Genomic DNA, 279,806 nt, shown 5'->3' with positions numbered 1-279,806 from the left:
GGCAAAACTGATGTGTGGTGTCGGAAGCCGGGATGCTGGTTGCTGGGGGCTGGGGGTGAGAGGCGGCAGGCAGCGGCCGGGTCGGGGTATAGGAAGGGGCTTCTGGAGGTGGGAAATCTTCTGATCTGGGTGCTGATGACCTCAGTACGTCCACGTTGTGAAACTTGATTGGGCTGCCGACTGGCGCACTTTTCCGAATGTGCATTACCCATCCATACAAAGTTAAACAAAAACCATATCACCCTGTGAGGCGGATACTTCTTTGAGTGTTGAGTGAACGGTCCTGGAATGAGTAAACGCAGTGGGGTGGGTGCGTGTTTCACGAGGATGTCTGCCGGGGATGCCGCATCCCCTTTCTGTGGGATCTGGATCGACAAGGCCTGTGATATGATGGGGGCCCAGACGGGGAGGCGTCCGGAGGTCCCGCCCCACGACCCTCGGCCTGGAGGTCTGTGGGTGAGTGGGCCACCTCGGCTAACTCACCTGTGTACCTTATCTCTCTTCTCTGCGTTTGAGGAGACCAGGGAGGGACGGGTGTGAGGGTGAGTGATCTTACCAAGAGGCTGGCTCAGCTGTTGGCGTAGGTGAGCCGTCTAAGGATGGTCACATTCTTGGGGGGGGGGGATTGGAATTCTTCCGTGGCTGTAAATAGACCCCCATGAGGGGAGGAGGGACAGCGCCGGAGCCAGCAGGCCCTGTGGCTATCACCTACGGAAATCCAGTGTGTGGGTAAATACAGCCTCAGCAAAGCCTGGAGAAGAGATTGCAGGGGGAGCCGAGGGGGGCTGAGCAGGCTGATGTGGGAGGTTATTAACCAGATAGTGGCGGGAAACCAGAGGCCAGGGGGGTTGGGGCTGGAGGAGCACCAGCGGAAACGAGGGAGGAAAAATAAACAACTGAGAGAAGCAAGCTCATTTGCTTCCTCCACCCTTTTATTTTGTGCCGGGACTGAGGTCTCCTCTTCTGGGGACCACAGGCTGGAGGCTGATTTTGAAAACCAGGCCTGGCTCCTGCCTTCTTGCTGTGTACCCACCGGCCCCTACTCCCCGCCCCGGCAGTGACCTTCCACCCTGAGCCAGCCCGGGGCTGTGTTCCCACACGCTGCCCCCTGCCCCCTCCTCTGCAAGTGCAACGTGCCCAGGGCCACACGCCCAGCTGCACGCCCCCGTACCCCACACACCAGGGGCACCAAATGCTGGGGCCCCGTCGGCGAGCTTCCTAACAATGTTGTTGGCCCACGGAGAGGTTCTTCCTTTCCTTGATCACAACCGGAGACGATCAGCTTTGATCCCACGCTCAAGGGCTAACGTCCAGGTCCCCCGGCCTGCTGGAAGGCAACACTTCAGTTTCCAACATCAACTGGTTCCCTTGGAAAAACCTCAGCCTTATAAGACAGGCAAGAGGGAACTGCAGGTGGCTGGGACAACAGCCCTTCCAGGCCCCAGCTCTGGCTTGAGCTGGCTGGGTGACCGGGGGCAGGCTTCCTAAACTTTGTGGGCATTCGTTGAAACAGCCATAAAATAGGTATGAGGACATTAATACCACATACGTCATACGATGTTGATAATGCCTCATGTGTGTGCGAGGATCTGATAGCAGGTGTGTAAAAAGCACTTTGCAAACTGCAGAGTTGCCTCCCTGGGGGGTTGTTAGCCAGCGTGCTCTGGGGCTGAGTGGACAGAAAGTTGTTACCGAGAACTCGCAGCACTTCAGTTTGCAAATGGTTTACTTTTACATTAGAGAATCTTTATGGAGAATCGATACCCTGGTGAAATCAGCTAACCCCCAACACTTGCCCAGAGCTTGGGCTGTCAAGTTACTTAAGAGAGAAGCAGCTCAACAGAGAACCAAGTCCTTGGGATGGCATTTCGGGGTCACATCTGAAATCACTCGGTTCTCAGTTCACTCGTGGGTGGGGCCTTCCTCTCCTGCTCAGACACATGTCTGCACCGGGGAGGGGGTTCCCTCACTGGGCTCACTCCTTGCATGGCAGTCAGTGCCTTTAGAAGTCATTTCTGCATTGCTTGTTTAGACCCAGTCCAACAAACTCCCTGTCTGCTAGGCCTGCCTCTTTAAGCAGTTTGAAGATGTGATGTGCCAGGGTAGTATCGGGAGGGAGGGGAGGCCAGGAACAGCTGTACTGAAAGCCTCTCTCCTGCTTAGCTGCCCTCTGGACGGTCTCCATAAAGATTATGAGGGATTAGAGACAGGGAAGATGTCCTAAAGCCTTTCACTAAATACTGATTGAGTGTCTACTATGGGCTCTACACTGTTAGTCATGAGCAAAGCAGACACAGACACTGTAGTCATTAGTGGAGCTTACCCTGCAGCAGGAAAGCCTGGCAGAAAGCAACTAATGACACAAATAATTAATTGCAAGTGTGATGAATATTACAATGGGGAAGTTCAGGGTCCCAAGAGAACATTTCAGCTGAGCCCTGAAGGATAACTGCCTCAGCCCATTGAAGGGTGTTGGGATGGTTAGGGTCGGATGTGGGGAAAAGCTTTCCCAGCAAAGGGGACCTACGTATGCACATATTCCTACCTGGGAAGGGACACGATGCCATATGTGCCACATATAGTCTACCTCCTCCTCCTCCTCCCGCCAACCACAAACCCAATCCTACTCATTCTCCTAACACCTTTTTCCTCTGGAGTTCTGCAAATATAGTTTCTTTTTTGTATGTCTTGACAGCTTATTTATTTACTTTTAATTTATTTATTTTTAGTGAGGTATAGTTGTTTGACAATGTTGTGTTAGTTTCTACTGTATAGCGAAGTGAATCTTCACCAGACCCAGAGAGGCTACGCTTAATTATGAAATTATCCCAATTTGTACCTTTTCTTATTATGCTAGTAAAACTTGCCTATTCCTTTTTGCCGCCCCTTCCCTATCTCTCACATGACTGCCCAAAAGAGAAATCCTAAGAAAACACACACTCGCAGTTTGTTACAGTTATTATGACTCAGACAGCTCTGAAGACTAGAATTTGATGGCGGTTTTCTTAACAGTCCCTGGGGACTCGAAGGACTTTTTTCCCACCAGCCATTGAAGTCGGATTATAAAAACACATTTCTTTCTTGAAAGAAAAGAAGAAACTCTTTGAATTCAAAGTTCTGATTACCCTAAAAGCAGAGCACTGGTTCATATTTTTGTATCTCCTCACACCTGCCTTTTCTCCCTCCTTCCCTTTTTCTTTATTTCTCCGGTGAAGGAATAAGTAAAATAGAGCAGGAGTTGGCCTTGCTCCCGACCTTGCTGTATGACTTTGGCCAAGGCACTTCCCCTCTCTCGGCCTCAGTTTCTTCCAGTGCAAAATGCAGTGGTGAATCACAGGACTCAGGTTTCCTTGGAACTCTAGCAATCCCTACTTCTCCTGAAAGAACCTCAGCAAATGGGCACTACATTCAGCAGCTCCAAGCCCCGTATGGAAACCCAGGGATGATTGAAAATCTCCTTTCTCTATATTTAAAATAGATAACCAACAAGGACCTTCTGTAGAGCACAGGGAACTCTGTTCAACATTCTGTAATAACCTAAGTGGGAAAAGAATTTGAAAAAGAATAGGTACATGTATATGTAAAACTGAATCACTTTGCTGTACACCTGAAACTAATACAACATTGCTAAGCAACTATACTCCAATATAAAATAAAAATTAAAAAAAATACCAAAAACCCTATCACTTGTTAAGTTTGGAGTATAGTATTAAAGAAGGACAGCCATAATTATCTGAAAAGGCTATTAAAATACTCCTCCCTTTTCTGATTCCATCTCTGTGTGAGTCTATTTTCTTCATATACTTCAGTCAGAACAATGTATCACTATAGACTGAATACAGAAACAAACACCAGCTGTCTTCTATTAAGCTAAACATAAAGATATTCGCAGAAATGTAAAATAATGCCACTCTTATCACTAAAGTTTTTGTTTTAGGAAATATAATCATTTTGTAAAAATACGTTTTTCATGTTAACATATAATGGGCTTATTAACATATAATGGGCTTATTATTGCTGTTTAAATGACTTAATAAATGTCATTTTAAATTTTTTTATTTTTATTTTTTTATAGGAGAAATATGCAGTTTATTCAGTTCACAAAGGAATTCTATTTTACATTGTCTTTTCTTTTTTAAAAAGTTTTTATTGGAGTATAATTGCTTTACAATGTTGTGTTAGTTTCTACTGTATAGCAAAGTGAATCATCTGTAAGTATACATATATCCCCTCTTTTTTGGATTTCCTTCCTGTTTAGGTCACCACAGAGCATTGAGTAGAGTTCCCTGTGCTATACAGTAGGTTTTCACTAGTTATCTATTTATACATAGTATCAATAGTGTATATATGTCTGGGATTGACATATATACACTATTGATGCTATGTATAAGATAAGTAAATAAATGTATTTTTTAATTTCTCAAAAAAAAAAAAAAAAAAGAAAATCTCCTTTCTCAGGAGGGAAACTAGAGGCATGGCCACCTCGTCCTCAGCCATCACCTAGCCAGAGCTCCCACCTTTAGTATTTAGGATCTCCTCCCCCCAGGTCGGCCTCCCTCTCTCCAGCTTCACATGCTGCACTTCCGAGGGCCCCTAGAACTCCAGAAATCCTTCCCTGGTTCCCTCAGTTATACCTGCTATTCCCCACACCGTTCTCCACTCCTGTGAATGTCAAGACCCAGAATCAAATGCTTCCAGGAGCCAAGTCGGCAACACACGTGAGAGCAGATGTCTGGGTGAGGTGCACAGGCTCACGCAGTATGACAGGTGGGGACACGGCCACCTCAGGGCTTGTGCTCAATAGGAAAATATAGGTCCCACCCAGCGCCAACCAGTCAGTATTCTGGAATAAGTGTGCAGTGTTGACAGATATTCTGCTGATCTTTGAAGAGAAGTCCAACATCAGTATTTTAAAGTCCAATGTAGTAAAAAGTTTTTAAAAATCACGATATGGACCAAAGACAAAAGTCTGGGTCAGATTGAACCTGTGGCTGCTGATTTGCTACCTGTGTGTGTAGGCAAAGTATTGGATCCTTTATACATTCTACATGGTATTTACAAAACCTGAAATACTTATCTACGCATTCATTCATTTGATAATTATGTCACCTCTCGTGAGCTGGTACTACACAGGGAGCTAGGGAAAACAGGTAACTGAGATGCAGCATATTCGTAAATAAGGAATGCCAGCATGACGTGATCCGTGCCCGGCTGGGTCTACCTCTCCTCTCCTCCCACAGCCTATCTGTGGATCCTGTGCTTACCTCCATCACGGCACTGAACAACACACTGGCTGGAAATTCACGGTTTGCTGGGCTGTGTCTTTCTAGCTTCCTGACGTCCTACCTACCTGCTACCTGAACCATATACTTCAGTTCTGTACCCCCAGCATCTAACAGAACCTGACACATCGTAGCAACTCCAGAAAAGCATAATGACTGACAAGTGTGTAAGCAGCCCACTAATTGTGTGTCATTCAGGGTGGTGAAAGCAAAGGAGGGTCTCCCTGTACCCAGCTTCTATCTTCCCCCTCAACCCCAGCTTTGGAAACCCTTTTGCCAAAAAAAGCGCAAATGCTAATTGTTCCAAATTAGGCTAATTTACTTCTACCCTTTACCCACCCTCCCCATGCCAAGAAAAAAATAATGTAAAGAAGCAAAAACCATAGAAATCAATAAGAACAAAAGTATTATCTCTGAGAGTCAAGGTCATCATTCATTCAAAAAATGTCAAGATGAGTAACATAACTCCATTGAACAGAGGAGACCCTTAGATGTTAGATTTTAAAAATCATTATTAATGTGAACTCTCAGTGTCATGGGAAAGCCATTGATATAGGAGTCAGATCACATGGTTTCTTGTCTACCTCTGCAAATGTGAGATCTGGAGCAAACTACTGACCGCATCTGGGACTCAGTTTCCCTCCCCTGTAAAATGAGAGGTGATCAGAGGATTTCTAGTGTGACTTCTGGCTTTCACGGTCTCTTCTGAGACCACCTAGCTTGGCAGGAAGAAAAACATAAAGAAATCTGTGAGCCAGACTACGCCTTCCTCCCTCTCCAAGAGTGGCCAGCGCCCTGCTCTCCACAGGACAGAGGAATGAATAATGGTGCAGTGGAATTCTCACCTCCTTCCCTCTTCCTTGAGAACTAAGGGACTGGCTCAAACATATTGAGATGCAACATAAAACACAAACGGACCACACCAGAGCCCTTCTCAAGGTTTTAGCACACTTGGATGCTTGGCATATTTATCTGGATTTTGGTATTTGTGGGCTGAATCTCTGTACCTTTCCACTGACCCTGCAGCATTCTCTAACTGGGGCTTTGGAGATGTCTATCAGGAAAAAGAGCACGGGTGAGCAAGGGGTGTTTGGATGAAGAGCTGGGAAATGCTTCCTCAAGGAAGGGGAAATCTGGCACCGTCAAGAACGTTTAGTCTATAAAATCATTTTCCTCTGGGATTAAAAGCTTGCTTGATGGACTATATTTATCACACAGTGAATCTCATTGTCTTATTCAGAATTTCCACTTCCTATAGTTGATTTATTTTGGCCCATGACTGTCATATTTCTTATAAGGCTAGTATATTGAATTTTAACCATTAGCACTCATTTATTAAAAACAAAATACAAATAAAATTGCAACCAATCAAACAAAACTTGGTAAATAGCAAGCCCATGTTTTCCTCTTAAATTTCTTTAAGATCAGAGAAGTGTTTTAAAAGTTGCTAATGAGGCTTCCACACTTTTTAAAGAAATGTCTTGGAGCAATCCCACAATTTGGAGTTTCCTAAATAAGGTAACAATTAAATACTTTGGAAGCTTCCTATTCCACAAAAGATGGTAAACTAGCAAAGGGTGCCAGCTTCCATTCAGAGCCCAAATTGGAGAAGTGAGAGGAAGTTGATGGATGCCAGAACCTAAGAGAGAAACTGTAGGGACAGACAGGGTGTGATGATTAATTTTGTGTCAACTTGATGGGCCATGCAGTACCCAGAAATTTCGCCAAATATTATCCTGAATGTATCTGTGAGGATGTCTCTGGATTAGATTAATGTTTGAATTGGTAGACTGAGTAGCAGATTACCCTCCCCAATGTGGATGAACCTCATCCAGTCAAAGACCTGAATAGAACAAAAAGGGTGAGTAAGAGGGAATTCCTTCTGCCTGACTGCTGAGCTGGGACATCAGCCTTTTCCAGACTGGAACTGAAACACTAGCTCTTTTTGGGTCTTAAGCCTGCCAGCTTTTGGACTGGAACTTAGACCATTGGCTCTCCAGGTCCTCAGGCCTTTGGACTTGGACTAGAGCTACACATCAGCTCTCCTAGGTCTTTATCTTGCCAACTGCAGATTTTGGGGCTTGTTAACCTCCTAATTTCAAGAGTCATTTCCTTATAATATCTATTTATCTATCTATCTTCTATTAGTTTTGTTTCTCTGAGAACCTTAAGGCACTGGGGTTGTGCCTGGAACATGCTTTCCAGTTGGGTTCTTTCCCCTCCTTCATATTTACTTGGATAAATCACTGCCTGCTGCACAGACCTTAGGACAGGAAAATAATCATGAATCTCAAAGGCAGCATAGTGAGATCCTAGATCCTGCCTGGGGTTGGCTAGATAGCCCCCTTTCAGTATTTCTTCACAAAGCATCCCTGTTGATACTTTGGGCTTGGTGATTAACACAGAAAAAGAGCTTCTGAAAAGGAGCAGGGAGGTGGAGGTTCTGGGCATTTCCTTGAGGGTCAGGTTTGCACAGATAGTGATTTTAGTGGAATTATAACATCACCCTGAATTGCCTTAAAGTATTCTCCCTCTCCTAACTCACTTGGAAGTCATAAAATCTAGATACAGGCTTTTGGAGTCTCCAGTGGATATGAGTTCAAAAGAAAAATTGACACCTCCAAGGAACACAAACATCAGGAAAGAAAGGCCAGAACTGGCCAACATATGCCAGAGGAAGCAGAATTAATGAACTGGAAGAACAGGAATGGAAAAAAGCTTGATAAGTATCTTCAAAACCCTAATAGAGGATATTGGAAACATGAAACAGGAATAATAACTTATGAATATGAGTCAAATGTACATACTGAATGTGAAAAATGTAATAGTTGAAATAAAGAACTCAGTGGTTGGATTGAAAGTACTTTTTTCTCTTAATTTCTTTAAAACATATATGGGGGTTTATAATATATTGACATGTATGTATGTAATATGTATTGACAATAGCACAAAGGTTGAGGGGGTGGATGAATGGAACTATGCTGTTGCAATGTTCATATATTTAATGCAATATTACTTCTAAGTGACTAGTGAAAAAGCCCTAAAACAACTACTAAACAAAAACAAAAGCAAAAAAATAAAAATGCAAAGAGGTAAAGCTAAAAAGCCAGAAGAAGAATGGAATGCTAAAATATATTCAATTAACTGAAAAGAAGGCATAAAAGAAAGCATAGAGAAATAAAAAATAAACGAAAGAAATAGAAAGCAAGCAGCAAATGGTAGACCTGAATCCAACACATCAATAATTAAACTACATGTAAATGGGTAAATTTAATAGGAAGATTTTGTTAGAGTGGGTAAAAAAGCAAGACCAAAACTATCTACTGTCTACAAGAGAGGTACCTTAAATATAAGAACACAGATGGATTGAAAGTAAAAGAGTGGACAATGATATACAAGGCAAACAAAAAGTATAAGAACGTTTGAATGGCTATATTAATAACAGGCAAAAATAGACTTCAAGGCAAGACATAGTGTCAGAAATAAGAAAGACATTTCATAACAATAAAATGATGAATCCATCAGGAAAACATGATGACCCTAGATATGTGTTATGTGATAACAGAGCTACAAGATACATTGAATGAAAATTGGTAGAACTAAAGGGAGAAGTAAAAAATCTTACAATCAAAATTGGAGATACTTTTACCTCTCTCTCAGAAATTGATAGAACAACTAGACAAAAAACCATTAAGGATACAAAAGATCTGAAAAATATTATCCACACACTTTGATCTAAATGACATACATAGAACATTACAACAAATATCTGTGGACTACACATTCTCTTCAAATGCATGTGAAACATTTATTAAGATAGATTATATGCAGGACCATACAATATGTTTGAATAAACTTGTGGAGAAATTTTCTATCACACCATAATTAGTTTATAAATTATTATCAATTATATAATATGTTATAATTAAATTTATAATATATATTACAATATATACATAGTTTTAATACATACACTGGGAAAAGACTTAATATAAAACCTAAGTTTCCACTTTATGAAACTAGAAAAAGAAAAGCAAATTAAACCCATAGTAAATGGAAGGAAAGAATAGAGAATAAGAGAAAAAAATCAATGACATAGAAAAAAATAGAAAAAAAAGATTAACAAAACCAAAAATTGGTTCTTTTAAAAGACTGATGAAATGACTTATATGTCCATAAAAAGACTTTCATAAGACTGTTCATAACACGTTTAATTATAATAGACAGTTACTGGAAAAATCAAATGTCTATGAGTAGAAGAATAGATAGATCATTGTATTATCTTCATACAATGTGATACTGCTGAACAATAAAAAGGAAAGAAGTAGTAACACAAGCAGTAGCATGGAGGAATCTCTCATATATGCTGAGCAAGAAAAGCCAAACATAAAGGAGTAGATGCTATATCATTCCATTTATATGAGATCAGGAAGGGACGAATAAACAAAAATCTATGGTGAAAAAAAAACCTAAAAAAAATGGTTGCCAGTGGTGGGAAGGTTGTTGCTGATAAGGGAACTTCCTGGGGTGATAGAAATAAATTATATCTTGATAATTGCATGGGTTATATGGGTGTATTCACTACTCGTTGAATTGTACACTTAAGATTTGTACATTTCACTCATGAAAATTTTATATTAAAAAGAATTCTAAATAAATATTAAACTAGTTAGAAAATTGCTCATTGAAGTGGTTTGGGTTAGCAAATTAGTAAATATATTGAAGATAATGGAAACTAGGTTTCCTGTTTTTTTAAATTGAAGTATAGTTGATTTACAATACTATATTAGTTTCAGGTGTACAACCTAGTAATTCAATACTTATATAGAATATACTCCATTTAAAGTTATTACAAAATAATGGATATATCTCCCTGTTCTGTACAATACATCCTAGTTGCTTATTTATTTTATACAAAGTAGTTTGTATCTCTTAATCCCATATCCCTATCTTGTCCCTCCCCACTTCCCTCTCTCCACTGGTAACTACTAGTTTGTTCTTAATATCTGTGAGTCTGTTTCCATTTTGTTATTTATATTTGTTCTATTTTTTAGATTCTACATATAAGTGATAACATAGAGTATTTGTCTTTCTCTGTCTGACTTATTTCACTAAGCATAATACTCTCTAGGTCCATTTGCATTGTTGCAAATGGCAGGATTTCATTCATTTTTATGGCTTAGTAGTATTCTATTATATATATATGTGTATATATATATATATACATATATATATATATACACACATACATATATATATATATATACACACATACATATATATATATGTCACATCTTCTTTATTAATTTATCTGTTGGTGGACGCTTAGGTTGCTTCCATACCTTGGCTATTGTAAATAGTGTTGCTATGAACATTGGGGTGCATGTATCTTTTTGAATTAGTGTTTCTGTGTTTTTCTTATTTATTTCAGACCTCTCTCTTTTTTTCTCGGTGAGCCCGGTGAAAGATTTATCAAATTTGTTTAGCTTTTCCAAAAATCAGCTCTTGATTTCATTGATCTTTTATACTGTTTTTTATCTCTATTGTATTTATTTCCTCTCGGATCTTTATTTCCTTTCTTCTGCTAACTCTGAACTTTGTTTGTTCTTCTTTTTCTAACTCCTTTAGATCGTAGGTTAGATTTTTTTTTTGAGATTTTTCTTGTTTCTTGAGGTAGGCCTGTATCCTGTAAACTTCCCTCTTAGAACTGTTTTTGGTGTCTTCCATAGATTTTGGAGTGTTGTGTTTCCTTTTTCATTTGTCTTGGGGTATTTTCTGATATCCTCTTTGATTGCTTTATTGACCCATTGGTTTTTTAGTAGCATGTTGTTTGGTCTCCATGTGTTGTGCTTTTCTCATTTTTCTTCCTGTAATTAATTTCTAGTTTCATACTACTGTGGTCAGAAAAAAATGCTTGCTATCATTTCTATCCTCTTAAATTTGTTGAGAATTGTTTTGTGGTCTAGCATGTGATCTATCCTTGAGAATGTTCCATGTGCACTTGAAAAGAATGTGTATTCTGCTGTTTTTGGATGGAATGGCCTGTAAATATTTATTAAATCCAACTGGTCCGTTGTGTCATTTAAGACCACTGTTTCCTTATTGATTTTCTGTCTGGCTTTTTAGGAAATAAAAATCAAAATGCTTAGGGATAAAGGAACCTGATCATATCTCCAACTTACTCTTAAATGATTAAAAAATTTACACTTATAAATAAAGATAAATAGATAATGAGAAAGCAAATGGGATAAAATGTAATCAGTTGGTGAATTTGGGTAGACCAATGGCGGTTCTGTGCACTATTCTTTCAACTTTTCTTTAAGTTTCAAATTATATTAAAATTATAAGTTATCAACAAAATAAATGGGGAAAGGATTGATTGTTAGTAAGAGTAATTAAAATCGTGGGTAGGTAGAGGCAATCATATGTCCATTCCTAAGGGAATGGATAAGTGTAAGATCATATACAAAAATAATGGACTATAATGCAGTAGTCAGAATTAAAAACATATATATACATGTAACAGCATGACTAGATCTTCAAAATATACTATTCCATGGCAAAAGTAAGAAATCTAATGACATACACATAAATACTAAGTGTAAATTAAACACACATATAAAATAATGCCATGATATTTACAAGTATGCACATAACTAAGAACATAATTTAGATACTCTGGTGTGGGTGCTTATGGTGGAGAGAGAAATGGGATTCAGGCTGGAGGAACAGAGGGAGGAAATAATAAAGTAGAATTAAAATAAGAAGGGAGACTTGCAAGGACTGATGATGATGGTATGACATGGACAGAGAAATAGGATTAAATATCTGCTACTGGTGTCCAAAACAAAACAGGGAGTTGATGCAAGAAATGCTGGGTCCTTTCAAGATGCCTCTTAGACTTATGTTCTTATTCATTGCTTCATTCATACAACACATACTGACTGTGTATGAAGCACCTTGTTAGATGCTTGGTAAACAGTTTGAATAAGATAGGAACATTTCTTGTCCTCACTTTACAGTTCAGGAAGTGACCTGGAAAAGTGAGTCTTAATCATATACCACTAGAGAAGGCTATGAGTGGTGTCTGAGATGAAGAAAATTTCAGAATAACCATTTTTTTCTGAGTTTGCACTATTCATTCTGTTTCTATGAATGGATCACAAGAAGCTACTTTATCATTTCCCCTCAATGTATACTTCCTTGCCATTTGGAGTATTCCCTCCTAATTCCTGGTGTCCATAACGTATTATCAGTTTTGTTTTGATTAATTTGATCTGTTAAACTAGCCCTGTGCACCATTAAGCGTGATCTGTAGAAATGTGAGGCCTGAGGGTCTAAAATCCACTTGACCTTTACACTCATTTTCCATCCCGTTTATCAGGCCTTTGTTACTATCCTTTACTATAGTCTCTGGTAGACACGTCTGGCCCTTCCTATAAGAATGTGTAGGCTCCTTTCACTCTCCTTACAGTTACAATAATACTCAGTTGTACTGAATTAATATTAATCAAAAATGTGCTAACACTGAGTCTGGAATAATCTAGTTGCAACATCCTGACCCTTGGTTTCTACTGATGCCCTCAGTGAGGTCCAATCAGGGCTACTGTACACAATTTAGAAGAAAAAAGAATTTAAAGTATTTTTACAAACCTTAGCATGAATTACTATGTCGTCATTTTCTCAGTCGTCAGCAGCTCAGGATCCAACTAATGAGAAATATATTTTCCCACAGACGATCTAGGATGCAAAACACATTGTTCAAGCTTTTGAAAAAAAAAAAAAACAAATAATAAAAATAAGATATTGTGAGAGCTTTGAAGTGCCTGGGGCACAATGGTAGGTTCCTTTGTTGAACAGCGGATTTTCCTAATGCCACTCAGCTAGATTCTTATCACACATTTCTGAGCAGGAGACAATGAAAATGGCCCAGCATGAATAAAAGAACAGATGAGAAATGTGCTGAGATAAAGGCTGAAAAGGAGGCCTGGCAAGTGCCTGGGTCCTCACTGAAGACAAATAGTGAGGTGGGGAGAGAGGTACACTTTATCTTCAGTGTTCTTTTTATAGCTCTGATCCAGAGTTGTTTTCCCTTGAAAATGAATGGAGTGCTGGGGGAAGCTGCTTGGCCTTGTTCTCTGGCCTTTTCATTGCACCCTGCAGCCATTTTAATGAGTTATTTCTCACAGTCGCCCTACCAGGCAGGTCGTCATCAATATCCCTGCTTTAGAGGCAGAGCTTAAGTGAGGCAAGAGCTGAGGGGTGACCCAGTAATGGGTTTTAACTATGTGAGGGTCATGTGGCTGAGGATGGGGAGCAGCTGTCCTTGGGAATCTCCTGAGTTCAGAGCAGAGGGTGTGAACAGAACTTCAGCAAGGAGGGGCAGATATTAGTTAGAGTGAGAAAGAGTTCCTGGTCTAGGGGAGTAGTGTTCCCTGTCAGATCATGAAGTTTTCTGAGGGAAGGAATCTATCTTCTCCTTCTTGGTTTGCACCACCATAGCATCTACTAGATACATGAGTTCCCAGAAAATTAATGTTCAGATGATTGGTTAATGAGTGGTATGGACAAGTCTTGATGTAGGGATCTTTCAACCAAGGCTAGAGACACATTGATCTTGGCTGACTTGCTCTACCTAGAGGGAAGGACCCAATGATCCTACAAGGTCACTAGTATTGCTTGGGTTCCGTAATTAGCTCTTATCTGATATTGGCTCTGTCCAAGTCAATGGAAAATTCTGTCAAGCCAATATTCTTGATCATCTACTATGTGGAAGGCAATAGGCAAGGCTTTGGGTGGCTTGCAGAAATGAATGTCATGGCTCCTGCCCTCAAAAGGCAAAAGGTAGATTGGGAGGGAAAGAAATGCACACAACTTCTTAAAATATGCTTATTTGAGAATATGAGAACTGCTATCTTAGAAGTCCAGTCAAAGCTCATGAGACCACGGAGAAGGAAGTGATGCATTCCAGTTTGGTAACTGGGAGAGGAATGATAATGAAAACACAAACTAACATTACTGTGTACCATGCAGGTGATAAGCGCTTTACTTGGATTATTTTATTTAATCCTTACAATAGCAGTATACAATATGGACTAATGTTATTTTCATTTTACTCATGATAATATGGAAGCAGAGCAAAGCTAAGTAACTTACTAGCAGGCAGCAGAGGCAGAATCAAAGCTGGCTTTCTGACAGAGCTTAAGCTAAGTATTGTAGAAAATGGACATATTAGCACATGCTAGAGTCCAATCTCTGGGCCAGGTGTTTCATATAGATAATTAACTTACTTCTCATGAAAACTCTGGAAATTATATTACTGTCCCCATTTTACAAATTTGAGACTCAAAGAGATTAAATGACTTGAACAGTTACCTGGCTAATAAATGTCAAAAGAGGCATTCAAACCCAGGCTAGTGTGGTCTCAAAATATATCATTTTTTCCCACTATCCACAATGCTACCTCAATAAAAAGAAATGGCCAGTGAATGGTCCCTTAAGGCCTCAGGAACTCCAAGAAGGCAGTCATGTCCAACTGAAGGCATTGAGAGATCTCAGGAATGGATCCTGAAAAGCTTTCAGCCCCCTGTAGGTATGTCCACATAGATGACCTGCCACTGGTAGGCCTGCAGCAATAGCAGACTTCAGGTAGAGCGTCCAGCATTTCAAAACTGGTCAAGTTGTCTGTAGGGCTTTTGTATTAGTCATATATTGCTGCATAGCAAATTACTACAAATTTAGTGGCTTAAACAATACCATTCCTATCTCACAGTTTCTGTGTGTCAGGAGCTTGGAAACAGCTTAGCTGGGTCCTTTGCCCAGGGTCTCACAAGGCTACAATCAAACTGTTAGCCTGCTGCATTCTCATCCGGAGCTCAGGATCCACTTCCAAGGTCATTCAGATTGTTGGGAGAATTCAGTTCCCTGCAGCTGTAGGAATCCTCAACTCCTAGACTCTGCCCTCTCCTCAGGAGTTCACAGCAGAGCTATTTGCTGCTTTGAGGTCAGTAAGAGAGTATGTCCTGAGGAAGAACCCAACCTCCTTATAAGGGCTTTCACTTGAATAAGTCAGATCCACTCAAGGTAATCTCCCTTTTGTTTAACCAAAACTAACCAATTTGAGATGTCAATTACAACTGCAAAATCTCTTCATCTTTCCTATATAATGTACCCTAATCACAAGAGCAATATCCCACCCTACTTACAGGTCCTGTCCACACTCAAGGGGAGGGGATTATATAGGACATGTACACCTGAGGAGTGGAATTTGGAGGTCATCTTAGAATTCTGCCTGTCACTTGGGACTCATTCCTGGTGTCCATGGGTGCGCTGGCCTCCCTCTGGTTAAATCAGGACCCTATTATCTAGGTGGGGTCAGAGCAGAGTCTGTCTATGGGTTGCATGTACTTTGAAATTCTTTGTCTCCATTTCCCCTTGTGCAGGGCCCATCTACCACCCTTCAGTCAGTTTTGGCAATGGGTCAGCATTTCTGATGAAAGATTTCATGGGAAAGGGGGGACATTTATGTCAAAATTTGATTTGGTGATTAGCTTTGGTGAATATTTTTTAATTAGCTCTGCTTCCCCTCTGTCCCATTGTTGACAGTCAAGAGGTAGTTGTACATATTATTTATTAAATGAGCTAAAGAGCAAAAGGTCAAGGCTAAGGCCAAATAATTGAAAGGAAGCAACATGTCTGAGGACGTCTAAATGTCATTTGATGGAATCAGCTTCTAGACTTGACGATTTTATCTTTAAGCAGTCTTGGGAAACTGCATTTTAATTCAACCAAAAAACTCTTATAAACGGAATTGGATTGCTTTTTTGACGATTGTCTATTGAGACCCCCACCTTAGGTTTTTTTCCTTGGTTTTATTTTGTTCTGTTTACCATTTTCACGCATACACACTTAGCTCCAAAATGATTGGACAATCATGAAAGCCAAGCCTGTGACACTGAGCAAATTTGTAAGAAAGTAATTTAGGGATTTCAATCTCATTTAAAAATGTCCAACGTTTTAATATCCTTAGTTCATGCCATAGTTCTGCCAAAATAGGGACAACTTTTTCTCCAAAGTCAACTCTGATGGTGAGCCAGCTTTTACGGAACAGAAACAAAAATAAAACCAAACAAACCTCCCCCACCATTGTGATCAAAGATTGATCTTTACAATGTCCTCGAGACTGAAGAGGCGTTTATTCCTACCATCCTCCACTGCTTCAATGATTGTCTGCTCAGAACACAATCAGCTTACAAAGGCTCAGCTCCTACAGCTCTTGGGTGTGAAAGGCTTTGACTAGACAGCAGGGCAGAGGGATTTTTGTGGGCCCACATCTGGGCCCAGACTGGGACCAGTGTGAGTCTGGAATATTCTTTCAGTCCCCATTCCCTCCTCGGCACCCACCCATTTCATATAGCCTCAGCCTTGAAGGCCTTGATGACTTGAAATATCTTCCTGGGTCTGTAGTGAAGATGCTTATAAATATTACAAGAGATTTATCACTTCGGTGTGAAATTCTCTGATACCAGCAGGGAGTGTTTAAACACAACTGGCAACAAGAGGCATATGGTCAGAGATTCAAGTTACTGCTTTTTTTTTTTTTTTTTATTGTTGTCTGCCAAGGACAATATATTTTTTTCCCTTCTTCAAAATAAACATTGTACAGGAATGTGCCTCAACAAATGGCTGGGGTTCTATTATATTTCATGCAGCTTTCTAAACAATTTCCAACCCTGGGCTGGCCTGGTGTCAAACAGAAGGCAACCAACAATAGCAAAATCCCATTAAAGCTGAGAAGGTTCCTTCCTGAGGTGAGCCTGGCCAGAAATAGTCATCTTGGCTCATTCTGCAGTTTGGCACCAGGGACTAATAATGCACGGTCTTCTAATGGAAATTATCTAATTTCATCCAAGAGCTCCTCCAGAGAGAGCCGGGCTGACGCACTAACAGTCAATATAACAACATTCTTCTTGAAGTGCTGAACAATGGGTCTTTGGAGAGACTGTGATAAACCACGTCAGACTCCGGACAAACACGAGTGTAAAAATAGGCATCAGAGGCACTGACACAGCCACCTAACTTCTCAGGAGGGAGGCCCACAGAGGAGGGTCTGTTCAGAGTGCTTGTTAGGAAGACTTCATCAGACCTGGTGGGAGAAGCATAGTGGGGAAAGAAAGGAAAGGGCATGGGAGGAAGAAAAGACAGAACAAGATTAAGAAGGGGGGAGATTAAGAAAGTGATAAATGAAAGAGAGAAGAGTTAATTCTCCATCTGTGGTGCAAAGTATTAAGTGACTGTACATGGTCGGTTAACATAAATCATGCTTTGGGTATGATTCCCAGTAACATCAGGGGGCTGTTTTTCAAATGCTACGTGTAAGGAACGGCCAGCAAGAAACAATGCTCCATTTAAAGATAGTAGTTCTACATAAAATATAAAGTGCTAATCCCATTACTTAAATGTTCTTCATTAAGATATTTTTATGCTTCCCAGCTATTAATAAATATTGAAATATATACAGGTAAAAGAAAATTTGAGTTTCATATAAGGAAAAAAGAGATATATTGGAGTTCTGTGAAATACACACACACACACACACACACATATATATATATAGGTTATATAACACTATATATTATATGTTATATATAGAATATATCTATAACTATATATTTATATATATGTCTGTCTAGTTAGCTAGCTATCTAGCTATTCTATAAACTATCCCAATAGCACTAAGACCAACAGGTTCATCCTAAGGCACACACTTGGTTTTGTTTTTCATGTTGTTACTTGTTTCATGAATATTTTTAGCCCCATCTAAATTTTAAGCTCCCCAGCGGTAAGAACTGGCTATGTCTCTAATGGTTATCCACATTAAGACAAATAAGCATCAGTCAAAACTGGTGGCTGATTGATCAATTAATTGATTGAATCATATTGCCTTGAAATGTCAGAAGGTCTGTCATGTATAGGCATTTCAAGAAATAAAAATTGGAAAACTTCTTCAAGATGAGTAAATTCAAGGCTCAAACCTGTATTACACTTACATGCCTACTACCCTTTTCTTCCCTCCCCGCAAGGAAGAAAACAGTCTAGGGTCAGGAATATGGAAGGGCTGCCCTAGACCACAAAGCCCAAAGTGGATAGATCACAAAAAATTCTCTTTGGGTCTAACGTGAGAATTTGCAACTCTAGACTGATGCAAGAGAACATATGCTAGCTGCATTCCCCCCACTGGAATAATATTCAGAGACCGAATCAAGATGGCAGCTTATGCATGTGAGCCTGTCTCTCCAGCCCCTCCCCAACCCAGATATATATTTAATATACTGATAACACTTGTGTCTGGGGAGGAAAATTCTGTGGCTTGGAAAAGCCAGAGTGAAAAGGCAACTTCTCTGAATATGCTTTTGTTTCTTTTCAAGGTTGGAATATGTAAATACAGCACTATTCAAAAATTTAAAATTAAATTTAAATAAGCTAGTATTAGAGTCTTACTATGAGACAAAATGTAATTTAGGGCCAAAAGTATTAAAAAGAAAAAGAGATTCATAATGATTAAAAGTACATTCCACCAAGAAGTTGCTAACCTCAACATCTAGCAACATCAAAATATAAAAAATAAAACCAATAAAAATGCAAGAAGAAACTGATAAAGCTATACAAAAGAATGAGATTAAAAATATAAAACACGCATTATTTTTAAAAATATTAAAGACAATTAGAACATATGTTGAGCCACAGAGAAAATATCAACACATTCTAAAATGAATGAAATCATACAGGTTGCATTCTCTGTGTGCAATGCAATAAAAATAAATATTATCAGAAATGATTGTCACATACACACATATAAATCTCTCCATTTGAAAAATGTCTCACATGTCTTTCTAAGTTCTTGGGTTTGAAAGTAAATCGAAATTATTTATAAATAAATTATAAGAAGGTCAGTTATCAAAACAAATGATATATGGCCAATACTCAGAGGAAATTTTGTAGTTTTAAAATGCATTTATTTTTTAGAAAATGAAAGCTTGAAGAAAAGCTAAAGCATTTTAGGACTCTGCACTTTCACTGCCAAGGGCCTAGGTTCAATTCCTGGTTGGGGGACTGAGGTCCTGCAAGTTGGTGGTGAGGCCAAAAAAAAACCCCAAAGCGTTCAACTCAGGAATAATAGCAATAACAAACAAAGCCAATAAATATAAAAGAAGAAAAAATAATAAAATAGAAAAATATTAATGTGCATACATATTAAACCACTTTAAAAAGAAACTATTGTCTTTTGGGGGGATTTCTTCTACAGAATACATTAAAATGGACCTTGTTGAATATCTGTTTAAAGAAAGAAGCAGTAAGAACAATTTCTGGTGTGTTTTGCATAAAACATTGCTAGAATTAAATGATATAACACATGTAAAGGATTTGATGCAGTGCCTGGCACCGAATAAGTACGATTTAGCTATTGTTATTACCATTAATTTTATGTGTGTGTGACAGGGAAGTCACAAAGAAGATCAGTTTGATTTTTTAAAAAAATGTTTTTGACTTACTGGACTGAAATTGGCTTTGAGAGTACATTTCTTTCATTGGCACTGTTAATGATTGCCTCCACTTCCTGTCCCAACTCCCACAGTCTCGAAACCTAGAATCAATCTACTCTCTTTTATACAGATGCTCTTTCAAATATATAGCCAAATAAGATGGCCATCATGCCTGTGCATGGTTTTTGCTTCTCTTATTGGGCTCAACATGCCCAATTATTTATCTTTTCCTTATGTGTGATGGAATCCCAGTGTTTTATCATCTATGTTATTCCCTGAGCCCTCTGTTACTTGCCACTGCCTTTCTCTTTTTGTAGGAATCTACTGGTCAACGTACAGTTCAGAGAATTATTTCTTCACTTAATGTTTTAAATGCAATCAGTTTTCTTTGTATTCTTAACTCCTTTATTTATCATTTCAGTAGCACTGTTGGCTCAATAAGTCATTGAAAACCATTTACTGAGCATCTGCTGTCAGTCCATGTGCTAGGAATGGAGGATACAGAATGAATAAGACAATCGCTGCCTGGAAGGGACTCTGAGCTAGGTGTGTGTGTACAGGGGCAATTGTAACATGGGGTGACAGGGGCTGTGACCAAGGTAAACACAAATGGCTTTGGGACTCCGGAGGAAAGTTCCCAGCATGGATCAAATAACGAATGGAAATGAGGTCAGGGAAGGCTTTTGGGAAGAGCTGTGTTGTGGGCTGAGCTCTGGAGGGTAAGCAGGAGCTAGCCAAGAACATGGAGTGCAGGGTGAGGCTGAAGAATGCTCCGGAGAGAAAATACAGTATGTGAAAATGCAACAAAATGAGGGGAAGCAGCTTGCTTTCAGGGTGTCAAGCAGTTGGCTCACAGAATCTCCTCGTATAAACTCCTGCTAAAGCAAATTGCCCTAATCTGTACTTGTGCAGGTGGTTTTTAAACTGAAATGTAAGCCTTGGCATTTTATTTTAAATAATATTTTTATTGGTATTTAATTTACATACTGTAAAATTCAGTTCCTTAAAGTGTACAATTCAGTGGTTTTTAGTATATTCACAAAATTGTGCAGTCATTACCACAATCAGGTTTCTTCCCTCAGCCCCTGGAAAACCACTCATTTACATTCTGTCTCTACAGATATGCTTATTCTAGACCTTTCCTATATACTGAATCATAACATGTGGCCTTTTCATCTGGCTTCTTTCACTTAACACAGTATTTTAAAGGTTCAGCCATGGTGTAGCATGTATCAGTAATTTAGTTCTTTTTTATGGCTGAATAATACTCCATTGTATGGACATACCACATTTTGTTTATCTATTCAGCAACTGAAGAACATTTGGGCTGCTTCTGTTTTTTAGCTATTATGAATGATGCTGCTATGAACACTTATGTAAACTTTTTTGTATGGACATATGTTTTCAATTTTCTTGAGTAAATACCTAAGGAGTGGAATTGCTAGGTCATATGATAACTGTTTAACATTTTGATGACTGCCAAATTATTTTTCAAAGTGGCCTCCCCACTTTATAACCCGTCAGCAGTGTATGAGGGTTGTGATTTCTCCACATCAACAACCCTTGTTATTTTCTGTCTTTTAAAAAACTTTAGCCATTCTAGTAGATGTGAAGTGACATCTGTGGTTGTGATTTGCATTTCTGTAATGACTAATGATGTTGAACATCTTTTCATCTGCTTATTGGCTATATGCTTATCTTCTTAGGAGAAACATCTCTTCAAATCCTTTGTCCATTTTTAATTGGTCTGTCTTTTTACTGTTGATTGTAAGAGTTCTTTACATATTCTTTATAAAAGTCCCTCATCTGACACATGATTTGCAAATATTTTCTCCTGTTACATGGGTTGTTTTTTACTTTATTGATGGTGTCCTTTGAAGCACAAAATTTTTAATTTTGATGAAGTCCACTTTGTCTATTTTTTCTTTTGTTGAATGTGTTTTGGTGTCATATAAGAAACCATTGCCTAATACAAGATCACCAAGATTTAGTCCTATGTTTTCTTCCAAGAATTTTATAGTTTTATCTCTTACATTCAGATCAATGATCTATTTTGAGTTAATTTTTATATATAGTGTGATGTAGGACAACAGCTTCATTCTTTCCAAATAAATATCCAGTTGTTCCACACTCTTTGTTGAAGACTATTCTTTCTCTATTGAATGGACTTGGTACTGTTGTCAAAATCTTTTGACCAGTGTAAGGGTTTATTTCTGTACTCTCATTTCTATTCCATTGGTCTACATGTCTGTCTTTGTGCCAGTACCACAATGTCTTGATTACTGTAGCTTTGTATCAATAGTAAGATTTAGAGTCAATCTTGAAGTGTGAGCCCTCCAACTTTATCTTTCTTTTTCAAGGCTGTTTTGTCTATTGAGATGATCATATGCTTTTTCCCTTTTGTTCTACTAGTAGAGTATATTATGTTGTCTGATTTTCATATGTTGTACCAACTTTGCATTCCTGGATTCCACTTGGCCATAGTGTATGATTCTATTTATATGTTGCTGGATTATGTCTGCTGGTATCGTGTTGAGAATTTTTGCATCTATATTCATGAGGGATATTGTTGTGTACTTTTCTTGTGATTTCTTTGTCTAATTTTGATACCAAGGTAATATTGACCTCATAGAACAAATTGAGAAGTGTTACCTCCTTTTTTATTTTTTGGAAGAGTTTGTGAAGGGCTGGTGTTAATTCTTCTTTAAAGGTTTGATAGAATTAACCAATTAACCCATTTGAGTCTTTGTGACAAGTTTTTTTGGTGACAAGTTTTCTTTTTTTGTAGGAAGTTTTCTTATTACCAGTTCAATCTCTTGACTCACTATACATCTATTCAAATTTCTATTTCTTCTTGAATCAGTTTTGGTAGTTGTGTCTTTCTATGACTCTAGCCATTTCACCTATTGTACCTAATTTGTTGGCATATAATTGTTCATAATATCCCCTTGTAATTTTTAATTCTATAACGTAAGTAATAATGTCACCTCTTTTATTCCTGATTTTAGTAATTTGAGACTCTTCTTTTTTTTTCTTGGTCAGTCTAGCTAAAGATTTGGCAATTTTTATTGATCTTTTCAAAGAGCCAGCTTTTGGTTCATTGATTTTCTTTATTATTTTCCTAGTCTTTATTTCATTTATTTCTGCTCTCATCTTTATTATTTCCTTCCTTCTGCCAGCTTTGGATTTAGTTGCTCTTCTTTTTCCTCATGATGAAAGTTTGTTGATTTGACATCTTTCTTTTTTTCAAAAATAGGTAATTATAGCTATACACTTCCCTCTAAGCACCACTTTTGCTATATCTCATAAATTTTGGTATGTTGTTTTTTCATTTTCATTCATCTCAAAATATGCTCTATTTTCCCTTGTGATTTCTTTTTTTTAATCTATTGGTTATCTAGGAGTGTGTTGTTTAATTATCACATGTTAGTGAATTTCCCAAATTTCTTTCTGTTATTGATTTCTAGCTTCATGTGGTTAGAGAACATACTTTTTATGACCTATGTACTTTTAAATGTATTGAGACTTGTTTTATGGCCTAACATGTCTATCCTGGAGAATGCTCCATGTATACTTAAGAAGAATGTATATTCTTCTTTTGTTGGCTTGAGTGTTTTATAGATGTCTATTAGGCCTGGTTGATTTATAGTGTTACTCAAGTCTTCAGTTTTCTCAATGATCTTCTGTCTCGTTTTATCCATTGCTGAAAGTGGGGTATTGAAGCCTCCATCTATTACTGTTGAATTATTTATTTCTTCCCTCAATTCTGCCAGTTTTTGCTACATGTATTTTAGAGCTCTATTGTTAAGTGCATATGTGATTATAATTATATCTTCTTGATAGATTGACACTTTATCATTACAAAATGTCTTTCTTTAGCTCTAGTAATAATTTTTGCCTTAACACCTGTTTTGTCTGATATTAGTATAGGCATTCCCTATCTTTTTGGTGCTGTTCACATGATATATATCTTTTTCAAATTTTTAACTTTCAACGTGCTTGCGCCTTTGGATCTCAAGTGTGTCTTCTGTAGACAGCATAGTTAAATCATGTTTTAAAAAATCTATTATTCCAATTTCTGCCTTTTTATTAGAGAGTTTAATCTATTTCCATTTAATATAATTAATGACAAGACAAGATTTACATCTCCCATTTTTTTTGTTTTTTACATGAGTCGAGTTGTTTCTCTTCATCTATTCCTCCATTACTGCCTTATTTTTTCTTAGACATTTTCTAGTACACCATTTTAGCTCTCTTGTCCACATATATGTTATTTTCATATATTTATAGGTGTTATTTTCTTAGTGGTTGCCTTGGGGATTACAATTAGCCTCTTAATTTATAACAACCTAGCAACCTAGTTTGGATTAATACCAACTTAATTTTCAATAGTATACCAAAACTTTGATCTTAAATAGCGCTCCTTTGTGGAATCATTGTCATATAAATTACATCTTAGACATTGTAAGCCCTGCAACATAGCTTTCTAATTATTGCTTTATGCAGTTATCTTTTAAATAAGATAGGAGGAAAAAGTTACAAACCAAAATTACACCTATACTCTCTTTTATATTTATTTATGTAGTTGCCTTTACCAGTGCTCTGTATTTTTTTGATGTATATTTTCAATATACATGAAAAAAAAAAGTCTTTTATTTTAGCCTGAAGGACCTCCATTAGTATTTTTTGTAGGGCATGCCTGCTAGCAATTATTCTCTCACGTTTTATTTATATAGAAATATCTTAATTTCTACTTAATTTTAAAGGATATGTTTGCTTGACATAGAGTTGTTAGTTGGTAATCTTTTTCCTTCTACATGATGAATATGCCATCCTACTGGCTTCTGGCCTTCTGAATAAGATGAAACCAAAGAGACACACACCAAGGCACATTATAATTGGAATGGTAAAAGTTAAGCATAAAGAGAGAAACCTAAAAGCAGTAAGAGAAAAACAAGCGATGACATACAAGGGAGACCCCATACAGCGACAGCAGATTTTTCAGCAGAAAACTTACAGGCCAGAAGGGAGAAGCATGACATATTCAAAGTTCTGGAAGGAAAAAAAACTTCTAACCAATAGTTCTCTACCCAGCAAGGTTATTATTCAGAATTCAAGGAGAGACTGAGAGTTTCCCAGCTAAGCAAAAGCTAAAGGAGTTTACCAACACCAAACTGACACTACAAGAAATATTAAAGGGACTTCCTTAAGCTGAAAAGAAGTAGCACTAATTAATAATAAGAAAACATAAAAAATTGACATTTCACTTAATAAGGTAAATGTATAATAAAGATGGTGGATCAATCACATTAACCAAATGGACTTAACAGATATATGTAGAATATTCCATCCAAAAAAATGGCAGAATACACATTCTTTCCAAGTGCACATGGAACATCCTCCAGGATAGATCACATGTTAGGTCACAAAACAAGTCTCAATAAATTCAAGATTGAAATCACATCAAACATCTTCTCCAACCACAATGGTATGACTAGAAATCAATCACAAGGAAAAACTGGGAAAACCCACAAGAACATGGAGATTAAACAACATGCTACTGAATAAGCAATGGATCATCAAAGAAACCAAAGGAGAAATCAGAGGCAAATGAGAACAGAATTATGATATACCAAAATGTATGGGATGAGACAAAAGTTGTTCTGAGAGGAAAGTTCATAGCAAACAGGCATACCTCAAGAAAGAAGAAAAATCCCCAATAAACAATGTAACTTTACACCTAGAGGAACTAGAAAAAACACTCAAAGCCCCAAATTAGTAGAAGGACGGAAATAATAAAGATCAGAGAGGGCTTCCCTGGTGGTGTAGTGGTTGAGAGTCTGCCTGCCAATGCAGGGGACACAGGTTCGAGCCCTGGTCTGGGAAGATCCCACATGCCATGGAGCGACTGGGCCTGTGAACCACAATTGCTGAGCCTGCGCATCTGGAGCCTGTGCTCCGCAACGAGAGAGGCCGCGATGGTGAGAGGCCCGCGCACCGCAATGAAGAGTGGCCCCCGCTGGCTGCAACTGGAGAGGGCCCTGGCACAGAAACGAAGACCCAACACAGCCATAAATAAAATAAATTTTTTAAAAAAATTCACCTATGCTGACTCCTGTCCCTTCCCTTCTTTCTTTAAAAAAAAAAAAAAAAAAAAAAAAATCAGAGAAAAAAAATCAGTGACAAAGAGGTTAAAAAAATAGAAAAGATCAATGAAACTAAGAGTTGGTTCTTTGAAAAAATAAACAAAATTGACAAGCCATTAGCTAGACTAACAAGAAAAAACAGAGAGGGCTCAAATAAATAACATCAGAAATGAAAGAGGGGAAATTACAACTGAATCCACAGAAATACAAAGGATCATAAGAGACTAGTACAAACAGTTATATGCCAACAAATTGGACGACCTAGAAGAAATGAATAAATTTCTGGAGACATACAATCTTCCAAGACTGAATCATGAAGAAATAGAAAATCTGGATAGACTAATTACTAATAATGAGATTGGAACAGATCAAAAAGCTGCCAACAAACAAAAGCCCAGACCTAGATAGCTGCAGTGTCAAATTCTACAAGGCATTCAAAAAAGATTTAATATCTATCTTCTCAAACTCTTCCAAAAAATTGAAGAGGATGGAAACCTTCCAAATTCATTTTAAGTCAGCATTACTCTGATAAAAACCAGACAAGGACATGACAAAAAGAAAACTACAGGCCAATATCCTTGATGAACATGTAAAAATCCTCAAAAAAAATTAGCAAACTGAATCCAACAATCCATTAACAGGGTCATACACCACAATCAAGTGGGACTTATTCCAGGGATGCAAGAATGGTTCAACATCCACAACTCTACAAACATGATACACCACATTAACAAAATGATAGATAAAAGTTGTATATCTTTTCAATAGATATAGAAAAAATTGACACAATCCAACACCTATTTGTTATAAAAATCTCTCAGTGAAGTGGGTATAGAGGGATTGTACCTCAACATAATAAAAGCCACATATGACGACCCCACAGCTAACATCATATTCAATGGCGAAAGCTTACAGATTTTCAGGAACAAGACAAGGATGCCCACTCTCACCATTTTAATTCAACACATAGTATTAGAAGTCCAAGCCACAGCAATTATGCAAGAAAAATAAAGTCATCCAAATAGGAAAGGAAAAAGTAAAGCTGTCATTATTTGCAGATAACATGATATTTCATGTAGAAGGCCTCTCCGTGAAAAACTTTTAGAACTAATAAATGAATTCAGTAAAGTTGCAGGATACAAAATTAATATACAGAAATCAGTGGCATTTCTTACACTAATAAAGAACTATCAGAAAGAGAAAGTAAAAATACCATTTACTATTGGATAAAAAAAATACCTAGGAATAAACTTAACCAAGGAGGTGAAAGACCTGTATACTGAAAACTGTAAAAGAAATTGAGGAAGATATAAACAAATGGAAAGATATACCATGCTCATGGATTGGAAGAATTAATATTGTTAAAATTTCATACTGTCCAAAGCAATCTACAGACTTAATGCAATCCCTAACAAAATGCCAATGGCATATTTCACACTACTTAAACAAATAATTCTAAAATTTGTATGGAACAAAAGAAGACCTCAAATAGCCACAACAATCTTGAGAAAGAAGAACAAAGCTGGAGGTATCACACTCCCAAACTTCAAACTATAAGCTATAGTATCAAGACTCTATGGTAGCTGACACATAGGACAATTAATCTATGACAAAGGAGCAAAGAACATACAATGGAGAAAGGACAGTCTCTTTGATAAACGGTGTTGGGAAAACTGGATTGCCACATGCAAAAGAATGACACTAGACAATTATCTTACACATACATAAAAAGTTAATTCCAATTGAATTAAAGACTTGAATGTAATACCCAAAACTATAAAATTCCTAGAAGAAAACATAGGTGGTAACATCATTGACATTAGTCTTAGTGATGTTTTTTGTGGATCTGACTCCAAAGACAAGGAAAACCAAACCAAAAATAAACAAATGGGACTACATCAAACTAAAATGTTTCTGCACAGCAAAGGAAACCATCTTCAAATTGAAAAGGTTTGAATGTGAGAAGATATTTGCAAATCATATATCTGGTAAGGCATTAATATCTAAAATATTTAAAGAACTCATACAACTCAGGAACAAAACAAACAACCCAATTAAAAAAATGGGCAGAGGATCTCAGTAGACATTTTTCAAAAAAAAACCCATACAAATGGCCAACAGGCTAATGAAAATATTTTCAACATCACTAATTATTAGAGAAATGCAAATAAAAACCCAATGAGGTATTACCTCACACCTGTCAGAATGGCTATCATCAAAAAGTCCACAAATAACAAATGTTGGCAAGGATGTGGAGAAAAGGGAACCCTTGTACACTATTGATGGGACTGTAAATTAGTGCAACCACATTGGAAAACAGTATGAAGATTCCCCCAAAAATTAAGAATTGTATTACCATATGACCCAGGTATTCCACTTTAGGGTATTTATCTGAAGAATACAAAAACACTAATTCAAAAAGATATCTGCACCCCTATGTTCATTGCAACATTATTTACAATAACTAAGATATGGAAACAACCTAAATACCCATCAACAGATGAATGGATAAAGAAGATGTGGTCTATCTATATCTATCTATCTATCTATCTATCTATCTATCTATCTATCTATCTACAAAATATACACATATTATATATATACACAATAGAATTCTATTCAGCCATAAAAAAGAATGAAATCCTGCCATTTATGACTACATAGATAGACCCTGAGGTTATTATGTTATGTGAAGTAAGTTAGATGGAGAAAGACGAATACCATATGATTTCACTTACATGTGGAATCTAAAAATAAACCCTACAAAACCAATGAACAAATAAAATAAAACAAAAACAAACTCATAGATACAGAGAACAGATTAGTGGTTACCAGAGGGGAAGGGGGTTGGCGGGGTGGGCAAAATGGGTGAAGGGGGTCAACCGTATGGTGACAGATGTTAACTAGACTTAGAGTGGTGGTCACTCTGTAGTATACACGGATGAGGATCTATGATGCTTTATACCTAAAACTTATATAATTTTTTTTAAAAGAGCAAATATTAGAAAAAAAGGTCAGCCCTGTGAGTGGAGGTTTCCAGTGAACTGCCAGAGAGGTCAAATAGTGACATTTCTCTGGGGATGGGATTTTGGGGGAAATCCAAAATTATTCAACTTAGTCTAATGATGGCTAGGCTGCTGGCTTTCATTGTACTATGCTTGTGAAATTATTGGTTTTCATGGCTACTGCATAATTGGGGAGAGGGGTGTCAAAATGGGGCAAGCTAAAGTGCCACAAAGCACACTGCTATTAAAAAGATTCAGCCATTTTTCTCAAATACTGTAAATATTTCTCAAAATGTTGCAAGGTTTTGGTTAATTTCTAGAGTTCTGAAATTTTTTATTTTGACAATTTTTGCCAGTATTCTTATTGTTTTTATAAAGGAGTGAATTTTCAAAGGTCTTATACCATTACTTTGCCCTTTTTTGGTTTTCTATTGGTTTTGTCCAATTGTTCTTCCTAGCTTTGTTGCACTGCATCCTAAGGTGCTTTCTACATCTCCATCCAAATCATAGATGCCAGTGTTGATCAGGACTGGACCAGAAACAGTCTGAGGCATATTCTTCAACCACCCTGTCTTTCTGTCAACAACTGTGTGTCAGGTTTGGTTGAAAAATTCAGTCGGCTAGCATCACTTATTAATCCACATTTCACCTTTTTGTCCTAAAATATATTACGCAGCCACTGTTGAATGTTTTGCTTATATCAAAATGCAGTTTTCCAGTATTATTCCTCTTACGTTTAACCCCTTATCCAGCTTCATTTTTCTCCACAGCATTTATCACCATGAACATATGACCCATCTATTCACTTTTTGCCTTCCTCACCACTAAAATGCAAGCTTCTTTAAAGCAAGGACTCATCCGTTTTCTTCTGCTAGGTTGCATAGAAGAGTTCCTGGTATGTAATATCTGGCTTAATAAATATTTGTGAATGAAATGAATGAGTTATTCTATCAACTTAGTAACTTTTAAGAAAAAGAAAGCTATTAGTTTGACATGATTTGTTCTTTTAAAAAATCCATATTGCTTCAGTGGAATCCTATATGTTTTTCAAAATCAGACAAATGATCAACTGGATATTCCAACCCAGAACTAGAGAACATCATCATCTTTACCAGTTTAAAGTTTAAAAATCCTTTAAAATTTGGCCTAGTTTTTGCCTCTAGGTTTTGGTACCTCTCCCACTCCTCACAAATTCCCAAAGATATAGTTAACAATTAATCTAATATCATATTTGAATGCTTTTTAGCACTTTGGGATATTGTGACTCTGAGCTCAAGAACTGAACTAATTTAAGGTAACTGCTTTTTTTTAGTCCCTCCAAGGAAGAAGAGATAATAGAAGAGTATACTATATTGGAACACCAAATTTACATTGCTATTAAAAATTACTTGCAATTTGAAAGCCATTCTCCCTGTAGAAGACAAATAAAATGAGTTGAATAATTCTTATTTCTCTTTGTTATCAGCTGATATCACATGATTTTCACTGAAGCTGGGTGCTTTTTCATCCTTTTTAGACATAGATTTAGAAGTCCTATTTTTTTTTTTAACCGATCATGTATGGTAGAAGTCTAACTTCACCACGGCTCTAGCCATTTGGCAACTACACTTAGAGGTTCCTACCACTCTTTTGGTCTTGATGTTGGTAACTTCAAGCTTTGGTATATGATGTTTTAAAAACTGAAGCTTATTGAAGAGCATCTCTCCTCCTCATACACCCATGTTGGCTTCTTCCCATCTTCCATTGGGTTTATGTACAATTCTTAAGTGTGGAGTTTGCTATGTCAAACTCCATATGTCGATATGTCTGAGACATATTTCCCCTTTTACAGTCTCTGTTCATAGGAGTGAAGTTACATTGTTTCCTATGATAGTTCTATAAACACCTACATTCTTCTGTGTTTATTAGATAATGTCTTCATTAACAAAGTGTTGAGACATTCCTGCTTCAAAGAAGCAAACAGCCCTCATAGTGAAGCACATATTGAGAGCATTAAAAAGAACTACTTAAAATAATTCAATAAACACAAGAATAACATTACAATCAAATTTGCTAAACAATTGAACTAAACATATATTTCAAAGCAACCTGTAATGAGTTGTGACCACCAAACCCTGCTCATCAAAGGATTGGCCATAGATTTTTGGCTGGGGATAGATTAAGGGTCACTATCCCCTCCCCTCTTTTTACATTTTTGACATGTTCAGCTCAGCCTTGAGGGGGTTAACTGAGAAGAGCTGAAACTGAAACGAAGCAGAGTAAAGTCTCAGCTGCCAGGAAAGCTAGGTCTGCAAGTAGACACAACAGGCTATTGCTATATGCAGAAGCCATAACCTCAGATTATAGGTGGCAGCACAGGAAATCTGGCGTCACTGGACAAGTCTGACAAGGAGTGAGGGGGTTGTCCTCCAAGTGTAGGGAGCATAGCAATGGCTATAAGGAGGACGCGGGCGCTTTGACATCTAGGCCTGTATAGCAAGGCCCCAAGTTCTCATGGAGGTAAAGGGACAGGGATAAAGCAAATCAAGGCAAGCCACAAAACTGGGATAAAGGAACTATGGCAAAAAGTCATAACGCATCTTCAATATATAAAAGTTCACAACTACCAATAAGAAAAACATTAAAGTTTCATCAGAAAGAAATGAATGAAGATTAAGAAAAGACAGTTTAGATAAAGAAAACTGAGAACGATGTGAAAATGTCAATTCCATGAAAGATCAAATACAGAATTAAAATAGTGGTTTTGAGAACCAGGTTAGCCTAAGAAGAGATGTTTCGTTTTAAGCCAATAAATTGGTGGGAATTTGTCATGTAGTATAGAAAACCAACACATGACAGGTTTGAGAATTCAAAGCTATGGATAAACTCTTTTGATAACTACAAACCTTTATTTTCCTTTTAAACTACCTAGTATGTCTCATCTTCTTGGAATATTTGGAGAAAGAGCACCCCTAAGAAACAGGATGTATAAGACAAACAATGGCACGTACGGAATGGCATCTGAAAAGTGACACATGAGAAAGCAGTGAGCATGGAATCAGAGCTCCTGTAGATTTTTAGAAAAGGGACATTGAACAGGTATCACTGGGAGGGACTAATCAAGATGACCTTCATAGCATAAGTGAGCTTTGTTTGAATTGTGAAAGAAATAGTGGGTGTAGATTTGGGAGGATGAAACTATTTCAGTGGGGATGATAGAATGAGCAAGACACTAAGATGCATTCTGCTTATCAGTCAACCAACAAACAGTTATTGAACATTTACTACATGCCTGGTGCACTTATAGAAGAAGCAGTGGTGACCCTGCAGATAAAGACTTGTTCTCATGGAGTTTACAAGTGAGTGGGGATAGATAGACAATAAACATGTGTGAAAAACAAATAACAGTTCCAGTTGTTTATGAGTGCTCTGAAGAAAAGAAGATAAGACAGTGTGATAGAGAGTAACAAGTGGGCTTCAGGGATGACCTCTTTTACAAGATAACAGTTGAGTTGAGCTCTGAATAACACAAAATAGACAAGTCATGCAAAGCTCAAGGAAGAGCGTCTTAAGGAGATGGAATAGCAAATGCAAAGTCACTGAGCTTAGCATGTTGTAGGGACAGAAAGGGCTGTGAGGCTGAAGCACATTTAATGAGGGAGAATGAAAGGAGATGAAATCAGAGGGCCAGATCAGGTTGGAGAGAGTGGAGCAGAGGAGAACAGAGTTGATTCGGTGAAGGGAATCTGGCTGAGTCAATGGAGGTGAAGGATTTCAGAGACGAAAGGCTGGAAAGGATTCTGGAGCAGGGAGCTACCGTTCAAGAGGCAATGGTGCCTGCGAGAGAAATTTATGGTTCATTATCTATAGAAGGAACAAGAAAAAAGAAAGGCCAAAGAAGAGATGAGAATGGGCCCTAGTGGCCAAAAAAAACCAAGTTCAAATCCAGTGTGCACCACTTACTAACTGTGACCTTAGGCAAGTTACTAAACTATTTAAAACTTTGCTTTCCCGAGTAGAATGGAAATACTAATGACAGCTCCTTACTGGGCTTATTTTCAGAATCAAGTGAGATAATGTCTATAAGGGCTTAGCACAGTGCTGGGCCCTAGCACTCACTATTTGTGTATATCTAGGCATGAAGCAAGCAGACCCTGACCCAGGGAGGTTGGCAATAGGTTTGGAACATTTTAAGAGGAATTTCAGAATATTCTCCATGACTCTGATGATTAAACTATACAGGTTACGGAGGAGGAGAGAGAAGGGCAAAGGAAGGGAGAGGGTAGCTGAAACCTTTTTTACCTCCCCGCAGATTGGGGTAACGGTCCATGCTGTGCCTGCATCGAGGTCTGAGGCTCGCTGCCATCCGGGATGCTTGCTTCTGGGCTCCTGCAAGGAAGCCTCTTAAAATCCACTCCCAGGCTTCTTGGGCTTCTGCTCCTTGAGCACCTCAGATTGCACCTTTCCTGCGGAATTCTCCATCACACGTGGCTGCTGGGGAGAGAAGGGAGGGGTTGAGAGAGGAGGGGGAGATGCTAGAGAGAGGAGGAAACATTTGAAGCTGAGAGGCGTTCTCAGAGCCAGAGGGTCATTGAGCTGGAGTTGGGGCTTTGCTGGCAACCAAAATAGACTCCACTTTCAAGTTGCAGTGGAAAAAGGTGACCTGGATGTTAAGATTGAGGGCACGAGTGGAGGGTCAGATGGTTTGGATGAATGCCTTCCTAGGCCTGTTTCCAAACCATACCTAGTTGGTCAAATATTTTAAGTATTCAGGGTGATTCCTTTTTAGTAATGCACAGACACCTCAATATAAACTGAGGGATTTCATTTCACTTGTGAATTGGACACTGTCTTTTGCCCTCATTGAATTCTGATCATGGGCAGCCTGATACCAAAGGTGGGAGGCAAGGAAGTGTGTACACTGAGTGCTGGAGAGAGAAAGTGGGTTCAGGTTAGTGTGGAGGGCTCGTGGAGTTGGGATTTCTCTTGACAAGGGGATGTCAAAAACAGGGGGTGCTTGAAGAGTTATTGCGTTTTTACCAATTAGAGCTGCAGAAATTGAAGTCTGTGAACATCTACTGTAGGAAAATTGGGCACCCTCATGAGAAGTCAGGGAAATGTGAATTGAAATAATAAGGAGATATCAATTTATATCCATCAGATTGGCACAAATTAAAAGGACCGATAACATCTATTGCTGTCAGGTCTATGGGGAAGAAGGGTAATGTTATAGCTAACGGTGGAAAAGTGAATTGGTACAGCTATTTTAGAAAGCAATCTGACAACATCTACTTAATATATATATACAGATATATATGCAGATTTAAATATATAATAGTTTTAATTAATTATTAATTATATTAATAACTAATTAAAATATAATTATATATTTATGTCACGTTTAACCCAGCAGCCTTGCTTTTGGGAATCATTTTTTTGAAAGAAGTAGCGTAACCAGTATATAAGGACCAACACACAATAGTGCTTTTTTGCAGAACTTGTATTGATCATAGTGGAAAAAAACTGGAAACCTAGTAAATGCCCATCAATACAGGGATGATATATTATCATATGTGCACATTACGGAATGTTATGCAAATCAAAAGCAATGAGCAATGAAGGAAAAATTAAATGAAAGCCCACAATTTTCAACAGGAGCAACAAAGCCCTGGAAATAAATAGCACAATAGTGAAGTTTGCAAAGGGAGGCTATCAGTCCCACCCAGCAGCATACAGAACGTCAGATGTTGACATCAAGCCTCCCTCTCTCTCTCAGTTCTTGGCTTGTTTCTTGGATAGGTTTTCTCGTCTTGATGGCACGATCCAGACATATATTTTCCTCAGAACTGGTAAATCCAGGGAAAGGGAGAGATCCTCTCTTTTTCACTGTCTCTATCCATCTTGAAGAAGGACTCTGATTGGTCCCACTCCAGTCCCACTCTCATAAGCTTGTCACATGTCTGCTGTGACATACTTGTCCTGTGCAGGGTCCCATGATTTACAACCCAAGCTCTGAGGAGAAAGGTGGGTAGTTTCCAAAAGGAAGCGTGCTAGGTTGATAGAAAATAAAAGAGATGCCCACTATGATATCTTCCTAATCTTTTCTCTATGCATATACATGTATAAATATAGTTCAGTTTATACTGCTAATGAAAATATTTTAACATGTATAGCACTTTCCTGTACTACTGAAAACTTTTCATAACCTTCAATTTTCCATGATATTGACTGCAAAGAGAGAAGGAGACTCAACCTGTTGTCTTCCACATTTCTGCTATCTATTGATACTGCTATATAAAGCCAGACATCTTGGGTAAGAGGAAGACCCATGTGTGAGGAAACAGGTTCTCCCACTACATCAACAGCCCCATTCAGTAGTAAGAACAAAGGAAATTGTCAGGTTACAAGTAAAAGGAGTGAAGAGAGCATTGTTCCCCACTTCTCTGTCTATTGATTTAGGAAGGGAAGATAGGCAGGAGAATATGTGGGTGGCAGTAGATGAGAGAGTCTAAGATGAATCAGCCTAGATATGAAATCAAGGAGCCAACTCATTATTTCAACCATGAATTTGTCCACAAATGTTTCTTGAACACCTAATATGTATCGGGCATTTTGCCAGATATAGAAACATAGGCCCTGCCCTCATAGGAGAGACAGAGGACAGATAGAAAACAAATGATTACAAATGTGATGAGGATCACTTCCAAGAGGTACCTAGAACTACAGGCTGGAGCAAAGAGGGGCAGACCTGACTTGGCTGGGAAATCAGGGGAGGCTTCCTTGAGGAAATGTCCTTTAAACAGACAGCTGAAAGAGAAATGAGTTGGCTACACAGAGGGCTAGCCAGGAAAAGGTCCTGCAAAGGCCCCATAGCAGACAAGGCACGGTGTGCTCACAGAATCTAGAGAAAGCTGACTCAGCTCCATCCAGAGAGTGAAGACGGTGTAGCCAGATGCGGCTGGACCAGTGCCCAGGGCCGTAATCATGCATAGCATTGTAGGTGATGTGCTAGATTAGAGACTGTATGCTAAGGGTGGTGGGAAGCCAGTGTTGGACTTTGGATAGAGGAGAGATTTGATTAAAAATGAGTTGTTAGTAGGTCTCTTGGTTTCCAGAATAGAGAACAGATTGGAGGGGGACAAGCATGGTTGCAGGGGGGCCCATTAGGAGGCGCCATAATATTTCAGGGGAGGATGGATGGCGGTCTGGACTGAGGTGGGGGCCAGGGTACAGAGAAAAGTGGAAGGCTTTTTGATACCCTTGAGAGTTGGAGGACTGACTAGATGTGGATAGTGAAAGAAAGAGTCCAGGATGATGATCAGATTTGGGCTTAAAAAACAAAACAAAACAAAACAAAACAGCAAGGCAGTGGTGCCTTTACCAAGAACCCCGGGGGAGAAACAGTTTGTGGAAGTAAATGATGAGCTCAGTTTGGGACGTGTTCAGTGTGAGGTATAAATGAGTGAAACAAGTAGAGAGTTTGAGTAGGTGCTCCATATACATGGAGAAGTCAGGGAATCATTCACATGAACTCAATGCCAAATCAACTTTTTCTGAGAGGCTGGGCCTGAATTAGGTGGAGAATTGTCAACCATTCACCTTCTTCCATGTGGGGAAGGAAGAGTCACCTGTGTGGGCCAGCTTCATCTTTGTGTTCATTTTCTGCTCACATGGTTTCCCAGTGAGCATCTGAAATGTTGGTATTCTTGAAATAAAACTTCTTTCCTTTGTGGCTTCTGAAAAACACAATGAACAAACAACCCAGTGAGGACCATTAAGGGATTGAAGGGAAGAACTAATGCTCTAAAATGGCAGTTGGTTCTGTGATGGTTTTCTTCTCCATCACCAAGAGGCCTCATACATTCTGAGTGGTGGGATTTCTCATTCTCCTGGTAAAGCACTGTTAAGGCTAACCACTAAATGAAAAATAAGATAAACCCCCTGAAGATTAAATGTACCCTAATTGTGTTTTATTTTCTACAAAGGGAGGGTATTGAAGTACTATTATGTTTCAAACCTTGCCTTCCTCAACAGGCTCATGGCCATCCCAAATCACCAAATTGAGTTTTTGTAAATATTTCTATTTTGAACCTACCAGCTTATTTATGTGAACCTAATTACAAACAAACACAAAAATGAGCCCTGAGTTCAAAAGTATAAACTCAAACACAACCGATCACTTGGAAGAATCATGAACATTTTGTTAGCATCTCCCAAAGAAGGAAGCAACCACACAAGAGAAAACAAACCATGAAGCTGAATGTTAAATTATCATCAAGCATTCCATCTACACATTTGTGATTGAATGTGGTTATATCCATGTTCTAATACAGTATGTGCTCTTAACAGGGACTGTTTAAATGAAGTCACTGAATATCCCGTCCGTTCTACCTCCTCAACATCTTGAATTCTTCCCCTCTACCCGCCATCTACACCCATCACCCCTGCTTTACTTTAGGCTGCCCCCATCTCTCTCTCAGGAATAAAGTTTCTGTAACCAGACTGAGCTGGATGGACACTGGTTAACGGAAAGATCCCTGTCCCACTGATGTCTTGGTGACCTCGGGCTTGCCTTTCTACTTCTTTACGATTCTGATTCTCTTTTAAGACCCATGAAGACGAGTATTATGGTCTTTTTTTTTTTTTAATAAATTTATTTATTTTTGGCTGCTTTGGTTCTTCGTTGCTGTGCGCGGCTTCCTCTAGTTGCAGCTAAGCGGGGGCTACTCTTTGGTGTGGCGAGTGGGCTTCTCATTGCAGTGGCTTCACTTGTTGCAGAGCATGGGCTCTAAAACATGCGGGCTCAGTAGTTGTGGCACACGGGCCTAGTTGCTCCGCGGCATGTGGGATCTTCCCAGACCAGGGCTCGAACCCCTGTCCCCTGCATTGGCAGGCGGATTCTTAACCACTGCGCCACCAGGGAAGCCCCTACGGTCATTTTTTAATACCTAAGACTCAGACAAAAGAACCACTGTGCCTACACGAAATAACTATAATACAGTTATACTACTGTATAACTATGAGCTTCAAAAGTGAAAGGTTATTTTTGTGTGTGTATTTCAGTTGGGTATTGAAATCTTATAAAACTATTTGGGGCTGATGGGGGAAAATAAATGCCACAGTGCCAGGGTTTGGAGTACCCATCTTTGCTCCCCTCTCATTATTTAGAGAACTTGTGGACAGAGGACAGACCCTAGAAAAACTCTAAAATGCCATCCTGCAATCTCCCTCTTAAGTTCCCTGCAAGGAGACCATGCCCAGTGCTCTCACACTGCTCTCTCTGCCCCACAAAGGCCTGTGCCCTTGGCTGCTTCATGCTCAGAATCTCCTTCTGTCTTCTCCCGGTCAAAACAACTCCTTGCCCTCAGGTATGTGCACAATGAAAAGGATCAGATACATGAATTCATAGTATGATGTCTCATCTCCAAAGAAGGAATCCTGCAGGAGTAGAATTTCAGCTACCTCGAGCAGAAGGGAAGGGAAACATTGCGAACCCAGGGTCTCCCTAATACCTCTAATCGCAAATTAATGATGTGATCACCAATCTGTCCTTGTTTAACAGTGTTCCTATGACAATCTCTGGGTTAGACACAATTCTACTCCCCAGCCCCTTGCCTTCAACAAATGCACATTCTGACTGGGGTGGGGCAGAGAGTTTTCCCTCTGAATAAACTGTTTCTCCTAAAGAAATTGACTGAGTGGCATAGCTGATGAGTCAGAAAATGTAGCCTCTGCTCCCTGCAACACCATTTCCTAACTATGTAACCTCAGACAAGCCACTTAACCTCTCTGAGGATGAACTTCCTAAACTCACATCGGGTAATAATACCTCCCCTTCATCTTTACAATAGATTATTTTACAGAATAAGTAAGATAATAAATGTGAAGTTGGCCTCGAGATCTGTAAAATGTAAGGTTTTAGTACTGAAGGATGACAGCTTCCCTCACCCTGTCTGGTGATTTCAAACACATAATACAAGATCTTTTCATATTGTCGGCAATATGGAAGGAAACAGCTGCTGGTCCAAGCCAATTTTAGAAACCTGCGTTTTCGCAAAAGGAAGAGTCAACTTTCATCACAGCAACGTCGCTGGCACAGGATGGGTGCTGCCAGAAAGCGATGTAAAGATGGCCCAGCAGGTGTCAGCAGAGAACCAACTTTTGGTACTAAGCAGGCTTCTTCGGGATGAGGAGATGCAGGGGCTTGGGGAGCTGAAAGGGGGCTGGCAGGATTCTGCCGTTAAATCCAGAGCTGTCCCAATTCTGGAGGGGTGCAGGTGGGCAGGTTGGAATCACTGAGATGGGGGCAACCCTCCGGCTCGATCTACCTTGGATTGAGAATCTTCTCCCTTCAGAGGATTCCTTCCGGTTCCCGCCTCTTAGTCTGGGTCTGAATCCCTCCTCTGTTCTTAGAACCTGTGCTCTAACTTGGGGAACTTGTCTCAAAGGAAAGGAAGGCTTTGTTTGTTTAGATAAATATTGTTTTGGGAGTGCCTTTCCTCTCTCTCTGTCAACACCAGAGTTGTTTGGAATATATGATTTTCACCTACACCTGCTTCTCCTACCTTAACGTTCAACTCACTCACTAGAAATAAAACCCCAGCTATTCAGAGTAAATAACTCAGGCAGCACATCCAGCTTCTACAAGCTAATATGTGTGACTAATATGTGGAGAAGGAGTGAGAACTGGTTCCAGCGACCGAATAGAAACCTGTTGGATGAAGTACTGAATCTCTTCCATGTTAAAGACGGTCTCTCATATTTTATTCTTATGAGGACATGATTTCACTGCAAATATGTGTGAGTCTGTGTTACAATGTGCCATGTGGAAATGGGTTCTATGAGGTCTGAGGTCTTTCTTGGCTAGGTGTGGAGAGGTGACTTGGAGAGACAGAGATATAGCTTTTTGTAACGGGAGCAAACCCCAAACCGCCGTCCTGCCCTCCTCCCTAGTCTCTAAGATCCCCAGTGATGGGTGTGTGCACACATGTTTGTGTGTGTGTGTGTGTGTGTGTGTGTGTAAGAGAGGAAGAGGGAGAGAGAAGGTACATGTATGTGAAGTGGTATATCCTATTAACGGGGAAAAAGAAATATGTGAGAAACTCTGTGAGGAGAAAGGGCAAATGGGATCAGACCCGAAAAGCTGTCTGCAGCTCTGAAGCCAGATCTGTTGGCAAGAGGTCAAGGGCAGGGCTATGGCCACGTAAAGAGATGGCCACCTGTAAGTCTGCCTCACCTGGGAAATGAGAAAAGGAAAAGCAATAAATCAAGGGGCTATGGACCTTGCGGTCCTACCACATTGTTATTCACCTTTCCTTCCCCCTATCAAAGTCTAACTATCTTCAAAAAACTCAGGAACTTTATTTACTTCTGGAATAACTAAGGTCTCCAGGAAAAGGGAGTTGTGGCCTACTTAGAATAATCCAAGGTGTGTGTGTGTGTGTGTTTGCGTGTGTTCTCTAGAGCCCTAAACTCTAGTATCTCGCATCACAAGGAAGAGAAGGCCCGCACTGACCGCTAAAAGCAAGCACTGGGCCCAGCAGTCTGTAAATCTTCAGCTGGCAGAATGACAGGCAGAATATACTCAGATTCCTACATTGCTGCAAACCTCTCATATCCTGATAGCTAGGTAAGCTGCTTCCTCCTCGTTCTGACTGAATATTTAATTATTTCCATCTCTTTCTTTGTTTGAATGAATATTTGAAATTAAGGGTGTGTGTTGGGGGGTGTAGCTTGTACATTATTTTTTTTCCAGAGTCCAAAAGCAGAAAGCACATCTGGACAGGTTAAGTCCTTGAAGAGTTATGTTATAAGCAAAGCTCAACATTCACTCTTCTTGAGCTTTTATGCTCATTTGGTGTGTATTTGTGTTCCCAAGCATTGGTGATTTAAGGATGGAGACTCAGAAGACAGGACAACCAAAGGGTAATGAGACCCATCTCTCCCTTCAATGCATAAACCTCTGATTTAGAAGGGGAGGGTGTAAACATTAAAGACAGCCATCAGAATTGATCTGAAACCCCTGCTATTATGGTATCTCCCCATCTGGCGCGCCCCCCACCCAAAGCTGTTTAACCTTTCAGTATAAACGACTACCTCTGTTGCTCTACTGTCAACTGTAATTTGCCGGTGCAGCTATGCAACCTCAGACAAAGTCGTCTTTTCGTCTGAGATTCCGCAAAGGACTGTGCAGCCACATTTAAGCTCAAGTTAATTCGGGTTAGTCAGGCCCTCTTCACTCCTGCTGGAGCCCAGAATCCGCGGCTACCAGGCCCCCGGAGCCCTCGCCTCTGCCCCCAGGGCCTCCCCCCATCTCCCACCCCCCCCGCCCCCCGCCCCCCCCCCCCCCCGTCTCAATTGCTCTGGACCAGTTAATTTCGCCACAGCCCGGAGCCGCTCGGAAAGCAAAGATTAAAGGGGAAAGTCGCAGCTGTATATTTATATTTTCATTGCTAGAAGGGAATTGATTTCCGCGCATTTATTTTGGTAGTTGTAATACACAAGGGCGGATTTGCGTCACCCGAGCAACTTGTCGGTGGAGATAAAGTTGCACAAATATTGAAAGGGGAAGTGCTAGGAGTCATTATAGAGTTTTTCTCCGGAAGAAATAAGGATTTCTGCAGTATCCTAAAATACTAAGGGCGCTTCTATTTTGAGACCAATCTTGCAGGCACATCCGCTCATTTAGTCCGAGTTTGAGCCCATCAAAAAACAGGAGATGACCTGAACTCCAGCGAGTCCAGCGTTTCCTGCTGCTTTCTTGGTTCTGAGGGGTGGGGGTGGAGTAAGGAGGAGGAGGGGATTCTGCGGACTCAAAAGAGGGAGAGGGGCCCGCAGAGCCGAAGCCTGGGCCTGGGAAGGAGTGTGGAGGGGAGGCAGGAGGTCGTTCCAAAGGTTTCCTTTTTCGCGTTTCCCTCCGGGAGCTCCGGGTGGGTCTGGGTGGTGCTGATGCGGTTGCAATGAAGCCGAGAGTCTGGGAGAGCAGAAGGGCTCGCGGGCCAAGTTGCAATTTACAACCAAGCCGTGGGTTTTGCCGGGAGAGAGGAGCGGGAGGCGGGGCTAAGAGTCTGCGGGGGAGAAGTCGCCCTCGGGCCTTGTCCTCACCCTTCCTGCCTCCTGCCCGGGGCCTTGAAATGCTGCAGAGGCGGGTAGTGGACGCCGCTGGAAAGCCGGAGAGCCCGCGTTCCGCCCAGCCTGTACCCCGCACCCACTCCCGAGGGTCGCGTCTTATTTGCCGGCCGGCTGCCGGGGGTGAGGCCTAAATATTAGCGCCTCTTTTCGAACTGTGAGTTTGTGCTTAGGCCGCGGTTTCAATGTTTGCAGCGAAATTGGAAGTGACACCAGAAAAGAGAGGAAGAGAGGGCTTAAGGCCACCCTTACCAAGCTCGCGCTAGTGTTTTTCCCCGAGGGCAGTGAAGTTATACTGAGGCCGCGCCCTCCCACAGGAGTCTTGCCAGAATCCTCAGCCTTTTCCTGCAAAGCCTGCACTGGAGCCTTTCAAGGAGGGTCCAACACCTCGAGTGGCTTTATGCCTGTCTACCCCTTGGCCTCTGGCTAGAAACAGAAGGACTGGTCTGCCTGAGTTTCTCTCGCCCCAGGTGCCCTTCACCTCAGCAGATCACCCCCCTCTTTTCCATCTCTGGACATAACACCTCTGTCGGGGCTGAGGTTGCACGAAGCAGGGCAAGAAACCCCATTAGTAAAAGAGGGAGGGAGAGACAGAGACAGACAGAAGCTGGTGTGTGTGGGGGGCAGGGGGGGCGGCGGTTGTTCTCAGTGCTGGCTGGTCACAAATGATTGATCAGTGATTGATACTTTCCAGGACATAGTCAAAAGCTTAAAATGACAGCATCTGCAACCAGAGGCTAGAAACCAAATTCATTAGCCCGAATCCTGAACTCGAGATAGGCATGGCAAATTCAGTTGCCTTCCTGGATTTCTTCCGTAAGACCTGTAAATACTGAAGTGGAAAAAAAAAAAAAAAAGCCACAGAAGCTTTATTGCAACTATATTGAAAGTCTGGGGAGGAAAACGCCACAGAAGATGCTGTTCTGTTAGGAGACGCTTATTAGGACAATCGAAAACAAAAGATTTCTCTGTTTCAGTATTCTTATTATTATTTTATTTTCTTCCTGAAAATGTGCGAGAAGAGCTCATCTAGGTGGCCTGTGGTTTGTTTGGGAGAGGGGTGGGGAAATCCACTCTGACTATAATTTAAAAGAGAACGAATTCTTAAAATAGAGATGTTGGTGTTGCAGAAAACCCCGCACTACACCCACTATGCGCTCTGAAGACCCGAAGTCCGAAGTGAAGACGTCGGTCACCACTGCAGCTTCTCCTGCGACCAGGCCCAGGGGGTTCCCTGGAGAAATAGTCACAGCCTTGAAAGTAGTATTTAACCCCAAGGAAATCTACTCTTGAGGGCCCTTGCAAAACAATGGACCCCACGTGATCGGGGATGTGGCGGAGGAGGGAGAGTGACATTTCCTACAAGGTGCAGCAAAGGAGGGGACGCGCGTGCCGCTCTCCCGGGTTTCGGATGGCTGCTTGTTTTGTTGTCTCCGAGGCTCAGGTTGGCTGCGTCCAAGAGAGACATTCGGAGACATCCATCTTATTTTGTTTGAAAAGTTACTGGTTCAAGTTGTCAGTGTGTGTGACAGCTCGGAATACAGCTAATTTGCGACCGCCCCTCCTCTCTTCCCTGAGGATCTCCGAGGCAGGGAAGCGGACCCAGTGCCGCCGCAGTCCCGCGCGAGAGCAAAGCAGGGCAGCGTGGGGGCGGGGACCCACGAAGGACGGAGCTTTGTAGAAGACACCGACTCTCGGGATAAAGGCCGACTGGAGAAAAATCTGGCCCGAGTGATGTAAACAGGAGGGAAACCTAGGGCGCCGCCAGCGTTCCAGAAGGCGGGCCTTGCACCCGCGATAATCTGCGGGAGCACCAGCTTCCCTAGGCGCGAGCTCCAGGAGCGCTGTGACCAACTCTCCACGCCTGGTGCCGCTTCGGAGCTGCAGAAGTTAGTGGGAGTTAGAACTCCCTGGAGCCGCGGTTCGAGGTCCCCTACCCTTTGGAGAAGGACGCGCCCGACCAAGCACAGCCCACGCGGCAGCAGCAAACAGTTTGGCGTGGCCGGGGCGTGGCCGAAGGGGCGGGCCACGCCCTCTTTCCCAGTTCCCCTCCACTTCCCGCTCCCATTGGTCGCCAGGATGGCCAATGATCGCTCGGATCGAGGTCCTACCCTGGGTCTGACTCGAAAGCTCCTGCCAAAACTTTGGGAGTTTTTAGAGAGGAGTTTTTTTTTTCTTCTTATTACTTTTTTTTTTCTTTTTAAACTAACGGACTATTATTGTTTTAAATTCATCTGTTAAGGCTTAGCTGTTTGAGTGTTTCTTTCGGTGCCCGGCTCCTGTCTCCCCGGCTTCCCTGGCGTTTGTGGAGCCGCGGCCCCCGCCCGCCTAGCCGCTCCAGCACCCCTCGCTGGCCTACAGCCCGCGGGGAGCGCGGGCGCCGCGCCGCCTTTAAAGTGAGGCCAGGGGCCGAGGCCGTGAGCGGCCGGGATCCGGCCCTCGCCTCCTCCCTCGGTGGCGTTAGGGCTCCCTGGCCTCCCTTCAGTTCGGACGGAGAAGAGTAAGCGGATCATCCCCGGCTGGGCTGCCGCCTCCTCCTGGACTTAGCGCGCCCCTCCCCGCGCACCTACCCACCCACCCGGCCCGGCCAGGCCGCGGCGGCAGCTCCGTGCACCCCGCCAGAATGTTCGCCGCCGGGCTGGCTCCCTTCTACGCGTCCAACTTCAGCCTCTGGTCGGCCGCCTACTGTTCCTCCGCCGGCCCGGGCGGCTGCTCCTTCCCCCTGGACCCCGCCGCCGTCAAGAAACCCTCCTTCTGCATCGCGGACATCCTGCACGCCGGCGTTGGGGAGACGGGGGCGGCTCCGGAGGGTCTGGCGGGGGCCTCGGCCGCTGCCCTCACCGCGCACTTGGGATCGGCTCACCCGCACGCCTCTTTTCAAGCTGCCGCCAGATCCCCGCTTCGACCCACCCCAGTGGTGGCGCCCTCCGAAGTCCCGGCTGGCTTCCCTCCGCGGCTGTCCCCGCTCTCAGCCGCCTACCACCACCATCACCCACAGCAGCCACCGCAGCAGCAGCAACCGCAGCAGCAACAGCCTCCGCCTCCACCCCGGGCTGGAGGCTTGCAGCCCCCGGCCTCCGGGTCGCGGCTGGTCCCGAATCCCCACCATAGCGCTTCCGCCCCGGCCCCCTCCAGCAAGGACCTCAAATTTGGAATTGACCGCATTTTGTCTGCAGAATTTGACCCAAAAGTCAAGGAAGGCAACACACTGAGAGGTAGGTCTTGGGCGAGAGGCTGCAGGCCTCTGACCAGGGCACTGACGCACTCCCCGATCCCTGGGCCATTTGGGATTCCGTTGAGTGTTTTTACAATTAAGGACAAATCGGTAAAATGAGGGAGAAGAAAATGAGTTGTAAGGAGACTATGAAACATTAGGTTTAAAACTCACCTGCTCTACATTAAAAAAAAAAATGGAGGAAGAAGAACCCAGAGATGCTTTAAAAACACATGTCACAGAATCAGCATTCATAAAAACGGTTGGTGTAAATATTAGCTAAAATGACTATCATCTCTCTGTCTCTTTAATCACGTATCTACAAAGAGAACTACATTATTTGGCAGGAAAAGCCCTTTTGGGGAACACTTTCCCGTCCATTGGTCTGATTTCTAGTGAAATTCCACCCAAGGAATATAGATGAACAATATTGACTCTAAACTCCCAAGAGGAGAGAGCAGGGTGAAGGATCCTTTGGAGGGACAGTTTAGGTCTGTGGAATTCTTGGAAGGCACCTGAAAGTGACTTCGTTCAGGCCTCTTTACCTGAAGTCCTTCCTAGCTGTGTGCGTGGACGTGGACCTGTGGGACACACAGGAACATTTCGTGCAGTGCCCCTGGGCCACTGTCAGGAGAGAGGCGCCTCGGCGGCACGGAGACAGAGGTCTCTCACCACTTCCCTTCAGGAAAACGGAACGGAGGGGTGGGGGAGGAGACGAACAAGTCCCAGAGAGTGTGAGTGTGGGTTTGCCGGAGGGGTAACAGCGCTTCTTTTCCCTCGTCCCCAGATCTCACGTCGCTGCTAACCGGCGGGCGGCCCGCGGGGATGCACCTCCCCGCTCTGCAGCCCTCCACCGGCCAGTTCTTCGCGTCTCTAGATCCCATTAACGAGGCTTCTGCCATCCTGAGTCCCCTAAGCTCGAACCCGAGAAATTCAGTTCAGCATCAGTTTCAAGACACCTTTCCAGGTACGGAAACCCTCCTGAGCGACGGCCTAACGGGTAGGTCGACTGCCAAAACACTTAGGACTGGAGTATCACGTGGCCACCGAGGTGTAGCAATCCCGGAGTTGATGCGGGAGGCTACCACGTCCGGAGAGAAACCGAAAGATTTCTCAGTGAGCTAGCTCACTCTTTGGTCGGCTCCCGGGGTTAAGGGGTGGGGAGCCTGGGGAGGGAAGAAACTGTGGGCGAGCGGGTGGGCTGAGGGGGTTTCCCTAGTCTTTTCGCCCGAGAGGGTGGTTTGAAAATGCAGCAAGTGGTGGTGTTATTAACATACACTCATTTTGGAACGACCTCAAACATTTGCCGGAAGGTTCCATCTGCGCCGATGGGCATGGATGCGAGTACACACACACACACACACACACACACACACACACACACAGTGGCTGTCATCTTTAGATCCTTTAGGCCGAGGCGCATTTTCGCCTGCTCTTAGCATGCATTCGGTTTACGTCTTTACTTTGGAATTAATCGATGCAACGCCGGGCTTCTCCACTCCACACTCGCGTTAGGCCTTCCGCCTATGGTCTTAAGAGCCGTACATTTCCTCCTGAGAGAGGCCATTCTGTGTCTGCGTGAAGGGCTTTCAGAGCCGACTGTTAACGTAAAACAAGTTCAGGCATCACGGTGAGCCCCAGGCGCGCAGGCCGCGGACAGGGCACTAACTGGGTCCTCCTGTCTCTCTCTTGCTCCTGCATGGTGGCAGGTCCCTACGCTGTTCTCACGAAGGACACCATGCCGCAGACGTACAAGAGAAAGCGCTCGTGGTCGCGGGCGGTCTTCTCCAACCTGCAGAGGAAGGGTCTGGAGAAAAGGTTTGAGATTCAGAAGTACGTGACCAAGCCAGACCGAAAGCAGCTGGCCGCGATGCTGGGTCTCACCGACGCCCAGGTAAGCCAGCTCTGGCCCCGATGCACAGCCCCTTGGACGGGCAGCAGCTCTCAGCCTAGCCCCAAGGCCCCCTCCGCCGGCTGACTCTCCTTTTGCGGTGGAAACACTAGGTCTCGAATTTCAGGAGACTTCGTGGACTTCTCAATTTGAGACAGGAGAGAGGAAGGGGTGGGGGAGAAGGACGGAAAGAATAGCCCATCCCCAAAGAGGTTTGTCAACAAGCGCTGCGTGTTTATTTTGGCCAACAAGCGAAAGCATGTTGCCGAGAAAGCAAATAGGCAGCAGGAGATAATAATTATATACTCGACTGTAGCACGATTTGCTGTAGGAGGCAGTTTATTTCAGAAGAGATAAAAATCCAAAGTCAAGAGATTGTTGTTGTTTATTTTTTCCCCCTCCTGTCCTCCCTCCCTCCCCCTCCTCCTGCTGCTGCTGGATTGTGAAATCCCCAGTTGTGAGGAAGTGAAAACATTATTTCAAACGGAATTACTTAGCCCCAGTAGGGCAAGAAGTCCATTTGGAGCAGCCACAGTCAGTCCGATTTTCTAACGGCATAATGGGAGGGGGAAGTGAGGAAGAGAAAGAAAAAGAGATTTTCTTAGAATGCCCAAGAGCATTTCACCAGGTTCTGCCTAGTTGAGTTTTTTTTTTTTCCCAAGACAAATCTTCAAATAGCAAATCTATTGTGCCTGAATTCAATATTTTTTTCTTTTCTCAAGTTCAAGACCTTTTTTTTTTTTTTTTTTTTTTTAAGTTTTGAAAATAGAAGAGTCACCGTTCTCGAACACCTCACCACAATGGCCCTTGCTCCCTGGGTGCTTCTGTCCTCCATCACACAACTCCCCTCCCCAGCACACACACTGGAAGAGCCCAGCCGTTTTCCACCAGCTGTGGATGTTATTTTTAAAAGGGAAGCTGGAACTTGTGTGAACGCATTGGGTCCCCCAGGGGATTATATATTTATATAGATTCTCCGCCCCATCCCTACCCCCTTCCTCCACTTTGCACAGGTTTAATTCCAGTGTTCTCTGAGCCCACAGAAGGATTAGTTTATCCTGGGCAGGGGCAGGGCCCTTATCAGCGTCTGAGTACACACATGCCAAGGGAATGCTCTTTTATAGAAGGTCCATTGGTGTTCCACCCCACTGGGATTAACTCTTTGAACCCCCTTCCCCCTTTGTTTTCCACGGTTGCTCCTTAAAAAGAATTGTTTTTGTAGGGACTTGCCTTGGGTAGTGGCAGTAAAGGAGGGGGCCAACTTAGCAGGGATTCTTAACATTGGGTCACCAAACCCTTGAAACTGTGTGCAAAATCTTGGGTATATATGTGCATTTTTCTGGGTCAGGGGTCCATAATTGTAATCAGATTCGTGGGAGGGGGGGTCCTGGCTCAAGTGGGGTTAAGAAGCATCGATTTAGAGCATTGATCCTCCCTAGTTTGAGGGCAAGGTGCAGGGATCTGCCTTTGCAACAGGCATCCAGGTCACTGCAGGCTAGAAGTCGGAGGGCCACATTTTGAGAAACAGTCCTAGTTGCTTCCCTAGGCGAGGATCTCTGGTGATCCTCATGGTTTCCCTGGGCTGCTTCTCGGTCCCTGCTTCTAGCACAGTACTTGGCCTGTGGTAGAGGTGCTGGGGACGACTAGCGACGCTTTCCCGCCTTTGGGAGTGCTCCGGGATGCGCGCAAGTCGGATAGGAGCGAGCCTGCGTCTCACCTCCGTGTCCCTTCTTGTCTCCCGGTGCGGTGCGGCGCGGCGCAGGTGAAGGTGTGGTTCCAGAACCGGCGGATGAAGTGGCGACACTCCAAGGAGGCCCAGGCCCAGAAGGACAAAGACAAGGAGGCTGGCGAGAAACCGTCGGGCGGAGCCCCGGCTGGCGACGGCGAGCAGGAGGAGCGGAGCCCCAGCCGCTCGGAGGGCGAGGCTGAGAGCGAGAGTAGCGACTCCGAGTCTCTGGACATGGCCCCCAGCGACACGGAGCGGACTGAAGGGGCCGAACGGTCTCTGCACCAAACGACGGTCATCAAGGCCTCGGCCGCCGGCGCCCTCCTCGCCGCCAGCAGCGGAGGCAGCGCGGGGAGCGGCGGCGGCGGCGGCGGCGGTTTTAACTTCGGCGTCCTCAGTAGCGGCAGCACCGGCGGCGCCGGGAGCTCCGGCGGCCACGGCAGCGGCAGCGGCGGCGGCGCCTCGGAGCTGCTCCCTGCGCCCCAGCCAGCCCTTGGCAGCGCCCCCAAAAGCCCCGAGCCCGCCCCGGCGCCGCTCGGCGGCCTCTAGACTGGACGAGGTTGGAGGAGACGCGGGGCCCTTCGTGCAGGCTCCCAGCCTTCCAGTGTGGGCTGGATTCTGTGCCTACTTTCCAGTGGCGGCGGGACCAGGGCCGGAGACTCAGCGGCGGAGTCCCAGCTCGCGCATCGCTGCCCCGGCCGGTGCAGCCCACCCCGCCCAGAGCCGAGGGGAATCGGAGTGCCTCTCGCCAGGCTCCCAGCGCCGGCGGAACACTTCTGCCTGGATACAAGCAGCTCGCCCTGTGAAGCGTTGGACTAAACAGTCCTCCCCGCATTAGGGGTCGTGGCGGAAAGACGCGATGCACTTAGGATGCCACAGACTTGTAAATAAAATGTTTACTATGGTTTGTAAAGGCCGCTTGGCTTGCTGGGGCGATGCGGTCGTTAGGGTCTGGAATCTCCGACCCGGACCTTAGCCCCGGGACCCTGCAGGTCCCAGCAGCTGGAGGTGGGGGACTAGAGTTTCGGGGGGACATGCTGCAACCTCAGAGCCACCTTGCTGCAGAGATCGGCGCCGGGGCTTAGGGGTTCCACCAGTTCAGAGGTCTCGTAGGCCGCGCTAAGCACCTCTGATCGGGCAAACCGCAACGCTGAGTGTGGCCTGAGAGCTGAGTCGGCCATAGAATCTGTCAGGCCTGTCGGGCAGATGGCTTCCCCAGCTGGAGTCAGGACGCGAGGAGGGTGCACACCAGCCTTCCGCAGCTCCAGCTTAAGCAGAGTTGGGTGGAGAAGACAGTGGTGTGGGACAGGGTCAGTCTAGCCACAGCTGGTACTAGAGAGGCAATTCCAGCGCAAACTGCCCCTTGCCTGGGGATGGAGTAGGGGGACGCAGCAGGTTTGTGGTGTCTGGAGAAAAGGATAGACAGAATAGACAGATCACAGCGGTTAGGGCTGGAAGCCTGAGCCTGAGATAGCTTTAAAGCTGCTAAAACATTTGCAGGGCAGGATGGTGATCTGTTCAAGGTCCCTTCCCTTGTCCAAGTTTGAGGAGGAGCCCAAACCAGAACTCGGAGCTCCTAGCTCACATTTGGCCAGTGAAGGATCTGCTAAACCGCACACCATCTGCCCCCCATCGGCGTGTACACACACACACACACACACACACACAATCTTCCTTTGCAGTTGGGCCGCTACAGGTGTCCAGTTGAAATCTTACCCCACCCCAAGCTGGGGTGAGATGAAAGGCAGTTTCCCCATCACACTGCAACTGGAATATAGCACATCTATTTTGCCTCCATGTTGCTACTGGGATGGACCATTCCATTTTTTTTCTCTTTTTTTGAAATCTTGAAGCATCAAATCTCTCTCCGAGACACCCATGCCCCCTTCCCTGGAAACCACGAAATGTTCGGAGTTGGTAAAAAGTGATTTCAGGAGATTTTAGATCAAATAGACATTGTGGACAAACCTGATCACCCGGGTCTATATGACACTGAGCTGGGGCAAAGCCACAGGCCTTTTACAGGCCCATCATCCATTATGGGAAGCTGGTTGTCACATGGAACCCGTTGGGGAGAGAGAGTGTTGCTCCTGTGTAGATGCTGAGGCCAGCAAGCCTAGGACCCACTCCAGACCCCTGGCCTTATCGAGAAGGCTCCTAGCAGCTCCCTGGTCTGGCTTAGCTGTTTCCCCATTTTGACCCATTCGTTTGAGCACAAAGACGTCTGTTCTAGACTTCCGGGCCCAAGGGCAGAGTAGAGGCCTCAGATTTAGCCTTCTTTGGCCTGGCTCAGCCGGTCACCTGGGCAAGTCCCAGAGTGCAGCCCAGGGATGCAAGGCTGACTACTCCCTGCTGAAGTGAACCACTCAACCCACCAGTGGAGCTGAACCCCTAGAGAAATGTATGTGCACAGTGGGGAGAGGAACCACTGGGGTGGTCTGGCCTAGGAAAGATGAGAAAGGTAAAGTGCCCCAGAAGGGACCTCAAGTTAAATGGGGACACCAGCCAGCTGTTATCCCTAAATGGAGCATATGTTTTGGGGTGATTGCAGTCTCCACACTTGCTGTGAGTCCCAGCCCTGGGTTAGGATGACTCCTCCTCACCACAGGCTTTGCTACCTGAACTGTAGGAGTCTCTCTGTACCTTTATTTTGCTTTCACTTCCAAAATTCATTTCCTCCCACTACAGAAATACTGAAACCAGGACATCCCAGGAACATCGAATTTCGAGGCACTAGAATTCAGTTCTGGCTGGGAAGGCAAGCTGGGGAGGGGGTGGTGCTTTCTGCACGTCGCAGCTACCCCTCCTCACGAGGCCCACGAGATACTCATGCTCCCAAACCCGCGCTGCATTTTCCTGCCTGGGTCCTGGGCTTTTGAAACTGAAGGAAAACTTTGCCCAGGGACTTCAGGCATGTGATTTCAGGTAGAATTCACCCTTACCCCAGTCAGGGTCCACCAGACCAGAGGGCACGGTGGAGCTGAGGGGCTGGGAATGAAATGGGCCATCGGGAGTCAGGATGCTCCTGGGGTGGGGGTAGTCACAGGAGGCGCCCCTTCCTCAGCCACCCCGGTCTCTCCTTCCTGCATATTTTCCCCGTGAAACATTAGCGGGTCTGTTCCCTGGGCTGTGGAGTTCTTCCACATTTTCATCAGGAACGGAGTATCAAAAGCCCGGGAGAAGTTTAAAGTTCATTTTGAAGGAAAGCTGCCGGGTCGGAGGGTCTGTCTAGGCGGGATGGAAAAGCAGCATTTCGGGCCAGGCCGCGTCATCCCCGGGACTGCTCGCTCGGCCTGTGTAAGGGGATTTTCCCGAGGGCGCTCGATGCTAGCAAGAGTGGCCAGGGAAGCTAGAAATTCTTGAACTAAGACCGAGATTTCGCAGACACGGAAGAAAAGGCCGAGCGCGCCAGGTCCGCGGACCCCAGGCCGGCCCTGGCCCGCAGAGCTGGGGCTTGGACGAGGCGGGTGCGCCCGGGCCCCGGGCTCCAGAGAAGGGCAGAGCCGCGACCCCCGCCCTTACCCCCGCGCCCCCGCCCCAGGCTTCGCCTTTTGCTGAAAGCAGTAATAACTCTTTGCCCAGAGCAGGGCCCCGCCTCGCCAGTTCCGGAGTCCGGGCGGCGCCAAGCCCTCCGAGCAAGGTTACCTCTGCGCAGCTCTGAGCGCGCAGAGGGCGGGCGAGCAGCGCGCGCCTCTCTGGGACTCGAGGGGGATCGGCTACGCCCCTCGGGTGCACGCACGCCATACACACCACTCTTACACACGTAGGTCAAATACAAATATACAGGCCCTCAGAGCACACAGAAACGCAGACGCGGACGGGCTAGTTCAGCACTTTGTGGATAAGCCACGCAAATAAAGTTCCACGTTCTCCTCCAAATGGCAAAGCAAAGTGAGGAGACTCACACCGCCTTCCTCTGCCAGTGTGGGTGCCTGGGGCGCTTGTCTCTAGAAAAGTTTTCTTGAGCCAAGATTCGCTGACTAAGCCACTGAAAGCAGGCGCCGCATTCCCCTGCGCTTGTCAGCCTCAGCCGAGGGTGGGCAGGGGCCGCGATGCCGGGAGTTGTTGGGAGCGTGTAGCCGTCGCCGTCCTGTCCCCACTGAGGCTAAAACTGTCCCATCCTGCGGCACTTCAAGGAGAGGTCTTGCTTCTAACGGAGGCTGTGGCCCGCATACCCTCCAATGAAGATCATCCCTTGTCTCCACCCGCCCCCCTCTCCAGCAAGGATTCGCTCGTATGGTGGAGGTGGGGGGCAGTTGCTCAAACTCCGGTTGTCACAGATCCTTCCAAACTTCAGAGGGAACGAGCGGCTCTGGGATCTTTTTGTGGCCACTCCCTCTAACTAGGGTCTGAAGTGGGGTGTGGGCAAGGGTTCTAGTTTGCGGCCAGCTTGGCGCAGGTGAGCTCTGAGTGCCGGGCTTACTGGTCCCTCCTGCTCTAGGTACCAGAAGCCGACGTACCGGGAAGGTGACCTCGGGTTCTCCCGTAGCCACAGCCTCCGGGAGCTTTGGGGTGCCCTGCAACAGGGGATGTTCTGCGGGCGTTTTAGACTTGCGCTTTAACCTGTTGAGCTTTAACCTATTCCCGGATCTGACCCCACCAAAGTCCTCAAGCAGTGGCGGACTTTAAACAGACTCGGAGTGCAGGATGCGCCTGGCGCAGCTCTGGAGCCAGAAATGAGAAGTCAGAGGCTGAGGTCGACGCACCCTCCTCCGGTTTGCCCGCCCTAGTCTCCCCTCCACCTTCGTCCTTCTTTAAGAAGGAAGAGCTGGTAGAGGGACTGAGAGCTCAGACCTCCCCGTGCGACGCGGTGATACTACTTTAAAGATGCTCGAGAGGGCCCTAAAGGCTCAGGGCCCTCGAATCCCCCCCCCCCCCGTTTAGCCTGGGGTAGGGGTAAGGGGATTGCACACACTGTGGTCTTTGTGAAGATGCAACTGCTGGGTTTTAAGGAGGACTTTAATGGCAGGTGTTCAGCCTGGGGGTGATACACCCCGATTTACTGTGCTTATGTCTGGCTCACAGCCTCACCTTTGAGGTTGTGATGGGATTGGCCGGAGTCCCAAAGACGAACGATCCGCCTTCTCCGCGGCTTCTCACACGCACAGATATTAGAACCTGCAGCGCGCACCCCTGCAGCGGTGCCCTTTGGGAATTCCAACTACTTACACGGGATGTACTTTCTAAGATATCAGTCCACCCGGGTTCTAACGGAGCACAGGCTCTGCCCAGACGGGCTCGAGGGGCCTCTGAGCTTGGAGAATCCCCAGGTCCCTGGGTTCCTTAGCTGCCTTGCCCTCACTCACTTTAGGAACGAAGATTAAATGTCCCCGCAGGTATGATTACTTCATTTTAAAGGGTGAGGCAACGGAGGGCGGGAGTCTTGACGTTTGCCCAAGTTCCTCTAGAGAGTGAGTGCCAGGACTCGGTTGGGCCATGGGGTTAGTGCCTCTGAGGTGCCAAAGAAGGAGAAGGATCCTCTAGGAATCGCAGGCCTGGGCTTCCCCCGGGGTTGACACACCTGCCCTTCAGCCTGCGCCCTCTCCGTACAGGTTTAGCTTTGCTAATAGTGTCTAGGGCCCGGGCCACACCCTGCTCACAGGAGTCTGTGTCATCCTTGGCGCTTTTCCGTTTTCGTCGGTCGTTGCTGATAGTTGGGGTTCTGGGCGGGACGCGGGGTGCGAGGCCTGACGGCGCCTGCCCCACAGCCGCCACGCTGGCTCCTCCCTTCCCTGCCCTTGGACTGGCCCCAGCCGCGGTAGATACTGAGCACCCTTCTTTTGCGCAGTCCACAGATCAAGAACAGCGGCTACATCACCTGGCGCACGCTCAGAGCTCGCGGCTTCGGTGACCCCAACGACTCTTTCTGGGGAGCGGGTATGGGAAGAGGCCGGCGGGTGGAGCGCGGAAGCCTGATCCCAAGCCGGAATAGGGGAACCCAAGCTAGCCCAAGAAGCATTCATTCATTCATTCACCAATTACCGCGAGACCTTGGAAAATTTATCTAATCAATTGGCTTCAGTGTCCTCATCTGTATAGTAGGATATAATCAAAGTTACCTAACTTATAAATTGCTGAGGGTTAATTGCGTTATTAAACGTGAAATGAGAAGAGTGGGTGGCATACAATCAGTGCTGTAGGCTTAGATGTTATTAAATTCATTCACTCGTTTATTCACTGCAGTATTTGAGGTGCTTATTAGTATTTGCACAGTTGGAAAAAAAATGCATGACAATCCTTACTCTCCAGGAAATTAAATCCATACATGGAGGCTCTTTTAATGTGTGCAGTCACAGTGTCCCCCTGGGGTTGGGGAGGGGGAGGGAAAGCCTTTAAGGAGTATCCCAGAGTGCTTGGACCTGCTGCTGGATGACAGCAGGGGTTGCCTCGAAGACCCAGACTTCAGGAGATACCCATTTGCACTTCTTCCTCTTGGTACTCCTGGCACTGTCCTCTGTGCCCACAGCTGTGGTTGGGAGTTTTCCTTGGGAGTTGGAAGGGGACGAAGCTAGAATTTTCTGACACTTTGGCTCTGAGGGAAGCTTAACCAAGTGTCAGGGGTCCAAGGAGGCAAAAATATGTGCCCGCTGCTGAGATCATGTCAGGACACATGGCACTTCAGGAATTTTATTAAGTTCTTAACTAATCGCGTAGAGGGAGGGTGTTCGAAACGGAAATACGATATCAACTGCCCCTTTAAGTGGCGGAAGGCACCCTATGCGCGCGGTTGCAGAAATTCTAGCACCTAGCGCAGCGCTCGGCACAGGGAAGGCTACTCAGAAAATGTTTATTGAATAAACGAATAACACAATTACTGTGGCCCCTGTGGTAATTTATAGTCTCAGTAGAGTCTCAGGAACAATATGATCGCCTGGTTAGCACTGTAAACACAGGAGGACGCTAAGAACAAAGTACAGAGCTACCGACTGGTGACCCCGGGAGATGTGGACTTGGAAGCCACCAAGCATCTGGCTGAGGATACCCAAGTGTCCCCGATACTAAGGCCATCACAGAGCAACGAGAAAACGAATTCACAAGCTGTGCTCAATACAACTGACGAAACGCTGTTCGCGCAAGTTCATCCTAGTGTTGAGCGTAGATGGGCACCGTTGGCCTTATCTTGTAAGTTGAATAACTCGTCCACAGTCACGTTGCTAGCGGTCTACAGAAGGACCAGGACTGAAGCCAAAAGCCTTCTGGGCTTTCTCCGGACCCCACTCTGGCCTGGCCGCGCGGGGCGCTGGGGCTGCGGGAGGATCTCTGGGCGCCGGGAAGGGCAGTGCAGAGCTGGAAAGAAGGGGCGATGAACTGGCTTCAGTGGGTCTGCATCTCGCCTTCTCCGCCTGCTGCGCAGCAGCGCCCGTTTGTTTCGCCGGGTTCCGCAGTTACCCTCACCGCGCCCCCACCCGCAACTCGCCTCAGGAGATTTTCGGGTCAGTGAATTTCAGCCTCACTTTGATTAGTCAGGGCTGTTTATTTGTGTTTGTCGGTATCGGGGTGAAGAGTGCACACCGCATGGTTCCCAGCACGTGATGGGAGCTCAGGAAAGAGCGGATGACGAAATGAACGAGCAAATGAACTAATGCGTGAATAAGACTGCGTTATCTCGCGATCCCCGCAGGCAGTGGTCGCTGCATCCGGCCATTTTCTGGATCCCTCTATGGAGAGAATCACAGGCCGTGCACGCCCTCCAAGGGAGTGCCAGGAGGCTCAGCGCTGATCTCCCCGCCAACCCCTCCCCCAGCGCGCAGACCCGGCTCGAAGCCTCAGGCTTTCGGGGGTCGCCTGACTCCGCCCCGTTCGCCACTCTTTTGGGTCTAGTGGAGGGTCCCGGGTCCTCTGTCTTCGCAGATCCTCAACCCGCCGGCCGAGCACCCAGTCCAAGGTCAGTGTGGGCCCTCGGGCCTCGACGTCGCCGGGGTTGGTCCAGACATCAGCACCGCGCGGGTGGGCAGCGCCCGGGAGATCATCCCTGTAAGGCTGCTTCGGGTCCTCCGCAGCGATCTAAGCCAGACCCCCTTGTCCCCGCCTCCCGCAGAGTCCCCGCTGCTTGTGCTGACCTCTCTTGCGCGCCAAGAGAGGTCAGCACAAGCAGAGGTCAGCACAGGCAGCAAGAGGTTGTGGGTGAACAAATGGGGTGAAAAGCTAGAAAGGAAAGGGGTCAGATACACAGTTTAGACATTGAATGACGAGTGTGATTTAAACTTTCCTATTTACTTCGGTCTTCACTCTCCCTTCTCCTCCTCGCTTGCTTTGGGCATCCCTTTTTTTTTTTTTTTTTTTTCCTTCTCCTCTTCCTGCGCTCGGGTCTTCCGTTGCTTCTGAGATTGTTCAAGGTTCCACTCAGGTCTTGAAGAGGAGCTGGGCCACGCTGGCTCGGTTCTGGGGCGATCAAGGCGGACAACGTAAGGGGCAGGGTGTGTGACTTTAGAGGAGCGACCTGGCCCTTCCAGAGGTGGTGGACTCCAGCCTTGTCTATGAACCAAAATGTACCGAAAGGCAGTGGTTTACTTTATGATTTTAAAAAAGGAATGGGCCCCTAAAAACAACATAAAAGACCCTCAAGGGCCCATCCACCCCAGAGGCATTGTTCAGGAGCCGAGGGCGATGTGTCTGTGACCCACGGGCCACCCGTAGCCTCCCTGTCATCCATCAACGCACGCGCCCATGGTTTGAGCCCCGACTCCGTGCTGGGCGTGTTCTGGTTTAGGGATTGGCGGCGGCTCCGGCTGCAGCGATCTGAAGGCTCCCGGAAGTGTGTCCTCCGAACCAAAAGTTTTAGCAGCCGGAACCTTTCTTTCTCGTCTCTTTCCCACCTTTTTCGGTTTTCCTATCGAAGAAGAATGGTCGTAGGGAGACCCATCCTGCTTACTGAATCCTCTTCCACGATGCCTGTCAGTCAATTTGCTTAGCAACTTGGAGGCAGTTCAGTATCCCCTCTACTTACGTTAGGGGAACATACCTGACACAGAGCAGGGCCACAGTGATCCTGGTAAACAGATTCCCGCTCAAGAAGCGGAAATTGTTATTAAACTATCACCACTACTACCATCATCACACCGCTAATCTCTCCTGGTTGGGGACGCGCCTTTATTTGCGGTTTGAAATCACCCACGGTGGGAGCGTGCAAGTGAAAGTAGAGGAAACAGACACGATCCTCTTCCACTCTTTAAGCGGGAATTGAAAATCTTGTATCTCATTTAACCTTCACAGCAACGCTGGGCGGGAAGACACTATTCTTCCACTCCTAATGAGTAAGAGGTAGAGGTTGGGTAATTTGATCCTGGTACCTACTCAGCTGGCAGGGGGCGTGGCCAAGCCTCTGACTCAGAAACCCACAAGTTTCTTGCTACAATTCCTGAACTGGTGGGCTTCTGTGAGTCACTCTACAAAGAAAAAGTTCAAAGTTCAAAGAAAAGCTTTGCTCTCTTTTTTGATGACCTTTTCGGATCATTCTATCAAATACCCACCTTAAATCGTGAGTGTAGATGCAACCACATAGAAATCTATTAAGAATCCAGTCGCTTCACCCCCAGGGAGAGCGCATTCCGGGTAGGCAGAGGATGACCACCGCGGGAGGTGAGGGCCTACTACAAAAACATCTTTAAGCGACTGGCAGTTGCCACGTGCACTGACTGTTCCCTCTACCTCCAGCTGGACAGACTTGAGCGGTCTTGAACTCAAAGGCGCTTTCCCCTCCGCGCTCAGTCACCTCTTTCTCTTTCCATCCTCTCCTGGCCTCCCCCAGGCCTCGCCTCCTTCCCGCTCCGCTCCCTCTCTCCACCGCAACCTCCTTGGCTGCGGAGAGGAGCCTCCTGCAGGCTGTGGCCGGACTCCTAGCGCTGCTGTGCTGCCCTTGCGGCGACGGGACAGCGAGGCGACCTGGGCAGCCGCCGCCGCCGCTACCAGCAGCGCTCTGCCGCCCGTCTCAGCCACTCGGGCCCGAATGAGGGGCCCGGCGCCAGGAGGCGGCGGGAGGCGGGCGGACCCCGGCTTCGGAGCGCAGCGCTGGGCGGGGCGGGAAATTTATGGTCTGTGTACACTTTCTGGCTCCAGAGGCCCGCGCACCAGCAGGATGGGGCCACACGAGCCGAGGCCGCGAACTGGGGCCGCAGGCGCCTGGCCATGTATGGTGCCCACGAGTCTCTCCTTCCTGCCCCGCTAAGCCCATAAACCTCCCTGGAGGGAGCGGCTGAAAACGAAAGTCCGGGCGGGAGGTGGGCTCAAACCTAGGAAACCTGCTCAGAGGCCTGCGCCGGGGGCGCGTCTATACTGGAGGTTGGGAATCGCGCCCTGGGTGCGGGTGGGATTGTAAGCCCGGTGTAGGGCTGCGTGGTCCGCAGTGCGAACAGGTCACCGGTTCCAGGTGTCGCTTACGCCCGGTGTCACGTCGAGGCCTAGACTCCGTCTTCGGCCCTTCCACCGATGACAGATAAAAGGGCCCATCAAAAAGCCAGATTGTAGAGACACAGACGTAGAGAACAAACATATGGACACCAAGGGGGGAAGGGATGGTGGTGGGATGAATTGGGAGATTGGGATTGATATATATACACTATGTATAAAATAGATAACTAATGGGAACCTACTGTATACGGCAGGGAACTCTACTCAATGCTCTGTGGTGACCTAAACGGGAAGGAAATCCCAAAAACAGGGGGATAAATGTATACGTAGAGCTGATTCACTTTGCTGAACAGCAGAAACTAACACAACATTGTAAAGCAACTATACTCCAATAAAAATTAATTATAAAAATAAAAGCCAGATTGAATGAGAACTGGGTCCTTGGGTGTCAGTGGAGGCACGAAGATGGTCCGCAACCGGCCGGGCAGGCAGGCCAACGCGGGGCGACTAGGTAGAGGTCTGAGCGCTCACACTTCATTGCTGCCTGCTTAGCACCAAATGTGTCCACAGTTTCCCAGGCTGGACCATGCCGACGCACAGGAACTGTGAACACTGAGGCCAGAGCAAGGCAGGTCCTTTTATTCATGTTGTCACCTGGACTGGTGTCTTGCAGTGTAACCACATAACCAAGCCCCTGTAAGGAGAGTTTGGCTTAACACAGTTTAACCAGTAATACCGGGAACAACTTTACAATTGACACGTAGTAAATTGTTGCGTTGCTTCTGTGTCAGGCACTGTTCTAAAAACTTCATATGTATTAACTCACTTGCTTTCTACCAAATTCCAGTTAGGTGATGTCTTACATTATCCTCATTTTACAGATGAGTAAATGGTGGCAAAGAATATTTAATGGACTCATTGAAGGACACGTGGTTAGCAAGTGGGGTCGGGAGTAATTTACATCACCCTCTTTCCATAGCCTACTTTATCTAAATCATCTATAGTACCAATGAAACAAGTATTTATCTCGAGTATTGAGTCATGCAGGTGCGAGGGCGCTGAATTCACACAGAAAGTTAAGAGTCGGTTTTCCCACTCCTAGTGCTCCTGCAGAGGGGTGAGACACTCACCCTGGCGGTGGGAGTTTGGGGCCCTCCAGGTCAGGCGAGCAGGGTGGCAGAGTCCATAAATACCGGCCATCTAGCAGTTACCCGCGGGGCGTGTTAACTGCAGTAGTAATTGTGAGTCTCTCTGACACCGGCTTCTCTCCACCCTCTGCTTTCTTTTGATTTACTGTTGGGCCCGGGTCTCTGTACCTGGAAACTCTCTGAGACCCCAGGCTTGGTTAAAATGCACGCTCCGGGATGCAGAAGGCCACTTAGGCAGGAGTGCCTTGCTATTACAGCGTCTCTCCAAGGACACCTAATTATTCTTGTCAGTGGTTCTTTACTTTGCGTGGGGAAAGTGAAGAGTCGCACCTCCGAAACTTTAGCACCTTGAATTGGGTGCATCCTGGGATAGGGACGTGGTGTTGACAAAGATGGCAATTTATTGGAAAATCGGTGAAGAGGTAGGAGTAAGAGGAGTGGGGTGGAGTATGAAAGAACAGAGTGAAAAAAGAGAGACGAGAAATAGGAGGGAGAAGATGGCAATCAAGAAAATAAGTGGGATTTTGAAGCATTTCTCACATTTTTTTTTTAAAGGGGTGGGCGGGGTTGACACAACTGGTTTGGGGCTGGGCCATAAATTAATAGATTTATTCCTCAATCAGGAAAAAGCCATTAAGATTTTCTTGGCTTCGTCTGTGGGAAAATAATTTCTATGATTGAGTTGCCCCAGAAGACCCTCTGAAGTCCTCTCCTCCCCGCCTGGAACAGCCTTCTCTTTCCTGCCTGCCGGAAGGAGGGGAGAAGGGGAGACCCCAGGGAGAAGAGGCCTTTCCATCTTTTCCAGCATCTTGAATTTCACTTTCTGCGTTTCTTTCTACTTCTTGATTTGATCCTCACTGCCTTGGAGTCTTGGAACCTCAGAGGGAAAATTCTCCTGCAGCAAGCCCGCCACCGTCTCTGCTCTCCTTCCCTTAGGTCCTCTGTGTTGATCCAGACTGGGCCCTTGGTCTCTTGCCTGCCTGCTCTAGCACATTGAGGACTTTGGGTCTATGAGCAAGAGAAACCAACTACGGGGGCAGGGATGAGGCAAAAGTCTCCCTCAAAGGGAGGGTGGAGCCCCAGAGTAGGGTGGATGAAGCATTGTTCCTCCCGAACATGGACGAGCTGAGCTCTTCTTGTCAGTCCTTTAAGACGCCAAGTGTGGTCCCAGGATCCTTAAGGGTCTCTAAGACCTTCTCAGAGAACTCCTGAGGTCAAAACTATTTTCACAATAAAAGGTTATTGACTTTTTTGCCAGTGTACAATGGAGTTTCCCGAAAGTCCCATTAGGCATGGTGATGTCATGGCTCTGATGGCCTGTGGCATGTGTTCATGTTCTAGTACATTTCAAGATGTACTTCTAGCGCACTTAGTTTAATATCTATACCTGTGCTGTGTGGTTATTTACATTCAAATTAATTTAAATGAAATGAAATATTCATTTAAATATTTCAGCCTCACTGATTCATTTCCTCAGCCACAGCCACATTTCCATTGTTCAATAGCCACATGTGGCCAGGGACTCTCACATTGGACAGTGCAGATAAAGAATATTTCCATCATCATAGGAAGTTATTGGACAGAACTAATCTACAGGTAAATATAAATACACACAATCACACAAACAAATGCCCTTTAGCATCCTCAGTTTTTAAGATGGTAAAGAAGATCTGAGGCCAATACTGTTTGAGATTCTTCCCTTACAGTATTTTCAAGGTCACACCTTTGACATAGGCATTGGAACTAGAGAGGCTAAATTTGCGTCTGGACTCTGCACTTACTATCTTCATGATCTTGGTCCATTTTCTTAACTCTGAGCATCAATTCCTGCTTCTGTAAAAAGGGGGTAATAGTTCCTGATAATAAACGGTGGAGAGGCAGTTCATATAGCTGGTCATGAAGAGCATAAACAGAATGGGCTCATAGCTCAGCCCAGCTCAGATGACTCTGGGTTAGTTTGAAAACTTCTCCATGGCTCAGTTTCCTTATCAGGAAATTGGAATAATAATAATAGTAATAATAATAATACCTTACCTATAGGGTTGTTGTAAGAATTGAATTAGGTAAGTGAAAAGCACTCAAGAATGAGTAACTGGCACATTGAAATTACTACTACTGGGGCTTCCCTGGTGGCACAGTGGTTAAGAATCCATCTACCAATGCAGGCAACACGGGTTCGAGCCCTAGTCCGGGAAGATCCCACATGCTGTGGAGCAACTAAAGCTGTGCACCACAACTACTGAGCCCACATGCTGCAACTACTGAAGCCCGCGCGCCTAGAGCCCGTGCTCTGCAACAAGAGAAGCCACCGCAATGAGAAGCCTGTGCACCACAGCGAAGAGTAGCCCCCAGTCACCACAGCTAGAGAAAGCCCGTGCAGCAACAAAGACCCAACACAGCCAAAAATAAATAAATAAAATAAATTTTAAAAAACCCCGAAATTACTACTACATGTGTGTTGGATGATATTATTATTATTATTATTACATATACAAAGTCCAAACCTTACTTGGTGACAATAAAAGTTAATTCTCCTCCCCTTTCAGTTACGTACGCAGACACACACACACACAAAATTGTGGTAAAATACACACAACATAATATTTACCACATTAACCATTTTTAAGTGTACAGTGCGATAGTGTTAAGATACCCAGTTTCCATAATTTTTTCATCTTGCAAAACTGAAATTCTATATCAGTCAAAAAGAACTCCTTATCAGTAATATTTTATGTTGATTGTGAATTAGACTCCAGGCTTTAGAATTTTAGTCGATGCTTTTGACTAAGTAGTAACGATTCCAGTTAAGAAATCAATTAGTCATTCAAAATAGCTGAATTGGTTGGGAAAGGACAGCCAGAGTCCCCCAGATGTAATCAGTCTCCCTTGAATGTGCATTTTCCATTGATTCCTCTGTCTTTAACCCCTTGGATCCCAACAGCCCCCTCCTGACTAAGCACTGAATACAGCCTAGAGGTGAAGATGATGTGATGTTCCCCAAATGACTGCTCATCCTGGTTCTAGGGAGTTAATGATGGCTGGTGGGTTAAGTCACTGAATCTTTGAAATATTTTCCAGGAAGTATCTGAAAGCTTGATGTTACAATAGCAGGTAAAGAAAAATAAGCTCAAGATTAGTCTCTGTTTGCATCTCTAGGGCCTGGTGAAGGTTAATGATCATGAAAAGGACAAAAATCAGAATATATCACGATCCTTTTGGTAGAGTGGGCAGGAGGAGAGAAAAAAATATTCCCTAAAATCATGGTAGTCGCTAAAAAGAATTCAGTGCTTCCTTTGGGTAGTGTTTATCTCTCTCCGAGGATTTAGTTTTCTGCACTTTTTTATTGAAAAAATAAAATTTTCAGTGTGGATTTTCAATCGAAAAATGTTAGATAAATACAATAGCTATACTGTGTAGGATGCTTTCAGATGCAAGTAAAAGAGAACTCAACTTAAGCTAGCATAACCAATGGAGGAGATTTATTGCTTCCCATGATTGAAAAAGTATAGTGGCAGAGTCAGTTTCATGCATGGTTTGATCAAGGCTCTTGTTCTGTTTTCTGTGGGTTTCTCATCTTCTTGCTGTATTCATTTCATACTCAACCTGGCCACTCTCCTGGTATCAAGGCCTCCCTCATAGCTGTACATACTATACTGTGTTGAATAAGAAACTGTCTGTAACCCAGAATTCCCAGAAAAAGGCCTGGTGGGGTTGGCTTAGTTCACACACTCCTTCTTGCTCCAGTCATTATGGTCAGAGGAAGGGAACATCTGCTTGCATTTGCCTAGGTGGCTTCTTTAGTCCTGATCACAGGGACCCCTGAAAGCACATTGGGAGGGAGGGTATTTGGAAAGGAGAACAGAGAAAGGAAACTGAAGAGGCAATACAGGAATCCACTACTGTATGCATCTTCGTTTAGGGCACAGTTAAGTTGTCGTCTTATTGTTCATGATTAAGATCACTTCTTTTGTCGTATAGCTGTGTGCTCTTTGGGTGTAGAAGACAGTGCTTGGCCAAGCTGGAAGGGTATTCAATTGCAGACATCTTTCCAGCCTTGAGATGATGGCTCTTTTTTTCACATCTTTAACATTGTTCCCATTGTCAATGATTCCCATGTTGTGTTCTTATCTTATAGATGCTGTGACTTATCTAATTCATCTTGGATATTTGTTAAAATCCAGATTCTTACTGCTTGTCTGCTGGGTTCTGCCTTGCTAGGTCTTGGATAAGGTGATGACTAGATATTTAACAAGGTATCTAGGTGATTCCTATTATCAGGCTAGTTTAAGAGGTAGTAAACTAAAATTGGTTGTGCTTTTTCTCTTTGCATTGGCTGCTGGGGAGCTCAGCGGGCTAATTCCTGAAAAGTGTTCAGGGCTGTATGGTGTGAATTTTGCATACTAATATTAGTCTTGGCAGCATTTTTCTTTTATCCATGTTTTCTTTCTTTCTTTTCTCTGTTTTCTTTCTTTTCTCAGTGAACAGGATCTTATTGTACCATATATTTTTTGATATTCTATCTTAAATTCTTTTTGAATGCAGTAGAATATATCAGATAGGATTCTGGCAGGAAACAGAAGACACACTCAGCAGATTTTTGAAGAGACTTTTTCAACAGGGACTATTTACTGTGGTGCGGACAGGATTCAGGGAATCCACAAGAGATGTGGAGGATCTAGTAACAGGTGGGAAACCATTCTGATCCCAGGTCTAAGGATTGGGGAGGTGTACTTATTTCCTAGAGCTACCGTCACAAATTACTAGAAACTGAGTGACTTCAACAACAGAAATTTATTCTGTTACACTTCTAGAGACCAGACGTGTGAAATGAGTTTCCTTGGGCTAACATCAAGGTGTTGGCAGGGCTGGTTCCTTCTGGAAGGGTGCAGGAGGAAAACCCATCCATTGCCTCTTTCAGCTTCTGGTGGCTGCTGGCGTTCCTTGGCTTGCATCTGTGTCACTCCAATCTCTGCTTTTCTGGTCACACAGCTTTCCTTCTGCGTCAAATTTCCCTCTGCCTTCCTCTTACGGCACACTTGTTGCATTTAGTGCCCGTCCAGATAATCTAAGATAATCTCCCATTTCAAGATCCTTAATCACATCTGCAAAGTCCCTAATGCCATAGAAAGTAGCATTCACAGGTTCCAGGGATTAGAAACTAGTTATCTTCGGGGGCCATTATTCAGTCTCCCACACAAAGAATGGTGCTACTGGAGCCCAGAGCTGGCGAAGAGAGCACACTCCGCTGTGGCTGTAGGTAAAAGGCACGGCCACCTTCACAGTGTTGTCCCCTGTCCCTGGAGGGAGGAGGAGGAAGAAATACTCTCACCTCTGTTTTCTCTCCCCCGCACCCCTGCCCTGACCTCCTGCTGCTGCATCCCATCAGCTAAGCACGGAGATAAGATTCACAGGAGTCAGCTCCTTGGGTACAGGGCAGGGCAGAGCAGAGAGAACGGGTCTGGAGAATAACCAGCCTGCAAGTGCACTGAAGTACCAGCCCACCGCTGAGCTGCGGGCGGGATTGCGGTCCTGATCCCTGAGCTGTGTTTCTCAGAGGAGGGTCCCGGGCCAGAGTTAGCTGCTCAGACACATGCTCCAGCGTTTCCATGGAAATCTTGAGTCCGGGCCCTTCCAGTTAAGAGGAGATGGCCTGAGAGATTTGAGGCCGAGTCTCAGTCAGGTTTTGGGTTTCTCTTTGTTATCCCCAGTGCCCTAGTCTGAGGTAGCAAAAGGCTGTTGGGTTGACATTAAAGGGACTGAGCGGTAAAAGGATCCTGGGAGTTCAGGAAACCACACTCTGAAATCAGCACCGGTCCTCTCTCTCCAGCAAGTTTCAGTCCCAGGAAATTATGCTGCCTATCTTGTCTGCAGGAACCCATGCTGTTCTGAAGACTGGCAGTGGCATTCTGATACCCTACATACCGTAGCTGCCATCTCCATAGAGAAATTTAAAGCCAAGCTTGGATCAGCAAGAGGCTGGGGCCAGGCCTGGGTGACGGTGCACGAGCCCATGGGGCTGCAGCCATCTGTAGCACAGGTCCAACCCACCCATTTCACAGCTTCTCTTTCCCTTTGCCACTCCCTAACAGGTACGCTCCTCCCTTCCTCTCCCAGGGTCCACCTCTCAGCCAGGCCCACGGCCAGCAATTCTGCCCTTTTTCTCCTCCCCCACTGCTCCCCCCGCTGAGACTTGGTCAACCCTTCCTGGCACACTGGCTGAGATTGACATCAGGTGTTTTGGGAAGCTCCCATGTACAAATTCCCGCCTTCTAATGATCGCCCTGATTTTTTTTTTTTTTTATGGACATTTGAAACTAAAGACAAAACCAGCTGCTTCTTGAGGAGAAAAAAGCAAAACATGAAAAGAATCTCCCATATAACCCACTGCCCCCCAAATCCCAAGCCAATAAAATGAGTCTAACCAATAATTCAACCTCCCTGCCTCGTTCACTGGCAAAGCAGCTTGCAAAGCAGCACAGCAGGGAACGCTCATTGACAAGAAATTTATCATTAGTAATTTTATTAGGTTTAATGTAGCCAACAGGGGCTACTGACAGTTGCAGTATTCTTTTTCCTGAGGGATATTTCCCCCCGAAAAAGGACAAATATTCTGTAGTACTGCCATTTAATCGTCTTTGTAATTTAGTGTAGGTTGGTTGAATGACAAACTTTTCAAAATGCCATCTCTGAGAAAGGATTCCACAGTTGGTAATCTATACAAATTTGCCACTTGTATCTTTCTTTTAAAAATTTCTCAGGGCTTAGAAGCGTAGCTACCATAATTATTGTAATAATCCTCTAAAGGAGACATCCATCCGTCATGGTTGAAAGCAATTACTTTTTAGTAGGAACGTTTTACAGTGTCTTGTTTGGACAGAAAAGGCCATCCATTAGTTGGTAATTTAAGCTAGTTACTTAAAGTCAGGCAATTAGGTTAATGAGACAGTTGGTCTTTTGAAGTCAATGGGGAACAGCGATGAGCTCACCACTCCTCAAGAAGACATTAAATCAATTTGGTGTAAAAGGTAGAGGGGCATCCTTCCCTCCTACAGTTTCAAGGGAAGATCATGCACACACAGATTTAGCTCCAAGCATGGCAATCAGGTGGTGGGCCCCTAAGTCTCTCTGGCAACCACCATACGATGGAGGAAGAAACGACAGCTGCTCCAGCTATTGCTGGGCAAGATGACAGGCCTGGATTAGGCCTTTTGTGGAGGCCAGCAACCCTTGAGGGAGCAGCCCCAGGCCCTGACATGACAGGACCATGGACACATGGAATGCCCCCAAATGAAGCAGATGGAATTGCTGATAAATGAGTTGAAATGGTAGAGGTCCCTATCGTGAGAGCCGGCTGGATTTACTGGAGAGCCGCTCCATGGAGGGGCAATTTCAGGGCGGCCAGGCTGCCTTTAGATGTTAATCAGAGGCATTCATATGTTCTGTCATTCACCCTTCAAAGGAAGGTGTCAGATGTCTCGATGAAATGCCTCTCCCGCTAACTCAGACATGGGGAATCAGCCACCCCGTTGATAAATGACTCAGGGCGAATCGATAGAGTGAGGGTCAGGCTTGGCTAGACCCATGGTCACAGGGCAGGAGTAATTATGTCATAATCAGTCTGTGGGGCAGAGCCCAGCCAAGGTCATGGTCCATGTTTGAAGGCAACATCTGGAATTGGGGGGGCTGGAGATTATAAAGGATGAGAGTATGGGGGGGGTGAGGAACTCAAGAGGACTGAACTCTGATGGCAGCCAGCCCTTGCCAAATCCTCTGACTGCAATAGTCCAGCAGCCACCGCATATAGCTGTTGGGATGTAAGTGGCATCAGAACTGCATAATGATATTATTGGTGCCTGCAAAGGATGAGTGGTTTAATCGTTTGGGAGGTCTTCTGGCAGAACTGGGCTGAAGGGAAGGGTATGCTCTACGGAGAGAAAATATTGGTGCTGTCATGCAGAAACAAGGTTGACTTTGAAGTCTACCACTGGGAGGAATCACTGTTCTTTTTTTTTTTTTTAACATCTTTATTGGAGTATAATTGCTTTACAATGGTGTGTTAGTTTCTCCTTTATAACAAAGTGAATCAGTTATACATATACATATGTTCCCATATCTCTTCCCTCTTGCATCTTCCTCCCTCCCTCCCACCCTCCCTATCCCACCCCTCTAGGTGGAGGGACCACTATTCTGAGACTGATTTTTCTGTTGCATCCCTCCTGCCTCTGCCCCTGCCTCGGTGACCTTTCACACCCTGCAGAAGAGCAGAATAGAGACACCATTAGGACTCTCTAGATTTGGGGAGATAGGATTCTTTGCTTCATAATGCTGCTAGCAGGGACAGGTGGGTGGAGACATAGGAAAATCCCTGCATTCAGGATGTTTCTACGGCACCTCCACAGAACATGTGTCTTCTTTCCCATCCAGTTGTTCCTTTTAACCTGATGTCACCTGGATCATATGGAAGAGCCCATTGTGATTGTGTAGGCTCTGGGTCCTCCTAAGGTTAGTCCTTCCTGCCTGAGCCCTTCGTGGTTTGGCTTCTCTTTGTTGAAGTTAGAGAATCAGGGTGAGGTCTCCCCTCATTTCAAAAACTGAGTCTATGAAACAATTGTGCATGGCCTTGGTCTGTCTTGGCCAGCCGTGTGATTGAAGCACCATACCCAGTTCAGTTCCTAAGGCTGGTCAACACATGACAGTATACTCAGAGTGTACAGTGTAGAATGTGGGGCAGGGTAATTTGGATTTGCAAAAGCCTAGGTGAGATGTATGTGTAGGGCAAAGGGGTTTGCACTGGGCAAAGTCAGCTTGCTAAGGTGGTACTAGACTGGTCAGCCTTACTAGCCAGGACCAAAGGAGTGTCAGAAGCAAACTTCTGGGCAACTGAGATGGGAAATTCTAGGGAGGTGTCTCTTCTCCTGAGTGTCTTCATTTCTAGGCTATTCAGAACCACTTGGATGGGGGCTTTTGGACATTCTATTAATTTCACCTTAAATATTTATTTCTTACACACTTTTAATGTGCCAGGCACTGCCTTAGGTCCTGGGGAAATGGTAATGAACAAAGGAAACATTGTTTCTTCTTTTGTGGAACTTGGAGTCAAAAGTAGATGCAGACAGGAGAACAAGTAATTATGATGTGATGTAACAGTACATGCTAAAATAAGAGGATTTTGGGGTCCTGGAATGGGGTCACAGAAGGCTTTTTGGAAGAAGCCCTGTCTCAAATGGGACTCTTGAGGTGCTTTTCAGGCAAGAGGAGAATTATCTTCAAAGACCTGGAAGAAAGAGACGGTGTTGTACGTCTCAGAATATGCGTGGCCAGAATGTAGAGTAAGGGGTGCAGAGTGGAGAGCTGGGTAGGCACTTTGCTGCACAACCCAACCCCAGATCATTACCAGATGGGGAAGCCAACTTCACAGGGATGTAAGGTGCTTCCTCCAGGCACTGGGCTCTGAGCTAGGAATTATGGGGACACCAGATGAGCAAGCCAGAACTGCTGTCTTCAGGAGATTTCCTCTGCCTATGACCTCTATGCCTGAGGAGGAACACATTTCCACCCTTTTCTGAGGCTTTTTGTCACAATGGTCTTACACGGTTGCTTCTAAAATCTTCTGCCCATGAAATCAAGTCCCGACTCAAAAGGAGGACACCCACAGGTTAGAGATGCCGTGCTTGAGTACCGACAGCTGGCTGTCCTGGGATAGGTGCCCTGCAGAGCGGGGGACCTGTACCCAGCCACTCACGTTCTCTCTTATTTTCTTCTGTGATCAAAGGTCCTAAAGGCTTAAAAGGCTGGGTTGTGCCAAAGGATCCAGCTGACATTATGTGTCACGCTGTGCTCTCCAAGACCTTTCTCTTTTGCTTCAAAGATTTTCCCCACAACTTGCACAGGAAATTGTTTTTCCTTCTTTCTAATCAGCCCACATCCTTTTTCCTTTTCCCCCTTACATTTCAAACTAAGATGTACCTCTTCCAGGAAGTTTGCCCTGATTAATTCTGTCCATCACCCTGGCATCTCCAGTGGCCTCTATCCAACATATAATTGATGTATTTTAAGTATGAGGCTTTCCATCATTTCTGAATTTTGGTTTTGTGCTTTCCTGAGTTGGGGTTGTATTTTCACCTTTTGTGCTATCCTGAGTTGGGGTTGTATTTTCACCTTTTGTGCTTTCCTGAGTTGGGGTTGTATTTTCACCTTTGCTGCTGCTTATACAGTTTTGAGACCCGTACACCAGGTGGTAGTAGTTTCCTCATGCTCTGATTATACATTCTGAATAATTTGCAGAGGAGGAAAATTGAAGGGGAGAACTAGTTTTAAGGCGAGTACCTACTATGTGCCAGGTCTTTGTACCATAGCTAATTTAATCATAAGAAATAATCTACATGAGGTAGATATTATTGTTTTCATTCTTCCAGTTAAGGAAATTGAATTTTGGGAGAAGTAAAGTAACTTCCCCAAACTCACACCATCCTTTGTGTTGAAGCTGGAATTGGTATCTGGGTTTGATCTCCCCAGCTTGGTGTATATGATGAAACATGACGATTTTCTCTATCTGATTACAAAAATATTGGGTTGGCCAAAAAAGCTCGTTTGGGTTTTTCTGTAAGATGTTACAGGAAACACAAACGAACATTTTTGGCCAACCCAATAATAATGAAATCAACCATTTCAAAGAGGAACTGTTCTAACAACACCTCTGGGATAATTTGGTATCTTCCTCACTAATTCTTATATTATAATAATCCAGAATATTTGTAGATGGGCAAAAAACTGGCTTGGACAATATTTCTCAGCACTGACCACTTTTTTTCTCCCTCATCAATCATTTCCAACTTAAGTGTTCGGATGATTTGCCAGGATCTCTAGGAAGACCTTTATGTGCTACTGAGACTTGGAGAGGTTTGGGAAAGGGTCCAATTAGGACTTTAAGTCAGGAGTTAAGGTCCTGTGATTCAAAGGGTCAGAAATAGTGAAAGACTTGGGGGCTAGGATGTGATGCGGGAGGGTATCCCAAGTCTTAGGGGCAAGCCCACGGTCTCAGGATTTGCATTCGAGGCAGAAGAAAGAGATCGCTTAGTCTCTAAGGTCAAAGAGGAGGTGCTAGGAGGTGGGCAGCGGAGAGGGTAACACAGACATGCCTTTGCTCTCAGAGTTGGAGGGGAATGGTTTGACTTTTGCCCTGGGGTCTAGTGGTTGTGACAGGTCATGGAGCTCAGACTCCCTGGGGCAGGAGCTCAGACTCCCTGGGGCAGGTCCTATTTTGCTGGCTTTTTCATTGGGATTCCTGAAAGTACCAGGCAGAGAAAGGAGGGCTGGGTATAGGGCAGGGAGAAGGAGAGCAGGAAGGAGGCTGTGTGATATTTTCCTTCTCCTTTTTTAATTTGCTCCTCTTTTCCTTTACCGCATATGCCAGATAAAAAGCTGCAGCAGCAAGAAAAGAAAGCGCTTTTGAAGTGTCTAATATCCCAAAAGTGTATATTTCCCAACTAACATACACAATATACATATACAACCAAGTTCTCTGAAATTTCTATTTTTTTTTTTCTAATTTGCCATATTGCTTTTTTTAAGGGAGGCATTCCCCTGTCCAATGAGTTGAAAGCTGGGAGACTTGAGTTCTAGACCCAGTGCTCCAGGTAGTGGGAAATATTTCTTGAAGAATTGATACGGCTCTTCTCCCCTCTGGGTTTCAGTTCTCCCATGTGTGAAATAAAGGGTTGGAGTAAAGGCTGTTTCACTCCTCCTCTGTTTACTTGGCTGTGCTATGGCCTCCATTCAATGTATTCAACAGATCCATGCCACCACCAGGCACTGCTTTTTCTGGGTTGGTTCATGTAGTGCTTCAATAATCAGAATAATTCAGCTTCCTCTAGTGGAACTTGCTTCACAGTTAAAGATAATTTTCTAGATCTCCTGCCTGGATTATCTTGCCCATCCCCAGTTCTTGCACCATGTTTCCATGAACAAATTGTGTCATTTCTCTTGTGGACACCTTCCTCATGTCTTTGGTTCTTCTCTAACCAGGGAGATAAAGTATATATGTATGTATATATGTATGTACATATGCATTTATATGTATGTATGTATAGATGTATGTATGCATGCATGCATGTGTATGTATTCATTAATTAATTCATTCATTTTTTGCAGTTATGTTTTCCATCTCATAGCAGGAATGTCTGTGATTCTCGTTTCTTCCCTGTCATTGGCCGTGAGGTCCTATTTTGCTGGCTTTTTCACTGGGATTCCTGAAAGTACCAGGGAGGAGCAGCTACCTCCTGGCAGGAGTACTGCAGTGACCGTGCACCGGCTTCTGCGTCAGGTGGCGGGGGGATGAGATGAATTGGACGTGGTGCTCAGAGCACAGTGGAGGAGATGGACGAGCAGACAGCAGATTGTAACACAATCAGTAGGTGCCATGGGGGTATATGTAGTGAGTGTGCGCCCCGGGAACCCTGATGAGGGGCAGTGGAATTCGCGTGGGCTGTGCGGGAGCAGGCAGGACAATGATGGCTTCAGGGCAGCGGCTTTGGCTCTGGGCCCCAGAGGATGCCAGTCACTACTGACTGGGTGGATAACGTGGAGAAAGGTGTGCAGGTCACCTGAGAAGTGTGATTAAAGCCCGCGGCTTAGAGTTCGGGTGTCTCTGTCATGATAGTAGGTGGGACAAAACTAGATCTGTATTATGAGCTTGTCTCATGTTCTGTCAAAGAGATCATCCTGTAATAAGACATCGTTCAGAGAAGAAATATTTATTGAGCATGGAACAGCTGTATTTTCAGGTCCCCTTGCCAGTCCCTGGCATCATGTGAAGGAGGAGGGCTCCCAGGTGATGATGAAATGCCAGAGACCAGTTTGTCAGTTCTGGCTGAGCTACGACCTCCTGCCTGGCTTGGCTCTTCCATAAGGCTTTTTTTTTTAAAATAATTTCTTTTTTTAAAAATAATTAATTAATTAATTAACTTATTATTTTTATTTATGGCTGTGTTGGGTCTTCGTTTCTGTGCGAGGGCTTCCTCCAGTTGCGGCGAGCGGGGGCCACTCTTCATCGCGGTGCGCGGGCCTCTCACTGTCGCGGCCTCTCTTGTTGCGGAGCACAGGCTCCAGACGCGCAGGCTCAGTAGTTGTGGCTCACGGGGCTTAGTTGCTCCGCGGCATGTGGGACCTTCCCAGACCAGGGCTCGAACCCGTGTCCCCTGCCCTGGCAGGCAGACTCTCAACCATTGCGCTACCAGGGGCACCACCAGGGAAGCCCCTTCCGTAAGGCTTTGAGTCAGACTGTACTCAGCCCTGCCCCATCCTGGGCTCTCTACGGATGCTGCTCAGAGGGTGCCCCCTTCCCTAGGAGGGGGAGGGGCAGGTACGTAGCTGCAAGCAGAGGCGGACAGGGCCCAGGAGAATCCTTGAGGGGCACTGGCAGTGCTAGAAACTGGGGCTGTGCAGTGGCTGGAGCAGGCCCTCAGGCCTCTGGCCCCCAGGGTCACAGTGCTTGGGTCAACGGGACTCACAGGCACGTGCTTCAGACTTAGTTTCGCGTGAGGGGCCAAAGTGTGTAGTGAAGCCAGCAGCCCGGCAGTTACTATTTCTTCCTTGGACTTAGCACTTAGACACTCTGAGCCCCAGTTTGCCAGTTTGTCCCTCGGAGTGTTCTTATGCAGTTATACAAGGTAGTGTTTGTATAACGGGTTGTGGCTATGGAACCCCTTGATCAAGGGGTTTGCTGTTTTCATTAACAGAATTTGTTCAAAAAATTATTATTGATGCATATGAATTATTTTGTTAGCGTTATATCTTTGCGAGGGCTGTCTGTGTCAATATTGTAAAGTGACTAGGAGCTAATTCGCATGACTTGAATTACTACTGAGAACAGCACACTCCTGGGCTTCTGATACTGGAGTAAGAGAGGTTGTCAGTATTTCTCCCATGTAAAAATAACAATTTTTGATTATAATACATATAATTCACAGAAAAATTTGGAAACTTCAGAGTAGACAAAAAAATAATTCCATGCTGCCGTTACCTCACTACCAAATTCCATTTTATAACAAGATGCTTATCCAATTCCATGACATGCTTGCTTTGCTTGTTTTACTTAATACTTGTGGGGAGCATTTCCTTGTAACAATATTTGCTCTGTAACAACACTCACAGATAAGCTATTAATTTAGGTTCCAATTTAAATCAATTAAAATTCCAATTTTAATTCTCATACATAATGCCACAAAAAGCATATTTATGGAAAGCTTGGTATTCATCTTAGAAGTATCTCCTTAGGGTAAATTTTTAAAATAATACTACAGATCAAAGGTTTACTGTTTTTTTTTTCTTTCTTTCTTTATTTGCTGTGAAGTTTTGTTTTCTGATTTCTGGTACCAATAGGAGCTTATGGGTAGCACAATTTTCTAACTTCTTCCAAACGCTTGATAAAACGAAAAACATCTTTGCCAATATGGTAGGCAAAAAATGGCAATGGGGATCTCATTTCAATTTGAATATCTTTTGTTACCAGTAAGGTTCTATATTTTCATAAGTTTATTTATTATTGGTATTTTCCCCTCAGGCAATTTTGGATTAATGTCCTCTGCACATTTTTTATTGTTTTTTTTTGTTTTCTTTCATGAATGCTTGTAAGATTCCTATATAGATTAAGGCAGTGACTCTTTGAATGCAAATATTTTTTCCAGTGTTATTTCTCTCTTAAATTTTTTATGATGGCTTTTTATATTCAGAAAATGTAAAATTTTATGTATTCAAGCATTTCATCTTTTTCCTTTATGTTCTGCCTTACAAAATTCTTCCAAAGCTGACATTATAGAAAAATGTTCATGGATATGTTCTTCAGATATTTTTATGGATTCAATAATTATTTACTTTGTAATGTAGTGAACTGTCATTCCCCTGAAATTTAATTGGTGTGTTGTACCAGGAATCTTATTTGTTTTTTTCAAATAATTATTAGATTATTATCACTTATTGAATAATTATCTTTCCTTCACTGACTTGAAATGTAACCTTTAAGTGATTCTATTTTTAAATAGGGAAACTATCTTCATTGCAGAAACGCGTATCTAACTTGTTCAATTTTATGAAAAAGAACATGTTTTTAGTTGTTAAGGTGTATGGAAATAGTGAGAACAGTTCTGAGAAAAGAGGCAGAGTAATAGTAATAGCGATAGTAATGTATCAATAGAACCAAGTGGTTATCTGCAAGTAAAAGATTCAAAGTTCTACTTCAATGGTTTTGTTAAGTTCATCACACTAAGGTATGTCTGTTTGGAGTACACTCTTTTCTTCCTTCTTTTCTTTATCCTAGCAAACATTTATTAAGTGATTATTTCTGGACTAGATTCCAAAGAGGACTCAAACATAAATATGGTCTCTGTCCTTGAGTTTCTCATCATCTGGTCAGGGAGCATATTAGCTGGGAATGCTTTTAGCTCCAGTAAACAAAATACTCAGCTAAAAATGGCTTAAACTGGAAGTATGGCTTAAGCTAGAAGTACGCTTACTGAGGCTAGCTTTGTAGCTTAAAGATGTCAAGTCTCTGAGTTGTCATCTCTTTGTATTGCTTGGCCTTCTTCCTCATTGTTGCAAAAAAGCTGCAGCTGCTGTAATCATTTTGCCCTCACCCGTCCATGTTCCAAAGCAGAGGAAATGGGCAAAGTGAGGCAAGAGAGCCTCCCCTCACAATGCCTCCCTCTTATCATGAAGAAAAGTCTTTCCTGAAAGCCTCTAGCAGACTTCTTTCATCCCATGGGTCAGAAATAGGGCACATGTCCATCCTTAGACCAGAAGCTGGGTCCACTTCTGGAGACCACCACATCTCCAGCCAGTGCTGAACAAAATTCTGGTTCTGTGAATAAGGAAAGAGGGAAGAATGACTTTTGAGGAGCTGAGCAATGGTGTTTGCCACAGAGGGATAGTCACTCATACACAGGTGTGTGCGTGTGTGTGTGTATATATATATACTGAAATATATACGTATTTATGTATAAAATATGTACATATATATATATACTAAAATATATACTAAAGTAAAATAAGTGCTAGTAGAAGTATTCTAACATCTCTTTACTACCTTGATAAACCTAACCTCTCTGAGTCTCAGTTTTCTCATCTGTAAAGTGGAGAAATGAATACTTGTCCTGCTCACATCCAGGACTATGTGAGAGTCACATTTCAGATGAGTGCTTTGTGAACCAGATGGCATTAAATACCTATTGGTTTTTCAACGTGAATGTTGTCCTTGTTGGGGGCCAGCTATGTGGTTCTGCTGATTTGTAGTTTGGTATAGTCAGTGGGCCTGGAGGTAGGGCAGAGGGCAGGGCCTCAAGGAAGCTGGGACCAGGGTCAGTTCAGGCCTAAAGCTGGGACACTGAGGAGGGTCCGGAAGCCCCTCATTACATGTCTGTGCATAGATCCTGAGCCAGACCAGGACTTGGGAAAGCAAAGACTTTCCTCTTACTGTGGTCTGTGTTTGGGGGCAGTGCTTTTCGATGCTGGGATTTCTTAGACTTCAGTGTGGGAAGGCAGATACTTAGAAAATATCCCACAGAGAGAATCCACGGTGGATGCTGATCAAGAGGAATTCACATGCCTCTACTTGATGCTTTGTCTTTTGGGCAGAGGGTGGGCTGGTGAGTAGAAACCACCCGCCCCAGAGACAGCCTGAGGCAGGTGCTCCTTCCACGGGCTGACGGAGGTGGCGGCACAAGACTTGCTTCTCTCAGGCAAAGAGCTCTAGCTCAGCCTTTCAAAACAACTTGGACAGGAGGAAAAATTGAGTTAGTTGGAATGGGAGGTCGGTCAGGGGAGGACTTGAAGGGGGACCTTGGTGATTAAGTTCAACCGTTTCCTTTTTGTGGGTGTGGGAGAGAAATATTTCTGAATTTGCCCTGACCTTTTAAACTTTAGCCTGCTTGCTAAGCTGGTTGAAGCCCAAGTTCCTCTTCTAACCACAAAAGTCCTTTGCTTTCTCCCTGGAAATGTGGAGCCTTGCCATTACCCACATCTGCCAGAAACTCCCCTCTGTAAACCTTTCTTGAACCTTGGTCCACGTTTAACCAACCCGCTTCCATTTACTGAGGCAGCTTGGTAAACAGATGGCTCTGGGCACAGTTAATAATCTTGTCATTTTTACCTCGTGGTCTTTTCTATCTACCTCACCCATCCAGTTAAATTAAATTGCCATCAGGCTCTTCCTTACCAGGGTGAAGATTAATGGGCCTTCAGCTGTCCTCTTAGAACACATGCAGTCGTCACGTCCTGAAGAGAAATGCAGGGGCTAATAAATTACGAGCTGTCATCATAGAAGATGGTGGGCGACTCCAGAGTCTTCTCAATTCACAGGGGTTTGAACTGGGTGCAGGCAGGGTCGAGGATGGGCATCTTGTATAGACATCTGTTAACGCTGTTGCTTCTGAGAGATGCAGAGGAGGTTGGGACTCGGGGACCATGGGAAGGGCATGGCCAGTGAGCAGTTTCTCCTGGGGACACGCTGGGAGTGTTGGAGCAGGTGGGTCTTTTCCCAGAATGGATGGTTTTCTAGTGGTTTCTAGGGAGCTGCCACTCATTACCTGGGAAAACGCAGCTTCATCTGCTGTCCTAAGGACTTGTCTTCTAATTCCTCAGAAGGCTTGTGCCCTCTGCCTGTTGAATATAGCTTTCTAGGCCATGTCAACTGGTTATATCTTGAGCCCTCACTTAGCACCTATGGGATTCCCTGGAGATTTCCTTCCAAATTATCATAGCGCAAGCTCCAATTAGGCTTGAAAAATGTGTGGAGGTCTCAAAGTACTCGTGATGTAAATGTCCTCCCAGCACTCAGGCAGCCCCACCCTCTTCTGCTGGCTAGTTGCTGGGAAGGCTTGCAGTCATCGGCAGAAGGAAACTCAATTCCTTATTCTCTGTTATAACAGACTAGATTTACATTGCATTTGTTCATTCTTCTATTGATGGATGGAGTTCTAAAAAGCCATACAACTGTTTTAAAATAGACATCTTATTGATATCAAATATCCTTTCTGATGTCCCCTAGAAGTATGATCAAGAGAACAGTTGGCAAAGCAATTCCCTTGATCCAGTCTATACAGTTGAATGCTTTTCCTCATTTCCTCCCTTGATTGTTGAGTCTCAGGGAAACACTGACCTTGCTAATGACATTCTCTCTGTTCTTGGAACCATTTCCTCTGCTGGTTGGATCCCTCCAAAGGGGAAGCTGCTTCCAGGAACCAGCAGGGAAGTGGGCCTCATGAAGCTGAGGAACCAATAGCTATCATCTCATCTTTTACCCATTTGTTTTTACCCAATGAATCAATGCCATTATGATACCATAGAATTTTAGTTAGGATGATGCACATATATTCTGAAGAGCTGTGTGATTCAGTTTCTTTTGACCTTCAGTTTCTTCATATGTGAAATGAAGACACAAATGACCAGCCTTATTGCTTTCATAGTTTGGGTAAAAAGTTACGAAAATCATGGTGTTCAGGACTAGTGATATGAACGGAGATCTTGCTGACTTGTCTTCAGTTCAATGGGTGAGTGGCATCTACATAGCTTGTTACATTGTACAGGGTATTTAATATGCTTGTCTATTGCTAGTTCCTACACTATGTGTTCATTGTAGGTATAACTGTTTTACTCTCTTTACCAAGGATAGTAATAATAACTAACATTTATTGTTTTCTATGTGCCAAACAGTATTTTAAGCTATCTACATGCTTCAACTTATTTAATCTTCACATCAACCTTATGAGATATAGGCATTATTATTATTCCATTTTACAGATAATGACGTCAAGACACAGAGAGGTTAAGTATCTTGCCCAAAATTACATGATGAGTAAGTGGTAAAGCTGGGAATCCAATGCAGGTGGTTTGACTCCAGAGCTCTCCCTTGCAAGACGTTAAATTATATAATTAGGGTAACCCAGCCAGTGAAGGACTCAGATCCTATCTCAAATTCCAAGCTTTTTCTCTACCCATGCTACCTCTTGTTTACCTGATATCCAGGGCATTTATAAATAGTTTTAAAAATCGTTATGGAAAATATATGTACATATGGTACATAAACACACGCTTATCTCCGTATATTTAGACAATGTCCCTCAAATATGTTTGTACTAAGAATCCAGCAGATGCTTCCCATTCAGATTAGAACAAGACAAATGTGATAAAGGACCTCCAACTGGAGACTTTACCATCTTGACAGTCACCGTTTATGCTGAAATGTGCACTGTTTCCAGCAAGAGGTAGGATCCCTGTTTTCAAGCGTCAAATAAATCACCTTTAAAGTCGTGAAAAGGTAAACAGACTGATGCCTGGGCAGCTTTCCTGAGTTTATGAGGTCTTCTGGCAACAGGGATATACAAAAAGCTCCATCAATCACCACCCACCCTACCCTCAACTCCCAAAGCATTTATTCCTAGGGGGGGAATCACTCTACCATTCAGGGTAATTTCCCCTAAAACTATTATTAGAAAATATTCAATCAAACGAAAATAGAAACCCCCAGAGTAAATACTTTACAGAAAAGCATTTCCCCTCTAGCCAAATTTTTAAAATGTAGTTATGATCCAAGGAGGCTGAGAGGATGGTAGGAGTATTGAGGTGGGTGGGGAGAGGGACATGGGGGCGAAAATGTCAGGGAATAGGAGTGGAGAGATATCTGGGGCACGCAGGCGTGACATGACATAAACAAAATCGTCACCGATGAAGAAGAATTGCGCAGCACACTGCAGTGCGTGTTTTACTGCCATTTTCCACTTTGCTGGCATCATCTTTTAAGGTCTCTAAAAGGGCCCTAACACACCTTCTTTCAGCACATTCTTAAGTTATACATATATATAAAAAGCTCGCTGTAAATCTGTAAGTCATCCTGGAAATGACTATAACGTACAAGAAAATAAAAGTCTTTTAAAGACCTTTTCATCAGAGCACTTAAATTCTGTGCTATTATTTCACCGCCACGTAATGAGAGCATGCCCAGGGTAACAAAAACCCTTTAAAGAAGTGATTACAGTCACGCCTTGCAGCTGCCCAATGGAGCCTTGACCGTCCAGCTATATTGAAGTTCGTGCCAAGACCCCTCGGTATTTAAAACTTTTCTCCAGTTTTCTTTCTGGATGCAATAACAGTCCAAGACAGGACCTTCCATCTGGAGAAGCTTCCCCAAGCTTAGATGTCCTGTGATGTTTTCCACTGGTCTAAATATCATGGGGACATTTGGGGAGGAAGCATGCCAAGTGACTTAGAATTTTGTAGGAATCTGATTTCAGAATGTAATTAACTATTTATTTTTGAGATGGGAAGAAGGGTAAGAGAAAGAAGGAAAGAGGGTCAGGAGGGAAGATGAAAACGCGATTTCTTTGAACTCTGGCTCCTTTTTGAAATCAAATGGTGTCCTATTAAATCAATCTCATTTAAATTTGATTTCTGATTCCTTTTTTGTTCGGGCCTGGGATTTGTCCAAGTCAGGCTGGAGAGACCACCAAGTGTTCTCATTAACCAGAGCCCTAATTGTGGTCATTTATTATAGTCACTTATCTGATAGTAGCTTCATTATCTGTGATAGCTTTACAGGGACAAAATACACCAGGCATCCAATGGAGTATATAAACATGTTACCTTGTGACAGGGTGTCTGTTACTTACTGTCAACACTCACTGGCTCTAGTCACATATCTGCAGCTTATATGAAGTAACGATGAGTTTAATAAGCTCCAGTGAAAGCTGCAATGTAAACATCGCATCAGGAGTGTTTGCCTTGTCAGGCCTCTTAAACAAATAAAGGTGATGGAGAAGTACAAACAGAACTGGACTGGAGCCTAATGAGATGACCATCGGGTGGCTGAGGAACATTCCATTTCTGCTTCACTGCAGACTAGATCATCACTACAGGCCATGCATTTGTACTGACAATATATTAGAAGGGATGCCACCCAGAAAAATCTCTTCAATTGAAAACTCACCCCAAATTCTGATCTGGGGACTTGGGTGAACTTGCTATCCATTGGGGAGCAAATATGTGTGGAAAATGGGTACCAATTTCTCAGGATTATTATCTTCAGAAAACATCTAGTAAATCACTTGTTTCTGTTTTTGAAAGGCACTATGTTGGGCATGATACAGCTAGCATTATATGGACATATCCCTTTTTTTAGAAAAATTTCATGTATGATGGGCAGTAGGTCTCAGTTTGGCCCCATTGGAATAAAACCATAGACTAAGCTATTAATAGATGGCAAAAGGTGTGGGTTGCACAGATCAGGATATTCGGAGTTACTTTCCTACAGCACCACTCCATAACTGTAACTACATATAAATACACGGCTATCTGAATATCCTTACAACCTTAGATTAGAGGATAATGATTGGTTCTCTTGCCCAAGCAGGCAGAACTTTTCTTGTGCCTGTGGGAAGAGGGAGACTATGGACCTAGAAGATAAAAAGGAGGATCAACCTCTCCAAATTTCCTCAACCCTGGTTTTCTCCAAGTCTTCCATGATTCCTGCTAGTAAAAATTCGTTTCATTCTTCTGGGATTAAAGTATTTTTTTCTCTTTGACTTTAAAATGTAAACAGCTCTGGAAAGTGAGCATCTTAACCCCTTAGAGACAGAGTGACTAGCATAAAAGAAGTCACCAGAAGACCTGGGTTCAAATCCCAACTTGACATCTCCTAGTTAGGTGAGACTTGAGAAAGTTCCTTCCCGTCTTAATTAATTAATTAATTAATTTATTTTTGGCTGTGTTGGGTCTTTGTTTCTGTGCGAGGGTTTTCTCCGGTTGCGGCAAGCGGGGGCCACTCTTCATCGCGGTGCGCGGGCCTCTCACTATCGCGGCCTCTCTTGTTGCGGAGCACAAGCTCCAGATGCGCAGGCTCAGTAGTTGTGGCTCACGGGCCCAGTTGCTCCGCGGCATGTGGGATCTTCCCAGACCAGGGCTCGAGCCCGTGTCCCCTGCATTGGCAGGCAGATTCTCAACCACTGCGCCACCAGGGAAGCCCTCCTTCCCTTCTTTAAGTCTCAGCTTCTTCATTTGTAAAATGTGGATGATGCTATCTTTTTTCACAGTATTTTGGGGAGTAGGAACTAGTACCAAACAGTGTGCTGTTATTATTAGCGCAAACATGTCCTTATTAGCTCAATTATCTAACTGTATCCTGACAGAATGAGACACCAAATACGGGGGATTTGATGGGAGCTCAGAGGAGAAAATCGGTCTGCAGTAGAGATTCTCAAAGTGTATTCTGTGGAATAGTAGGTCCTTCCGCCATTGTTAGGTATAATTAAAAAAGGAGGCTGAGGTCAGGTGCATTTGGGGAAGTGAGGTTAGGTAAGTTTCTCCAATATAGGACTTCTCAGAGCCTTTAATAAAATAATATGTCTTGTAAACATTTAAGAGGGGAATGTAATATGTAAACATTTAACTATGAGCTTTCTTTCTCTCTTTAATACTTCCTTAAGGATAAGTATTCCTTAGAGTTTCCAGTTGGAAGTTCTGGCTTAGAGCATCAAGTTTTTTTTGGAAAATGTAGGGCTTCTGTATCTCAGGGTCATGAGGAAGATCCTGAATCTAAAGTAGCAAGGTGTAGAGTTGGGGTAGGGTTGACACATCGTTGATGACAAAAGTCAGCAGACGTGCCTAGGAAGGTAAGATAAGGGGGAATTGAAGGCAAACACTGTCATCTGCAGAGTTATAATTTGGGCAGCTTAGTGAGTTGGCTTGAATCTTTGGAAACTGGTCAGAAAACCCTAGAAGCTACCCACAGGGCTACGCACTGCCTCAGGAAAGAAATATTGGCTTAAATAAGCTTCTTTATTGCAAGATTTCTCACTGATGTGCATGGTGAATCTCCAAGAGGGCCACACAAGCCCTCTAAGACATAATCAAGTAAGAGGCACAAGAGAACAGAGAGAAGAAGCAGGGAGAAGAAGAGAAGGAAAATGAGGAGAAGAGCCTGGGGGACGGTGGGGAACTTCGTGGGCTCTTCAGAGGCACCGCTACCGTCATTTCCTCTGATTGAGTCTCTGTTGGCCTGTGAGCTTTGCCCTATTCCCACTCCAGACCAAGATGGGCCCTAGTCCAGTTCTATGCTTCTGCCGGTCCTGGCCTCAAGACCCGCAAAGTATGGGATGGAGAGAGGAAAGACCTGTTACGTGGCAAATGATCAACTCTCCTAAACCTTGGCTCTGTCAGTGCCTAAATGAGCTTTGGTGTGTAGTAGCTGCTTAATAAATATTGGCTGAATTTTAATAGAATGTATCTGGAATGTGAGAGGGAGACAGAATCCTGGCCTTTTCTTCTCCATGGCCTTGGATCACTATCATTTTTGGAGTTATAGAGTTACATATGATATGAATCTATATGAAACATACCATATATTTTTCTTTAAGTGAGAAAAATGGAGCTTTACAAGAGAACACTGATAATAATAATAATAAGGATGAGCACGATGCCTTGTTTTAATAATAGAGACATTCTAGAACAGTTGGGTACAACTCAAAGTCCATCTACCATTGTCCTGTGTTATTATTGTAATCCTTTCTTTCTTCATTTCTTTTTTTTTTGGACAAAGGTACATACTTTATTCAAATTGCACCTTTTCCACTAATGTCCCTTTTTCTTATGTTTCAGGGTCCAATCCAGAAAACTACAATGCCATTTACTCATTTTGTCTTCTTACCCTCGTCCAATCCGTGATAATTACTTACTGTTCCTCTTTTTGCCAAAAATCCATTTTTAAAAATTGAGATATAATTGACATACAGCATATTAATTTAAGGTGTACAGTATAATGATTCCATATTTGTATATATTGAAAAATGATCACCACAATAAGTATAGTTAACATTTGTCACCATACATAATTAGAAATTTTCTTTTCTTGTGATGAGAACTTTTAAGATCTACTCTGTTAGCAAGTTTCAAGTATGCAATACAGTGTTGTTAACTATAGTTGCCATGCTGTGCATTATGTCCCCAGGACTTATAACTGGAAGTCTGTACCTGTTGACTCCCTTCACCCATTTCACATCCTATATTTGTATTTCTCTGACTTATTTCACTTAGTACAATGCTTTCCAGGTCCATTCATGTTGTCACAAATGGCAAGATTTCATTCCTTTTTATGGCTGAGTTATATTCCGTTGTATATACATACCACACATTCTTTATCCATTCATCTCTTGATGGACACTTAGGTTGTTTCCATATCTTCGATATTGTAAATAATACTGCAATGAACATGGGGCTTACCTTCATTTCTAGTAACTTTCCAAAGGGCAGGAATCCCAAACCCTTCCCACCCAGATACTCCTCTCTCTCTTAACAATTCATAGAACATATGTTATCTGAGGAGTCCTTTGATAAAGTAACAATTCCTTTTCAATATAAATTTTTAATATTGATAAAGACTTTTTACAAACAGGGCTGGCCTGAGATCACAAGGGAAGGTAGAACTTGAGGGCTTCTAGCGAGCCAGAGGCTCCTGGGTCACCATGTCTTGGAGCAAACAATGTATGGTAAGGATGGCTACCTCTAGAGATCCAGGGTATGGTAAGGGGCCTGCAGAAAAAGCAAGTTCTTTAGCAGTGCTGTGGACTGAATTGTGTCCTCCTAAAATTCATATGTTGAAGCCCTCACCTTCCATGTGACTACATTTGGAGAGAAGGCGTCTCTCTCTCCCTCACTCTCTCTCTCTCCCTCTCCCTCATTGACATATGAGGACAAGTGAGAAGGCAGTCATCTACAAGCCAGAAAGAGAGCTCTCGTTAGGAACTGAATTGGCTGGCATCTTGATCTTGGACTTCAAGCCTGAAGAACTGTAAGAAAATAAACTCCTGTTGTTTTAGTCACACAGTCTGTGGTATTTTGTGAGGGCAGCCTGAGCTGACCAATACAAGCAGCAAAGCTGCAGTTTGCTTCTGAAGTTTGACATGAAAGGATAATTTCCTAAGAACCTTCTTCTTATCAGGGCTGGTCTCGAATGGCAACTAGCAGAATTGGGCCACATTTGCTTAGCCTTTCCCCAGATTTTTTCTCCTACTCTTCTTCTTTAAGAAGGCACAGCTCCATAGGCATGTGCCCTTTTGGGCTGTAAAAGGGGAGCTTTCTCTCTCCATCTGTTTCCCTTCTCTCCCTCCTCCACTTCTCTACTCCTTTCGGTTACATTCAACCACCATATATTAAGCACATAGGAGAGGATGTGCCAGGGACATACCGGTGCTTTGATGTATGGGTAACATGCCATGTTTGTAGAATGGCAAGGGAAAAATATGTGCTGAGGTTCTTCCCCAACAAATGCTAAACTACCCATACTTCCTAGCAGGAAGCCCAGGCCCATGCCGTGGTTTAAAACTCAGGAAGAACATCTGTGATGAGGGAGCTCACAAAAGCAGATTTTTTTTTTTGTTTTTTTTTTTTTGTTTTTTGAGTTGCTAGGAGACTAAGTTGATTATTTGGAAAAAAAAATATAGCATCTATTTATATATGTAGAAATACTTGGTTATTTTAAAAATTGATCACTTCATGGCAGTGGGTATACACTATGCTCTGCTACTTGAATAAATAATTGAATTTGACATTTTTCTTGAGATTCCTGGTCTCTTCTCAGGCCCTCTGTTCATCTCATGCTCGGTCAGGGAATAATCTGGGTGACAAAGAGCTGAATCATGAGACAAATGTCAAAATCCCCATCTTTTTTTAATTTTTTATGGTGATGGACATAAATAAATCAAAGATGGCACTAAGTGTCTTCTGTTTCCTCATAAGTGTCAGGTCAGGGTCCAAACGACTTATTTTTAACAGCACAAACTGCTGACCTGTCTCCAGAGAATCGGAGTTTTCATCGGAATTCTTAGGAGCGGGCTTGTGGGCAGCGGGAGGGAGAGAGGAAAACCTGATGTCCTTGGCAGCTGAGTGACCACACCAATTTAGATTCTGCAGACTTTGGAGCAATTAGCAGATCACCATGCCATCTGCAGGTATTAATTGACTGGCCTGGCCACCTGCTGCTGGGGCTTGGCTTCGTTTGACAAGTGGCAGATGAGAATAGAAGGTCAACTAGCAGTGAAGATGATTACTGGCCTCCCATTTAATGAGTGTCTACACTATGCCAGCCACTGCACCCTTATTTTGTCTAAGCTTTGTACCAAGATTTAGCATTCCTGTAGCATTATATAGCAACACAGGCACTATTAACTTGCCCATTTTCAGATGAGAAGAACAAGCTCAAAAAGTGACTTGCCCAAGGGTACATGCCCAAGGGTAATGAAGCTGGGCTGACTGCATTAGTCTGCATTTTTTCTACTCTGTCAAATTGCCACTGTAAATAAGATGAATAGCCTGTACTTGAAGGGGGCCCCAAAAATGGAAGTCCTGCTTTTCTTTTTCTTCAAAGTTGGCAGACCTAATGGAGAAAGACACTTTTATAAATATAAGAATATTTACAGACAATAGACAGAATTGCCAAGTTGCAGAGTGTAAGGACACCAGTACTGGCAGAAAGGACACAGGGTAATAGGATTAATAAAAACTCCTGCAAACCTAGGACGATACAATCTTGGGGCCTTGGGGACTAAAGGTGACGTGATCACACCCACTAGGTTTAAATTCCATGAGGGCAGAGACTTAGTCTTATTTACTGTTGTAAAATGGCGCCAGATACATGGCAGATGTTCAAAAATTAATTATGAAATGAATGAAGTCTATATGGATGTATAGAGATCTCCTGGCTGATTCTCCAGTCCCCTCCATAGCATTTCATTTGCATGAGTACCATTTACTACCATGTACTGAACTAGTGCTCAGCCTTTCCATGTTAGTAGTCCATTTTGAAAGACTAGAATATTTGGCTGCACACTTGCAGGGATTAAATGTTTTAAAGCCACACTCAACAAGCTAATAATAACTAATAAACAATTGCTACTATAGGACAACAAAAACTGACAATGTTTGAATAAGTGTCCACAGTTTCTGGACAACTCACTTATTCACTGTGCAGACATTCTTTGTTACACACTTTTCTGGTGGAGCTCATCTCCTATCACAGAGGCTAAAGAAGTCAGACACTTGCTTTCCCAGACTCTCTTGCAGCTAGGGCTTGACCGTGCGATTTAGTGTGGGCAAATGGGATTTCAGGGACATGTGACTGTAAAAAAAAGGGGCCCATGGGAAATTCTTTGCTGACCATTATCATGTCTATACCTTTGATGACTGGAACTATGGCAGCCATTCTGCATCTATGGGGATAGATGCTAAAGATTAAGTCAAAGGGCTTGGGTTTGAAGATGGAATGATGTAACTGAGCTTCTCGACCAATCCTTGAACCACCTTCCTCCAGACTTTTTGTTATGCAAGACAGTAAATGTTCTCATATATTATTCATCTTAGTTGGGTGTTATGTTATTAGCAGACAAAAGTATCCTTGAGTACCCTTACTGTTTGAACAGAACTACTTGTGACCCAGTAGCACTTTCTTATACACTTATGAAATAAATTTCTTACATTTTCTAGTAATATGTGATTTTTCTTTGGTGCAAGCTTGGCATTATTCCCTACTCTACTCAATATTGTCTTTCCACTCAGCTCAGTAATTTAACCCAGGAACATAGCTGTTAGAGTACTTATACGCAGTGCATCAAACATTCCTTTTTTTTTTTTTTAAATTGAAGTGTAGTTGATTTACAATATTGTGTTAATTCCAGGTGTACAGCAAAGTGATTCTGATATACATGTATGTATACATATATATTATTTTTCAGATTCTTTTCTGTTATAGGTTATTATAAGATATTGAATATAGTTTCCTGTACTATACATCAAGTCCTTATTGTTTATCTATTTTATATATAGTAGTGTATATCTGTTAATCCCAAACTCCTAATTTATCCCTCCGACCCCTTTCCCCTTTGGTAACCGTAAGTTTGTTTTCTATGTCTGTGAGTCTGTTTCTGTTTGGTAAATAAGTTCATTTGTATCATTTTTTTTAGATTCCATATAATATCACATATCCATATTATGTGATATCACATAATATTTGTCTTTGTTTGACTTCCTTCACTTTTTTTTTACACCTTTATTGGAGTATAATTGCTTTACAATGTTGTGTTAGTTTCTGCTGTAGAACAAAGTGAATCATTTATATGTCTACATATATCCCCATATCCCCTCCCTCTTGAGCCTCCTTCCTAACCTCCCTATTCCACCCCTCTAGGATGTCACAAAACATCGAGCTGATCTCCCTGTGCTCTGCAGCTGCTTCCCACTGGCTATCTATTTTACATTTGGTAGTGCATATATGTCAGTGCTACTCTCTCACTTTGTCCCAGCTTCCCCTTACCCCCATGTCCTTAAGTCTGTTCTCTACGTCTACGTCTTTATTCCTGCCCTGCCACTAGGCTCATCAGTGCTGTTTTTTCAGATTCCATATATATGCGTTAGCATACGGTATTTGTTTTTCTCTTTCTGACTTCCTTCACTCTGTATGACAGTCTCTAGGTCCATCCACCTCACTACAGATAACTCAGTCTTGTTCCTTTTTATGGCTGAGTAATATTCCACTGTATATATGTACCACATCTTCTTTATCCATTCATCTGTCGATGGACATTTAGGTTGCTTCCATGTCCTGGCTATTGTAAATAGTGCTGCAGTGAACACTGTGATACATGTATCTTTCTGAATTATGGTTTTCTCAGGGTATATGCCCAGTAGTGGGATTGCTGGGTGATATGGTAGTTCTATTTTTAGTTTTTTTTTTTTTTTAACATCTTTATTGGAGTATAAGTGCTTTACATTGTTGTGTTAGTTTCTGCTGTATAACAAAGTGAATCAGCTATACGTATACTTATATCCCCATATCCCCTCCCTCTTGCGTCTCCCTCCCACCCTCCCTATCCCATCCCTCTAGGTGGTCACCAAGCACCGAGCTGATCCTCCTGTGCTATGCAGCTGCTTCCCACTAGCTATCTATTTTACATTTGGTAGTGTATATATGTCCATGCCACTCTCTCACTTCGACCCAGCTTACCCTTCCCCCTCCCCATGTCCTTAAGTCCACTCTCTACATCTGCGTCTTTATTCCTGTTCTGCCCCTAGGTTCTTCAGAAACTTTTTTTTTTTTTTTTTTTTAGATTCCATATATATGTGTTAGCATACGGTATTTATTTTCCTCTTTCTGACTTACTTCACTCTGTATGACAGATTCTAGGCCCATCCACCTCACTACAAATAACTCTGGAGAGGGTGTGGAGAAAAGGGAACCCTCCTACACTGTTGGTGGGAATGTAAATTGATACAGCCACTATGGAGAACAGTATGGAGGTTCCTTAAAAAACTAAAAATAAAACTACCATATGACCGAGCAATTCCACTACTGGGCATATACCCTGAGAAAACCGTAACTCAAAAAGAGTCATGTACCATAATGTTCATTGCAGTTCTATTTGTAATAGCCAGGACATAGAAGCAACCTAAATGTCCATCGACAGATGAATGGATAAAGAAGATGTGGCACATATATACAATGGAATACTACTCAGCCATACTTTTAGTTTTTTAAGGGACCTCCATTCTGTTCTCCATAGTGGCTGTATCAATTTACATTCCCACCAACAGTGCAGGAGGGTTCCCTTTTCTCCACGCCCTCTCCAGCATTTATTGTTTGTAGATTTTTTTGATGATGGCCATTCTGACCTGTGTGAGGTGATACCTCATTGTGGTTTTGATTTGCACTTCTCTAATGATTAGTGATGTTGAGCATCTTTTCATGTGTTTGTTGTGACTTACATCACTTTTAAACATTGCTCACAATTTGACAGGGTACCTGTGAAGTGCTTGGGGTCTATCATTGTGTCATGGCTGATTGAGAACACAGCTGTGTTGAAACGTTCTGCTTCTGTGTCTTCTCTTCTACAGACTGTATTTTCCTAGTGGGCTGGAAGATAAGTTATTGATCATTACATCCCCAGGGCTTAGCCAGGTACATACTGTATAACCCTAATAATGATCAAGACACATTGAGTACTTCTTTTGTGTTGGGCATGTTTTTAATTATTTTAGAGGTATTAACCCATGTAAGTTTAAAATATCCAAAGAGATGGTGACTCTGGATGTGAACCAGGCAGGATGGCTCAGAGCCCATTATATCCCACCTCTCACTAATAAAAGCTTCCAAGTAAATGTTAGCTGAATTGAACAGAACTGAAATGGCTCCTTGACAACATGCTCTCCATGTCATAGGCACTCAGTAAATATTTGTTGAGTGCAGTCCAGCTCCTACTCAATTACTCACAATAAACCAGGGAAGAGTTTCTGGAGAGGCTGTGCTTTGAGCAAGGCTCTGAAGGAGACAGCTGCTCATGGGCACACTAGAGCCATGTCCCCTGAGGTCACCTGCTCAGGTTCAGCCCGGGCCCTGACTCAGCAGATGATATCTGTGCGGGAGGCCAAGGGGGGTAAGTGGTTACTTTAGCCTAATGCCTACTGGAAAAGAGTCTCTTTGGCAAATCCAAACTCCCTGCTGTCAGATTGAGGAGAGGGCTGGAAGAACTAGATGTTTCTCTCTGTTGTTTAGGGTTGGGGTTTCCCTGAAGTCAAAGGAAGTCTGCTCTCATTTTTCTGCCCATGCCTGAAAGCTGGGAGAGAGCTGTGGGTGAAGGAAGGGACTAGGAGAGGTTCTCTCCTAGGGTACCCCACTCATAGCGTCAACAAGGGGTTGTCTGTTCAAGGTACAGCAAGGCGGGGCTGCAGCTAAGGATGGAGAAGGAGTTAGCTCATCATATTTTATTTTAAGACATTTATCAAATGCCATATATAGATGCTGTCTTTTAGGAGTTTATAACATGGTGTATATGATGATACAAGGAGGATATGTATTTAAAAACACCTATAGGGAATATGTATGTATATATATAGTTGAGGAGGATTTGTTAGACAAGGGGGTGCCCACAATAGTAGGTGGTTGAGCTGGAGAAAACCTGTGGTCGCTATGACAATGAGAATTCTACTCCCCTTGCTCATGCCTGACCTATAGAAGTTATCCTGTTGAATCTCATTTTTTTCCTTGGAGGGTGGGAGTATACCGGCTGTCATATTGGAAAAGCCAACGGCATGCCTCTTCCATGGTTTGAGCATGGGCATGAGTAAGTCCCCAAGGGGGGGTTCCTTCTCTCACTCTCTCTCCATTTATCATGACCTCCTTAGTCCCAAACAGCTGTGATAGGCCTTCCATTTTATATGTTGCTGGAATGATTTAACACCTCTGAAATATGTGACAGTGGATTTAGCTGTAGGCAATACCATCTGAGCCAATAATTGACTGTACTTAATAGCATTTGAGTGGTTCGAGCTGTTTTCCCAGGACCTGTGGGACATTTCTATTTCCAGCACTCAGCCCAGTCTACCTGCCCACAGGGACTGTGTGGGCACTGGTGATTCCAGGTGCTGACCAGCAGCCCTACTTGTGGTCTTCCCTGCAGGGCTATTGTTTCCCTACCATGTGACCACAGCCTCTTGCTGTCTAGAGCTGATAACAGGACCATAAATCTCCCTTCAGGCTGCAACTTGACACCTGAAACCTCAGCCCAGGCTTGATGTGAGAAAACAAGATAAGACATCGTAAGGGGGGTATTTTCAAGCTATCCAGGGAGGTACAGGGAAATCTTGGTAGGTTACAGGCAGTGATAGCATTCCTCCAGGCTGTCTGTCGACCCTGCCAAGTAAATCCCCATAAGTGAGATGAATGGCATTACCTATTGATAGCATCTACCTGCTGGTTTTGCATCAGCTTTCTAAACTTGTCAGCAGTTCTGTGGATACTGCTTCTTGAAATAATATCAGAGGAGAACATGTTTGGGATTGTGCTGGCCCTGCAGAGAGCGGGAGAGTTGATGGGTTACCACTACCTACGAGCTGGAGTCCAAATGTCTTGATCTAGCTTTCCAGGCTCCCCACAGATCTGGTCCTTTCCTTCCACACTCAGAGGAAGAATTCTGGCAGTGAGGGTTCTCCCTAAATGATGTTTGCTGCCTCTGGTGGCTGAGCTGTACAGGTAGAGACTAGTTGGTCACTTTTCAGGATGTCATTAGGAATTAACGCATAAGAAGGGGATGCTGCACTTGACAACTTGTTTTTTTTCTTCTACTACTGAGTTTATTTTTTAATGTTTAAAAAAATTTTATTTTATGTTGGAGCATAGTTGATTAACAATGTTGTGTTAGTTTCAGGTGTACAGCAAAGAGATTCAGTTATACATAGACATGTACCTATTCCTTTTCAAATTCTTTTCCCATTTAGGTTGTTACATAATATTGAGCAGAGTTCCCTGTGCTATACAGTGGGTCTTTGTTGGTTATCTGTTTTATGCATAGCAATGTGTACATGTCAATCCCAAACTCCCAATCTATCCCTCCCCCCAACCCTTCCCCCCTGTTAACCATAGCACTTGACAATTTGTAAGAGGCGTTTTCATTACGAGATTTTATGGCTTAATCCTATAGCTGTATAAATCTTTAGGCGTAGGTAAACGTTTCTCAGCTGGAGTTCAGTAAGCAAATTAAGTCCTAATGTATAGTGCATCCTTTGTATGTGACGACTTAACTTCTTTCCTGTACATCTAGAATGGTACTCATTATGTACTATCCTTGGGAGAGAAAAAAAGAGTCATTCAAAACATCTTCTGTGTTCTGTGGTTCAGAGGAGGAACCCTGCTTGAGAATGTCATGGCTTTAAGGGAAAAGGCAAAGTTTTATCTAAATGAAGGAATTATTACCAAGGATAGAACTGCTTGTAAAGGCCCACATACATGGGATGGCTGGAGAGAGAGGAAGAGAATAAAACTATTTTTAGGCTATAGATTGTCTCATTCTCTGAAAGACAAATATACATATGCATAGTCGTATAGCATGGTAGCACTTGGTGATCTTGTCTGATGATCAAGTATGACCAATAGGCTGGTCCTCCTATGAGCTTGATAACTGGTGAAGTTGGTCAGATATAAATGTCCCGGCAAAGTTCAGTAAACTGACTCCAGGTCATGCCATCTTCTTGTGTTAATACTATTTATTCTCCACTACTGGCCTGGTCCGTCATGACAAATGGTATGATGACTTTCAGAGAGGGAAACCGATGGTGGGCCTCCCAGCAGGGCTGCACCTTGAAGTCATTCTGATGTCTTCATCTCAATTAGGCTAAGCCCACAAAAAATAGTGTCAAAGGGGAGCACAGCCAGAATGCTCTGGGAGATCATGATAAACACTCCTGATGCTTTGCAGCTGGGCCCATCATCTGTGCATTTCACAATAAAATTTTATGATGCATCCAGACACCCAGCTGCTTGTATTCATGGGGACAGCATATCCTCTGCTATACCATTCAGATCTGCCCCGCCTGGGACTCATTTCCCTTTTCCTCTAACTTCTTTCAAATGACAATGAAACTCCATTATCACACTGCTCCTGGGACAGAATTTAAGGAATGTCAGATCCAGAAAAATGTTCTTTAGAGGCAACTTCATTTTATTGGACCTAGAGAAATGATTCCATGGTACCCAGTAAGCTGTAGGGCTATTTGGAACTCTGGGAAGCATTTTAGAAAAGGGCCACTCATCCGTGTGTTAATTGCAAAACCCTAATCCACTGTGAGTGGGCAGAGTCTCCTAATTTCTCATGTAGTATAGCATAGTGCTTAAGAAAGTGGGCTTGGAAGTAAGACAGACCTGGCTTTTTAAAAAAAATTTATTATTATTTTTTATACAGCAGGTTCTTATTAGTTATCTATTTTATACATATTAGTGTATATATGTAAATCCCAATCTCCCAGTTCATCCCACCCCCGACCCCCGCTTTCCCCCCTTGGTGTCCATACGTTTGTTCTCTACATCTGTGTCTCTATTTCTGCCTTGCAAACCCGTTCATCTGTACCATTTTTCTAGATTCCACATATATGCGTTAATATAGGATATTTGTTTTTCTCTTTCTGACTTACTTCACTCTGTATGACAGTCTCTAGGTCCATCCATATCTCTACAAATGACCCAATTTTGTTCCTTTTTATGGCTGAGTAATATTCCATTGTATATATGTACTACATCTTCTTTATCCATTCATCTGTCGACGGGCATTTAGGTGGCTTCCATGACCTGGCTATTGTAAATAGTGCTGCAAGGAACATTGGGGTGAATGTGTTTTTTTTTGAATGTGTCTTTTTGAAATATGGTTTTCTCTGGGTATATGCCCAGCAGTGGGATTGCTGGGTCATATGGTAATTCTATTTTTAGTTTTTTAAGGAACCTCCATACTGTTCTCCATAGTGGCTGTATCAATTTACATTCCCACCAACAGTGCAAGAGTGTTCCCTTTTCTCCACACCCTCTCCAGCATTTGTTGTTTATAGATTTTCTGATGATGCCCATTCTTATCGCTGTGAGGTGATACCTCATTGTAGTTTTGATTTGCATTTCTCTAATAATTAGTGATGTTAAGCAGCTTTTCATGTGCTTCTTGGCCATCTGTATGTCTTCTTTGGAGAAATGTCTATTTAGGTCTTCTGCCCATTTTTGGATTGGGTTGTTTGTTTTTTTAATATTGAGCTGCATGAGCTGTTTATATATTTTGGAGATTAATCTTTTGTCCGTTGATTTGTTGGCAAATATTTTCTCCCATTCTGAGGGTTGTCTTTTCATCTTGTTTATAGTTTCCTTTGCCGTGCAAAGCTTTTAAGTTTCATTAGGTCCCATTTGTTTATTTTTGTTTTTATTTCCGAGGTGGATCAAAAAAGATCTTGTTGTGTTTTATGTCAAAGAGTGTTCTTCCTATGTTTTCCTCTAAGAGTTTTATAGTGTCCAGTCTTATATTTAGGTCTCTAATCCACTTTGAGTTTATTTTTGTGTATGGTGTTAGGGAGTGTTCTAATTTCATTCTTTTACATGTAGCTGTCCAGTTATCCCAGCACCACTCATTGACGAGACTGTCTTTTCTCCATTGTATATCCTTGCCTCCTTTGTCATAGATTAGTTGGCCATAGGTGCGTGGGTTTACCTCTGGGCTTTCTATCCTGTTCTATTGATCTTTATTTCTGTTTTTGTGGCAGCACCATATTGTCTTGATTACTGTAGCTTTGTAGTATAGTCTGAAGTCAGGGAGTCTGATTCCTCCAGCTCTATTTTTTCCCCTCAAGATTGCTTTGGCTATTCGGGGTCTTTTGTGTCTCCATAGAAATTAAAAAATTTTTGTTCTAGTTCTGTGAAAAATGCCATTGGTAATTTGATAAGGATTGCATTGAATCTGTAGATTGCTTTGGGTAGCATAGGCATTTTCACAATATTGATTTTTCCAATCCAAGAACATGGTATATCTCTCCATCTGTTTGTGTCATCTTTGATTTCTTTCAAGAGTGTCTTATAGTTTTCTGAGTACAGGTCTTTTACCTCCTTAAGTAGGTTTATTCCTAGGTAGTTAATTCTTTTTTGTTGCAATGGTGAATGGAATTGTTCTTTAATTTCTCTTTCTGATCTTTCATTGTTAGTGTATAGGAATGCAAGAGATTTCTGTACACTAATTTTGTATCCTGCAGCTTTATCAAACATTAATTAGCTCTAGTAGTTTTCTGGTGACATCTTTAGGATTATCTATGTATAGTATCATGTCATCTGCAAACAGTGACAGTTTTACTTCTTCTTTTCCAATTTGGATTCCTTTTATTTCTTTTCCTTCTCTGATCGCCGTGGTTAGGACTTCCAGAACTATGTTGAATAATATTGGCGAGAGTGGATATCCTTGTCTTGTTCCTGATCTTAGAGGAAATGCTTTCAGTTTTTCACCATTGAGAATAATGTTTGCTGTGGGTTTGTCATATATGGCCTTTATTATGTTGAGATAGATTCTCTCTATGCCCACTTTCTGGAGAGTTTTTATCATAAACGGTGTTGAATATTGTCAAAAGCTTTTTCTGCATCTATTGAGATGATCATATGGTTTTTCTTCTTCAGTTTGTTAATACGGTGTATCACATTGATTGATTTGCGTATATTGAAGAATCCCTGCATCCCTGGGATAAATCCCACTCAATCATGGTGTATGATCCTTTTAATGTGTTGTTGAATTCTGTTTGCTAGTATTTTGTTGAGGATTTTTGCATCTATATTCATCAGTGATATCAGTCTGTAATTTTCTTTTTTTGTAGTATCTTTGTCTGGTTCTGGTATCAGGGTGATGGTGGCCTTGTAGAATGACTTTGGGAGTGTTCCTTCCTCTGCAAGTTTTTTGGAAGAGTTTGAGAGGGATGGGTGTTAGCTCTTCTCTAAATGTTTGATAGAATTCATCTGTGAAGCCGTCTGGTCCTGGACTTTTGTTTGTTGGAAGATTTTTAACCACAGTTTCAATTTCATTACTTGTGATTGGTGTGTTCATATTTTCTGTTTCTTCCTGGTTCAGTCTCAGAAGGTTATACCTTTTTAAGAATTTGTCCATTTCTTCCAGGTTGTCCATTTTATTGGCATAGAGTTGCTTGTAGTAGTCTCTTATGATGCTTTGTATTTCTGCGGTGTCTGTTGTAACTTCTCCTTTTTCATTTCTGATTTTATTGATTTGAGTCCTCTCTCTCTTTTTCTTGATGAGTCTGGCTAAAGGTTTATCAGTTTTGTTTATCTTCTCAAAGAACTAGCTTTTAGTTTTATTGATCTTTGCTCTTGTTTTCTTTGTTTCTATTTCATTTATTTCTGCTCTGATCTTTATGATTTCTTTCCTTCTACTAACTTTGGGTTTTGTTTGTTCTTCTTTCTCTAGTTCCTTTAGGTGTAAGGTTCGATTGTTTATTTGAGATTTTTCTTGTTTCTTGAGGTAGGATTGTATTGCTATGAACTTCCCAGTTAGAGCTGCTTTTGCTGCATCCCATAGGTTTTGGATTGTAGTGTTTTCATTGTCGTTTGTCTCTAGGTATTTTTTAAAATTTCCTCTTTGATTTCTTCAGTGATCTCTTGGTTATTTAGTAATGTATTGTTTAGCCTCCATGTGTTTGTGTTTTTTACGTTTTTTTCCCTTAAAGTAATTTCTAATCTCATAGTGTTGTTATCAGAAAAGATGCTTGGTATGATTTCAATTTTCTTAAATTTACCAAGGCCTGATTTGTGATCCAAGATGTGATCTAAACTGGAGAATGTTCCATGCACACTTGAGAAGAAAGTGCAATCTGCTGTTTTCGGATGGAATGTCCTATAAATATCAATTAAATCTATCTGGCCTATTGTGTTATTTAAAGCTTGTGTTTCCTTATTAATTTTCTGTCTGGATAATCTGTCCATTGGTCCAAGTGAGGTGTTAAAGTCCCCCACTATTATTGTGTTACTGTCGATTTCCTCTTTTATAGCTGTTAGCATTTGCCTTATGTATTGAGGTGCTCCTATGTTGGGTGCATATATTTATAATTGTTATATCTTCTTCTTGGATTGATCTCCTGATCATTATGTAATGTCCTTCCTTGTCTCTTGTAACATTCTTTATTTTAAAGTCTATTTTGTCTGATATGAGTATTGCTACTCCAGCTTTCTTTTGATTTTCATTTGCATGGAATATCGTTTTCCATCCCCTCACTTTCAGTCTGTATGTGTCCCTAGGTCTGAAGTGGGTCTCTTGTAGACAGCATATATATGGGTCTTGTTTTTGTATCCATTCTGTGAGCCTGTGTCTTTTGGTTGGAGCATTTAATCCATTCACATTTAAGGTAATTATCAATATGTATGTTCCTATTACCATTTTCTTAATTGTTTTAGGTTTGTTTTTATAGGTCCTTTTCTTCTCTTGTGTTTCCCACTTAGAGAAGTTCCTTTAGCATTTGTTGTAGAGCTGGTTTGGTGGTGCTGAATTCTCTTAGCTTTTGCTTGTCTCTAAAGCTTTTGATTTCTCCATTGAATCTGAATGAGATCCTTGCCAGGTAGAGTAATCTTTGTTGTAGGTTCTTCCCTTTCATCACTTTAAATATATCATGCCACTCCCTTCTGGCTTGTAGAGTTTCTGCTGAGAAATCAGCTGTTAACGTTATCCGAGTTCCCTTGTATGTTATTTGTTGTTTTCCCCTTGTTGCTTTTAGTGATTTTTCTTTGTCTTTAATTTTTTCAATTTGATTACTATGTGTCTCGGCATGTTTCTCCTTGGGTTTATCTTTCCTGGGACTCTCTGTGCTTCCTGGACTTGGGTGGCTATTTCCTTTCCCATGTTAGAGATGTTTTCAACTATAATCTCTTCAAATATTTTCTCAGGTCCTTTCTCTCTCTCTCTTCTCCTTCTGGGCCCCCAGTAATGTGAATGTTGGTGCATTTATGTTGTCCCAGAGGTCTCTTAGGCTGTCTTCATTTCTTTTCATTCTTTTTTCTTTAGTCTGTTCCGCAGCAGTGAATTCCACCATTCTGTCTTCCAGGTCACTTATCCGTTCTTCTGCCTCAGTTATTCTGCTATTGATTCCTTCTAGTGTATTTTTCATTTCAGTTATTGTATTGTTCTCATCACTGTTTGTTTGTTCTTTAATTCTTCTAGGTCTTTGTTAAACATTTCTTGCATCTTCTCGATCTTTGCCTCCATTCTTTTTCCGAGGTCCTGGATCATCTTTACTGTCATTATTCTGAATTCTTTCTCTGGAAGGTTGCCTATCTCCACTTCATTTAGTTGTTTGTCTGGGGTTTTATCTTGTTCCTTCATCTGGTACATAGTTTTCTGCCTTTTCATTTTGTCTATCTTTCTGTGAATGTGGTTTTCTTCCCACAGGCTGCAGGATTGTAGTTCTTCTTGCTCCTGCTGTCTGCCAAGACAGACCTGGCTTTATAGCTCAGCTCACTACTTATTCTGAACTTGGTTTCCTCACTTGTAGAATGGGAATACCTACACACACCTGCAGGGTTAAGATAATTGACTGAGAAGCTGAATGTAAAGCACTTAGCACCGAGGCAGGCACACACTAATGTTTGGTAGAGTGAGGTTGCTGTTATTATGTATTGGGTGATTATACTGCATTCTAGGAATTACACGCTAAAGATTTTCTAGTCTGTCTTTCCACCTAATACATAGAATCGCTTCCCAGTGAAGAATTCTCAAAATGAACGATTTATATTTTTATATTGAGACCATCACAGTGACATTAATTAAACCATGCCTTTCTGTCCATATAAAGGGACAATCCTGCCTCATATCAATACACCAATTCTAAGAGTTGCTGTTTTCTGGTAGTTCCATCTAATAGCCTTCCTTCCCTTGCAGAGGTAGAGAGATGTTGAGTTTTTCCTTTACCCCCTTTTTAAATTTAATTTTTAATTTTGCAAGTTAGGCACAAATATTTTCTTCTTGTAAGAATTAAAATATTACCCATAAGACCATAATCTCTCTTGACCAGTACTCTTAGTTTTCCTGCTCCTCTCTCTTCTTCTCTGTCCTCAACTGCAAGGTAACCACTATTGTTATACAACTGTCCTTCACCAATTGCAAAAGATAAATTCTTGAAACCCCAATGGTATGAAAATTGAAGAATATGAAATCTTATTTAAAAAATAGTGTTCAGAGACAGAGATTCCCAAAGAACCTAAAGAAATACTTTCCTATGTAAATCAACTATACTTCTACATAAAAAAATAAAAAGAGAAGAAACAAATTACCTAAATATTTTCATATTTAACAAAACACAAAAACAACAAAGTAAATAAACTATTTAATTTTTTAATATTTCAAAATAATCATTGGTATAGCAAAACTAAATATTTTCCTTTCTCACTAGGCCATGGTTTCTCAACCTCAGCATTTGGGGCCAGATAATTCTTATTTGTGTGGAGTTGTCCTGTGCAATGTAGGATGTTTAGCAACATCCCTGGGCTCCACCCACAAGTAATACTTGTCTCAGTCGTAGCAACCAAAATGCCTCCAGACTTCCCAAATGTCCCCAAGGCAGAAATTGCCCCGGGTTGAGAATCACTTGCCAGATCCTTTTCTCGATAATTCTTTTTCAGGATTTCAAAGAGTTGTTGTAGGTTCATTTTGCTTTGTCCTGGATAATTCACACAACAAGAGGCACCTATTCTGTATCAAGTCCTTCGCCCCAAAGCCCAATATGTCTCTAATTTTATGGTTCCACGTTTTACTGCCTGCTCTTTGTGCTAGAAGGAACATAGGAACCCTGGAGCTTGAGAAAGAGAAAGCTTTCACTAATCCTTATCTAATAATCTGCTCTCTGCTTAGACGTCTTTAGCTCCCTCCCCCACTCCCCCCCACACACCCAGGTTTATAAGGACTTTACTCTGCACAGAGCAACTTCATGTAAAAGACACCTCCGTAGTGGCTGTATCAATTTACATTCCCACCAACAGTGCAAGAGGGTTCCCTTTTCTCCACACCCTCTTCAGCATTTATTGTTTGTAGATTTTTGGTTAATGATGGCCATTCTGACCGGTGTGAGAGGATATCTCATTGTAGTTTTGATTTGCATTTCTCTAATGATTAATGATGTTGAGCATTCTTTCATGTGTTCGTTGGCAATCTGTATATCTTCTTTGGAGAAATGTCTATTTAGGTCTTCTGCCCATTTTTGGATTGGATTGTTTGTTTTTTTTAATGTTGAGCTGCATGAGCTGCTTGTAAATTTTGGAGATTAATCCTTTGTCAGTTGCTTCATTTGCAAATATATACTCCCATTCTAAGGGTTGTCTTTTCGCCTTGTTTATGGTTTCCTTTGCTGTGCAAAGGCTTTTAAGTTTCATTAGGTCCCATTTGTTTATTTTTGTTTTTATTTCCATTTCTCTAGGAGGTGGGTCAAAAAGGATCTTGCTGTGATTTATGTCATAGAGTGTTCTGCCTATGTTTTCCTCTAAGAGTTTTATAGTGTCTGGCCTTACATTTAGGTCTTTAATCCATTTTGAGTTTATTTTTGTGTATGGTGTTAGGGAGTGTTCTAATTTCATTCTTTTACATGTAGCTGTCCAGTTTTCCCAGCACCACTTATTGAAGATGCTGTCTTTTCTCCATTGTATATTCTTGCCTTCTTTATCAAAGATAAGGTGACCATATGTGGATGGGTTTATCTCTGGGCTTTCTATCCTGTTCCATTGATCTATATTTCTGTTTTTGTGCCAGTACCATACTGTCTTGATTACTGTAGCTTTGTAGTATAGTCTGAAGTCAGGGAGCCTGATTCCTCCAGCTCCATTTTTCTTTCTGATGATTGCTTTGGCTATTCGGGGTCTTTTGTGTTTCCATACAAATTGTGACATTTTGGTGCTTTGTGACCACCTAGAGGGGTGGGAGGGAGGGAGACCCAAGAGGGAAGAGATATGGGGATATATGTATATGTATAACTGATTCACTTTGTTATAAAGCAGAAACTAACACACCATTGTAAAGCAATTATACTCCAATAGAGATGTTAAAAAAAAAAAAAGGCACCTCCTAAGACTGCATCTGTATCTGTCATGATGGTTCTTTTCTGTTCCCAAAACCAAGTCTCTTAACTTTTTCTAATTGTGCCCACTTTGAGTGACTCACAATTCTGAGCTTTTCAAAATTTCAGTAAGACATGCAAAAACAAACCTAGACATATTAGAACTTTGGGGAAAGGAATTATTGCTAAGAGAAGGTTTTGACCCCGTGTTCTACATTGGATCCAAAATTTATAGCTGCCAAAGTTGGCGTGACTATCCATGCTGTCCCTATGGACACAGGGACTTTCCTGGGCGCTGTTCTCCTTTGGCTTCCCTGTTCAGTGCCTGGTCACTCTTGGTATTGGCAGGAGAATCCCTGGGATACCTGTTCTGACCTAGGAGGGGTTACAACTCTTTCAGCAGAGCTTACATCTCTAGCAATGATGTAATAGTACAGGAAATTACCCTCAAATGGCAACTCTGGGGCCCCTGTGGATATTACCCCAGCCAGAAATGCCCTTTGGGTCTTTTCATGCCCGAAAGAGCCATGACAGCCCCCACACCACCTTTGCAACATCTTCTCTAGACTCTGAGTGATATGGTGTCACGGACTATTTTGCTCGTAGGAGGATTGAATCTCCTCCTAACCCAGCTACGTCCCTCTCCAAGGCTCAGTGCCCCACTGGGTCACAGACTGACAAGGAATCAGCCCCAGCACGTTCTCAGAAACACTGGATAGAAATATTCACATCACTCAGGCTCTCAGGAGTGGGGGACACTGACCTCCCGCATCCCAGGAGAACTTCTCTTATCCGTTAGTACCTGTAACGTTGCACTGCATCAGTTTGACAGCACCATGCCCTTCCCTCCCCGTCAGACCACACGTTCTGTGAGAGCTGGAGTGTATGTTGTTCACCTTTGATTTCCCAGTACTGATCACAGTGCCCGGAACAGAGAACGTGCTCAGTAAGGACTTCGTGAGTAGAATCATAGTTTCAAGAATACCTGAATTTGGCAGTCCCTGAGTTGCTGCCAGGAGAACCAGGCAAAGGGATGTAAGAGCTCTGAATACTTGCTCCAGATGGGAGGCTTAACCTAACTGGTTTCCCATCCTGGTTAAACCTAACAAATATTTCTGTGACTCCACATTTGTTTTCTGGTCCTGTTTTCTGTTTTGTCTAATCATGGATCAATGAAGGTCAAGAACGCTGGCTTCTCTCCATACTTCCTTCAAGGCCTCTCAGAGCTCCCAGGCAGTGCTGGAGCCCAGGCTAGTGCCAACATCCCATGGCATTCCAGGTCACATATGCACCCCCCCATCTTCACCTGCCAAGTCACCAAAACCCGACTACAAAACCTGAGGATGCTGTGGGTTCAGACAGGCGGGACCTGAGGAAGGATTTTATGTATTGTATGCTTACTCTTGCCACAGTCAGCCAAAAACACCTCAATTGTCAGCCAGTACACTGACCTTCAGTTGTCGGCCAGTACACTGACCTTCAATTGTTGGCCAGTACACTGACAATAGGCAGTAGATTGAGAGTAGATTCCAAGGCACTTGCCTATGACGAGGTGCACACTGGTTATAACTTCAACATGGCTCAATTCGAGACCCCCCCTTTCCAACCTATGTTTCCTTTTAAATATGGACAGCCGAAAGATTTGGGCACTCTGATACTGTCAATGGAAGTAAAAATGTAGAGCAAAGTCGGAAAAGAGTAAGGCAGCATCCATTAGAGTTTTAAGTGATCTTACTCTATAACCTAGTATCTTACTTCTCCCTTGGAAAACACATGTGTGACTGAGGTAATAATAAAAGGAATAAAGCATGGGTAATAATAAAAGGAATAAAGCATGCACAAGGACATTTACTGCAGTGTTTACAATACTGAAAAACAGGAAACAAACAAAATACCCATCAACAGGAAGGCCAAAGTGAACTGATATATCCTACCAGTAATACTGAATATTTGTTGCATATAGCAGTTAAAGTGCAATTAACCTGTTTGTACTCACATGGGTAGGTCTCTAAGACATATTAAGTTTTTTTTTTAAAGCAAATGCAAATAACACAGTAGGAGCCCATTTGCTTAAAACACACACACACACACACACACACACACACACACACACACACAACCTAAATATTTTCTATAAATACAACAACACTAGGCATGTAAATCAATTGAAAAATGTACAGAATAGGTGCCTCTTGATGTGTGAATTATCCAGGACAAAGCAAAATGAACCTACAACTCATTGAAATACTGAAAAAGAATGATTGAGAAAAGGATCTGGCACAGTGGTTTTCAACCAGGGGCAATTTCTGCCCTGGGGACATTTGGGAAAGTCTGGAGACATTTTGGTTATCATGACTGAGACAAGTATTACTGGCATCTAGTGGGTGGAGGCCAGGGATGTTGCTAAACATCCTACGTTGCACAGGACAACTCCACACAAATAAGAATTATCTGGCCCCAAATGCTAATAGTGCTGAGGTTGAGAAAACGTGGTCTAGTGCGAAAGGGATGGTAAATATTTAATTTTGCTGTACTAATGATTATTTTGAAATATTAAAAAAAATAGTTTATTTACTTTGCTGCTTTTGTGTTTTGTTAAATATGAAAATATTTAGGAAAGCTTGTTTCTTTTCTTTTCTTTTTTTATATAGAAGTATAGTTGATTTACATAGGAAAGTATTTCTTTAGGTTCTTTTGGAATTTCTGTCTCCGAGCACTATTTTTTAAATAAGCTTTCAAATTCTTCAATTTTCATACCATTGGGGTTTCAGGAATTTATTTTTTGCAATTGTTGAAGGACTATAGTATAACAACTATTGATTAAAAAAATGTTCTGTTTGAAATATTGTGCTCAGAATTTGGAAGATAGTGTCTATACATTGGGGCATCCAGTGAAGAGGTTTCGCTGGAAATTCAGGGCACCATGATTATGGTAGTTACACAAAATAATCAGGCTTGTCTTGTGGCATGGGCATGACTGTCTGAAACCAAGTATGTGTAGGTATTAAGGCACTGAAAAAACATTTTTGGTAGTCATTTCCCACCCCTCCTCATAATTTATCATAAAAAATTTCCAAGCATAGGTTGAAAGAATCTTACAGTTAAACACCACCAAGATTATACAATTAATTTGTGCTGTGTTTGTTTATCACATATCCATCCGCCTCTCCGTCTCTCCATCCATCCAAAACTCCACCTTAGATTTTGATACATTACAAAGTAATACATTTCATCAGGTCAATTTACTTCTAAACACTTCACTATGCTTTCATTAACTAGAATGCAGTGTTTATTTAGAGTATTTTTTTTAAGTGGAGGGTGAATTTTCCACACAAAGGCACAAATCTTTAAGTGTATTGTTCAATGAATTTTTTACAAATTCATACATCTATTTAACCCAAACCCCTATCAAGGTATAGAACATTACCATCACTCCAGAAAGTTCTCTCATGCTCCTTCCCAGTTAGTCTCTACCTCCTGTAACATTGGTGTGATTTTTTTTTTTTTTCACCATAGGTTAGGTTTGCCTGCTCTTGCAGGGCATTTTTGACCACACGGGTAAATTCTGGTTCTTTCCCCAAATCAAGTAAGCCAGTCATATCAGTGCCTCTAAATGGGGATCCCTCAGGAAAAGGGCAAAAAGCAAGAGTGGATGCAAAGCAGATACTTTGTGGACAGAAGCTTTAAAGCCAGTGATTCTGAGATGGTGCCTAATGAAACCTCTCGGCGAGTGGTGAGTTGATAGAAGGATCCTGGTGGGGAGGGACCCCCATGTAGGTGGGTGGACCTTGAAGGTATTATGCTAAGTGAAATAAACCAGACAGAAAAAGACAAATACTGTAAGATCTCACTTATCTGTGGAATATAAAAAAACACACATATAACTCAATTTCAGGGGGGATAGGGAGGGTGGGAGGGAGGGAGGGAGACGCAAGAGGGAAGAGATATGGGAACATATGTATATGTATAACTGATTCACTTTGTTATAAAGCAGAAACTAACACACAATTGTAAAGCAATTATACTCCAATAAGAATGTTAAAAAAAACAAACAAACACACACACACATAAAAACAAAACAGAAACAAAACAAAAAACAACCAGACTCATAGAAAAAGAGATCAGACTTGTGGTTACCAGAGGTGGAGGGCTAGGGGAGAGGGAACTGGAGGAAGGTGTTCAAAAGGTCCAAACCTCCAGTTATAAGGTAAATAAGTATAGGGATGTAATTCACAACAGGATGACTCTAGTTAGCTCTGCTGTATGATACACAGGAAAGTTGTAAGAGAATAAATTCTAATAGTTCTTATTGTAAGGAGAAAATTTTTTTCTTTTCTTTTTTTTGCATCTATATGAGAAGATGGATGTTAGCTGAACCTATAGTGGTACTCATTTCACAATATATGTAAATGAAACCATCATGCTGTATGCCTTAAACTTATACAGTGATGTGTGTCAATTATTTCTCAATAAACTGGAAAAACAAATATAAAAAAAGAATTAAATTGGGCGATGCACATGAAAGGACTTTATGAATGGTAAATACTCTACATATATAAGTTGGGTGATGCCCATCTACCTGGGCTCCAAGTTGGGAGGACAGGGAAGGGAAAAGACTAAGACTAAGAAGGTCTAACCACTGGTAAACTTGTCTTCTGAATTGATTGATAAACCACGAATAAGATCAATCTCAATATTCTGTTTCTGCTCTTATATTTTTGTTATATTAGAGTCAAGTACACAGATTTTTCTAGCTTTGTTGTCCCATCTTATTTTTGACCCAACATTGTCGTTCGAATGGATGTCTACTTTATTCACTAGAAAGCCTGTGCTTTGGTTATTAGTAAAAACAAAAACAAATGAGCCCTCATAAGAGAGAGATTTACTTTTCCTTAAGACATTTGTAAATGCATGCTCAAGACTCTGAGGGGAAATCCAAAAGCATTAGAAGAGTGTAGCTTCAGAAAGATCACATGTTGGAGGAATAACACTCATTTGGGCAACTGTGTTTAAATATAATAGGAAGACATCAAACCACTTTACTTCATGATTCATACTTTGTGACTAATCACAATGGCCTTTCATTTAGCATCACAATCTTGGTTTTTACAGAATTAGGGAATTCCCCTTGATAATCTGTGGGTTTCCCACATTGGCAAGTTGAAGTCCATGGCCAACATGATGGCAGGTATCTGACGACCTGAGAACCTTGAACTTAGAGTTGGAGGATTGGAAATCTCAGCTTCTTTACCACGTAGAGACTGGAGGTAGTCTTGCTGCCCTAATTATGTTTTACTCTGTATCTGAGGGGTTCTATGAGTCTCTAGTCTCCTAACAAGTAAAGCCAGTTGCGTTTATCTCAGTCCTTATGTTTGGGCTTCCTTGGTCTTTTAAGTGGTCTTACTGTCTTCAATCTCATGCCCATTAAAACCACCCTTCAGTATTCAGCCAAGAGACTTTAAAAAGTGTACATATAAGCATACCGCTCTTCTATTTAAAAACCTCTTTGTTAGACACAGTGTTAGCCTATCTAAAAGCCAAGCCCCTATTTTCCTTTGGTAACTGAATGAGGCAGAACTGTGCTCAGGGAAATAGGTCTCTGCTCCAGATTCAGCTGCTTTAAACCAAACATGTTAATTCTGTTAGCCAGTGCCAGTGATTGATTTAGGAATGGGGTAGTGACCCACTGCAATTGCAATCACAGATGAAGTCTGCTGAGGACTTCTGGGAATCATCCTGATGAAGACAGAAGGAGAGATAGAGGGAAGGGAGAGAGAGAGCGAGAGAGAGTGAAAGAACGATGATGATGATGATGATGATGGAAGCCTTCCTTCCTACCTGTAATGTGGTTGCCTGAAGATGTAATGTTTAGAGCTGAAGCAGCCATCTTGTAAAATAAGGGGATAAGGGTGAGAACAAAAGTCACCATGATGAGAACAGTAGAGCAGAAAGATGGGAAGAGACTGTCCACAATGATGTCACTGAACTGTTGAACCAACCCTGGAGCCACCTACCTCTGTACTTCTTGTTATGTGAGTTATGGAGAATTGCGTTACATTCCCAATTATTTGCTACTCCCCTCCCTGTAAGCGGTTTGTACATTCCCACCCGTTGCCCTGTGAGTTGAGGTGCCGCCTGGGAAGGAGTGTAATTATCCACAACATTGATTTAAGGCTTAGCTTGACTTGAATTGCCCAATGAAGAGTGAATGGAGGTGACACCATATTCACACAGAAACTTCGTGTCATTGCATGGTTCCACCATTTCCCTTTTCCCTCTGGCATAATAATGACAGGTAAGTCATAAGAATGGAGAGAAGTGCTCCTTCAGCTGGGATTCTGGAATAAGTAAGACACCTGGCACAGAAGAAAGGCCACTGTCCACCAACAGCTGACATGCAGTGTGAGCAAGAAATACACTTCTCTGTTGTAAGCCACTGAAATTTTGGGGACATTTGTTGCTGCATCAGAGCTGACTAATACATGAGACAGTGATATCCTTATTATTTGAATTATTCTTGGATGATCCTTCTATTACTTATAATCAAATATAGGCTTTCTGTAGTCTTTAGAAAAAAATTAAAATTATTTGGGATTAAACACTAGGCCCTTAAAGATCAAATGCCTGCCTGCTTTTCCAGTCTCATCTCTGATACATCCCTCCCATGGACCCTATGTTCTGGCCATACTGAATTACTTGTAATTATCCTAGAATAGTAAACTCTTTCATATTCCTATGGTTTTACACAAGTTGGACCTTTTGTCCGGAATACCATCTTTCTCTTGTTTGCTTAGGTATTTCCTATTTATACTTCAAAATTAATCCCACCTAATCCAGGAAGCCTTTTTATATCTCCTCAGATACCTCTTACAGAGCATACACATTTAGAAGTAGTCACTATTATCAGACTGGTGTATCCTTACAGAACTTTATCAATGCATTTATATGTAAAATAGAAATAATATAGTTTTAGAAACCATAACTGATGTAATATCCTATCTACTATTCTGCAATCAAGTATTTGCATAGTCTCCAATTCATGGACCCCATGATCCATCCCCGAGTTGCTTCCCCTACGTCTTTGGGATGTGGTTTGGGTATGGTTTTCATGGAAGAACTATAGGGAATAGAGGTTTCTGTAGTGTTGCTATTTTTATAGGAAATTCAATTCTGGTTCTTGGCCTCAGGTGCTTTTCTCTCCCTGTATCGTCCGACTTTTTGAAGCTGTAGAATGTGCCAACAAATATTCCACAAAGATATTGGATTTTGTGTCAGAATCAGCAGGCCCTATCAATGACGTTGAACAGTCCTGCCTCGGGCTGAGGTATCCTAGTACCTAGGAAGTGGATGATACTGAAAAAGCCCTGGCTAGATCCTGCCACACGCTGCTGCAGCTGCTGGCAGAGCTGCGTCCTGAGTTGCTGTCTTTCCTCTCGGTTTGACTCTTGTACTCTGAGCCCCAGAACCATCCCCTCATACCTGTTCTGCTTGATTTGGGTTCACACGGCTCCAAAAGCAATCTCACCCTCTTGTCTCTGATAGTTTCTCTTAAGATAAAAACAGATGCTCAGAAACAAAGTTGTTTTTTCTATTTTATATCATTATATTTTAAGACAAATCGCTTTGGGCGTTAAGATACTGCTATCTACATCTGTTTGCATCATTTAATTTTCTGCCAAAAATTTGTATGCTCACATGATTTTTTTTTTTTTTTTTTTTTTGCTCACATGATATTAATGGGCAAAACTAAAGCTACGGTCTCCTCTCATAGAAGGTGGGCCAGTGATGTTCATTTTCCTCTGCCCCTTCTCCATCTCTCTGTCCCATGAACCCCATCTAAGAGTTCTCTCTTATACTCTAGAGGGAAAACTTTATTTTTAAAAGTTTTTTTTATAGAGGACTGGGGCTTAAGGGAAACCAACTTGCCTAAGAGCTCTGGTTTGATTTTCTTCTTGAGCTGACTTTCTTACTTTGAAGAGTCCCCAGAAATAACTTCAGAAATATGAGTGCCTAAAATTATGTTTAAATCTCTTTTATAAATTCCTGAAATTACTGAGGTGATAAGGGGCTAGAAGTAGTATTCCTACTGGGTGATTCATTGTCCTCATCTGATTCCTGCTAAATTAGTAAAGTTTAATCTTATATGATGACATCTCCAAGAGCCATAAATTACCAACAAGTCCTAGAAGAGCCCCACGGTTTGTCTGTGTCTGTGGCAAAATGGAATTTATTCATTTAAAGCTCAACCACACTTGCCAAGTATTTCTTTAAACACACAACCTTATGTTGTTACTAGTTTTCTGCCATGCTTCTACTGTTGGAGGATGTGTGTCTCTTCCCAGGAGTTTTATCTGAAGAACTGCAACCTCAGTTTATTCTGTATGTCATGGCTCCAGTGGATACAGACTCAAGGTATGCTAGGTTCTCAACCACTGGATTTGACGAACCACCAGAGGAAGCTGGAACTAGGAAGGGGGCTTTGAACTGGGGAACCTGACCCAGCTGAAGAAGCTGATTCTATCAAGGACAGGAAAAGGCCAAACTTGAGCATCCAGCTGGGGCACCAAGCAAAGGAACCATTCAAGTCAGTGGTCAGTGGGATTGCCAAGCGAAGTTAGCACTGTGGTTTTATCTCACATCAGATGCTAGAACTCTGAGGACTAAAGATACTGGCCTTTCTGCTAATCACCCCCTTCATGGTAGGGACTCAGTAGACCCTGAGAACATGCCTTTTGGAGGAGGTACGGGAAACAGCATGCAGCCTCTAGGAGCAAAGTGTTGGAGTGGATCAGGAGTTTGGTGGTGATGATAGTGGGAATCCAATCCCTTCACAAACTGGTTCAAAGAAGCAGTCTGTAGAGGGATTGTCCAAGAGCAGAAATGAAAGAATGTTCATTGAGATATTTGGTACAAGTAATATTTTTCTCAATTACAAAATTAAAATCAAAACATAATTAGTGTATACAACTTGGAAAAAACTCATAAAAAAGCATGAAGAGGAAAACCTCTTTCATGATCCGATTAACCAGAAATATTGGGTGGACCAAAAGTTTCGTTCGGTTTTTTCCGTAACATGGCTCGAGTAGCACTTAGTTGTCTTTAACTTCATTTGAAACAATTTTGGTAGATTGTACGTGACAGCTGTCATATCAGCTTGCATTTAAAAAAAGACTTACCAAAATTGATGAATTTTTGTGTAGCCATTTTAATATTGAAGATGGAAGGAAAAAAAGCAACATTTTTGGCATATTATGCTTTATTATTTCAAGAAAGGTAAAAACGCAACTGAAACACACAAAAAGATTTGTGCAGTGTATGGAGAAAGTGCTGTGACTGATGGAACGTGTCAAAAGTGGTTTGCGAAGTTTCATGCTGGAGATTTCTCGCTGGACAATGCTCCACGATTGGGTAGACCAGTTGAAGTTGATAGTGATCAAATCGAGACATTAATTGAGAACAGTCAATGTTATACCACCTGGGAGATAGCCAACATACTCAAAATATCCAAATCAAGCACTGAAAATCATTTGTACCAGCTTGATTATGAGAATCGCTTTGATGTTTGGGTTCCACATAACTTAAGCGAAATATACCTTCTTGACCATATTTCCACATGCGATTCTCTACTGAAACATAATGAAACTGTTCCATTTTTAAAACAAATTGCAAAGGGTGATGAAAAGTGGATACCGCACAACAATGTGGAATGGAAGAGATCGCAGGGCAAGCGAAATGAACCACCACACACCACACCAAAACCTGGTCTTCATCCAAAGAAAGTGATGTTGTGCATACGGTGGGATTGGAAGGGAGTCCTCTATTACGAGCTCCTTCTGGAAAACCAAACAATTAATTCCAACAAGTACTGCTCCCAATTAGACCAACTGAAAGTGGCACTTGACGAAAGCGTGCAGAATTAGTCAACAGAAAATGCATAATCTTCCATGAAGATAACGCAAGACCACATGTTTCTTTGATGACCAGGCAAAAACTGTTACAGCTTGGCTGGGAAGTTCTGATTCATCCACCGTTCACCAGACATTGCACCTTCAGATTTCCATTTATTTCGGTCTTTACAAAATTCTCTTAATGGAAAAAATTTCCACTCCTTGGAAGACTGTAAAAGGCACCTGGAACAGTTCTTTGCTTAAAAAGATAAAAGGTTTTGGGACGATGGAATTATGCAGTTGCCTGAAGAATGGCAGAAGGTAGTGGAACAAAAGGGTGAATACGTTTTTCAATAAAGTTCCTGGTGAAAATGAAAAATGTGTCTTTTATTTTTACTTAAAAAACGGAAGGCACTTTTTGGCCCACCCAATAAATACTGCTCACAACTGATACACATCCTTCAGATCTTCTCTTTCTTTGTAATTTAAAGATTGGTGTTGTATATATACTTTGGAGATCTTTTTTAAATAATATGAAGTCCATATTATTAATTGCTAAGCTATTATATATTTCTTGAAGTGGAAATTTTCTGGATCAAAGGGAAGACTCTTGTCATATAGAATGTTGACCTGAATCTATGCCCATAGAAACAGTGTTCTTTTTGTCACTGACAGGGCTTTCCTGAGTCTGAGCTCCATCAGGGATTTAGGATAAGATTGGAATGCATGGGACTCAGGGAGCAGATTATTGTGAAAATTCTCTGGACTGGGGAACGAAGAGTTCTTGAGGCTTTGGTCTTGGCTCGGCCACCTACCTGTATATGACCTTTGTTTCCCCACCTGTAAAATAATGTTGGATTTGATCATCTCCAGGCTCCCTTTACATTTTTATATTTTCTTAGCCTCAATAGCAGTGAAAATACTGAATGAATCACCCAGATTTGAATCACCCAGCCGAATATTAACAGCGAACACTTGGTGAACTTGGATAGTCTTTCAGAAGAAGATTCTTGCCTCACTGATCAAGAAGAAAGACAACTTTTGGATGCTGGAAAAGAAAACTCCCCACCACCACTTTAGATCTGAGACATCCAGAAGCTGTCACATTTTCAAGAGTGAATGACCGGTCCCCTTCTTGTGTGCTCCCCACTCTGCTGTGGACACAGTACATTCTCATTTCATGGAATTAATTTCTAAGGTCTCTTATTTTTTCTTCTTATGTGGCTTCCTTGTATAAGCAGACGGGGAAAGGGCAAACAATGAATGGTAGAGAACAAATGCAAAATCATAAGTATGATTTTCAAATTTCATACAAAAATATGAAAGTGCAATTTCATGAATGAATCCAGACAGCAACAGAGGGAATGGGCTGCTGGTTGCCAGGCTGAAACGGACCACAAAAAGCCACGGAGACAGCCTTGCGTTCCGGCCCTTCTCCGGGCTGCCACTTTTGCTCGGACTAAAACACTAGGTTTATCTCTCAGCTTTTCATGCTGCAACAAGGCACAGGGTGTAATCTGGTAATTGAATCAATTCTTCCTGGTTAGTTGGGCCAGCAGATGAATGATTAGTTCTTTTCTCTTGACGCAGCTGAGTTGCTATTAAAAAATGCTTCTTAGCACTTAAAATAAAGCAGTATGTACAAGAAACCAGTGGGAACCTGGTGGGGAGGCAGGCATTCACAGGGCTAATTTATTTCAAATCACACCCAGGAAATCCAGTTTATCTAAACAAATCCTGGGCCAGGAGTTAGGGCAGAGGGAGAGAAATCAGAGCAGCTACAGAATATTAAGCACTGCAGAGCCGGATAAAGCAGGATTGGGAGATCCAATGACTGTTTAAATTATTATAGAATGTAAACTCATCGCATGACATCTAATCCGGCCATATTTCCCTCAATTATTTCACCCCAGCAGGGTTTACTTTCCCATCAGTACTGGATCAGAGAACTGTCAGCTGGCGTTTTTGAAGGGTGATTTGTTGCTCTAATGATGATACTGAAATCTGTTTATGGTTGTTTATTTAAGGGTCATCTTTCTTCTGAGGCAGTTTTCTTCTCCTGGGATTCTATTTGGGCAGCTCTCTTCAATTCCCTAAACAGAAAAACTGTCAGGATTTTATAAAGAGTAAATATTCTGTCCATGTTAATTTTATGACCTATGACTATATCATAGTTACTGAGCCAAGTATGGTAATAATGATGCTTTATGCATTGAAGTTGCTTTAAAGTTTACCCAGCACATTCATATGTATTATTTCATATGCTAATTATATATAGCACAGTAATAATATGTATCAATTTTACTAATGATAAAACAATAGTAATATATACAGGGCAGTTTACAATGTGCCAGACATTGTTCTAAGGAACAATCCCAGGGTACTACTATTATCTTCATTTTACAGGTGAGGAGATAGAGGCACAGAAAGGTGAAGCAACTTGCCCAAAGACACACAGCTGGTAATCAAGGCTTTTTACTGAAGGCAGGGGCATGAGAGCGGCATGGTGTAGAGCAGTGCTTAGCAGAGTTTTTAACTGAAGTCTCCATTAGAGCAGAGAGGAATGAATATGTACTTCCAGGGGAATTTGGCACTAAAATCAATCGTGGCTCAGACAGCTCAATATTTCGTTTAAATTGTGTGTTTTTCTCATAGTTTTGCACAGAATTTGCACTATATAATAAACTGTACCTGAAGTTGTTTTATTCCAAATCTACACCAAATTTCTGAATAAAGCTGATGTTCCAGGATGTGCTTTGTTTATCTTGAGGTCTCTGGTTGCTCTGACATACCACTCACTGGGTACCATTGGAGCATGTGTCACCCAGTTTGAGAATTCCAGGTATCATGGAGAGATCACTGGGTTGTAAGTCAGGAGAGAACTAGGGCCTGGCTCCAGTGTTGCTAGTGGGTACCTCTGGGTCCATGAACAAGCCACACATACATCAGAGCTTAGAGTTTCTCATATGAGAAATGAAGGGCTGGATCAGAGCAGTTGTTTTTATGCTAGACTCCTGAAACTCCTCAGGGCTCTAGACAGATGGGGAAAGGAGCAGGAGGTGAAGGCCCCTTATCACCTCTCTTACATACTTACATTTCGAGCCTTCTGGTAAGATTGATGTGGGCTAATTGAATCTCACTCATTTCAAATATGTAAACAAAAATGTTTGAGAAAAACTAACAAATGAACAAGCTGATTTCTAAGGCCGGTCTAGTCTATGAATCTAAAGAGAATGGCCAAGGTCCCTACCCTCCTTAGGAGTCTGTCTTTTTCTTGGCCTGATCTAGGTTCACTAGGGAAATATCTCCACTATGTAAATGGTGACTTAGTCATTTTGTCTTGTCACGTTTTAGGCAATGTCCCCTAGGCTTTCCTTGTCATGGCCAACCCTAGGCGTTATGTGTTTCTTTTGGAGGTGGGACTGGGATTCGATTGGAGCGTTAGAGAAGGTCACAGTCATCTTGATTCTTATGCCTGTGTCTTTTAAGAACATCACATAGATCCATCTGGTATTTATTCATTCATTCTATTCACCCACTTATTTATTTGAGATATCTTCCTCCAATAATAGTCTGATTGGCCCAAGGACTATAGTGCCGGTATTTAAGTTGTTTGTCCTTCAGCAAGAAATAGCAGAGGGAGCTCTTGGACAGGTGGCTGACGTCTTGGGGACAAGAGAGAGTGTATTTGAGGAAGCTTGGGGCCAGGACTGATTTCCTTGCCTACTATAGGCATAAAGATGTCTTCTAAGGGAAAGTAAGGGCCTGTGAGATTAATTTCTTCACATAGGCTGGGATCAATGAAAAACAGGGAAGGGAGGGCTCATGTTTAAAACTGGTTTCTGCCAACAACCTTTGTGGGGAGGATTACCATATTTGCTACACTCCTGTTCCTGCTAAGTTGGAGAATCCATATGATCTCTTTGTTTGGGACAGTCCTGGCTTATCTCTGTTATCTCAGAATGATAACTGGTTTTATGAATAATTTCCTTCTCTTTATATTTTATCAATAAGTTCACCTTCTTAAAAGTGTCCTGGAATGAACAATAGATTGCATGGTCACCTTAATGCTGAGAAAAGGGGCCCTAGGCAGGCCTTATGCACCCATAGTCATGTTCTATAACCCAGGACCGTGTCAGTGGGACCTATTATTTGTGGGGCTTCTCCAAAGAAGTGAAGGAAGAAACAGCCATGGTGAGGAGGAACAGCCTTCCTGCCTTCATCAAGGAAGAAAAACACATAAAATGTAAAAAGCATAGTCGGTGGTGGGATTGGCTTGACTGGCCAACTGGAAGAAACTTTTTCCTTGGTTTGGGATTTTGGGGGAGCTGAGAGGCTTCTTAGGGAAACAGGCAATGAGACAAGAAGCAGGAAGAGTTAGGAGCTTTGCTTCGTATCCAGTTCTTGGTCTAATAGCATCAGGAGCAGAGCAGGTTTGAGGGGCATCTGAACCAGGCTTGGAGGATTTTGGTTCTCCACTGGCAGGGGGACTTTGCCTCATGACTTTGGATCTGTGTCCTTAGCTTTCAGGGGGTTCATGAATTCATGGAAATTGAATAAAAATTTGTTGTGTATGCAGGCATATGCATTTTTCTGGGGAGAGGCTCCATGATTTTCAGTAGATTATCCAAAGATACATGACACAGAAAAGTTCACTGAAATTAGCGATTAATTAACACTGTCAGTTAATAGTCAAAGGGGAAGGGTGTGGCTTGGGCGTCTTTGACACTAACTGGTGATTCTGGTGTCCATTTTCTATATGCCCAAATTGTTAGGATTTTTATTAGTGTTAACAAAATGAAAAGCTGACATTTATAAAATTTTATTTCTTTCTTTTTAATAAAAGTGCTCTACTTTTTATGTAAGAATGGAACTGACACTAAAGAGAATGTAAAAATTTCCCATTGTGTCTTCACTTTAACACAACTGTTTTACCATTTTGGTTTATTTTCTTCCAATATTTTCCATATAGTACTTAAATTGTAGTTATAATACACACACAACTTATATCTTACTTTTAATGCACTAATATACCACAAATATTTTCCATGATTTTATATAATTTGAAATAAATAAAACTTTTAATGATTTAAGAGTAATCTACTGAGGTGGTGTTCCATATTATCTTATTTTCATTAGGGTTTTAGAAGTGTGCGCTCAGGAAAGTGCACACATCATAATTGTACACTTTGATGAATATTTACAAAGTGAACACACTTATGTAACAACATTCCAGACCAAGAGGTGGCACATTACCAGTCCATTCCTATTTACTGTCATCCCCTCCTTCTCTTTTGAAGGGACCACTATCATGACTTCTAACACCATATGTGAATTTTACTAATTTTTGAAATTTATATGCATAGAATCATGTGGTGTATACATTTTGGTCTGGCCTTTTTCATTCAGCATGATGTTTGTGTGATTAATCCATGTTGCTACATGTAACAGCAGTTTATTTTCATAACTGTATAGTATTCTATTGTAAGATTTTTACCAAGGTTTATCCAGATCTTGCTGTCAATAGACATTTGGGTTATTTTCAGTTTTTAGTTATTGCAAATAATGTTGTTATGACTATTTTTGTACATATGTTTTGGTGCACATAGGTAGTCATTTTCTATTGGATATATACCTAGGAGTGGAATTGCTGAATTATGTTGAATATGCATACGTTGAGCTCAAATAGACACTGCAACACTTCATCAAAGTGATTTTACTGAATTATACTCCCAGCAGTAATGGCCCATCTGCTCCCAGTATTTAATAAAAAGTTTCTGATATACTAGATAATGAGAGAGAGGGAGAGAGAGAGAGAGAGAGAGAGAGAGAATATCAGTTAATAGAAAGACCAGGAAATCTATATTTGGAGGTATCATATACAAACATTTAATAAAATTGTGATTAATATGTTCAAGAAAAAAGGATACATGATTAAAATTTTAGGAGTGAGATGTGATCTATAAAAAAGAGAAACAAATATAAATTTGAGAACTAAAACTGCAATATCTGAAGTTAAGAGCTAAATAAACTATTTTAAAGTAGATGAAATACAGATGAATAGGGGGCTAATGAACTAGGATACAATCAGTAGAAGACATAGAGACTTAAGTATGGAGCAGAGAAAAGAATGATACATACAGAAAATAATAAATATATTGGGGTTTTTGAAAAGATCCAATTGTAACTTGAACTTCAAAAGGAGAGAAGAGAGGAATGATGCAGGCCAAATGTTTGAAGAGATAAAAAGCCACAAGTTTTCCTAAACTGACAAAATACATCAAGCCACAGATTCAAGAATCACTACAAGTACCAAACTGGTTAAAAGAATCTACTCCTAAGCATATCATAGTAAGACTTGAGACACCAAAGACAAAGAAAACTTGAAAGCAGCTCAAGAAACCTTGAAAGAAATCTTCAAAGGAATGACAGTAAGATTTTTAGCTGATTTCTCAAGAGAAACAAACAAAGCCAGGAGACAATGGTATAATGTATTTAGTTTTGAAAGAAAACAACTGTCAACTTAGAATTCTATACCCAGAGAAAATATTTAAAATGAAGGCAAAATAAAGTCATAGTTATATAAAAACAGAAACAATTTGTCATCAACGTGCCTGCACTAAAAATACTCCAGCGAGTTTTTCAGGCAGAAGTAAAATTATCCCAGATGGGAAAAAAATTATAGAAAGGAACACAAAACAATAGAATGGATAAATAGGTGGCTAAAAATAAACTACTATTGTTTTCATAAATTATTATTGTTTCATAAAATATCATAATAATGTCTTGGGAGGTTAAAATATAAATATAATAAAATAAATGACAAAAAAGACCAAAAAGAGAGAGAGAGATAAATGGAGTTTAAAATGTTTTCAAGTTCATGTTCTTTTTAAGAAATAGAAATTATAATTTATGTTAGACTTTACAAAGTCAGGGATGAATAGTCTAATCCTAATCCACTAAAAAGAAATGGTAGAAGAGTGTATATCTAACAGACTAATATGGGAGAAACTGAAATCTTAGAAAAACTTTGATATGTCCAAGAGAAGGCAAGAAAAGAGAGTAAAGGGAAAATAATAAGTGATACAAATATAGAACAAATAGTAGGGTGGTTGTTTAAGTTCAAATATATTAATAGATATATTAAATGTAAATGGACTAGATGCCATTATTAAGAGACTAAGATAACAGACTGGATTAAAAACCTAAAGCAACAATATGATGCCTATAGGAAACAGACCTTAAATACAAAGATACAGAAATTTTGAAAATAAAATGATGGAAAGAGCTTTGACATGGAATCCTAATCTAAAGTAAGCTGAAGTAGCTATACTAATAGCAATGGACAAAGTAGACATACAGTCCAGAAGTATTACTGTAGCAAAAGAGGGGTAGTTGATAATGATAAAATGTCGATATATCAGGGATATAGAACAATTCTAAAGTTGTATATAATCTACATAGCCTCAAAATATTAAAGAAATGACCAAATTAAAGGGAAAAGTAAACAAATTCACAAATCTGGACTACTCAAAATTCTCAGGATGTAGCTCTTGGGAATATCAAGGTTCAATTATACTTTCCTCATATTTAATACTAAAAAGACTTTTAATGTGCACAAAGTGTTCTTTTTCTTTTGAATAATTTCTTTTAAGTAAGAAAGAAGAAGATATCATTTTTTTTACCTTGATATGAATATACATATTATTTTCCCTGAGAGCGCTATCTATATGTAGTGAATGAACTTCTTTATTTCTTTGCTTTTTTTCCCCCCACTGGATCTCAGGTACAGAGTTGACTTATTTATATTCCCTAATTCAGGGCACATTGTCATCCTCTGTACAAGGCCTCTTTATTGTTTAAATTTATTTTATTTTCCCTTTTCTTTTTCAGTTTCTACTCCCACTCAGTCTCAAAATTCCACCTTTCTTGTCTGCTCTTCCCAAGTATCCGGGGACTACAATTTTCAGAATCTCTTGACAGTAAGGTTCCAGTTTATATTTTGCCAATGAAAAGCACTTATTAAAGATTTGGAAGGCAAAATAACTGCCGGTGTCATTAATTTCCTTCCATCGGGGTTTAGACAGATGAGATTTTATAGCACTTTACTGCATCAGCTGTGAACTTCAACAGTGATTTCCTGTGGTTTTTGACCTGGTTAACAGAAACCTCCTACTTCTCTGAGAGGTAGAAGCATCCTTCTTTGACCTTTGCTCCTCCATCAACTCCATCAATTTTTAAATACAGAATTCCCTCTATTAAATTCTTTCTTGTTTGAAATACACAGTGTGTTAGTGTTTTCCTGACCCAATATTAACTGATAAAATACTTGGTATCAGTAGTGGCTGCAGGAAATATATCTTTATATTTGGAAAGCTGGGATGTGTTATTTGATCTAGTTGTATTTGAAAGCAGTGATGGCATAATTGCCGGTGACATGGATATTAATAATCCATGGCATGCCGTAGCAAGAGCATTATTTAGATTATCACCTGTTGTTGCCAACAACAAATTTTCTATTGAAGAAAAGGCTTTGAGTGAGAAAGTGTTTCAGTAAACTTTAATTGGGGTAATAATGACTCCTGGGACTATGAAGTGGGACAATGGCTTATGACTATTATAGAGAGTTTAAATTATCTGATCAAAGCACGATTAGGGAACCAGAGAGCTTAGATGACTGAGACAAGAATCTCTTGGGTATTGTGGCTGCAGGACTAATGTATAAAAAAGTCAGACCCACACTTTGATCCATCCTGTGTCTTATAAAATTACATTGTAAGTTGAATTCACAGCCTTGCTATGTCTTATGTGACAATTATATAAAGAGTAAGTTGGGAATATGTGGGAAAGTTTGGATGAATCTGATTACCTTAAAAAGCCCCACATCTAACTGGCACTCTTTTTGCAGCAACTCTTCCTTCCTTATCTGAGGAAGCTGGCTTTCTCTTGCTGGGAAAGCCTGTAATAACTTTACCTGGAGCAGTTATCTTATAAATAGATGCTAGTTTTCTCTGAGACTTTCTCCTACCAATCCTCATTACCTGCAGACCTGTAAATAAAGTGAGAGCCCAGCATATCGCAGGGGGACAAATGCAAGTCTGATTGGGAAGAGATAGCTTATGCTTCCTGATTCCCCCTTCCAAGTGAGATAGAAACAAACATGGGGTGTGTCAAATTTACTGATATGGCTGCACTGTCAAAACTGTGTCAGTTTCAACAACTGGGATTGGCTCTACAGTTTTCTCTGTTGGTTAACTCTGTGATAATTTGTTTGCAAAATTTAGTCAATAATTCCTTTCACTCCTGTACACCCATCCCTTTGTAATGGGACTTTGCCACCTCTTCCATCAAAAGGACTTCACTATTTCTCTACTCCTTGAATCTGGACTTGGCAATGTAACTTATTTTGGCCAATGGGACTTCAGCAAACATGATCTAAGCAGAGGTTTGAAAAGTACATGTACATTGGGATTTGCACCCTCTTGCTGCTGGGTAACATTCTGCCATTGAACAAGCTTAGGCTAGCTACAGGTGGATGAGTGGTCACTTGGAGACTTGGAGGGAAGTCTCAACAGTCTCAGGCAAACCTTTTGGTTTGTGAATGAGGTTATCCTAGGTCATTAAGCTTTAAACCCAAAAAAACTGCCCCAAAACCCAGAAATAACATTATGGTTTTAATCTACTGTTTTTGAGAGATTAATTATGCAGCAGAAGTTAACTGATACTGATTGAAGCCTAAATTTAACTCTGTCCCACAATAAATAAATTGAGATGCTAGAACTCACTTATCCACCCCCTAACCAGGTCCTTTGAAAGTGTCCAAATGACACTTCTCTCAGGAAAGTGTGAAAAAAAAATACATTTGTGAGGGGAGCATTGGCATTGTTTAAAAGCTCTGTAGTGACTTTCCTGTGAAAGTTGAGAATGAAGGCAGGAGAAGCTGCTGTTGAAATGCTCTTCCTCCTGGAGGGGTAAGCCTGCTGCTGGACTTTCAATTATTTGAAAGGTTTTAATGTACGATTTCCCACTCGTAAGAATCATTTCTTTCTTTCAGTTGAAAAAACAGGACTTTAAGAGTAAGCAGCTGTTTTTGTTTTTTTTTAACGGTATAGCACAGGGAACTATACTCAATATTTTGAAATAAACTATAAGGGAAAAGAATCTGAAGAAAATAGATATATATGTATGTTTAACTGAGTCACTTTGCTGTACACCTGCAACTAACACAACATTGTAAATCAACTATACTCAATTAAAAAAAAAAAAGAAAGGAAGAAAGAAATGCTCTTCCTCCAGAAGAGCGAAGACCAAAAAACAACGTTTGACTACCAGGGACCAAATGAGCAGATTACCAATATGGGAAACAAGATTGAAGTGGTAATAATGATTTGACCTTCAGAAATCTTTGATATTTAATTGATCATGATTCCCCAAGAATCAATAGATGGAAAACTATGAAAGTCTTGATATTCACAAACAGAAATATGCTACGTCTTGATTTGAGTCATCACAATAGGGATTTGTGGCCTCTTATTCAGTTCCCATTCTTGAACCAGTTTATGGACCTAGAATTCTTTGAATGAAACGTGGGGCAGGTCCTCTGGAAAAAAGAATCTCATGGCTTTGATAAAGTATGTATTGCAAATATTTTTTAAAAACCTTCTCCAAAGAGTCACTTAACCATTTACTAGGTGGCTGTGTACTGGGGAAAGAGAAATATCCTGACTCTTGGGAATTGCTGAATATCTGACTCTGAGTTGACGCTAATCACTGGATACCTAGAAAACCACTATGGTTGTGTGATAAATGGAATTTTGGCTTATGTCTGTCTCACAATGGCCCCAGTGGTTACTTGTCCAGTTTTGAAATACACAAATAGAATAGACATACCTGGGGAACCTCCACATTGGCTCTTTGACCCATGGAATAACCCTTTGCATATTTTCCTATAAGGAAAGAGCTAAGTGGGAACCCCTGAAGTGGCCTCTTCCTAATGCAGTAGTAAACCAGTAATAAGATTGTTGGTATTACCATATTGGAATCACAGATATTAGTTCCACCATCAAAGACTTGAATGATTCAGAGGTGATGATTTTTATCCCATTGTCTTTTAACTCTCCTCATTAGTCTATGCAGGAGATAGTTCTTGGGAAAGAAGGAGTAGATTTATTGTCCACTTAGTAATATGTTGACACCATTTGCAACTGCTGCTCTAGATATGTTCTCTCCAATGGAACAAATCAACATAACGTCTTACATCTGGTATGCAGCTGTTAATCAGACGAATATTCTGCTTATCTACTTCAATTAAATTTTAAATTGATGAATTTAGGGTATTTACACTTACTGTATTTGGATTTTCACTTAATCTGCCATTTTATTTATTTATTTTTTTGTTTTGTGTTTGTTCTCTCCCCTTTTGTTTCCCTGTTTTCCTTTCCTGCCTTCCTCTGGGTTACTTGAACATTTTCTAGAATTCCATCTTTATTTATTTATAGTGCTTTTGACTGTGAGTGTATCTCTTTGTATAGCTTTTTTAGTGGGTTCTCTAGATGTTATATTGTATATACATAATTTATCACAATCTACTGGTGTCATCATTTCACTAGTTTGAATGAATTACCTCTCATTATACCCTTTTACTCTCCCTCATCTATGGTATAAATTTATTATTTCCTCTACATATATTTAGAACCACATCAGATAGTGTTAAAATTTTTACTTCACCCAATAACATAATTTAGAAAATGCAGGAGGATGAGAAAGAGGAAAAAGAGAAAAGCATATTACATTTACCCATATTTTTACTTACTATGTTCTTTCTTCCTGATGTTCCAGAGTTTCTTATTTTATCATATTTTTTTCTGATTAGAGAATTTCCTTTAGATACTATTTTAGGGTAGGCCAACTGGTGAAAAATTAGTTGTCCTTCATCTGAGAATGTCTTGATTTCCCCTTCCTTCCTGAAGGATATTTTTACTGCTTATAAGATCCTGGGTCGAGTGTTCTTTTCTTTCAATGTTGTGCCACTTATTTCTGACTTCTATGGTTTCTGATATGAAATTCCTTGTCATTCAAATTGTTTTCCCCCAATAAAAAAGGTGTCATTTTTCTGTTGCTGCTTTCAATATTTTTTCTTTGTCTTTAGTTTTCAGAAGTTTAATCGTTATGTGTCTTGGCATGGATTTCTTTGGATTTATTCTTTTTGGTGATCATTCAGCTTCTTGACTGTCTAGTTTATGCTTCTTGCCAAATTTGCAAATTTCTCAGCCATTATTTTTTTGAGTACTTTTTTGTCCTTGCCTTTTTTCCCTTCTTTCTGTGACTATGGTGACACGCATGTTAAATCTTTTGTTATAGTCTCGTGGGTCTCTGAGGCTCTATTAATTTTATATTTGCCCTTGTTAAAACTGGGTAATTTATTTTGTTCCAGTTCATGGATTCTTACCTTTGTTCCCTTCATTCCGCTGTTGAGCTCATTCAATAAGCTGTTTATTTCTATTATCGTATTTTTCCGTTTTAAAGTTTCCATTTGGTTCTTCCCTACATCTTCTGTTCCTTTGTTGAGACTTTCTATTTTTTGCATTTGTTTCAAGCATGCTTGCAACTGCTCGTTGAAGCATTTTTACAGTAGCTGCTTTGAACTCTTTGTCAGATACTTAATCTCAGATTGACTTTGTTCATTTACCTTGAGTTCTTCCTGTTTCCTGCTATGAGGAGTGATTTTCAACTGAAACCTGGACATTTTAGGCATCATGAGACTGTGGACCTTATTTAAAACTTCTGTTTGAACTGTTTTCTTCTGACACAGCTCTGGCAGGAAAAGATGGGGCACCACCTTGTTACTACCAGGTGGAGGTAAAAATCTGGATTCCCCACCCAGTCGCCATTGACATCCAAACGCAGAGGTTCTTGTTACTGCTGTATGAGGATGGTAGTTCCAGGTCCCCTCCTGGTCTCTACTGACACCATGGATGGTGGCAGGATGGGGGTGAAGTCCTGGCTCCCTACATGGCATTCTCTGACCCTATCCTGGTGAGCACTTCGTTATAGCCTTGTGCATGTGAACATCTAGTCTTCCCACTCAGCCTTTGCTGGCATGGGTAGTGGTGAGGCCACTTTTCATTATTCTGTGGTGTTTAACTGGAGAAGACTAGTTACTGTCTAAAAGTTTTCTGCCTATGAGGCTGCTTCTTTCCTGGCTCTTTGGTTAGAGACAGCAGGCTTTTGCTGGGGACATTTTTGGTCTGTACCTATTGGTGTTTCTGAGTTGCTGATTTCTTCAACTCTAAGCCTGGCATATACCAAGCAAAGTGAAAACCTAGGAACATGCCACTGGGCCGTTACCCAGTTCCCAAGGTGCCTAGACAATCTTTCTTCTTTTCTCCACCTTTTAGAATCTTCTTACGTAGTTTTAAATATACAATATCTTGGATCTTTAGTTGTACTTAGGGGGAGAAATAGACATAAGTGCTTCTACTCCATCTTTCCAAAAGTCTGTCTCTATTTTCTTTAGTAAAAACCACCAGAAACCGTTTGTTGTAACTGGCAGGGGTTTTTCAGGTATCATGTAGTCTGCAAGGATATTGATTATTTCCCCATCTGGATATCACACCTGTTCACTGTATTAATGGCATCCTGGTGAGTGAATGTGGGGTACTTGGTGCATTACATACATAAATCAGAGAGTGGAGATAAACCCATGAATATTCTGAAGCCTGACACTTGAAGATTCTGAGCCCAGTGATCTGGAACATGTCAAGATATCACCTCCAAAAGGAAAAAAAGAAAGCTCTTTATACCTTGTACCCTTATCACTAAGAAAAAGGCATAATATCTGGTGGGTCTCTTTGAAGTTTAGCGATAACGCACACCCCATTCGAATGCACCCCTGTGACCCATTTACTGAGTATCCTGTAATGCTGTAAATTTTAGGGAGTTATAGCATAAGAGAAGGCTCTACAGTTAGTCCAGGCTTCAGTACAAATTGCTCTTCCAACTTGAGTTTTATGACTCAGAAGACTTAGTGGTAGTTGAAGTCCACTGGGCAGTGATGCTGTATGGAGTCTCTGGCCAGCCACAATAAGAGAACTTAAACACAGATTCCCAGGATTTCTGGAGTAATGCCATATACCCTAAAACAAATACTATTTTTCTTTTGAGAAACAGGTCTTATCTTGCTACTGGGTCATGGATAAAGATTCAACTTCTGATCGTATTACAAGTGGCCAAGAACTTGAGCTGCTCAACATGAACTTGGTGTTATCTGATGCCCTAAATCAAAAGTTGGGCATATGCTCAACTCTATAATAAACTTGAAGTAGTTGAAAAAGTTCAAAACGTAACGAAGGCAACAAGTATATTGCATGAGGAGCTGACTTAGACTGCCATAATAGATACTCTTTTTTAAAAAAATAATTAATTAATTAATTTATTTTTGGCTGTGCTGGGTCTTCATTGCTGTGCGTGGGCTTTCTCTAGTTGTGGAGAGTGGGGGCTACTCTTTGTTGCGGTGCGTGGGCTTCTCATTGCAGTGGCTTCTCTTGTTGAGGAGCACGGGCTCTAGGCACGCGGGCTTCAGTAGTTGTGGCATGCAAGCTCAGTAGTTGCGGCTCGCGGGCTCTAGAGCGCGGGCTCAGTAGTTGTGGTGCATGGGCTTATTTGCTCCACGGCATGTGGGATCTTCCCGGACCAGGACTCGAACCTGTGTCCCCTGCATTGGCAGGCAGATTCTTAACCACTGTGCCACCTGGGAAGTTCCCATAATAGCTACTCTTGATGCCTTTTTACTTCTCTCTGGATTCATTTCTATGAACTCATGGGAAATTATTCAAGATCAATTAATTGAGAAAGCAAAATTGAGCTTTATTTAAGTAAAGGCTAGCACCATCTGGGAATGGATTATTATAGCTTTATAGTCCCACTCAGTGTTGGTCCCGAAAGATTAGTAAGGGCAAGTAAGTAAGAAAAATTTTCCCAGTGGGTATAACTTCAAGTGATACATCTTGTAGCTTACTTTGGATGGATGAGAGGCTGTCTACAGGTATGAAAATATGCCATTCATGGACAGACATTAGTCTTTTGGCCCAGGACTTGAGCGAATTGATGACACAGGAGTAAGGAGAACAGATATGTATGAGGGTGGATCTCCAAAATGGAGATAGAATGAGAAGATATTTGTGTCCCTTGTAAAGGCTCATTAAAGGGTACCTACTGTACAGAAGACTCAAGAGGACAAGAAGACCCTTTCTGTGGATGCCATTCAGCATCTTTCCCCAACCGCTCCAGTTTTTGCTCAATGGACTCATGAATAAAGTTGCCACAGTGGTAGCAATAGAGGTTATACACTGGCTCAAAAACACTTAGTGACTTTCCCTCATCAAGGCTTGTGCCACTGCTGGATACCCAGCCTCCTCATAGCAGAAGTTAAGTCTAAGCCTGACATGACATCATTCCTTAGTCAGACGCTTGGTGGCAGGTTATTGTATTAAGAAGAGTATATCGTTTTGTCCTTACAGGAATAGGCATTTATCCCAGATATGAATTTGCTTTTCCCGCCTATAATGCTTTTGATTTGCCATCTGTGGATTCAGCAAATGCCTTATTCTCCATATGGCATTCCATACAGTTTTGTTTCTGACCAAGGAACTAATTTTATAATAAAAACGTGTGGTAGTGCTTTCACACCCATAAGATTCACTTGCCTTTTTTTGTACTTCATCCCATAGAAGCATCTGGTCTTATAGAATGGTAGCATGGCTTAGTGAAGACTAAATTATCGTATCAGCAGGAAGGGCAAAGCTTGTGTGGGTGGAGAACTGTCTTACAAAATACATTATAAGCTTTGTACAAGTGACCAATTTGTGATGCATGTTCTCCCATAGCTATATAACACTTGTCTGGGGGCTAAGAGGGGAAAAAGGAGTGAGGGCTTCTTGCACTATTATTTTTAATAACTATTATTCCTCATGGAGGACTTGCAAAATTTGCTTCACATCTTTAGGCTCTGTTGGTTTAGCGATCTTAGTTCCCAAATGAAAAAAGCTTTCTTTAGGGGACATTACAGTGAAATGGAAGTTCTGCATTTTGCTCTCCGTATGTCACTGAATCAAGAGACACAGAAGGGGGTTCCAGTAAAGTCTAAAGTGACCAATCCTCAAATAGGGTTGCTGCTTTCAAACAGAGTCAGAAAACACATACATGGAATCCAGGGAGTTAGGTGTGCCTGTTAGTGCTTTCAGGCCTGTGAAAAATCTAACGGAAGATTATAGCAGCCCAACACAGACAGGGCCACTAATGGTTCAGAGCCTTTAGGAATAAAGTTTTGGGTCACTGTACTAGATCAAGAACCATGGCCTGAAGTTGTAGCTGAAGGACAAAGAGATTATGGAATGGAAAATGCAATAAGAGCTAAGTACCAACTATGATCTTGGGATCAGATGTAGAAATGATGACTGTAGCAGGTATTCATATTTTCTTGTCTTAGGTATATATGCATATGTCTTTATTTATTTATATTAAACAATACAGAATTTAAATTTCCCCTCTTCCTTTCCCCTATTATTTTATATAAAGTGTGCTGTCCTTGATTAAGTATATGTCTTTAGATTGATCACATGTTATTGAAGAGAGATTGTGGTTGAACTTGATGATGGTTACAATGATGATGTTACACTTGGGTACATTTTTGGGAAGAGGGTGAACGCCTCCTTATTTGTACAAGAGTTATCTCTTGCATCATGTTAGACAGAAAGTGTGCTGCTGCTACTATTGTTGTTTGGAAGTTAGATGTAGAAGGGGGTGTCTGGGTCCTGAGCAGCCCGAAGAATGCCTGTTGGTATTCAGCACCATTCCTACTCCCCTTTAGGTGCTCCCTGCGTCACTAAGCTAAAAGCTTACACGTTCCAGATTCCCTTATCAGAAGGGTTCCAGCTTATATTTCACTAGTGGGAGATGCCCTAACTAGAGTTAGAAGGCCATTATTTTCCCTCTGTAGTGGCAGGCAGATATGTGGGCTTCGGCTGATGTGAGAACTTACAGTGACTTCAGGGCTTGTCCCATAAATCGCCTGCCTCGGTGCTAATGCAGCTGTAAGCATTGGTGACATTTCCTTTAGTCCTTGTGGGTTACAGCATCAACTTCCTGTTTTTTATGAAGTCTGGTAGTGATCTTGGGAACTAGCAGTGGTCTTCCTTGCCCTTCACCCCTCTAGCCTTTCCAATAGTTTTGGAAGTAGCTCAATCCTTACATTAAATCCTTTCCTGCTTAGAGCTTTCTATTTTCTTGACTGATCCTCACCAATATACCCTTGGTAGAAAACAATTCTAATGTGTGCTTAAACATATGCTCTAGTAAAATATTTAGGCACTGTGGTTTTGTGAATGCATTCGATATCTTTTTTTTTTTTACATCAATGGAATTGTATTATAACTCTCATTTTGCTTCTTGCTTTTTATATATTTTTGAGATTTATCCTTGCTTTTAAGTTTATTACTGCATAGGATGGTACAGCATGCATTTCCTACACATAACTTATTCATTCTCCTAGTGATCAAGAACAGTTTGCCTTCAACTGCCTCCAACTATGAACAACGTCATGGGAAACATTATTGTGCATGCACACTTACGGACCTGTGGGATAACTGCTCTGGGATTTATACCTAGGAGTGGATCCACTGGGTCAGAAAAATAAGTATTTTGTTTTGATAAACACTGGCAGATTTGTTTCTAGAACAGCAGTGCCAGTTTATACTCTCACCAGCTGTTTTTGCTTTCTGGTGACTGTAAAAGTTACCACTTTGATTGTTTTATTTTATTTATTTATTTAATAAATTTATTTATTTTATTTTTGGCTGCGTTGGGTCTTTGTTGCTGTGTGCGGGCTTTCTCTAGTTGCAGCGAGCGGGGGCTACTCTTCATTGCAGCGTGCGGCCTTCTCATTGCGGTGGCTTCTCTTGTTGTGGAGCACGGGCTCTAGGCGCGTGGGCTTCAGTAGTCGTGGCAGGCGGGCTCAGTAGTTGTGGCACATGGCATGTGGGATCTTCCTGGACCAGGGCTTGAACCCATGTCCCCTGCGTTGGCGGGTGGATTCTTAACCCCTGAGCCACCAGGGAAGCCCTGAGTCTGATTGTTTTAATCTGATTTCTGTGATTATTGGTAAGTTTGAGCGCTTCTTCAAATGCTTGTTAGACATTGGGGTTACTTCTTTTGTGAATTGGCTTTTTATATCTCCCCATATGGGAATTGATTTCTCCAAAACCATCTACTAAATCGTCTGTCTTCCCTCACTGGTTTGTGATGCCACCTTCATCATGTGTCAGGTGTACACTCACCCACCACATAACTACATACTCACACGCGCACCAGTTTCTGAGTTCTCTGTTCTTTCTCACTGCTCTATTTCTTCTGTTCCTGATGCAGAAGTTTCTGTTTTGATTAATAAGAATTCACACTATGTCTTAGTATATCAATGCTACTTTAATTGGCATTTACAGTTGTACCCCTAACAGAAAATATATTTCCAAATTTTGTTTTCTATTTATACCTTCTTTTATGTAAATTATCCTTTCATACTCTGCACATTTTTATTTTTACAGCTTGCGTATTTTTCTTATTACTTTGAGTCAGATTTTATATCTTACGAAAAGTAACCTTTGTCCGTAGTATTAATACAAGAATTCTTTTGCTCTTAACATCAAACTGACTGTTGGATAACTATTATGAGGGTTGAAAATAATGTGATTCAGTGATAAGTGATTGTGTGTAAGTGTGTGTGTGTGTGTGTGTGTGTGTGTGTGTGTTTGTATCTATATAAATATGGGCTGAGAAACGAGGTCAGTAGCAGAATCACCAGGGTTAGAGCTGGAGGGCCCACTAGTCTAGTCATTTTCAAATGAAGGCTCAGAAGAAGTCAACACTTTGCCGAAGTTCCCACAGTTCATCACTGACAGAATCCAACGCAGACCCCAGGGTCCTGACTCCCAGCCAAAGCCCTTCTGGGCACACCTTCTGGCCTCTCTTTCGGAGGCGGGTTAACTGACAACTCATCAGAGGGCAGGAGGAGGCTGAGAGAGCATGGGATGGGGAGAAAGTCGTATATGGAGGCCTGCTGGCGAGGCCCTGGGGCTCCAGATAGAAGCACTGCCTCCTTCACGATTTCAGCTGCAGCCTAAGCGTTCTTGGCTCCACATTGTTTCTTTTTGTGTCTGTTTCCTGGCAGCTGGGTCCCTCACAGCTGTGACCGCTAAGAACGCCATGCAGAGTCATGCAGTAAAGAATCACAGACCAAGAGAGAAGCTCCAGGGGACAGCGGACAACCCCCAGGGCCCCCCGCCAACTCTTACCTGCTGAGGGGTTGTTGGGGACTGTAGTGGGCACTGTCCAGGTCCTTGGGAAGAAAGCTTGTCCTTTCCAGGGGGTGTAAATTCCACAGAAACTTCCAGAAGGCAGGGAGATCCTGAAGCAAAGGCAGTTTTGTGGAATTGGTTGTTTTGTGAGAGGCGGGTACTGAGACTGAAGAAGGGAGAGGAGGAGCAGGGAGAACCATGTCTTCTTAAGAGGCTTGTGGATTAGCCCCTGGGTGGGTGGCCGGGAGCATGTTGGGGGCTCTGAGGGCCCCCCTCCAGGGTGTCTGACAGGGCAGGGGTTGATGGTGATGATGTTAGGAGTGACGTCACCACCACCACCACCATCTCCACCACTTGCTGATCACTGGTGTATTCCACATACTGTGATAAATGTTTTATGTGCGTGATCTCATTCAATGTTTAGTTGGTCTGGAGGTGAGTGACCTGAAGTCACCAAAACGGGACCGGACAGGGACTCAAAACCACCTCCGACTGACCCTACCACTCATGCTTCTGACTACTATCATACAGAATTAATGTTTTTCCTTTTTCTTACTTGACCTCCACTTCCAAACAGCAAGGTCTTGTTTTCTATCTGAAAAGCTCAGACTAAGCCCATCCATCTTGGGACACCCACGATGCGGTGATGTCTCCCTCCCTGGACTCCTGTACCAATCATTGTCTGTTTCACTTACTTGGTGCGCTTAGTTTTGCAAGACAACAACAACAACAATAACGACAACAACAAAACCTTCCTCTTTGTGTGTGTTTATGTGATTATGTGGTTATGTGGTTCTTCCTCTCTCAGCCTGTAAACTTCTTGAAGGTTTATTCATCTTTGTACTACCGTCTCTCTCCCTGTCACACCAAACATACCGCAGTGCCTTGCTCCAGAATATTAGTTTCTTTTCTGAAATGATAATAGAAAGGCAGTGTCAGGGAGAGCAGAGAGCGAAAGTCCCAAGACCTGAATGTGACTCCCAATTCAGTCACCTATTATATTTTTAACCATTTCTTAATTGAAGTATAGTTAACTTGCAATGTTTTGTTAGTTTCAGGTATACAGCAAAGTGATTCAGTTATATGTATACATGTACATATATATATTCCTTTTCAGATTCTATTCCATTATAGGTTATTATAAGATATTGAATATAGTGCTATACAGTAGGTCCTTGTTGTTTATCTATTTTATATCTAGTAGTGTGTATATGTTCATCCCAAACTCCTAATTTATCTCCCCTGCTTTCCCCTTTGGTAACCATATGTTTGTTTTCTTTGTCTGTGAGTCACCTACTATTTTTGAAAACTCAGATCTCCATCTCCTTATGTATAAATCAGGCATAATAAAAAGACCTGCCTCACTTGGTTGCTATGAAAATGAATGAGGAGATTGTTGTGAACATCCTTTTAAAACTAAAGGATGATGCACAAATATTGTTATGATTATATATTTCTATTGCTTAAGCTAACATGATGTATGACAAATTTCACCCTCAGTCTGGTTTAACTCCTCTCACCATGCCCTTCAGACATCCTCTGGATGCCTCTATCATGCCATTCTTGGGTTTTTGTATGTTAGCTTTATTGGCCATCTCTAGTCCCTAGAATGCCTTGTGTCCCTCCTGACACAGGGCCTTTGCACACAATGTTCCTTGTGTCTGGTTCGCCTTTGCTTAGCTATAATTCCTTTAATTCGAATTGCTCAGGTGTCATCTCCTCCAGTGTGAATTAGGTGTTCTATCTTGTGCTTCTCTCTGTCATGCTCTACTGTAATTGCTTGTTTACACACTTGTCTCCCCACCAGAATAAGAGCGGTTCGAACAGCTCATTCTATCTTTGTGTCCTCAGCATGAAGCACAGTATCTGGTATCTGGTAAGCATTGTGCAATTATACTGTGATTGAATAAAAGAGCCCATTTATATCAAGAAAACATAAATAATCAGTGATAAAAATGAATCTATATTTCTATGGTGCATTAGAAAATAGGTATGATTATCAAGAGAAATATTTTCCAAAGAAACGTTATAGATAATGATCAACATTTCCTTACTTTTCTTGTTTTGCCCATTATCTTCAGGATGGAAAGATTTAGGTCTTCAAGTGCTGCTAATACGTTGTCATACTCACCCAAACACTGAGAAAAATATTCTGAAAGGTGAAAATGCTGAAATAAATACATTTGCATTTAGGTAATGATAAAACAAAAAAAAAATCAACTGATGATTTATTCAATAAATGAATAAAGCAAATAAATGAAATGGAAAGGTTTTCAAATGAGACTAAGGTGTCAATATACTTTCATTAAAAAAAACCAAACGTCAGGGGTGGGGATAAATTAGGAATTTGGGATTAACAGTTATACACTACTATATATAAAAGAGATAAACAACAAGGGCCTACTGTATAGCACAGGGAACTCTATTTAATACCTTGTAATAACCTATAATGGAAGAGAATCTGAAAAAGAATATTATATAACTGAATTACTTTGCTGTACACCTGAAACACTGTAAATCAACTAGACTTCAATTAAAACAAACAAACTTGGATAGTTACCATTACTCTTTTAGCTTCTCTCACCACCAACTCCCCCTCCACGCCTGTCAGAAGTCCTCTGGACACCACTGTCACAGAATATCACACTTTCTTATAACTCAAATTATGTAAATGAAACTCAGGAATCATGTTTTTGCATCTCTGCTACTCAGTTTCCAGCCCTCATGCTCCAGGTAGGGGAGCGTGGGGAGCCAGCCGGCAGGGAGCCCTGAGCTGGCCTCTGAGCTGAAGACTTGAGTCTCAGCAGCTGTCACGCTCCCTGACTTGCTGCTTGCTTTTTGGTGAGGATGAAGACTTATGCTTGAAACAATCTGAGAAGAACACTTAGGACAACAAAGCACTGAACCATATGGCAGGGCCATTTGCCCCCAAAGAAACTAGGAGTGGAGTGTAGATAGAACAGGCTTCAAAAGCCCAACAGATCTGTAATAGAAGCTCCTCTTCATGTGGAATCCCTCCCACTGCCATGCTGTGGGCATTGTTGAGTGAGAGCTATTCCAGGCCTGTGATCATGGCCAGACCATTACCTGGGGTTTTCTGTGATAAAGACAATGTATAATTTCCTCTACCCCTGCCAGGAAGGGGTTATCATTGAGGGTCTAGTAGGAGAGTGGGAAAGCTGACAAGGATTCTGATGGCTGAGGCAGTGTGGTGAGGCTGGCCTCTGAGCGTGTTTTTGTCTGTTCCACTCTGCCATCTCCCCAGGCAGCCCTATGCTTTCCACTTTTAAAACCTTTTCTTTTGCTCTTCCATCCTAGAATGCTCTTCACAAGATTTCTGCCCCTTAAAATCCTATTCATTTGTTGGTATGAAGCTCAACTCTCATCCCTTCTGGAGCTTTGCTGGTGCCCCCAGCTGAAAGCCCCCCTATTCTGAACTTTCCCAGCATCCCCTACACCTACTGTCCACTGGGCATCACGCGTCTACAGCTGGGTGCCATTGGCATTTGTTTGCTAGCTTTTCCTTTCCTCTTTGGGTCTTAGCCCTGGAGCGCAGGGACTATATCTCACTCTTAACACACCTCTTGACTGAGTCTGGCCTTCTGGCTCTTCCATCACTGGCTCAGTTCTGTTCTCCATCCATCTCTCGGTTGGGAAATTATAGTGATAGCTTCCTAGCTGGCTGCGCCTCGCTCCATCTTCCTGCTCCATCAACCCATGCTGTACACCACCCCCAAATCATCTTTCAAAGATGCAAGTTTGTTAAAGCACTTCAGTGGATTTCTGTCGCATTTTGATAAAATCCCTACACACAAAGCTCCCCACAATTTGGCTTCTTCTTCCTTGTCCATTCCCAGCTCTACCCCTTCCCACACGGACCCTATCAACTAACCTTGGTGAACCACTTGCTTTTTCTGGAACATTTCTTCATTGTCCCTATCTATCTCTTTGATGCCAATCCCACCACCTGGAATGTCCTTCCCAGGCTTGGTTACCGGGAGAACTCCCACACTCTATTTGAAAATCCGTTTTAAATATTACTTCCTAGGGGAAGTCTTTCTCCTCCTGTTAATTATTATTACTCTACTTTGTAGAGTCCTCTTTTATAATACACATTTTATAATGAAGATGACATGAGATGATACACGTAAAGAACTAAATGTAGTACTGGCACCAAGGTTGTCTCTAAATGTTACCTATTGTTATTCACTATTACTAGTCTTAAGAATTGTACCAGCAGGCCAAGCCCTGGGAAGGGAGAAAAGGCACCACTAGAATTTAAAAGCATAGTTTTGAGTGTGGAAGAGTCGAGAAAACACCCTCAACTGTATTAACATAGATGTATCAGTATCTAGCAATAGAGAGAGTGTAACCCCATCACAGAATAAAAAGTTGTCTGTTTTCCCTTTGCTATTTTATTTCCAACTTGAAAGAAGAGGCAGTGAGTTCCAGCTATTATACCTAAGGGAGTTATATGTTAGCCTAGAAGCTCATTTTGGGTTCCTGTTAACGCTCAACCCATTGCGTCTGCCTAGAACGTCTCCATCCTCTTAGTCTCTCCAGTATTGCCCCGTCCTTCAAGGTACTGTTTCTTCTGTACCTCTCTTATAAACTGTTCCCCAGTTATTCCAGTCCTCTGTACTATTTTTCTGACTCTTGCTGTTTTCTAAGTGTAGGAGATGGGGCTAGAGCGAGAGGGAGAGAGGGAGAGAAGTCATTTTCTAAAGAGGACTATTATGGTATTTTCCAGGCTGGCAGCCTCTTCTGGAGCAAAGAAACCCATCCACAGTCCTTGTCAAGGAAAGCAGATCTGGAGTTTTCCAAACAGGGGAGTTCAAGGCCATGTGACCCTCTGGTTTCGGTGGATTGAAACATGAGTGGGCATTGACCTAGGTGGTCAGAGGCCTTAGAGGTAGCCTGGCTGGAAGAACTCTGCCCAAAAGTGGGTCCTGGCAATTACAAAGACCATTCAGATTCTCCCCCTTGTGTGTTTATTGGGACAGACAGGGCCAGTCAGTTGATCACACAATGAGAGTCAGAGGCTGAGAGAGTAGCTAGTCCCACTGATAGAACCTCACTAACTAACAAAGCCACCAAGCTCCAGTGCTCAGGAACATATGATAATCCTGTCCTGAGAGCTCCTGAGGTGATGACTAACCTTCCAGTCTATTTTTGGTGAAGCCTGTTTCCTCAGTTCCAGTGAGATTCCCACCTCCCCTTATTATTAGCCTTATAATAACACCTCTCCCCCATTTTTAAAGGTAGGGCAGTCATTAAATGATTCTGATGTCAAATTCCTGCAGAGAAGGAATGCCTCTCCTGTTGCACCTTGTCCTTGTCAGAGCTGGGCATGTAGGATGTTCCAGTAAGGGCCAGTTGATTAAGTAATGGATTGAGTTAATTGGATTGAGTTTAACAAGATATTAAACTCTTGATATCTGGAGATTTTTCTTCCTCCAGTGTCTCCCATAGAAAATCCAACTTAGACCTGGGCATGTGATAGGTGTTGTACATATATACGATCCTTGTGGCCTAAAGGACTAACTCTAGGTTCATTTCTTAGCAAGTGTTGCTACAGATGGGCTGAAAGAACATAAGGAATTTTATGTTCTTATTTTATGAGCCATTCTGGTCTTAATTAATGTCTCTAAAATAATGCTTATAATACCAATTCCTTGACAACCTTGACAGGTGGTGTTGGAATCAAGCTTTTAAAGGGTCCCCTCACTCCCACAAGCAGCACTGATTTAGCACTGTGCAAAGAAGTGTCATGTCAATTCACTTACCTGAGCTTCACATAAACCCTGAGAAGTAGTCATTATAGTCACTCCCATTTTAGAGATGAGGAAACTGAGGCTCAAATAAGTTAAGGGACATTGACCAAAGTCTTACAGTAAATTGCAAAGCTAGATTTGAATCTAGTCTTAATCCCAGGGTCACTCAACTAACACAAATTCTGTCTGCACACCAGTCACTAGTGTTCCTTTAGCTTTCAAGAGATCTAAAAATTAGAAGGAATGAAAATGTGGTTCTCATCAGTGGGGAGGAAAAAATGAAGGTCTGGGCTCCCATTTTTCCATTGAATCAGATACCTCCAGGGCTGAGGAAATACCTGTAGAATAGTTCAGTACCTCATTGTGTTGGTAGCTTTAATTGTTGTTCATAAATTACTTGAAGGCCAGATATGGAAGCCATAATAAAATGCAGTAAAATGCAAAACACTGTAATTCGGAAACCATAATAAAATGCAAATCGATTTACCTTACAGCAAAACGATTCAGGCAAGAATCAGAAGAGTAAGAAATAGAGTAGGTCAGAATCCCATTAGAAACTTCTCAGAGGCTTCAGTAAATAGCAAATGGAAATAAACAACCAACCAACCAAATCAATCAACCCCAACTAGCAAGCCAGCTAGCACTGAGGCTCTAAAAGAACTCCAAGGGTATTGCTGCGTTGGAACATTACAACACATTTTCCAGGATTACATGGTAATTCAAAGCAGAGCACAGAGTAAGAATAAGAAGACCCACTCCAAATTTGGGAGACACCAGGACCACGAGGGAGGCAAGTATTAGCATCCCAGGTCCTTAAAGCCAGGTGCCTTGTTGAAGAGGTTGGTGAGGTTGGAGACCATAAAATGGCTGTACATTTCTCCACCTTACCTGTGTTACTGAAAAGTCAGCAGAGAGTGGAAGGGTGTGGGGGCACCCCAGGAGAGGCAGCAGAGCTTGTGGGATCTAGAAATGAACAAGCCTGCCTACCTCAGGCTTGGTTTTACTCTAGCTCGTTCACAGAGACAGGAGGTTGTTGACTGTTTCTTCTTTTGTCCAAAGTCGGGTGAACTTTGACTCAATCAGCAGTGGTTGACAGGCATGAGCAATGCTTCCATGAAGATGTCTGACTTAGCTAAAATTAGTGCAATGTAATCATGACTTCATATTGCCCAATATAATCCATCTTGTGACGAGAGGGAATGATGTTTTTCAAACAGTTTTTAGCAGCATCATCAAAAAGGTCTTGTAATCAACTCTGAATCATCCCTCCCGAGGGAGAGGAGCAGAGTGTGGAGATGCAGATGACACACAACCCCCGAATCGTTTACGTTTGGTTTTGATTAATGTTTGCATTTCATTGGAGTGCAGGTGTTCCTAATGTTCTGGGAATTCAGATCATTTCAAATTCAACACTGACGTCACGGGCAGGACTAGGAGTATCACTACAGGCCTGGAAAGGCTGAACAGTTAATACGATGGAATCCTTCCCAGCTATGGCAAAGAGAGCACTTTACTTGTCGTGGCGATGCAAAACACCACCCCATAAATGGAGTGTCCTGCACCTTTTCTCTTGAAAGGGATGTCTAAATGTCTTACTTTCAATGAACTGTACCAGATTGCACAGGAATAGCGTACGAAGATGTAGGGAATTGTCCTTTACAGTGATGTTTAGAAGCCAAACACACTTTGAGTCAGTTGACTTTGGGTTTGAATGGCATCTCAGGCACTTTGCAGCTACATGATCTTGGAGAGGTTACTAAAGGTCCTGGAGCCAGTCTACACATGATACTTACCTTGGTTATTGTACACAATAAATGAGATTTGTGGTAGGTATTCTACACATGATATTATGCTATTACTAAGAAGTACTTGACTCTGGTGAGTAAAGTAGGGGGAGTAAAAATGGAGGAGGCTATGCATGTATGGGGGCAGGGGCTATGGGGGAAATCTCTGTACCCTACTCTCAGTTTTTCTGTGAACCCAAAACCACTCTCAGAAATCCCTTTTTAAGTCCTTAAAAAAGTACTTGAACCTAGCTTGACTTATTTTGTTAATAGGTAGTTGGAAGTAAGTTAGGATGCAAATTAGCCCGTGAATAATAAACTTACACCTTTTTCCTGGGCAAAAAGAAAAGCCTCCACTAAGGGGGTCTAGAAAGAACAGCATACACCATAGATACTTTTGAGTTAAGTGGACACTTGTATCGGAAATTATCATTCACCAAAGTGCGAGGCACCAAGGGGGAGTTCCATGTACTTTACTCAGTTGTATTTTAACTCATTCTTTGAAGAGGAATGGAGGATGGTGAACCCACATACAGTTAGCAGTCATTCTTATGGTGTAGAGGGCTTTGGGTAGGGAATTTAGTGGGTGAACTCAGTGGGTCCTTGACACTCCTTAGCTTTTAAGTGTAATGAATCTTTACATACCCAACTAGTTGCATCATATTTTCTGTTGCCTGGTGGCCATTTGGCGTGAAGTGCCATTGGCCACTTTCTCTCTCTTTGGAGAGAAGTAAAGGAAGCAGCTTGATCTTTGAAACCCAGGGGAACCCCAGCATCCCAGGAATTTGCCCCAGCAGGAGCTATCACACATTAACCACAAGTCACCTTCCATATCAAGCTAAAATAGTGTCCTACTTAGTTTTATGTCTGAGATCTAGATTCCTATCCCATGCCATAACAAATTATATATATATTTTGCCTCTTTCTCTGCTCTGGTACTTTTCCAACAGTAGTCTTATTATTCGTGGTCTGTTTTCTTCAATCTCTTTCCAATGACACTACCAGGATCAGGAGACAGGTATGAAGATGGGCGTTGGGAATAAATATACAAATGGCCTCGTTCCTGCTCTCAAGGAGCTCATGATCCTGAGCAAGATAAGCATATGGCAACTGCATGAAAAATGTAACTGAGGGAATCTGGACATAATACAGAGACAGAAGCACAAAGAAAGGAAGTTACTTTCTGCTCAACCAAGATCAAGAATAATGGAAGTGAGCAAAGCCTTCAAAGCGGAAACAGCTCCTGAGTTGGATTACTCAGTCAACAGTCAACAGATGTTTATTGATCAGCTACTATGTATTAGGTCTGTTCAAGGTGCTAGAGATACAGCCGTGAATAGGCAAACAATAAATAAGTAAAATATCTAGTATGTAACATAGTATTAAGGGTAACGGAGGAAAATGAAGCAGAAAAGGGAGATAGGGAGTCTAGGTGTGGGATACTTGGAATATTGGAGGGTGAATTTTGATTTTTATGAAAAGGCAACTTTTTGAGGGAGACATTTTGATGGTGGCATCAAAATGTCCTGATTAAAATGAAAAAATCTTTGTTTTCTTTACAAAGTAATATGTGTTAACAGACATGCCTGATTCTTACTCCGAATCTAACTCCCAATCTATTTGTGGTCGAATTTCACTTTCTACTTAAGTCGTTGTTGTATTATTTGAAGTTCTTACAATTATATGTTATTATTATATTCAGAAAAACAAATAATATTTTTAAACTCAGAAAGAGACTAGGTTGGCGTTTTAGGGACATGACACTTGTTACTCCCTAAATCATTATTATAGCAGAAGTTAATTATAGTAAAGATAATATTTCATATTAGAACAGTACTTAGAGAATAATACTCAACTGAAAATTTCCTGAGCTGTCTGGCTCTAAGAATAAGGATCATATTTTTGCTTGAATCTCTTTCCCACCAATGTCTGATGTTTTACACAGTCAGATCAGGACAGCTATAAAAAAAGAGGTGTCCATCAAATGGAAAAGTAAATACTATATCAAGCAAATCAAATGTATTTAGTAACTGAGAGTAACTGAGTATGACCATTGTAAATTTGAGGTGGAAATTAAAGAAAACAAGTGAGTTCTCGAGAATTAACATATTTTGTATAGAAGTTTCTGAGCTGAGCATTTGAAAACATATGACTTTTTAAAATTACATGTAGTTTGTCAGAACTCTCAGCTCATTCCTCATAAAAATCCCTGCTCCCCTAAAACTATTGCATGGAATTAGATCTGACCCCCTTTTTTAGGGAAGCATATGGAGGCCATGCTCATGTTTACAGGCTGTGGACCAGGCAGAGAGCTGGCTCCTCCTGGAGTCTTTATGGTTCTGAGACTGGTGGAGAGAAACACACATGTCTTCCCTCCGTATCTCCAAACTGCTGTGGCTCAGGAGTGAAAAAATGGTTCTTGAAAATACTTGCCAAAAAGTGTGCCTCTGTATCAGAATTACACAAGGATCTCATCAAAAGTGCAGATTCCAGGGTCCCATCTCACACCTTCAATCAGAATCTTTGTGCTGATGTTTCCTTTTAATAACTATACATTTTGAAGCTATACTATAAATATTTATCAGTTCTGACTCTGAGATTTACAATGTTAGATGCCAACAGGAGTAATTATATATGGTGTGAATATCTTTGAGCAAAGAGAGGAAAACTGCCTCTAAATGGAGGAGACTTTTGCTTGGGAATTCCAAGAGATTGCTGTCTACAAGCTGAATAATATCTGTAGATTGTCAGCAAAGATGTCTATTACTATCCAAATCGCCATATGTCTAGAAGTACCTCAGGGGAGGGCTCCGACACCCAAAGACACTTGGTGTGCTGGGTTAAGTCTTGGTTTTTGTCAGTTGCTCGTTTCTCTCCGAAGTCACATCTGGGGGTGTCAAATGGCTTATCTCACTCTGGAGTGGCAGCCCTCACGGCAGGTTACAGGTCACCCCAGCTTATCACCACTTTACATGGCTTCTCCAAGCAAACGGGGACCCCTACTTGACTTGGGGCGAGAGCCACAGTGGTGATTAACTTCAGACAAACATCTGGTTTTCATTACCCGTGGTAGCAGACCAGAGCGCGATGCTGTTCGGGCTGGCGTGGTCACTTCACAATCATCAGGACCAGCTATAAAGAAAATTTAACATATCCTGTAATTACAGCATAGACGGGGCTGAGGAATCTGCAGATCTGATTTCAGGCCTGAGAAAATGTTTATTGTATCTGTTGCACACATTTATTTACTCGGAGGTCGGGAGGCCTGCTGAAATACGGCCGAGCACTGCGGTCCTGCAAGGGCCCAGCCTTCTTGTCTAGGCCTGGGAGCGCCCAGGGGCTGCAGGCGGATGGTCCCTTAACGCTTTTACAGGCTTCGAGATTCTGGCGGATGGAAATGCGCGGGTGGATCTTGTCAGGCATAAATAGCCCTCAGCCTCCACTGCGCTGGGTGCCTCCCCAGATGCTCCCTTCAACCTTGTGGGCGCGCCTCCGCTGGCCTTCCCAGCAGCCCCCTTCTTGCTCTCTGACTGCGGGCCACTGAGTCAGTAAACTAACACCTGACGCGCCTCAGACATGCACCAGGCACGTGCTGGACATTCTGATCGCATTTTCTCTTTTACTTCCCAACACTCCATGTGAATTAGGCATTATTTTCCCCATTTAAAAAGTAAAGAAACCGAGGCTAAGAGTTGTTAATGTGAAGGAAGCAACTGTGCTTTCCCTGACATAATGAAAGAGAGACATGCCTCCCTGCCCCTCCAGAGCCAGAGGACAGGAAAGGAGCTTACCTTTAAAAGTCTTTCCTTGCTTCCACTTACCGGCTGTTGTAAATAGTGCTGCAATGAACATTGGGGTGCATGTATCTTTTCGAGTTATGGTTTAACTTATCTATAAAACAGAAATAGAGTTACAGATGTAGAAAACAAACACGGTTACCAGGGGGTAAGGGGGAGGAGGAATAAATTGGAAAATTGGGATCGACATATACACACTACTGTATGTAGATAACTAATAAGGACCTACTGTATAGCACAGGGAACTCTACTTGATACTCTGTAATGGCCTATATGGGAAAAGAGTCTGAAAAAGAGTAGATATATTTATATGTATAACTGATTCACTTTGCTGTACACCTGAAACTAACACAACATTACTCCAATAAAAATTTAAAAAGTCTTTCCTTGTAGAATTTTTGACAGAATGACCTCTGAACCATGGGTTGGAGAATCAGATTGACAAATACTGGTAATATCCTGGGATAGGAACAAAACAAAGTGAGAAAACTGGACACCCCTGCCTTCAAGAGTATTAAACTCTAAATTAAGAAACAGGAATAAACTACAAGCTAAGAGATGATAAAATATGGAAGGGCAACCACAGCAATCAGCAAAGCTTAGTTATGGGTTGATCCTCAAGGGAGGGCAGTGTGTGAAGGAGGAGGGTGCAGGCAGGGCTGGCCTCAAGCAAAACTGTAAAGTGGAGAAAGGGGAAGTCTTTTCGGGTTTGTTTTCCCTTCTTTCAATTCCTAAGTCCCTGAACTGTCTCTTCTTTTCTCTATCGGATGTTGTCCTCAGGAAAAGATCGGATGAGTTTGTTCAGACACAAGTTTAAATGGCTGATGTCAAGGAACACATTTCTGAAGAGCAAATTTCAGGTATTAGCAAGCTGATTAGGGAAGTTTGGGAGTAGCTGGTGTCTAACACAGGGACAGTTTAACTGCTGAGGACGGGCTGCCCAGGAGGAAGTAGGATCTGAAAAGTTGACCGCTCGGTGTGTGGATAGGCACTGGGGAGAAGCCACACGTTGGCTTCTGAGGAAATGCAGCCTTGATGTAGTTTTCCATAGACTAGGATGTGAGGCAGGTTACCAAGTGGAGACTTACCAGCATTGCATGTAAGAAAGGGCCTGCGGAGAATTCCTTTTCTTGCATCTGGGGACAGGCGAGTTATAGGAAGACTGGCTTGACGCTGAGCTGGAATTTCTTAAACCCCTCTTGGTCAGAGAGCAGCCTTCAGGAAGAGGCCAGATAGCCACAGGTGAAGAAGGAGGAGGGTTGAGTGGGCATGGAGCCAGGCAAGTCCACCATATCTGCCGCATCCAAAATTATTCCCTGCAGGCCTTTGTCTGCTCTGCCTCTGGCGTTTCAAAGAGGGTAAAGCTGGGGAATTGGAGGATTGGCATTAATATATTGTGGACATACCAAATGGTGAAAGTGCATGGCAGAACAGCTGTTAGAATGATGCTAGTTTGAGGAGTAAAGGGTTCTCCCAACTTTCTCTCCACATTAGTTATGAAAATTCCAGAATCCCTGAAAATTTTATACTAAACAGAGAAAATCTAAGTTTCCACCGTAGATGCTAAACAAAAGTAAAAACAAAAGCAATTATAATGTTCTAAAAAGGAATGAAATTGGGTCATTTGTAGAGATATGGATGGACCTAGAGACTGTCATACAGAGTGAAGTAAGTCAGAAAGAGAAAAACAAATATCGTATATTAACGCTTATATGTGGAATCTAGAAAAATGGTACAGATGAACCGGTTTGCAAGGCAGAAATAGAAACACAGATGTAGAGAACAAACATATGGACACCAAGGGGGGAAAGTGGTGGGGAGGAGGGGTGGTGGTGGGATGAATTGGGAGATTGGGATTGACATACATACACTAATATGTATAAAATAGATAACTAATAAGAACCTGCTGTATAAAAAAAAAACTAAAATTCAAAAAAATAACAATAAAAAATAATGTTCTTTTATGCTTTAAAATTCTTCATATTTAGGAGGCTGATGTAAAAAAAAATAGAGGGAAATTTCTAGCCAATAAATATCTAGGAGGTTCTGGTTAAATATGACTCCCCCTGCCACAATCCCACTAAGGTGATAAGAGGGAAATAAAAATGGCATAAACCTGCAAGAGAAAAGAAAATAACAAAATTTGGAAGTTAGAAAGTAAACAGACCGGTGGTAAATGCCTCTGTACTTTAGAGAAAGTTGAAAGTTAAAAGCGTATAGGCAGGAAGGACCATTAAAAAATTAGCTGAAGAATCTTGGAAAGAATCCCAAATTGAAGGGCCAGATCTTCTTCATCAACCTGGGCAGCCAGGTTCCTGCCTCTCCCTTAACCTCTAGACCAGTGAGAGCCCACTGCCAGGAGAGGCAAAAAAGAGAGGTCCTGGATTCAAAATATCAGGCGGAGCAGAGGAGGGGAGCATGACCAGAAAACAGGAAGATTAAGTAAAGGCTTACATACCAACCACTGATATCCCCAGCTTCCTTTCCTCTTGGAATGTGGATAGTCATGTTTATACCTTCCTGGATGTTTTGTCCTTGAAGAAACTTGCTAAGGAGGAAAAAAATCTAAAGATACTGTTAGAGGTTCCCCAAGGAAATGAGCAGGTCTTCACTTACAATGAAGCTCACAGTTGAGAAGAAGACTTCCACTCAAAAAAAAAAAAATTGCTTCTGGGACTTCTCTGGCAGTCCAGTGGTTAAGACTCTAAGCTTCCACTGCAGGGGGTGTGGGTCCGATCCCTGGTAGGGGAACTAAGATCCCACATGCCATGCAGCGTGGCCAAAAAAAAAAAAAAAATTTACCATGTATTGCTGATGGGAATATAAAAAATACATCTAGTTAGGAAAACTGATTGGCTTTAAAAAATGCTTCTGAATAACATTAACCTTTTACATAGGATTGGATGATCAAGGATCACCAGGCATTTGAAGAAAGCCTCTAAGGTGAAAATAGAGACCACAATTAAACAACAACAACACAGGAAAATGGAACTCAGAGGAAAGAAAGATAACGCAAGCAACTGAAGCACAGTTAAAAATACATCTCTCCCCAGTAATTAATACCCACAGAAATATATAAAAAGATATTATGAAGAAAGAGTGATATTCTATTTAAAAAGGAACATTCGGAGAACAGGAGAACTCTTGCAAATTAAAAAGCAAAATAAAGTAGCTAAATACAAGAGTCGGAAAAGAAGGTTGAAGAAATCTACAAAGTAGAACAAAAGAAAATGGTTGGAAGATATGAGAGAAAAGATAAGAAAATTAAATGACCAGGCCAGGAGCTAACAGGACTTCCAAAAATAAAGATCAGAGAAAATAGAAGAGGGGAAATTATCTAAGAAATAATATAACTAAAGGATATGAATTACCAAATTAAAAGGGACCTCTAAGTGCACATTAGAAAGACACATACCAAGAACATTGTTGTGAAATTTCAGAGTACTGGGAACTCAGAAGGTCTTAAAAACTCTGACAGAGGAGAATAAAAAGGAAGAGGAAGGGGATCAGCTGGAGAAAATCAGGTCATATTCAGAGGACTGGCAATCTCGGCAATAAGCTTCTCAAAAGCAAACTGAAAGCCGAAGCATAGTGAGAAAACACCTACACAGAATTTTATGCTCAGCCAAACTATCAGTCCAGCATGAATGTAGAATAAACACATGAAAAGTCTAAAAAAATGCATCTCCACATTTTCTTTATCTGCCGTCCATTGATGGACATTTAGGTTGTTTCCATATCTTGGCTACTGTGAGTAATGCTGCAATGAACATGGGAGTGCAAATATCTATTCAAGATCCTGATTTCAATTCGTGTGGATAAAAATCCATAAGTGGGATTGCTGGATCATAAGATAGCTCTATTTTTAATTTTTTGAGGAACCCTCATTCTGTTTTCCATAGTGGCTGTACTATTATACATTCCTACCAACAGTATACAAGAGTTCTAGTTCCTCCACATTTTCACCCAACTTATTGTCTAGAGTTTTTATAATAGCCATCCTGACAGCTGTGAGGTCCTATCTCATTGAACAGACATTTCTCCATGAAAGATAAACAAATGGCCAACAGGGGTATGAAAAGATGCTTAACATCACTAATTATTAGGTAAATGCAAATCAAAACCACAATGAGATATTACTTCCCACCTGTTAGGATGTCCATTATCAAAAAATGAAAGAAAACAGACCATAACAAATATTGGTGAAGATGTAGAGAAAATGGAACCCTTGTACACTGTTGTAGGAATGTATTTTTTAAAAAAATAATAGCCATATTCTGTGCACTGAATGTTTGTGTTTTCCCAAAATTCACATGTTGAAGTCTAAATCCCCAATATGATGATATCTAGGGGTGGGATGTTTGTGAGGTAATGAGCTCAGGAGGCTGCAGCTCTCATGAATGGGATTACAGTAATGCCCTTTTTAAAAAGAGGAGCAGACAAGGTATCTCTCTCTTCTCTGCCATGTGAGGATACAATGAGAAGATGGCCATCTGCAAACCAGGAAGTGGACCCTCACCAGACATCACATCTATCAGCACCTTGATCTTGGACTTCCCGGTCTCCAGGTCTGTAGGAAATAATTTTCTGTTGTTTATAAGCCACGCAGTCTATTGTACTTTGTTATAGCAGCCCAAACTGTCGAAGACTCCACCCTAACAGGTGTGAGGTGATAGCTCATTGTAGTTTTGTTTTGCATTTCCCTGGGGGATATACGTACAATGGAATATTATTCAGCCTTAAAAAAAAAAGGAAATCCTGCCATATACAACAACATGGATGAACTCTGAGAACATTAGGCTAAACAAAACAAGCCATCACAGAAGGACAGATACTGCATGATTCCACTTACATGAGGTATCTGAAACAGTCAAACACATAGAAGCAGAGAGTAGGAAGGTAATTGCCAGGGGCTGGAGGGAGGGGAAATGGAGAGTTGCTGTTTAATGGGTGTAAAGTTTCAGTTATATAAGATGATTAAGTTCTAGAGATATTCTGCACAACATTTTGCCGATAGTTAACAACACTGTATTGCACACTTAAAATTTTAAGAAGGTAGATAGATCTCATGTTAAGTGTTCTTACCACAATTTAAAAAAAAAAAGGAAAAAATTATCTCCAAAATTCTCTTTCACAGGAAGCTATGAAGTGGTGTTCCTCTAAAGCAAAAAAGTAACCCAAGAAAGCAAATAAAGAATCCGGGAAATGTGGGAGTGAGGGCATTCCAGGATAATGGTGAAGGGAGAGTCAACATTAAATCATTTTTGCAGAGAGATATAATGCAATCAGCCCAGATTGAGCAAAATGCTGGAAAACTTCAGAAGGGTGATCTTTGAAAAAAGAAAAAAAAATGACAGGAAACTAATAGATGACCTAGTATGTTTGTCTGAACAAATTGAGAATTTGAAAAATATTTAGTGATAAATTCATAGAATACTAAGGAAAAGAAAAAAAGGAGGTAATTATTGACTCTAGAGAAGCAAAATTGTTCAAGAAAATAAATATGATTATAGTGTACTAAATGGCTCACCTGTGAATAAAGTTTATGTGTTCATAATAAGATAAATACTGAATATTGAATGAGAAACTGTGATATAACTACAATTTTAGTTTCCTATTGCTGTATAACAAATAGCCTCAGATTTAGTAGTAGAAAACAACACCCATTAATTAGCTCACACTTCTGTAGGTCAGCAAGTCAGGCAGAGAGTGGCTGGGTTCTCTCTTCAAGGTCTCACAAGACCCAAATCAGGGTATCAGCTGGCCTGTGTTCCTTTTTGGAGGCTCTGGGGAAGAATCCAATGCCAAACTTATTCAGATTGTTGATAGAATTAATTTTCTAGTCATTGTAGGAATGAAGCCCTTGTTTTCCTGATAGCTGTTGGCTGAGGTCTGCTCTCAGATCCTAGAAGCTGCCCCTTTTCCCCAGCAGTTCACACCATGGGTGTTTGCTTTCTTCCAGGGTAGCTGGAGTGTAGCTCTCTGTTTTTCTCTTCTGCTCCTGTCTAGAGAAAACTCCATACTTCTAAAGGGCTCATCTGATTAGGTCAAACCCACGTGGATATTTTCTCTGTCTTAAGGTAAACTATGCTGTGTAACATGATCTAATTATGAGAGTAAAGAACAGCATTTTTCATAGCCCTGGGAATTATGTTGGTATGTACCATGGGGAAGGAAAGCTTGGGAAGCATCTTAGAATCTTGCCTCCCACAACTGTATTGGAAGAGGAAGAGTGTATTGGCAAGGGAAGGGCATGATGGTTAAGTCAGCTGAAATCTCTTCTTCTGTTATGGAATGACAATAGATAAAACCTAAAGTGTACAAACACAAAAATAGCCATGTAAGTATCTTATGCAAAGTATAGAGGTAATTATCTACAGACACATTAAAAAAGCAAAAAAGGATATTGTTGTATAGGGGGAGTAGGCTTCAGGGATGGGGTGGTAAGGAGCCAGAAGGTTGTCATTTTTCATGATACGCTTTGAGTATTACTATGTTTAGTTGAATCTAAGATCCTTTAAATGTACAATGCATTTAAAGGATGTTAAAATGTGAAAAATTTGATTTACCCTTATATAAACTATACACATACACACACACACACACACACACACACACACACAAACACATATAGTCTGATGAAGACAAAAATCAGAAGCAAACCAAAATCAAACTAAAAGAATAATCTTTGTTTTGTTTTGTTTTGGGCTTGTTAGTATGTTCTGTCCTGGGTTAGAATGTGTGGCACATTAGAAAAAATCTAAGATGGTCCATGGTGTCAAATAAGTTCTTCAGAACGTAAATAAACAAAAGGAAAGTTTAGAAGAGATAGTGACCAGAAGTATGAATACATAATCATTTTCCATTACTTAAAACCCTTTTTTGCCTTTAACTAATAAATCTAAATTTGAGAAAAAGTGTGAATTTTAAACCAGCTTTGCCTCTCTCTCTCTCTTTCTCTCTCTCTATCATCTATCATCTATATGTTTGCATTTGAAAGCTATGGGTCAGTTACTATACTAGGTATTAGGGTAAGATGGTGGCAGAATATTTGTCAACAAGGACTTCATAGTCTAGCAGGCTATGGAAAACTGGATAAAAGCTACAATAAGAAGCCAACTCTGCTAGAGTAGGGGAAGCAGCTCAATATGGCAGAACAAAGAGTAAGTGAAGGACAGCTGTGGAAAATATGGTTGTTAAAGTAGTATCTTTTCAGTAATATTTTATAAATGATTAATGTCTGCATATTTTCTTCAACTAGCCATGCTTTAATTACCCAATTCAACAATTAAAATGGATACCCAAGTTTTTATGATCTGGTTGTGTGTGTGTATATATATATATATATATATATATATATATAGCCAGAGTTCAGAAGTTTAGGGCTGGATTTCTGACGGTTACTCCCACCATTTCTCTATCACCAGTTCTTGACTTCCAACTCACATACCCATTGGCCTGACAAAAATAAATCCACTTGGGAGTCCCACAGACTTCCCTAACTCAAAAATACCAAATCTGAACACTTCATATTTCTCCCCAAACCCACCTCGCTTCTTGGACTCCATCACTTAGAGAATGATGCTATACCTTCCACCAATATCTCACGATAGAAACCAGAGAGCCATACTAAATTCCTCCTTTTCCTTACCTCCTATCCAGTCTCCGAGTCAGTAAATTCTATCTCCTAAACTATTTCTCCTACTTCTCATCACTGCCCAAATTATATAGAAGCAGAGAGATTGCAATTGCCCACTTCTTATTGGTCACAAGACTTTTTATTCATCTTCCCTGACATTATCTTCCAAAGCCAGAGTTTTCTTTCCAACTAACAAATCTTCTGTTACTTCCCTGCTCAAATTCCTCAATGATTCCACTACCAGCAAAATAAAAGTAACCTTTCTCTTCATGATCTGGTCTCTTCCTACTGGTCCAATTTCTTCTACCATTATCCTCCTTGAATTACTTTTAAGCGTGGTGCCTTGAACATGATTTATAAAGAAAGAATGAATGGATAACTTCAGTCCTCCACATAAATACACCACACCTTCTTACATGTCTCTGTACCTATCCTGTATCTGCTGCCTGGAATGCTTTCTCCATTCCACTCCTCCATGACACCTTCCGTGATGCTTCCTTCCCCTCAGGCAGATGCTGGTGCTCCTTGTCATCTACAGCACTTAGCATCTACCTCCAGGAGAGCAGTGACCAGCCTGCATTGTCATTGTTCATTTGCTTTCTTGTCTTTCCAACAGAATGCAAACATTTGCAGGCTGGGGACACTACCTTTCTATCTGTGTGTCCTCCAGGGCCTGATACAGTGCCTGTACACACTAGGAGCTCAGTGATTGATATCTGCACATCAATCAGTGTGTTACACCACATTAACAAACTGAAGAAAAAAAACCATACGATCATCTCAATAGATGCAGAAAAAGCTTTTGACAAAATTCAACACCCATATAAAAAACAGCATGCTGTTTTCTGAGTGAAAGCTTGCTTCATCAATAATTGGAAGGTAGAGATCTTTTGTCCTTATTTGGTGGATTAAATCCAAACCAAAATGTAAAAAATGAGTGACTTCTGGTGAGGAGTAAAGAAGATAAGTGGAAGCCGCTTCCCTCTTGTTTGGTGCAAAGAGGGGAGTGGGGGCAGGTATGGAACCACTTCCTCTCACCAATTCTGAGAATTGCTGCCCAACCCTGCCCATCCTTTTCCTTCTCTGTATCTTGTCTGTCTTTGGTTTCTGAGGAGAAGATAAGGAAAGATAAACAAGATGGAGGAAAGAGAAGATGTAGTATCTGGAGGATGTGTCTACATAGTCTAAGTGGAGGAGGCGATCTGCTACTTCCAAAGGAAGGGTGACAAGGGTGTCCCCCTGGTTCCTGGACCTGAGTACCCATGTGTGTAATTTAAAACAGAAAGACCCTTCTGTTGACCCAGTAAGTGTTGCCTAGGGCCGGCTACATGATTTGCAGGCCCAGTGGAAAATAAAAATGACAGCCCCTCCTTAAAAATTTATGAAGAATTTTAAGGTAATGACAGCAGAATGTTAAGGAAGTATGGGACTCTTCTAAGTGTGGCCCTGTGTACCTGCGCACTTGTATGTACAGGAAGCCAGCCCTGGTGCTCTTTGATGGAGGTTTCAAGTACTGGGCTTTGGTAATGAGTTTCTTCTACTTATTTGTTCATTTAGAAATTTCTAGAAAATCTTTTGGGCATTTAAAAAGGGATAAAGAAAAGTAAAAAGTATTGATGTACCCATCACTGGCTTAAGAAATACATGGTCTTCCAAGACCGAACCAAGAAGAAATAGAAAATCTGAACAGACCAATCATAAATAATGAAATTGAAACTGTGATTAAAAATCTGCCAACAAACAAAAGTCCAGGACCAGATGGCTTCACAGTGAATTCTATCAAATATTTAGAGAAGAGCTAACACCTATCTTTCTCAAACTCTTCCAAAAAATTGCAGAGGATGGAACACTCCCAAACACATTCTACGAGGCTACCACCACCCTGATACCAAAACCAGACAATGATATCACAAAAAAAGACGATTACAAGCCAATATCATTGATGAACATAGATGCAAAAATCCTCAACAAAATACTAGCAAACAGAATCCAACAACACATTAAAAGGATCATACACCATGATCAAGTAGGATTTATGCCAGGGATGCAAGGATTCTTCAATATATGCAAATCAGTCAATGTGATACACCATATTAATAAATTAAAGAATAAAAACCATATGATCATCTCAACAGATGCAGAAAAAGCTTTCAACAAAATGCAACACCCGTTTATGATAAAAACTCTCCAGAAAGTGGGCATAGAGGGAACCTACCTCAACATAATAAAGGCCATATATGACGAACCCACAGCAAACATTATTCTCAATGGTGAAAAACTGAAAGCATTTCCTCTAAGATCAGGAACAAGATAAGGGTGTCCACTCTCGCCACTATTACTCAACACAGTTTTAGAAGTCCTAGCCATGGCAATCAGAGAAGAAAAAGAAATAAAAGGAATCCAAATTGGAAAAGAACTAAAACTGTCACTGTTTGCAGATGACATGATACTATACATAGAGAATCCTAAAGATGCCACCAGAAAACTACTAGAGCTAATCAATGAATTTGGTAAAGTTGCAGGATACAAAATTAATACACAGAAATATCTTGCATTCCTGTACACTAACAATGAAAGTGCAGAAAGAGAAATTAAGGAAACACTCCCATTTACCATTGCAACAAAAAGAATAAAATACCTAGGAATAAACCTACTTAAGGAGGCAAAAGACCTGTATGCAGAAAACTATAAGACACTCTTGAAAGAAATCAAAGACACAAACAGATGGAGAGATATACTATGTTCTTGGATTGGAAGAATCAATATTGTGAAAATGACTATACTACCTAAAGCAATCTACAGATTCAGTGCAACCCCTATCAAATTACCAATGGCATTTTTCACAGAACTAGAACAAAAAGTTTACAATTTGTATGGAAACACAAAAAACCCTGAATAACAAAAGCAATCTTGAGAAAGAAAAACGGAGCTGGAGGAATCAGACTCCCTGACTTCAGACTATACTATAAAGCTACAGTAATCAAGACAATATGGTACTGGCACAAAAACAGAAATATAGATCAATGGAACAGGATACAAAGCCCAGAGGTAAACCCACACACCTATGGTTACCTAATCTATGACAAAGGAGGTAAAAATATACAATGGAGAAAAGACAGCCGTCGATAAGTGGTGCTGGGAAAACTGGACAGCTACATGTAAAAGCATGAAATTAGAACACTCCCTTACACCACACACAAAAATAAACTAAAAATGGATTAAAGACCTAAATGTAGGCCAGGCACTATAAACCTCTTAGAGGAAAACATAGGCAGAGCACTCTTTGTCATAGATCACAGCAACATCTCTTTTGACCCACCTCCTAGAGTAATGAAAATTAAAACAAAAACTAACCATAAACAAGACAAAAAGACAACCCTCAGAATGGGAGAAAATATTTGCAAATGAAGCAACTGACAAAGGGTTAATCTCTGAAATATACAAGCAGCTCATGCAGCTCAATATCAAAAAAACAAAAAACTCAATCCAAAAATGGGTGGAAGACCTAAATAGACATTTCTCCAAAGAAGATATACAGATTGCCAACAAACACGTGAAAGGATGCTCAACATCACTATCATTAGAAAAATGCAAATCAAAACTACAGTGAGGTATCACCTCACACCAGTCAGAATGGCTTTGTGTACGAAACGCTTTGTGTACCCCTTGCTCCCCAGAAGTAACCAATATTCTGATGAATGACAGGAGTTTATCATTCTTGCACACATCTACACTTATACTATATACCCCTAATAAAGATGAATTTTTAGGTGATTCAGAGGAGTATTTCCTAAAGCAACTAAATCCTGTGAGACACAGGATTAACCAATTCCTAATCAGCGTTGTAAGGGAATCCTGGTTTAGTCCTTTGCATTTTATTCATTGCTTTTATTTTCTTCAGCTCTCATCTACCTCCCTTCCTGCCCTTTGTAGAATCTGTAAACAACCTTTCCTCTTCTGTGGACCCTGTCTTCTTCCATTTTGTCTTACTTACTTGCTCCTTCTGTAATGCGAAGCTCCAGGGTCCTGGCTCCAGGTCTGAATTCCTTCCTCCCTCACAGCTCTTCTGGGCCATGGTGCTGGGGATTTAACTGGTCAGTTGAATTGTCAACTTTTAATGTTTTAAGTTCAGTAGGCTCTAGGGACTTAGGAAAGTGGAGCTCCAGAGAGAGAGAATCTGGTAGAATTTAAAAAGATATGTATTTAAAAAGTAGAATGAAGCAGAGTCAGTGATGAATATTCAGCAAAAAGTCACACTTGAGAATTATAAACAGGGACTGTGGTGATGGGGGGGAGAGCTTCACTCAGCTGTGCAGCTCTGTGCAGGCATTAATGCAGTGGGAAATGTGATTTTGCCAGAAATAAGGGCGTGGCCTGTTAGAGTGGGGACTTGGAGTCTGGAGTTGGCCCACACAGTTATAATAATTAAAAAATTAATAGCTTACATATCCTCCCTGCTTTCAAAAAAATTAAAATGCCTTCAAGCCTTGCACATCCTCCAGATGAATATCCGAAACCTTGTGCAAAACTTAGCAATAGTAAAGAAAGACTATTTTGAAGGGCTGGTTTTTCTGTCTTTAAGGATTTATCCACATAGCAGCATCCACATTTGGGTTAGGACGAGGAGTTCAGGGATGGATTTTGGCAGGTCTTTGATCTGAACTGACTGAAATAAAAGATACCAACGCATCCCTAGTTGCCTGACCGGATACCTTACACAGCACCCCTCCAAGTTCATGTGAATAACATGGTCGCAAAAACGCTAGTAATAATGTCCAGGATTTCCAGCACAGGGAGTGATTGCAAATTTGACTGATGTGCTGCCCCCAAAATTGCTCTGGCCTAATTACTGTTAAAAACAGATGAAGATAGAAGTTAACATGGCCCCAGTGAGTCATCTTGTCAGGACTCACATTACAGAAACAGTCATTCTGGAGGAGAGTTGAGGACAAACTCTTTGAGAGTGGCCACAAACGATTGCAGAGAACAAGCCCACTAAAAAAGCCTGTGTCTGGTTCCCAGGAATTGAGCGCGGGGTAACTGTTCCATGGTAATAGGGCTTTTCATTAGTCTTTTCCATCAATAAACACATGCAGTTGCCATATGGAAATAGGATCTGCAGCCCCAATTCCTCCTAAAATAGGGCATTTCTAATTGCACTTATTTAACTCCCTTTAGAAATATTCTTCTTACTCTTCCTTCCGAAATACTTTTCTTAATTATTTGGGTTAGTTTGGCATGTGGAGGAGAAATGAGTGGAACAGGCAACCAGGAAGACTTCTCTGAAACTGGCCCCAGAGTCTTCCTCACGTAAGTAGTATTGGCTTCCTTATAGATAAAGATAATTGGGAGCCAGAGATATCCTCTAAATCAAGTGATCCTTTGTGCCTATAGCTCCACGATCAATTACAATGTTCAATATGGCAACCTCTTTGGGTTTCAGTTTTCTCACGTATAAATTGGGAGTGATGATACCCACCTTAAAGCAACGTTATCAGTTAATTTATAAGGGGAGCAAGGTTTTAGTAAATATTTCTGTTCTGTAGGAAAGGGCTTGAGGATGTGCTCTGGGTACACAGTCTGCTGTTTGATCCTGGGTACACAAAGGTGGTTGGTCCTCTGCTGACTGGCGCCAGCTGTGTCTGCTTTTTACGCTCTCCTTGCAGATGTTCTCTGAGAAAGGGACAATTTGTGACAGGCCATTTCTGATGATCCTTATGCTGAAATCATAGCTGTTTTCAAACTGGGAATTTTACTTCTTTTAAAGATTGAATTGACTTCCCTTAATTTTCCTTCCGACTCTGGGAATTCCAACATACATGCTCTCAGACTCAAAGGGGTTTAGAAGCAAAAATATCTGAACTGCCACACTAAAAATATCTCAGTGCTAAAGAAAATAATGACAATGTAAGAAATACAATATAAAATTTAAAAATAATGTGAAAATGGGGTTAATGCTGATTTCTGTGTAGTAGCAACAAACTGGAAGTAACCTAAATATCCAGCAATAGGGGATACTAAGCAGCCATTAAAATGTGGTTGTAGAAGAAGATGTAATGTCATGGGAAAATGTTAACACGTGGCTGAGTGAAAAAATTAGATTTTAACTGCAACATCAAAATATTAATGGATTTATACATGTATGATGAATTATGGATGCTTTGTTTCTTTTTAATTGTTGAAAAACCCCACATAATATAAAATTTACCATCTTAACTATTTTTCACTGTAAGTTCTGTAGTGTTAAGCATATTCACATTGTCATGCAACCAATCTCCAGAACTTTTTCATCTTGCAAAACTGACACTCCGTACCCATTAAACAACTGCTCCATGTCCCCCTCCCACAGTCTCTGGCAACCATCATTCTAAGCTCTGTCTCTATGAATTTGACTACACTACGTGCCTCATATAAGTGGAATCCTACAGTATTTGTCCTCTTGTGACTGGCTTATTTCACTTGGCATAATGTCCTCAAGATGCATCTATACTGTAGCATGTGACAGGATATCCTCCCTTTTCACGGCTGAATTATATTCCATCATATGTATATACCACATCTGGTTATCCATTCATACATTGCCTCACACTTGGGTTGCTTTCACGTCTTGGCCTTTGTGAATAATGCTTCTATGAACATCGGTGTGCAACTATCTCTTTGAGATCGTGCTTTCAATTCTTTTGTGTATATACCCAGAAGTCGGATTGCTGGATCACACGGTAATTCTATTTTTAATGTTTTGAGGAAATACCATACTGTTTTCCACAGTGGCCGCACCATTTTACGTTCCTACCAACAGATCACAAGGGTTCCCTTTTCTCTACATCCTCACCAACTCTTGTTATTTTCTGTCTTTTAAAATAGCAGTCATTTTTTTTTGTACTTTGATATAATTCCCTATTTATATTTTACTCTGACTAACCATTGCTTTTGTAATTAGAAAACCCACAATAAATGTAATGCAAAAGATATGGTGGAGGGACCAGTATTTTCTGTGTCTCATTTACAAAGACTAAAGAATTGGGTATTCCTGGGATGCTATTCATATGAAGACCTTACTATTCCATACTCATGAGTCTATCTAGCTGAGCATTAGGTATGGTGTCCAACAGCATGGTCTGAGAGAAAAATATTAGAGAGTCGTGTCAACACTGTTGTTTGCACACTAGGAAGCAAAAGAAATGGTTTAGGCTATTTCTGTACTTCCACAAAGGAACTAGTTGAATTTCAAAAACTAAAAATATCAGTAATTTTAATGAAAAATATCAGTTAAACCAAGTAGTTTGGATTTTTTACAAAACAACAGGCTGATTTATTGAGGTTTGAAGAAAATAATTAGCATGCTATGTGACTTCATATATTGCAGTCCCTGTTCTTTTAGTGACAACTGGTTTGACAGCTGGTCAAAGTTCACTTTCACGGGTGAAAGGTCATCATGTATTCTTAATAAATCTTTCAATACCACACAGTACCGCCACCTCAGAGCCATTTATTGAAGGCCTTACTAAGAAATAGGTGCTTTACATATATTGGCTTATTTAATCCTGTCTATAGGACAGATTATTTTATTTTATAGATGAAAAACTAAGGCTTGGAGATATTAGCCAATTTACTTAAGATTACTCAGCTATGTGCAGAAATGTTAAGGACTGTCTTAGGCTATGCCTTCCTATACCATCTCATGCAGAAGACTTACAACATACAATAAATTTTATCTACTATTTTACTGGTGGCGTTAAGGAAGAAACTGCCTTGCATTCTTCTCTGCTTAAGCTTTTGATTTTGTCTTCTTCATTGTGAAGTTAATTGATTTTTCAGTTTCGTTATTCTGTTTTTAAAAGTAGTAGCTGGGGCATCATTGATGTAGAATTGATATATTTCCAAGAGTTAGAGAGGGTTGTTTTGAGATGCATAGATTTTTTTTTTTCTGTTTCCTAATATTTCATCATCAGAGAATAAAGACTAGCCTGCAGCACTCTGTATACCCAATGTCATTAGATGAATAATTTCAGGCTACTTAAGGAAGAAATCAAGACAGAGAGAATTCTGTTATACTGCTTCCCTCCTGCTTTATTCTGATAGGCTTTGAACATCCTTCAAAACAGAGATTAAGGGATGAAAAATTTGAGTGTTTTTTTGCCATTTTTTAATAGTAGCTCTTTCAGTTAGTATGGCAATCAAAAAACAAAAACAAAAACAAAAACAAATGTATTGGGGCCTGGCAAATGCATATGCTGGTCAGGATTAGGAAGCGGGACTAAGCAAAAGAACTAATACATTCTTTTTTTTTTTAACATCTTTATTAGAGTATAATTGCTTTACAATGCTGTGTTAGTTTCTGCTTTACAACAAAGTGAATCAGTTATACATATACATATGTCCCCATATGTCTTCCCTCTTGCGTCTCCCTCCCTCCCACCCTCCCTATCCCACCCCTCTAGGTGGTCACAAAGCACCGAGCTGATCTCCCTGTGCTATGCGGCTTCTTCCCACTAGCTATTGATTTTACATTTGGTAGTGTATATATGTCCATGCCACTCTCTCACTTCGTCCCGGCTTAGCCTTCCCCCTCCCCGTGCATGTCCTCAAGTCCATTCTCTACGTCTGTGTCTTTATTCCTGTACTGCCACTAGGGTCATCAGAACCTTTTTTTTTTTTTTTTTTTTTTTAGATTCCATATATATGTGTTAGCATACAGTATTCATTTTTCTCTTTCTGACTTACTTCACTCTGTATGACAGTCTCTAGGTCCATCCACCTCACTACAGATAACTCAGTTTTGTTCCTTTTTATGGCTGAGTAATATTCCATTGTTTATATGTGCCACATCTTCTTTATCCATTCATCTGCTGATGGACACTTTGGTTGCTTCCATGTCCTGGCTATTGTAAATAGAGCTGCAATGAACATTTTGGTACATGACTCTTTTTGAATTATGGTTTTCTCAGGGTATATGCCCAGGAGTGGGATTGCTGGGTCGTATGGTAGTTCTTTTTTTAGTTTTTTAAGGAACGTCCATACTGTTCTGCATAGTGGCTGTATCAATTTACATTCCCACCAACAGTGCAAGAAGGTTCCCTTTTCTCCACACCCTCTCCAGCATTTATTGTTTCTAGATTTTTTGATGATGGCCATTCTGACCAGTGTGAGATGATATCTCATTGTAGTTTTGATTTGCATTTCTCTAATGATTAATGATGTTGAGAATTCTTTCATGTGTCTGTTGGCAATCTGTATATCTTCTTTGGAGAAATGTCTATTTAGGTCGTCTGCCCATTTTTGGATTGAGTTATTTGTTTTTGTAATGTTGAGCTGCATGAGCTGCTTGTAAATTTTGGAGGTTAATCCTTTGTCAGTTGCTTCATTTGCAAATATTTTCTCCCATTCTGAGGGTTGTCTTTTCATCTTGTTTATAGTTTCCTTTGCTGTGCAAAAGCTTTTAACTTTCATTAGGTCTCATTTGTTTATTTTTGTTTTTACTTCCATTTCTCTAGGAGGTGGGTCAAAAAGGATCTTGCTGTGATTTATGTCATAGAGTGTTCTGCCTATGTTTTCCTCTAAGAGTTTGATGGTGTCTGGCCTTACATTTAGGTCTTTAATCCATTTTGAGTTTATTTTTGTGTATGGTGTTAGGGAGTGTGCTAATTTCATTCTTTTACATGTAGCTGTCCAGTTTTCCCAGCACCACTTATCGAAGAGGCTGTCTTTTCTCCACTGTATATTCTGGCCTCCTTTATCAACGATAAAGTGACCATATGTGTGTGGGTTTATCTCTGGGCTTTCTATCCTGTTCCATTGATCTATATTTCTGTTTTTGTGCCAGTACCATACTGATTACTGTAGCTTTGATTACTTGATCTGATTACTTTGATTACTTTGATTACTGTAGGTCTTGATTACTGTAGCTTTGTAGTATAGTCTGAAGCCAGGGAGCCTGATTCCTCCATCTCCGTTTTTCTTTCTCAAGATTGCTTTGGCTATTTGGGGTCTTTTGTGTTTCCATACAAATTGTGAAATTTTTTGTTCTAGTTCTGTGAAAAATGCCATTGGTTGTTTGATAGGGATTGCATTGAATCTGTAGATTGCTTTGGGTAGTAGAGTCATTTTCACAATGTTGATTCTTCCAATCCAAGAACATGGTATATCTCTCCATCTATTTGTATCATCTTTAATTTCTTTCATCAGTGTCTTATAATTTTCTGCATACAAGTCTTTTGTCTCCTTAGGTAGGTTTATTCCTAGATATTTTATTCTTTTTGTTGCAATGGTAAATGGGAGTGTTTTCTTAATTTTACTTTCAGATTTTTCATCATTAGTGTATACAATGCAAGAGATTTCTGTGCATTAATTTTGCATCCTGCTACTTTACCAAATTCATTGATTAGCTCTAGTAGTTTTCTGGTAGCATCTTTAGGATTCTCTATGTATAGTATCATGTCATCTGCAAACAGTGACAGCTTTACTTCTTCTTTTCCAATTTGGATTCCTTTTATTTCTTTTTCTTCTCTGATTGCTGTGGCTAAAATTTCCACAACTATGTTGAATAATAGTGGTGAGAGTGGGCAACCTTGTCTTTTCCTGATCTTATTGGGAATGGTTTCAGTTTGTCACCATTGAGGACGATGTTGGCTGTAGGTTTGTCATATATGGCCTTTATTATGTTGAGGAAAGTTCCTTCTATGCCTACTTTCTGGAGGGTTTTTATCATAAATGGGTGTTGAATTTTGTCAAAAGCTTTCTCAGCATCTATTGAGATGATCATATGGTTTTTCTCCTTCTATTTGTTAATATGGTGTATCACGCTGATTGATTTGCGTATATTGAAGAATCCTTGCATTCCTGGGATAAACCCCACTTGATCATAGTGTATGATCCTTTTAATGTGCTGTTGGATTCTGTTTGCTAGTGTTTTGTTGAGGATTTTTGCATCTATGTTCATCAGTGATACTGGCCTGTAGTTTTCTTTCTTTGTGACATCTTTGTCTGGTTTTGGTATCAGAGTGATGGTGGCCTCGTAGAATGAGTTTGGGAGTGTTCCTCACTCTGCAATATTCTGGAAGAGTTTGAGAAGGATAGGTGTTAACTCTTCTGTAAATGTTTGTTAGAATTCGCCTGTGAATCCATCTGGTCCTGGGCTTTTGTTTGTTGGAAGATTTTTAATCACAAGAACTAATACATTTTTAATCAAACTGAAGTAATAGGACATAGACAGGAAAATTATTATTATTTTTTTACTCTTGAACAGAAAGAAAGAAGAACACATTTTTACAATAGTCATCTTCTACTCAGGGGTGCCTCGCTTCTGCCAATATCAGGGAATTGAAGTGAGAGTTCTTTTATCTCACATCTCACTCTCCCCCTCTGCTGGGTACTATTATTATCTCCATTTTTGTCTTGAGGAAACTCAGGCTCAGAGAAGTTAAGTAACTTGTTCAAGGTCACCCAGCTGAGAAGGGCCAGAATGGGTGAGCCCAGGTCTGCAAAATCCTGGAATCTGTGTTTATAATCGGGACATTTTTCTGTCTCAGATGTGGCAGTCCCCTATAAGAATTGCTTATACAGTTCGAGGCTGGCAGGTGGGATGAGAAAAGGACCTTGAATGTAAAGATTTTTGTCTGAATTGGACTTTTCTAGGCTCCGACACAACATTTGTCCAGGAGTTTGTGTGGCCAGAGACACTGTGGTCCTGCCCCGCCCCCCTGCCCACCCCACCCCCCCAACTCTGGCAAGCTCTCTGTTCTCTCTGTCCCCAGTGGGAAGAAGAATAGGGGGTCAAAGAGGTGAGGACGGCTTTAGGCTGTCAGGTGAGCGAGTTGGTGCAGTCCCAGGGCAGAGGAAGCCGTGTCCAAGGGAAAGGCTAGTTAAAGCCGTAATACTTTATGGCTTACTAATGAATTCCATTTTATAGCCCAACTCCCTTAAATTGTCTCTTCCTGTGATTAATTCTTATTCTCCTAGTCCCCCTTAAGCAGACGGCTGTTGATAGGGAGTGTTCAGTGTTGAATGAGTAAAATGTACTAATGCATGTTCTCTTCAGCCAGAGATAACCTTGCTTTAAACATGATGGATGCAACTTTTACAAGGGAAGATATCATCAGGAAAGGGGCCTTGCAGCTTATGCATCAGACCCTTGGGTATAAACTCACTGCCCAGCAGCATCTCAATCTCAATCTCAATCTCTCTCTCTCTCTCCTGACCATTTCGAATAACTTGATCTGTCTATCAGTGTCCCTAAAATGAAGTGATTCACTGATGTAAATAACCCAACTGAGGACTTCGTTCTGGATTTAATCAAACTTTAAATCCCCCACCCCCACCAAATACTCCACATCTTTTTCTTCCTTGGTTAATGAGAAAACGAAGCAGGGTTTCTGGGAAAGTCATAGAGCTTGAAAGTCATTAAATTACACAGGATTAGAAGGGACTCCTTTTGGGGACCAGAGAACCTAACTATCCTTATGTGCGTTTATGCATAGACTTGCAAAGACTTGGAGAAAGAAGAGAGCTTTTTCTGGTTAGGATTTGACACTTAGTATTTCAACCCAAGTCACCTTTATCCTAGATTTCTTAATTTTGACCTGGGCCACCAAAATATACAGAATAAAGTCACCAGTCACTGGTGATTGTTATTTATAGGGATGTGCCCAGGATTGAGAAAGCTCTAGATGAGAGGGGAAGGCAGGAGAACAGGGGAGTGAGCCGGCAAATTGGCTGGGCCTCAGAGGAGATGCCCACACGATACACGTGCCCACTTGAAAACAAAGAAAAAGCAAGGCTATCCTTGTGTGTACAAATTATTTACGTGTCCGGTTTCTTTTAGCTCTTACGAAGGATCTCTTCCACGCTGGCAGAAGACTTTACTTTAAAGAGGAAAAAAAAAAAATCTTTCTCCCAGAACTGATAACCAAATAAAATACTGTTATATTTTCTGTCTAATAAGCACAAGAAGTTCCATAACTCCCTTGATTAAGCGTATTATCCTTTTGCAGAAAGTCAGCTTGATTTATGCAAAAAGTGATTTGGACATACTTTCTCCGGCCATGGAGATTTCATAATTCCTAGTGTGTGTCTGGAAAATCTCCTCTCGTCATGAGTCCAAACCACATTAATGTCTTCCAGAGTGACCTGAGGAATTAATGAGGTTTTTTGCTGTCAGTTCTACCCATGCAGGGTCAAGTAAATCATTTGCTGGCTCTCGGGCCGCTGTTTTTCTGCTGCGTCTCCGATTCCACGTTCAATGATAACAGCACTGCAGATGCCTTTGAAATACGGCATCACTGACACTCTCCGTCCATCTGCTCGGACATATTTTAGGCTCTGCTTCTCTTTCTGCTGTAAACTCGGCCTTTAATGGAGTTGGTAATTGCTGATAAATGCAGTATCAATGAAGTCAGCGTACTGGAGGTTTCCCCATTCTTTTCGGCTGATGTATGCTATTTAAATCTCCTCTGACGTGACTTAAAATTATTGTGTGCCCAACTCTTTGATTCCCCAACTGGTGTTCTTGGCTGAAGACGTGAATTATTTTTTCCCTTCTTCTTTCAGACAAACTAAAGCTGGATTGGTAAGAGGCTTTCCTGGAGAGCCTTTTTTTCTTACCAGAAGAAGCTCCACAACTTGCTATAAGGTCATGTCCACAGAATGAGGTGGAGTCCTCAGGACTTTTCTACCCCTCTCCCACCATCACCCAACTGCTAGGATCACCAGAACTTTTGTGGATCTAAACTATGAAATAATTAGAAGCTTTCAAAAGCTTTGAAAGTGACTTGTCTGGTATCTCTGTACTGAAAGTCTGGAATTGTGTGTTTGTCACTAAACCTCTCACTGTTTTTTCCTTTGTTTCTTTAACTGTTTATAATCGAGGGTTAAAAGCAAAAGCAATGATCATCTCCCTTCTAGTTTCCTCATCCTATTTAATTTTGCATTTCTCACGAATATCTGGTCGACCTGAGGTTGCCAATGAGAAAACAACCCAGATAGGACTGGTGAATTTTTATATGGATTCTTAGCCATGTGGCCAGAGGACCTGGGGGCCTGGGGCTGCCCACATACCCTTTCAAAATAGAAAAACCTACTAAAGATACCTACCAACCCCTGGGTTTCTGCTATCAACCAGCTGTATGGATATAAACATGTTCCAATGACAGACGAAAGGTTAAATCAGCAAGTGTTAAATCTCCCCGACCTTCCAAACCTCAATTTCCTCAGCTATAATATAGGGACATAGGAGTTGGGAACTTGTCACATAGGACTTGGGAACTCTGTGGTGGTTCCTACTGGCTAACAGTTTTGAGCACTTACTATGTGCTAAGCCCCTTCCCTATATTATATCATTTAATCCTCACAATCATTCTTTGAGGCAAGTACTAGTCAAGCACGTCATTTAACTAACAAGGAAATAGACATAAATAAAATAATGAGGTTTAAAAAACGTTTCATAGCTCTTTCTGTTTTCAAAACACTTTTTCCTATGTTATTCCATCTTTCCTCCTCAAAAACTCTGCTAGGTATTTATTATGACATTCCTTTCATTGGAGTTTACAGAGAGGACAAGAGGTCTTTGCAAGGTCACACAAGCCAGCAAGGGCAGCGTTGTGACTTGAAAGAGACATAGTAATTATAAACATGCCTTAAGGAAAAAAGAGCCGTGTTAATAATATAATCAGATGCCTAATTGTCCTTGCCACGAGATGATTCATTTGTGGACGAGTGGAAAACAGCTATGTCACACTCATATTTTAGATTAGACCATAAAATAAACAAGCAATAAGCCAAACTGTTGTGGGCAAGCAAGTGATAACCAAGGAGAGATGAGGTGGGTTTGGCGAGAAGATGTGGAAGAAACTAGTGACCTAAGTGAGGAACTTTAGGGAATTCGGTGAAAATGGGGTTGGAGGTTGAGAGGAAACCCTGACGAATAATTTTGATAAAACTCTGAAAATGTCAGGCAAGCTAAAGCCCTTGCGTGCTTCTCATCCATCTTTGATTTTGTTCAACTGGGAAATACTTCAGAAGTTTTTCTTCAGCTATTTGTTTTCCATCTGTTGGAAAGGGGCGTGTGGTAGCTATAGCTATTTCCCTTTAAAGTGAGGCAAAAAGTAGAAGAAACATTAGAATGAACTTAAGGGCACAGAGTTGGGAGAAGTTCCCTTTGAATTGTAGAGATTGGCTTTTTCATTTTCCTAGAAGGCAGGTTTTATTTCTCTAAATGAGAGTGGGGTTGGCTAGGAGCAGGTATAGGTTCTGGGGCGCAGTGTGAATAAGAGCCTCCAGAATAATCCCTGCAGGACCACGGCACGGACAGAAAGTGGAATAAATGCTCAAGCAGACTGCTTTGTGGGGAAGCCCTGAGTTTGAAAGTCTCTTTATCTCTGTTATCTCTTAGTGCGAAAGCCTTAGCAAGTCAGGGCATACTTAAGCCTCAGTATTTTTCACCTGGAAAGTGGAGGAAGCTAATACCTAGCTCACAAGACTATGGTGACTATTACATGCGATAAAATATATGACAGGTTTGCAAACTTTAAAGCAGTAGCAACTGCAGTATAGCTCTTTATTTAGGATCCCCTCCCCAATATTAAAAAAAAAATTATTTTTAATTTTTTTATACAATTTTGAAAGGTTACTTTCCATTTACACTTATTACAAAATATTGGCTCTATGCCCCGTGTTGTACAATACATCTTTGAGCCTATCTTACACCCAATAGTTTGTACCTCCTACCCGCCCCCCATCCCATAGTGGCACCCCTCTCCCCAACTGGTAACCACTAGTTTGTTCTCTATATCTGTGAGTCTGCTTCTTTTTTGTTATATTCACCAGTGTGTTGTATTTTTTAGATTCCACACGTAAGTGATATCATACAGTATTTGTCTTTTTCTGTCTTATCTCACTTAGCATAATGCCCTCCAAGTCCATCCAAATTACTGCAAATGGCAAAATTTCGTCTTTTTTATGGCTAAGTAATATTCTCCTCCCCAACATTTTAATGTGTGAAATCAGGTGAAAATTTAAATCAAGGGCCCCCTTGAACCACAAGTAAGTCAGCAAATGTGTGGGAGACATGGGATTGATGGTGGTGGGTGGTGATTGGAAGGGGCAGGTGGGCTCTGGCCTGACCATTTGTATGTGTGTTTGGAATTAGGCAAAACCTCTCACTGGTGTCTCCATCTTCTCTCCCACTGGCTGCCTGGGGAGCCAGGTTGGTTCCTCACACCAACACCCAAACACGGCTCCTGAAAATGTGTGGTAATGAGCCATTTGTTCCAGAATTCAGAGCCAAGATGCTTATCTTCAGGATCCAAGGGCTGGCCATCAAAAAGCAAAATACAATTTAACTTTAATTAATTTCCCAGTGAGTGCTGCAATATATCATCCAACAGAAATGAAATGAAACACTTGGAAATTTCTAACACACCAACCACAGGCTGTCATCCATCCTCCTCACTCGGCTTGAATCTGGAGAGTTTTCTTGGAAAGGCTGCTGTGACCCTCCTCTTTGTGAAGGGTCTGTGTTTTCAAGCCCCCCAGGTGCTGGATGCTCTGGGTGGGAAGGTAAACTTGCCCCACCTCGGACGATAACCTAACCAGCCCTGACTCGCGAGGTCCTGAGAATGGGGTTTCCCAACTTGATTTCTCGCATCAATTAGCATTTAGTTTGTGAGGCTGCCGGGAAAGAAGACATTCTCGCACAGGATAAAGAGGAAGGAGCTGTGTGTTATGAGAGTGTGACCTCACTTTTGGGGGCTGTGAGGTGCTGAGAAGCCCCCTGTTGCTGTGTCACTGTCACTCCTACTAGATGTCACATGACAGTGACTCTTGTCCTGCGATACTGAGATATGGTCGTGCCGCTGTGGCTTAGAGAGCAAAATGGACATGGTTTTGAGCACATGAGAGTCCCCTGCTCCTAGTTCAGAGCCCAGCTCAGGCTCTAGTGGTGCCCAATGAATACATCTTGAATAAGTGAATAAACAAGTGAACAAATTGTGAAGTTGCCCTTGGTTAGCAACCAGGGAAGAAACATGTTTCTGGGTGGGCAGCAGAACCTCTGGAAGGGCTCTAGCCATGGGAAGAGAACCGTTATCACCTTGGTTTTGGTTGGGAAAGGTGATGATACGTCAACCTGGAGGGCGCTCCTGAGGAGAGAATGGAGGTCATGTGGACTCAACACAGGGATTCGGGGCAGGAACCAGCAAGTGATACAGACTGCAAAGGGCCTGGAAGCTGGTTAAGCAGTGTGGGCTCCATCTGGAAGGCAAGGAGAAGGCAGCATACATTTTCTCAGCCAAAATATGATGTGAATGCAGGTCTCTAAATCTATCTATCTATCTATCTATCTATCTATCTATCTATCTATCTATCTATCTATCTATCATCTATCCATCTATCTATCCATCTATTATCTATCATCTATCTATCTATCATCTATCTATCATCTATCTATCTATCCACCTATCTATCTGTCTATTATCTATCATCTATCTATCTATCTATCATCTATCCATCTATCTATCCATCTATCTATTATCTATCATCTATCTATCATCTATCTATCATCTATCTATCTATCCATCTATCTATCTATTATCTATCATCTATCTATCTATCTATCTATCTATCATCTATCCATCTATCTATCCATCTATTATCTATCATCTATCTATCATCTATCTATCATCTATCTATCTATCCATCTATCCATTATCTATCATCTATCTATCATCTATCTATCCATCTATCTATTATCTATCATCTATCTATCTATCATCTATCTATCTATCCATCTATCTATTATCTATCATCTATCTATCTATCATCTATCCATCTATCTATCCATCTATCTATTATCTATCATCTATCTATCATCTATCTATCCATCTATCTATCTATCTATTATCTATCATCTATCTATCTATCTATCTATCCATCTATCTATCCATCTATCTATTATCTATCATCTATCTATCTATCATCTATCTATCATCTATCTATCCATCTATCCATCTATCTATTATCTATCATCTATCTATCTATCTATCTATCTATCATCTATCCATCTATCTATCCATCTATTATCTATCATCTATCTATCTATCATCTATCTATCATCTATCTATCTATCCATCTATCTATCTGTCTATCTATTATCTATCATCTATCTATCTATCTATCCATCTATCTATCCATCTATCTATTATCTATCATCTATCTATCATCTATCTATCTATCTATCTACACTTCTATCTATATATCTACCTATCCATCTGTCTATCCATCCATGTATGTATCCATCTATCCACCTATCTATCCATCTATCCATCCATCTATGTATCCATCTGTCTATCTGTCTATCCATCTATCTATCTGAGAGAGAGACACATAGGAAGAGTGAGAGACAGAGAGAGAAAGAAAGAGAAAAAAAGAAAGAAAGAAAGAAAGAGAGAAGGAAAGAAAGAAATAGATCAGCTAATTCTGCAGGCCCCATCAGGATCTGGCAACAATGGTAATGTATGGGTTGTGCAGGGAAATCTGACAGGGGGTGGAGGCAGTGGATCATCCCTTAGATGGGAAGAGAGAGACCATCTCCCCAGAGAAAGTGTGGGTAGCTGCAGCTGTAAAACCTTGGCTCTCAGTGTGTTCTTGGGCTCACTGCATCCCCAAGAGGATGAATAGAGGGGAGAGTCACATTATGGGTTAAACTTTCCAGGTGGCTTCCAGGAATGGCCATCCTCAGATGAGGGTACCAGGACCTGGGGCAGCACAGGGCAGGTGCAGCTGCATCCACGTTAGGGTGAGCAGGGGTGTGATCAGCCAACGTGGGCCCTGGTACAGAGGCTCGGGTATAGGGGTGTTCAATCCACACCTGCAATGCACCTGCATTGTCTTTGCACCCTATCACATCCCCAGTAACCTGTGGAATAGCAAGTGCGCAAGAGGCTTACCAATTCTGTAAGGGAATGTTTGGCAAGAACAGTGGCCTTTTGTGATATCGCTTATGCACGTGTGTATTTTTTTCTCATCACTATGCAATCTGGTTTTGCAGCTATCTAACCAGTTAGGGATTAGAAAGATGGGATTTAAATGTTACTATGTAGCTCATGAAATAATTGGCTGCTAGTGGGGCCTTAATTAAGTGTAAAAACACAACAGTTCATTGGTAGGTGTTTAAAATACAACCCCTACTTCTGTCCTTACTTGGAGACCCTTCCTCCTCCTCCTTCCCTCTGTCCCAGAGAATGACATAATCTTCCTTGCTAGTTGTCAGTCCTACGTGACTCCCCATGTGACTGGGTGAGTAAAAGGCCCTGTCTTTGTATTAATGCCTAACAATACTGGGTCCCTTCCCGGAAGATTTCAAAATAAGAGAATTGGATGAGAAATGCAATTGCCACATACGTATGGCCTTGAATGTGCTTGTCACCATGCCATGTCCTCTTACGCATTTCCCATTTTTTTTCCCCAATTGTCATTGTAATATTATTCCATTTACTGAGAGAGTCATTATAAGGAACCACTCACCTATTAAGACACATGTGGGCCTGGCCTGGCGAACACCAGCTGGATGAGGCAGAGCAGGAGATGCCAGGCATGGGCCAACCTTGACCCTCTGGCCTGGGAAGGAGATGACTGGAGGAAATTGAGTCTAGTAGGCAGGGCAGGTATCAGGCATGGTAACAGAGCCTAGCCAGGCCAGCAGAGCAAGGCTGTGGAGATCAAGATGAGGATGCCAACAACAGTTCGCTTTGATGGAGGCCCTTTACATGCCAGGTGCTTTCAGATAATTTGCTGACATTATCTCTGAGTCTGACATAAAACTGATGCTCTAGCTAATTAACATCACTTAATGCTCGTAATAGCCTTTCAAGGTAGAAATGATTATTAACATGATTTTATATGTGAGGGACCTAAAGCTTTGAGAGATTAAGTAAGTCCCAGGCCACGTGGCTAATAAGTGGCAAGAGTGTAACTTAAATCCAGGGATGACTCCAAATGCTGTGCTCTTCCTCACATCACTGGCTCCGCAAGGAGGGCGCTTCCAGCCCACTCCCAATTAATGAAGCTCCGTTGATTTTATCAGGTGGCTATTGGTGTATAACAATCCACCCTATACCTAAGGCTCCCCTTTCCTGAAGCCCATGATCAGCTGGAATCCCTCTGCAGCACCTAGCGTATGCACACACACACACACACACACACACACATGCACACACACGCGCGCGCACACACACGATACCTGGATAGACTTTGGCCAGAGAGAAGAATTTCACTCATCCTTGATTTTGTCCCTCTACCTCTGGAGACCTGGACGGTGATTGTCAGGCTTTAGGACTATTGGAAACTCAGGCCACTTCTGAGTGATGTGGATCAGGAAAGATCTGGTTTTCCAAATATCCAGTTGCACTACACGGAAGTTGAGGGATAAAAGGTGGGCTGGGGAAGAGAGAGAGACCGGTGTGTGGCTGAGACACTTGAATATAATCTAGGGAAATAGAGGAAAAAAACAATAAATAAGGAAAAAAGAGTGGGAGTGGGCCAGGATGACAGGGCCATGAGGTAATGAGCAGGATGAAGGAGGGGTTCTGATGGAAGGAGATAATGGGCCGATATAAGTTAGCCTGAAATTCACAGGTGGGAGGGGCAGCCCCTGGACTTGATTCCCAGAAGAAGGTCCTGAGGTCCGTGTGAGTTTCATGTGTCTTTTGTTCAGAATGCATTATAAATTAAATTCTCCTACCACAAAGGTATATGGTAGTGTAAGGGTGCGTGTTTAACCAAAAGTAGGAACTGAATTTTCTGCTGTTGATGGGAAGTTCATATTTGCTGTTTTTGTTTGTGTGTTCATTCCCAAATAGTGTTTTTTTTGTTTGTTTTTTTTTTAATTTTTATTTATTTATGGCTGTGTTGGGTCTTCGTTTCTGTGCTAGGGCTTTCTCTAGTTGCGGCAAGCGGGGGCCACTCTTCATCGCGGTGCGCGGGCCTCTCACTATCGCGGGCTCTCTTGTTGCGGAGCACAGGCTCCAGACGCGCAGGCTCAGTAATTGTGGCTCACGGGCCCAGTTGCTCCGCGGCATGTGGGATCTTCCCAGACCAGGGCTCGAACCCGTGTCCCCTGCATTGGCAGGCAGATTCTCAACCACTGCGCCACCGGGGAAGCCCCCAAATAGTGTTTTAATGATTATTTTTGTTGTCCTAAGAAGTTGTCTCTCTCTTACGCCTCATCTTGCTTGAGGACCACTTCCTTCATCTTGAAACATCTCTTCTGGTCTCTGCGATTCAGACCCCTGGTCCTCCTCATAGCTCTCCGACTCCAGTTTCTCCAGTTTTGCAATCCCTCTGATTCCTTTCCATCAGCCTATCTGTTGAGAATTGAGCTCTACCAGTTTTATCAGGTGGCTACTGTTGTATAACAAGCCACTCCCAAATTTAGTGGCATTAAACAATGATCATTTATTTAGCTCACGAGTCTGTGGGTCAGTGAGCAGTTCTGCTGATCAGGGTCAGGCTCAGCTGGTGTTGGCTGGACTCCTCATCTACCTGCAGGCAGCAGCCAGGTTAACTGGGGGCTGGCTGGGGTAGGGTGGCCCCAGTTGGCATGGCTTGTCTTTGCTCCTCTATTCTTCAGCAGGCTGGCCTGAGCTTGTTCACATGGTAGCAGCCTTCCATAAGAACAAGCAGAGTGTGCAAGGCTTTCTGGAGCCTAGGCTTGGACCTCGTACAGTGTCACTTCTCCTGCATTTTACTGAATGTAGCAAGCCATGGGGGCAGTCCAAATTCAAAGAGTGGGGAAATAGATTCTTTCTCTTGGTGGAAGGAGATGCACAGTCACAGTGCAAAGGGCTGGAGGCATGGAAAGGAGCGGAGAATTGAGATAATTTTCCCAAAATTTCTATCACACTAGGATTCTGCCTTTGGTTGTTCAAACATTCTCCCCAGATAAATCTAACCCACGTCATGGTGTTTCCCTCATCCCACAGCCCATGATGTCAGCATATATTATCTTCTATAAAATTTAATTTTTCTTCTGTCAAATTGAAGACTGTGCTTTTGTCATCACCTTCAGTGGACTGAAAATCCCCCAGCAGTGCATGGCACAACTTGGTGAAAGGATTCTGGATGTGGTGTAGTAGCAGAGACTGCTCCTCGTTCACTCAAACCAATCCTTCACTTCTTTACTAGTAGAACGGCTGCATGGTCACTGGGCACTTGTCTGCCCCGTTAGAGACTACATCTCCCAGCCTTTCTTGCACCTTTGGTCATGCCTTGTGTCCTACTTTTGGCCAATGGATGTGAGTAGAAGAAAACATGCCAGGGGGGTGGGGCTTGAGATGTCCTGCCTTTCCCCTCTTTCCCAGTGGTTGGAAGATGGTCTGAGCTGGAACAGCTAAGTTGAACCCAGAGACCAAAACCACATGGAGGATGATAGAGTCACACTTTAAGCAGTGGACTCTCTACTTAGTATTTGCAAAATGAGAAAAAAAAATCAACTCCAATCTTATTTAAACTTTGTATTTGTGAGTGTTTTGTTATGGCAGCTTAGCTTGTGCCCTGGCAAATATGGTGATGGGAGAGGGAAGTGGAATGATGGAGTGTAACAATGGCAAAGCCAGGCTAGCATACTGAGAGCTTGCTGGGGTTCAAAGAAAGACGGAACATCATTCTTTCCATTTTTTTCTTCTTTTCCTCTTTCAAACTTATTTTGCAGTTTGTTTTTCTATTCTCCTCCTTCTCCAAGACATTTCCCTCCTGTTCTCTTTTTTGTTCCACATTTCTATATGGTGTGGTGGGAAATCTCTTGAAACCTGGACCTTAGGAGAGGAGATTAACAACCACAATAGAGGTGAATGATACTATATTGGATGTAAGAAAATACTTTATTTCAAAAAATAAAAGAAAGTAGAAAGATAGTATTGAGAGTGTTTGTATGCCCTTCACATAGCTTCTCCTAGTGTTAACATTTAACATAACCATGGTACATTTATCAAAATTAAGAAGTTAGCATCAGTACAGTAACATTAGCTAACTACAGACTTTATTCAATTTCTCCAGTTTCTCTAATAATGTTCATCTGTTCCAGGATCAAGTCCAGGCTACCATGTTGCATTTAGTTGTCAGGTCTCCTTTGTCTCTTCAAATCTGTGATAGCTTCTTGTTCTTTCCTTGTCTTTGGTGACCTTGACACTTTTGGTCAAGTGTTTTGTAGACTGTCCCTAAATTTGCATTTGTCTGATGTTTCTTATGATTAGACTGAGGTTATAGATGTTTGGGAAGAATACACCAGAAACAAAATGCCCTTCTCCTTGTACCATACCAGGGGACACAATATCAACATGATTTTTCTTTTGTTTTTTTTTGCTGGTGATGTTAGCCTTGATTACTTGGTCAAGGTACTTTTCATACTCTATTTGTTAGAAGTGAGTCAATAATTCTAGCCCATTTGAGGGGAAGGGAATTAAGCTCTTTTGTGGAAGGAGGAGTATCAAAGAATTTTGATGTACATTAAAACCACCACAGTAATTAATAAATATTTTCTGGAGGTACTTTGAGGCTCTGCACTATCCTGTTTCTCCTTAAAGTTTCTCTCACTAATTTTAATATGCATCAGTGGATCTTTCCTGCAGTAATTTTTACTATGTTTTAGTAATGATTTTCTATTTTCCTCATTGCTTCTACCTTTATTAATTGGAACTCATCTGTCAGGAAGATTTGTCCTTAACTTTCTTCCTTTATTTATTTACTTAAGCATTTATGTCTATCACAATGGATTTATGGATATTTATTTTATTTTTAGGTTATAATCCAATACAGTTGTTATCTTGTTGTTCAAATTGTTCCAGGTTTGTTCACTGGGAGCTCTTTGAGGTGGGCACCTATGTCCTTTTGATATACCCTCATCCTTTTATTTCTATATATCTTTTAGCACTTCCTTACTTTTCGGAACTTCAAGACATTTCAGGCTCATCTTGTATTTTCTCTGCCCAGCTTAAGGATCAGCCATTTCTCTAAGGATTCATGGTCCTTTTTGGTAGAGAATGGTATTTAGAAATCAAGATCTGGGCAGTAGGGGTGTTCATTGCTATTAAGTGTCACGGCTTCTAGCACCTCTGAACACAGAGAGCTTCGAAAAATATGTATATATATACTCACCCATGAATACACAGGTCTACATTTATTTAGGTATCTGTCTGTAAATATATCACATTAAGCATGAATGCATATTGGTATCTGATTCCAATCCAGTCAGTACTACAGGATCTATTCTAGACTTCCCTTTGTTGTTTTTTTGTAGCTTCTTTCACTGACACTGAGAGACCATTAGTTACCTTGTATTTACTTAGTTGTTCAACCCAAGAATATATGGAAAGCAGTTTCAAAATTGTTTACCTGTTCCCCCTTGAGAAACAGCTAGAATAGAGTGTTAAAATACAGTTCCTTTTTGCCTTTAACCTCGCAGCATGGGGTCAAAAAACTGTTTTCCAAAGTTTCTCAGTTATGTTCCCTTTTTCTCTAGCCCTTTAAGTGAAGCTTTGTCACATATTCGTAATATAGTTAAATTTATATGTCATAATCTGCATTATGCCTGGGTTCTTCTGAATATCCTGGTTAATTTTTATAAACTTTTCGCATGGTGAAGTTCATTCTTGTGTTGTACAGTTTTATGGGGTTTGACAAATCCATAAAGTCATTTATCCATCTCCAAAGTATCATAAAGAACAGTTCCAATATCCTAAAATTCTCTTGTATGGCTCTCTTTTAGTCAACACTCTAGCACTCAATAATCACTGATCTCTTTTCCATCCTTATAGTTTTGCCATTTCCAGAATGCCATAAGTAGAATCATACAATATGTAGCATTTGGAGATTGGCTTCCTTCACTAAAAAATGTACTTAAAATTCATTCATGGTGTTACATGGATTAATATTTTTTTCTCCTTTTAGTTGTTGAGTAGTATCGGGGTATATGGATATACCACAGTTTCTTTTATCCATTCACTTGTTGAAGGACCTATGGATTTTTTCCAGTTTTGGGAAATTATGAATAAAGCTGCAATAAACATTCACATTCAGTTTTTTATGTGAGCATTAGCTTTCAATTTACTTGAGGAAATACCTAGGACTGGGATTGCTGAGCTCTATGGTAAGTATAAATCTAATTTTATAAGAAACTGCCAAACTTTTCCAAAGTTGCTCTATTGTTTTGCAATCATTAGCAATGAATGAGAGCTCCTACTGTTTCTCATCCTCTCCAGTGTTTGGAATTGTTTCATTTTGTGTGTGTGTGTGTGTGTTTGTGTGCCATTCTCATATGTTTGCGGTAGTATCTCATTGTGGTTTAATTTGCATTTCCCTAATGATAATTAGGTTGTTTATTCTCTTATTGTTGAGTTTTAAGTTTCTTTAAAAAATATTCAGGATACAAGTCTTTCATTAGAATTGTGAACTGCAAATATTTTTCCAGCTCTGTGGTTTGTCTTTTCATTCCCTTAACTGTGTCTTTTGCAGAGCAAGTGTTTCTAATTTTGATAGTCTTATTTATTCATTTTTTTTCTTTCAGGAATTGTGCTTTTAGTATGTTATGTTGGACTTTAAATGTGCCACAAACACCTTTTAAGTTATAGTTATATCTCATCTACTTGATAATATGCCATATTGTGGTTGGCTCTATATAAATAGTTTAACATTTATAATAAAATATTCATATTTCTGTTCATGTCCTAATTCTTCATGATCTCTGACACAAACTAGATATTGCTACTCATTAGTGTCTCTTTAGAAAGTATTTATATTAATTCAGCTCTTGCTTTGAAGGGTGGCAAGTTTGAGTGGATTTGGGGGCAGAAGGAGAATTAGACCAGGTGAGTGTTTGGTCTGCCTTGACCAGCTCTGGGAACTGGAATAATCATTTCACTTCTCTAGGCCTTAGCTTTCCCACTTGTCCTAGTCATACTTCCCATCGTTGTTGTACAGGTAAAATGGACCCAGGTAAATGCTCATATGGAGGTATTTTTTCATGTTTCTTTTTTTAAAAAATTTATATCTGTCCCCAGACTTGTCCATGATACATAAGAGAGAAGAGACAGTGGAGGAAACAGAGAATGATAGAAAATTCTGCACTTTGTGGGAATTAGGAGCACCACTACAGAAACAGAACCTGGCATCCAAAGCATCCGAGCATACTTGGACCAGATGGCTGCACCCCATCTCCTCATGGGTGGGCTCTGGTCCTCCCTGATTGGAAGGTTATGTAAGATTGATAGTGATAAACCGCCAACCTGGGGCCCAGGTGGTAATCCTGCTGACTACCACCAATTTCACTTTTCATCATAAAATAGAAAAGAATAGAGATCATTAAGTTTAAGGCTTTTCTTGAGTTGTTCAACTTGTTCTTGCCACTTAGAATTCTAAAAATCATGGAATGTTATTTCCGGATGGGACTTTGGCGATACATGACTATGTTTTCTGATTCCTGATTTAGAACACAGGGATAGGCACATGATCTGCCTGAGGGGTATTTGTGTTTCCTACAAAATAATTAGATGTTTTTTCCACCTGGTCACCCACTCCCTGTGCTTCTCTACCCCCTAGCTTTGACCCTGGTAGGGCCCCTTATCTGACATTCCATCTTTTTCATGTTTTCTCCTCCTGCTGAACTTCTCCTTCAAGACTCAGCTCAAATGTCTCCTTGCCTATGTCGTGTTCCATCTCTGATTCTCCTCCCACCTCTCTCTACCAAAATGAATCATTCTCTTGTCCGAGTTGACATAGCACCTTAATGTAGCTGTTTTGCCACTCTATTAAATGTATACTTCTGTGCATATTTCCCTTGTATGCGAGTATGTGTACTTGTCTGTCTTCCTTGCTAAAGCATCTGTGCCTGGAGGACAAGAAGGGTCTTATCCCCATCCCAGTGCCAGGTGCACAGATAACTTTCATGAATGTTTGTTGCTTGGAATCTGACTCCACTCCTTTATCTTAAAAGCAAGGAAACTGATAAGTGACTTGTGTCATCCTTTTTCCAAAAATTCCTTTTTCTTAAAGATTAATTGACCTATGCTCAGTATTTCTGGGAGCTGATGGTCTTTGCCTAATTATTTCTTAAAATTCTTTTTAGCACAAAGAACCCACAGTTCCTCTTTGTGTAAGCTATATGAGCAAGTGCTCAAGACTCAAGTAAGCAGACTGGGGAACAAATAGTTTGCAGTCTTCAGGGATGCACAAACAATTCCGCTTCTGGTAAGTCCAGCTGACAAAACTACAGGAGGCCCCTATATAGATTGTCTGGGATTTTCCTGTGTGGGGTGGACACAATTAGATCTGCAGAACATCTGATCCTGTGAAACAAAGGCTGACAGTACGACAAATAGCCTGCTACTACATTTTCATCAGTGTTCCTACAAACAGACACACTCTCTCATTCACTGGGTCCAGAAAGCCAAAATTTATAGATCTCTTCCTTTGCAAAAACTCCTAAACCTGGTTTATTTCCATGGACTTGACCTTTGGCATTCAGACTTTCTCCCCACTGGCAAACCCAGGGTCCATTTTTTCCTGCAGACGGCCATTTTGGCAATCTCCTTAACAGCCTAAGGAAAGAACCAGAGGTCTACATATGGAGACCTCATCCCCGGTTGCCTAATGGATTCAAAAGACATCCTGAATATTCATCATTTCTCCTTTTATGAGCACCTTGGCAATTCCCTCCAAAGGTGAAGGCTGCAGTAAATTCAGAAGTGCCATTTAGTGAATACCAATTTATTCTCAATTCAAGTCTAGTTTTTTTCCTGCTCCTTGGCAGAGCATTGGAGATCCCAGTGAATGCAGGGCATTGTCTCAGCTCTGAGGATGCAGGATTGTTTGTGCAAATCCAAAGCCTGAAGACGTTGTCTGCTCCCCAGCCTGCTTGCCTAAGCGCTGTGCACTTACTACTCTGCATTCTCTGCAACTCCCTCCCTGGAGAAGTTGGAAATGACCTTGTGGGGAAATGTTAAAATCATGCTGGAGTGCTTGGATTGGTGACAGGGCTTTTAATTAATAGTTGTAAATTAGCAAATATTATTTTTCAGCTCTGTGCGCATGGTCTTACCCTTTGGTGTACTAGGGATCCATTACAATGTTCCCCAAAGTATCCCCAAGATACTGATGTGGACAGTTGTTCAATGGACATAGATTCAGAGAGAGACAGACACCCTCATTATTTTTGTTCATTTGAAAAGTTCGGCCTGGTTGAACCTGAGTAGTGACTAGGGAAGGAAGGGCGCTGTGGGAGGTGGGCTCTGACACTGTCTACCGTGGGGTCCACTCTGTTTCCCCCCAGGGTCGACATTGCTAACTGTGCCTTTTCTCTCATCCCACTTCTCTATAACCCAAATAGCAGCACGTCGCTCATCAATTTCCCATCGTTCTCCTTTCCTCCTGGAAAAACTGGGACCTGAAACCTCAGCCCCATTTGCTTTTGTACCTTCTGACTCTAGAATGGAAACACGTGTACTTACTATTGATCTATTCATCCTGGTATGCTCTTTATTTTTTTATTTTTAATTTTTAAAATTTTATTATGGTAAGAACACTTAACATGAGATCTAGCCTTTTAAATTTTGAAGCAATTTTTAAGTTGGCCACACTGTTTTTTTCTTTTTTTAACATCTTTATTGGAGCATAATTGCTCCACAATGGTTTGGTAGCTTCTGCTGCACAACAAAGCGAATTCACTATACACAAACATACATCCCCGTATCTCCTCCCTCTTGCATCTCCCTCCCACCCTCCCTATCCCACCCCGCTAGGTGGTCACAAAGCACTGAGCTGATCTCCCTGTGCTATGCGGCTGCTTCCCACTAGCTATCTGTTTTACATTTGGTAGTATATATAAGTCCATGCCACTCTCTCACTTCGTCCCAGCTTACCCTTCCCCCTCCCTGTGTCCTCAAGTCCATTCTCTACATCTACGTCTTTATTCCTGTCCTGCCCCTAGGTCCTTCAGAACCTTTTTATTTAGATTCCATATAAATGTGTTAGCATACAGTATTTGTTTTTCTGACTTACTTCACTCTCTATGAAAGTCTCTAAATCCATCCACCTCATTACAAATAACTCAATTTCGTTTCCTTTTATGGCTGAATAATATTCCATTGTATACATGTGACACATCTTCTTTATCCATTCATCTGTCGATGGACACTTAGGTTGCTTCCATATCCTGGATATTGTAAATAGAGCTGCAGTGAACATTTTGGTACATGACTTTTTTTGAATTATGGTTTCCTCAGGGTATATGCCCAGTAGTGGGATTGCCAGATCATATGGTAATGTTCTATTTTTGGTTTTTTAAGGAACCTCTGTACTGTTCTCCATAGTGGCTGTATCAATTTACATTCCCACCAAGAGTGCAAGAGGGTTCCCTTTTCTCCACACCCTCTCCAGCATTTATTGTTTGTAGATTTCTTAGAGATGGCCATTCTGACTGGTGTGAGCTGATACCTCATTGTACTTTGATTTGCATTTCTCTAATGATGTTGAGCATCCTTTCATGTGTTTGTTGGCAATCTGTATATCTTTTTTGGAGAAATGTCTGTTTAGATCTTCTGCCCATTTTTGGATTGGGTTATCTGTTTTCTTTTGATATTGAGCTGTATGAGCTGCCTGTATATTTTGGAGATTAATCCTTTGTCAGTTGCTTCATTTGCAAAGATTTTCTCCCATTCTAAGTGTTGTCTTTGCGTCTTGTTTATGGTTTCCTTTTCTGTGCAAAAGCTTTTAAGTTTCATTAGGTCCCATTTGTTTATTTTTGTTTTTATTTCCATTTCTCTAGGAGGTGGGTCAAAAAGGATATTGCTGTGATGTATGTCATAGAGTGTTCTGCCTATGTTTTCCTCTAAGAGTTTGATGGTGTCTGACCTTACATTTAGGTCTTTAATCCATTTTGAGTTTATTTTTGTGTATGGTGTTAGGAAGTGTTCTAATTTCATTCTTTTACATGTAGCTGTCCAGTTTTCCCAGCACCACTTATTGAAGAGGCTGTCTTTTCTCCATTGTATATCCTTGCCTCCTTTATCAAAGATAAGATGACCATATGTGCATGGGTTTATCTCTGGGCTTTCTATCCTGTTCCATTGATCTATATTTCTTTTTTTGTGCCAGTACCATACTGTCTTGATTACTGTAGCTTTGTAGTATAGTCTGAAGTCAGGGAGCCTGATTCCCAGCTCCGTTTTTCTTTCTCAAGATTGCTTTGACCATTTGGGGTCTTTTGTGTTTCCATACAAATTGTGAAATTTTTTGTTCTAGTTCTGTGAAAAATGCCATTGGTAGTTTGATAGGGATTGCATTGAATCTGTAGATTGCTTTGGGTAATATAGTCATTTTCACAATATTGAGTCTTCCAATCCAAGAACGTGGTATATCTCTCCATCTGTTTGTGTCATCTTTGATTTCTTTCAAGAGTGTCTTACAGTTTTCTGCATACAAGTCTTTTGCCTACTTAGGTAGGTTTACTCCTAGGTATTTTATTCTTTTTGTTGCAATGGTAAATGGGAGTGTTTCCTTAATTTCTCTTTCAGATTTATCATCACTAGTGTATAAGAATGCAAGAGATTTCTGTACATTAATTTTGTATCCTGCTACTTTACCAAATTCATTGATTAGCTCTAGTAGTTTTCTGGTAGCATCTTTAGGATTCTCTATGTATAGTATCATGTCATCTGCAAACAGTGACAGTTTTACTTATTGTTTTCCGATTTGGATTCCTTCTATTTCTTTTTCTTCTCTGATTGATGTGGCTAAAGCTACCAAAACTATGTTGAATAATAGTGGTGAGAGTGGGCAACCTTGTCTTGTTCCTGCTCTTAATGGAAATGGTTGCAGTTTTTTACCATTGAGAACAATGTTGGCTGTGGGTTTGTCATGTATGGCCTTTATTATGTTGAGGTAAGTTCCCTCTATGCCTAGTTTCTGGAGAGTTTTTATCACAAATGGGTGTTGAATTTTGTCAAAAGCTTTTTCTGCATCTATTGAGATGATCATATGGTTTTTAATCCCTCAATATGTTAATATGGTTTATCACATTGATTGATTTGCATATATTGAAGAATCCTTGCGTTCATGGGATAAACCCCACTTGATCATGGTGTATGACTTGTAACATACTGGTGGATTCTCTTTGCTAGTATTTTGTTGAGGACTTTTGCATCTATGTTCATCAGTGATATTGGTCTGTAGTTTTCTTTTTTTGTGACATCTTTGTCTGGTTTTGGTATCAGGGTGATGGTGGCCTCGTAATATGAGTTTGGGAGTGTTCCTCCCTCTGCTATATTTTGGAAGAGTTTGAGAAGGATAGGTGTTAGCTCTTCTCTAAATGTTTGATAGAATTCGCCTGTGAATCCATCTGGTCCTGGGCTTTTGTTTGTTGGAAGATTTTTAATCACAGTTTCAATTTCAGTGCTTGGGATTGGTCTGTTTATAGTTTCTATTTCTTCCTGGTTCAGTCTCGGGAGGTTGTTGTTTTCTAAGAGTTTGTCCATTTCTTCCAGGTTGTCCATTTTATTGGCTTATAGTTGCTTGTAGTAATCTCTCATTACTCTCATGATCCTTTGTATTTCTGCACTGCCAGTTGTTACTTCTCCTTTTTCATTTCTAATTCTATTGATTTGAGTCTTCTCCCTTTTTTTCTTGATGAGTCTGGCTAGTGTTTTATCAATTTTGTTTATCTCCTCAAAAAACCAGCTTTTAGTTTTATTGATCTTAGCTATTGTTTCCTTCATTACTTTTTCATTTATTTCTGATCTGATCTTTATGATTTCTCTCCTTCTGCTAACTTTGGGATTTTTTTGTTCTTCTTTCTCTAACTGCTTTAGGTGTAGGGTTAGGTTGTTTATTTGAGATGTTTCTTGTTTCTTGATGTAGGAGTGTGTTGCTATAAACTTCCTTCTTAGAACTGCTTTTGCTGCATCCCATAGGTTTTGGGTCATCATGTTTTCATTGTGATTTGTTTCCAGGTATTTTTTTATTTCCTCTTTGATTTCTTCAGTGATCTCTTGGATATTTAGTAGTGTATTGTTTAGCCTCCATGTGTTTGTATTTTTAATAGTTTTTTTCCTGTAATTGATATCTAGTCTCATAGCATTGTGGTCGGAAAAGATCCTTGATACAATTGTAATATTCTTAAATTTCCCAAAGCTTGATTTGTGACCCAACGTATGATCTATCCTGGAGAATGTTCCATGAGCACTTGAGAAGAAAGTGTATTATGTTGTTTTTGGATGGAATGTCCTATAAATATCAATTAAGTCCATCTTGTTTAATGTATCATTTAAAGCTTGTGTTTCCTTATTTATTTTCATTTTGGATGATCTGTCCATTGGTGAAAGTGGCGTGTTAAAGTCCCCTACTATGATTGTGTTACTGTCGATTTCCCTTTTTATGGCTGTTAGCATTTGCCTTAAGTATTGAGGTGCTCCTATGTTGGGTGCATAAATATTTACAATTGTTATATCTTCTTCTTGGATTGATCCCTTTATCCTTATGTAGTGTCCTTCTTTGTCTCTTGTAATAGTCTTTATTTTAAAGTCTATTTTTTCTGATATGAGAATTGCTACTCCAGCTTTCTTTCGATTTCCATTTCCATGGAATATCTTTTTCCATCCCCTCACTTTCAATCTGTGTGTGTCCCTAGGTCTGAAGTCGGTCTCTTGCAGACAGCGTATTTACGGGTCTTGTTTTTGTATCCATTCAGGCAGTGTATGTCTTTTGGTTGGAGCATTTAATCCATTTACATTTAAGGTAGTTATCGGTATGTGTTATCGGTAACATTGTTATCGGTAACATTTTCTTAATTGTTTTGGGTTTGTTATTGTAGGTCTTTTCCTTCTCTTGTGTTTCCTGCCTAGAGAAGTTCCTTTAGCATTTGTTGTAAAGATGGTTTGGTGGTGCTGAAATCTCTTAACTTTTGCTTGTCTGTAAGGTTTTAATTTCTCTGTCGAATGTGAATGAGATCCTTGCTGGGTAGAGTAATCTTGGTTGTAGGTTTTTCCCTTTCATCACTTTAAATATGTCCTGCCACTCCCTTCTTGCTTGCAAAGTTTCTGCTGAAAGATCAGCTGTTAACCTTATGGGGATTCCCATGTATATTATTTGTTGCTTTTCCCTTGGTGCTTTTAATACTTTTTCTTTGTATTTAATTTTTGATAGTTTGAGTAATATGTGTCTTAGCATGTTTTTCCTTGGATTTATCCTGTTTGAGACTCTCTGTGCCTCTTGGATTTGATTGACTATTTCCTTTCCCATATTAGGGAAGTTTTCAACTATAATCTCTTCAAATATTTTCTCAGTTCCTTTCTTTTTCTCTTCTTCTTCTGGGACCCCTATAATTCGAATGTTGGTGTGTTTAATGTTGTCCCAGAGGTCTCTGAGACTGTCGTCAATTCTTTTCATTCTTTTTTCTTCATTCTGCTGTGCAGTCGTTATTTCCACTATTTTATCTTCCCGGTCACTTATCCGTTCTTCTGCCTCAGTTATTCTGCTATTGATTCCTTCTAGAGAATTTGTAGTTTCATTTTTTGTGTTGTTCATCATTGTTTGTTTGCTCTTTAGCTCTTCTAAGTCCTTGTTAAACGTTTCTTGTATTTTCTCCATTCTATTTCCAAGATTTTGGATCATCTTTACTATCATTACTGTGAATTCCTTTTCAGGTAGACTGCCTATTTCCTCTTCGTTTGGTCTGGTGGGTTTTTACCTTGCTCCTTCATTTGTTGTGTATTTCTCTGTCTTCTCATTTTGCTTAACTTACTTTGTTTGGGGTCTCCTTTTCATAGGCTGCACGTTCATAGTTCCTGTTGTTTTTGGTGTGTGTCCCCAGAGGGTAAGGTTGGTTCAGTGGGTTGTGTAGGCTTCCTGGTGGAGGGACTGGTGCCTGTGTTATGGTGGATGAGGCTGGATCTTCTTGTCTTTCTGGTGGGCAGGACCGCATCCGGTGGTGTGTTTTGTGGTGTCTGTGACCTTATTTTGATTTTAGGCAGCCTCTCTGCTAATGGATGGGGCTGTGTTCCTGTCTTGCTAGTTGTTTGGCATAGGGTGTCCAGCACTGTAGCTTGCTGGTTGTTGAGTGGAGCTGGGTCTTATCATTGAGATGGAGCTCTCTGAGAGAGCTTTTGCTGTTTGATATTATGTGGGGCTAGGAGGTCTCTGGTGGACCAATATCCTGAACTTGGATCTCATATCTCAGAGACTCAGGCCTGACACCTGGCTGGAGCACCAAGGCTCTGTCAGCCACATGGCAATTTCCTGATATTATATTCTTCTTGAGGGCCACCACTTGCTCATCTCTGTATCTCCAATGCTTGAAAAATAGCTGATGCTTCTTAAATGTCTTGAAAAGACATCATAGAGACTTGAGGTGTAGGTGTGCCTCCTCAGTTTTTCATGGCCGGCCAATTAGCTCTGCCCTCCCTGTTCTCAGTTGGTCAAGTCAGAGAGTCTGGGTAAGATGGTAAATGCACAAAATAATCCACCTTGCTAACTCTGAAGGGCTGCTAAACCCGCAGGAAGCCCATCCTGGTATGCTCTTTAAATTAGACTTCCAATTCTGTCTCCTAACTTATTGTAAGGAGATAATTTCTTGGATAAAGTGAAACAATTGTCAGTCCAAAAGGCTTGGGCCAACCAGTGATGGCTGCTTGCCCAGGGTTTCCCCAGGGCTCTACCTTTCCTCCTCGCAGGTTGTTAAACTTCCATCTGAAGCCAGGAGGCTGTGCCATTTCCCTTTCCTCCTTATGTACCCCCACTGTCTTAGTGAATTTAAAAAGCCCTTCAGTCTATCACAGAGGTTGCACACCAAGGCTCACAGGCCACATCTGGCCCATGGACATGTTTTCTTTGGCCTTCCTGTTGTTTTGAAATGTTTTTAATTAGTTGCCAACATTTACACATAGGGAAATTTCACATTACAATATCCAGACTTTGGGAGCCTCATGGAAAATCTAAATATCTAGAGACTCTGGACCTGCATTTCAATTTAACTCTTGGCCGGAACTGAAGAGATGGGGATGTTGTGAGGGCTGTTACTAGTAAGTGTAAGGCTGCACTTACTAGTTTGCCACAATCCCCACCACGCTTAGTAGTTCATACCCTCTCTGCTCACTTGCACTGACCTCTCCGGCCTCTGTAGGCACTGGAGTTTTTGAGGTCTGGTCTAATGGAAGATAGAAAGTCTGCCTAGGAAGATTATTGTTCCTGATTTGTTACCCCTCTTCCCCAAGTATTCTTCTCCTAGGAAAGAAGGTACTCAAGGAAGATTTGTGACTTTCACCAAATTGGAGGGGTGGGGGGAGCTTTTGGCTGTTCACAGAGTAGAGAGGAAAGACGGAAGTCTCATGCTGTTAATTAGTATTATTGTTTTTTCACACTTGGAGGCAGCAAATAGACTTAGTCTTGGATTTTGGGAATCTGCAATTCTCTAGCAGGAATTTAAGCACATTGCATAAAGCAGGAACAGACTCTAAATGTAATATTGGGGGAATGCAACCAAGAGGTAATCAACCTAACAGAACAGGAAATGGTATAAGTCTCATCCCGAGCTGAACATGAGTGAATTTCATCTGATCAAAGCAATGGCATTCTTGCCAATCACAAGGAGTGAGAAAATAGATAAAAGTGGCCAGTTATCTCAGCAGAAAAGATTAAGCATGTTAAACTGCTTTTTAAACTCAGAGTGCTTTGTAAAAGCAAAGGATCATTAATCTTGTTCTTTGTATTGGTTAAGAAGAAAGAGAGAAATGCTTGGCAAAGGGAGTTTGCTCCCTTGATTGAACAGTGAGTGGTAGGGAAAGTTGGACCTTCCTCTATATCCTGCAAGTGGCAAGCCGGTACAGTGATAGGGCATGACTCTGAGAATGGTGGATAGGAGTGAGAATCATAATGGTGCTCACAAGCAACCTTTTTCAAAATTTTGACTTCCTCTTAGACTGTTCTTCTGTTGAAGCAAAAAATGCACTGGGGTCCTCTAACACGTATCAGTAAGGAAGTGCTGATTCGGTGGCCTTCTAGATCCAAGTATCCTCTGAAGTGGAAAACCTCACATATCTTGCTACTGAGCTGTATGTGATCTATTAATGAGTTGGAAGAGTTGGAAGGAAGAGATACTTTGTACCTCTCTTGGAGACAGATAACACTTGAGCAGTTCACCCAAGCTTCTGTCTTGTTTTCATTTCATACAGTCAAAATCCATATGCTGTGAAGTCATGTTTTAAATAGAGGCTGACTTCCTGCTTTCTGTATTTCGGAATATTCTGATGATCAGACCCACATTAGACTTCTGACTCCAAAAACTCACAATTTTTGGAAGTAGTTCATGACTTTTGCTTCTACTTCTCATTCAAAGCCATGGTTTGGTCCTTCTGGCTTTTGATGTTAAGTGCCCTACTCGTAATCTGTTCAGACTGAGAGGAAACTGAGAAACCAGAAGTATTTTATGTTCCAGGCTGCAGGCCTTATGAGGTGATCACCGTGTTCTATAGGGACATCTGTTCTGCTTTTCATATTGAAATTGGAGAAGAACTGGAGCAGAGCACTTAACAGGGGCGGAGAGCACATGAAACTGCCTTTGGGATAAAGCTGAGAATGTGAGAATGGCCTGTATCAGCCCAGCTTAAGGAGATGGGGTGCCTAAGAGCAGGCTGGGGAGGCCAGAAGGAAGTGAAGGCTTCTACACAAATCTATGCAGGAGAAAAAGCCAAGGGGACCAAGACATTTTAAAGAAATAAAAATTAATTTCAATAACCTTTATTGTAAACGTCCAAAAATGGACCTTTTTGAATAGGAGCAAGTGACTGATGGCCACTGTAGCATGAGTTGATTGCCAAGGGCTGGGCTATGTCTCTGGCTGGGGAACCAGTCGTAGAGCTTGTGGGCAGACTGTGAATTCCTTACACAGGCTATTCCCAAGGTGCTTACAGATAATTCAGGGACTTCTTTGGGCTTTCTATTTGCAAAACAAACCCAAATCTGCTTTTTTCTTCCTTTAAAGACAATAACAGAAAGAACTGGGGAATACCTATTTTGGTGACTTTATTTCTCTCCTTTTGTAATTATTTTGTTTCTGTAGCCAGTTATAATTAATAACATGTCAGTCTGTTCTGAATCTCCTTTATATTGAGTGGAATTTCATCCTTCTCATTATTAATATATTATCTTTTTATCTAAAGTTCTGTATGTACCAATGTACTGTGGGTATAGTAATGTACTTGGAGAGAGTCAATAACTGCATTATATTCTGGCTGAAAATCAGCGTGTTTTCATGATCATTTAGCATCAATTGTTATTAGCTTGACAATAAGTGAAGCTATTTTGAGGTTATTTTAAACAGGCTTTAAATTCCATGGAGGATGGAATTATACGTAATGCATCTTTATAAATATTTGTCCATTGGAACTTTCATTCATAAGTGAATAAATCTACTCTATGTCAACACCTGGGCTCTGGGGATACATTAGGGAATCCCTTGTCCTCCTGGAGCTTAAAATTGTAAATTTGAGATTATAAGTTTGTATCTTTATTTGGGATATAAAATAAAATCCTACATGTCAGGACTCAGCACAGTGTGGGTGCGAAAGAGACATTTCTTGGCATGGATTTATTGGTTAACCCACCAGAACTTGGATGGGTCTGTAAGAGCTGGATTTCTGTTCATTGATTTCCATTGTCTCCATAATCATTAGCTAGGAGTTGCCTGATTAACTACTTGTGCTGTACTTCCTCATGGGAGTTCAAGATTCAGATCACTCAATACTAACCTTACAGTCCTGGGGTTAGTAGATTAACTGCAAGTTTGGGCTTCCAGCCTTTTCTATGCTTCTCCACTCAGAGCCTCATAGAAACATATGTGAAACTTAGGTTAAAAGATGCTTCATGGAACAAAGCATTCTAAGGCCAAAGAGATTTGGGAAATGCTGGGTAAAACTGTCTTACAAGTCTTCTTTGGTGTGAGACTTCTCAGTTTTTACGTGCTTGTGTGCACCGTGCACCACTGATGAGGTTAGCACATGCATCATTTTCCAAATATTTTTGACGACTCCAAGTTTATAAAAAAAAAGTTTCTCGAAACAATTTCTGTGGGTCTAGTGTTTTGTGAAATCATGTTAGAAAGTAATGCAATGGTCCCACGCTACTGTTGTACAGACCGGAAAGCTTAGACCAAGGACAAGTGACTTGCGGAAGGGCCCAGAGACAGTGAGTAGCTGAAAGGACTACAGCCTACGTTTCCAGTCAACCAGGCTCACGTTCTTTCCACCGTGGTGTGCTCTTCTTTTTTAGTTCCTTTCCCCACCTCTATGGCTTCAGCCTACAAGTAGCTGGAGGATATATTAGAGAATCCCTTGTCCTCCTGGAGCTTAACATTGTAATTTTGAAATTATAAATTAGTATCTTTATTTGGGATATGAAACAAAGTCCTATGTGTCAAGACTCAGCCCAGTGTGGAGTACATAAGAGACATTTCTTGACATGTGTAGACTTATGGGTTAACCCACCAGAACTTGGATGGGTCTGCAATAGCTGGGTTTCTGTTTGTTGGTTTCCATTCCTCTCCCTTTTCAGTTCCTTCCCCCACCTCTATGGCTTCAGCCTACCAGTGGCCATGCTTTGCATGGTCATTTTGACCATTTTGGAATAGTAAGAGGGCACCCTGTCAGTTCCCAGTGTTCTGACTGGAGCTTATCCCCCAACACTCCCAAGTTCAGCATTTCAGCCTCCTCCTGTAGGCAGCACCTCCATGCCTCATCCTTAACCTGTCCGGGTCCAGGCTTGAGATTTACTGTGAGAGTGGCTTCCCTTCAGCTCTGTGGTTACTCCTTCAGCTCTGGTCTTCCCACTTAGCTCTGTCAAGGGAAGCTCTGCTAATTTGAAGTCACTATCATATGACTTGTTTGTTCTTTTGGGTTAGCGATATTTGTGTTTACTCCAAGCTCTATTCTCCTTAGCAGGTTTTATCTGGCCTGCTCTTTCTCACCTCTACCTTCTGTCCCAATACCGTTAACATCTATGCCAGTATTTTAAACTCCTCTGGCTGTCACAGTATGTTACTGACGTATGTGGCATCCAGCTGTAATAAATACCTGTCTGTGGCCATTAAAAAATATAAGAAAAGTAATTGGTGATAAAAATTTTGTTTGTGTCCCAAAGAAGCTTGGATCACTTATTTTACTCAGTGTCTATTACTTAACTAAAAATATTATGGGGCGCCTGACAGAAGCACCAACCAGCTGACTGAAGAATGTTTTTTAGTGATTTCACTTTACTTTGGTTATATACTTAGCTGATGTATTGTTTTTGTGATATTTTATAAAAGAAAATGTATATGAAATGAAATTTTATTCATTTGTATTTGTTTCTTCTCCTTTTCTTTCCTCAGTAGTTACTGAGTTTCTATCTTCCTAAATTCCTAGTTTTAATATGTTTAGGGTAAAAAAGCTATTATATGAAAAGCACTATGAATTGTTTTAATTAAACCATTTGCTTAACAAATGAAACTAAATTTAACTTCAGGGTGAGATGAAATTTCTCCATCAGTGTTTCTGTTAGAGATATTACCTGATGAAGAAAAATGATCCTGTCTTTATCAGAAGGTGTTGCCCTCCCACCCTGCCAAGCAAGAATAAAAACTTGGCCTTAAATCCCCACAAATGGATAAAGAAATAAAAAAATGATTCCCATATAGCCTGGCTTTTTGTGTAATCCTTTACTTCCCTTTGGAGGAAGGTCCTGTTCATTGACTGGTCCCAGCAAGAGACACATTTAATTGCTAATTCTTTGTTTTTGCTTTTTTTCGGTGTTATATTTATGATGACCAAAGCTTGTTTAAGGCACTATGGCTAAAAAAATGTAGTCAAATGTACTGGAGCTCTTAAGGAACTTTAATAGGCTATCAAAAAAGAGTGAAGATTTATTTAATGTCTTCCTTCCAGGAGGATATATTGTTGGTTCAGCTGCAACTTCTTAACTTCATCATATTTTATATACTTTGGCTATCATAGACTGCCACAAGGCCTGTTACATGGTGTGATTTAGAATGTGTTCTGATTAAGTATACAGAAGTGATTCCGTTCCCCATTGGAGGAAGGAGAGGAACATCATAAATATACATTGTTTAAGTGTAAATTCTACTTCGCACTCATAGGTTATACTGTACTTGCATGTTTTATGCTCTGTTGGTACTTCAAAATAATTCATTTGGGGGCATTTCCAGGGATCAAATCAAGAGCCAGGCAGCAGGGGCCTAATCAGAATTCCCTCCTTAGAATTTGTAACGGGGGACAGAATAAGGCAAGTGGAGGAATTAAGTCCATAGAATAAAACTCTCCCATCTAATTACACAAATCTCAGTCTACCAGCTCAAATGGGCAAGACTATACACTTTTTTATTTCCTACATCAAAGCTCCCAGTTTGCCTGACAAGTAGAAATTCCATTCAGTCACTTGTTGGACTCTTTTCTTTTTTTCAGAGAGGTCCCAAGAATCTGGGAGGCCATGTGAGGTCAAGAAAATGGGTAAAAATCTCATCTCTGGATTCCCGTGTTCTTATTGACATCCTTATGCTCAGACCACCAAGCGGCCTTGATATGTGCTTGCTCTTTGCTGGGTGTCGGGTACAGGCATTTCTGCTGAGCCTGGGATCCTGAACTGGGAAATTGAGGTAAGTACTATTTCTCCATGTTGATTGCAGAACTGTGTGTACCCAGTAGAAACAGTTCATGTGATGAAAGCGGTACAATAAACAAAGACTGAACAATAAATGGAAAACAGACCCAAAGGCTGCCTAGTTAAGGAAAATGTAGAGGGCAGTGAAATGAAGACTCATTTTTTTTTTTTTTTTGATGGCAATCGTTGCTTAATAAGTGTTGTTGTCTAGCTGTTCCCAACACAGGAGAATCCAAAGCTTCTTTGGGCTCTTGCATTGTATTCAATCCCAGCCACAGTCCTAAACTTAAGCTCCTAATGGCCAGATGCTTTTGGAATTTGTCAGTTATTACAAAGATAATACGGTGTGTATACCTTGTACTATAAAACACTTTCCATGTGGCCAAGGGTAGCACTTTTTAACCAGCAATACTTCTTAAGCAAATATAAAGCATGAATATTTTTCCTAAGTGAAATCAATAAAGACTACTAATAGTGTCACATCCATTCAGGTCAGGTTTTGTTGTCGTATAAATTGAAATGAGGTCAGATTTTGTGGCCAAATTGCTACAAAAAACTTGCAGTGTTCAGGGATTTTGTGGTTTGGAATTGCACATATGGATTGTGGATCTTTAGTGAGAATCAAAAGTTGTCCCTCCCTGAGCAAGAAGAGAGAATGATATATTCTCTGTCCATACCTCTTTGGTTATGCAGTATGAATGTCATTTTTCTTCTTCATCCTGATTTATTAGTTGTAACAGAAAAAACATACATTTTTTGGCATTATGTCAGTTAAATGACATTTAAAAAAACATTAAAACAAACCGGAGGCCTTAGTCTTTCTCATTCTGTTCATTCTATGATGAATGAGGATCTACTGTGTATCAAGAACTGACCTGAGTGTTGAGGATGTAAAGTCCAGGAAGATAGCTTATGCCTTCACAGTGTTCCCCATATGGTGGGAGAGAGCAGGGAGTAAGTGAATAGTGATAGACAACGTGGCAAGTGCTAAATTAGGAGAAAGCACAGGATGCTATGTGAACAGAAAAAGAGTAGCCAAGTCAGACAGAGGGTGGGGGTGAGAGTGGGTTCGTATGAATGAGGGAGGAGGTGGCCTTGGGCTGAATCTTGAGTGATATCTAGGCATTACAGGTGAATGGAGGCAAAAAAGATGGGGGGGGGGGGCTGGTGGAATGTTCCAGACAGAAGAAGCCATGTATGCAAAGACAACATTAGAAAAAGGTTGGGAGAGAGGGGACCGTTGGGGATGGAAGATAGGTGCCAAATTTGCCAGGTGCCAAATTATGAAGGACAACTTGGTCTGATAGTCTGGACTATCTACCTCTGTGGCTCATTGATGAAAAACTTGCTCCAGTGCAAACAGGATGATGGGAGCATCTGTTCATGAGCTACTACCAAGAGCTCATCTGGTTTGATTAAAGATCTGTTATTCATGTCAGAAACAAGAGATGAGGCACTGCTCTATTGTAAACACTAAGAAGGATTAAAAACCTGGAACGCACATGGGAAGAAGTAGTCTAAATATCACACTTGGAGAATCAGCTGCTAGCAGCAGCTGAACAACTGCCCCCAATCCTTTTCTAGGGAAGAAGAGATGGCATTAGAGACACAGCTTCTGACAGACCAGTTTTCTACTTATAAAAGATCTCTTTGACCCAAAAGCAAAAATAGACAAATGGAATTACACTAAACTTAAAAACTTTTGCACATCAAAGAAGACAGTCAACAGAGTGAAAGGCAACATATGGAATGGGAAAAAATATTTGCAAATCATACATAAGGGGTTTATATCTAGAGTATATAAGAGACTCTTACAACAACAGCAGCAAACCCAAATAACTCAATTAAAATGTGGGCAAAGCTATAATCAAAAAGATACATGCACCCCAATATTCACTGCAGCACTATTTACAATAGCCAAGATAAGGAAACAACCTAAATGTCCATTGAGAGAGGAATGGATAAAGAAGATGTGACACGTATATACAATGGAATATTACTCAGCCATAAAAAAGAATGAAATAATGCCATTTGCAGCAACATGGATGGACCTAGAGATTGTCATACTGAGTGAAATAAGCCAGACAGAGAGAGACAAATATCATATGATACCACTTATATGTAGAATCTAAAAAAATGGTACAAATGACCTTTTTTACAAAACAGAAATAGAGTCACAGATGTAAAAAACAAACTTACGGTTACCGAGGGGAAAGGGGGAGGGAGGGATAAATTGGGAGATTGGGATTGACATACACACACTACTCTACATAAAATAGATAACTAATAAGGACCTACTGTATACCACAGGGAACTCTATTCAATACTCTGTAATGACCTATATGGGAAAAGAATCTAAAAAAGAGTGGATATACGTATATGTATCTCTGATTCACTTTGCTGTGAACTAACACAACATTATAAATCAACTATACTCCAATACAATTTTTTTTAAATGTAGGCAAAGGACTTGAATAGACAGTTCTTCAAAGAAGATATACAAATGGCCAATAAGCATAAGAAAACATGCTCAATGTCACTAATCATAAGAGAAATGCAAATCAAATCCACAGTGAGATATCACTTCACACACATTAGGATGGTCATTATCAAAAAAAAAAAAAAAGAAAATAATAAGTGTTAGCAAGCAATCAGAGAAATTGGAACCCTTGTGCACTGTTGGTGGGAAGGTAAATTGGTGCAGCCACTATGAAAAATAGTATGGAGGCTTCTCAAAAAATTAAAAATAGAACTGCCATATAAGCTACCAATCCCACTTCTAGGTATATACCCAAAAGGATTCAAACTGCATCTTGAAGGGATATTTGCACACCCATGTTCATTGCAGCATTATTCACAATAGCCAAAAGATGGAAGCAACCCAAACGCTCATCGTTGGATGAATGGTTATAGAAAATGTGGTATATACATTCAATGAAATATTATGTAGCCTTAAAAGAGAAGGAAATCCTGTCACATGCCACAACACTGATAAACCTCAAGGACATTTTGCTAAGTGACATAAGCGATTCACAAAATGACAAATACTCTGTGATTGCACTCATATGAAATATCACAGAAACTGAAAGTAGAAAATGATTGCCAAGGGCTGGGGGCAGAGAGGAAGGAAATTAGTGTGCAATGGACCATCTTTCTGTTTTGCAAGATGAAAAAGTTCTAGACATTAAACAATGCCTACTTACTTAATCCTATTGAACTGTACACTTAAAAATGGTGAAGATGGTAAATATAATGTTATATATATATATTTTATGATCATAAAAAACTGTAAGATAAAATCTTGTTGGGTAACAAGGTTCTGATGATTGTGGAGGCTTCCTCAGGGCTAGGAAGGAGGTTGTGCAGGAAAGGGGTTGGCAGTCTACGCCATGGCAATCTTAAGGGCACAGATGTGTGCATGGCACGCAGATCAGGCAAAGAGAGCTGGAGGCAGGACAAGTTCTGGGCAATTAGCCTTTGTAACCCCTCTGCTCCCTCTTTTTCTGCTCTTTCCCTCTTTCCTGGAGTGGTTGCTGTGTTACTTCCAGTTCTTAGAGCTCATGAATTATGGATGATGGTTGTTTCCCAAGTGCAGTGCGTTCTTCCTTAATTAGATTGGTTCATAACATTACAGTGCAGACCTGCTAGTAGGACATTTGGCACTGGGGCAGGTATAAACCTCTCGGCCAGCTCCCCACACACCATTTCTAGGAAGTAACACATACTTTGCCACCACCCAGAGATCGTCATCTGGCTCTACGCAGTCACCTCTCTACTCACACGCCCTGAGGACTTCGACCTTTGTGGTGCATTTTTTTTTTTTTTTTTTTTTTTGCCAGTCTCAGTGACAGTTTTATGTTCCAGAAGAAAGCGAACAATAAACTTGTTTCCATTTCTCCCTAGGAAGCAGGTTTTTCAGAAGGAATATCTTGTCCTTTTAATGTATTTAAATATGTATTTAGGGGTTCCTTAAGACAACTAATGACCTAGTTAACACTTCTAGCTGGTATTGCAGTCAGGAAAAAAATGACAGAAAAAAACACATGTCGCTTGGGGAAATGGGGCTATGGTAGGAACAGTATTGCTTGTAGATATTCAGGGATCTCTTATCTGCAGCGTGATCCTGGCAGAACTATGTATGAATTGAAATAGTTTCTCTCCAACCTCCTTTCCCTGGAAGTCCTGACTCTCGATATGCATGAGGGTTGTGCTTTGGGATGGCTTTCTGGAGCTCTTCGTATTCTTTGTACTTATCCTAACGTTTTGCCTTCCTTTCCTATCAAAACAGGTCTACGGTGGAAAGATACCTATAAAGGATTTTCTATCAAAATATAGCTTTAAGGTTTTAATTCCAACAAATTAACATTAACAGGGAATCACCAGGGTCCACAGTAAGTGAGTAGGAGCAATAATTAGAGGGCAACATTCATAGATTCCCACCATGGCGTGTCCACCTGCACCCACATTCTCTGCCTTCCTGCATTTCACCATAAATGAACTATCTCTGCTCTTCTCTGAAGCCAGTGTGGAAACTCACGCACTGGTCCCTTCATGCAAAATTGAGGTGTTGCTTCCACAGTTCTCTCTACTATATTGTCATTTTTCTCTCTTCCAGGTAATTTTCATGAGCTTATTAACATGTGATTATTACTCTTCTTAAAAAAATCCTACTTCTGATCCCCTACTCCACCCCCTCCTCCAACGAGCATCTCAACTCTTTGCTCTCCTTAGCAGAAAATCTCCTACAAAGTCTTGTCTCTCCTTGCTGCCTCCAATTCTTTTCTCTCATGCTTTCTTAAATCCATTCCAGTCGGACCTTCACTCCTTCACTCCACTAAGCCTGCTTTTGTTGAGGTTGCTAGTACTTTCATTTTGCTAAATCCAATGACCTATCAGCACTGTTTGACACTGGAAAGACTTTCTTCTCCCTGGATACCACTCTCTTTTGGTTTTGTGCAAACTCACTGGCTTCTCCTTCTGTCTCCTTTGAATGTTTGTCCTCTTCTCTTTGACTTCTAACACTGGGCTCAGTTCTTGGATCCTTTTTCATCTCTATCTACAACCAACACTTGGTGAGCTCATATGATCTTGTGGCTATAAATACAACCTAGGCTTAGGAAAACCACATTTTTATGTCCATTTCAGACCTCTTTCCTGAATCTCCAGATTCCTATACTCAAACTGCCTACTTTATATCTCCACTGGGATGTCAATTATATATTTTGAACTTACATGCTCAAGGTTGAACTCCTAATTTCCCCCTCAAACCCTCAGTCTTCATCACCTTATTCCCTTCAAATCCTCACACAGTCTTCGCCCATCTCAGTTGCTCAGGCCAAAAACGTTGGCATCAAATCTTCCCCTCTCTTTCTCACATCCCATATCCTGTATCCATTAGGAAATCCTGAATGCTCTATTTTCAAAATAATATTCAGGATCCAAGCATTTTTCACCATCCCCACAACTGCTCTTTTGGTCCAGGCACTGACCTCTCTTATCTCGAATATTCAATAGATTCCTAACTCATCTCTCTGCTTCCTGCCTTCCTGCCTCTCAGTGTTTTCTCAACAGAGTGGGCAGAGTGATCATTACAAAATACAAAGTTAAAAGTTAGCTCATGTCAATGTTCTGTGCAAAGGGTTCCCCATCTTACTCAGATGAAAACCAAAGTCCTCATAATAGTAAGGGGACCTCATGGTCTGTGCTCTTTCCACTTGTTACCTACCTGGTTTCCTCACCTACTGTCCCCCCTCCCCCCCATTCTCACTCCGTTCCAGCCTCATTGGCCCCCTTGCTGGTTCTCAATGTCAGAAGTGCTTCCTCCTTTGGGTCTACGTGTCTGGGGACCTTGTTTTTGAGCTTTCTACCTGACTGACTTCCTCAATTTTCTCAGGTCTTTGCTCAAATGTCACCTTTGGTTGAAGCCTGTCCTGACCATCCTGTTTCTCATTTTCACCCACCTCATGGGTGCTCCCAATCCCTCTTACTTCACTGTGTTTTTTCCTATAGCACTTTATCTTCTTGTAATCTGTAATTTACTTATCTATTGTATTTATTATAATTGTAGGTCCACTACCAAACTCCCTCAAGAATATAAGGTCTATAAGCACAGTTTAAAAAAATATTTTGTTCACTGTTATATTCCAAGCACTTATGTTAGTACCTGCTGCTGAGTAGGTTCTTAATAAATATTAGTCAAATGAATGAACAAAAATGAACATGTTAGCGTAATATTGATATTTTACAAAGTATGATCACCTGTTATCCCCTTTAATCCTCACAACAGTACCGTTGTGGGTACACTATTATATTATCATTATTATTTATTGACAAGTTAAACAGCTGTCAAAGATCAAGCAGCCAGTAGATGGCTGATGTATTGGTGTGTGGAACTGGATTCTTAAAAACAAATCTTCCCCAACTTGTTGGCAGGTAGAGTGTAGATGACCTTTATATGAAATAAACATACCTGCCCTCTTGTGTCCTTATGAATGTCTGCAAATACTCTAATTTGTGCCCTTGGAAGCTTCTGTTTTGGTGACAGGCTTTGAGGCCTGGAGCCTCATTAAGGGTTGGCCTGGATTGTCCGACATGCAATTGGGAAATGACCACGGCTCCATTTATTTCTAATGGAGAATGTTTCTTGAAGTCATTAGCAAAACTCCCCTTGATGAAATTCCCAAGAATGTTCTTACAGACTTTTCTTATCCTTGAGCACTACACATGCTTTCCTGAGAATAAGGGAGTTTCCCTGGAGAACATTTGCCTGATGACTCTCTCTATATATTAGTTCTTGGTACTTTGTAGACAAGTCTCCCAGGCATGCTTATGCTTCCTTTTGAAGTAGGAAGTGCTTATTTCTTGAGGTAATAAATCTGCATATGATATTAAAATTAATTCCTTTGGGACTGGCTGGGCGGTACTGCTTCAAGGCACCTTTTAGTTGAGTACTTGGGTTGCTCTGAGCAGTCTCTGGGATGAACTGGTTGCAATAGAATCAAAGAACTCTATGCTGAAGGAGAAACATAACCCCGGGGGAGCTCAGGGAGTCGTGAGTCACTGCTTGGGACTAGGCCAGGGGAAAGCCCTCCACCTATGTCTTCTGATCTTTAGTTTCAAGGGCCTGCTGGACCAAGTACCAGGAAGTGTCCTCAGAACCTACAAAGCCTGACTATGGGTCAAGTAGAGAACTCAGGCAACAGGTACTTCCTCTGACTTCTTGAAAAAGGAAACTTATCTTGCTCTAAACAATAACAGATTGGGGAAAGTTTGAGAGGCCAGAGAGGGAAAAAAATCTTGGAGATAAACTCACATGAAACGAACAGCTTTAGTAAGCTCAGCTTTGGAGACTTTTAGACTCTGATTCTGAAGCAGGGAGTTAGTGGGGAATGGAGACACAAAGGGCAGTTGTGTCTTTTTTTTTTTTTTTAACATGTTTAAATTGGAGTATAATTGCTTTACAGTGGTGTGTTAGTTTGTGCTGTATAACAAAGTGAACCAGCTATATGTATACATATATCCCCATATCCCCTCAAATACCGTATGCTAACACATATATATGGAATCTAAAAAAAAAAAAAAACGATTCTGAAGAACGTAGGGATAGGACAGGAATAAAGATGCAGATGTAGAGAATGGACTTGAGGACATGGGGAGGGGGAAGGGTAAGCTGGGATGAAGTGAGAGAGTGGCATGGACATATATACACTACCAAATGTAAAATAGATAGCTAGTGGGAAGCAGCCGCATAGCACAGGGAGATCAGCTCGGTGCTTTGTGACCACCTAGAGGTGTGGGATAGGGAGGGTGGGAGGCGATTGTGTCTTGACTGGCTGCTCTCAGAGGAGGGTTATGGGTGTAGAAACTTCATCTGCAGAAACAGTTGGCCTTTGGGGCAGAGGATGCACTTAAAGGAACACCCAGAAAAGTTCTCTGCCCTCTTTATTTTCAGGGCATGCTTTCTCGTACTTTCTACTTGGGTACTGAAGTCTCCCCTTCAGATTTAAGAGTTTCCTTATTTCAGTGGCTCTTGAATCATTTTAGAGATGGAACTGTCTTAGAGATCATCTAGTATGATTCTCTTAATTTTCAAAGGGAAAAATGGAGGCCCATTTATGATTTGCTCACCCAATATCCACGACTACAGAGGCAGCAGCTGCTACAACAGCAGTAATAACTACTACCATGACTACAACCTCCAACACCATCTATTCAACATCTACCAACAGGTGGACCCCATGTGGCCTTTTAATAAATACTCTGTGGTCATCATTCCATTACTTCTACAAAATAAGCTATGAAGTAGTGTCATCCTATTTTAAAGGTGAAGAAATTAGGGCTGGTAAATTATTTGTCTGAAGCTACACGGTTGATGTCTGGGTCAGAATTCAAATGCAGTTGTCTGGCTTCAAGACCTATGCTCATAAGGGGGCAGCCCTCCACCCAATATCCCCCACTTATTTTCCCTTTTAGGTAACATAAAAGAAGAATTTTATGCAAGAGAAATGCTCTCTCTCTGGAGTTTCCTCATCACATGGGGCTTTTCAAGGTTCTCCTTTTAATGAATCCCTAGTTATCATGGTGATCCTTATCAGAGTGGGGTAGTCAGGTAATCAGCATCAGGGGGTGGTCAAGGCTGGCTTCGGGGTGGGTGCAGCAGGAGTTTGCCTGTATGGTTTGACACGAGGGCAACAGAAAGCTCTAACTAGCATGTCACTGAGTCGGACACAATTATCCTTAAGTATAACCCAGGTACATCCAGGAGGAGTGACACATTAAGTAACTATCAGGCAGTTACTCCTAAGTAGGAAATAGTTTACCAGCCACTTTCCAATTTTTATACCCATTAAAGTGAGGAAATGCCCTGACAATGAGATATAGGGTCCAGGTGGGTTTGGACTGGGAGAAGTAAGTGGGAGGAGAAAGACACGGGGCCCCGAACAGCGGATGGTATGGCAGAGGGAAGTCTTTAAAAAAGAAATCAAGGGACTTCCCTGGCGGTCCAGTGGTTGAGACTTTGCCTTCCAATGCAGGGGGGATTGGGTTCGATCCCTGGTCAGGGAGCTAAAATCCCACAAGCCTCGGGGCCAAAAAACCAAAATGTAAAACAGAAACAATGTTGTGATAAATTCAATAAAGACTTTAAAAATGGTCCACATCAAAAAATCTTAAAAAAAAAAAGAAAAAAGAAATCAAGCCTTGACACTCCCCTGGTTAAAAGCTTCCAAGGGCTCCCCACTGCCCTCAGAACAAACTCCAGACTTCCTACCCTGGATTACCACACCCAGTGAGACTTGCACCCTCTCTGAGTTCCCTTGCCTACCAACTTTCCTTTGGTCAAAGCTCCTTTCCTTCTTAGGGACTTTGTATGGCCCTTCCTGTGGCTTCGAATGCTCTCCCGTGAACCCCACACAACTGCCACTTAACCCTAACGTGAAATAGCCACCGGTCTCTGACACCTTATTTTATTTCTCTTCATGGTAGTTATCATTGCCTGATATTTTTCTTGTTGGTCTGATGGCTCATTTCTTTCTTCTCTGCCTCTGTCCATCAAAATTAGATGTCAGGACCTCTTCTGTGTCTAGTGCCTAAGAGTGCCTGACAAATAAGACATGCTCGAGAAGTACTTGTTGACTGAGTGAATGAAAGGTACAGTGGGGCAGGTAGAGGCTTTGGATTCATCTATTTATTAACTCCTTAGTTTATCCAGTGTTTGACCTTAGCTGGTGTTAACTTTGCTACCTTGGGTAATTTACCTAACCAACATGGACCCCAGCTTTCTCATATGTTAAATGCACATAAAAAGTCCTAGGAAATCAGCCCTACTTCAATAAAATAAAGAAATAAACGGGAAAAAAAAGTCCTACTTCTCAGAATTGCTGTAAAGATAGAATGAGATGGCTCATGTAAATTTCTGATGGGTGAATGCACGCATAGCCTACTGAAGTGTGTGGCACAGGATAGGTTACTGTACAGCCAGCTCCTCGTGTTAATAGGTGAATGAACTACTGTTCGTTTTCATATCCTCCTCAACCAACACCAGTTAATACAGGATAGTTTATTAGCTCAGACTTGTCTGGCTGCTTTACTGAGGTCAGAGAGAGAACATAAATTTCCCATGGGTAAGGGGAGCACAACATAGATAGGAGTAGTGATCTGGAGTTGGTATGAAGGGCTGGGTGTGCCTGGGTTTTCTGCATTGGTGCGTGTTAAGGAAGAAAAGCTCGGGGTCCTAGAGTGTTTTTGAGGAGAGAGTTGTTGAAGTGTTCATTTTACCTGCTCAGGGAATAGGTATAAAATGGAGAAAGTAATAGTCTCTACCTCCACAGGGTTGTGATGAAAAGTATATCTGTCAGATGGAAGGGGCTTAGACCAGTGCCTGGAACACATTTAAGTGTTATGTGACTACTAACCATTACACTAGCAGCATTATCTTTCTATCTCTAGTTTCTTGATGCATAAAACAGTGTTCATAATACCTGCCTCACAGGATTGTTGTAGAGAGTAGATAACAACTTTAAAGCTTGTTAAAAAGTGACTGGCACGATACAGGGCGTTCAGCTCAGTGCTCTGTGATAACCTAGATGGGACGGATGAGGGGAGAGGGAGGTCCGAGAGGGAGGGGATTTATATATACTTATAGCTGATTCACTGTATTGTACAGCAGAAACCAACACAACATTGTAAAGCAATTATACTCCAATAAAAAAATTTAAAAAATCCCAAACTTCCACTAAAGACCAAAGCCCAAGATATAGAGAAAAATAAAAAATACAACAATGAAAAAAACAAGTGACTGGTACACAGTAGGCACTATTATGTCCATGTGCATTTGTCCTCATTCTGGTTTCACTTTCCTTCCCCTCCTCCTCTTATTTTAAATTTAGTGTCAGATGCCTTAAAAGGCAATTGGTGCTCAAGGGTGGAGGCTACAGTTCTGGTCCACGAGCTTACCTTGGGAGTCAAGCAAATTGCTCATCTGTGCACTGTGATTGGGGTAGGCGTAGAGACCTTCCTGTGTGTGAGACTTGATGCTGCAGGTAATGAGAGAGGTTGCCATCCTTGGGGTACAAATACTGGTTCATCAACTTGGCATAAAACACTCTTAAAACTAATTTCTGGATGGAGAAGCTTTAATATTTTGTTTTGTTTCGTTGAAATTTGAATGAAGGGGAGGTTTACCAAATGTGGTCTCTTCTCTATGCTCTCCCTTGAGACTTCAGAAACAACTGGAATTCCCTCGACCACTTCACAGGGCAAAACTATTGCCTTTCGAACAGCTGATTCCATCATGACCAGGATCTGAAAAGCAATCGTGAGGAGGTTATTTTATTTTCACTAAAGTCAGACAACGGGAGGAAGGTGATAGATTTAAGGAACACAAAAGAAGGAGTGTTGAGTAGGGACATCTGTCCTGTGCCATAAAGCTAGAGGGAAGAGCATGCCTTTGGTTTGGATGTCTACCGTGTACCATTGGTGAACTATGGAACCCTCCAAATCACTAAAATCCAGGCATAATGTGTTGTTAAAGGAACATGGCTGGATGTATGGGTGTAGGCATGTGTGGACCTTGTCAGCTCTCTCTTTGTTTTACACACTGTGTATGTGTTCATTGGCCTGAGACCAGCTCTACCACTTAACCTGCCCTTGCTCTGCAGCCATGGTAGTTTTTGCATGGGAACACGCACCCTCTGTTTCTCTGTTCAATCTCGTATCCTCTCAGGGAAAGTCGTGTGGTGAACTAGTGGTGAAGTGAGAGGGAAATATGTACACACAGGACCCAGCTGAAAATGACTTTAGCACAGAGTTTATTTAATACATCCTCCAAATTGTATTTTGAAGCCTCTGTTAACAAGAAACCACTCTCTTTTTGAGCAGTGGGAGTGTTTTATAAATGGAATTTGCAGACCGGCAATGGTCCCCATTAATTTTCCCTGTCTACAATTACTATCATTACATTCTTAAAGCACTTTTAAAATAAACTACACCATGATGTAATGCGCACACTCTGAGCTCCAGTGATGGGACAACGGGGAAGCAGCATCTGGATTTTGGACTGCTATCTTCTAGGGAACATCTTGATGGCTATAATTACTGTCATGTTATGGGAACTTGAAAAAAAAAAAGGCGCCAGAGTTCCAAATAAAACATAAAATGGCTTTGATATAATAAATGTTACTATCATTGTTTAAAAATGTTGTGACCCGTCTGCTATAGTTTCTGAGAAAGATATTTTCCAGCACTTGATATTTCCCCTCTCTCTCTCTTTCATATTCTATTACTGCAGATAAGGATGAAGAAAATCCTTAGGACAGACTTGTTTTAAATCAATGTAACACAATGCCAGCATTGTCTCTCTTCAAGATGAACTTTTAAATTAAATTTGGCATGAGCTTTAGCAGAACTCCGAGCAGCTTTGCTCCAGAGACACTTTATCCACCCTATTAGGGAGCATTAATAATTCAAATGCTATGGTGGTGGTTAATTGCATTCATTAGGATAAGGCAGGGGCTGAAGCGTTTTCCTATAGGACATGCTTGCATCCATTTCACCACTAGCCAAGGCATCCAGAACAGTTTGGGCTCACTCCAGAGGAAATGGAGCTACACAAAATGTACATATGGTGTAAATGTTCTCATCCCATGGGAACCAGTTTTGGAAGAGCCCACTATGAACTTGGACCCAGGTATTGGACCAACTTCTGTTTAAAGTTATGAGGATTCATTATATATGGAAGAAGTCATTATTGTGGGTACTGATACATGGTGGTGTCCATTCAGTTTCCCAAGAAAGTTTTGTTATGTGAAACTCATTCAACCTTGTGAAATCTAAGTTATTGTTTCATACGAGTGTTAATAACTCTAAGGAAGCCAGTTCATCTTACTTAGGCAATTGATTAGCTTTGACAATAGTGTGTACACAGAACCCAAATGATCATTTTTTATCATTTTTCTCCATTGCTTCACTGATAACATCTTTCAGTTTGAGGAGGGACCTTCTGCTGTAAGAATTGGGACTTAACCAGGAAAAATTTATTTGACGTGGTCTGGATTTCATCATGTTCAGTGAGTCTGTAGAGTAATCTTCTTACATTTGTCAAATGATTGACTAGCTGTCTCTACATGTTCTCTTGGGTAGTGATTTCTTTTTATTCGATTTGGTATCAAGTCCCCCTTGTCACAAAGTTTGTCCATATGTCCTCCTTGTGGCTGATTAGCAGTAAGTTAGACCACAGATTTGAGGAGGACAATGGTTCAGTCTCCAGGTAAGTTTTTTCAGCCTCACTCTACTTACTGGGGTAAGTTTTCTGCAGCAGTCAGCACTGGCCAGCTCCCTAGACACAGCATAGGAGATCATTGAAGGCCAAGCTAGGTGGGGAGTACGCTGATCTTGGTAGCCCATCCCACTTCTGGAAAACCCAATCCATACCGAGGTTCTACTGATAACAGATAATAGGGACTTCTTTGGGCATAGACCCGAGTGCACTGTTAATGTCTGGGTTTCTAAACCTGCTGTCCAGAAAATCTTCTATTCATTAGACATTTTCCAAGGTCTGCTCTTTCTCAGAAGTTGGACGTAATTATCACACTCCGAAGTATAATGTTAGGTTGGAGAAAAATTGTAGATTTGTTTGCAAAAGATGTGAGGCCAATTGATGAAAGGCTATTTGCATACTACCCTGAAGTCCAAGTCAGGTTTTAATTTTGCTTTGGTGATACAGTTTTGAAAATGCTCAGTTCTTTACTTTGTCTCATAAGCATGCCTCGGCCCTTTAAAAAACAGCTTCACCTTTGTAATGCTCATTCCACCCCTTTATTTTTTTCAGTACGGCTCCTAAGTACTGGATACTCAAAAAGGACTAATTGATGGTTATAATATTCCAAAGAATATTTTGTGTAAGTGATCTTTCTAGAAAACAAATTGAGGCTTCTCATTAAAACAATATTTTGCCATTTCAACATTAAGTAGTACTTCATAAAAGACTTAAGCAACATGAACTGAACATTCAATCTACGTACTTTCTGTTTGTTGAAGTGTTTATGGCTTCTACTCAAGATGAGAAATAACAAGGAAAGAAATGACTCTGAATACAGAACATTTTATTACACAAATAAAAATATGAGAGCATATCTGTTAGCTCTTGCCAACTTTTGAAATATGGATTCCATTTGTCTTTATTATGGTCTATTCCCATAGTGCTTTTTCCCTGTTTATTAAGTTTTGTATGTTACTGTTAAGCAGAGATATGTGCCTACTGGAAAGAGTCAAGGCTATTTCAAGAAACATGAAAAATGGGGAACATATCAACTCATCTTTTTACTATTCTGTCAATAAATAAAGAGGCACGCAATTATTGTAGCTTTTGATCCCTTTTTTAAAAAGTCACATACATTATCACGGTAAAATGTCCCATCAAATCTATAATAGTCACGATGACTCATAGATATGTGATTCCCCTTATTAAGAAAAAAAGGACAGGAAATCCAATATAAATGAGCTGTTTTCCTCAGTAGTGTAATAAAACTTGGATACTGGTGTATGAGTTTTTGATTATATCATCCACTGATAATCTCTGTGTTCATTTCCTCCCGGTGAAGACTCAGTCTCCTTCCTTCCCTGACCAGCCCCCTTTGGCCACTAACACTTTAGCAATTCTACTCCCTCAGCTGGGGAGGAGGACTCCCTGTCACAGCCAGGGCTGTAAATTTTCACCGTCAGATTTGAGCCAGTGGTGTTAAGCTCCAGAAGATACACATCTGCTTCCTACTCAAATGGTCTTTTGTTCTGCTTCTCGGTAGATGGAGAGTTGTAATGCCACAAGAATAAATCCCAACTGGGGAGGGCTAAATTATAGTGTTTCCAAAAGAAATGCTCATGACTACAAATATAACCAGCCTTAATTCGGTTCTTAAATTCTGTATTTCTTTTCAGAGTTCCATGGTAATTTTTTATTGCTCTTTAATGAACAGAGTGAGTCACTACTAAATTTCTAAAGAGAAAAATTATTTAGTAACCTGAGTCATAACCCCTGAATATATCTGGTTTCTAAGTTTGGACTTCCAAGTGTAAGTTTTTCCTAAATAAGATCACAGGAATATGGGGCCAGAAAACAAAAGAAATGTCTAAGCACCTACTGGGGAAAGGTTCTTGGAGTCCATGCCAAGGTAGCCAGACCACAAGCGTTTATTAGATACCTATAAAGGTGAACTAAGAATACTTACTGTTAGAGGTATATTTATGTTCTCTCTATTCTAATACCTCCTTAACCAAGAGAGGAAAGATGATATAGACCAATTTCAGAGTTAGCAGAAATTCGAAGAGATACATGTAGTCAATCTTCAGTTTACTAGTGGGTTTTGTTCCAAACTCTCTTTGTAAGTCGTTTGGAACTATCAGTGTATTTCCCCATAGAAACAAATTTATAAATGGTAGTTAGTTTTCCCAGCTAGATCACAGAATATACTTAACCCATATGCAGCTGAAAACTGGTATGAGAGAACTCAATCATCACCAAGTTTCTGGGGATATAGGCATTTAATTATTTATTCAAGGATGCACTGAGTGCTTACTTGGTGGGAATAGAGAGATAACATGGGTCCCTGATCACAGTTGAATCCGGCAGTAACTGCCCATTTCTTAGTGTAGGTGCCATGGTGGATGATAGACTAGTGTGTTATGTGAGTACATAGGACCATAAACTGAAGATGAAGGTGATCTAGGCAGGGCTCTCAGAGTATGTCTGCATTCATTTTGTTTTGCTGGAAGACAAGTATGGAGTCCTGAAAGGGAGTAAAAGTGGGGAGTATCTTTGGGTATGGGAAGGGGAATCAGTATGAAGACTTAATAGTTCTTAGCTTATAGCTTATTAACGACAGGTGGGGAGGTTGATTATTACGTAAACAAGGGCTGGAGTAATAGACTGGACAAATATGGGTTTGTTTGTCCCATTTGGAGATGAGACTTCAAGTTGGGGACTGACATGATTATATTTGCACTTTAAAACTTCACTTGGTCACTGTGTTAATACTGGATGGGAGAAGCCACCAGCACAGGGTATGAAGAAGGTCTGGGAGGCTGTTGGAGTTGCATCAGGGAGTATCCAAAAGGCATGAGGGCAGCATAGATAGGGAAGGAGAAGAGGATATGGATTAGGTATATTAAGGAGGTAAAATTGATAGGACCTGAAGACAGATTGGTTTTGGTGATAAGATAACATCAGAGGTGAATATAAATGGCAATATACTGCTCCCTGTCTGCCAAAAAAAAAAAAAAAAAAAGGAAAAAGAAAGAGAAAAAAGAAAAGGAGGTGGTGGGGAGGAGGCACACCTGGGGGAGAAGGAACTCAGTTACAGATGTGTACTTGAGTCATTACCCTGCTCAGAAGGTTGGGGATGAGGGAGGCGCTTAGGAGCAGTCTAGGCAGGAGATACAACAGTTGAGAAGCAAGTTCATAAGAATAGATGAGGAGAATCTAAAGGGAGCATCCAGAGATGCTGGATCACAGCCAGAAGAGAGCAGTGCCCAGTAGTCAAGACAGTAGAAAATTCCAGAAAAGACAAAAATTAAGAGAGTAAGTGGTATTGATATCAAGAGTGAGAAATAGACATTGGATTTAGGAGGAGGAGAATATTGGTGCTCCAGGTTCCAATGTGGGAGACCAGGAACACATTTCTCTTTGTCTTATGCTGGTGGTGAGGGAGGGGCTGCAGGCCTGTCAGAGGGTAGTGGCCACTGGGTTGGGAGAGTGAGGGTGGAGAGCTGCGGCCCTGAGTGGAGGGGGATTTGAAGGTGGTATATGTTGGATGCGTGTGTCGGGGGGGAGGGTGTGAAGATACTATTCCACTGAGGGAGAGACCCAGTGGCAGTGTCCTTATGGTGAACAGCTGTGGGGATGGGTGGTGGCTACAGGCATAGGTTATCAAGAAGCTGATTCTTATCAGTCACTGTGTTATTATTACCCAAAGAACCACGTTTTCAGAAAGCATGAGGATAAAGTCTAGTCAGCAGAGCCTACGAAGCTTATCACACACTGGTTCTCACTAGCCTCGTCTCTTGCCACTGTCTTACCATGTTTCCCCCATATTGGAATGCTGTCCCTACCCCCTCCGCATACCCACCCCTGTGCTCTTTCACTCCTCCATGCCTCTCACATGTGGTTTCATCTATCATGAATGTTCTGCACCCCTTTCCCCAGGATTCTTCCTAAACCACCCAGCCTGAATGTCACCTCCTCCATAAAAAGCCTCTGGCAGTGCGCTCTCACAGATTAGCACCTCCAGTCTCTGCTCCCTCAGTGCTTTCTTATATCTTTCTAAAATTACACGATGCAGCTTGAAAATAGCATCTCCCCCCCCTTCTGGACTATGAGTTTTTAAGCACATGGAGGTGCTTGTTGATCTGGAATTTCCCAGCTCCTCCTTAGCATAGTGCTTGTGCATGACAAGTGCTCATGGTCGTTTAATGACGAACCCTGGACTAACTCAAAGGTTAGTTGTAAAAACTATTAGTCAGGAAAGATGGCACCAAGCTTTACTGACTTGGAGCTCTTCTGGGAGGGATGAAGACCATCACTCCAGACTCTCTTGGCAGGTATATTAAGGGAGAGGGCCTAAATGCTATTAAACATGTTATGTTAAGAAGTTACACAGATTCCTGGAGCTATATGTCCTCAGTGATACTGGGCAGCCAGAATGACTCATAACCCCCAACCTGAGCATCTGGAAGAGTTAATTTTGTTTTGGGAGAAACTCTGTGTCACCTTTCCTGGAAAAAGAATTGTGTATGAGGCCTTGGCAAGAGGATAAATTTCATAAATATATAAACTAAATGAAGTTCTTTGGGAACATGAACTTCTCTGTAACGTCGCTTGATGAGTTTGGACAGTATTTATTACGAGATGGAGCCAATTCCAAAGTGAAGCTCGGAGAATTCTCTTTCCTGAGCTCTTGGAACACAGCTATGGTCAGTGCCACTCATCTGTGAGGATTACTCAGTGGCAGGAAGTGACACTGGACGAGCCTTGGAGGCTTGGTTCTGAACGACACTTGAGGGGAGGGAGGAGCTGAGAGGACTGAGATCCTGTGTGGTTTTTCTCAGTGTCTTTACTTAGATGATTGCCCTCCTTCTTTCTTTCTGAGTCTAGACAGTAGCAGTGAAATGAAAGATCCCTGTAAGTATCATTTGGGTTTCTGGCACCAAAGCTACTGCTTCATTCAGTTAAACTCAATAAAACTGCATCAGTGGTATAATAAAAGTTTTGCTTTTACACAGTGAATTAGGGAATCGTAGCAAGAAGAGGACTGTATATGACACTAGAAGACTAGGTCCCAGTTTCAGATTTTCTACTTATATCTGAATGACTCCCAGTGTCACTTAACTTTTTCAAGTGCAGTGACCTTGTCAGTAGAATAAGGATGATACTACCTGGTGATAATACCATGCTGGCATTCACTGGGCACTAACTATGTGCCAGGCACTGCTTAACATGGGTTTTTCTCTTCAATCCCTGTAGGTAGGTAATGATTGTTACCCATTGGATGGATAAGGAAATTGAGGTTTACAGAGGTTGTATACCATGCCCAGGTGGAAGATGTGTTGGAGCTGGGATTCAGATCCAAGTCTTTCTGAGTCTAATACTGAGGTCTTAACCACTGCTTTAAACGTTGCACTTAACAAACTCAAAATTCTGACATAAAAGCAGAGTATTATCAGGTACTAAGTTCTTCTTGATTGAATGTCATTCCTCACTTGTTACTCCTCTTCAGCTCCCTTCTGTCTTTCTCCTACTGAATCTGGGACGTATCTCCCAATCAAGCTAATTGAGAATTCAATAGGTTGCTGGTTTTTTTCCTGCTTTTCCAAGTAGCAAGGGGCCATGAGTCTGGCTAGGATGTGAAACATGACATTCCTGAGGGGACCCAGAGGAGGGAGCCCCAAGGAGAGGGTCCTTGAAGGATCACATGACACAGAAGTGCCATTACAAAAGTAGCGTTAAGATATAATATATATTTCCAGTGAAAAAGTAGCATATGTCTACTTAGAAATTGAAAATTTAGAAAATGCAGAATAAGCAAAAAATTTAAATCATCCATATTACCTCAGCTTAGAAATACCCATTTAATATTTTGCTAAATATCAATATTTCTTTAACAAAATAGTATCATGCATATTATTTGAGCTGCCATAATTATTTATATTTGGGCAGGTATGGAACACCACGAAAGAACAGAGGAAGGGCAGGCTGCCACAGCACAGTGCCAGTGGGCATGGTTAAACAAACTTTGTTTCCTACTGAGGTTTAACTTTTACACCTGTTTTTTTTTTCCCTCTTCTACCCTCCATCTTTTTCATCTCGTACCTATTCTTCTCCCTCTTTCAAATAATAATTTTATTAATTTTCTTTTTAAATCAAAGGAATGTAGTTTATTAACAGATACCAACAAATCAACAAGGTCCACTGGACTGAAGTAAGACATTAATTAGATACTTCATGTGGTCCAAGTGGCAGCCGGTTCACTTAGCTTGTTAAATCTCAGAATCAGGCCTTTCTCTTGAGCTTCTGCAAGGTTTACATAAAGGCAGTTGCTTTAATCCCAGCTTCCAGTCTTAGAATTGTGTTGCTGGTCATGGTAAGATCCAACAAGAGAGAGGGGATGACTCACTGCAATGTACCACCACTGCTAGAAAATTACTCTTGGCATGTGTTCCTGATAATGGACTGAGGGCATCTTCACATTATGTGAGATGATCAAGCACATCTCAGTTGGCTTCTGGCCAGTATAGGTCTTACACACTTCTTTGACATCTAAATGATCTAACTAAGCTCTTTATAGGCATCAAATAAACCCCATCATTGCCAATTACCGCTTCCTATAAGTGTTCCTCAGGATTAGGAAGAGGTTTTCTTTTTACAACACCAACTCTAAATAAATTCTAGCCCATGTTGCTGAGAAGAAATGGTCTATAAATTAATTGGTTGTCTTGTCCTCAGGTAATCTGAGCAAGGCAACCTTCTTGTACTCCTGATAGAACATTACTTAGGAAGGAAACTAGACTGGATTTTCCTGTTATTGAGTGAAGATTTCTAAGTTTCTGAGAAATAAGAGGCAGTGGAGCTGTGGTTAATGCTTGAGTCATTTGTGAATGAAGAATATTGATATAGAAAATGAAGATATCACCGAGAATAGGAGTGAGAGGATAAACAGTTCCCTTCTGGGTAGAGTTGCCAGATTTAGTAAATAAAAGTTTAGGACCCATGCAATCTTTGGGACATACTTATACTAAAATAATCATTCATTGTCTATTTGATTTAAATATAACTTAGTGTCCTTTATTTTATCTAGTAATTCTCCTGGTTGATGAATCAAATTAACAAACTCGTAGGGACATAAAATACTTGGCACTTCTCTGGGGTCTTCAAATCTATGCAAGCAAAACCTCTCCCCATCTGTCCTTCATAAATCATCATTTCTTCTCAAATGTGGATTTCATCTTTCTTTTTGGCTTTCTCTGACTCCTGGGGATGGGAGGAGTAGGGTTCAGGGAGCTACATTCTGGAGAAGATCTTTCCTGAGAAAAAAGAAACCACCAATTAAATTTCCTGACTGGAGAGATTCTGGAGTGATGAGTGAAGAGGAGAAGGAGGCGGAGGGGTTGGGAGATTGAGAGAGAGTTCAGGGGTGGTCAGATGCAGTTCTGGATTGGAGTCCTTGGCTCAACTCAGATTTTTGTACTTGGAACTTCATACCTGGAAGACCTAGGGTTCCCAGGAGAAGTTTCCCACAAGGTTGGGGTTTAATGGAGGGTATGCATCCAACGTAAGCCTGGAAACAGGGATAACCTAAGAAGGCCAGTACGTAATTACATCTCCTTCCTGCTCTGGGTTTGGTGTGGGCCCTGCTGCTGCCTCCAGGGGACTGTTGAGTGGATGTGAAGGTCAGAGCCTGACGACTCAGAGTGTGACAACAGGATTACTCAGTGTGAATAGGACTAGGTAAATCTTGGGCAAAAGAAATCTTTCTTCCTAAGGAACAACCAGGTCCATGATAGGGCTGGCTTTTCTTGATGAGGGAAACTCAAGGCATGGAGCTAAGTTTAAGGATTTTGCAGTTAATGGGAAAGGCTATTTGTTTCCTTTGTAAGTAATTTTGGTTTTTCCTTATTAACTTTTTCAATTAGGAAATGAATTTTACTCATTTTAATAGGTTAAATCACTCAATGAGGTAAAACAAAAAATTTTTTCTTCTCTACTCCCAAATAGGGCCTGCTAGTCTGAGGTCTCAATGTTAACAGCATATTATTTTCCATTTTCCTCTATACTTATGCGGACATACAAACATATGTCTATGTGTGTGTGTGTGTGTATGTATCCCCGACTTATGATTTATGATTTTTTGACTTTAAGACAGTGCAAAAGCAATACACACCTTCTGTAGAAACTGTACTTTGAATTTTGAATTTTGATCTTTTCTAGGGCTAGTAATATGCAGTACGATACTCTCTGGTTATCTGGGTAGCTGCATCAAACTACAGCTCCCAGTAAGCCACGTGACCACAAGGGTGAACAAGCTATAGACTTACAGCTATCTGTACCCATACAACCATTCTATTTTTCACTTTTACTACAGTATTCAATAAATTACTTGAGATACAAAACACTTTATTATAAAATAGGCTTTGTGTTAGATGATTTTGTGTAACTGTAGGCTAATGTAAGTGTTCCGAGCACATTTAAGTTAGGCTAGGCTAAGCTATGAAGAACGGTAGGTTAGGTGTATAAAATGCATTTTTGATTAAGGGCATTTTCAACTTAGGTTTATCAGGATGTAACCCCATCATAAGGTGAGGAAGAAAAGTAGAATCATTAATTACCTTAGTTATATTACTCTATAATTTCCTTTCTCACATAATATCATGGACAGTTCTCTAGTCAATGAAGATTATACTCCTTTTTAATATCTTAAAATTTTTCCATTGTGAGAATCTATGAAATTTGTTCAAGTCCTCTGTTGATAATATTTTATTTTTTTCCAGTTTATTTATTTATTTTTTTCCTGTTTATTTATTTATTTTTTTGTCATTAAGAGCTGGGCTACCATTAACATTAAAAAATATGTTTATGTACATGTAGTTGAATATATTTTCATTTTTGGAAATTCATTTCTCTGAATTGCCTATTCATGTTCTTTACCTATTTTTCCATTGACATCTTTCTCCAATTAATTTTTAGGCATTTCTTATATATTAGGAATTATATTATCTTGTCTCTGTGCTGAAATTAGTTTTTCTCCTAATCCATTATTTGTCTTTTGATTTTGTGTATGATTTTTTTTGCCATGTAAAATTAAAAATTTTTATATCGTCAAATATTTAATTTTATTTTTATTTTTAAATGTTTTTATTATGAAAAAAATACATTTTCATGGTAAAAATCCAAATAATACAAAGAGTTGTAAAATGATAAGTGAAGGTCGTCTTTCTCATTTTTGGACTTCTTAGGCCAATTCCCCAAAGATAGTCATGTTAATAGTTTTCCCCTTACCAGTTGGGAATTTTCTATGTGTATGTAAGCATCTCTCGCTGTCTATCTAAAATTGCTAACATTTACGGAACATCTGTTACATGCCAGGGCTGTTCCAGGCAAAATTCCTGCCTATGGAGCTTATATTCCGATGATGGGAAAAAGTAATAAACAAATAAACCAGAAGAGAAAATAATTTCAGTTTTTGATAAGTTCTGTAAAAAAGTAGTGTTAGGGTGCAGAAAGTAATGTGGAAGAGGACATTATTTTAGATAGAGTGGCTGAAGGAGTGTCTAAGGAGGTGAAATCTAAAGATCTGATAGGTGTGACTATTGTACAGTATTTTTTAATTACTGTGTACCATTTTCACTTAATAATAAAATAAGAAATATTTACTTAGTACATGTAGGTTTACTTGTAGGGGTAAATTGTTTCATTGATATAAGACAGTTACCTTCAATTTTACATGGACAGACAGTGTGAAAGCATGTGTATCTTCCTGTCTGTATCTCTTGGAATAACAGTACACATGTAGAGTTCATTCACTTGATCACTTGGAGGGTGATTCTTCAGATGATCAATTCTCTTCATTAACCAGAAAGGGAAGTGTGAAATGTTATTTGGAGAAGGGGCCTCACCAAAGAAGGGAGGAAGTGGATCTCCTGTAAGTAGTTTATTTATGAGGGCACATGATGAAGGACGGACTCATGTGAGGTTGAGGCTGCCTATGGCTCTTATTTTTCTAGTTTACTTGTAGCCCCCATGAGCATGCATGTCCAAGAGGGGATTATCTCAAGGCTGAAATCTGACAGTCTGAAATATCTTCTTTCCTCTCAGGTATTGCCAACCATTTTGAAAATACAGAAGCTCCTGTGGTAATAAAGGGGGTCAGTTTGCCAAATGGGCACCTCTTTGTTGTGGCTTAGTGTGCTAAGTCTAGTTTCTGGGAAACTAGGCAATGTGGAAGTGAAAGAGATGCTATGCCCCACATGCTTAGCCACTACTGAGCTGTCAAACACAAACAAAGCATGTTGCCTGTTGAACGGAGAAAGGAGAAGTCTAAGACTGAAGTCAAGTTCGGCAGTTATCATTGCATTCCTGTTGTCCATTCTGTTCTGATCCACTCTTCAGTGGGTTGTTGAGAGCTGGTTTGCTGACTCAAATAGATAGATAAACAAATGATTTATAGGAAGCTACTGAGTCATGCCTTGTCCCATAGCTACGTTTTCCCTGTTCTGAGAAAGCTCAAAGTTATTTTTTTTGACAGGAAATACTCACAGGGGCCTGTCTACATGACAAATTCTTGCAGGGAGAGGTGGCCGTGCTGTGGAAGTGTGTTATGAGAAATATGGAAACTGCAAAAGAAATACGGAAACTGCAAAAGAAACAGAGAAACTTCATCAGAGAAACAGAAGATATGGTTCCTATTCTTTCAGGAAAATTGAACAATTGTGAAATGAACTAAAGACATTTTTTGGTAAACCTAAGTGGATATGCATACAGTGCATACTATGGACATATGCATTTGAAAGAGTGGTTTGCTGTGTAATATGGGATAATCTGCATGAGTCAGGATTGGTCTGGGAAGACATCCCAGGAGGGTGAAGAAACAGAGGAAGGTATTTCTGTTAGGAGCGTGAGTTGCATAGGCAGGCCACAGTGTGCATGAAATGATAATTTATTGTTGGTGAGGCGATAGGGATGGGGAAGGCAGGGATATTTTCCAGTGAGTGATACAAGGGGTGTTTCCTTACACATCTGTTGCTACTGTTCAAAGTTAGCTGTAAGACATGGCCATTGGTCTGCTTCTAATAATCTATTCAGTTTGCCTGAGGCATCTCATAGAAGTAATGATAACCAACAGTCATTGGGCACTTATTATGTCCATGTATTGTGTGTGAGTCATTCCATTTGATCTTCTGAATGTATCAGAAGGGATGAGTTAGGTAATAACATGTAACAAGCAACCCTCCAATCTCAGTGGCTAAAAATTTATATGCTATAATGGGTTATGTTCTATGTGGGGTGGCAGAGGGGGCTAGACTCATTGAAATCATATAGGGACCCAGGCTGACAGAGATTCCATCTTAAAATATATTTCTGTGATCTCTGGAGAAGAAAAGGGCAATCTGGTGAACTGCCTCTTAGTTTTTGTTTTAAAGTGATGCATGGCATTTCTGCTAACATTTCATTGGACAAATCAAGTCATGTGCCTATGCCTAAATTCAAAGGGAGTAGATAAGGAAAATCCTAGCATGTAACTGGGGGGAGAGAAGAGTAATAACTGTGGATGTCTCTAATAACTATCTATAAGGAAACTAAGGTGCAAAGAAGGGGGGCAATTTGCCTAAGTTTTCACAGCTGGTGTGGTTCCATAGCCCTCTCCTCTGCAGAACCTACATTTTGCCTTACATGCAAACTGAGGGGAATCAGAGGGCCTACTGCAATTAGGGATGAGATTTATTTCTTAATTCCTTGCTCTCTGTTTCTAGCTTTTAGGGACGAGAATAGAATCTTTGAAACATAATTTTATAGTATAATTTGGCCAAGAGGTAAAGGAGAGGGAGAAAGAGGTTTTTTAAAAGTGTAGAGAATGCTGAAGCTGTATTCAAAGACTCAACTTAGTTGTCAGAAATACTGTGGATTTCTTGTGCCAATTCCTGTGAGAATTGGGAGGTGCTGAAAAGCAGTCATTAAAAAATAACAGATGAGTTTTGCCAGAGTTGGCCTCCTTTGATCCTTAAGGTGTTTGAAAAATTAGGAAGACTATTCTGCTGCTTGTTTATTTTGGTCATCTTGATGCCTGAATTAGAGTTGCCATGAAGTGATTCAACCAATTGCTAGGGCTAGGATAGAGGAAACCATTTATGGGAATAAAGAGAGTCAGAGGGAAAGGCTCTAGGAGAATGTGGGGAGAGAAAGGCCCACAAATAAAAGAAAATGATTGGAGAAAAAGAATGGAGAGCATGAAACAAGGGGGTGGCGTGAGGGGAAGTGGAGGGAGGGAGAGGGTGGAGGAAGAGAGAGTATGAAATGAGTAGGCCCACCCACGTTCATATTTTCTATTCCAAAAAAATCAAATTTCTGGGATATAGGATCAAAAATAAAAACATCCTCTACAAAGAGGCTGTTAAATCCGCAGGCCCAGCCAAGAATTTGAGCACTTCCGTGATCTCCCCTGCCTTGTTGGGGTTGGCAGACCCTTTTTCTGGAGCACATGGCATCAGTAAGGTTTCTGTTGAGTGACTGAAGTGTCAAGGGCCAGGGAAAAGTCAATCTGGAGAATTTTATCCTGGCTTCTACTTTCTGAGTGAGGCACACAAAGGCTCATGTGGTTTTCTGTGGACTGAGGCTCCTGGTGTCTAACATAGCACCAAAAATAGCATTTTTAACTGCCAAGCGTGAAGAACTATTTTCTGTTCCAAGAACTGATAATTTGTTATATATGGGATTTTGGAGTTGAGTCTGTTTCAAATATGATATTAAATCCTAAAATTTAAGGCAAAATCTATACTATACTAAACTTAGTGAGCAAAATGAAAAAAAAGTTAAATTAAAATTTAAAAAAGCCTGGCTATTTGGTATAGTACAGTCAGATTTTACCCACTTAATTTTTTTTATTTCTTGGGATTATATTGCATATATATGATCAGAATGATTCTATTGCCCCACATTTAAATTTTAAATTTAAAAGTAAATGTGTCAAGTACTTAATTTAGAGTGAAGTTAGTTTAATTAACTTAAATTTACATGAAAGTAATTATAATTAATGCAAAAAATAATATAGTAATCAACAAATTCAAGATTGAAGAATAGAAAATCAACGTACAGAATCAGTTGCATTTCCAAACACTCACAAAATATCAGAAAAAAAATAAAGAAAACAATGTCATTTGCAATAACATCAAAAACAATAAGATACTTAAAGAATAAATTAATCAAGGAGGTGAAAGATCTATACACTGAAAGCAATGAGACTTTGATGAAAGAAATTGAAGAAAACACAAATGAATGGAAAGATATCTCATGTTCATGGATCAGAAGAATAAATAGTGTTAAAATGTCCATACTACCTAGAGCCATGTATAGATTAAATGTAATCCCTATTAAAATTCAAATGGCATTTTTCACAGAAATAGTTTTTGAGTGGAATAATTAAAATTTTTTCTATATATGATCATATCATCTGTAAATAGAGCAATTATGCTTCTTCCTTTCTGATTAGCATGCCTTTTATTTCTTTTTCTTGCCCAATTGCTCTGGCTAGGACTTCCAGTACTTTGCTAAATGGGGAGCACACTTGTCTTGTTCCTGATCTTGTAGGTAAAGCTTTCAATCTTTCACCATTGAATATGATGTTAGCTGTGGGATTGTCACATATGAACTTTATTATTTTGAGATATATTCCTTCTATACCCCAAATACTGAGAATTTTTTTATCACGAAAGGATGTTGTCTTTTGTCAAAAGATTTTTCTGTGTTCATTTGAGATAATCATATGATTTTTATCTTTCATTCTATTAATGTGATGTATCACATTGATTGATTTGTATATAATGTACCATCCTTGCGTCCTAGGGATAAATCCTACGTTATCATGGTGTATGATCCTTTATGATCCTTTTAATGTTCTGTTGATTTTAATTTGTAAGCCTTTGTTGAGAATTTTTACTTCTATATTCATCAAGGATACCAACATATATTTTTCATTTTCTTGTAGTGTCCTTATCTGAGTTTGGTATCAGGATAATACTGGACTTGTAAAATGAGTTTGGGAGTATTCCTTTGTATTCAATATTTTTGAAGAGTTTGAGAAGGATTGACATTTATTCTCTTTAAATGCTTGGTAAATATTAACAGTGAAACCGTCTGGTCCTGGGCCTTTCCTTGTTGGGAGGGTTTTGTTTACTGATTCAATCTCCTTACTCATAATAGGTCTGTTTAGATTTTCTATTTCTTCATGATTCAGTCTTGGTAAGTTGTGTGTTTCTAGGAATTTATTCATTTTTTTCTAGGTTATTCAATTTGTTGGTTTATAATTATTCATAGCAGCCTCTTATGATCCTTTGTATTTCTGTGGTATCAGTTGTAATGTCTCTTCTTTCATTTCTGATTTTATTTACTGAGTCTTCTCTCTTTTTTCTTTGTTAGTCTAGCTAAAGGATTGTCAATTTTGTTTATCTTTTCAAAAAATCAACTCAATTTTACTGATATTTTCTATTATTTTTCTGGTCTCTATTTCATTTATTTCTGCTCTGATCTTTGTTATATCATTCCTTCTGCTAACTTTGGGCTTTATTTATTATTGTTTTCCTAGTGCCTTGGTGTGAAAATTTATTTGAGATCTTTCTTTTTTCTTCATGTAGGCATTTATCACTGTAAACTTCCCTCTTAGAACTGCTTTTGCTTCATCCCATAAGTTTTAATATGTTGTGTTTCCATTTTTATTTGTTTTGAGATTTTTAAAATTTCCCTTTTTATATTTGCTTTGACCATTGATTGTTCAGAAGCATGTTTGTTTAATTTCCATCTAGTTGTACATTTTCTAGTTTCCTCCTGTTATTAATTTCTAGTTTCATATTATTGTGGTTGGAAAAGATACTTGGAATGATTTCAAACTTCTTAGATTTGCTAAGGCTTGATTGTGATCTAACATACAATCTATTCTGGAGAATGTTCAAGTATACTTGAGAAGAATGTGTATTCTGTAGTTGTATAGAATGTTCTGTATATGTCTGTTAGATACATTTGGTCTAAAGTATAGTCCAAGTCCACTGTTTACTTATTGATTTTCTGTATGGATGATCTCTTCAACATTGAAAGTGAGGTACTGAAGTCCCCTACTATTATTGTATTGTCTCTTTCTTCCTTCAGATTTGTCAGTATTTCCTTAATATACTTAGGTGCCCTGAAGTTGGGTGCATATATATTTAAAATTGTTATATCTTCTTGATGAATTGACTGTTCTATCAATATATAGTGACCTTTTTCTCTTGTTATAGTTTTTGACTTAAAGCCTATTTTATCTGACATAAGTATAGCTACCCTTGTTTTCTTTTGGTTTCCACTTGCATGGAATATCTTTTTCTGTCCTTTCACTTTGAGCCTATGTGTGTCTTTAAAGCTGAATTGAGTCTCTTGTAGGCAGCATGTAGTTGAGTCTTATTTTTTTTATCCATTCAGCCACTCTATGACTTTTGATTGGAGAATGTAATTTATTTACATTTAAAGAGGCTAGTGATAGATAAGGACTGACTACTGCCATCTTATTACAGTCAGCCCTCCATATCTGCAGGTTCCACATCTGCAGATTCAACCAACCGCAGATCAAAAATATTTTTTAAAAATTCAAGAAAGTTTCAAAAAGCAAGACTTGAATTTGATATGTAATGGCCACTATTTCCATAGCATTTACATTGTACTTACAGCTATTTACATAGTCTTTTACATTTCACATCATCTACAGATGATTTAAAGTATGTGGGAGGATGTGCATAGGTTATAGACAAACTCTATACCATTTTATACAATGGACTTGAGCATCTGTGGATTTTGGTATCCATGCTGGCATCCTGAAGCCAATCTTTCACAGGTACCAAGGGATGTCTAATAATTGTTTTCTGGCTTTTTTAGTTGTCTTGTTTCTTTTTTTTCCTCTATTGCAGTCTTCTCTTGTGAACATATGATTTTTCCATTGTGGTATGTTTCCCTTTTCTTCATCTTTTGTGCATATACTGTAAGTTTTTGCTTTGTGGTTACCATGAGGCTTATATATCTTATAGATATTGTAGCCTATTCTAAGCTTATAAGAACTTAACTTTGATCTCATACAAAAACTCTATGCTTTTACTCCCTCTCTCTATTTTATATTTTTGTTATCACAGTTTACCTCTTTTTGTGTTGAATATCCATTAAAAAATTATTGTAGCTATAGTTATTTTAAATACTATTTTCCTTTAACTTTTATACTAGAGTTAAGTAATTAACACACCACCATATTACAGTATTAGAATATTCTGAATTTTACTATATATTTACCTTTACCAGTGTGTTTTATATTTTCATGTTACTAATTAACATCCTTTCATTTCAGCTCGAAGAACTCCTTTCAGCATTTCTTGTAAGGCAGGCCTAGTGGTGATGAACTCTCTCTTCTTTTGTTTGGGAAACTTTTTCTCTGTCCTTCATTTCTGAAAGACAAGTTTTCTTGGTTGGCAGTTTGTTGTGTTTTTTTTTTTTAGCACTTTAAATATTTCATCCCACTCTCTCCTTGCCTGGAAAATGTCTTCTGAGAAATCTGATAAATGTATTGGTGGGGGGGTTAGTTCCCTTATATATTAGGAATTTTTTTTTCTCTTACTGCTTTTAAAATTCTCTCTTTGTCTTTGATTTTTAAATAATTTTATTATAATGCATCTTAAAGAAGATTATTTGGATTGAAATTTTGGGGTGTTCTATTATCTTCATGACCTTGTATGTCCACATTTCTTCCCAGATTTGGGAAGTTCTCAGCTATTATTTCCTTAAATAAGCTTTCTGCCCCTTTTTACCTTTCTTTTCCTTCTGGAACTCCAGGTTGTTTCTCTTAATGGTATCCCATAATTTATGTAAGCATTTTTTACTCTTTTTCATTCTTTTTTCTTTTTGCTCTTCTGGATGAATTCAAATAACCTGTCTTCTAGCTTGCCAACTCTTTCTTCTACTTGGTCAAGTCTGTTACTGAAGCTCTCTATTGAATTCTTCAGTTCATACATTCTATTCTTCAACCCTAAAATCTCTAGATGTTTTCTTTTTTTGTGTTTGGTTTCTATTTGTTTGTTGAATTTCTAATCTTGTTCATGGATTGTTTTCCCAATATTGTTTAGTTGTCTACCTGTGTTTTCTTCTAGTTCACTGAAATTCTTTGAGAGGATTATTCTGAATTCTTTGTCAGATAGTTCATATATCACCATTTCTTTAGGGTCAGTAATTGGAGCTTTAGTAGTTTCCTCTGGTGGTGTCATGTTTCCTAGATTATTCATGATCCTGTGGCATTGCATTGGTGTCTATGAATTTGAGGAAGTAGGTATCTCTTCCAGTCATTACAGACAGGGTTTAGCAAAGACAATCTTTTACCAGGCATCCTGCGCAGAGATTCTGTGTGCGCCACCTGGTAGTGTCTGATGTTAGACTTGATACTGGAATTATTGAGTGAGTAGGTCTGGTGCCTGGGCCAGCAGGTGGGCATGTATGGTGCTTGGGTCCAGGGGGCTGGGCTCAAGCATGGGTCTATGGTAGTGGGTTTGGAGCCTAGGTTCACTGGGTCAAGCTTTGTGCTTGAGTCTATGGTGATGGGCCTGGGTCCTGTGCCCATGTGGTGGGCCTGTATCCTGGGTCTGTTGTGGGGGGCAACCAGGCACCAGGGATCACTAGCGTGAGTCTGGTATCAGCTCCTGCATTGCTGACTCTGTGCTGGGGTAGGTCAAGAGTCTGGGTCTTGGATCTGGCCTGGAGGCTGACTCCACATGGGTTAGCTTGGCACTAAGATGGACTGGGATCCTGGGTCCACAAGAGCTTGTCTGAATCCTAGGGCTACAGGGGCTGGCCTGGCATCGGAGCAGCCTGGGATACTGGGTCTGTGGGAACTGTTCTGGGGGCTAGGTCTGGGGTGGGCTGTGGCCCTGGGTTTGTGGGAGCCACCAGAGATCCTGGGTCCATGGGAGCCACCAGGGATTAATCATTATTAATACATTGCTGTGTTGTTCTGGCTTTTTCTTTCCTATGAAATACATGTATCTTTTAAAATCTATTTATTCATTTCATTATCAATGCAATGGGGTGTTCTGAGACCAGACTCCAGTATTCTAGAAATTTTGATGACCAGAAACAAGGGATTCTACATTTTCAAGACTCCAACAGTTGACCATTTATCCAGAGGAACACCCAATTCATAGTGTTAGACTGTTTTTCAGATTAGGAAAAACATTTCAATAGGCCCTTTGGTTACATCCTGTTGTGGAATGGGGAATTAGAGATGATGAGAAGCTGAACTGCAAAATCAGGTAAAAGGTTGTCACATCTCTCCAGAGAAGATTCTCATGTTGACTAGGGAGATGGAAGGATTTTTTTCTATCATTGGAGAATGACACTTGAGAGTCATTGTAGGGCACGGATGGATTTGTGATTGGGAAGAAGACAAGGTCCCAGAGAGAGAGAGGTCAGAGAACTAAGGAAGGAGATGGCTAAGCTGAGACCTGCTGCTGAGGGGCATGGCAGTCATATTCATCTGAGTCTGGAGACTGCCTGTGACCTGAGTGATCATGGGTAAGAAAAATAATCACTCTGTGCCTCAGTTTCTAAGTCTATGATATGAAGTTAATAATAATATTCATCTCCTAGGGCTGTTGTTGTGAGGATTATGTGAATCTCTATATATATCTATGTATCTGTCCATCATCTATTTATATCCGTCTATTTTCCTGTCTCCCTGCTCCCTCTCTCTCTTCCTCCCTTTCTTTCTTTTTCTTTCTTTCTTTCTTTCTTTCTTTCTTTCTTTCTTTCTTTCTTTCTTTCTTTCTTTCTTTCTTTCTTTCTTTCTTTCTTTCTTTCTTTCCTTTCTTTCTTTCTTTCTTTCTTTCTTTCTTTCTTTCTTTCTTTCTTTCTTTCTTTCTTTCTTTCTTTCTTTCTTTCTTCTTTCTTTCTTTCTTCTTCCTATCTTTCTTCCTTTCTTTCTCCCTCCTTCTCTCCCTCCCTTCCTTCCTTTCTTGTTAGGGCAGTACACTGTATAAGTGATTCATGCCATTATCAATTATTACTTTCTACTTTATAATCACCTTATTCTTAAGTCTTAGAGCAGGACCAACACCCATGTTTAAGGTGAATAGTAGAGAGATATGAATTCAGTTTAGGATCCAGTTATAAGAGTTTATGATGAGACTTCCAGGGAGATGGGCAGTGGTCTAAACCAAGACTGTCAGCTGAGGTGACAAGAGGTAGCCAGGAAAGACCCATGGGACCCAGAAGTATTCCTCAGAGATTCCTTGGAAATACATGAGGAGGAGAATCGAACGGAAGACAAGACGTCTTCAAACATGCAAAAAATGATTATTTGGACATTAAAGAGAAGCGTGATCCCAGAGACTGGAAAACTTTGGGGTATGTGGATTATGCACAGGGTTGTATTTTTTTGCAACTTTCTGTTTTTACTTAACTTTACACTGTGAACATCTTTACAGGTTAGTGTATAAGGAGCTATCTTATTTTTAAGCAGATGCATATCATTTTTTAAGGTAACTTAATTTATTTAACCATTCTCTCATTATAGATAGTTGCTGATTGCTAGCATTTTTTTGGTTGTTGCTGTTGTTATCCATAGAGTTGCAATGAACAGCCTTGAAGATGTCTTTGCAAATGTATTCTGGTATTTCCGTAGAATGGGTTTAAGTGGGATTGCCGAGTAGCATTTGAAATTTTAATGTATTACAAAAAATTGTCCTCTAAAAAGTTTGTAATTATTTACACTCACTACAAACAACAGTGTGTGAAAATGTCCATTTCAAGATGTTCTCACAAACCGTGACTGTTATAACATTTTTTCCAGTCTGATACGTGGAAAATGGTACCTCATTTTTTTTTCAACATACATTTCTTTTATTATAAGTGAGATTGATAATCTTTTCATAGTATAATTATTCATGTATATTTCTTCTGTGATTTCTATGCCTTGTTAATTTTTCTATTTGTACTTTCTAAATGTAGGGGATTTTCTTATTTTATGAATATTACATTTATTTTGCTATGTGTGTTAAATTCCACCTGGTTCCTTTTTGTTTCTTTTTAAAATTTTTTTCAGCTTTCCTTTGGAGTTTCTCAGCATATAGAAGTTTTAAATATTTATGAAGTTAAACCCAACCGTTGCCTTTATAACTACTGAGTTTTGGACAATTTTTAAAAAGACTTTCTTACCCCAAGAACATAAAATTATCTTGATATTTTCTTGTAAAATAATAAAATTTTTATTTGTTTAGATCTTACTTTCATGGAGCCTACTTAGAAGTCTGATGTGTACAGGGCAAAAGACTATTTTTCTTAAAATGTCTCAATATTTACTAATCGACATTTTTTCCCTGACTTAATATTTTATCATATATTAAATGACTATATTTCTGTCTTCTAGAATGTTTGTTTTGCTCACTGAATTATTTGTTTATTCTAAGATGATCAGTTAAATCAGTTTTATAGTACCTTTATGGTACCTTTTGTTTTATAGTAAACTAAGCAACCTCTCATAATTCTTTGTAAAAAAAAGTTGTGTTGACTATATTCATTAAATTTCTTTTATTTTTCAAAAAAATATAGAAGTAACACAAAAGTTACACCCCCACTAAAAATGCTTGAGATCTTAAAATTAGAATTATGAAGAATTTATTGATTAGTATGGAGAAAATAGGGATCTTTTTTTATTTGAACAAATTAATCAATCAATTAATTAATTAATTAATTAATTAATGGCTGTGTTGGGTCCTCTTTGCTGTGCGTGGGCTTTCTCTAGTTGAGGCGAGTGGGGGCTACTCTTCGTTGCTGTGCACGGGCTTCTCATTGCAGTGGCTTCTCTTGTTGCGGAACACGTGCTCTAGGCTTGTGGGCTCAGTGGTTGTGGCTCTCGGGCTCTAGAGCACAGGCTCAGTAGTTGTGGCACATGGGCCTAGGCACTCCGCAGCATGTGGGATCTTCCTGGACCAGGGCTCGAACCCATGTCCCCTGCACTGGCAGACGGACTCTCAGCCACTGCGCCACCAGGGAAGCCCCCAAAATAGGCATCTTTAACATACTGAGCCTTCATCAATAGCAACATAATATGTACATCCATTAATTTAGGTCTTACTTTAGTAAATTTTACTTTAGTATTTACTTTAGTAAATTTTATTTATTTTTTTTATATTTCTAAGTCTTACACATTTCTTGTTATATTTGTCCCTGAGTATTTTATAGCTCTAGTTGATACTGTGAATCAGATTTTTAAAATTAATTCTTTTAATTGGTTATTGTTGAAAATAAGAAAGTCGTTGATCTTTGCATTTAAATTGTGTATCAAGCCATGTTTACTAATTTTTTTTAAAATTTATTTACTTATGGCTGTGTTGGGTCTTCGCCTCTGTGCGAGGGCTCTCTCCAGCTGTGGCAAGCGGGGGCCACTCTTCATCACGGTGCGCGGGCCTCTCTTGTTGTGGAGCACAGGCTGCAGACGCGCAGGCTTAGCAATTGTGGCTCACGGGCCCAGCCGCTCCGCGGCATGTGGGATTCTCCCAGACCAGGGCCCAAACCCGTGTCCCCTGCACTAGCAGGCAGACTCTCAACCACTGCGCCACCAGGGAAGCCCTACTATTTTAAATTCATAAAGACATCTAACACAGGAAGAGCTCTAAGAATGTTATAAATAAATGTTTCTCTATGGATGGTGAAACTGTTTTTTTAGCTGACTGATAATTTAACCTAAGTATTATGCAGATAAAGTAGTTGAATTATGGATTAAAAAATATAGATATTTTTGATTTCAAAAGTAATACTCATTAATTTACATGGTTTTAAAAATGTAGAAAGATACAGTTTAAAAAAATCCATAACTCTCCACACCACTCATTCATTCAACCTTTTGGGTACATTTCTTCTATTTATCTATCTATCATCTATTTATCTACCTACCTATCTATCCATCTATCTGTTTACCTATATCTGTTTATCTTTATGGATTTGTGTGTGTAAGTATTAACATTTATGTCCTTGAACATGATTTGCATTCTATCTTGTAGCCTACTTTTTCACACAAGAATATGTTGTGAATATTTCTTTATATTATTAAATATGATTAGCTGAACTTTTAGAACAATTGACTGCTTATTTTGGTATCATTTAGACATAGCTTAAAACACTCAGAATTTAAGTAGTTTTGCCACTATAGATAAATCTTATTTACACAATATTAATTTCTTTAAAAAAACCCTTACACCTAATATGAATTTTTGTTTGGGGGAAAATGGAGTAAACATACTTTTCCCTATTCCTCCTGTTAGGTATAATTAAAATCTCTGAATGATGTATATATAACACAAACATAAGAAGACTCTAAAGGCGGAGAGCAGAAGGCAGACTGTCTAAGGACCTTGGAACTCAAGGAATGGTATGGTGGTGAATTCTTTTGTGTGTGTGTGTGTGTGTGTACTTTTTCTTCGTATATCTCAGACTTGAAGCAAACAAAGCCAGCAACCTGGAAATGGCAATAGCAGCACACAGAAATTCACCCCCAAAAGACTAATCTCTCTAGTCAAAGGCCCAGAAAAGGGGCAGTCTAGAAAGACAGAAAGCTTTGGCAATAATTGCTCTACTCCAGCTGAAACCTCAGAAAAAACTGTGACTCCAACTCCATGCACACCAGTAAAGGTTAAATGGAGAGCCTAGAGTTCTACACTTCAGAAGCTGTAATGAGGTACTGCAACCCGCCTATACTGGAGTGGTTAGAGAAATCTGAGTATGGATCTGGAACTCTCATCCCCACAGGGTGATAATGAGCACTCTTTCCAACTCCCCAAACTCCCCACCTGAGGTGTCAGTAGATACTACTTGGGGAGTCTAGACTTCTACCTACACCAGTAGTATCAGAGGAGGCCTGGTGGATCAGGACTTTCATCACCTCATATGGCCATCTCCTTTTGGTATCTGTGGGAAGAAGTAACTCCTACCTTTGTTCAGCAGTAACAAGGAGCTTACTCCCACACCCCCTACCCCCAGTATGTAATGGTGACTGAGTGGGAACTTGGAGTTCTACTTTTACCTGGTGGTAAAGAGGTGGTGTCCCCCTTTTCCTGCCAGAACTGTATCAGAAGATGTGAGCCAAAGTAGAAGGTTTAAATAAGAACCTGAGTCTCATAAGATAATACCCAAATACCCAAAATACCCATGTTTTGAACAAAATCACTCATTATACTAAGAACTAGGAAGATCTCAAATTGAAAACTCAAAGATAAAAGAAAGGGGAATCAATAGATGCCAACACCAAGCTGATGGAGATATTGGAATAATCTAAGATTTTAAAGCAACTTTCATAAAAATGCCTCAATGAGCAATTACAAACTTTACAAAAATTACAAATAAAAAAATAGAAAGCATTGACAAAGAAATAGAAAGTCTCACAAGAATTTTAAAAGAATGAACTAAATGGAAATTTTAGAACTGAAAAATACAGTAACCAAAATAAGAAACCCAATGGAGGAGCTAAAAAGCAGCATGGAAGGGGTAGAGAAAAGAATCTGGTAACTGGAAGAAAGAACAATAGAAATAAGCCCAAGCTGAACAACAAAGAGAAAATAATAACTGAAAAAAGGGAGCAGAGCCTCAGAGACCTAGGGGAACACAACAAAAGATTTAACATTTGTGTCATCAGAGACCTGGCAGGAGAGGAGAAGGGTGGTGGTGGGGGGCTGAAAAAGTTCTCAAAGAAATAACGGTCAAAAACATCCCCAATTTAACAAAAGATATAAACCTACAAATTCGAGAAGCTTAGTGAAGACCAAAGAGGATAAAACCAAAAGATAGCCATATCAAAACATATCATAGTCAACCTTGAAAATTAAGACAAAAAAAAAAAATCTTGAAAGCAGTAAGAGGGAAATAACACCCTACCTATAGAGAAGAAACAATTAGAATTACATCAAATGTTTCACCAGAAACTACAGAAGTCAGAAGTAAGTGGACAACATTTTTCAAGTGCTGAGAGAAAAGAAATGTCAACCCAGAATCTGATATCCAGTGAAAGTATCCTTCAGAAATCAAAGAGAAATCAAAGCATTCTTAGATAAAGACAAACTAAGAATTTGAAAAGGATGGCTTAAGGAATCTCTTTAAATGGAAAAGAAATACTAGAAAAAGAATTCTTGAAATACCAGGAAGAAAGAATGAACATGGTCAGCAAAAATATTGGTAACTACAATTGACTTCAATTGTCCTCCTAAGTTTAATTTAAAAAAAAAACCCAAAATAAACAAATCAAAACACCCAACACAATGTTTTGAAGCAAGTGTCATATATAGACAAACGTGAATAAATTTTTTTTTTCATTGTAAAATTCACAGTTAATACAAAGCATGCTTAATATGTTACTCAGAATGGGAATCTGGCTCTCAGAATAACTACTTGAAAGAAAATTCATCCTAAATAGAAATAGCCACTTCTGAAATTTTCTTAGAAGTTTCTTTCTTCCCTGTCTCATTATTTCATCATTTAATTGATTAATTATAAAACATATTTATTGGAGTATAATTGTTTTACAATTGTGTGTTAGTTTCTGCTTTATAACAAAGTGAATCAGCTATACATATATATATATATCTCTCCCCATATCTCCTCCCTCTTGAGTCTCCCTCCCACTCTCCCTATCCCATCCCTCTAGGTGGTCACAAAGCACCAAGCTGATCTCCCTGTGCTATGCAGCTACTTCCCAATAGATATCTATTTTACATTTGGTAGTATATATAAGTCCATGACACTCTCTCACTTCGTCCCAGCTTACGCTTCTCCCTCCCCATGTCCTCAAGTCAATTCCCTACATCTGTGTCTCTATTCCTGTCCTTCCCCTAGGTTCTTCAGAACCAGTTTTTTTGTTTTTGTTTTTATAGATTCCATATATATGCGTTACCATATGGTATTTGTTTTTCTCTTTCTGACTTACTTCATTCTGTATGACAGACTCTAGGTCCATCCACCTCACTACAAATAACTCAATTTCATTTCTTTTTATGGCTGGGTAATATTCCATTGTATATATGTGCCACATCTTCTTTATCCATTCATCTGTAGATGGACACTTAGGTTGCTTCCATGTCCTGGTTATTGTAAATAGAGCTTCAGTGAACATTGTGGTACATGACTCTTTTTGAATTATGGTTTTCTCAGGGTATATGCCCAGTAGTGAGATTGCTGGGTCGTATGGTAGTTCTATTATTAGTTTTTTAAGGAACCTCCACACTGTTCTCCATAGTGCCTGTATCGATTTACATTCCCACCAAGAGTGCAGGAGGGTTCCCTTTTCTCCACATCCTTTCCAGCATTTATTGTTTGTAGATTTTTTGATGATGGCCATTCTGACTGGTGTGAGATGATATCTCATTGTAGTTTTGGTTTGCATTTCTCTAATGATTAATGATGTTGAGCATTCTTTCATGTGTTTTTGGCAATCTGTATATCTTCTTTGGAGAAATGTCTATTTAGGTCTTCTGCCCATTTGTGAATTGGTTTTTTTTTGTTTGTTTTTTGGATATTCAGCTGCTTGAGCTGCTTGTAAATTTTGGAGATTAATCCTTTGTCAGTTGCTTCATTTGCAAATATTTTCTCCCATTCTGAGGGTTGTCTTTTATTCTTGTTTATGTTTTCCTTTGCTGTGCAAAACTTTTTAAGTTTCATTAGGTCCCATTTGTTTATATTTGTTTTTATTTCCATTTCTCTACAAGGTGGGTCAAAAAAAATCTTGCTATGATTTATGTCATAGAGTCTTCTGCCTATGTTTTCCTCTGCAAGTTTTATAGTGTCTGGCCTTACATTTAGGTCTTTAATCCATTTTGAGTTTATTTTTGTGTATGGTGGTAGGGAGTGTTCTAATTTCATTCTTTTATATGTAGCTGTCCAGTTTTCCCAGCACCACTTATTGAAGAGTCTGTCTTTTCTCCATTGTATATTCTTGCCTCCTTTATCAAAAATAAGGTTACCATATGTGTGTGGGTTTATCTCTGGGCTTTCTATCCTGTTCCATTGATCTTTATTTTCTGTTTTTGTGCCAGTACCCTACTGTCTTGATTACTGTAGCTTTGTAGTGCAGTCTGAAGTCAGGGAGCCTGATTATTCCAGCTCCGTTTTTCTTTCTCAAGATTGCTTTGGCTATTTGGGGTCTTTTGTGTTTCCATACAAATTGTGAAATTTTTTGTTCTAGTTCTGTGACAAATGTCATTGGTAGTTGGATATAGTTTGATAGGGATTACATTGAATCCATAGATTGCTTTGGGTAGTATAGTCATTTTCACAATGTTGATTCTTCCATTCCAAGAACATTGTATATCTCTCCATTTGTTTGTATCATCTTTAATTTCTTTCATCAGTGTCTTATAGTTTTCTGCATACAGGTGTTTTGTCTCCTTAGGTAGGTTTACTTCTAAGTATTTTATTCTTTTTGTTGCAATGGTAAATGGGAGTGTTTCCTTAATTTCTCTTTCAGATTTTCATCGATAGTGTATAGGAATGCAAGAGATTTCTGTGCATTAATTTTGCATCCTGCTACTTTACCAAATTCATTGATTAGCTCTAGTAATTTTGTGGTAGCATCTTTAGGATTCTCTATGTATAGTTTCATGTCATCTGCAAACAGTGACAGCTTTATTTCTTCTTTTCCGATTTGGATTCATTTTATTTCCTTTTCTTCTCTGATAGCTGTGGCTAAAACTTCCAAAACTATGTTGAATAATAGTGGTGAGAGTGGGCAAGCTTGTCTTGTTCCTGATCTTAGTGGAAATCGTTTCATTTTTTCACCATTGAGAACGATGTTGGCTGTGCGTTTGTCATATACGGCCTTTATTATGTTGAGGTAAGTTCCCTCTATGCCTACTTTCTGGAGGTTTTTTTTTATCATAAATGCGTGTTGAATTTTGTCAAAAGCTTTTTCTGCATCTATTGAGATGATCATATGGTTTTTATCCTTCAATTTTTTAATATGGTGTATTACATGGATTGATTTGCATATATTGAAGAATCCTTGCATTCCTGGGATAAACCCCACTTGATCATGGTGTATGATCCTTTTAATGTGCTGTTGGATTCTGTTTGCTAGTATTTTGTTGAGGACTTTTGCATCTACATTCATCAGTGATATTGGCCTGTAGTTTTCTTTCTTTGTGACATCTTTGTCTGATTTTGGTATCAGGGTGATAGTGGCCTCGTAGAATGAGTTTGGGAATGTTCCTCCCTCTGGTAAATTTTGGAAGAGTGTGAGAAGGATAGGTATTAGCTCCTCCTTAAATGTTTGATAGAATTCACCTGTGAAGTCATCTGGTCCTGGGCTTTTGTTTGTTGGAAGATTTTTAATCACAGTCTCAATTTCAGTGCTTGTGATTGGTCTGTTCATATTTTCTATTTTTCCTGGTTCAATCTTGGAAGGTTGTTCTTTTCTAAGAATTCGTCCATTTCTTCCAGGTTGTCCATTTTGTTGGCATACAGTTGCTTGTAGTAATCTCTCATGATCCTCTGTATTTCTGCAGTGTCAGTTGTTACTTCTCCTTTTTCTTTTCCAATTCTATTGATTTGAGTCTTTCCCTTTTTTTCTTGATGAGTCTGGATAATGATTTATCAATTTTGTTTATCTTCTCAAAAATCCAGCTTTTGGTTTTGTTGATATTTGCTATTGTTTCCTTAATTCCTTTTTCATTTATTTCTGATCATATCTTTATGATTTCTTTTCTTCTGCTAACTATGGGGTTTTTTGTTCTTCTTTCTCTAATTGCTTTAGGTATAAGTTTTGGTTGTTTATTGGAGATGTTTCTTGTTTCTTGAGGTAGGATTGTATTGCTATAAACTTCCCTTTTAGAACTGCTTTTGCTGCATCCCATAGGCTTTGGGTCATCGTGTTTTCATTGTCATTTATTTTTAAGTATTTTTTGATTTCTTCTTTGATTTCTTCAGTGATCGCTTAGTTATTACATAGTGTATTGTTTAGCCTCCAAGTGTTTGTATTTTTTACAAATGTTTTCCTGTAATTGACATCTAGTCTCATAGCATTGTGCTCAGAAAAGTGTATTCTGTTGTTTTTGGATGGAATGTCCTATAAATGTCAATTAAGTCCATCTAGTTTAATGTGTCATTTAAAGCTTGTGTTTCCTTATTTATTTTCATTTTGGATGATTTGTCCATTGGTGAAAGTGGGATTTTAAAGTCCCCTACTATGATTCTGTTACTGTTGATTTCCCCTTTTATGGCTGTTAGTATTTGCCTTATGCATTTAGGTGTTCCTATGTTGGCTGCATAAATATTTATAATTGTTTTATCTTCTTCTTGGATTGATCCCTTGATCCTTATGTAGTGTCCTTCTTTGTCTCTTGTAATGGTCTTCATTTTAAAGTCTATTTTGTCTGATATGAGAATTGCTACTCCAGTTTTCTTTTGATTTCCATTTCCATGGAATATCTTTTTCCATTCCCTCACTTTCAATCTGTATGTTTGCCTAAGTCTGAAGTGGGTCTCTTGTAGACAGCATATTTACGGGTCTTGTTTTTGTATCCATTCAGGCAGTGTATGTCTTTTGGTTGGAGCATTTAATCCATTTACATTTAAGGTAGTTATCGGTATGTGTGTTCCTGTTATCATTTTCTTAATTGTTTTGGGTTTGTTATTGTAGGTCTTTTCCTTCTCTTGTGTTTCCTGCCTAGAGAAATTCCTTTAGCATTTGTTGTAAAGCTGGTTTGGTGGTGCTGAATTCTCTTAGCTTTAGCTTGTCTGTAAAGGTTTTAATTTCTCCATCAAATCTGAATGAGATCCTTGCTGGGTAGAGTAATCTTGGCTGTAGGTTTTTCCCTTTCAGCACTTTAAATATGTCCTGCCTCTCCCTTCTGTCTTGCAGAGTTTCTGCTGAAAAATCCCCTTATGGGGATTCCCTTGTATGTTATTTGCTATTTTTCTCTTGCTCCTTTTAAAATTTCTTCTTTGTATTTAATTTTTGATAGTTTGATTAATATGTGTCTTGACGTGTTTCTCCTTTGATTTATCCTGTATGGATGCGCTGTGCTTCCTGGACTTGATTATTTCCTTTCCCATATTAGGGAAGTTTTCAACTATAATCTCTTGAAATATTTTCTCAGTCCCTTTCTTTTTCTCTTCTTCTCCTGGGACCTCTATAGTTCGAATGTTGGTGCATTTAGTGTTGTCCCAGTGGTTTCTGAGGCTGTCCTGACTTCCTTTCATTTTTTCCCTTTATTCTGCTCTGCAGTTGTTATTTCCACTATTTTATCTTCCAGGTCACTTATCCGTTCTTCTGCCTCCGTTATTCTGCTATTGATTCCTTCTAGAGAATTTTTAATTTCATTTATTGTGTTGTTCATCATTGTGGTTTTTTTTTTTTTTCTTTAGTTCTTCTAGGTCCTTGTTAAATGTTTCGTCTATTTTCTCCATTCTATTTCCAAGATTTTGGATCTTCTTTACTGTCATTATTCTGAATTCTTTTTCAGGTAGATGCCTATTTCCTCTTCATTTGTTTGGTGTGATGGGGTTTTACCTTGCTCCTTCACCTGCTGTGTGTTTCTCTGTCTTCTCATTTGGCATAACTTTCTGTGTTTGTGGTCTCCTTTTAGCAGGCTGCAGGTTTGTAGTTCCCATTGTTTTCAGTGTCTGCCCCCAGTGGCTAAGGTTGGGTCATTGGGTTGTGTAGACTTCTTTGTGGAGGGGATTGGTGCCTGTGTTCTGGAGCATAAGGCTGGATCTTGTCTTCTTGTGGGCAGTACCGCATCCAGTGGTGTGTTTTATTTTTTTTTTTTATTTTTATTTATTTATTTATTTTTTTAAACATCTTTATTGAAGTATAATTGCCTTACAATAGTGTGTTAGCTTCTGCTTTATAACAAAGTGAATCAGTTATACATATACAATATGTTCCCATTTCTCTTCCCTCTTGCATCTCCCTCCCTCCCACCCTCCCCATCCCACCCCTCTAGGTGGTCACAAAGCACCGAGCTGATCTCCCTGTGCTATGCGGCTGCTTCCCACTAGTTATCTATTTTACATTTGGTAGTGTATATATGTCCATGACACTCTCTTACCCTGTCACATCTCACCCCACCCCCTCCCCATATCCTCAAGTCCATTCTCTAGTAGGTCTGTGTCTTTATTCCCGTCTTGCCACTAGGTTCTTCATGGCCTTTTTTTATTTTTTTTTTCCCTTAGATTCCGTATATATGTGTTAGCATACTGTATTTGTTTTTCTCTTTCTGACTTACTTCACTCTGTATGACAGACTCTAACTCCATCCACCTCATTACAAATACCTCCATTTCATTTCTTTTTATGGCTGAGTAATATTCCATTGTATATATGTGCCACATCTTCTTTATCCATTCATCTGTCGATGGACATTTAGGTTGCTTCCATGTCCTGGCTATTGTAAATAGAGCTGCAATGAACATTTTGGTACATGACTCTTTTTGACCTATGGTTTTCTCAGGGTATATGCCCAGTAGTGGGATTGCTGGGTCGTATGGTAGTTCTATTTGTAGTTTTTTAAGGAACCTCCATACTGTTCTCCATAGTGGCTGTATCAATTTACATTCCCACCAACAGTGCAAGAGTGTTCCCTTTCCTCCACACCCTCTCCAGCATTTATTGTTTCTAGATTTTTTGATGATGGCCATTCTGACCGGTGTGAGATGATATCTCATTGTAGTTTTGATTTGCATTTCTCTAATGATTAATGATGTTGAGCATTCTTTCATGAGTCTGTAGGCCATCTGTATATCTTCTTTGGAGAAATGTCTATTTAGGTCTTCTGCCCATTTTTGGATTGGGTTGTTGGTTTTTTTGTTATTAAGCTGCATGAGCTGCTTGTAAATCTTGGAGATTAATCCTTTGTCAGTTGCTTCATTTGCAAATATTTTCTCCCATTCTGATGGTTGTCTTTTGGTCTTGTTTATGGTTTCCTTTGCTGTGCAAAAGCTTTTAAGTTTCATTAGGTCCCATTTGTTTATTTGTGTTCTTATTTCCATTTCTCTGGGAGCTGGGTCAAAAAGAATCTTGCTGTGATGTATGTCATAGAGTGTTCTGCCTATGTTTTCTTCTAAGAGTTTGATAGTGTCTGCCCTTACACTTAGGTCTTTAATCCATTTTGAGTTTATTTTTGTGCATGGTGTAAGGGAGTGTTCTAATTTCATACTTTTACATGTACCTGTCCAATTTTCCCAGCACCACTTATTGAAGAGGCTGTCTTTTCTCCACTGGATATTCTTGCCTCCTTTATCAAAGATAAGGTGGCCATATGTGTGTGGGTTTATCTCTGGGCTTTCTATCCTGTTCCATTGATCTATATTTCTGTTTTTGTGCCAGTACCAAACTGTCTTGATTACTGAAGCTTTGTAATATAGTCTGAAGTCAGGAAGCCTGATTCCCCCAGCTCCATTTTTCGTTCTCAAGATTGCTTTGGCTATTCGGGGTCTTTTGTGTTTCCATACAAATTGTGAAATTTTTTGTTCTAGTTCTGTGAAAAATGCCAGTGGTAGTTTGATAGGGATTGCATTGAATCTGTAGATTGCTTTGGGTAGTAGAGTCATTTTCACAATGTTGATTCTTCCAATCTAGGAACATGGTATATCTCTCCATCTATTTGTATCATCTTTAATTTCTTTCATCAGTGTCTTATAATTTTCTGCATACAGGTCTTTTGTCTCCTTAGGTAGGTTTATTCCTAGATATTTTATTCTTTTTGTTGCAATGGTAAACGGGAGTGTTTTCTTAATTTCACTTTCAGATTTTTCGTCATTAGTGTATAGAAATGCAAGAGATTTCTGTGCATTAATTTTGTATCCTGCTACTTTACCAAATTCATTGATTAGCTCTAGGAGTTTTCTGGTAGCATCTTTAGGATTCTCTATGTATAGTATCATGTCGTCTGCAAATAGTGACAGCTTTACTTCTTCTTTTCCGATTTGGATTCCTTTTATTTCTTTGTCTTCTCTGATTGCTGTGGCTAACACTTCCAAAACTATGTTGAATAATAGTGGTGAGAGTGGGCAACCTTGTCTTGTTCCTGATCTTAGTGGAAATGGTTTCAGTTTTTCACCATTGAGGACAATGTTGGCTGTGGGTTTGTCATATATGGCCTTTATTATGTTGAGGAAAGTTCCCTCTATGCCTACTTTCTGCAGGGCTTTTATCATAAATGGGTGTTGAATTTTGTCGAAAGCTTTCTCTGCATCTATTGAGATGATCATATGGTTTTTCTCCTTCAATTTGTTAATATGGTGTATCACATTGATTGATTTGCGTATATTGAAGAATCCTTGCATTCCTGGGATAAACCCCACTTGATCATGGTGTATGATCCTTTTAATGTGCTGTTGGATTCTGTTTGCTAGTATTTTGTTGAGGATTTTTGCATCTATGTTCATCAGTGATATTGGCCTGTAGTTTTCTTTCTTTGTGACATCTTTGTCTGGTTTTGGTATCAGGGTGATGGTGGCCTCGTAGAATGAGTTTGGGAGTGTTCCTCCCTCTGCAATATTTTGGAAGAGTTTGAGAAGGATAGGTGTTAGCTCTTCTCTAAATGTTTGATAGAATTCACCTGTGAAGCCATCTGGTCCTGGGCTTTTGTTTGTTGGAAGGTTTTTAATCACAGTTTCAATTTCAGTGCTTGTGATTGGTCTGTTCATATTTTCTATTTCTTCCTGGTTCAGTCTCGGCAGTTTGTGCATTTCTAAGAATCTGTCCATTTCTTCCAGGTTGTCCATTTTATTGGCATAGAGTTGCTTGTAGTAATCTCTCATGATCTTTTGTATTTCTGCAGTGTCAGTGGTTACGTCTCCTTTTTCATTTCTAATTCTATTGATCTGAGTCTTCTCCCTTTTTCTCTTGATGAGTCTGGCTAATGGTTTATCAATTTTGTTTATCTTCTCAAAGAACCAGCTTTTAGTTTCATTGATTTTTGCTATTGTTTCCTTCATTTCTTTTTCATTTATTTCTGACCTGATCTTTATAATTTCTTTCCTTCTGCTGGCTTTGGGGTTTTTTTGTTCTTCTTTCTCTAACTGCTTCAGGTGCAAGGTTAGACTGTTTATTCGAGATGTTTCCTGTTTCTTGAGGTAGGCTTGTATTGCTATAAACTTCCCTCTTAGCACTGCTTTTGCTGCGTCCCATAGGTTTTGGGTTGTCGTATCTCCATTGTCATTTGTTTCTAGGTATTTTTTGATTTCCCCTTTGATTTCTTCAGTAATCACTTCGTTATTAAGTAGTGTATTGTGTAGCCTCCATGTGTTTGTATTTTTTACAGATCTTTTCCTGTAATTGATATCTAGTCTCATAGCGTTGTGGTCGGAAAAGATACTTGATACGATTTCAATTTTCTTAAATTTACCAAGGCTTGATTTATGACCCAAGATATGATCTATCCTGGAGAATGTTCCATGAGCACTTGAGAAAAATGTGTATTCTGTTGTTTTTGGGTAGAATGTCCTATAAATATCAATTAAGTCCATCTTGTTTAATGTATCATTTAAAGCTTGTGTTTCCTTATTTATTTTCATTTTGGATGATCTGTCCATTGGTGAAAGTGGGGTGTTAAAGTCCCCTACTATGATTGTGTTGCTGTCGATTTCCCCTTTTATGGCTGTTAGTATTTGCCTTATGTATTGAGGTGCTCCTATGTTGGGTGCATAAATATTTACAATTGTTATAGCTTCCTCTTGGATCGATCCCTTGATCATTATATAGTGTCCTTCTTTGTCTCTTGTAATAGTCTTTATTTTAAAGTCTATTTTGTCTGATATGAGAATTGCTACTCCAGCTTTCTTTTGATTTCCATTTGCATGGAATATCTTTTTCCATCCCCTCACTTTCAGTCTGTATGTGTCTCTAGGTCTGAAGTGGGTCTCTTGTAGACAGCATATATATGGGTCTTGTTTTTGTATCCATTCAGCCAGCCTGTGTCTTTTGGTGGGAGCATTTAATCCATTTACATTCAAGGTAATTATCGATATGTATATTCCTATTCCCATTTTCTTAAATGTTTTCGGTTTGTTATTGTAGGTGTTTTCCTTCTCTTGTGTTTCTTGCCTAGAGAAGTTCCTTTAGCATTTGTTGTAAAGCTGGTTTGGTGGTGCTGAACTCTCTCAGATTTTGCTTGTCTGTAAAAGTTTTAATTTCTCCATCGAATCTGAATGAGATCCTTGCTGGGTAGAGTAATCTTGGTTGTAGGTTTTTCTCCTTCATCACTTTAAGTATATCCTGCCACTCCCTTCTGGCTTGCAGAGTTTCTGCTGAAAGATCAGATGTTAACCTTATGGGGATTCCCTTGTGTGTTATTTGTTTTTTTTCCCTTGCTGCCTTTAATATGTTTTCCTTATATTTAATTTTTGACAGTTTGATTAATATGTGTCTTGGCGTGTTTCTCCTTGGGTTTATCCTGTATGGGACTCTCTGTGCTTCCAGGACTTGATTAAGTATTTCCTTTCCCATATTAGGGAAGTTTTCAACTATAATCTCTTCAAATATTTTCTCAGTCCCTTTCTTTTTCTCTTCTTCTTCTGGGACCCCTATAATTCGAATGTTGGTGCGTTTAATGTTGTCCCAGAGGTCTCTGAGACTGTCCTCAGTTCTTTTCATTCTTTTTTCTTTATCCTGCTCTGCAGTAGTTATTTCCACCATTTTATCTTCCAGGTCACTTATCCTTTCTTCTGCCTCAGTTATTCTGCTATTGATCCCATCTAGAGTATTTTTAATTTCATTTATTGTGTTTTTCATCATTGCTTGGTTCCTCTTTAGTTCTTCTACATCCTTGTTAAATGTTTCTTGCATTTTGTCTATTCTATTTCCCAGATTTTGGATCATCCTTACTATCATTATTCTGAATTCTTTTTCAGGTAGACTACCTATTTCCTTTTCATTTGTTAAATCTGGAGTGTTTTGACCCTGCTCCTTCATCTGCTGTGTGTTTTTCTGTCATCTCATTTTGCTTATCTTACTGTGTTTGGGGCCTCCTTTTCACAGGCTGCAGGTTTGTAGTTCCCGTTGTTTTTGGCATCTGTCCCCAGTGGCTAAGGTTGGTTCAGTGGGTTGTGTAGGCTTCCTGGTGTAGGGAACTAGTGCCTGAGCTCTGGTGGATGAGGCTGGATCTTGTCTTTCTGGTGGGCACATCCACGTCTGGTGGTGTATTTTGGGGTGTCTGTGGCCTTATTATGATTTTAGGCAGCCTCTCTGCTAATGGATGGGGCTGTGTTCCTGTCTTGCTAGTTGTTTGGCATAGGGTGTTCAGCACTGTAGCTTGCTGGTCATTGAGTGATGCTGGGTCTTGATGTTGAGATGGAGATCTCTGAGAGATTTTTGCCGTTTGGTATTACGTGGAGCTGGGAGGTCTCTTGTGGACCAGTGTCCTGAAGTTGGCTCTCCCACCTCAGAGGCACGGCCCTGATGCCTGGCTGGAGCACCAAGAGCCTTTCGTCCACACGGCTCAGAGTAAAAGGGAGAAAAAATAGAAAGAAAGAAAGAAAGAAAGAGGCTATAATATAGTGAAGTAAAATAAAGCTATTGTAAAGCAAAGCTATACAGACAAAATCTCACCCAGAAGCATATACATATACACTCACAAAACAAAAAGGAACAGGGGAAAAATTAATATATCCTGCTCCCAAAGTCCACCTCCTGAATTTGGGATGATTCGTTGTCTATTCAGGTATTCAACAGATGCAGGCACATCAAGTTGTTTGTGGAGTTTTAATCCGCTGCTTCTGAGGCTGCTGGGAGAGATTTCCCCTTCTCTTCCCTGTTCGCACAGCTCCTGGGGTTCATCTTTGGATTTGGACCCGCCTCTGCGTGTAGGTCGCCTGAGGGCGTCTATTCCCCGCCCAGACAGAACGGGGTTAAAGGAGCCGCTGCTTCGGGGGCGCTGGCTCACTCAGGCCGCGGGGAGGGAGGGGTACGGAGGAGGCGGGGCGAGCCTGCGGCGTCAGAGGCCGGCGTGACGTTGCACCAGCCTGAGGCGCGCAGTGCGTTCTCCCGGGGAATTTGTCCGGGGATCACGGGACCCTGGCAGTGGCGGGCTGCACCGGCTCCCGGGAGGGGCGGTGTGGAGAGTGACCTGTGCTCACACGCAGGCTTTTTGGAGGCGGCAGCAGCAGCCCCAGCGTCTCACGCCCGTCTCTAGGGTCCGCGCTGATCGCCGCGGCTCGCGCCCTTCTCTGGAGTTCGTTTAGGCGGCGCTCTGAATCCCCTCTCCTTGCGCGCAGCGAAACAAAGAGGCAAGAAAAAGTCTCTTGCCTCTTCGGCAGCTGCAGACCTTTTCCCGGTCTCCCTCCCAGCCAGCTGTGGTGCGCTAACCCCTTCAGGCTGTGTTCACGCCGCCAATCCCTGTCCTCTCCCTGCGATCGGACCGAAGCCCGAGCCTCAGCTCCCAGCCCCGCCTGCCCCGGCGGGGGAGCAGACAAGCCTCTCGGGCTGGTGAGCGCTGCTCGGCGCCGAGCCTCTGTGCGGGAGTCTCTCCGCTTTTTCCTCTGCGCCCCTGTTGCTGTGGGATCTGCGCTGTTAGCTGCGGCTCGCGCCCGTCTCTGAAGTTCGTTTAGGCGGCGCTCTGAATCCCCTCTCCTCGCGCACCAGGAAACAAAGAGGGAAGAAAAAGTCTCTTGCCTCTTCGGCAGCTGCAGACTTTTTCTCGGACTCCCTCCCAGCCAGCTGTGGTGCGCTAACCCCTTCAGGCTGTGTTCACGCCGCCAATCCCTGTCCTCTCCCTGCGATCCGACCGAAGCCCGAGCCTCAGCTCCCTGCCCCGCGCGCCCCGGCGGGGGAGCAGACAAGCCTCTCGGGCTGGTGAGTGCTGGTCGGCACCGCTCCTCCGTGCGGGAGCCTCTCCGCTTTGCCCTCCGCACCCCTGTGGCTGCGCTCTCCTCCGTGGCTCCGAAGCTTCCCCCCTCTGCCACCCGCAGTCTCTGCCCGCGAAGGGGCTTCCTAGTGCGTGGAAATCTTTCCTCCTTCACAGCTCCCTCCCACTGGTGCAGGTGCCGTCCCTATTCTTTTGTCTCTGTTATTTCTTTTTTCTTTTGCCCTACCCAAGTACGGGGGGAGTTTCTTGCCTTTTTGGAGGTCGGACGTTTTCTGCCAGCGTTCAGTGGGTGTTCTGTAGGAGCAGTTCCACGTGTAGATGTATTTCTACTGTATCTGTGGGAAGGAAGGTGTTCTCCGCCCAGTGGTGTGTTTTAGTGTGTCTGTTACCTTATTATGATTTTAGGCAGCCTCTCTGCTAATGGGTGGGGTTGTGTTCCTGTCTTACTAGTTGTTTGCCATAGGGTGTACAGAACAGTAGCTTGCTGGTCGTTGAGTGGAGCTGTGTGTTAGCTTTGAGTTAGAGATCTTTGGGAGAGCTTTTGCCACTTGATATTACTTGGAGCTGGGAAGTCTCTGGTGGACCAATGTCCTGAACTCAGCTCTCCCTCCTCAGAGGCACAGCCCTGACAGTCGTCCAGAGCACTAAGACTGTGTCAGCCACACAGCTCAGAAGATAAGGGAGAAAAAAAGAAAGAAAGAATAAAATAAAATAAAATAAAATAAAATAAAATAAAATAAAATAAAATACATTTTTTAAATTAAAAAATTATTAAAAATGAAAAACGATTAAAAAGTAATACAAAAAAAGAAAGAAAGAAAGAAGAGAGCAACCAAACCAAAAAACAAATCCACCAATGATAACAAGTGCTAAAAAGTATACTAAAAAAAACCCCAAAACACACACACACACAAAAATGGACAGACAGAACCCTCGGACAAATGGTAAAAGCAAAGCTATACAGACAAAATCACACAAAGAAGCATACTCATACAGACTCACAAAAAGAGAAAAAGGAAAAGAAATATATTTATATGGCTGCTCCCAAAGTCAGCCGCCTCAATTTTGGGTTGTTCATGGTCTATTCAGGTATTCCACAGATGCTGGGTACATCAGGTTGATTGTGGAGATTTAATCCGCTGCTCCTGAGGCTGCTGGGAGAGATTTCCCTTTCTCTTCTTTGTTCGCATAGCTCCTGGGGTTCAGCTTTGGATTTGGCCCCGCCTCTGTGTGTACGTCGCCTGAGGGCATCTGTTCTTCCCTCAGACAGGACAGGGTTAAAGGAGCAGCTGCTTCAGGGGCTCTGGCTGGCTCAGGCCGGGGGGAGGGAGGGGAACCAATGCGGGGCGAGCCTGCAGAGGCAGAGGCCGGCGTGACGTTGCACCAACCTTAGGCGCACCGTGGGTTCTCCCAGGGAAGTTGTCTCTGGATCACTGGACCCTGGCAGTGGCGGGCTGCACCGGCTCCCGGGAGGGGTGGTGTGGAGAGTGACCTGTGCTCGCACACAGGCTTCTTGGTGGCGGCAGCAGCAGCCTTAGCATCTCATGCCCGTCTCTGGGGTCCGCGCTGATAGCCGCGGCTCGCGCCCATCTCTGGAGCTCGCTTAGGCCGTGCTCTGAGTCCCCTCTCCCCGCACACCCCGAAACAATGGTCTCTTGCCTCTTAGGCAGTTCCAGACTTTTTCCCGGACTCCCTCCCAGCTAGTTGTGGTGCACTGGCCCCCTTCAGGCTGTGTTCACGCAGCCAACCCCAGTCCTCTCCCTGGGATCCGACCGAAGCCCGAGCCTCAGCTCCCAGCCCCGCCCGCCCCGGCGGCTGAGCAGACAAGCCTCTCGGGCTGGTGAGTGCTGGTCGGCACTGATCCTCTGTGCGGGAGTCTCTCCGCTTTGCCCTCTGCATCCCTGTGGCTGTGCTCTCCTCCGTGGCTCCGAAGCTTCCCCCCTGCCACCCGCAGTCTCTGCCTGCGAAGGGGCTTCCTAGTGTGTGGAAACTTTCCTCCTTCACAGCTCCCTCCCAGGGGTTCAGGCCCCATCCCTATTATTTTGTGTCTGTTTTTTCTTTTTTCTTTTGCCCTACCCAGGGACGTGGGGAGTTTCTTGCCTTTTGGGAAGTCTGAGGTTTTCTGCCAGTGTTCAGTAGGTGTTCTGTAGGAGTTGTTCCACATGTAGATGTATTTCTGATGTATTTGTGGGGAGGAAGGTGATCTCCACGTGTTACTCTTCTGTCATCTTGAAGGTCTCCCCAAGATTTCATTTTAGAGAAATAAAACTTAAAAAGGCTATTTTCAAGAAGGGAAATGAGGCTTTGTAGTTGAATCCTAAGAAAGGCATCCACACGTGCTCTGTGAGTTTTATATATTGTTGACTCCAAGTGTCCTCTGGGTCTTGTGATTTCTGGACTTGATACACTCACTCTGGCAGTACCCGCTTTCCTCATAAGATGCTTTGAATGCCAAACTGTGCCCAATGGCATCATCCTAAGCTGTTAAAATAAAAAAATGTTCCTATAGCCATACTTTTTGTTCATCTCTTCATAGCACTGGCTCCAGGAAATCAGTTTTATTTTCCCACTGAATTATTTGACTCTCTTGATCCCATGTAGGGCCTATGAAAGACCTAGCTTTTCCCCTGAAGAAGCCCTTCATTATTTGGATTCCATCAGGCTCCAAAAGGGCCTCCTTTCTCTCTGGTGTCTGGTCTTGGAAGCATCTGACTTAAATTTTCTCTAAACCCCAGTTAAATTAAGCAGAAATGACTTCTTTTCTTCTCTTTCCTTTCCTCATTCTAAACTGTGCTGCCCTTCCACTTCTAGCTGTAACAATTCTTGGAAGTCAGCTCATCAGGGGACCTCACACAAAGGAGGGGACACGTTGCCATTTCAGAAGCCTCAGGCCAGGAGAAGACATCCAAAGCCAGGAGGGATCAGTGCCTGAACCCCATTCCCCTCTCACTTCTGGAGCACCCCACCATCACCTTAGATAAGGCACATCTCAGAAAGGGAAAATGTAGGCCGTCCCACTTTTTCTTACCTTGACAAATGTTTTAAACACAGGCTTGGAAAATCTGCGGGCTCCTTGCACATTCTCAGATACATGCCTTTGTGCCTGGCTGAGGTGAAATGATTACGGTGCTCAGTGGAAGGAATCCGGGCCCTGCCAGGAGACAGTGAGGGGTCATGGAGCCATATAACTGGAGGCAAGCAGTGAACGCCCTCTCCATTTGGAAATTCGAACTAGCCTCAGCGAAGGCTGGCTCAACTGCATCGCCTGTTAACCTAACGGTCCAAAGGGGATGCTGGTACGTCCGTGGTTGGAGCCTTGTAATTAGACTGTGTGCATTGCTATGGATGAGGCACGATGCCAAAGACCGGGTGGCACTGAGAAGTCTTGGTCCCAGTAGGTACAGCATGTGGAGGCTGAACACATCTCAACGTTATTTTTTCCATCACTCCTTTGATAGATCTCAAAAATGTCCCTCATCCCTTTGCCCACCCCTGCCCCCTCCACAATCAAGGGCAAACACATGAAAGAATAAAATAATTGCACTAACAAGGATGGGAAAATGATATACTAATGATCATATGTTAAAGTGTAATGTAATGAAAACAACTTTACCTCATGTACTTTTAATACATTTCACATACCGTACAGCACTTTACTGGGACATGGGTTTTAACACACGACACTAATGGCAAGATAAGAATTACCAAGTTTAATGTGGGTTCACTGAATATGCTGGAACCCTTTTATAGTGCTGAGTCTGAGGAACAAGGGTAACATCCTCTTTATAGGCACATTGAGAGGAATTTTGCTTTTACTGTATGTGGTTGTTACGTTTCAAGGGACATGATTTCACTGGTAACTGTGCCAAATTTTTGCAATAACAAGATTCTACTGTATTTCTATTTTAGCGCAACAATCTCATGCACTAAAGCTTACTTGAAAAAAAAAATAAAAAAGAATGAATTTCTGCCAAATCCAGGTTACTTAGGATTTATGTTATAATCCAGCATAAAGATTATCCCAACTGTTTGCTTCTCTTCTTCATCCTAAGTATTTCTCATCTTAGGTAGACGTTATTGCTAGCGTGTTCCCCAAGAGACGTCAATGGGATTTAATTAATTTTTCCTGTGAAACACTGCCTAGATGCTTTTGTAGTGTATGTGTGTGTTTGTGTGAGAGAGAGAAGGAGAGAGGGAGGGAGGAAGGGAGGGAGAGAGAGAGGGAGAATCGGAAGATACTGGTAATATTTAAATTAATCCCTATTAATTTAAATACTTAATATTTAAATTAATAGGGATTAATTTAAATTACATGGACCTCATGAATATCTCTCATTTTTGTCCATTTAGAACAGACTCTTAAGAGGTGGCTGTATTTTATCCATCATATGCTTTTCAAAGCTAAACTATTAAGAACAGGAAAAACCTATATGTTTGCTGTGAATAGCGCACCATACGTGGAGAACAGGTACAAACCCTGAGCTAACTGTAGGGGTGAAATTAACTACAGAGATATCTCAGTCTCTGGGAAGATATACAAACCTTCTGGAAAGATGAATAAAAGGAGAAGAATGCTACTGTCAATAAGGAAATCTTAATTTTTGAGTGAAATTAGTGTGTGGAGCCAAATCCTAAACTATACATAGCTTCCTCATTTTTTCTTTGGTGATGGTGTGACTCTTAACTAAAAAGAAAAAAAAAATCACGTTGAAGGGCAAAGTATTTAATCAATCCTTCAAACTACTTGTCTGCATTATGTTCAACATTAGTATATTTGACTGAATTCTTTGTCTTTGGAATACATACCTGCAGAGAAGTCCATATTCCACTAGAGAGATGAAAGCTGATGGGAGAATACAAAAAGTTAAAAATTCAACCAGTTGGACATTGGTCTTCATCTCACACAGCCTCATCTTTTCTATCAGGTTGCAACTGAGTGTTGGATGTGTGAACCGTCTCTTTTTGATGACACAAAGGAATATATGCACCAAGCACACTCCCAACCTGGGCCCACTGGCTATAAAATGGGCTGATTAAACCAGTGCCTCCAACTGTGGGGGAAATCGTGCTGGCCTCATCGGCACATAGGAGACCAAGCTGTCAGTGGATAACATGATTTGTTCTCACTTTCCAGCTGGCTGCTTTTGTGTTATTGTTGACATTGCCGTGGTCATCTTAGTGTTGGACGGTTAACAGACTGGCTTGCCAGGCACCTCCTTTTCCACCTCCTTGTTGAGACCTTGGCTTGGTCTCTTAGGAATAGCTCCTTTTAACCCAATGGACAGGGAAGTGGATTGATAGCTGTTTAAAAAAAAAAAGCATACATTTTAATGGAAAAATGAGGTATTTTCCATTGTGGTAAAGTGTCTTTTTTTCAATCATAAAATTGCTCAAAAGAGGAAGCAAAAAGAGGAACATGTATTCATTTGTTTTAACTTGAGTTTGTAAAATGAGTTCTTGGGAAAGCTTGCAGCCATCTATTTCGAAGAATGATGATTTTTGTTTTTGACATCTAAATGTTGTATCATTTACAGAGTATAATTATCTCCCTTAATAATCTGAACTTGTAAATATGACTATAGATCAAAAACTAGTACTCCTGTGTAGAGGTGACAGAATATGAGAGGGAGAGGGGGTAATTTGAATGTGACTATTCAAATGATAAGATCAGAGGCTGTTAAGAGTAAGACCAGACCTTTCCTTTTGTAACCAGTTAAACGATGCTGGAAGGGTAGCTGGTAAGTGACAGAGAGATATTTTCAAACATGGTGTTTCTTAGCAATTCCTGTAGTCCAGACTTGTGTGTGGGTGTTTACGTTGAAGCTCACCTGTGCATCAGGGTAGAATCAGACTTGTTATTCAGAGAGCCCCTCTGTGTTCCCAGTACTCCCTAGTTGGGGACCTACTTCGACAACAGATTATTAATCACAGCTGTTCCAGGCAGAGTAGATAGCTAAGCTTTGAGCTACAAAATATTGAAAACCACCACAGAGAAGCCACCTACGGCATCCAACCACCAACTTTCCACCAGCAATTGTAGAGAAGGCAGAAAGGAAGCAGACGTGGTTGCTGCCCAGTTGGAAATTCTGGTACTAACACGACTTCAAGGGAGGCCAGTGGTAGGAGTGTGGTGTTGGTTATACTCTCCCTGGAGTTCTATTCTGAGCTCTCCCAGACCTGGCTGGAGACCGTTTTTCTTTCTGTGCTAACTATCCAATGTGACAATGACTGTGGCAGTGTCAACAACAGCACCACAGCAGCCTTTAGGAAAGTGGGTACCTTCCTTCCACAGCTACGCCTTTCTGCCTGGCAGATTTCACCCTCTTTTCCTTTTCCCTAGCAGATTCTTTTCTGAGTGTGAATCCAAGGAGAGGAGAGCCAAGGCTTTCTAGGTTGCTTGTAGTACAAAAGCAGAGCAGGGCACTCCTTTAAAAGCTGGGAATGACTGTCAATGGTATTAGGAATCCACTCATGAGTTGGTTTTCCCTGAGGTAGATCTCCAAGTTCATGTGTAGGGAACTCAAAGGAAGGCCGACTCATCAGATGCACTGAAGATCAGCTTCCTCTTAAAATGAACTTGTCACAGGGTAATACAGATTGAACTCTTTCTATGTGCTAGATTCTTTTTCACCATCTATTTAAATCCAAACAACAACATTTCAATGAAGAGAATGCTAGCAGCAAGAATATAAGCAGAATGAGAGCAGAGACTTAGGTTTACTTGTATAGAAGGGGCACTTGGCACATTTGCTTTTTTTTTTTTTTTTTTTAATTTTATTTATTTATTTTTGGCTGTATTAGGTCTTCGTTGCTGTGCACGGGCTTTCTCTAGTTGTGGCAGTGGGGGCTACTCTTCGTTCCAGTGCACAGGCTTCCCATTGGGTAGCTTCTCTTGTTGTGCAGCATGGGCTCTAGGTGCTTGGGCTTCATTAGTTGTGGCTCACAGGCTCTAGAGCGCAGGCTCTGTAGTTGTGATGCACGGGCTTAGCTGCTCCGAGGCATGTGGGATACTCCCGGACCAGGGATCGAACCCATGTCCCCCGCATTGGCAGGCGGAATCTCAACCACTCTGCCACCAGGGAAGCCCACATTTGCTTTTTGAATGATTTAAAAATATTGTCCTTATAGATGAAGAAGCAGAAGTTTAGTGAGATTTATATACTTTGTCCAATTCACCCAGCTACAGAGTGGCAGAACAGGGAATCATGCCTGGTACCGTGGGGAGCTTTGATGCTGGGTCGGGAGCTGTGTGCCCCAGGTTGGGGTTGGATACAAGAGAAATTTGCATGAGATTTGGAAGGTGGGAGTGAAGCAGCAGCCATTATGCTCAGAGGGTGGGCGTGGGGTCACCAGGCATGGCTGTAGTTCACACGTGGTATCGCTGATCTGCTGGCTGACCTTGGTGGTGCAGAACAACACCACCTGGGTCTGCAGCTTCTCCAGTTCGGTCTCCTCCTTCAGGTTCTTTGAGTCCTGGCTCTTAGGTAGCTTTGTGGCCCAGGGTGTCTGCTTCTTCTGCAGGTTACCCATGTTGCCGGGGTCTGGGAGGCAGACATGTCTTCCAGGTAGTACTTTGTCTCCCTGATTCACGTCCAGCCTATTGCTGGCTGTGCTGACCTACAGCAACTTCGGGGTCACTACCAGACGCAGAAGCCTCCCAGAGTCTTCTTCACCAGCTCCCACAATTATGTCTGGTCTAATCCCTCCAATAAGCCCTTTGCTTCTAATCACATATGGTGGTCCACTTCCCCCATCAAACTTTAGCTGTTGTATTCTGTCAGGTTCCAACTTGCTAGTACACTGCACTCACTAGGGAGGGTGGAGGTGAGGGCACAAGCTGCTTTCAGGGTGATTCGAACCCTCTGTCTCTGAGAAACTCAGGACTTCCTCAGTCAGATGTTCAGAAAACAAAGGCAGGGGATGTACTGGATGCAAAACAGAAAAATTAAGAAGTCGTTCCAGTGTTTTTATTTAGCGTAACAGACACAGAGCTAGTTATTTCACAGCGAGTTCTGTTTTTAAGATAAGCTAAAAATAAATGGATGAAAATATATTTCAGTGGTTATTTGTGGACAATGGAAATGACATTTTTCTGATTTCCCAATCAGTGCTTTTCAATATCCTAGTCAGAGATTGCCTTAACATGCTGCACATTTGTGTGTAAAGCAAAAGCGTTCCCTGTTATTACTGAGATGAAACATCTGGAGGATGGTGTTTTCCCACTTTTTATTCATTTGGTGTCACATAGATCCAGGCATCAACATGTGCCTCTGTTCCCTTATGTTTTTTTAAAAGTACTATTTTATTTTTCAATGTGCTTTTTTTCCGCAAAACAATTTTGCAAGGTGCAAGCTATTCAGATGAAGTGATGAAATCTTGGCTGTAGGAAAAACTAAGCAAAACCAACCAATGCTCCCTTCAACCCCTGACTGTAATACTTCTGAGGTTTACCCTTTGCCATTTAGCACGTTCCCTTGGCTGTCTGCTTGCACACTACATACCCTGGGACTTTCCTGTGTTTCTCTACCTTCGGCTTTTGGGGTAATATTGGTTTAACCACCAGAAGAACAACATTAGAAAGATCCAGTTTTCTTACATGGGAACAAGAGGCTCTATACAACCCAGTGCTTAACTTGATTTCTAGAAGGCTTTCTGGCTCCTTAAAGAATCCATCAGCCCCAGACTTCCTGCACCTCTACCCACTCTTTCTTTGAAATGTATATTGTCTCTCTTGGGTGAGAAAATATGCTCATAGATTGCTCCTCATTTGTTTTATGTGGATTAGGTTTGCCAGATAAAATACAGGTTGCTCAGCTAAATTTGAATTTCATCTAAATAAAAAATAATTCATGGGACATACTTATACTAAGAAAGAGAGTTACCGTAGAGTTGAAATTTAAATTAACGAGGCATCCTGCCTTTTATTTGCTCAATCTGACTATCTTAGTGTGGATGTTTCCTGCATCCCAAATCCCCCAAGGCTTCCACTTTTCAAACCCTGCACATTGACAGGATCACCTACAGTCAGTCAAGCTCTGGACAGTTTACCAGAGTCTCCTTGAGTAATGTATTTGCCTTCTAGCATTTGGATGGGTTTCTGAGTTCTGCCACCAAAATAAAACTTAATAGTGCATTTGTTGTAAACCTGATTTTCCTAACTGCAGTTTGAACCATCCTGCAAGTAGCTACCACCCTTCTGAAACGCAGTGCTTGCTCACAGACTTAACAAGTGGCTTGAACTCTCTGGGTTACACAGTTTTCTTCTGTTTCCTTCCTTTTCTCTTAAGTTGCCTGTCCTCTTTTCTTACAAAAGTAATGGTCTTCTCCGTTCAAAGTATCTGGATTTTGTGACTCAGAAATGACCATCTGACCAGTCCATGGTCTGGGGTATAGATTCTTATTATTGAGGTCACACAATACTGACAGAGAGAGATTGGCAAAGAACTTGGGAAATAATGATATAGACCAAAATTTACAGCTCCTTTTTGAAATTCGTTTGAAAATAACATTTACTAGGCTTTTCCAGATTCAAAACTAACACATGTTCATTTTAGGAAAAAAATGCAAACACACAAAAGCACAAGAATAAAATTTAAAAAAAATCACTCATTAACCTGACATCCAGAGATGTTAATTTTTTCGTGTATATTTCTAACATTTTTCGATAAGTACATGTATTGTTTGAGCAAAAGTAGCATGCCAAACAAAAATACTCTGTAGCTTTTTGTTTTATTATTTAACAACCAATTGTGAACATTTTTTCAGTGTCAAGTTTACCTATATATCAATAATTCTCAATGGTTTGGGGGTTGCTGATCTCATTCAAGAAAGTACTGAAAGCTTTTAGCTTTTTTCCAGGGAAACTACTTATACAGGTGCCCAGAACATTTTGGATAAAATTTCAGACTCTTAGAATGCTTCTGTAGATCCTATAAGTAAAGAGAGAACACATCACAACTGTTCTAATACATCACAACTCATTTTCATTTGCACCTACACTCAGGATGTTTTGAGTAAGAATTCTCCCAGTAAGAATTTATTTTATGTAAATGAATGGGGCAATTAGACATTTGCTACTTTGAGACCTCAGATAGGAAGTATTTTGTTTTTCTTTTTATTTTCTTAGACTCTAGGTTTAGGCCAAGGTAAAGGGGAACCATTAGCAAATTTGCAGATTGTCGTTCTGTTTACACCGTCAGTTCTAAAGATTGTTGAGGTGATGGGTCTTCCCTTGGTTACAAGCCAGGGCAGTCGTGATCAACAAAACTTGTTTGGATTTCACAAGAACTTTGTCAAAAGTCTTGCATTTCCTGTAGGAAAGCTGAATTCGCCAGTGCACTTACTGTGAGTAAGACTATAACTCTGCTCTCAACAAGGGGACTTTTGCTGAAGATAAAAATTAATTCTTCATGGAAATACAAAATTAATTCATTAACCCTTGGAGGCTAAAGACATCTTCTGGCTGTTCTTCATCTGTATGTAACCTTCAGTCTATGTCTATAGTCAGAAAGAAGGTGAAGCAACTTGGGAAAGCACAAGAAGTGTAGTCTTCTACATGAAGATGTGTGGGCCTACTGTCCCCCTGCAGCACTGGCCTGGGACAGGGCTGGGTGGACACCGGTGGCCCACAGAATGTAGCAGCAGGGCTGCTAACATTTTACTATTATTATTAACTACAGCGATGATAGTTGCTATTTATTGGGCACCCATTATATGCTGGCCACTGGGCTATGGGCTTTACCTAAATTACTTTAAATTCTGGCCACTCTGAAAAATAGGTATAATTTTTCTCTTACATGGGAGAGGCAGTGAAGCTGAGCAGTGAAGAGTATAGACTGTGGCATTCCATGATCTGGATTCATACCTGTTGGACTTGCGAGCTTGGGCAAGTTCCTTTGTCCTCTTGTGCCTCAGTTCTCTCAACTGTAAAGTGAGGGTTATCTCCCTCTTTCTTTCCCTTCTCCTCACAACTTGCCATTCTCTTGCAACAGATGCCTGCCTTCAGCACTGTGAGTAAAGCTATGAAAGAAGGGTATGTGGTATCATGGGACCATTACAACAAGGAGATTCTTAGGACACCAAAGCATCAGAAACACAGGACCTAATTTCCTGATAGAAAGGTGTCTGGAACTGGGAAGCTAAAGGAGATATTTGGTGGCATGTTCTTGCCTAGTGCGCCCCCAAAACACACAGTGTGGGAGGTGGTCACCTACTTTTCCCTAAATTATTTGGGCTTTGATTTGAGTCTGGAAGAAAATTATGTTTTCAGCCTTCAGTTTAGGATCTTAATACCTCTTGGCCATGTTTGGGCTAACTTGTCATGTTTGGGCCCAGGCAATAGGTAAGACAGTCCTCATCTTTCCCTGCATAAGCTCACAGCAGATGGACCTTACAGATGGGTACCTGTCCCTTTCCTCCCTTTCATGAATGGGGTAGGAGGAGAATAAGGCTGAATAGTAATTATAACCATCTGGTGGTTGCTTTATGATTTGGTCATGTTAAAGTTCTTGGGAAGCTTTCCATCAGTCTCAGCTAATATCTTTCAAATTATGTTTGCTTTGACATTTGCCCTGGGCCCTTAGCTTCTCAGTATGTCTCCTGGAGCCATCCCATGCCTACCGGGCTTGGAGAGAAGTTCCTGAGGAAGGCTGGGATCACCACTGCTGCTGCTGGTCTGTAAACGGGGAAAGTCAGCCAACAGAGGACTAGGATGAAACTGCTCAGACATGGAGAAAAAAGAGAGTATGGACAGAGTTGGAGATCGACTTCCTTCTGTGCCTGTCCCTCACTTGACATTATGGGACTCCTTTCACTATCATCCCAACAATTCCTCTCACTTCTTACCTGTCTTAGATGATACTCTGTTTCTTAGAGTATATGACATCTCCTTCCCGATTTCCTCTCTTGTCTTCCTCCCTTGCCATCCTTCCTTCCTCCCTCCTTCTTTCTCTTTCTTTCTTTTTCTTTGTTTCTTTGTTTCTTTCTTTCTTTCTCTCTTTCCTTCCTTCCTTCTTTCCTTTCTCCTTCATTCCCTCCCTTCCTTCTCTCACCCTCTCTTTCTCTTTCTTTCTCTCTTTAACATCCTCCAGCAAGGTACTTATGAGGTATGTTTTTGAAGCATCAATTCTACTCCTACGTTAAAAATTCTTTTTGCCTGGATATAACCTTTTATGTTGAAATTCTCTTAAATTCCGAAAGTATAGCTTTCTGTCTTATCCTCTGGTATTCAGGGTTCCTGTTAAGGAGTCAGATACCAATCTAATTCCTAATGCAATATTTCCCAAGAACTATTGTCTGTCTCTGGAAACTTTTAGGAACTTCTCTTTTTGCCCACTATTTTAAAATTTCACAATGATATTCTTAGGTGGTGGTCATTTTTCATTCATTTATTAGGCTCTTTGTAGGCATTTCAATCTAGATACACAGTACTGCAGTTTTGGAACGTTTTCCCCAAAATGCCCCAAATTTAGTCCATTATATTTTCTCTATTCTCTTTGAAACTGTTATAAGTTGGATGTTGAGCCTCCTGAATTAATTTTCTAGTTGTCTTATCTTTTATGTTCTGCTTTCTGTCTTTCTATCTTTTGGTTTTTCTTCTGGAAGAATTTCTTTACTTTACTATCCTACTCTTCTATTGAATATTCTTCTGTTTCTGCAGAAGATACATATATATGTATATATATATATTTTCAAGGACTCTTTCTTGTTCTTGGAATATTCCTTCTTATATGGTATCTTGTTTTTGTTTTATGAGCCCAATCTCTTTTCTTTTCTCTCTGAGATACTAGTAATAGTTGTTGGAGCCTTTTTTCACCCTGCTCCCTGCATTCCTATATTTCTTGAATCCAGGCTGCAGATTGAGTTCCGGATTTCTTCATGTACATTTGTCCTAAGCCTGGGATAAAGGTGCAATATTTACTCAAAGCAGGTTCTTCTTATGGAAGATTACTGGAACACAAAAGACCAAGCCCTACAAACACATTTAAGGCATCTACTCACATCATATCTGCTCATATTTCATTGGCCAAAGCAAGTGGTATGTCAAAGTCCAAAGTCAGGTGAGTAGAGAAGTTGGATCTGGCCCAAGGCAGCTAGTTTGCTAAACAATCAGCCATACACACACACACACATACACATTCACACATAAGCACAAGTCATGAAGCATTTATATCTATAAGCCTTTAGCTTTAGGGATTAAATATGTTTTGTTTGGCAGATTTGGGCCATAATTACTGTTTATACAGTTTGTAAAGGACAAGAGAGAGTAATAACTTCTGCATTTTAATTTTCATGATGGTAGCGATAAAGGTTATTTCATATCAAAGTACAGAAAATGGTGCCATTGGGTTCCCCTTCTCATTCTTTATCAAGAATGCCATGACTCCATTTGCTTTCTGAAAACTATTTCTCTTAAGTTGGATTCTGATCTACTATTATATCCTTGTATTCATTGAATTGACTAAAGAATCATTTCTATTACTTGAGAAGTACCATTTTCCTTCAACAAACATGAAATAGAGCCAATGAACACACTCATTTATGAGAAAAAACCCTACTAGGGCTATTGTAGGTGGCATGGTGGGTGAATACCCAGCCAGCTGCCTGCCTCTGGAGGTCTCGTTGGAAACCTTGGCTTGGCTTACTAGTGGAAATATGTCTAGTGGTCTCATCCTCTTCTCAAACGTCTATTACTTTCACTAAACCACTGCCTGTCTTGGCAGTGTCCTAGCTTCTGGGGGGAGGCCCCCAGAATGGTATGAGATATATTCTGTATGTTAGGAATGAGGTGTGTGGGGAAGCATTCATAGTGTCTGTCTACCTCAATTTTTCAGAAAAGAGCATATTAAGGCCCATTCCTTTTGATTTTATGAACTCTTGATTGAAAGAGCATCTTATCTCATCTTGGAATAAAGATTCTAGAATTGGATGGTTTGTATTTTGGATTCTACCTAAATACTGTGAAACTTATTAAGTTAAAAGAACATCTTCAACAGTTCTCAGTTAACAGAGACAGTTTTGTGTTTATGTGGTGTATGTCTGTGTGGTGATTAGGCTTTAATCTCTTGGGGGTGAAGTTCCAGGCATACAGAAAACACACGCACACACACACAGACACACACACACCCTGTGGGATGAGGAACATACCAGAGTTTATGAGCATTGGGATTTAATTCTGGGAAACCTTGTCTTTTGGCATCTGCCAATATATCCTCTGGAATTTATTATGTGCCCACAACAGCTCTCCAGCCAGCCATTCTTCCCTATTTCCACAGTCACTAGCTTAATTTTAGCACTTGTCATCTCACACCTGTATTATAAAAACAGCTTAGTCCCTTGTCTCTGGCTCCAGTCTTCCCCAATTTCAACTCACATCTTTGGCTGATGGAATAAGACCCTTAAGACATTGCTCTTATCACATCACTCCCTCCTCCACCTCTGCAGAAGAACTCCATCACTTATTCTTTCAAAAGAAGTTGTTGTCCACACATCATTTTGCCATGGCCCTTGTGGGGAGAAGGTGACCCTAGCATGCCTGATCATTAGAATCACCTGGGAAGATATTAAGAAATACAGATTCCTGGCTCCCTTCCATTGATGGGACTAGGTAAGCCACATTTTAAAAACTTTTATTGAAGTATAATATGTGTGTAGAAATGTGCACAAGTCATGACTTGAAGAATATTTTACCATGAATATACCTATACATACAGCACCCAGATCAAGGAATAGAAAGTTAGCAGCAAAAGAGGTAGCCACTGTCTTACTTCTAAAAGGAATCTATATGTATTTTAAAGTTTCCCAGGTTATTAGCTATGTCTGGGGACAGCTCATTGCTTTATGAGAGTTAACAAGGATTAGCTTGTTGTCTTGAAGTTAATTTCAGCTTCAGCTAGATAGATGATAGATAGATAATTTTGCCCAACTAAATGGTAGTTTTTGAAGATCAAGAATTCCTCTTTCATTTATTTTACATTTATTTCATTACTCTTTCCTCTACTATACCATTTCAAAATGTTCTTGTTGTTGTTGACTTATTTGAGACATACTGTGATCATTAAATTGCTTCTAAATATAGTATTTGTACACCTATTCTTATGCATAGTGGGTACTTGATTCATGTATAACAAATTGAATTATTTTGTCTTTTTTCTCCACATCCTAGTAAATGGATTAGGAAAGGAAAGCATAGAGAGGACTGACATGGCTGTGAGCTAGAGACAGTCAGCTCTCCATTTAGGGACCTCTGAATCCAGGGCTAAGCCTTCTGGAACTAGGTTTTGTTCCCCACATTTTGAGGCTGCATTACTATTCCTTGAAAATTTTTTAAAAGTAGAAGAGAAGTGACATCTAATATAGTGCTGGGCATATGGTATACAACCAATACAAATTTATTGAATTGAGCAAATTTGAGAGAATTAATTTAAATTAACTTAAATTATCTCTAATTGTTAAGAACCCTACACACAGTTTCCTGCATAATATTTTATTAACTGAAAAGTGTGACCCAATAATATTATTTCTTCAAACGATAACTGCCGTTTACAACCTAACTGGTTTTCCAGCTCAATTTGTTATTACTGTGCATTCCAAAGATGAACTGTTTGTTTATAGGAGTCTGTTTTTTTCCGAAGTCTTAGGAAGGTGGTTGTTTCTTCTTTGAGACATCATAATTTTGCCATCAGGGACTGTGCATAAAATGGTAACTGTTGGCCAAAAAATAGAATTCATAGTTTTAGCTGTCTCTGTCATGTAAACTAAGAAACACTATTCTAGAAACCTTGTGGCAGGTAACTTTTTATATATTACTGACAGTACTATTCTGGTTCAGGTGTTTATAAGAGCTAAGTACAAGATATGGTCCTTGATGAGGTAACAGAAGATGAATGATGAGTGACTTGTTATTTTAAGGAAGCCAGAGACTGGAAAGATCATCTCTAGCTGGAGAGGGCGGGGCAGCTTCATGCGGAAGATGATACTTGAAATGGATCTTGAAGGATGGTGAAGTGTTTGACAGGTGGTGATTGGGGCAGAAACAAAGGCAAAGATGTGGGAAAATGCAGGTCGATTCTGGTGGAGAGCTTGTCTGGAGCAGAAGACTCAAAGGAGCCGTCAAGGGAGATAAATCTGATGAGGTAGCAAGGTTGCAGATTGCAGAGGGTGTAGAATGCTGGACCAAAAAGTTAGGAAGTTCTCCCAGTATCTAGGTGTGAAATAACAATGATCTGAATTAAGATACAGCAGTGAAAATTGAAAGAAGTTTATTTTAGAGCGATTGATTTGGAAAAACTTCAGCAAGTTGGTGACATAAGGGGTGGAGGAGATGAAGTATCAGAGGTGACTAGGTTTTGAGCCTGGGTGACTAGTACGGTCAATCAATCAACCCTCCATTTTTTTTTTTTTTTCACAGCCATACTTCTAGGAACAGTAATCTCTAGCCACTGTCTTCCCTTTCATCTCAATTCATTGCTTGATCTGCTGCATCTGCCCTCTATCTCGTAGACTCCTATCCAACCCACCAATGGCTTCCAGCCTGCCAAATCTAATAGGGATGTTTCAGTTTTCTTGCATTGATACCCTTTAATGCATCATTTACCATTCACTTTGTGAAACTTGTTTCCACTGATTTTTATCATTCCTATTTCAGCATGAACAATATTTTTAAAAGAGCAGAAAATCTGCATAGGAATCAGAGATCTTTGGCATCAAACCAGAGCCAAGCACAGTGCATAGTCCACACGATGTAAACCATCTTCTGTCTCAAGCATTACTGCAAAGAAATCTTTGCTCTTTTGTTTCTTTACATGATAAATGAAGATGGCAAGTATAATCCTGATTTTGCAGATATGACAATGTCTAATTAATGAATTGCCCTAAAAAGAGATCAGAATGTATGAGGTGCTAAATAATATTGTGCACATAGAGATTAAATTTGACCAAGTGATTTATTACACAAGTCTAACAAGTGATATCATTGGCTCAAGGGAATCGAATTGGATTGGTTTATAAGATCACTTGAACTTTGAGGCATTGAGTTGTAGATATTTGTTGTTGTATTAACTGCAGGGACCCAAAGTAGCTTTTAGGTTTCCAAACTTTGGAATGTGACATTTATTAGGCCTGTAACTCCATCAAAAGTTATTGAAGCTATTAAGCTATTGTGGTTAAAGGAGTGAAAGTAAATAGCTGTTACCCTCTGTTGGTTTTATTGGGCTGCAGTTTTGTACACAAATTTGACGCTTTGGCACAGCCCATATTTATTATTTCCTGTAATGATTGCTATATTACATTTTCCCATTTTGCAAGTTCAAGCACAACTTTTCCCACTGCAGCCACATTAAACACCACATGGGACTTCAAGCCCAGCTGCAGTCTTTCTCTCCATTTCAGTTGCCATCAAAGCAATAAATAACAGTCCAGTTAAATTTGGAGATCTCAGCGTTGCCCAAAATGGCAGAAAATCAGTCTCTCTCCGCCACCCCACCCCCACCCCGTCTCTCTTCAAAACAAAGGCAGACATGCTGGTCAGAAGAGATAAACTTCTGTTTGGTTGCTCTAATAAATAAGCAACCTCAGGAGTCACTGAGCAGTGGGGCAGCCAAGCAGGGAGACAATTTTAGGAACTGTTTGAGAAATATGCTTCCTCTTACAAATACTTTGACTTCAGTTTTCAGCCTTGGTTTTGGAGCCTTAATTTTAGTATGTAAGGGTTTCTTTCTAGTTATCTCAAGGGAGTATTATAACCTGTTCAGGATAAAATGTATTTATAAATCATCCAATTTTTCAAATAAATAGAAGCCTCTTGGAAGGTTTGTTGTTTGTTTTTTTCTGGTATATGTGAAAAGCAGTCAGATAAAATGCACCAAAATTCAGCACATGGGGTAGGGAGTAAGGGTTGTAGAAAACCTCTTTTCATGCAGTCAGCTGGGAATTGAAACATGGCAGGGCAATATGAAATTTTTTCTGTGGGTCATAGTATTTTTTCAGATTTTTTTTCATTTTAGCTGATTAGCCAGAGTTTTAGTACACCTGTGGTTCCCAACTCTGCTGTTGCTTTGACATGCGAAAATGCTATAATTTTTAACTGTTAGCAATACTTTTAACATTTAATCATTGCTTTTGCAGGATTGTTATAGGATTAGTCAAAATATATATTAAATTCATAATACAGTGAATGGTACATAAGAGGTACTCAATTTTTTCTAGATTTATCGAGGTATAATTGACTAATAAAAATGTGTATGTTTAAGGTGTACAATGTGATGTTTTGATATATGTATGCATTGTGGAATGATTACCACAATCAAGCTAATTAACATATCCATCACCTCCTATAGTTACCTTTTTTTTTTTTTGAGAGCAATTAAGATCTGCTATGTTAGCATATTTGAGGTGTACAATACAATATTATTAACTATGGTCACCATGCTGTATATTAGATCTCCAGAGCTTATTCATCCTGTACAACTGAAATTTGTACCCTTTGATCAACGTTTCTCCATTTCCCCCACCCTTAGTCCTTGGTGACTGCCATTCTACTCTCTGTTTCTATGAGTTTTTAAGAGCCCACATATAAGTGAGACCATGCAATATTTGCCTTTCTGTGTCTAGCTTATTTCATTTAGCATAATGTCCTCCAGTTTCATCCATGTTGTCACAAATGGCTGGATTGCCTTTTTTTCTAAGGCTTAGTAATATCCCTCTGTGTGTGTGTGTGTGTGTGTTTGTGTGTGTATAGACGGTTCCTGACTTAAGATTGTTCGACTTATGATTTTTCGACTTTATAGTGGTATGAAAGTGATACACATTTAGTAGAAACTATACTTCGAATTTGAATTTTGATCTTTTCCTGGACTAGGATATGAGGTACAATAATCTCCTGTGATGTCCCCAGTCAGCCACACCATCATTAAACAATCGATACATTTACAACCATTCTGTACCCATACAACCATTCTATTCCCATATAACCATTCTGTTTTTCACTTTCAGTACACTATTCAATAAATTACACGAGATATTTAACACTTTATTATAAAATACACTTTGTGCTACACAATTTTGCCCAACTCTGAACATGTTTAAGGAAGGCTAGGCTAAGCTATGATGTTTGGTAGGTTAGGTGTATTAAATGTATTTTTGAATTATGATATTTTTAACTTACGATGGGTTTATTGGGATGTAACCACATCCTAAGTTGAGGAGAAAATATGTACAGTATCACAGTTATCTGTTATAAATGTGTCTTTATTTTCTTTATTCATCTGTCAATGGACTCTTATGTTGTTTCCATAGCTTGACTATTGTGAATAAAGCTGCAGTAAGCATGGGAGTGCAGATACTGTATCTCTTTAAGATCCCTATTTCATTTCCTTTGGATGTATATCCAGAAGTGAGAATGCTAGATCATATGGTAGCCCTATTTTTTTTATTTTTTGAGGAAACTCCATACTGTTTTTCACAATTGCTATGCCGGTTCACATTCCCACCAACAGTGTACAGGATTCCCTTTTCTCCACATCCTCACAAACACTTGTCTAAAAAAAAATCTTTTTGCTGATAGCCATTCTAACAGGTGTGAGGTGATATCTCATTGTGGTTTCGATTTGCATGTGCTTGATGATTAGTGACATTGAGCCCCTTTTCATGCACTTGTTGGCTATTCGTATGTCTTCATCTGAGAAATATTTATTCAGGTCTTTTGCCCATTTTAAAATCAGGTTATTTGTTTTCTTGCCATTGAGTTGTTTGAGTTCCTTATATATTCTGGATATTAAGCTCTTATCAAATATATGTTTTAAAAATATTTCCTCCCATTCTCTAGGTTGTCTCTGTTGTTTCCTTTGCTGTGCAGAAGTTTTTAAGTTTGATTTAGCCCTGTTTGTCTATTTTTGCTTTTGTTGCCTGTACTTTGGGGGTCAAAGCCAAAAATCCTTGCCCAGGCCAATGTCAAGAAGTTTTTTCCTTATGTTTTCTTCTAGTAGTTTTACAGTTACAGGTCTTACATTTAAGTCTTTAACCCATTTTGACTTGATTTTTGTATGTGGTGTGAGATAAGGGCCCAATTTCATTCTTCCCCACGTGGAGATCAGTTTTCCTGGCACCATTTATTAGAGAGACTATTCTTTTCCCATCGTGTGTTCTTGGCAAGAAAGTGCACATTTATGATAGGGTAGGTTTTGTCCTGCTGTTTTCAAGATTGCTCAAAGTAAAATATCTAACATATAGACTTTTAAGAGTGGAAGTAGTTTCAATGCTAAGATGTCACAATTAAAAAAACTAAAACTCACTAGTGTGCTGGGGAACCTGAACCACATGGACTCAAATTATTGACCCTTCTGTTTGCAAATCTATTTGACTAGAGCTGAGTGCTCTCATAGAAAGTCAGACCAATTCAGAAATCACTCTGGGATTCAGTGCACACTCCATAAATGCTTAGTAAACACATAACAAACCCTACCAGGCATTCGGATTCACAATAAGGTTTATCATTTGATCGTGTTTGAGATCAGAAAAAGTTAGATTCTGTGACTTATTTTTTACTCAGATAATAAATTAACTAGTGACTGGAGCTGATTGAGTAGATTAGAGAAAACAACCGATATTGTGGACACAGTCATTTTTCCTGTGTAATTAACAAGGGATGCTTTATGATTGAAAACACTACAGAGCAATTCGTAATTTTAAAATTGCTTTCTCGGGGCCTCCCTGGTGGCGCAGTGGTTGAGAGTCTGCCTGCTAGTGCAGGGGACACGGGTTCGAGCCCTGGTCTGGGAGGATCCCACGTGCCGTGGAGCGGCTGGGCCCGTGAGCCACAACTACTGAGCCTGCGCGTCTGGCGCCTGTGCTCCACAACAAGAGAGGCCACGATAGTGAGAGGCCCGCGCACTGCGATGAAGAGTGGCCCCCGCTTGCCGCAGCTAGGGGAAGCCCTCGCACAGAAACGAAGACCCAACACAGCCCAAAAAATAAATAAATAATAATTAAAGGTGCTAATAATTTAAAAAAAATTAAAAAAAAATAAAATTGCTTTCTCAATCCTGGTCTTATTCATTCCTGACCTTGTAAGTTATACGCTGCATTGGCTGGAGTCAAGCAATAGTAGGGCAGAATCATCCCTTCAACAATTATTGGTTATGTGACCTGGCACAAATTATTAAACTTTCCTGAACTTTAGTTATTTTCATGTATAAATTAAGAAAATAATAGTTATCATGTATAACCATTATAGAAATTAGTTTAACATCATATTGGACACATTGCAGGTGCTTGGTTTATTGGGAACAATTATTGTTGTTATTGTTCTTGACATAAATTGGAGAGGGGTCAGTGATTCTGATTTATAGAAACGAAGACCCAAAGAGTTTAAGTGACTTGCACTGCTGCTCTGTGTGAAGTGCACACATCTGCACCATGTGTGCAAGGGGCACCAGCTGAAGAGTGAGGAGGCTGGACCCAGACAACCTCATTAGCCACCTGGACCGTGGCATGGTTGATTTATTTTATGTATACTGTCTTGTGATGCTGAAACCTTAAAAGAGCTTGGACTTCTTATTTAACTTTTATTTTGTTGCCCAGAAATATTACAGAATCACTTTATATGATCACTTTGAATTTTCTTATTATTTCAGAGGCAATATGAACATGTATTAACAAATTATTAGGTAATGATTGATAATGCTTTGTTTTTAATTAATTGTATTAAACTATAGCTTGCTGTACAATTTTGACTGCCAAAACTTCATCACACTGCAGGGATTGTAACTTGTTAGTTATTGCCCTGGGATTGACCATCAAATCATCTGGAACCTGAGTAACTATCATTTGGCAGTGATTTTTCTTTTCTTTTTTTTTTTTTTTGCAAAAAACAAGTTTATATTACTCCTAACAAGTAATCCTCTGAGATCAAATTTTTGAACTCTTAGGAACCTAGAAAAAGTGATAAATATTTGTGGTTCTTCACTTATTCCCCATGGAGACAAAGCGTTACACAATCACAGATATATATGGAGAGAGGTAGTATATTTTTTCCTTCATATAGGCCATTGGTTTGAATCCATAAATATTTTAGGCTTTCTTTCCTGGATAACTAAATACAAAAGGAGCATGGTTTGGTCCACTCATTCGATAAAATATTAAGAAATTAGATTCTAATATTTCCCGAATTTTGCCGCAGAGAACTCAAATTTTTATATCAAGCAGCTTGTTTTGAAAGTTCTAATACATGTGGTAGTCTTTCCTGATGTTTGCCTTTTTTCCCTAAGGGATCTATTATTAATGACAATAAAAAACATTCAAATTATTAATTAATTCATTTTTCATATAACAAATATTTTTAAGTGCCTACTATGCAGTGATGTGCTGGTAAGCCTACTCTTTGGAACAAAAAGCCTTAATTTGCAGCATTTGGTGATTTCTGGGTATGTTCGTTCCCCTGTGGCTGACTTCAAACTCTCTGCGTAATGCCGCCGAACACAGAGTTGGAAAGAGGTAAGCAGCTCCAGCCTACCCCTGACCCTATCTGACCCTGTGTCACATACCTTGGAGACACACATATATATAATACTTGTACCAGATGAAAACGGAAAAATTCAACTAAATGTCAGAAAAATCTAAGATGGTTTGAACTATTTTTTATTCAGGTCATTTGCATTTACTTTTCTATGAATTACCTGCTCATGTCCTTTGCCTATGTAATGACTTCTTAGAATTTTAAAATTCTGTACCTAGTGAGAGTGTATAATTTGTCTCATACTTGATGAAAGTACTTTTCCCAGTTTACCTTTTTATATTGATTAGCAAGTTTTTGTGATAATATGGAAATTAACATGTTTGTTAAAATCATCTTTATATTTTCCCTTTGTAAATCCTTCCATTGAATTTAAGCTTAGCAAGTTCTTCACCATTCAGAATGAATAAATATTTACCTATATTTTCTTTTAATTCTTGTGATTTTAATTTTTTAATATTTAAGTCTTCATTCTGTTTAATCTTTAGTTCAGTGTATAAACATAATTTAAGGATACTATCTAACAAATTATACTTGAAAATGGATAAAAAATACATTAGAAAAAACTTTCTATTGGAATTTTGATTATAAGTGTGTTAAGCTTGTATATTAATTTGGGAAGATTTGTCATAGTAACATATTACTTTAATATGAATAACAGCCAAATTACTTACCTTACAAGTCAATACAAAAATAACAACCAAAAGGTGAGGTATAGAAGGGGCCACAGAGGACTGTGAAAGGGGATCAACAATTTGAATTTGGGTCAATGCTCACTTATTTATAGTTATTAGCTGTGAATGCTTAACCATGTCCCTGAAGATTTTTGAACATGTTTCCCCATCTGTAAAATGGGAATAATACCCTCCCTGTTTACCATGTAGAGTTGTTGTGAGGATCAAGAAAGAGTAGGATTATCAATGCCTTTTAGAACATTGTTATGTATATATATATATTTTTTTTTAATTAATGAATTAATTAATAAATTTTTTGGCTGTGTTGGGTCTTCGTTTCTGTGCTAGGGCTTTCTCTAGTTGCGGCGAGCGGGGGCCACTCTTCATTACGGTGCGCGGGCCTTTCACTATCGTGGCCTCTCTTATTGCGGAGCACAGGCTCCAGACGCGCAAGCTCAGTAGTTGTGGCTCACGGGCCCAGTTGCTCCGCGGCATGTGGGATCTTCCCAGCCCAGGGCTCGAACCCGTGTCCCCTGCATTGGCAGGCGGATTCTCAACCACTGCACCACCAGGGAAGCCCTGTTATGTATATTTTTAAGAGTCAGATTGTTTTGATCCCTGTAGAGATCAATATTCCCCTCACAGGGACATACCAGAACCAGAATCTGAAAACTACAACTGATTTCAATTTCCTTCAGTTGGGAAATTTATAAACTATGTTCACCATCTGCCTAGCCCTTTTAAAAATCAAATTGTTCATTTTTTTCCTCCTTTCTCACTGCAGATACAGCTTATTTACAAAGACCAAAACTTTTAATACTGAAAAGAATGCCTTCGTATTTTATAAGCAGGAGGACTGTCAAGCAAATTGCTCTTGGCCGGAAAGCAGATCATATATCTTGAGCTTATCTACCTTCTCTAGGCGGCATCCAGCCCTGATCGCCCTTGGATATGCACGCAGAGCTTTGGCAGACTCACTCAGGCTGTCTGGGCTGGGGCCGCCTCGCCCAAGCCATTTGAAAAAGGCTCTCTCTCCCCAGCCTGTGGTTTAGGAAGCTCAGCTTCTTCCCCTTGAGTGATGACTTTCTGCTGTCATTTTCAAAGGACCTACTACTGTTTATTTGGAATTTAAACATCTGGGAAGCTTAAAAGACCAAATTTGTTGAGGGCACATTCTGCACTCTATTTTTACGTGCAAGAGATCCATGACTAGTAAACATGTTGATAGCAGGATTTATTAAAATGTAACTTCTGCAATATAATCGAGGGCCAGGAAGACTGAGTTCCATCTTCTGTGGCACTGTTCATTTTATATCTGGAAGAAACTTGAATGATCACTAGCTTAACCCTTTCGTTTTGCAAAGAAGGAGGCTGATTCAGAGAGCTGGTGACTTTTCTAGGCAAAGTGGCCAGTGAGTGGCAGAGCAGAAAAGAATTTGCTTCCTAGATTTTCTCCACAAGGCTCTGTTACTGCATCAGTCTGAATAGGACACTGATGCAACGCAAAGTGTTAAAGAGTGTTCTGGGCAATCTTGGGAGGGAAAAGTTATAGACCGTTACAGAATATCCTAAAAATATCTGGCTCACAAGATTTTCAGACACAGTCCTTCAAATGTCTGAAAGAAGTAGTAACATTGGGAAAATCATCTTTGCACCTTGAACAGTCTTCTTGGGTCTTAGGTATCCTCTTTCTCATTTATTAGAAAATACTTAATGCAAATAAATGTTTTTACTTAGGCTTGTAGTGGAAAATACTACATTTGATCACAGCCCAGTTTTCAAAAATATGAATGTCCAGATTTGATCATCTCCTCAGCCAGTCTGATCAGCTCTGCAGACTGGTTTTTATTAGAATTGGGGACCAAAAATCTACCTGCTGAAACCCCTTTGGCTGGCTTTCTGGACTCTTCTTAGACTGCCCCCATCTGACTTAGCAACTTTAATTTCCACTTGTCCCCCCATAGGAACTCTGCTTTTAATGGACAATTCAAACTTAGAAAGTCTTTTAAACTTTGGTAATTTTGGTCTCCAAGACTTTTTGTTCATGCTCCTCCTTTCCTTGGAAGAGTCAACTCCTTTTTCTCACAGACAGTTTTAGTTAGCTATGGTCTTTCCTGGGTGTCTACTTCCAGGGTCCATGTCATACTGACTCTTACACCTTCTGACCTTGGCTCTCCAACGAAGAAGGATAGAGAATGCAAAATTTCCCTCATGAGTAGCCCTGAGACCACTAGGTTATTGTAGGGGGCAAAGACAAAAATGTGGGAGAAGAGAGAGAATCAAATCAAGAAGCTGCTTCCATTTCTTGTCACAGAACTTGCTCCAATCAGTTCTGACATGGCTTCTCTATTGATTCTTGAATTCTCATTACCACAAGTGAAATGACAGCCCTTAGGGTGTTCTCATTTCCCGAATTTCTCTGGCTTTATTTCATGGTCTCTTTCCTCTGAATGACCTTGTTTCTCTTTGAGTCATGGCAGCAATAACTTGCTTTTCATAGAAATATCTAGATATATCTATATCTCTATCTCTATATATAGCTTTCCCCTCAAATAGTTTCAGGTATTTACTTTCAAGATCTACAAGGGCTATTGTAAGAAAAATAAATTAGGCAGACAGGCTGTGGCTTGGGTAAAATGTCTGCCAGAGGCAAACTAGAAATGCCTCTTCTCGAAGCTTATAATTTCCAATGACATATCTCTGTCATAACCAGTCATCTTGTATTATCATGAGCTGTGTCTGTGTTTCTTTCTCCCAATCGTCTGTGAGCTCAGCTTTATTCATTGTTACATGCCAAGTACCTAACACACTGTCTGGTGTATTGTAAGCCCACAATAAATGTGTGTAGGACATTAAAGAAATTTTAGATTTCTTAAAAATAAAACAGTATTGTAATAAGTGAGAAATCCTTTTTTTTTTTTTCTCTTTAGCTCTTCTTTCACTTTTTGTTTTCCTTTAGTGCCAGAAAAAATGATGGTCTGGACACCTCAGGCAACAAAATGGCATCTTCCTTCTCCGTCACACAACCATCAAGTTTCCCTTGAATATTACCTCAACTTGTTATGTTTGCTTTGTCTGTGGGGTGGTGAGCATCTGTCCTTTCTATTTAAGGTTGTGTGTAAACATTTTCTTTTATGAAAAGAAAAAAAGGCCAATTCTTGCAGCAATAGTTTGCTGAAGCTGGTGAAATGGATTGGTTTTGTTGACAAATCGTCTCGGTCTGAATTGCTGACATTTCACAGCCCTCTGCTGGATTGCACAACATTGTGCAACTTTATGTGGAAATAAATGAGTTTATTAGCAATGAGTTGTATGCTTGTGGCTGTGTCCGTGCGTGATCATAAGCATCTTTTGTGGGTACTTACAGCAATAATGACACCACTTTTTTTCAGTTCACCCTTTATCATAAACTATGCCATTATTCATTTCAGTGGGAGCATCTGACCTCAAAGAATGTTATGAGAGTAGCTTGTTGAAACAGAGAAATGGACAGTAGGCTCTGAGTAATCCTCCCCTGGCAGGACCGTGTGATAGTTGAGCAGACGGCTTCTTCTATGTTGGTGGTCTGTAATAGCTCTACATTAAACCGTTCACATCGAACACAGCTTTGCCACACTAGACCCAGGAGTTTTCAGCGACTCAAAACAGCACAGTGTTTTCTGGACTAGTCAGCCCTAGTCATTGTGGGGTGAACCTGTGCTCTCCAGGGTGAGGAGACTCAGGTGAATGGAGGTCCCTGCCTTCACAGAGCACACAGTCTCAGAGAAATGGACAAGCCACTGAAGGTGCTCAACCCCTCAAATGGCGGGAGCCTAGAAATAAGCACAGAGCCAAACAGCTGAGCTCAAGGGTGACTGGGATGGCTGGTGTGTACGGGGATGTGGTGAGATAGGCAAGGTTAGCAGGGAAAGCTTTGAGGGAGATGAGCCCTGGACTAGTGAATGGAAGGACTAAATGTTATGGTCAACAGAAAGGAGTTGAGAGAATGTTCTAGTTTGCCTGGGGTGGGTCATTTGGGAAGTTAGGAGGAAGGAGTCATGAGTTGTGGGATACAGAAGGGAAATGAAACTGTTAGATAAGCAGGCCAGCTAAAATTCCCTCAGGAAAAAAAAAAAAATCATTACAATCTGTCTGAATCACTAACGAGTTTTAGGTAAGACACTAAAACAGAAGCGGAATCTGGGCTCTGTTCAACAGATGTTTACTGTGCGTTTGCTATCAGCAGGGCACTGGGCTTGGCATTGGAGGACAAAGGTGAGTAAGAAGTGGTCCTGCCATGAAGGATCTCAGTCTGGTCAGAGATGAGCTTATTTCAATATGCAGTGGAAAGCGCTGCGCTAGAGGTGTTCCCAGCGGCTAGGGAAGCGCAGAGGGGTGGCACCCAATTTGACCTGGAGAAGAGGGGGCGCTGTGGAGGATCACAGGTGAGTATTAGAGGAGGCATAGGACGAATTCTAATAAAGAAGTCTGTGTGTGGTTGGGGGAGTGGAGAGAGTGGGAAAAATTCTTCTAGGTAGAAGGGGTAGGTTGAGGAGAAGCCCTCGCCCATGAAACACACATGATATCTGCGAAGCTGCGTGCTGTGTTGGAACTGCTGGACCATCAGCTTTGGGTAGAGGTTGTGTGGGTGTGGGAGATACACCTGGGACCACAGGCATGGGCTGTGTTTCCATCGCAGGAGCTTATCTATGGGTAATGAGAACCTGTGAGGGGTTTGAAGACGGGCACTAGCGTGGTGGGATTCCAGAATCATCCCTCTGCTTAGTGTGAGGAAGGGTAGGAAGAAGCGCTGGCTGTTTACAGTTAAGAGACTGTCCTAGTGGGAGGTCCTGAGGACTTGACGAGGGTGATGGCAGTGAGAATGGAAAGGAGTGATGGGTACAGAAAGCATTTTTCATTTAAAATTCTGAGGGTGCTGGAATTGTTAGAGCATGACGGATGGAGAGAAGAAGGAGTCTGGGATCACCGTGAGATTTCTGGCTTTGATGGCTGAATTCATGGGGCTGCCTCCAGCTCCCCTGGGGTTGGACAGTTTGAGGGGCCTCAGTGGCATTTACTGTAAAGGAAGAACGGAAGTGGCTCGACTTCACTCCTCCCGCTAGTAGTTTGATTGACAGAGAACTGGAGTTTCAGCGCCGATCCTGGCTCCATCCCTTCCTGGTGTTTCTGTCACGACAGGCAAGGGAGGGAACCTCTCACAACTTCTGCTTCCTCATCTGCAGGTGATGATAGTGGTGTCTGCCCTAGAGGGGGCTGTCAGGACCCCTCTGGAGGTGGACGGGAGGGGCCGTGGAGTGCTGCGCTCCTGGTGGGCCGCAATGTTCCTGAGATGGTTCAGCACCCATTTTCTCTGCTCGGCTGTGTTCCGACGTGTGGGGAAATAGTGGAGCTCTGCCCCGAGAACCCCCTCTCACCACGAATGCTAACTGAGCAGACACTCTGGACCAGCAGAGACGACTCAGCATTTCCGAGGGTTTGTGGGTTTAACTCTGAGTCAACGTTATTCTAACACTTTTTAGTTCACTTAATATTTACAGAGCATAGTAGGTGGCGGATAGAGGCACAGAGCCGGGAGGGGCTTCGGTGCCAGCAGAATCCTTTCTTGCAGCTCTAGGAAAGCCACAGTGATATTTTTTCCCCTCCTGGCAATTTTTTAATAGTTGAAAAATTTGAGCAGTTTTAAATGTTTGCTATTAAACAATGAAAGGAATAAGGAGGCCACAGTGGAATCATTAGGTTGCAGTTCTGAATATATGAAAGTCAAAAAGAGGCTAAGTAAGGGGTATTCTTCTGCATCTCCCCGCCTCCCCCTGCCCCCGTAAAAAGTTTGCCATAAGCCACCATGGCTCAGAGTTCACAGACAGGAAAGCAATAGATAAATCAGAGAAAAGTTCCTGAAAGTGCCCTGTGACTGACACTGTTTCCTATTGGTGCTGGGTTGAGCTGGCATTGGTTCTTCCAGAAGAGTCAGGAAGTTTCACATGAATTTTTTTTTAAAGTTAGAAAAACCAGTCAGGAGAAAAAAAAATAAGAAAAGTTCTCCTCACCCCCACCCCCCTCCCCCGCCCCGCTTCTTTTAATATCGTTTTCAGTAGCACAATGCATTTAAAGTAAGGCGTAGTTTCCTCAGAGTAATATGGCCTCAGGACATGATTTAGATGGAAAATTTAAGTAAGATTAATGCAATTTATTATCCGACAGGATATCCCTACAAGCCACACTATTTGGCTGAATTTTAGATTCCCAATCTAATATTTCAGATGAGATTTCCAGATGGGTGTCTTATTCCTCTATTAGTTTAGTCAGGGTGACATAGAGTTTGTAAAACGGGAGAGGTTAAACTAGTTTTAACACTTGATTAATCATTGAAATTACTTTGTGATTGTTTGAATTCATTGACTTTTGTTTATTAAGTCACTCCCTAAAATTCAAAGCCAACACAAACTAGAGGCACATTTCCAGCTTTGTTAATTTATTTGATGACTTCTTCAAAGGGAATTTTTTTAAAAAGTAGTAAATTTATGGTTACATTGAAAGGCTGCTCAATGCTTGCTCCTCGCCTTTCAAAAAAGTAAAGTGTGGGTTTATAAGACTGAGGGAAACACACACACACACACACACACACACACACACACACACCAAACTCATATTCTAATTTCCTGGAACATTTCTGGGCAGATAAATCTTGTAAACAAATTGGATGAATAATTATCAGAGCTTTTGCAACTTTCATCAAGAAAACAGAAGGATAGAACAGAAACTGTGTGAGGTGACAAACCACACATATATTCTGCCATTTTATAAAACACTGGCAAGTCTGTTAAGGGAGGTGAATTCCAGAGCACCCAGTGAGGCTGTTGTGAATGGAGGGGGAGCTATGGAAAGAGTACCATAGACAACTGAACGTGGTCCACAGCAGGACCCAGTTTTTAGCACAGAGGGAAGGGGAAGGGGGCTGATTCAGAAAGTGGACAGAGTTCCAAACCAGAACTTCTTTTAGAGATATGAAAATTTCCTGAAGTCTGGGTTTGGTTAATTGATTACAATCTCTTTTCAGAGACCTATCAGGACCAAACTAGTGAGTTGCAGACATAAATCTGAATTCCAGAGTCTCCGACTAACCCAACTCATAAATGAATTCCTAAATGCTGACTGAGCCAGCAAGACCCAGCTTTGGAAAACCACTTGGCAGGAATCATTAGTTTCAAAATGAGATGAACTGCTCTATTTAGCCCTCATTCAAAACTTTACAGAAATGCCAGATTTCCATAAACACAGGTTTCCTTGAATTTCCAGGGCTTTGATTAACTGGTAGATGAGGTTGTCTCACAAATACAGATTTGTATGCAATATTCCGCTTGGACGAGATTGAGAGCTGGAAGCCAACACCAAGTATTCCCTCTTCTTTCTAAGATGTTAACTCTTCCCTTGTTTTTCAGAAAGCTCTTTTTGTTACGAGGAGTTTGGAGAATTAAAAATTAGTCTACGGTTTAAAAAGTGGATAGAGATCATATTCTTGTCATTTATGTCACCATTCATTAAGCTTTTCATGACTGATCGACAGCCTACTGCTTTATAGTGTGGCTTTAATGCCCCAGAGGAAAAAGAGAATTAAAAAATTCACTGCTGTCTCTGCTGAAAAAGCCATAAAGTTGTGGCTTCTACTAAGTAAGGAGATTGCTTGCAAGGAGATATTTTCATGTTTTAATGTGTTTTCATTTTTCCTCTTATGACTGTTTTTCTCCATTGATACTGGCGCATTAGGCAGAGTACCTAAAATTGGTGCAATGTACATTCACAAGGTTAAAAATTTGGGTGGTTGCTTTTTTTGGCTTTTATATTCAAGTCAATAAAAACAAAATAAATTTGGAGGGTAAAGAGCCAATTTTCTGTATTCTGTGTTCTGTTTCATTCCAAAGGAGTGAGTTTGGAGCCCAACACTGACCTGAGTTATGACATGGATTCCACTGCCTTTGTGGGCTTTTCCCATATTTCTTTCATTTCCTGTTATTTGTCCATAGGGTTTCAAACATCAGAGATTATGCAAGAAGAAAGTATTAGTTAAGCTAGTTAGGCTGCCTCAACCAGGTTGAATCTTTTGTTTTCAGTGGAAGGACTTAAAAGGTACCCAGTGACCAGGTTTATGAAGTCCAAGTTGAAGCTTAACTTAAAACAGGGTAAAAACACCCACAGATATCAACAAGTTCAGCTTCGGTTTTAACCTATGTCTGGGTAGTAGAAACTCACATGCTTGTCTAAATGAATTGAATCTTACATGTGGTTTTCCAAAAGTTCAGCATCCAGTTATAGAAGGGAATATAGAAGCCAACCTAGAAAAGGCATCCATAAGACAGAGTTTTGCTCCAGGCAACAGGATGGATGGCATGAGCATTCCTGAAATCAGAACATGTGATGTTGCCCAAGAATGAAAAGGAAGTCCCTATAGTAGTTTTTTTGAATAAGACAGTTTCAATATTTTCATCTGAGATTTGTCATGATAATAACCCTTTTACTCAGGCTTTGATGAAGGCTTTGCCTGCAGTACCTGGTGAGCAGCCTAGAGATAACACTATGGTGAGGTTCGTAGATTGATACCTGTTGTCTTTATCATTTACCTCCTGCCCTTCATCCTCCCCTTCCTCATCATAATTACCATCATCACCATGACAATCACCCTTAGTGACTAATTTAGCGATTGGCCAGGGCAAAACACAATTTAGCCAATTTCACTATTCTTCTCATCCTTCTTCTCCTTTTTTATTTTTTTCTCTTTCAAGGACCAAAAATCAAGAAGATAAGATTTCAGAAACAGTCCCTATAGAATCCCACAAAAATGTGTATGTTTGAGGAGCTTGGCTCCAATGGAATAGGCAGATGCAGAACTAACTGGCAAGTACTCCTGAATCTGACTACCTTATGGGACTTCTGGGATTAGTCCTTGGAGCCTCCTACTATACAGTGCAAAGGTCCTGAGAAATTCCATTTCTTCATAGGACAGAATAAGATGCCCCAGAACTTAGGGTTTTGTGTAAGGGAAGAAAAAGTATGGGGACACTGGGCAGTAAAGTAAGGGAGTAAAGTAAAGGAGTGTGAATAAAAGAAGGCAGCAGAATCCACTCAACGATAAGTCTGATTGTCTGATTTCCATTTCACACTATGGGCAGGACTCATTTGATTATAGAAACAAGAGGCTTTGCCAACAGCGATCTTGGGTTGTGTGTACTGTTAATGCACAGGGGTTGAGTTGCTACATGGGTGTACTTTCTCTCACTTGGTAATTTTTCTGTGGAGTCTGGGATGCCTCCAAAGTTCCATCTTCTCTTTCTCTTGGAGTGCCTTGTCACCTGCTGCCTCTTGGCTCCTCGAGGATGGCCACCTGCCACTGTTACTGCTCTTGTAATCTTCCATGAAGGAATCGTGCACCTGTACTTAAAGTGGTTCTTTTCTACCTTCACTTATTCAAAATTCTTTTTTTATTTTTCATTTTTTGTTGCAGGTTTTTTGTGTTCTAGGCAGTGTACTGGGCACCAGGAATACAATGGAATTTGTAGTCTGCAGAAGAGGCTGACATTAATCAAGTCATCCTAAAGAAAAGTAAATTGCAAGTGAGGCAAATTCTTTGACAGTAAACTACATGGCAGGTCACATCACCACGCATTTGGCCTGCTCAGGAAGGGCTGGGATGTGACAACAGTGCTGAGTCTGGAGTTTGAGCAGGAATTAACTAGATGAAGAAGGGAACGAAGAATGTTCTGGTTAGGGAACCAGGTTGTGCAAAAGTATGTGCTCTCTCAGCCAAAACCATGCTGTGGCCGGTGTGTGGAGGTGCAGTAGGGGTGGAGAGAGTTACCCCAAAGCAAAGGCACATCTTTGTTTGACTTCTTCCATGTCCCCAGGGAGTAAATCTCCGTCCTTCCTTCAGACAAGCAACATGTACACACACCCCTCCCCCACCAGCCCTCATGTATGTCATTTCAGTCTATGGAAGAGCAGACCACGAGTTGAGTTTGCCTTTGGGGGCACCACCGCGTTAGCCTACAGTGACCTTTTTCAGAAATGATACCTTCTTCCACTGTAGAACCTACAAGATTCTATCTTCTTATAATTCCTTGACTTTTATTAGATCTGACCTATTTTATTGTTTATTTCATTCTGGATTCAGTTCCTTTAAAATTCTGACTTCCCACTTCAGAACACATGTCATGCATACCTGAGTAACCTTCCTCCCACTTTGATCCATTGCCCTGGACCCCTTTGTCCCTGGGAGTTGTTCTGAAAATAGCACCCCACCTGGGTCATCTCCAGTGAGACCTGGGCACGCATCTCTTTGTATGGTGACCCTGAAATCATACTGCTATGAAGAGCAGCTGTCTTGTCAACTACTTTTCTTTTTTTGGAACGCGCTGTGCGTCATGCGGGATCTTAGTTCTCCAACCGGGGATCGAATCCGTGCCCCCTGCGGTGGAAGCGTGGAGTCTTAACCACTGACTCGCCAGGGAAGTCCCTGTCAATTACTTTTTAATGAGGTCTTTGTTGTTGTTGTTCTGGTTTTTAAATTAGCACATACTAGCTTTGGAAAGTTGCAAATATGGAAGAAACAGAAATGTATTAAAAAACACCCATATATGCAGAAATGACCAGTACAAATATTTTTGTGTATTTTCTCCTAGTATATGAATATATATTATATATTCATATTAACATACATAGTATATATTTTTATTTTTGATTTAACATAGTAATAAGCATTTCCCATGTCAGTTAAATTATTGGTAAACATTATTTTTAACGGCCATTAATATTATTATAGTTTACCTAATGCATCCCTTGTTGTTTGTCGTTTTGGGTGCAATAAACATTTTTGTGTTTAAATCCTTGTACCGGTTTTTCTTGATTTCCCTAAAATAGAGTCCAAGAAGAGGAATTATTTGCTTGTTTCCTTATTCATCATTTACTACTTTCTTCTTTCATATTAGTGTTCTTGGGGCTGATGATTCAAAACATAAATAAAATACGATCCCTGTCTTCAAGGAGATTCAGGCTTGTGCTAGATTAAAGTATAGGCACATTTTAAAGTTCTTGACACATATTTTCAAATTGCTTTCCAGAAAGTTGTATCCACTTGCCTTCTACTATAGGAAAATGTCTGTTCTAAGGTATTTTTCTAGTATCTTTTCCTTTTGAGAACTTGCTCTCCCTCACACCTGTGATTCACGTGGGGTGGCCATTACACGTGGTCATCTCTATCAGGAAGGACACCAATTACAGTACTTCTTCCCTGGCCTCTCAAAATAGAAAATAACAGCAACGCAGCAATTCATCCTGGGTCAGTATATTACGCAGGCTGGGCCATCACAGTTGTTTTGTTTTGTTTTTAGGGGAGTTTCTCTTTTTTCCTTTAAAATTGTGAGCTACGAAGAGGACCAGGTATACTGGAGCCACAATTGATCACATTTCCTAACACATGGAGACAACCAGCCTGAGAACTGATCCACCACAGGGGAGAGTAGAGCTGAGGGAAGGAGTGGAAAGAGCTGAACCCTGATTACTAGGTGGGACCCCTGGGGTCCATCAATGACTAAAACCAGCTGGCACTACTCCTATACTTCTCTCTTATATAAGCCAAAAAATTAATTCATTTTTCTTCCTTCTCACCTCCCTGTCTTTTTCTTTTCTGTTTTCTTCTTTTGTTAAATTGGTTGGAATTGAGTTTCTGATGCTTGTAGAGACTCCTTAGTGTATATCACCTAAGTTCCTGGTATCCACAGTCCCTGGTATCACCTTAGAAAGTGCTATTAACATAAAGAAATTCCTTTTTGGAAAAGAAAATTCTATATCTTTGTCTGAAATTTGTACACATACATTTGTGCTTGACAGTGAGGCTGAGCGTTTTTTTTTTCTCATTTGCAAATCACGCGAATCACTGTTTCAGGTCTTTGTTTTAAACATTTTGCATAAGTTTATTTTATACTAAAAATACACAGGCTACATGTTTGTGGATTATTTGTTTATCTTATGAGTTTTTACTTAGGGCAATTTGCTTTTTTGGTAAAATTTATTTTTTAATAAAAATTTAAATTTTTTGTAAAATTTGAATTATTTTTCTTTGTAAGTTTTCCCCGTTTTTAAATTTAGAATTCCCTTCCTTATAAGACTTTTTTGTGTGTTTTCACTTATAAATATTCAAACTTATTTTTGTGTGTGATTTGAGGTTGATTTTTTTTCTGCCTTATTGGCTATTTGTTTTGTACACCATTGTCTAATAATCTGTTAATTTCCCATTGACTCATAATGCCTTGGAAAAAAATTATATGTTATGTTCTTATAAACACAAGAATATATGATAAGTTTTGCTTGGGGGTCACTTATTATATTTCATCGATATTTAACGTCATTTCTAAGTCTATATATACAATAGGATTTGGGTTCTACACTATGTGTTTATTTCAGTCACACGTAGACAGGTAACTACTATGTCACTAGTATAACTTCTGATTATACAGGAGAGTAAATTATAATACATTTCTTAATTATTTATAGTATGGAATTACATATTGATAACTACCATCTATTGAGCCATCCCATGTCCTAGGCACTCTGCTATATTTAATTCTTTTCACAACTCTATGTGGTAGAAATTATAATTCTTCATAGAAATGAGTTTATTGGGCTTCCCTGGTGGCGCAGTGGTTGAGAGTCTGCCTGCCAATGCAGGAGACACGGGTTCGTGCCCTGGTCTGGGAAGATCCCACATGCCGCGGAGCAACTGGGCCCGTGAGCCGCAATTACTGAGCCTGCGCGTCTGGAGCCTGTGCTCCGCAACAAGAGAGGCCGCGATAGTGAGAGGCCCGCGCACCGCGATGAAGAGTGGCCCCTGCTTGCCACAACTAGAGAAAGCCCTCGCACAGAAACGAAGACCCAACACAGCCATAAATAAATAAAAATAAAAATTATTAAAAAAAAAAAAAGAAATAAGTTTATTATTATTTTATATTGTTTAAATATTTTCAAAATTTTCAGTTTTAATTTCTAATATGGTAAATATTGATAGATAAAACGCATGTAAACAAAAGGTCTTTGGGGATAGTTAATAACGTTTTTTTTTAAAATTTATTTTTGACTGTGTTGGGTCTTCGTTTCTGTGCGAGGGCTTTCTCTAGTTGTGGCAAGCGGGGGCCACTCTTCATCGCGGTGCGCGGGCCTGTCACTGTCGCGGCCTCTCTTGTTGCGGAGCACAGGCTCCAGACGCGCAGGCTCAGTAGTTGTGGTGCACGGGCCTAGTTGTTCCGCGGCATGTGGGATCTTCCCAGCCCAGGGCTCGAACCCGTGTCCCCTGCATTGGCAAGCAGATTCTCAACCACTGCACCACCAGGGAAGCCCAGTTAATAACTTTTAAAAGCACAAAAAGATCCTGAGATTTTAAAAGATTGAGAAATGCTGATCTATCTCATAGTAGGCTCTATATAATTATTAGGTATTAATAATTATTAAATTTTGAATTTTATTTAGTTATAATTGGTATACAGTAAACTGCATTTTGAGTGTATAGTTTGATGAGTTTGACATATGAATATTCCCATGAAACCATTGCCATAATTAAGATAATAAACATATCCATTACTCCCAGGTGCTTTGTAATTCACCCTTTCCTCCCTAGAGTTCCTGGATCCAGCAGACCCACTGGTCTGCTTTCTGTCAATATAGAGTAGTTGGTATTTTCTAGAGTTTTATTTAAATGGAATCATACAGCATGCACTCTTTTGTAACTGGATTTATTCAATTCAGCATAATTATTTTAAGATGTATCCATCTATATTGTTGTGTATATCAAGAGTTCACTTTTATTGCTGTGTAGTACTCCATTGTATGGATGTACCACTACATATTTATCCATTCAGCTGTTGATAGACATTTTGGTTGTTTCCAGTTTCGGGCTATTACAAACAAAACTACTATGAACATTCATGTACAAGTCTTTGTGTGGATATCTGTTTTTAATTTCTCTTAGATAAATGTCTAGGGCTAGAATGTCTGGGTAATGAATGTTTAACTGTTTAAGAAACTGCCAAAATGTTTTCCAAAGTGATTGTACAATTTTACATGTCCTAAATTCCTATCGGCAGTGTATGAAAGTTTCAGTTCCTCCACATGCTTGCTAACACTTGGTATGGTGAATTAAAAAAGAATTTTAGTGGATGTGTAGCAGGGTCTCATTGTGATTTTAATTTACATTTTCATATGTTTATTATCCATTTATATATCTTCCTTGGTGTAGTATCTGTTCAAATCTTTTGCCCATTAAAAAAGTTGGGTTTTTGCATTTTTATTATTGAGTTATAAGTGTTCTTTATACACTCTAGCTACCAGTCCTTAACTGGATATAATATTTGCAAATCTCGTCTCCCAGTCTGTAGCTTGCTTTATATTTTCATAACAGTGTCTTTTGAAGAACAATAGCTTTTAACTTTTAGGAAATCCAACTTGTTATTTATGTTATAAATTATAAATATATATTATAAATTACTGATATCACCATATTACAGATGGTGTCTTTTATGCTTATTTTAAAAACCTTTGCCAAATCTAAGGTCACCAAGATTTTCTCATTTGTTTTCTTCTGGAAATTTTATAGTTTGGGCTTTTACATCTAGTTCTAAGACTCATTTTGATTTAATTTTTACAATGGTGTGCCCATAGACTCTCTATTTGATCTATTTGCTGCTGCAGATATCATCCTGTCTTGATTACTATAGATTTATATCTAGTCTTAAAATAAGGTAGTATAAGTATTCCAACTTTGTTCCTTTTGTTTCAAAACTTTTTAGTTTTTCTAGGTCCTTTAAATTTCCATACAAATTTTAGAATCAGCTTGTCAATTTGTACACAATGGCCTGTTGGGATTTTGATTGTGATTATGTTGTATCTAGTTATTAATTTAGGAAGAATTTACATTTTAAAATTATTTTCTTGATTGCTAGTATTTGCCTGTGAATATTCTTTTATTATCTTGTAGGTACTGTAGTGATTGATGTTCCCTGTTTCTAATGCTGGTAGTTTATATTTTCTCACTTTTCCCCTAGATGTTTATCAAATTTGTTTATCTTCTCAAGGAGCCAGCTTTGATTTAATTAATTTTAATATTATTTTCCTGTTTTCTACTTCATTGATTTCTGCTCTTTATTATTATTTTTTTGTATTTGCTCTTCTTTTCCTTGTCCCTTAAGGTGGACATTAGGATCACTGATTTGAGACCAGTCTTCTTTTCTAATATAAGCATTTAAAGCTATACATTTTCCTTTAAGTATTATTTTAGTTATTCCCCCACAAATAAGATATGTCTTGTTTTCATTTGTATTCCATTCAAAACACTTGCTAATTTTCTGTTGATTCTTCCTTTGACCCTTGGGTTATATAAAAGTGTATTTAGTTTTTAAATACTGGGAGATTTTTCAAAGATATTTCTGTTACTCATATTTAATTTCATTCCATTATGGTCAGAGAACATACTTTGTGTGATTTGAATATTTTTAAGTTTATTGAGACTTGTCTTATGGCTTAGAATATGGTTGATCTTGGTAAATGTTCTGGGTGCTCTTAGAAAGAACGTATTTTGCTGATGTGGGATAATGTTCCACAAATGTCAATTAGATAAAGTTGTTTGATAATGTTGTTTGTCTTTCTTACTAATTTTTTTTCTATCATTTATTGAGAGAGGTGTTAAATTATCTGACTATATTTGTGAATTTATTTATTTCTCTTTTCACTTCTCTGGGTTTCTGCTTCATATATTTTGAATCTCTATTACTAGCT

The 279,806-nt window shown here is 40.8% G+C and overlaps 1 protein-coding gene and 1 long non-coding RNA gene across 2 annotated transcripts; both read left to right on the top strand.

Moving 5' to 3' along the window:
* The first annotated feature begins 44,253 nt into the window (after positions 1 to 44,253).
* On the top strand, positions 44,254 to 49,561 carry HLX (H2.0 like homeobox). The gene is made up of 4 exons (XM_068538537.1): positions 44,254 to 45,298; positions 46,085 to 46,264; positions 47,007 to 47,191; positions 48,951 to 49,561. Exons 1-4 carry the CDS (start codon positions 44,707 to 44,709, stop codon positions 49,461 to 49,463), a joined length of 1,470 nt encoding a protein of 489 aa, XP_068394638.1. The 5' UTR covers positions 44,254 to 44,706; the 3' UTR covers positions 49,464 to 49,561.
* Positions 49,562 to 56,559: 6,998 nt separating this feature from the next.
* On the top strand, positions 56,560 to 267,186 carry LOC137761619 (uncharacterized). Its single transcript, XR_011073434.1, has 3 exons — positions 56,560 to 56,799; positions 190,527 to 190,717; positions 266,956 to 267,186. It is a non-coding gene; the product is annotated as an uncharacterized lncRNA (long non-coding RNA).
* Positions 267,187 to 279,806: the final 12,620 nt, after the last annotated feature.

The sequence above is a fragment of the Eschrichtius robustus genome, chromosome 3 (assembly GCF_028021215.1).
Source record: "Eschrichtius robustus isolate mEscRob2 chromosome 3, mEscRob2.pri, whole genome shotgun sequence".
Lineage (NCBI taxonomy): Eukaryota > Metazoa > Chordata > Mammalia > Artiodactyla > Eschrichtiidae > Eschrichtius > Eschrichtius robustus.
The sequence above is the reverse complement of the archived record's forward strand: the minus strand, read 5'-3'. Positions and strand labels throughout refer to the sequence as shown.

Excerpts from the sequence above, each read along its gene's own strand:
- HLX (XM_068538537.1), top strand. The coding sequence starts at position 44,707 with ATGTTCGCCGCCGGGCTGGCTCCCTTCTACGCGTCCAACTTCAGCCTC. Across the intron at positions 45,299-46,084 it reads GGAAGGCAACACACTGAGAG|ATCTCACGTCGCTGCTAACC; the intron begins GTAGGTCTTGGG and ends CCTCGTCCCCAG. Across the intron at positions 47,192-48,950 it reads TGGGTCTCACCGACGCCCAG|GTGAAGGTGTGGTTCCAGAA; the intron begins GTAAGCCAGCTC and ends GGCGCGGCGCAG.